Source organism: Leucoraja erinacea, chromosome 27 (assembly GCF_028641065.1).
Source record: "Leucoraja erinacea ecotype New England chromosome 27, Leri_hhj_1, whole genome shotgun sequence".
NCBI classification, from domain to species: domain Eukaryota; kingdom Metazoa; phylum Chordata; class Chondrichthyes; order Rajiformes; family Rajidae; genus Leucoraja; species Leucoraja erinaceus.
The window spans coordinates 6825272-7062651 of NC_073403.1; the positions used below are offsets into that span (position 1 = coordinate 6825272).

The 237380-nt window shown below is 44.0% G+C and overlaps 4 protein-coding genes across 10 annotated transcripts; 3 read left to right on the forward strand and 1 right to left on the reverse strand.

Moving 5' to 3' along the window:
• Positions 1-80878: 80878 nt before the first annotated feature.
• Positions 80879-94619, forward strand: LOC129710164 (transcription factor Sp6-like). Its single transcript, XM_055656939.1, has 2 exons — positions 80879-81205; positions 91834-94619. Exon 2 carries the CDS (start codon positions 91868-91870, stop codon positions 93005-93007), a length of 1140 nt encoding a protein of 379 aa, XP_055512914.1. The 5' UTR covers positions 80879-81205; positions 91834-91867; the 3' UTR covers positions 93008-94619.
• Positions 94620-108298: 13679 nt separating this feature from the next.
• scrn2 (secernin 2) lies at positions 108299-130175 on the forward strand. Of its 5 annotated transcripts, none has more exons than XM_055656944.1 (9): positions 108299-108401; positions 110720-110930; positions 115836-116017; positions 120435-120634; positions 123370-123585; positions 124465-124630; positions 126229-126409; positions 128000-128205; positions 128340-130175. In XM_055656944.1, the coding sequence occupies exons 2-8, from the start codon at positions 110757-110759 to the stop codon at positions 128156-128158; spliced, it is 1278 nt and encodes a 425-aa protein (XP_055512919.1). In that variant the 5' UTR covers positions 108299-108401; positions 110720-110756; the 3' UTR covers positions 128159-128205; positions 128340-130175. The 5 variants fall into 5 exon arrangements, with proteins under 5 accessions (XP_055512919.1, XP_055512915.1, XP_055512920.1 ...); XM_055656940.1 differs by having other exon boundaries at positions 128000-128201; XM_055656941.1 differs by lacking the exon at positions 108299-108401 and adding an exon at positions 108818-108962 and having other exon boundaries at positions 128000-128201.
• A 1825-nt stretch (positions 130176-132000) lies between these two features.
• On the forward strand, positions 132001-160332 carry LOC129710166 (leucine-rich repeat-containing protein 46-like). The gene is made up of 8 exons (XM_055656946.1): positions 132001-132180; positions 140580-140679; positions 142506-142614; positions 144202-144248; positions 144779-144888; positions 149459-149528; positions 151892-152103; positions 158477-160332. Exons 1-8 carry the CDS (start codon positions 132081-132083, stop codon positions 158704-158706), a joined length of 978 nt encoding a protein of 325 aa, XP_055512921.1. The 5' UTR covers positions 132001-132080; the 3' UTR covers positions 158707-160332.
• Positions 160333-178277: 17945 nt separating this feature from the next.
• On the reverse strand, positions 178278-232798 carry wipf2b (WAS/WASL interacting protein family, member 2b). Of its 3 annotated transcripts, none has more exons than XM_055656948.1 (8): positions 232681-232798; positions 198307-198439; positions 196724-196856; positions 196299-196457; positions 193142-193798; positions 183560-183769; positions 181430-181531; positions 178278-180478 (listed from the first exon to the last, which is right to left on the reverse strand). In XM_055656948.1, the coding sequence occupies exons 2-8, from the start codon at positions 198370-198372 to the stop codon at positions 180438-180440; spliced, it is 1368 nt and encodes a 455-aa protein (XP_055512923.1). In that variant the 5' UTR covers positions 198373-198439; positions 232681-232798; the 3' UTR covers positions 178278-180437. The 3 variants fall into 3 exon arrangements, with proteins under 3 accessions (XP_055512923.1, XP_055512924.1, XP_055512922.1); XM_055656949.1 differs by lacking the exon at positions 232681-232798 and adding an exon at positions 223187-223467 and having other exon boundaries at positions 181445-181531; XM_055656947.1 differs by lacking the exon at positions 232681-232798 and adding an exon at positions 223187-223466.
• Between the last annotated feature and the right edge of the window lie 4582 nt (positions 232799-237380).

Genomic DNA, 237380 nt, shown 5'->3' on the forward strand with positions numbered 1-237380 from the left:
TTCCTTTATGAAGGAGATGAGGAGGAATTTCTTTAGTTAGAGGGTGGTGAATCTGTGGAATTTATTGCCACAGACGGAGGTGGAGGCCAAGTCAATTGATATTTTTAAGGAAGAGATAGATAGAAACATAGAAAATAGAAAATAGGTGCAGGAGGAGGCCATTCGGCCCTTCGGGTCAGCACCGCTATTCATTGTGATCAAGGCTGATTGTCCCCAATCAATAACCCGTGCCTGCCTTCTCTCCATATCCCTTGATCCCACTAGCCCCTAGAGCTCTATCTAACTCTCTCTTAAACCCATCCAGTGATTTGGCCTCCACTGCCCTCTGTGGTAGGGAATTCCACAAATTCACAACTCTCTGGATGAAAACGTTTCTTTCTCACCTCAGTCTTAAATGGTCTCCACTTTATTCTAAGACTGTGGCCCCTGGTTCTGGAGATAGATTCTTGATTAGTACCAGGTGTCAGGGGGTTATGGGGAGCAGACAGGAGAATGGGATTAGGAGGGAGAGATAGATCAGCCATGAATGAATGGCGGAGTAGACTTGATGGGCCGAATGGCCTAATTCTACTGCTATCACTTATTACCTTAAGACCTTACATACGATACGATACGAAACGATACAATACGATACGATAGAACTTTATTTATCCCAGGAGAGAAATCGTTTATTCCAGGAAGGGATATGTACATTTATACTGCCTTTGAAAACCATTCTCCAGCTAGCAAATGATTCTTGTTTTCAACGAATTAGCTGAAGTGATGCGTGCTGATATCTTTCATGAATCCCGATCACCTGTCATCATCATCTTTCCCAGGCTGTCTGCCAGTGTGAGACTTGTAGGAATTCCTGGCGTTTTCCGTCATCCAAATAGCTGGCAGCATTTTGCCTTCGTATATAAATGTAGTCTACTGTTTCAAAACACTTTGTTAACACGTCCCGGCCTGCCATTGCTATTAGCGCAACTTGCCGTGTAATAGTACTTGTTGGAATCAATTGCACCACTTTGTTTTGTTTATATTAGAGACACAACCTGGGCCACCGGGTCCATGCCTACAATTTGATACCCCGTTCTCACTAGGTCACAGTTATCCCAATTTACTCATTCACTCCCTACGCACCAGGTGTGGGAAGGAACTGCAGATGTTGGTGTAAACCAAAGTTAACCCAAAATTCTGGAGGTAACGCAGCGGGACAGGCAGCATCACTGGAAAAAATGGATGGGCGATGTTTCGGGTCGAGTCCCTTCTTCAGGCGCTTGGTTTAAGCCAAAGATGCTGGATTAACTCAGAGGGTGAGGCAGCATCTCTGGAGAGAAGGAATAGGCGATGTTTCGGGCTGAGACCCTTGTTCAGACTATTCCTTCTCTCTAGAGATGCTGTCTGACCTGCTGAGTTATTCCAGCATTTTCTGTCCTTACACACTAGGGACAATTTACAGGGAGGCCACTTGACCTACAAGCCTGCACATCGTTGTGATAGATATAGATATAGATAGATATGCCATTTATTGTCACTATACATGTACAGTGAAACTGAAAGCTGCTCGTACTCAGTGCATACATACAATTTAGCACAAAAAACAAGAAACAGAAAAAACAAAAAACAGAACGGAGATGGGGGGGGGGGAATAGGTGCACAAATTCTGCGGCGCTACATACATATATACATATATACAGATGGAAGTCCGTGTTGGGCGGTGTAGTCAGTGCATGTGTGAATTTGAATTTATAGTAGTTATAATTCTCGGAAAGCAACTATTCCTGAGTCTGTTTGTCCTGGATTTCATGCACCTATAGCGCCTTCCAGAGGGCAGCAGGTCGAACAGTCCAAACGCAGGATGGGAGCTGTCTTTGATGATCTTCTTTGCCCCGCTAAGGCAGCGGGAGGTGTATATGTCCATCAGGGAGGGGAGAGGGCAGCCAATGATCCTCTGCGCTGTCCTGGTTACCCTCTGAAGCCTCTCCCTGTCTGCCACGGTGCAGCTGCCATACCATGCTGTAATGCAGTATGTCAGCAGGCTCTCGATGGACGAGCGGCAGAAGGTCAGCAGCAGGTTAGAGTCCAGGTTGTGCTTCCTGAGGACCCTCAGGAAGTGCAGCCGCTGCTGAGCCTTCTTGATGACCGCTGTCGTGTTGTCCGCATGCAGGAGGAAAGTGGAGCACCCAGAGGAATCTCAAGCGGGTCGCAGGGGGAACGTGCAAACTCCACACAGGAGGTCGTCACGGTCTCTGACAAGTTTTTCGGGCTTTTGCAGGGACTCAGTCCCCTCTCACAGGTTTGTTGTTGTCCAGTTGGCATGTGAACCTTGAGTCACCAAACATCAACTCCAAGACAATGTGTCCTCATTAAATTAACAGTGAGGTGCAGTCCTCCCAGTTCCTGATAATAATATATTCAGGCGACGCTCAACATTCCACGCCTTTATTCAAAAAAATGTAATAAAATGAAGTTATATATCCCAATCACTAATGTGTGTCCCTCACTCTGGAAACATAGCTTCACATGGACAACACAAGTATGTTCCTTTTACCTTTGTTGCCTAATTATACTTTCTGATTATTTAACATAAACTATGTGAACTGTGATTAAAATAACCCAATGAGGAATTTCATATTCAAGTCCCCTGAAACAGCCAGAGTTATCTGTATATTGACAGTAATATCATTTTCAGATTGAACTGGTTCCCCAACACCCTTGGTTCCGCCTGGAGCCTTCCTGGATCATCAGAGGTCGTGATAATTAAATAACAATACCTCCCCTGGCCTGCAGATACTGTAAATCTCGACCTGCTAATATTTTAGGCAATGTTAAGTTAAGTCAAGTCACTTTTATTTATATAGCACATTTAAAAAACAACTCTCGCCGGCCAAAGTGCTTTTCATTGGTGGAGCAATGAGTTGTGTATAAGCTGCGTCTTTGCTAAACGTGCGTTCATGATGAATTTAACACAACCCTTTTTCATTGCTTTATAAAATGCTGATTTATTCATTGTTATTATTCTTTTTTTTAATTTAAAGAAGGATACAGTGTGGAAACAGGCCCTCCAGCTCACCGAGTCCACACTGACCAGCGATCCCCGCACATTAACATAATCCTACACACACTGAGGACAAATTACAATGATGCCAAACCAGTTAACCTATAAACGTAGGTGGCCTACAAACCTGTACGTTTTTGGAGTGTGGGAGGAAACCGGAGATCTCGGTGAAAACCCACGCAGTCACGAGGAGAACGTGCAAACTCCGTACAGACAGCATCCGTAGTTAGGATCCAAGCCGGGTCTCCGGCGTTGCAAGCGCTGTAAGGCAGCAACTCTACCGCTGCGCCACCGTACCGCCCAATCTTCTGGAATCTTCTTCTTCTTCTTCTTCTTGCGTATGGCGTGCACAGCCTAAAGTTGTAGGGCAACTTGTTCCATTTGATCTTACCTGATTGTGCACGCCGGGTTGATTGCATTCGTTGAAACAGGGCGGACCACGCGAAGGTTGCAATCTCCCCCCCCCTCACCTGGAATCTAGGGTCATTGATCTGAATCATTAACTTTGCTTTGCAGTCTGCAAGGGCAGCGGGGTGGAGCAGCGACAGAGATGCTGCCGTACCACACCAGAGACCCGGGCTCGATGCTGTCCTCGTGTGCTGTCTGTGCGGAGGTTGCATCTTCACCCTGTGACCGCGTGGGTTTTCCGCGCAATACTCCAAACGCGGCTGACCAAAATTCCTATAAAGCTGCATCATGAATCCCTGACTTTTATACTCAATGTCCTGACCTATGGAAGCAAGCAAACCATATGCCTTCAATATCACTTTAGCCACTTAGATTATGCACCATGTATGCATCTCAGAGAAAAACAAGAAGCTTTGGAGTGCATTATGGTTAGAACTCTGGTTCGGGGAGAGGACTTAAGAGAAAAGGCCACAGCAATTCATAATTTTCTATGTCAAGAAGTTGATTGCTGAATAGAATATGAGGTGACAGTCAAAACTAATAGAAATGGCAAAGTCAAAATACCATAAATAATTCAGCAGAACTTGTGGTGAGTAGGGGTCTTGAATAAAACACAACATGCTGGAGTAACTCAGCAGGTCAAGCAGCAACACAGGGACAAGGATATCTATCGGTTTGTGAAGTGATTTCAATGGCCAAAAGTATGAATGATTAGAAGATAGACAGAAAACGCTGGATTAACTCAGTGGGACAGGCAGCATCTCTGGAGAGAAGGAATGGGTGAAGTTTCGGATCGAGACCCTTCTTCAGACTGACGTCAGGGGAGAGGGAAATACATAGATAAGGAAGTGTAAGGTGTGAAAACAATGCAAAGGGAATGGGGATCAAGGAATATGTGGAATAGATTAGCTGGGAGAAGGTAACAACAAAGCAAACTGGGATAAAATATCCTCGGAGACTGACAGACTGGTCGGAGAACTGGGAAGAACTTGATTAGGATCGCACCAGGCAAGAGATACAGAAGTTTGAAAACGCACACTCTAGATTCAGGTACTGTTTCTTCCCAGCTGTTATTAGGCAACAGAATTGTTCTTTCACCAGTTAAAGAACGGCCCTGACCTCTTTTAACAAACAGATTACTGGCCTGTTTCCATTATTATCGTTACTTTTTTTGCATTCTTTCATTCATTGTTCTTTATCTCTTCATCATCGTCTATATCTCTCGTTTCCCTTTTCCCCTACCAGTTTGTAGCAGGGTCTCGACCCGAAACGTCACCCATTCCTTCTCTCCAGAGATGCTGCCTGTCCTGCTGAGTTACGCCAGCTTTTTGTGTCTATTTCCCGTTTACCTCATTGGAGACCTTCGAATCGGACTTTGTGGACCTTATCTTGCAATGTTATTTCCCTTTATCCCGTATCTGTACACTGTGGATGGCTTGATTGTAATCGTGTACAGTCTGTTCACTGACTGGATAGCAAGAGCCTTTCACTTTACACATGACAATACTAAACAAAACTGAACTTAATCGATAAGAAGATGTATGTGTTTTTACAGTTCACATTTCTGACACACAGTATGTTTAGGATTTCTATTTGGTCTAAGAGGCATTTTTGAGGTTTGCATTTCTGGAGAGTGTACATATATATTATACAGGAACTCAGAAAAAAAACATTTTCTTGGAAGGATGCGATTTTAATTTTGTACTAATGGGATAGTTTAAGGCTGGTTGGAGGGCTCCACAGTTACACTGGCTAGACTTCAGTAGGTAAAGGAACAATTAAAAGATCGGCGTTTGCAGAGTGAAATATGAGGGGTGTCGGCTTCATAACATCTCCACAGTTGAAAAGGAATGAAGCCGATCATTATACGTCGCAGACGGAGCTCCATGGAGGTAACGAAGACAGCATTCTGTCTTGGGAAGAAAACATTGTGTTTAAAGTGAAATTATGTGGTGGAGCCAGGGCAGCGTATTTTGCAGTTTGCACTCATTTTCCGAGCCAAGTATCATTACTTGGTTCCGCACGGCGCCAGATTATCAGAGGTCCTGGGTCTTCCATCGAAATCATCAGGAATTTCCAATGTCACCGTCCAACAGTTGGGTCCAGCACTGACCGCGGACCAGGCTAATGATCACCAGGTCCGTGCCTCCATAGGCATGCACAAGGATACACAAGGGATTCTCTGCCTCAGAGGGCGGTGGAGACAGAGAAGGTTCCCCAGACTGATTCCTGGGATGGCAGGACCTTTCATATGAAGAAAGACTGGATAGACTCGGCTTGTACTCACTAGAATTTAGAAGATTGAAGGGGGATCTTATAGAAACTTACAAAATTCTTAAGGGGTTGGACAGGCTAGATGCAGGAAGATTGTTCCCGATGTTGGGGAAGTCCAGAACAAGGGGTCACAGTTTAAGGATAAGGGGGAAGTATTTTAGGACCGTGATGAGAAAAAAAAAATTCACACAGAGAGTGGTGAATCTGTGGAATTCTCTGCCACAGAAAGTAGTTGAGGCCAGTTCATTGGCTATATTTAAGAGGGAGTTAGATGTGGCCCTTGTGACTAAAGGGATCAGGGAGTATGAAGAGAAGGCAGGTACAGGATACTGTACCTGATCAGCCATGATCATATTGAATGGCAGTGCAGGCTCGAAGGGCCGAATGGCCTACTCCTGCAGCTATTTTCTATGTTTCTATGTTTCTATGTTTTCTGGACGCTTTCAAGATAGTGCTAGATAGGGCTCTTAAAAATAGAGGAGTCAGGGGATATGGGGAGAAGGCAGGAACGGGGTATTGATTGTAGATGATCAGCCATGGTCACATTGAATGGCGGTGCTGGCTCGTAGGGCCGAATGGCCTACTCCTGCACTTATTGAATTTGTGTGTTTCTTTCATAATATCATAAGAAATTTGAGTAGAATTAGGCCATTCGGCCCATCACGTCTACTCCGCCATCCTCTCCACGCCCACTCTATCCGGGCCTCTCACTATTCGGTAAGTTTCAATGAGTTTGCCCCTCATCCCTTCTAAACTCCAGCGAGCACAGGCCCAGTGTCAGTCATTTCTTAATTCCAATTGCAGAAACTGGCTTTTAATTCCATAATTAAAAATAAAATTAGTCAATTGAATTAAAAATTCACCAGCTTTCACTGCACGATTCAAACTCATGCTGCTGTATCAAAGATCCAACTTCCACGTTACACGTTTAATATGATGATCTTGGACAGCATGGGCAAGTTGGGCCAAAGGGCCTGTTTCCACTTTCCATGATTCAATGACTCTATGTTCTAGTTAATTTGAAGACAATTTGAGAACCAAATCCGGCAACCTTCACATTCCACCACCAATCTCCACCCTACCTACCCCTATGGTCTTTTCACAGAGCTCAGCATAGTATATACTTTATCTGAGGGAAAACAAACCCTCTGTTAACGTTTGTGTTCAAGAAGGAACTGCAGATGCTGGAAGATCGAAGGTACACAAAAATGCTGGAGAAACTCAGCGGGTGCAGCAGCATCTATGGAGCGAAGGAAATAGGTGACGTTTCGGCCCGAAACGTCACCTATTTCCTTCGCTCCATAGATGCTGCTGCACCCGCTGAGTTTCTCCAGCATTTTTGTGTACCTCTGTTAACGTTGTTGGACTGCTCTTCAGTTGGTTGGAGAATTCTTGTGCCTTGAGGAGTTAAGCCATCGAACAATAAGAGAACACAGTTAACACAAGGACAATGCTGGCGTAACTCAGCGGGACAGGCAGCATCCCTGGATGGAAGGAATGGGTGATGTTTCGGGTCGAGACCCTTCTTCAGGCTGAGAGTCAGGGGAGAGGGAAAACCAGCATGAAACCAGCATCTGCAGTTCCTTCCTGCTCAAGGATACACAAGGTACTGCAGATGCTGGAATCTTCACCAAAGCACAAAGTGGAGGGTGCATACTGACGAGGGGGGTTTGACCGGCAGTTGGGTGAAGAGACAGTGATAACGGAGAGAAGAGGAATGAAATGAAAAGCTGGAGGGAGGGATATGGGCGGAAATAGGAAGGGAGGTGGGAGCGGATAATGGGGAAATATGTGGCTCAGAGATGGGAGAGGAGTGGACGGAAGGGGAAGGGAGCAGGGTGGTTGGGGTGGGTGGGAGATGTTGCGTGCACTAGGGTGGGGTAGAGGGGGCACTGGGAAGAGAAGGGGAGGGGTGGGTTCGTTTAATTTGGTTTGGAGATACAGCGCGGAAACAGGCCGGGTCCGCACCGACCAGCGATCCCTGCACAATAACACCATCCTACACACACTGGGGACAATTTACACATACACCAAGACAATTAACCCACAAACCTGCATGCCTTTGGCGTTTGGGAGGAAACCGAAGATCTCGGTGAAAACCCACATGGTCACCCGTACAGACAGCACCCGTAGTCGGGATCGAACCCGGGTCTCTGCACCCTTGACAACATGTTTCCTAAAACTTGGTGCCCAAAACTGAACATAATAAGCTGTGGCCTCACCAACATCTTACACAACTTGCAACATGAACTGACAATTTCTATACTCAACACTCTGAACGATGAAGGCCAATGTGCCGAAAGTCTTTTTGACCACATTATCTGCTTGGGACGCCACTTTCAAGGAACTATGTACCTGCACTCTTAGATCCTCAGCTCTACAACACTATCCAGAACCCTACCATTCACTGTATAGGTCCTCATAAGGTCATAGGGTCATAAATGACATTTCGTTGTCTAATGCATTTCGTTGTCTCTGTACTGTACACTGACAATGACAATTAAAATTGAATCTGAATCTGAAATGATAGGAGTAGAATTAGGCCATTCTGCCCATCAGGTTTACTTCACCATTCAATCATGGCTGATCTATCTCTCCTTCCGAACCCTATTCTCCTGCCTTTCACCCCATAACCACTGACACCCGTACTAATCAAAAATCTATCTGTCTCTGCCTCAGACATATCTACTGATGACATGTCCTGCCCATGTTAGACCTCCCAAAGTTCATTGTGCCTCCTTCGTTGCCTTGTTGTGGTGCTGACCGATCTCCAAACCGAGCCTCTTGGCAGTCACCCTGTGCGAAGAAGTGCCAATCCAGGAAGAATGGTTACCGCTTGAGCCGCAGAACAGCGGCCAATGTGATCTCACCAGTCTCCTCTGCTCCATGACGGAGTCTGCTATATCGGTGTGGCACACCAAGGAACGATTCAGCTAAAACATGACCGAACTCAAGCGGCAGACAGCCCTGGGAATGAAACACCTCTTTTTTTCACTTGAGATTCAAGTACATCAATTATTGGACCACCCGCGCTCTCAGTCTTTGTGTGTCTTCAGAACTGAATACAGGGCAGGTCTGTTCAATCGTTACATGTTCAGCTTGGCTGAAGTGTAATTACTTCAATTCATTAGTAAGCTTTTACAGATGTTAATGAGATGATACAGGGAGCTGTGATTTTTCCAAACCAGCCCAGGTCTATGAAGATAAATCCCAATGTCTGTAAATTCTTCTTTAACCCATCCTCAAATCATAAGCTAATTATACACATTAAAAATTGTTATGCATATTTTGGAATTATACTTTCATGCTCAAAAATGATGTGTAATTCCACCTTTCGAGACGGACTGAGATAATGTTTCCCAGTCTGGCCAGGGCCTTAGCAACTGATGCACCAGAGAGACAGGTTTAGGTCCGCATGGCTGGCTGCTAGTGTCCAAGGTCACTAGGTCATAAAGACTAGGAGAAGGATCAGGCCATTCGGCCCAACATGTCTACTCTGCCTTTCAATCGTGGCTGATCTATCTCTCCCATTCACCTGCCTTCTCCCCATAACCTCTGACACCCGTACTGATCAAGAATCCTGCAGTAATCCTGCACTAATCAAAGGTCAAAGAGAGGAAATGATCAGAAGCTTGGTCAACGGAAGAAATTACCAAGAAGATCTTTGTTTTTAAAATGGGGAGTCTATGCTTCATAGAAACATAGAAACATAGAAAATAGGTGCAAGAGTAGGCCATTCGGCCCTTCGAGCCTGCACCGCCATTCGATATGATCATGGCTGATCATCCAACTCAGTATCCCATCCCTGCCTTCTCTCCATCCCCCCTCATCCCTTTAGCCACAAGGGCCACATCTAACTCCCTCTTAAATATAGCCAATGAACTGGCCTCAACTACCTTCTGTGGCAGAGAATTCCACAGATTCACCACTTCACATGCTTTATTATATTTTTTTAAAATGCAGCACAGTGGTTCAGCGATAGAGTTGCTGCCTTACTGCACCAGAGAACCCGGTTCGATCCTGACTATGGGTGCAGTCTGTACAGTGTTTGTATGTGTAGGAAGGAACTGCAGACACTGGTTTACACCTAAAGGGCCTGTCCCACTGTATGAGGTAATTCAAGAGTTCTCCCGAGTTTTCCCCTGATTCGAACTCTGAGAATGTCCGTAGTGGGTCCATAGGAGTTCGTGGATGTCTCGTAGCGGCTCGAATGAGTAACGGTAGGTACTCGGGAAATCCGGTAAACTCGTGACGATTTTTCAACACTGTGAAAAATGTCCAGGAGTGAAAAAATACTCGTGATGAAAGAAATTGTTACTTTTTACTCGTACGAGCCGCTACGAGACATCCACAAACTCCTACGGACCCGCTACGGGCATTCTCCAAGTTCGAATCAGGGGAAAACTCGGGAGAACTCGTGAATTACCTCGTACAGTGGGACAGGCCCTTAAGGTAGACACAAAATGCTGGAGTAACTCAGCGGGACATGCAGCATCTCTGGTGATAAAGAATGGGTGACATTTCGGGTCGAGAGCCTTCTTCAGATTGAGAGTCAGGGGAGAGGGAGATATGGAAGTGTGTGAGATGTGGAAGTGTGAAAAGGAGAGATCAAAGGGGATGGTGATCAAGACAAATGTAGAATGGAGTTAGCTGAGGGGAAGATGACAACCAGGCATACAATCGGTAATATCTAATCAAGAAAATTAGTCAGAGACCTAGGAAACCGTGTTTTCTCGGGTTGCTCCAGTTTCCCCATACACTCCAAAAACAGGTTTGCTTTGGTAAAAATTGTAAATTGTCCCTAGTGTGTGGGGGTGATTGCTGGTTGGCATGGACACAGTGGGCCGATGGAGAAATGGATCAAGCATGAACTCAAAGAGATTACTTCAGGCTTTAGTTTCTATTTTTCGCTCTCAGGTGAGAGTAAAAAATTCAAGGTGCTATTTCATAGGCTGTTAAGGAACAAATATTGGGTGGAATATGATGGGCCATGTTAATTTCCAAATTGCCAGCAATAAACACACCAATCTAATCAATGTCTCGCTAGTCCCCTCTAGGAGCTTGCCATATAACCATATAACAATTACAGCACGGAAACAGGCCATCTCGGCCCTACAAGTCCGTGCCGAACAAAAAAACTTGCCCCCTTAGTCCCACCTGCCTGCACTCATACCATAACCCTCCATTCCCTTCTCATCCATATGCCTATCCAATTTATTTTTAAATGATACCAATGAACCTGCCTCCACCACTTCCACTGGAAGCTCATTCCACACCGCTACCACTCTCTGAGTAAAGAAGTCCCCCCTCATATTACCCCTAAACTTCTGTCCCTTAATTCTGAAGTCATGTCCTCTTGTTTGAATCTTCCCTATTCTACTATACTAAGTGGCTGCAGTATTTTCTGAATTGTATTAGTGACTGCACGTCAATGAGTTAATTAACTCTGAAGGCTTTTGGAACATGTTGCAGTAATATCAAATACCTCAACGTTCTTCTGTATCTACAATAAGCATCATTGCCAAATCCCTCTGGTAGGCGGCACGGTGGTGCAGCGGTAGAGCTGCTGCATCACAGCGCCAGAGACCAGGGTACGATCCTGACAACGCAGTGCTGTCTGTGCGGAGTTTGCACGTTCTCCCTGTAACCACTCGGGTTTTCTCCGGGTGCTCCGGTTTGCTCCCAAGGTCCAAAGACGTGCAGGTTTGCAGCCTAAGTAACTGCTGTAAATTGCCCACACTGTGCAGGATGTGAAAGTGGTATAACATGGAACCAGAGTATAGGGTGATCTTTGGTCGGTGAGGACTCGGTGGGCCGAAGGGCCTGTTTCCATCACCATATCTCTAAATTAAACCCTCCAGGTAGCAGATGTGGTTCATCTGTGCCAACCAACATTTGGCAAGAAAGAGGAATATGTCAGATATTGTCGTTTCTTCTTCTTGCGTATGGCACGCACAGCCTAAAGTTGTAGGGCAACTTGTTCTATTTGATCTTATTCACACGCCGGGTTAATTGCATTCATCGAAACAGGGCGGACCACGTGACGGTTGCAATCTTCCACCCCAAATTTTGGGCTGAATACTTTCAGCAGAAAAGGTGAAAGCAGGCGAAATGTGTAGGAAGAAACTGCAGATGCTGGTTTAAATCGAAGGTAGATACAAAATGCTGGAGTAACTCAGCTGGACAGGCAGCGTCTCTGGAGAGAAGGAATGGGTGGGACGTTCCAGGTCGAGACCCTTCTTCAGTCTGAACTCGATCCCGAAATGTCACCCATTCCTTCTCTCCAGAGATGCTGCCTGTCCCGCTGAGTTACTCCAGCATTTTGTATCTACCTTCAAGGTGAAAGCAGAGGCAGCTTCACCAAAGCAAATGGAATTTGGAACCCTGACAGATTTTGGATTAAGTGCTCAGGAAATATCAACACGGATTTCTAAGTATGTAACTATCAATCTGGCAAGAAGTGTATTCTGCACCTTGAGAATATTAAGCACCCCCAGGGGAAAACACCCTTCATAATGTTTGATACTATTTGGTAACTATGGTGAAGTTTCCCCTCCCTTGCCCAGGGGAACTGAAGGCCATTGTATCTTTTAAATACTTTTCAAAAGTTGTTGTGCAAAGTGTAAATATTCACATCAGCGGCAGTTCAAGTCAAAGATTAGTTTGAGATGTGAAAGTGGTTGAGATATATCCTGAGATTTTTTTTAAATCTCAGGATATTTTCAGTGTTTCTGATTTGCATAGTTCTAGGGCGGCATGGTGGCGCAGCGGTAGAGTTGCTGCCTCACAGCGCCAGGGACCCAGGTTCGATCCTGACTGCGGGTGCTGTCTGTATGGAGTTTGCACGTTTTGCCCAGGTGCTCCGGTTTTCTCCCACATTCCAAGGACCCTACATGTTAAATGGCTTCTGTAAATTGTCCCCAGTGTGTAGGATAGAACTAGCGTATGGGTGATCGCTGGACCAGACCACTAGATATAGGAAAACAAAATTGGGATTAGTATAGGATTAGTGCAAATGACGGCTTCGAGACTCAATGAGTAGAAGAACCTGTATCCATGCTGAGAGTAATTCATTGACTCATTGTTGATTCCATTTCACACTTAACCCAGGCTAAGTGTATGACATTAAATCTGAAGGCAAGCTTTCATTGAAGATGAAGGGAGTCGACTACCAGCAGTATTACATAGAAACATAGCAAATAGGTGCAGGAGTAGGCTATTCGGCCCTTCGAGTCAGCACCACCATTCAATATGATCATGGCTGATCATCGAAAATCAGTACCCTGTTCCTGTTTTCTCCCCATATCCCTTAATTCCGTTAGCCCTAAGAGCTAAATCTGACTCTCACTTGAATACATCCAGTGAGTTGCCCTACACTGCCTTCTGAGGCAGAGAATTCCACAAATTCACAACTGTCTGGGTGAAAAAGTTTTTCCTCATCTCAGTCCAAAATGGCCTACCACTTATTCTTAAACTGTGACCCCTGGTTCTGGACTCCCCCAACACCGGGAATATTTTTCCTGCATCTACCCCGTCCAATCCCTTAAGAATCTTATACGTTTCTGTAAGATATCCTCTCATCCTTCTAATTTCCAGTGAATACAAGCCCAGTCGACCCATTCTTTCATCAGATGTCAACCCCACCATCCCGGGAATTAACCTGGTGAACCTACGCTGCATGCCCTCAATAGCAAGAATGTCCTTCCTCAAATTAGGAGACCAAAACTGCACAGAATACTCCAGGTGCGTTCTCACCGGGTCACTGTATAACTGCAAATTTGTATCAGCAACTGGAACTGGACTCTTGCCGAAACGTGACCTTTTCATTGCACGTTATGTTGGAGCTCGGTGCCGTTACCCTGTCATTGTTGGTTGCAATCGCGTTATCTGTTCGTGAGCTGAACATTTTTAGAAACTTGACCTTAATTGCGCAATTGAAATTATTTCAAGCACTCATGTGAGTGATTGTTACAAATGTGAAGACAAATGTGATACACGTGCTGAGACCTGCACCTGTCTTACCTGCTGTGATTTCTGCTCATTTCGTTTCCACCTCAATGTTTTAGTTTTAGTTTTAGAGGAACAACGTGGAAACAGGCCCTCTGACTTTGATTAGTACAGGTGTCAGAGGTTATGGGGCGAAGGCAGGAGAATTGGGGTTAGGAGGGAGAGATAGATCAGCCACGATTGAAAGGCAGAGTAGACGATGGGCCGAATGGCCTAATTCTATTCCTATTCCTTACGACCTTATGACCCACCGAGTCTGCGCCAACCAGCAATCGCCCCATACTCTAGCACCACCCAATGCACTATGGACAAGTTACAGAAGCCAATTAACCTACAAACCTGCACGTCTTTGGAGTGTGGGAGGAAACCGGAGCATCCGGCGAAAACCCACATGTTCACGGGGAGAGTGTCCAAACACCGTGCAGACAGCTCCCATGGTCAGGATCGAACCTGGGTCTTTGGCGCTGTGAGGCAGCGACCCTCCCTCTGCGCATGAGAGAGTGGCTGAATTGAAGTGCAACATGTTTTATTTTACTTTAATGGCGCCAAAGTGTGGCGACTCGTGCATGTGTGAGCTATGTAATAAGGATTTCACGGTGCAGTGCACAAAGTGACAATAAAGAACAATTGAACCATTTTAGAAACGTAGAAAATAGGTGCAGGAGTAGGCTATTCGGCCCTTTGAGTCAAGTCAAGTCAAGTCAAGTCAAGTTTATTTGTCACATACACATACGAGATGTGCAGTGAAATGAAAGTGGCAATGCTCGCGGAACAACAAAACAACCAGACAAATTATAAACACAATCATAACACACATATTATTTTACGTAATAGTGATGCAATGTGATCATGGCCAATCATCCAAAATCAGGACCCTGTCCCTGCTTTTATCCCTTGATTCCATTAGCCCTAAGAGCTAAATCTAACTCTCCCTTGAAAACATCCAGTGAATTGGCCTCCACTGCCTTCTGTGGCAGAGAATTCAACAATTCTCTGGGTGAAAAAAAAATTTCCGCATCCAGTCTTAAACGGCCTACCTCTTATTCTTAAACTGCGACCCCCTGGTTCTGGACTCCCCAACATTGGGAAGATTTTTCCTGCATCCAACCTGTCCAATCCCTTAAGAATTTTATATGTTTCTACAAGAAGATTCAAGATTCAAGAGAGTTTATTGTCATGTGTCCCTGATAGGACAATGAAATTCTTGCTTCAGCACAACAGAACATAGTAGACATTGACTACAAAACAGATCAGTGTGTCCATCTACCGTTATATAAATGCCACAAATGGCTATTCCATCTCTACATGATGTCAGAATTGCTGTCATCAGCTGGTAATGGGATTGGTGATATTATTGGATTCAAATTTGACTCGCAGATGGAAGGAATGTCTAAGTAAATCCAAACGACGGATGCAGTTGCCAACAACATCATCGTTGCTAGGCAACTCCTTACCTGGGGGGGACCTGATTAATCATCACTCCTCCAGTCGCTGTTCTAACGCAATGACCTTTACACATGTAGCTCAAGTTAAAGCTCAAACTTGTCCTGCTGGTGACATTAGTCACGTGGGTCATTTACATTTGGGTAGGGCTCCCAGACCAGGGAGAAGCCAGTGTCATTCCTTGATCAATAATGGGTCAAGACCTCAGCAGTGCAGGCAGCAATGTTGTCAAGCTGGAAAAAGATTTGCAAGGATGTTGCCAGGACTCGTTGGGCCTGAGCTACAGGGAGAAGTTTCAGTAGGCCAGGACTTTACTCCTTGGAGCTCAGGAGGCTGAGGGCAGAACGTATAGGGGTGTTTAAGATCATGAGAGGAATAGAAAGGGTAAATGCATGTAGTCTTTTATTGAAGAGTCGGGGAATCAAGAACCAGAGGACATAGGTTTAAGGTGAGAAGGAGAAAGATTTAATAGGAATCTGCAGAGCATCTTTTTTACACCATGGAATGAGCTGCCAGAGGAGGTCTGAAGAAGGGTTTCGGCCCGAAACGTTGCCTATTTCCTTCGCTCCATAGATGCTGCTGCACCCGCTGAGTTTCTCCAGCTTTTCTGTGTAACCTGCCAGAGGAGGTAGTTGAGGCAAGTACAATGTTGAAAAGAACATTTGACAGGTACATGGATAGGAGGTTTAGATGGATATGGTTCAAACACAGGCAGGTGGGACTAGCGTAGATGGGGCATTTTGGTCGCCATGGGCAAGTTGGGCCTGTTTCCACAATGTATAACTTGGTGACTCCTTAACAGTACCTGTGGAGAGAGAAGCAAAGATGTTGCCTGTCCCGCTGAGTTACTCCAGCATTTTGTGCCTATCTTCGGTGTTAACCAGCATCTGCAGTTCCTTCCTAGGCATGTTACAGACTGCAAAGAATGGAGATGCGTGAAGAGAAAGATGAGAATGCCTGTGATACCTTTGTCATCTTTACTGTTAGAAATCATCCTGCACTCACTTTCACCTCATCCACACTGCCCTACCTCCGCCTCGGTGGAGTGGTTATAGATTAAAGATAATAAAATATATTTTACGCACAGTACAATTCTTTGTTTTACATACAATAATAATCACGCTCTCAGTAACATCTATGGCACATAAACTCATAAAAATACAAATGATACATAAATTATGCATTACATTGCTAAAAGATAGATGGCTGTGCAATGAAACAAGAGATCCATGCTGGAGTAACTCAGCAAGAATGTTCCCGGCCCGAAACGCCACCCATTCCTTCTCTCCCGAGGTGCTGCCTGTCACGTTGAGTCACTCCAGCATTTTGTGTCTATCCTCCTGTGTAAACCGGCATCTGCTGTTCCTTCCTACATGCTGTGTTGGTTCCACCACATGGTGGAGCCTATCCTGAATGGAATGTCACACAGGCCATGGAAAGGACATTCAGGGAAACACAAGGCATGCCTGGCTTTGCTGCAGCAGCAGGCGTGCAACAGGTCAACCCACCCTCCCCAATCACCTCTCCCGTGGAAACCAATGGGTAGGAGCATTGCCGACGCGCCTGTGCGAAGCCGTAGGGTGTTGCGTGTAAAGCTCGCACACATCGAAACCCACTCAGGGTGCAGCGCCAAACCACAGGGCCCTCCAGCAAACAGCTGGAACATACTGTAGTCAATGGATTTGTCACCTACTGCTGGAGCCAAATAATTGCTTCATTTTTTTTGTGTGCTACTGAGTCTATTGCCTCAGGGAAATAATTTGCAGGAATACGGGGCTGTAGCCAGCAGCTTCATCTGTTAATCACAACCATCATCTCTCAGAACCACTTTGACTCCAATAGACAAAATCTAAACAAAATACACATAGACTTTTTGTTTCAGTTTGAAAATGTGCCCTGTTATTTCAATAGCAGCATTATTTCAAATGTGCCCTTTATTTCAATAGCACCAGGAATCCCTTGCGATATGCAGATAGATAGATCTCTCCATTGGATCATTCCACACTAGACTCGTGGACTCCAGAGTGGGTTCACTATGTGTTGTGTCGTAAACATTTTAAAATAGCCCTTTATATTTGGGATTTTGGTGGAACAAAAAAGCCATGAAATAGGAAATAATATGCTGGAAATTCTTATCTGGGAAGGTAGCGTCTGAGGAGAAAGTATTTAGAGAACATAGTGATAATGGCTTGTTTCTAAGCTTTCCCCCAGTCTAGTTTCAGTAAAAACACTGAATCACCCACTTGAAACAACTAAATTTTATTTTAACAAAAGCGCGTCACAGTTCAACTAATGTACCTATCCCACCGCGGGTTTGATCCTCGTGTCTGCCTGTTGAAGCCCTCCGGGCCTCGCTCAGGCAGAGACACTCCAGAAGGTCACGCAGTCCAAAGCGCTCTCCCAGAAGATCGATGCTGTGCCTCGTGATCTCGGATTTTTATATGTCCTGGGACCTCGTGGGACCGAACCACAAGGGGGTGGTCTCTCAATAACCCAATTACATATATCGATTTACCCCACACATAACATTGTCATTACAGAACAAATGACAGATGATGAGGATATTTATAGGCAAGGACGCATGCCGTATGTACAGGCGAATATTCTCTTGCGTAAATTTGGTGCGTGTGCAGATGTGGTGAAGATGTCGCTATTTAGAGCATACTGCACACCACTCCACACTGCGCACCTGTGGTCGAACTATCGACAGACAAGTTTGCAGAGACTAAAGGTGGCATATAACGATGCCATGAGAACACTTCTAAGGAAACCTAGATGGTGTAGTGCCAGTAATATGTTTGATGGCTGCAGGAGTCAGTACTTTAGAAGCTATCCTAAGAAATCACATGTATAAATTCATTTGCAGAATAAATTACTCTAAAAATGTAATTATTGTGGCCTTGTCAAACATAAGGTTTAGCGCTACACGCTACGAATCCCAGTTGTGGAGACACTGGTATTGTTGTCTCGTAGGACATTGATCATTCTTTTAATCTGGATTTTTAACTCATGTATTGAGGTTTTTTTTAATATAATTTATGATGCTTTTATAAGTGATATACTAAGATTTTATATGCACTTTATGATATATTTTTTAATATGCAATGCATTTTGTTTTTAATGTAATTTTGCCCCGTGTCTGGACCTCGAGTCCGTAATAAGGTTTATTATTATTATTATTATTATTATTATTATTATTATTATTATTATTATTATTATTATTATTATTATTATTATTATTATTATTATAACAGGCATTCCCCTAACCCAATGATACAACAGTTCATACATTGTATAAAAAAGAAAGCTCTCAAAGGAAGCAACCAAGATCAAACATTGACACATGTGCCCTGGGATTCAAACAATTTCTCCAAGGCTCAGCAGTTCGACCAATCGTCAATTAACAGGATGACCATCTTGTAACATTATTTATACTATTTACAATGCTTTTGCAGCGATCCAATGGAAATGATCCATTTAAGAGTTAGTTTGCAAAACCACTATACATGTTATCAATTTAAGAGAAACAAGGAGAACACCTGGACCCTTTACCATCCTGCATATCAGTCTGAGCCTGGACTGACTGGCGCCAATCAAAGTCTGTAAAGTTCAGCTGACAAGGGTTAAGCAATTCTGACAAGTGCAGGGATCCTCCATTTTATGGTGTCTTTAATTTAGCCAATATTAACAATAGGATATAGAACAGTGCAGCACAGGAACTGGCACGTTGGCGCATGAAGTCCGCGCCGAACATGAGGTCAAGTTTGGACTTTAGACTTCACTTTATTTTACTGATACAGCGCGGACCCCTTCGTCCTACTGAGTCTGCGCTGACCTATACACTAACACTATCCTACACTTAGGCACAATTTTTTCTATTTACAGAAACCAATTAACCTACGAACCTGCCAGTCTTTGGAGTGTGGGAGGAAAATCACGCAGTCACAGGGAGAACGTACAAACTCCGTGCAGATGGCACCCACAGTCTGGATCGAACCTGGGTCTCTGGTGCTGTATAGGGCCTGTCCCACTGCGGCGACCTAATCTGCGAGTTCAGAAGAGTTTACCCTCGACTCATACTCGCAGCTTGGTCGACATGAGGTCCTAGGAGGTCTTTCTAACTCTCCTTCATGCTCGAGGGTAGTCCCCCCGCACTCGAGGCCTCAGCTAGGTCACGGCGTATTTTTCAACATGCTGAAAAATGCCCGCGAGTAAAAAAAGGTTGCCATGGAAAAAAATCGATATTTTTTTACTTGTAGGTTTAGTTGAGGTAGGACGTAATGCTATCATAGGTAATCAAAGGCAATCAAAGGTAATCAAAGGTAGTCGAAGGTAAAGCTCGTTGAGAAAAAAAACGTAAGTAAACTGACCGGTAGTATTAAATGCCCGCTAAACTTTATTAAAAGTTGTCTGGCTTTTTAAAAGTGTCTCCACTCCTTCTCCCCCCTGCTCCCCCCTTCTCCCCCCCCTTCTCCCCCTTCTCCCCCCCCTGCTCCCCCCTGCTCCCCCCGTCTCCCCCCTTCTCCCCCACTTCTCTTCTCCCCCCTTCTCCCCCCTGCTCCCCCTTCCCCCCACTTCTCCCCACTTCTCTCCCTTTCTCTCCTCACCTTTTCTCCCCTTGTCTCCCCTTCTCTCCCCCCCCCCCCCCACCCCCCCCCCCCCCCCCCCCCCCTCTCTCCGCGCTCTCTAAAGACCTACCGTAACTGTGCCAGCCATCTTTTACCTTCCTGTTCATCGCGGGTGTGAATTTCAGACAGCGCTCCCCCACTTTCCCTGGCCCCCGACGTGCGTGCAGACGGTCGATCCGGCTCGTGGTTTCATCGCTGACAGTCGATCCAGCTCGAGGTTTTTCAGGCGAGTGCCCTCGAGCTTCAAGGTGGAAGACAGTCGCTGAAAGGTCGCGTTAGTGGGACAGGCCCTTAAGGCAGCAACTCTACCGCTGCGCCACTGTGCTGCTCCACTGTGCCACTGTTAATCCATTGCCTGCATGTGATCCATATCCCTCCATTCCTTGCATATCCATGTTCCTTTCCAAAAACTCTTAGACACCACTATTGTATCTGCCTCCACCACACCCCTGGCACCACACTCCAGGCACCCTCTCTATTTAAAAACTTGCTCAATGGTTCAACGGTCCTTTATTGTCACATGTACCTGGGTAACAGTGACATTCCTTTTTGGTATAAATTTCAGTAAAAGTCTGACTGAACATAGACACAATCATACTTAAGAACGAGTGTCGGAACAGTACAATAGATGCAGTACTTCCTCATTGGTGACCCTTGGACTATCTTTGATCGGACTTTACTGGCTTTACCTTGCACTAAAGGTTATTCCATTATCATGTTTCTACACACTGTAAATGGCTCGATTGTAATCATATATTGTCTTTCCGCTGACTGGTTAGCACGCAACAAAAGCTTTTCACGGTACCTCGGTACACGTGACAATAAACTAACTAACAGTAGAGTTTACAACTATCCTTGCCCTTGCCACTCATGTGGCCCTTTGTGGTGATATCCCTTCACTTATTTGAGGGGCGTCTTCATGTTAACCATGCTGTGTGTGCGTTTAGAATCATGATTGTGGAGTAATGTAACAGCCACGGCTGCATGGTGGCCCTTCTTCAGACTGACGTTTTGGGTTGAGACCTTTCTTCAGACCAGAAACGTCCCCCATTCCTTCTCTCCAGAGATGCTGCCTGTCCCGCTGAGTTACTCCAGCATTTTGTGCCTATCTTCAGTTTCAACCAGCATCTGCAGTTCCTTCCTACACATGGATTAAGTCAGACTTTTATCCTCCCAAATGGTCAAATCTTACTATTGGTACAAGTTGAGACCATTGATGTTTCTAAAATTATAATCAAAACTCTGAAGGCTGTGTATTTCTCATAGAATAATAAAAACGTATCTCATTTACACCTTTCAGACTAGACAGAGAATCTGACATAATACCACATCCCAGACATTTTTGGCACCAAATCAGAGCACATTGGAAAATAACTGGAAGAGTTGTACTCCTCCACCCTCTCTGGAAGCCCAAATGTTCTTCCAATATAAATCTTGAAACTCAAAAATACTGCAGATACTTGCTATTTTTGTCTGTATCAGAACAAACCTGTTCTGTTCTAAGTCGTCTATCTATAATGTTGTCCATGTTTTGTTTCTCCACTTGAGGTCCATTCAGGCTGAGTTAGTTGGGCTTTTGGTTGCCGGGGAAGTGAATCGCGGCCAACAATTAGTTGAGCCGTCACCTTGTTGAAGATGGAGGTGTTTAGTTTTGTGTGTTGTCACGTGTGCCGAGGTACATTCACATTTCTTTTTGAGAGAGTTTTGAGGGTAGAGCCCGGCAAGTCTACGGATACATCGACCTGCTTTGGCGCATATATTACCATCTTCTAACGGCGCCTTCTGACTCGTTTGACTGGAGAACTGTTCAATAATATCCCGGCACGGTTTCGCAGCTGTAGAGATGCTGCCTTACAGCACCAGAGACCCGGGTCACCGGTTCGATCCTGATCACGGGGGTTGGTACGTTCTGCCCGTGACCTGCATGGGTTTTCTCCGAGATCTTCGCTTTCCTCCCACACTCCAAAAACGCACAGGTTTGTAGGTTAATTGGCCTGGTATAAATGTTTTTAAAAAAATGTCCCTAGTGTTAATGTGCGGGGACTCAGTGGGCTGAAGGTCCTGTTTCCGAGCTGTATCTCTAAACTAAATTCAACATAGAAACATTGAAAATAGGTGCAGGAGTAGGCCATTTGTGCCTTCGAGCTAGCACCGCCATTCAATATGATCATGGCTGATCATCTAAAATCAGTACATCGTTCCTGCTTTCTCCCCATATCCCTTGATTCCGTTAGTCCTAAGAGTTAAATCTAACTCTCTCTCGAAAACATCCAGTGAATTGGCCTCCACTGCCTTCTGTGGCAGAGAATTCCACAGATTTGCAACTCTCTGTGTGAAAACGTTTTTCCTCATCTCAGTCCTAAATGGCCTACCCCTTATTCTTAAACTGTGACCCCTGGTTCTGGACTCCCCCAACATCGGAAACATTTTTCCTGCCACTGAACTAAACTAAACTTAACTAAGCTAAACTAAACTAAACTAAACTAAACTAAACTAAACTAAACTAAACTAAACTAAACTAAACTAAACATGTTTATCACAAATGATCCATTTATCCCACCCATTCTTTTCCCCACCTTCACTGCGTTAAAACTGACATTTTCTCTCTATTTCCCGATTCTGATGAAAAGTGTTAAACCCAAAAAATGAACTTTGCTTCTCTTTTCACAGATGTTACCTGACCTTCTGAATGCTCCAGCGTTTTTTCTTTTGAAGGAATATTTCTCACAGTTCCCTTTTAATTCCATGATGTCTCGGCCCCTTTGTGACCTCTGCATTAAAATAAAGAAGCTAGGTTATTTTCCGAGTTGTTGACGTGATGTATGATTTGATTAAACAACTGATGCCTTTTACCCTGTTACATACTCATCGTTTCCAGACTGTGAACAGAGGACCTTGTCACAGACTTCTTCTCTCACCCTAAGGGGAAGGTTTGTGTGAAGATTATCTTAATCCCAAGTATAACCAACAAAACTTCAGAATATTATCCAAAGCCACAATCCCACATTCAGTCCTGGCCTGTTGCCTCCACAGATGGTACAACTCATTCCCCAACAGAGCAGGCTTTGTGTTCTTTAGTTTTGACTAGAGATACAGCACGGAAACAGTCCCTTCAGCCCACCGGGTCCGTGCTGTGGACCACTGTCTAACTTGAAAGTACAGCATGCTGTGTACCCAAGGTGGGCTCCTGCACATCGGCGGGACCAAACGTAGACTCGGGGACCATCGACTTGCGTTTGGTCCACCAAGCCCTACTGGATCTTCCGCATGCAAACCATTTTTACTCCCCTTCCCATTCCCTTAATGACCTCCACCATTGCCACTGTGAGGCCACACGCAAATCGGAGGAACAGCACCTGATATTCTGCTAGGGAAGCGTACAACCCAGCGGTATGAACAATGAATGCTCTAATTTTAAGTGACCTCGACTTACACTCCCTACCCCTCCTCCCTCCCCTCTTGCCCCCTTCCCCCACCCTAGTTGTTTTACCAGTTACACAGTTCTCCACATTGTTTCCCTCTTGAGATCACAGCTCATCTCGCCAACATTGGGCCCACCAGGCAACTTCCTGCCTGAGATCATTTGTGGCTGGCCCTGAATGGTCCTGGAATATTCTCGCTTCCAGTTCTTCAGCCCCATCTCCCACCCCCTTACTTTCAGTCAGAAGACCCGAAACATCACCCATCCTTTCTCGCCAGAGGTGATGCCCGACCCGCTGAGTTACTCCAGCACTTTGTGTAAACCTTGTCTGAGCCCTGTTCACTCCCATGGTTTAGCACAATCCCAAAACACTTTGGAAGGGAAGCGTGGGAGTTCACCCCAATGTCCGATCTAACTTTAAACCGACACTAACGAGAAATAGATGAGTCAATATCACCATATTCGATATGGGAATTGTTTTGTTGATATTTCTTCATTACAACACTGTCTCCACTTCATTGACTGTAACGTGCATTAAGGCTCCATCCCGTTAAGCCACAATGAGAATGCTAGACTTTCTTTAGTGAGAGTTGTGTTCAGATCCAAAGATAGACACAAAATGCTGGAGTAACCCAGCGGGACAGTCTGAGAGAAGGAATGGGTTACGTTTCAGATGTTTCTGAAGAATCGGTCTTGACCCGAAACGTCACCCATTCCCTCTCTCCAGAGACGCTGCCTTGTCGTTGAGTTACTCCAGCATTTTGTGTCTTTCTTCGGTTTAAACCAGCATCTGCAGTTCCTTCCGACACACGTGTTCAGATCCAGATGGAAGCTCCCTGCTACCAAGTGCAGTCACATTTCTAAGCATTTGAAAGGACTTTTAAATGCTTCTTTCAGAACCTGGCTCCAATTTCACTGCAAAAATTATCACAGACATACTTGTGTTGTCAGTAGACAGAGCAAGCAGAGAGGAATTCTAACCCCATGGAATCGAAAATTATGGAGGGCTGAGTTAGACAGTAATCTTTTGAACACAACTGAAAAGAATATCTGAAGTGGGAAGAGAGCAACATAAAGGCTTGCTAACAACACAAGGGGGATCAAAAGAGTCTTATTAAATTAAGTACTAACCAATCTGAGACCAGATGAATCCTCTTAAGTAATAAACGATGTACATTTACTATAGTGTAATGAAGTGTGGAATACTAACTGCATCGTACATTTCTCTCATTATCTTTCATGAATGAAGTTTGCAAAATGAAACAAAATCTGATCAAACCAGTTGAACTCTCCCTAATGCAGGCGTGTGCTATGAAAAGCCTCGAAATATGAAATATATAAAAGGCACCTGGGCCAGGTGGGTCCCACCCTAAATCTTCAAAGGAAAGATGGAGGAAATAGCTAGGAATCTTGTTACGATTTTGTTAAAGATTGCCATAAACACAAGAGGTAACAACAGCCAGCAGGTTGAAGGTATTGATATAAGTTTGATTTGAGTTAGATTTAGCTCTTAGGGCTGACGGAATCAAGGGGTACGGGGAAACAGCAGGAACGGGGTACTGATTCTGGATGATCATCCATGATCATATTGAATGGCGGTGCTAGCTCGAAGGGCCGAATGGCCTACTATGTTTCAATGCTAGTTTAGATTACAGATGCAGTGCGGAAACAGGCCGTTCGGCCCACCGAGCCTACACCGACCAGCGTTCTCTTCCCCTCCACCACAATCAGTCTGAGGAAGGGTCCCGACCTGAAACGTCACCTATCCATGTCCTCCATAGATGCTGCCCGACCCGGTGGGTTACTGCAGCACTTTGCGCTCTTTTGCTTATTAAGTATCTACCACTGCCACCTCTAACAAGGAGAATGAAGGATAGGACAGATAGTGTGTGGTCGCAAGATGAAACGTCTGAGACTGAGGAAGGTCAGTAGTCAGTGGCTCCTCTGTAGAGGCTGGCTACCACAGAGGAGACTCTCAGGCCCCAGCTGTGTGTGATGTGGTTTGGGTGGGTGTGCTTTCTGATGAAGTGCTGCACTTGAGCTTGGCTGAGCTGTGTGTGGTAGTTTGGTGCCTTCTTCAGGGTCAGGCTGCTGTGTTTAGTGCTAGCACATGTGCCCCCCCCTGCTCCAGATCAATGGCCATCTGCGGGCCTCACAGCAACTCCTTTTAAAAAAAAAATGCTTTCCAGCAAATGCCCTAAGATATTGGGCACCACAGTGGGGGCAGCGGTAGACTTGCGGCCTCACCGCGCCAGAGACCCGGGCTCGATTCTGACTACGGGTGCTGTCTGTATGGAGTTTGCACGTTCTCCCCGTGACCCTGTGGGTTTTCTCCGGGCGCTCCGGATGTCCTGTCACATTCCAAATATGTGCAGGTTAATTGGTCTCTGTAAATTGTCCCTAGTGGGTAGGATAAAACTAGGTTGCTATGGGTGATGACTGGTCGGCGTGGACTCGGTGAGCTGAAGGGCTTGTGTACCATGCTGTATCTCTAAACAAACTAAATTGCCATTGGTTTATTATCATCATGAGTAGCCAGGATATAGTGAAAAACCTAGATAAATCATACTATGGTGTACCAAATCACACCATTCAATCCTACCAAACCTGGCTGAGCATAACAGGTAGATTGGAAGATCCAGGTTGCCTGAAGGAGACAGTGGGAGGCCCTGCAGGAACCCAGATCTCACCAGGATCGCGAACTGCTCAAGTAGACCAATCGCGTTGGCGGACCGGACTTTGTGCTTCAAAAATGGCGCCAAAATATGGCAGCGCCCACATGTGTAAATATGCAACGAGAATCTCCCGTGCAGTCGCACACGTGACCTGACCAGTGGGACCCCTGCAGGAGCCCAGCTCACCAGGATCGCGAACTGCTCAAGTAGAACAAGCGCGTGGGCGGGCCGGACTTTGGACTTCGTAAGTGGCGCCAAAATATGGCAGCGCCCACATGTGTAAATATGCAACGAGAATCTCCCCGTGCAGTCGCACACGTGACTAATAAAGCACCATTGAATCATTGGGTTGATGCGACTTAAATTGGGCAGAGGTCAATAACTCCACAGATCACCCGACCCACCCGTCAACCACCCGCCTCCATCCCCTATTCCTCCCCCCCCCCCCCCCCCCCCTCTGTCTACCTTTGCCCGTCATAGAAACATAGAAACATTGAAACATAGAAAATAGGTGCAGGAGTAGGCCATTCGGCCCTTCGAGCCTGCACCACCATTCAATATGATCATGGCTGATCATCCAACTCAGTATCCTGTACCTGCCTTCTCTCCATACCCACTGATCCCTTTAGCCACAAGGGCCACGTCCAACTCCCTCTTAAATATAGCCAATGATCTGGCCTCAACTACCTCGTAACTCGTCTCTCCTAGACACAAAATGCTGGAGTAACTCATGGCCCATTCCTTCGCTCCAGAAATGCTGCCTCACCCGCTGAGTTACTCCAGCATTTTGTGTTTACCTTCGATTTACATCTGCGGTTCTTTCTTGTACCTCCTCAGTCCGGCAATCTTCTACTGGTCCATGTCTGATTCCACCTCCTCTCCTCCGCTCACACTGGCTAGCCACCATCTCCACTCTCACTGTTTAACCCATAGAGGCCAGAGTCGGTGAGACAAGGTAGTGAGTACTGGAAAACATTGATCCCACGAAATTAATGCCAAGAGCAGGTAGAATCTAGATTTAGACATTGTTGGGTTTCGGAAGAGGGTAGAATTAGGCAATATGAGTTTGGCAATATGAACTATGAACAGGAGTTTGGGGGGAACCGTGAATGGTGGGCAGGCCTTCAAAGAAGATGTATTCACCGGCTGGAAGCTGGTGGCTTGACCTCCAGTGCTTTAGGCAAAGATGTGAGGAGTTCTCAGAGAGAGAGCTGGGGAACAGCAACTGGAGGGCGGTTCTTTGAAACATCCTTGTCAACAGGTTTAATCTTTTACTGCAGGATCTGGGCGTTGCTGGCATTTGTTGCCCATCCCTTATTGCCCCAGTTGCAGCGATGATGTACCGCCTCTGCTGTAGTCCTTCGAGTGAAGGTACTCTCATCATGCTGTGGGCTAGGGAGTTCCAGAATTTCGGATTCAGATTAATGACAGCATTAGGGTTGGGCTTCCGTGAATGGGGAACTGCAAGTTCAAAAGGAGCGAAGTTGCGATGAGTGAGTTCGGGAGAGAAATTGAGGTCAAGGTCACCGTGATCGGTAGGGCCCTGGGGAGCGTTGAGGGAGTACGTATATATTTTCCTGGCAGTGGCATCACCGGTCGGTAAGGTGGTGAAGAAGGTATTTCGCCCATTGGCCCCATCAGTCTGAAGAAGAGGCTCGACCCGAAACGTCACCCATTCCTTCTCTCCAGAGGTGCTGCCTGTCCCGCTGAGTTACTCCAGCATTTTGTGTCTACCAAGTCATGTCAAGTGTCGAGCCTGAAGACTGCAACAATCAGGTTCAGGAATAGCTACTTCCCCACAGCCATCTGGCTCGGACAAAACTCTGATTATTAATAACCCATTATCTGTTATTTGCACTTTATAAGTTTATTTATTCATGTGTGTGTATATATTTATATTATGGTATATGGACACACTGATCTGTTTTGTAGTAAATGCCTACTATGTTCTGTGTGCTGAAGCAAAGCAAGAATTTCATTGTCCTATCAGGGACACATGACAATAAACTCACTTGACTTGACTTGACTTGAGATAGGGAAGACTAGGACTTTATTCCTTGGAGCAGGAATAAAGGTTCCAAGGACTGAACTGTCCCTGATGTGTCGGATAGTGATAGTGTGCGGGGATCGCTGGTTGGTGTGGACTGAAGGACCTGTTTCCGCGATGTATCCGCTATGTATCTCTAAACTAAACAAAACTAAAGTTACAGATAAAAAGTCTAAAGTCCGCTATGAGGTAGATTGGAAGATCAGGCCTTTAGAAGGATTGTTCGGTAGGTAACTTGATAACTAGAAGGGAAGAAGTTATTCTTGAATCTGGAGGTACTGGGATCCGGGATCGCCAGAGTCGGAGCTACAGCCAGCGCGGCCTGAGGACTTTGGGAGCCGCAGTCTCCGAGGAGGAAGCGGCCGCTCCAGACATTCCAAGCCGCTGAGGAGTGTTCACCCGACGCCGGAGTTCCATCTTCCCGGCAAGAGGTCCTATAACATCGGGCCGCCGTTGTGGCGACTGGCTGCAGAGGCCTCAAATAGGCAACGACCTCGGGTGGACTAGGAGGAGGAGGAGGAGGAGGAGGACGGGACTCTTTGCTGCCTTCCCTCACCGTGGAAAGTGTTGACTCTCAGATCAGATAAGATTCAGATCCAACTTTAATTGTCATTGTCAGTGTACAGTACAGAGACAACGATTCTGCTATTGGGGGGACGTTCATGTTGAATCCTACAGTGTATTGTGTCTTTTTTTCTTCTTTTTTATTTTATATAGATGTATGGTCATATAATTTTTTTCTCTGTAAAGCACTTTGGCTTCAACGTGATTTGATTTAAAAGCGCTATATAAATACAAATTACTTACTTACTTACTTACTTACATGCTGTGTAGCTTTTGTATCGTCTCCCCATCAGGAGCAGAGGGAAGAGAGAATGACCAGAATGTAAATAATCAAATGGTCCTTGATTATGTTGGCTGCTTTGCCTAGGCTGTGTTCAATGTAGATGGAGTCAGTGGAGGGGAGGCTAGTATGTGATGAACTGGACTGTGTTATGATACGATACGACACAATACGATACGATAGAACTTTATTCATCCCAGGAGGGAATTTGATCTGCCGACAGTCATAAAATACAACAAGATACATGAAACATGGAATGAAAGTCTTCTTCTTGCGTTTGAGTTAGCAGACGTCTGCATCAGGATGATGCCAGCCGGTTCGACATCCGCAGGGTGCCCGCCCTAAAAAGGGCGCATGCTCCGGGTTGGCGCCAAGCTGCGAGGCTACTGCCGTCTCTGTCCATTGTTGTTTGCCCGTGTGAGGTCAGTTGACAGGGCTCACCACGGGGAGGTCGACAACATGAGCCCCAAAATTAAATTTACAAGCGGAAAGTCCAGGATTGGGGATGTGCAAAGATTGGGGAGGGGGGGGAGGGGGGGGAGGCGTGTCAGTCTACCCCACGACAGAAGGGGGAGGGGTTGTACAGTTTGATAGCCACAGGGAAGAAGGATCTCCTGTGGCGTTCTGTCCTGCATCTTGGTGGAGCCAGTCTGTTGCTGAAGGTGCTCCTCAGGTTGACCAGTGTGTCATGGAGGGGGTGAGCTGTATTCTACATCTACAACTCTCTGACATTTCTTGTGGTCTTGGTTCTTTCTTGTTTGTTTCTAAACCAAGGTGTGATGCAGTGTATGTGATAGAATCTTTCCATGGTGCATGTATAGAAGTTGGTAAGAGCTGTTAGAGACAAGCTGAAATTCCTTTGTTCTCTGAGGACATAGAGGCATCTGTGTGCATCTTTGGACCATAGCCTCACTGTTTAGTTCAGTTTAGTTTATTATTGTCACATGTACAGTGAAAATCGTTTGTTGCATAATACCCAGTCAGGGAAAAGACTAGATGATTACAATCAAGCTGTCCACAGTGTACACATGCAGGATAAGGGAACAACGTTTACTGCAAGGTAAAGTCCAGCAAAGTCCGGTTAAAGATAGTCCGAGTCTCCAATGAGATAGGTGGGAAGTCACGCCTGCTCTCTCTAGTAGGTGACGGGATGGTTCAGTTGCCTGAAAACAGCTGGGAAGAAACTGTCCCTGAATCTGGAGGTGTGCGTTTGCCTGATGAAAGAGGGGAGAAGAGGGAGTGACCAGGGTGAGACTGAGTTCAAGTTCAAGTGAAATCAAGTGAGTTTATTGACATGTGTCCCTGAGAGGACAATGAAATTCTTGCTTTGCTTCAGCACAACAGAACATAGTTGGCATTGACTACAAAACAGATCAATGTGTCTGTATACCGTAATATAAATATAAATATAAATATATACACACTGGTCCTTGATTATGCTGGTGGCCTTGCCGGGGATGGAGTCAATCAAGGTTGGTTTGCTTGATGGTGTGGGTTACGTCCACACCTCTCTGCAATTTCTTGCGATCTTGGATAGGAGCCGTTCCCAAACCATGCGGTGATGCATCCTGATAAAATGCTTTCTACGGCACATCTGTAGAAATTGGTGAGAGTAGTTGGGGATATACCAGACTTCCTAAGCCATCGGTAACTAGAGGCATTGGTGTACTTGCTTGGCTATTGCTTTGGGATGTCTGGTCCAGGAGAAATTGTTGGTGGGATTTACACCTGGGACATTAAAGCTTTCGAGCGTTTCATTCGGAGATATGGTGTTGAAGGCAGAACCATATTCAATTAACGGTTGTCTGAAGTAGATATTCCCCAGGTATTTCAGATCATGTGGAAGCCCACAGCAGCATCTATGGAGTGAAGGAATAGGTGACGTTTCGGGTCGAGACCCTTCTTCAGTCTGAACGTCATCTATTCCTTCGCTCCATAGATGCTGCCTCACCCGCTGAGTTTCCCCAGCATTTTTGTCTACCTTCGATTTTTCCAACATCTGCAGTTCTTTCTTGAATACTTTGTTATTCTAGTTCAGTTTGCCTTAAAATGTTATGATTTTTAATTCTCCCACTTTTTGAACGTGAAAATCATACCAAGTGGTTTCCAGACTCGGGAGAGTTTGACAATTCCTACACTAATGAATGCAAGTCTGCTGCAACTCTCAGCTGTTTTGAATCTAGACTGAAGACTTTTCTGTTTGCCATTGCCTTTCAGTAAACAATACAATGTATTAATTACCTACATTGCACTGTAACTTCAATTCCTGGTTTTATTCTATTTTAAATATTTTATTTGATTGCATTTAATTTTGTAATTATTTTATCTGAATAATCTAATAATCGTTTTACATCTAAATGTCATTTCATATGTGTTTCTTTCCAATGCTTATAATGTTTTATGTAAAGCACTTTGAATGACATGGTTGTTGAAAGGCGCTATACAAATAAACTTGCCTTGCCTTGTAAGCCCATTAGTTCATTTGGAAAAGTCCTCAAAAGATCCTTAACTTTTTAAAAGGGTTCCAAGGAGGCCATTGTTAAATGGGTGAGATATTGAAACCCACACAGACATGCCAAAATCGAGGTTACTTTTGAAGGGTCAATTTTGACAGAATCTCTTATTAATTTATTCCACCCACGTATTGGACAAACTGCCAAATAAACGTTCCCGCTAAATCTCTTTCTCTGCGTTTGTCTTGATCGTTTTCTTTCTCTCCTCTCCCTCTCTCTACACACCTCAGTTAAGATCACCCCTTGTCCTCCTGCTCTCCAAGGAATAAAGTTCTAGCCTGCTCAATCTCTCCCGATAGCTCAGGCCCTCAAATTCTGTGAACAGGCTAGATGCAGGAAGATTGTTCCCGATGTTGGGGAAGTCCAGAACAAGGGGTCACAGTTTAAGGATAAGGGGGAAGCCTTTTAGGACCGAGATGAGAAAATCATTTTTCACACAAAGAGTCAAGTCAAGTCAAGTCAAGTTTATTTGTCACATACACATACGAGATGTGCAGTGAAATGAAAGTGGCAAAGAGTGGTGAATCTGTGGAATTCTCTGCCACAGAAGGTAGTTGAGGCCACAGTTCATTGGCCATATTTAAGAGGGAGTTAGATGTGGCCCTTGTGGCTAAAGGGATCAGGGGGTATGGAGAGAAGGCAGGTATGGGATATTGATTTTGATGATCAGCCACGATCATATTGAATGGTGGTGCAGGCTCGAAGGGCCGAATGGCCTACTCCTGCACCTATCTTCTATGTCTATGTTTCTAACATCCTCGTAAATCATTTCCGCCCTCTTTCCAGCTTTAACAACAGGCTTCCTATGGAGGGTGACCAAAACCGCACACAATACTTCAAAATAATCTTCCAGTCCAAGTCGAGGAACCATGTGGAGTGCGTGCTTTCCCTTACACCAATTAGTAGCTACAGGAAGTGTGTTATAGCAGAACAGGGCCTACTGGTTTTACCTGTCCTCCTGTAACATGCAATCTTACGCTGCTCTGCTCCTTATTGTCTTATGCTGCATTGGTCTAATCCATTACATTGTACGACATAGACTTACACCATGGAAACAGGCTACTGAATCCAAGCCATTATTTATGTCCCACACAAATCTCCTCTCACCCTTGTTCATCGAACCTCATCAAAATTTCCTTCGTTCCATTTCTTCTGCACATTTGAACTGAAACTGAACTTAGAAGCTCTTTCGCAATCTCAAAGAACCCAATCAGGTCACAAGTTAGTGTTACTTCTCTGGAGAAGAAAAGAGCCTCCAGCTGTTCAATATTGTTTTGATAAGTGTAACGTCTTAATTCTGTGATGACTATTAACTTGTTTATTGGACTTCCTCTGCACTTCCATCTCCCTTCCCGTGATTGTGCAAGGTGAACCTGTTCAAGAAAGAATTCTGGTAAATTAGTGCAAATGATTCAATGGCCCAGTTGCTAAGTGCACTTTGTAGTGGCAGCTTTATAAAGATTACTGGCAGAAGTCCCATTCTGAGCAAGGTTCACAAAATGGTACCACAAATTAAAACAGAAACAAAACACAAAGTGCTGGAGTAACTCAGCAGGTCAGATCAACAAGAGGAGTTCAGTATAAGAGCAAAGAGGTCCTTCTGCAGTTGTATAGGGCCCTAGTGAGACCACACCTGGAGTATTGTGTGCAGTGTTGGTCTCCAAATTTGAGGAAGGACATTTTTGCTATTGAGGAAGTGCAGCGTAAGTTACAAACATAGAAACATAGAAACATAGAAATTAGGTGCAGGAGTAGGCCATTCGGCCCTTCGAGCCTGCACCACCATTCAATATGATCATGGCTGATCATCCAACTCAGTATCCCGTACCTGCCTTCTCTCCATACCCTCTGATCCCCTTAGACACATGGGCCACATCTAACTCCCTCTTAAATATAGCCAATGAACTGGCCTCGACTACCCTCTGTGGCAGAGAGTTCCAGAGATTCACCACTCTCTGTGTGAAAAAAGTTCTTGTCATCTCGGTTTTAAAGTTCATGAGGTTAATTCCCGGGATGGCGGGACTGTCATATGTTGATAGAATGGAGCCTCTGGGCTTGTATACTCAGGAATTTAGAAGGATGAGAGGGTATCTTATTGAAACATATAAGATTATTAAGGGTTTGAACACACTAGAGGCAGGAAATGTGTTCCCGATGTTGGGGAGCCCAGAACCAGGGGACACAGTTTAAGAATAAGGGGTAAGCCATTTAGGACGGAGTTAAGGAAAAACTTTTTGACCCAGAGACTTGTGACCTGTAGAGTTCTCTACCTCAGAAGGCAGTGGAGGCCAATTCTCTGGAGGCTTTCAAGAGAGAGTTAGTTAAAGATCACTTAAAGATAGAGGAGTGACGGGATATGAGGAGAAGACGGGAATGGGGTACTGATTGTGGATGATCACAGTGAATGGCGGTGCTGGCTCGAAAAGTCGAATGGCCTACTCCTGCACCTATTGTCTATTGTCAGGCAGCATCTGAATAAATAGGCAAGGTTTCAGATTGGAACAGACCTGAACAAGGGTTTTTGCTTGAGATTCTGGCATCTGCAGTTCCTTGTGTCTCCAAATAAGAACCGAGAATGTGGGCAACACTCAGCGCTTTTGATGAAGGACCTCGGGATCTGAAAACCCATAGTGTTGCTGCTGTTTCACACCACCATAGACTCAGGTGCTGTGTGTGTGTTGCGTTTGCACTTTCTCCCTGTGACCGCGTGGGTTTCCTCCAGGTGCTCCAGTCTTCTCCCACATCACAAAGATGTGCGGGTTTGCAGGTTAAGTGGCCTCTGTAAAAATAAAATCGCCCCAACATGTAGGGAATGGATGAGAACATGGGGTAACATAGAACTCGTTTGAAGAGGCCGGCACGGTGGCGCTGCGGTAGAGTTGCTGCCTCACAGCGCCAGAGACCCGGGTTCGATCCTGACTACGGGTGCTGTTGTCTGTATGGAATTTGTACATTCTCCTCTTGACTGCGTGGGTTTTCTCCGGGTGATCCGGTTTCCTCCCTAACTCCAAAGAGGTTGATAGATTACCTTCTATCGCTTTACCTCCCCCCTCGACTCCATTCAAGGACCCAAGCAATCGTTCCACCTGCACCTCCTCCGACCTCATCTTTGCATCTGCTGCCCTAGATGCCAGCTGATCTACATCGGTCGTTTCGCCGAACACCTCCGCTCGGTCCGCATTAACCAACCTGATCTCCCGGTGGCTCAGCACGTCAACTCCCCCTCCCACTCCGTATCCGACCTCTCTGTCCTGGGCCTCCTCCACGGCCAGAGTGAGCAACACCGGAAATTGGAGGAACAGCACCTCATACCTCAAGCACCTTGGGGAGTCTGCATCCTGGTGGCATGACAATTGAATTCTCACTATTCTGTTAGCCCTTGCTATCTCCTCCCCTTCTTACCTCTCCCTCAGCCCACGGGCTCCTCCTCCTCCTTTTTCTTTTCTTCTCCACGCCTCCCCCCACCCCCCCATCAGTCTGAAGAAGGGTTTCGACCCAAAACGTTGCCTATTTCCTTCACTGCATAGATGCTGCTGCACCCGCTGAGTTTCTCCAGCATTTTTGTGTACGTCAGGTTGATAGATTAAATGGCTTTGGTAAAGACTGTAAACTGTCCCTAGTGTGTAGGATGGTGTTAGTGTATGGGGATCGCTGGTCGGCATGGGGACGCAGTGGGCTGTATCTCTGAACTAAACAAAACTAAACTAAACTAAATTAAACTAAACTAAACTAATCTAAACTAAAGTACCATTTTGTGTTTATCTACAGGTGATTGATGGTCAATGTGGACCAGATGGGCCAGAAGACCTATTTCTGTGCTATATTTCAAAATCAAACTAAACTTATTTTCCTTTTTCCTATTGTCTCTGTTTCTCTTTCCACAAGTGCTGCCTGATCTGTGGCCTGTTTCAAGTATTTTCTGTGTGTATTTTGAACTTCCAGCTTCTGCTGTGATTTTTCAGACCAGATCAATTTGCCCTCGCCATTATTTATTACCTGTCAATAATTTATTTTGTTGCCAAAAATAAACCTTATTCAGAATAAAATGTAGATACAAAACAAGAACAGTGTAAAATCTCTGCCGACATTCTCAATGTCTATGCATTCATTAAGCATAATCAAGGACGAGTCGCATCCCGGCCACTCCCTCTTCTCCCCTCTCCCATCGGGCAAAAAGGTATAGAAGTGTGAAAACGCACACCTCCAGATTCAGGGGCAGTTTCCTCCCAGCTGTTCAAGAAGGAACTGCAGATGCTGGAAGATCGAAGGTACGCAAAAATGCTGGAGAAACTCAGCGGGTGCAGCAGCATCGATGGAGTGAAGGAAATAGGTGACGATTCGGGCCGAAACCCTTCTTCAGACTGATGAGACTCCCAGCTGTTATCAGGCAACTGAACCATCTTACCACAACTAGAGAGCAGTTCTGAACTACCATCTACTTCATTGGAGACTCTCGGACTATCTTTGATCGGACTTTATTGGCTTTATCTTTTCCCTTTATCACGTATCTGTACACTGTGAATGGCACAATTGTATCATGTAGTGTCTTTCCGCTGACTGGTTAGCACGCAGCAAAAGCTTTTTGCTGTACCTCGGTACACATGACAATACACTAAAACAGTATCTTTACCCTTGCCACTCATGTGGCCCTTTGTGGTGATATCCCTTTGCTTGTTTGAGGGGTGTCTTCACCGGACTCTGTTAACCGTGCTAACATGTGCGTTTAGAATGATGACTGTGGAGTAATGTAACAGCTACGGCGGCATGGTGGCGCAGAGGTAGAGTTGCTGCCTTACAGCGTCAGTGACCCGGGTTCGATCCCGACTACGGGTGCTGTCTGTACGGAGTTTGTACGTTCTCCCCGTGACCGCGTACGTTTTCTCCGCGTGCTCCAGTGTCCTCCCACACTCCGGAGACACACATGTTTGTAGGTTAATTGGCTTTGGTAAAATTGTCAATTGTCCCTAGTGTGGGGTGATCACTGGTTGGCGCGGACTCGGTGGGCAAAGGGCCTGTTTCCGCGCTGTATCTCTAAACTCTTATCTCTAAGAGAGGTGAATGAATCTAGTGAGAGGAGGCGGAGATGGGAAGGGGTGGCGTTAGGAGAACGATAGCGATCTTAATAGTGTGAGGGTCCATGGTGGTTCTGGCATGGACAAGAATGGAAGCAGGTTGATGGTTAATCTTAAAGCTGCACTTAGATGACCAAAACAGGTGCAAACAGTAGTTTAGTGCCTTCAGATGTCTCTTTACGACCAACAATTTCTGAAGTATAGTCAGTGACAATGTAAAGAAAGAATATGCTCACAGCAAGCTCTGAAACGCCAATGATTCTGTTTCCCCTTTGAACATTGTTTGCCTCATTAGCGATTGTTATCTATTTATTTACATCGAGGGTACATCACAGGACAGACCAATCAGAATTGGCCTTTTCTGTTGCTTTTGCTTGGACTTTTAATCCTGTATCAATTCCTCTAATGCTACACTCACAGGTACGGCTGTAGTTGTCCTTGTCTAATGCTACAGCTTTTGCTACAGTCTGAAAAAGGGTCTCGACCTGGAACGTCACCTCTTCCTTTTCTCCAGAGATGCTATCTGACCCGCTGAGTTACCCCAGCATTTTGTGTCTATCTACAAGTATTTCTCTCTACTCTTCTCCCATTTCTGATTTTCATTTCATTCTCCTTAAAGTCCCCATTGCTATTTCCTTTCGTAACAGTAAACTGTTCCACCGACTAATTTTCAGAGCTAAATCAGTTTCTCTTGAAAACATTTTTTTGAATGCTTTTATTCCCCTGACTCTCAGTCCGAAGAAGTGTCTCGACCTGAAAGGTCACCTGTTCCTCGTCTCCAGAGACGCTGCATCCATTGAGTTACGCCAGCATTTTCTGTCTATCTTCGGTTTAAACCAGCATCTGCAGTTCCTTGCTGCTCCGGCACTCTGGAACACCCTGCCGTTGCACATCAGACAGGCCCCCTCACTGTCCATCTTCAAATCCAGTGTTAAAACACATTTGTACTCCCTGGCTTTTGACCATGCCTGAGGCTTTGCTTCTGTTTGTGGTGTTTTTGATGTTTCTTATGTCTTTTCCTACTATTTCTTTTGATTGTTATTTTTGGTGTGTATTAACTTTTTTGTCAATGATTAGTGATGTACAGCACTTTGTTGCAGCTATGTTTGTTTTTAAAGTGCTCTATATATAAAATTATTATTATTATTATTATTATTATTATTATTATTATTATTATTATTATTATTATTATTATTGAATCCTCTTTTGTATTTTTTGATGACTAATGGAATTTCTCACCCTATGTTTCAGGATTAAAGTAGGCATGCAGGTGCAGCAGGCAGTGAAGAAGGCAAATGGTATGTTAGCATTCGTAGCAAAAGGATTTGAGTATAGGAGCAGGGAGGTTCTACTGCAGTTGTACAGGGTCTTGGTGAGACCACACTTGGAGTATTGCGTACTGTTTTGGTCTCCTAATCTGAGGAAAGACATTCTTGCCATAGAGGGAGTACAGAGAAGGTTCACCAGACTGATTCCTGGGATGTCAGGACTTTCATATGAAGAAAGACTGGATAGACTCGGTTTGTACTCGCTAGAATTTAGAAGATTGAGGGGGGGATCTTATAGAAACGTACAAAATTCTTAAGGGGTTGGACAGGCTAGATGCAGGAAGATTGTTCCCGATGTTGGGAAAGTCCAGAACAAGGGGTCACAGTTTAAGGATAAGGGGTAAATCTTTTAGGACCGAGATGAGGAAAACATTTTTCATACAGAGAGTGGTGAATCTCTGGAATTCTCTCCCGCAGAAGGTAGTTGAGGCCACAGTTCATTGACTATATTTAAGAGGGAGTTAGATGTGGCCCTTGTGGCTAAAGGGATCAGGAGGTATGGAGAGAAGGCAGGTACAGGATAATGAGTTGGATGATCAGCCATGATCATATTGAATGGCGGTGCAGGCTCGAAGGGCCGAATGGCCTACACCTGCACCTATTTTCTATGTTTCTATGATATTTTTGTCTCCCACCCTCTCCTCCACCTGTTTAACATGACTCAAGTCATGGGAGTGCTTGGGAGAAAGAGGTTTGTAGCAAAGGTAAAATGGTGTAAGTTGCTAAGTCTCTTAAAGGTTAGCCTGCCATAAGTTCAAAGAAAAAACATGTTAGGTGGAGAGAATTTTAAAGGGTAGATGTAAGATCATATATTCAGAACTATAATTTATTTTGATTCATATTTCTGTCACTACCTTAATTAACCAGCCCCAGTAAACAAGAACATTTGGCTTGCAAGGTAGAAATGGGAGACATCCCGCAGCCTTTAATCTTGTGGGGGATTATTTTAACAACTCTGCCTGCCCTAGGTCATGTTCTTAAGGCATTGTTTCACTGCCAGACGTTTAAAGAGCAAAGCTGATTCAGCTCTTAGTTTGTGTAGGAAGGAACTGCAGGTGCTGGTTTAAACCGAAGATGCTGGAGTAACTCAGCGGGACAAGCAGCATCTCTGGGGAGAAGGAATGGGCGACGATTAGGGTCGAGACCCTTCATCAGACCCGCTGAAGCCACAAAATGCTGGAGTAACTCAGCGGGACAAGCAGCATCTCTGGAGGGAAGGAATGGGTGACGTTTTAAATCAAGACCATTCTTCAGACCCGCTGAGTTACTCCAGTATTTTGTGTCTATCTTCAGCTCCTAGTGTTCTCCACAACTTTCTGAAGGAGCTGACTTGGTCTACACAGGTGCCAACCCCCCTCTAGCATCTTATCCTGGGTGCCCATTCATCACTCATGTGCCTGGCGATTGAGTCATTGAGACCAGAGAGGCAATGCAATCAGTAGAAGCTGCAGATGCTGGTTAATACATGAAAGGACACAAAGTGCCGCAGTAACTCAGCAGGTCAGGCAGCATCTCTGGAGGGCATGGAGAGGTGACCTTTTGGGGAAAGACCCTTCTTCAGATTTAGTTTCGGTCTTAGAGCTACAGCATGGAAACGGGCCACTCGGCCCACCGAGTCCGTGCCGACCATCGATCTCTCCTACACTAGTTCTATCCTACACACTAGGGCCAACTTACAGAAGCAATTAACCTATAAACCTGCATGTGCTTGGAATGTGGGAGGAAACCGGTGCACCCGGAGAAAACCCACATGGTCACAGGGAAAACACACAAACTCCACACAGCCAGCACCCGTAGTCAGGATCGAACCCGGGTCTATGGTGCTGTGAGACAGCACCTCTACCACTGCGCCATCATGCCACCCCGTAGATGGATAGACAGGGAACTGCAGAGGCTGGTTTACAGAATCAGATGCAAAGTGGGTCAGGTAGCAGCTCTGGAGAAAAAGGTGGATTGGGGACGTTTCGAGTCAGGACCCTTCTTCACACTGTTGTAGGAGGGGATAGAGAGATGGAGGAGGGACAAAGTCTGTGGAATGACAGGTGAGGGGGGTGGGGGGGGGGGGGGGGGGGGGGGTGATTCACAGAAGGTTGGACAAAGGCCAGAGGTGAAAGAGCAAAGGGCCGTGTGATAAGAAACAAGGAGAGGAGAGGCATGAAATGTGAAGCCAGAGGAAAGGATATGGGTGGATGAGGAGAGGAGGAGGAAGGGGGGCAGGATTGTGAGAGAAATGGGTGCTCATCCAAGTGTGGTACATGGAAGAGAGGGGAGAAACGGGGGGAAGGGGAGATTGTTTTCAATCATTTCAATCCATTTCTTTCTCATTCAGCATCACACACAGGCAAGCACACACACACACACACACACACACACACACACACACACACACACACACATACACACACACACACACACACACTCACATGCACGCACACACACACACACACACACGCTCGCATGCTCGCAAGTACACACACACACACACACACATGCACGCACACACACACAGGCAAGTACACACACACACACACACACACACATGCGCACCCCCCACACATACACACACGCATGCACACACACACGCACACACACAGACACGCATGCACACACACGCGCAAGCACACACACGCAAGCACACATATGCACACGCACACACCCATGCACACATATGCACACAAGCACACACACAGTGCTGTCTGTACGGAGTTTGTACGTTCTCCATGTGACTGCGTGGGTTTTCTCCGGGTGCTCCGGTTTCCTCCCACATTCTAAAGAACTTCAGGTTTGTCAGCTAATTGGCTTCGATAAAAATTGTAAATCGATCCTAGTATGTAGGATAGTGCTGGTTTTACGGGGCAATCGCTGGTTGATGCAGACTCGGTGGGCTGAAGGGCCTGTTTCCACGTTGCATCTCTAAAGTAAAGACACAAACACACACACACACACAATCACATCACATCACATCACAGTGGCGCATCCAGTAGTCCTGAATCCTGACCTCCGGTGCTGTCAGTGTGGAGTCTGCACGACCTCCCCTGTCACCGCATGAGTTCCCTACAGGAGCTCCAGCTACCTCCCACATCCCAAAGACGTTTGGATTGAGAGATGAGTTGGCCGATGTAAACTGCCTCCAGTGTTTCGATGAATGAACGTGGGGAGGAGTTGTCGGAAATGTGGGAAGGTGACAAGGCCAAACTTGTGCAGGAGTGGAATTGCTCAGTGAAGTGTTTCCTGTGCGAAAATAAGGGACTAAGATGATTATTAGAAAAAGAATCACTGGCTTATTTTCCCCCCTTGCTTTGGAAAATATCAACATGTATGTGTTTTTATACATTCACCATGTCCCAGAACACTCTTTAGTCAATGGGTTCCTTTTCATGTGCAGTGATAGTTACAGTGTGGGAAACACTGCAGCGAATTCAGTGAAAAAGCTGATGGGATGGTTCAGAGGCATTGCTGGTGGAGCTGCTGCTGCCTCACAGCGCCAGAGACCCGGTTTTGATCATGACGTCAGATACTGTCTGTGTGAAGGGAGACAAAAGTGCTGGAGAAAACTCAGCGGGTGCAGCAGCATCTATGGAGCGAAGGAAATAGGCAACGTTTCGGGACAAGATACAAGATACATTTAATTGTCATTTGGACCCCTTGAGGTCCAAACGAAATGCCGTTTCTGCAGCCATACATTACAAACACATAGACCCAAGACACAACATAATTTACATAAACATCCATCACATCGCTGTGATGGAAGGCCAAATAAACTTATCTCTCCACTGCACTCCCCCCCCCCCCCCATGTCAGAGTCAAAGTCAAAGCCCCCGGCTGGCGATGGCGATTGTCCCGCGGCCATTTAAGCCACGCCGGGTGGTGCGAGGTCGCACACCGGGTCTTGGTGTTAGAGCCCCCGGCGTGCGCTCGCAGAGTCCCGCGGCCATTCCAAGCCGCGCGGGGCGGTGATGTAGGCCCCACTCCAGGAGCTCTTCAACCCCGCAACTCGGGCGGGGGAAGTCGAAAACCCGGAAGGAAATAGGCAACGTTTCGGGACGAAACCCCGAAACCCTTCCGGGTTTCGTCCCGAAACGTTGCCTATTTCCTTCGCTCCATAGGTGCTGCTGCACCCGCTGAGTTTCTCCAGCACTTTTTGTCTACGTTCGATTTTCCAGGATCTGCAGTTCCTTCTTAAACATACTGTCTGTGTGAAGAGTGTACGTTCTCCCAGTGACCTTGGGGGTCATAGGTTCATTAGTTATAGGAGTCGAGTTAGGCCATTCGGCCCATCAAGTCTACTCCGTCATTCAATCGTGGGTAATCTATCTGTCCCTCTCCATCCCATTCTCCTGCCCCTTCTCCCCACAACCCCTGACACCCGTACGAATCAAGAATTTGTCAACCTCCACCATCAAAATATCCATTGACTTGGAGTCCACAGCCATCTATCTGTTGCAATGAATCCCACAGATTCACCACCCTCTGACTAAAGAAATTCCTCCTCATCTCCATTCTAAAGATACCTCCCTATAAGTTACCTATGACCAGAAACTGGGTCATCCAGTTTCCTCCCACATCCAAAAGATGTGACAATAGACAATAGACAATAGGTGCAGGAGTGGAGGCCATTCAGCCCTTCGAGCCAGCACCGCCATTCAATGTGATCATGGGTGATCATCCACAATCAGTAACCCGTTCCTGCCTTCTCCCCATATCCCCTGACTCCGCTATCTTTAAGAGCCCTATCTAGCTCCCTCTTGAAAGTATCCAGAGAACCTGCCTCCACCGCCCGCTGAGGCAGAGAATTCCACAGACTCACCACTCTCTGTGTGAAAAAGTGTTTCCTCGTCTCCGTTCTAAATGGCTTAACCCTTATTCTTAAATTGTGGCCCCTGGTTCTGGACTCCCCCAACATCGGGAACATGTTTCCTGCCTCTAGCGTGCCCAAACCTTCAATAATCTTATATGTTTCAATAAAATCCCTCTCATCCTTCTAAACTCCAGAGTGTACAAGCCCAGCCGCTCCATTCTCTCAGCACATGACAGTCCCGCCGTCCCGGGAATTAACCTTGTGAGCCTACGCTGCACTCCCTCGATAGCAAGAATGTTGATTTGTAAGTTTATTGGCCTCTGTAAATTTCCTCTCGTCTGCAGGGAGTGGATGTGAAAGTGGGATAAAATAGAGCTAGTGCGTTCTATGTTATCCCACGTTGGTCAGCGTTGTCTCGCTTGGCCCCAGGGTGTGTTTCATAATGTATCTCTAAACTAAACTAATTTATGCACAGCCAGCACCCACAGCAGTTCTATGAAAATGTGTCTAGGAAGGAACTGCAGATGCGGGTTTACACCGAAGATAGACACAAAATGCTGGTGTAACTCAGCGGGACTGGCAGCATCTCTGGAGAGGAATGGGTGACGTTTCGGATCGAGACCCTTCTTCAGACCCTTTCCTTCTCTCCAGAGATGCATCCTGTCCCGCTGAGTTACTCCAGCATTTTGTGTCTATCTTCTACGTAAATGTTGGTTGGGAATGATAGATATTGGGCTGGGAGATGAGGCATAACTCCTTTGCTCCTCTGTAGAATCATGCTATTGCAATCAGCCACTGAGTCAGGAGGAGGAACCTTTACAATTGACTTTATGTCCTTGTCTGTAGCCAGCTCTAAACACAGGGTCCAACTTCTAACGAAGGCAAGAAAAAGCAAAACAGGTCGGTGTAAAAACTCAAAGGAAATGTCCTGTTTTTACTAAATGAGAGGGGACGAAGGCAGCTAAGGCTATAATTAAAGCAATGTATAATCCTGATATTGTCACGCCCATTGTCTTGTAAAACAGGCTTGAAATGCTTTGCTGGTCAGTAATAATACAGCGTTGATTGTCTATAATGTTCTAGCCTGCAACTTCCTTTTGATCTTTTGCACGTGTTTGGGCAATGCAAACAAGACCTGACGAGCTTACAGGAATGTTTTGGCGTGGCTCCAGGTGGGTAGAGGAGGACGGTTGGTACGCCCACCATCTGGGCTCGTCCAAGATCCAAGGTCAAGTGGCAAGGTTTCAGAATGAAAAGAATCCAAACTCCAGCCTTCCACTCTAAAAGGGGTTAGCAGACACTAGGAGACTGGATGGGTCACACTTCTCCTAAGTAGCAACCCACTGCTGGCTTGACCCTAAACTAGCTGGCATATTCAACTAGACATTCATATTCTTTCTGTGTTGGAAGGAACTGCAGATGCTGGTTTAAACCGATGATAGACACAAAAAGCTGGAGTAACTCAGCGGGACAGGCAGCATCTATGGAGAGAAGGAATGGGTGATGTTTCGGGTCGAGACCCTTCTTCAGACTAGTCGGGGTAAGGCCACGAGACATAAAGACGTCGATGTTGAGAGATAAAGAACAATGAATGAAGGATATGCAATAAAGTCACGATGATAAAGGAAACAGGCCATTGTTAGCTGTTTAAAGGTACACACAATTGCTGGAGAAATTCAGCGGGTGCAGCAGCATCTATGGAGCGAAGAAAATAGGCGACGTTTCGGGCCGAAACCCTTCTTCAGACTTTTGTTGGGTGAAAATGGGAAGCTAGTGAGGGAGGGATGGAGAGGGAATGTCGGGGCTGGTTTATACAAATGATCGACACAAGATACCGGAGTAACTCAGCAGGTCAGGCAGCTTCTCTGAATAAAATGGACTGGTGTCATTTTGGGTAGGGGAGCCTTCTTCATTCTCCAGAGATGCTGCTGGACCCGTTGAGTTATTCCGCCACTTTGTATCTTTTTTTTGTAATCCGGTTCCTTGGTTCTACAATCAAGTCAAACACAGATACAATAGGTAGAACAAAGGGGAAGATACAGAGTGCGGAATAGAGTTCTGGACTGAAGATGGGACCCTCCCGACCCAAAACGTCGCCTCTGCATTTTCTCCAGAGATGCTGCCTGACCCGCTGAGTTACCTTTCCCCAGGCTCCATCACAAATGTACCTTGTGCCTTCTCAAGCTGTGTCACCAGGGGAGGTGAGGGTGGGGTTACCTACAAGCCCCGGTGGCCAAGTATTAAACTAGATGCTTCCCGGCATTCTGAGATAAGGGACTAGATATTTGTCAATGGTTATTGCCACTAAATGAGTCAATTACTTCACCAACCCGACATTCTGTTCCTTTAAAAAGCTCGAGAAATGACAGCTTTAATTATCTGTGAACAATGCTTTATCTTTTATGGCTTATTCTGTTCTGTCTTTTGCTCTCTCTCTCTTTCTCTCTCCCTATTTCACCCTCTTTCTCTCTTTCTCTCCCCTCTCTTTCTCCCCCTTATCTCTCCCTCTCTTTTGCTCACACACTCTCTCTGTGTCTCTGTCTCTCTCTGTCTCTCTCGCTCTCCTCCTTTCTCCATTTGGTTGCCTGTACACCCACAAATACACACACACACACACACACACACAGAAAGAGAGAAGCAAAGAGAGATAAATAAAGAGAGAGACAAGTGAGAGAGAGGGGGAGAGAGAGGAGGAGGGAGGGAGAGAGAGACAGAGAGAGACAGAGAGACAGAGAGAGTGTAGGAGAAATGGAGAGGGAACATGCGGTGTTCACGGGGACTTTGGAGGTATTCCGTGGGCGCTGGTCACCGCGTGGGATTGAGAGTATTGTGAATAATGATTGTAATGTTGTACTATAATGACACTTGATATAATGTAAGTTCGGTTTGTGTATGACTTGATCTGTTGTATTATTTGATGTGTTGAATAAAGTCTTGGGAAAAAAAAAAAGTGTAGGAGAAAAAGAGAGGGAGAGATAAGGGGGAGAAAGAGAGGGGGAGAGAGAGGGAAAGAGGGTGAAATAGGGAGAGAGAAAGAGCAAAAGACAGAACAGAATAAGCCATAAAAGATAAAGCAACGTTCACAGATAATTAAAGCTGTCATTTCTCGAGCTTTTTAAAGGAACAGAATGTCGGGCTGGTGAACTAATCGACTCATTTAGTGGCAATAACCATTGACAAATATCCAGTCCCTTATCTCAGAATGCCAGGAAGCATCTAGTTTAATACCTGGTGGGCAACCCCACCCTCACCTCCCCTGGTGACACAGCTTGAGAAGGCACAAGGCACATTTGTGATGGAGCCTGGGAAGAGTTCAGCTTGATCTTCCCACAGGCACTTACAACAGAAACAAGCAGGTGAGCAATCTGGGAGAGAATCTGCAGGCGATTCTCCTCCCGTACCTGGGGCACTGGTGTCAAGGATTGTAGAGGGGGGGTATCAAGCCAGATCACGTACAGTGATTAGTCGTCAGAAGTAATTTATTGGCTGGGAGGAACTCAAGGATATTGTGAAGGCATGAAGGATACAATAGGAATCCTCCTTCTTTGTTTGGGGAAAACCCCTGGTCATTAGTCCCTGGGTAGGGATCAGAAATTCTGGCTCCCATAACCTACCCATTCCTGAGATCAGCAGACAAGAATCTTTACACTGTAGCTGTGATGTGTAAACGTTTTTATAGCGAAGATAGACACAAAATGACTCAGTGGATGAGGCGGAATTTCTGGAGAAAAGGAATAGGTGATGTTTCGGGCTGGGACACTTAACTAAGCCTTTCCCAATCTCTATACATGGTGGTCTCAACAGCAAATGTATGTAAAAATAGAATTAGAATAACAACAATCTTTGTTCACTGAAGCCGCCTCGGAAGGTAATGAGAACACCGGGACTGATTCTACAGGAAATTCTTATCATCAAAGCTCTTAATTTAGGATAATGTCATCAGCTGTAAGAAGCTTGAATCCCGATTTGGATTTGGATTTACACGGATTTACAAGTACAAAGCGTTTTCCCCTTTGTGAAAGCTGCAAAGGGTGTTTAATCCTTTTACCATGCATTCTTCAGCAGTTTCGCATAATTTGTACTAATTTGGTGAAAATCATTTGCAGCTTTCTAGAAAATCTGGGTGTCAGCTACCGAGGTACTGAACAATGAGGTTAGAAAGGTCCCAGTGATCGATGGCGAGCATGAACTTGATGGGCTGAAGGGCCTGTTTCCACGCTGTATCAATCTTTCAACCAATCAATCAATCAATCAATCAATCAATCAATGCCTCTAAGATAATCACACACTTATTAATTTCCTGTATTACTGATTATTGTACGATCTGTAGATATGTCAGTGTTATAGAAACATAGAAACATAGAAAATAGGTGCAGGAGTAGGCCATTCGGCCCTTCGAGCCTGCACCGCCATTCAATATGATCATGGCTGATCATCCAACTCAGTATCCTGTTCCTGCCTTCTCTCCATACCCCCTGATACCTTTAGCCACAAGGGCCACATCTAACTCCCTCTTAAATATAGCCAATGAACTGGCCTCAACTACCTTCTGTGGTAGAGAATTCCACAGATTCACCACTCTGTGTGTGAAAAATGTTTTTCTCATCTCGGTCCTAAAAGATTTCCCCCTAATCCTTAAACTGTGACCCCTTGTTCTGGACTTCCCCAACATCGGGAACAATCTTCCTGCATCTAGCCTGTCCAACCCCTTAAGAATTTTGTAAGTTTCTATAAGATTCCCCCTCAATCTTCTAAATTCTAGCGAGTACAAGCCGAGTCTATCCAGTCTTTCTTCATATGAAAGTCCTGACATCCCAGGAATCAGTCTGATGAACCTTCTCTGTACTCCCTTTATGGCAAGAATGCCCTTCCTCCGAGTATTCCTCATATTGGGATCATTGAGACTGCAAAGTTGCCGTAAGGATGAATTTCATTATTCCGTTTCTGGAAAGGGTGCAGAGAATATTTACGAGGATGTTGCCAGGACTCAAGGGCCTGGGCTATAGGGAGAGGTTGAGTAGGCTAGGACTCTATTCGGAGCACAGAAGGATGAGGAATGATCTTACAGGGGTGTACAAAATCATGAGAGGAATAGATTGGGTATACGAGGGAGTAGAGGTAGACCAGCGGAGAGAGAGCATTTAGAGAGTCTCTTGCCCAGAGCAGGGGAATTGAGAACCAGAGGACATAGGTGTAAGATGAGAGGTGATAGATTTACTAGGAACCTGAGTGGTGTTTTTTTTTTTGTGCATCATGTTTTTTGCATAATGGGTGTATGGAACGAGCTGCTGGAGGAGGTAATTGAGGCAGGCAATGACGATTAAGAAACAATTAGACAGGTATGTGGGTAGGATAGGTTTAGAGGGATATGGGCCAAACGCAGGCAGGTGGGACTAGCGTAGATGGGACATGTTGGCCGGTGTGGGCAAGTTTGGCCATTGGGCCTGTTTCCGTGCAGTAAGGTTCTATGACTACTGCTGGTATGCATGACAATTAAACACTCTTGCTTCATGAGGCAAAGTGGAGTGAGCAAAGTGGGATGAAATATGTTATCTTATGGCTCTGCTTTTGTACTCCTTGTTTATAGAGTCACGGAGCCATACAGCATGGAAACAGACCCTTTGGCCCAACATGCCCCCACGACCAACATGTCCCATCTACGTTAGTCCCACCTGCCTGGGTTTGGCCCGTACCCCTCTAAACCCTTCCTTTCCGTGTCCCTGTCCAATGCTTTTTTTTATGAAGACCAGAATCTTATTTCCTTTACTAACTTACATCATAGTGTTGGTGACTGATATTCAGTTGAGGGAGAGAGGTACCAGCAAGTTTGTTCACAGCCACAGAACTACATTCCCAGCGGGAGTTAGTAGCCCTCAGGCTCCACAGGAAGCAGACTAAGCAGAGAGAGAGAGCGAGAGAGAGAGAGAGAGAGAGAGAGAGGGGGGGAAAAGAAATCTGAATATAAATTTTGTTTCATCCACATTGACTTTTTAAGTTTTGCACCCTTTCAGGATCACAAACATTCTTTCGTTAGATCTGAAATGGGGTCAGAGGAGACAGAGGAAGCCCCTGATCCTGTAAAACACGCAGCAAGTGAAGTCTGTGTCGACATCCAAGGATGGGAAGGTGCAACACTCACCACAACAAAAGCTTTGTGGCTCCACAGCAAAAATCAAAGATGACTGGGCAAGTGCGAAGAATACTTCAGGGATTTTTTATCATGCTTTCAAATTTCCATTAGCTGATTCATAACTAATTTCAGTTATGAGGATAGTAATTTAGCTCTCTACACAACACTAACCTCAACTGTGAACTGCTGGAAGAAGGGTTTCGGCCCAAAACGTTGCCTATTTCCTTCGCTCCATAGATGCTGCCGCACCTGCTGAGTTTCTCCAGCATTTTTGTCTGCCTGTGCACTGTGTATTGTCTTTGGTTGCACTAAAGACTGGGCTGTTTTTGCACAAATATTGGGGTTATTCATTTATTGAATTTAAAAAAAATATATATATATTATAAGTTTAGTTTAGTTTAGATTTGTTTTGTTTAGTTTAGTTTAGAGATACAGTGCGGAAACAGGCCCTTCAGCCCACCGAGCCCGCACCGACCAGCGATCCCCTCACACTAATACTATCCCACACACACCAGGGACAATTTAATAATTTAACCGAAACTAATTAACCTTCAAAACCTGTGTGGCTTTGGAATGTGGGAGGAGACCTGAGAAAACCCACGCAGGTCACAGGCGGAACGGCAAACTCAATATAGTTAGCACCCGTAGTCAGGATCAAACCCAGGTCTCTGGTGCTGTAAGGTGGAAACTCAACTGTTGCACCATCCTAATTATCTACGTATATTGTGTTTGCAGGCCTGTTATGCAAGTAAGAATGTAATTGTTCCATTACAGTTACGTATGACAACTAAATGTTAATGACTCTTGATCAACACATTGGAACTTGACATAAAGTTAGAGTCTTACAGCATGATACAGGATCTTCAGCCCAACCTGCCCAGGCCGATCTTCATACCCCGTCTACAACAGACCGATCTGCCTGTGTTTGGCCGATATCCCTCTAAACCAGTGATTCCCAGCCTGGGGCCATTTGGGGCCATGGTAAATTTCAGGGGGGCCTCAGAAAAAATTGGGGATATAGGGGGCCACTAGGTTCAATGAAAGGAGCCACTTTTTTTTCCATGGGGGGGCCACAGAAAAATTAAAGAGCCCAAGGGGGTCTTTTAGGACCGAGATGAGAAAATCATTTTTTACACAGAGAGTGGTGAATCTGTGGAATTCTCTGCCACAGGAGGTAGTTGAGGCCACAGTTCATTGACTATATTTAAGAGGGAGTTAGATGTGGCCCTTGTGTCTAAAGGGTTCAGGGGGTATGGAGAGAGGGCAGGTACAGGATACTGAGTTGGATGATCAGCCATAATCATATTCAATGGCGGTGCAGGCTCGAAGGGCCGAATGGCCTCTACTCCTGCACCTGTCTATGTTTCTATGAACTAAAAAAGGTTGGGCACCACTGCTCTAAACTATCCTATCCATGCACCTGTCCAAATGTTTTTTAAATGTTACGATAGTACCTGGCACACACTACAGTGCCTCCTCCGACAGCTTGTTCCATTCACACACCACCCTTTGTGTAAAAAGGTTGCTCCTCAGGGCAACTATTAAATATTTCCCCCCTCACTTTAAACCTATTCCCTCTGGTTCTCGATTCCCCTACCCTGGGTAAAAGGCTCTGTGCATCTACCCTAACTATTCCCCACATGATCTTAATACGGAAACTCTCCAGTAGTGGGTTAGCAAATTTTGTTCTCACACTGTCGGGATTACAAGTGTGAGGTCAGTTGACTATGTGGGGGTAGCACAGTGGCACAGCGGTAGAGTTCCTGACTACGGATGCATACGGAGCATGTACATTCTCCTTGTGACCGCATGGGTTTTCTCCGGGTGCTCCGGTTTCCTCCCACACTCCAAAGACTTACAGGTTTGTGGGTTTAAATGGCTTCGGTAAAAAATTGTAAATTGTCCCTAGTGAAAGTGTACGGGATCGCTGGTCATGTGGACTCGGTGGGCCAAAACGCCTGTTCCCACCTGTATATCTAAATTAAACTAAATTATCTGGACTCATTTCCTGCGACTGGGAGCTTCAAAGACTTCATTCAATGGGACGTGTAAGTAAAACGGGAACCTTTTGTGTTATGTAAATGCAGATTATTTCTGCATCCCTTCCAAGGTGACCCTATCATTCTTCCCATCTACTCCAAGGATACTCAGGTAATGTCTGCAGCCTGAGGCAGGGAGCATTGGCAGTCCATATAACCATGGAGAACAATGTGGAGTCTGTAGAAGGGTCTCGACCCGAAACGTCACCCATTCCTTCTCTCCAGAGATGCTGCCTGTCCCGCTGAGTTACTCCAGCTTTTTGTGTCTGTCTTCGGTTTAAACCAGCGTCTGAAGTTCCTTCCTGCACAATGTTCACTCACAGCTATTTCCTGGATGACTAACTGGGTAACAATAATGGAATGAGCGAGCATTGTTTATGTCCTTTCTCCAACCCAGGAATCAACGTCAAACATTTCCTAATCTCTGGGGCTTGGCTACACCCCCTTATTTCGCAATATCTCGAGTATATATACTGCCTTTAGTGTAGGAACATTTTCTATGCAGGAGGTTTACCAAATAACATTTGACACAGTCCTCAAAGAGTCTGAAAAAGGTTCTTTCCCGAAACGTCATCCATTGCTTCTCTCCAGAGATGTTGCCTGTTCCACTGAGTTACTCCAGCTTTTGGGTCTAACCTAGGATTAAACCAGCATCTGCAGTTCCTTCTTACACACTTCCTCACAGAGAGACGCTCTTAAGAACGTCTTAAAGGAGGGAGTAGAGGTAGACCAGCGGAGAGAGAGCATTTATAGAGAGGGTTTCCAACACTTAGGACCATGCATCAGGGGTGGAGTAGAAAGAATTGGTGTTGAGCAAGAGGATAAAACGTGTGTGTGTGTGTGTGTGTGTTGGAGGTGGCTTTAGAGATGAATAAGTCAAGACCTAGAAGGAATTTGAGAACAAGGATGAGAATTTTAAAATGGAAACATTGTGTTAGGTATCAGACTGAAGAAATATCCCACCCCAAAAGTTTATCTGACTGTTTCCCTCCATGGATGCTGCCTGACACAATGACTTCCTCAAACAGGTTGTGTTTTATTCAATGTTTAGAGGGATGTTGGTCAAATGTAGGCAAATGGGACTAGTGAGATGGGCATCTTGATTGGCATGGATGAGTTGGGCCAACGGATCTGTTCCGTGCAGTATGACTTTGATTCTAAATGGATTCAATATTAAAGTGATTGAAGGTAATCCTGAAAGACATTGTTTCTTCTACATTTCAGTTCTTGACCTTGGGAAAGAATACATTATTAAAGTTAACAAAACCGCTCATCTTTAAACGTGACTTGTGATGGTGTGAGCTCGTGTGCTTCAGACAATGTGCAGAAATTTGTATTTGCTTAGTTTCGTCCGATCAGCAGAGAAGGTTATTGGCTGCAACCTTCCCTCCATTGATGAACTGTACACTGCAAGGGCCAGGAAGCGAGCGGGCAAGATCATCTCTGACCCCTCTCACCCCTGGCCACAAACTCTTTGAATCACTTCCCTCTGGAAGGCGACTCCGGACTGTCAAAGCTGCCACAGCCAGACATAAAAACAGTTTTTATCCACGAGTAGTTGCTCTACTCAACAGCCAAAAATCTGTAGCCTCCCTTTGATCTGGTATTTTGTTGGTTCACATGCTTGATCAATGATGTTTTATCATTAATGTTTTATTATTATTAATGTTTAATGTTCTCTGAGTCATTCGTAACTGTCACTGTATGTCATGTTGTTACTTGTGGGCGGAGCACCAAGGCAAATTCCTTGTATGTGAATACATGGCCAATAAACTTACTTACTTACTTACTTTATTGTTTATTGTCACGTGTGTCGAGGTACAGTGAAAAGCTTTTGTTGCTTGCTAACCAGTCAGCGGAAAAACAACACATGATTACAATCGATCCATCCACAGTATACAGATACACGATACAAGGAATAACGTTTAGTGCAAGATAAAGTCCAGTAAAGTCCAATCAAAGATAGTCCGAGGGTCACCATCGAGGTAGATAGTAGCTCAGGACTGCTCTCTAGTTGTTGGTGGGATGATTCACTTGCCTGATAATTGATCATTGGCATTTGTTGGGGATTAAAATATTGGCCCTCCTCTGTTTTCCTGAATTTACTTTCTCCTGATTTTGTCCCTAAAACCTCTGTTTTATGAAATGGTTTAAGGAGATTATGGATAGAAAAATGTTTACAGAGACATGACCAAACGCAGGCAGGTGGGATTAGAATAGGTGCGGCATGGTCGGCATGGGCAAGTTGGGCCAAAGGGGATATTTCCGAGATGTATGACAAATGTATCAACTTTTCAATAGGTACTGTTACTGGAAAATATATCGCCCTCTCAATGAATAAAAACAAATGAGTTATTCTTTTGCTGAAATTACAGAAGGAAGCTATCATTGCAGTCTTCAGGGAGGAAGCGGCCGCTTCAGTCCTGGCTGCTGAAGAATGTTCACCCGACGCCGATGATCCAGCTTCGCGGCAGAGGGCCTGAGAACATCGAGTTGGCTGAGGAGGCCAAATATAGACCCCGACCTCGGGTGGACTATGAGGGGGAGAACTGGATATTTTTAGTGCCTATAGTGTACTGTTCTGTGTCTTTTTTTCTTTTTTCTCATTTTTGTTTTGTTATTGTCCTTAGAAAAAAACTCAAAGCGTTCAAATTTAGTCTTTCTATATAAAGATCCTCCAAATTTAGTCTTTATATTCAAATTGTATATTCAATTTACATGTATTATTAAATGTACATTCAATTTGTTTTTGAAAGTTACTATGATATCTGCATCCACTCAGGTATTGCTTCCCAGATCGGAATGGCTCATAGTGTATTAAAAAATCTCATCTCCTCTCTGGTTCAGGATAATCTTCTTCCCAGCTGCTATCAGGCAACTAAACCATCCTACCACAACTAGTGAGCAGTCCTGAACTACTGTCTACCTCATTGGAGACCCTCGGACTATCTTTGATCGGACTTTAATGGCTTTATCTTGTACTAAACGTTATTTCCATTATCATGTATCTGTACACTGTGGACGGCTCGTTTGTAATCATGTGTTGTCTTTCCGCTGACTTGGTTAGCACGCAACACAAGCTTGGTACGTGACAATAAACTAAACTCATACTCAAAATGGGTTGTCATGGTAAAAGCCAATCATTCGAAAATAGATACTAAAAATACTTACACGACTTGCGATGTTTTCTTAAAAAAGAGTTGACATAATGTTTTCTAAAAGAAAGTTGACATGATTTTCCGTGGAGCGCGAATATTTTTGTAAGTGGTTGGGCGTGGCTGTGTAACAGTGTTCAAAAGTAAGGAGCGGCTTTGATAATTGCGAAAGCCAGCTTGAGAGTGCAGCTTTGCAAGAGAAAAAAAAGAAGGAATTCTGTCTCTTGTAAAATACATGCGAACCCGCCCATAAACAACTGAAGATACAGCAAAGGCTGGCGTCGAACAGGCGAGTCTGGAGACAGTAATGACTGTGCACTTGAACAGCAAACCCCAGCGCCATGAATCAAAAGAGGCAAGGTAAAGGTTTATGAGGAAGTGGCTCCGCTGCTGCAGGTGTTTCTTCCATATCAAAGGTAGACCAACAGGAAACTCCAGGTCTCCAGATAAAAGCTTTCAGCTCGTTAGAATCAATCTAAACCTGGGTGCCTAAACCACAAGATTCTGTCTGTACCAGCTGGGATCACATCGCATATCCTCCAACAAGCCAAATGTAAAAAAAACGTTTCCTGGGAGCTTTGTCTCAGTAATATCGCCCCCTTAAAATGCGAGTTACAACACGACGTAAATATGGTGCAGAGGATTTCATACTGATGTTCGGCTGTTTATCAAATTGGACACAAAGTGCTGGAGTAACTCAGCAGGTCAGGCAGCATCCTTGAAGAACATGGATAGGTGACGTTTCGGGTCGGGATTTGTAAATGATGAAGCAAATTATTTGCTTCAGTATTAGTTCAAATTAAATGTATTTATGTTATCACGCAAAGGGTGGTAGGTGTATGGAACGAGCTGCCGGAGGGGGTAGTTGAGGCAGGTACTATCGCGACGTTTAGGAAACATTTGGACAGGTACATGGATAGGACATGTTTGGAGGGATATGGGCCAAACGCAGGCAGGTGGGACTAGTGTAGATGGGACATGTTGGACGTTGGGCCAAAGGGCCTGTTTCCATGCTGTAAGACTCTATGACTATGACTAGTTATAAAAACTGAAATTAGTTATATTCTATGCAGCGTTTACTGCTCTTACTACAAAATATTTCCTGCATCTGACATTTTTTGATATTCACAAACACATTTAGTAGTTAAGTAGTATTTTAAACCTTTTTCATCAAACATTAATATATTGTAGGTACACAAAAAAGCTGGAGAAACTCAGCGGGTGCAGCAGCATCTATGGAGCGAAGGAAAAAGGCAACGTTTCGGGCCGAAACCCTTCTTCAGACTAAATATATTGTAACATTACAAGCTATTTGACTATATTTTATGCTGGATCAGGAGCCCTTTTCATTCTCTTTTCTATGTGTAGAAAAAACATTAAACTTTAAACTATGTCATAAGCACTTTTATACATTATTTCTTCATTGAATATCAATTATTTTAAACAAGAAGAGGAATCCACCTGATAAACGTACGATTATGATAACATGGTATTGGCTCTAAAATAATTTATTTTCTTCTTACATGGAGTCAAAGCATCATGTAGTCATACAGTCATATAGTTGGCGGCGCGACTCACCCGTTGCAGCGGCCCCTACAGCCTGTCTGTCTTTTTTTTATTTTTTGTCTAGTTAAATGTAGTGTTTGGTGTTTTTTAATAGTGTTTTTAAATGTGTAAATGTGGGGGGCGGGGGGGAGGGGGAAACTGTTTAAAATCTCTTCCCTGTCCGGGAGACCCGACCTTTTCCCTGTCGGGTCTCCGTTGTCGTTGGGGCCTAGCACCGTGGAGCAGCCTCCCGCCTGAACGACCCGGGGGCTCCAGTCCCGGAGACTGCGGAGCTGCGGATCTGCGGACTCACCATCGTGGGGCTGGCTGGCCTCGGAGCGTGGGGAGCGGCGGTGACTCGCTGCTGCGACTCGACTCCTGGGGCTCGGAGGCTCCAGCAACGCAGCCGCAGGTCCGGTGGACTGGGACATCGGGAGCTCGCGGGTCTGGGAGGAGAGAGAGAGACCGCTTCCCGGAGCTCCCGCAACGCGACTTCTCCAGCCGGTGTCACGGGGTTGGAACAACCCGGACCGGGACAGTATATCACCCGGCACGGCTTCATGGCCGTGGGACTCACCATCGCCCGTGGGGGCTCCAACCTTGGACTTCAGACCGGGAGCGGGGCCGTAAATCGCCCCGCGCGGCCTAAAATGGCCGTGGGACTTATCATCACCTACCTGGGGCTTGGACATCAGGAGAGACACGGAGAACAGGGGAGAGAAAAGACTTGCCTTCCATCACAGTGGCTTCACTGTGATGGATGTTTGTGTGAATTTAATTATGTGTATGTCTGTAAGACAGTGTCTTTGTTTGTATGGCTGTGGAAACAACATTTCGTTTGAGTCTCACTGGGGCTCAAATGATAATAAATTTGTATTGTATTGTATTGTATTGAACAGGCCCTTCGGCCCAACTTGCCCACACCGCCCAACATGTCCCATCTACACTGGTCCCACCTTCCCTTGTTTGGCCCATATCCCTCCAAACCGGTCCTAATAAGTATTTAATGGCTGGTAGAATAGTGACAACTATCTTATATATTAAAATTTAATATCAAATCTCAAATCATCAATTTTATCAAACCTACATCACTACAGGTATCTTAAACTGTGGTAATATATTAACACATTAAAATGAAAAACATTACATGTTTATGTGTCATAGAACACTAAAATATAATTTTATGACGATTATTCTTTAGAACAGTATTGCCCAAGAACAGGGCCTTCAGCTTTCGGCTTGGCTTCAAACTGTTTGGTAGAATTCGCAAGTAAATTTGGTGATATTACTTGACAGGATCGCGACATGAACGCTTCTACCTTGGCCACTAGTGATGAACGCCACCTCCTCTACGGACGTGTACCCCCGGCCCAACGGCTGAAGTCCAGGAGAAGCTTTCTCAGCCATGTCCAGCCCCTAATAGCATCACGGGAAGAAACCAAACTCCAACTATGGACAAAAAGGCTTGAGGACGACCCCCCTCCTACTGACATGGGTATCCCTCCTTCTAAAGCCCTCCCTCTGGGCTCAGAAGCACCATGGGTCCAGTGGAAGACGCTCAACCGCCTGAGAACAGGAACAGGGCGATCAAAAGCTGCCATGGCCAGATGGGGCTATGAAACTGGCCAAACCACCTGTGAATGTGGAGAAGAGGACCATACAATGCAGCACTGCCTTGTCTGCCCTCTACTACCCAACCAGTGCAGCCCAAAGGATCTTGCAGTGTTCAATAAAAACGCAAGGGACTGTGTAAAGGAATGGTAAACTGCCATATAACCAACCAGCTTCAAAGACACGAAAAGAAGAAGGCCCTTCAGCCCATAATGTCTGTGCCGAACATGATGCCAAGCCAACCCTTATTTGCACGCACATAATCCATATTCCTTCATTTCCTGCATATCCATGTGCCTATCAATCTGTCGCCTCCACCATCTCTGACAGCATGTTGCAGGCATTGTCTAATAAGCTGACCCCATCTCCTTTATACTTTGCCCCTCTTACCTTAAAGTTATTCTGGGGTTGTATGAGCTGGGCAGTCAATGAGATGAGGCAGGGGGCGGTTCAAGGAATGTGGATTTTGTCACGCCAAGTGATTGAGAAAGAAATGATTGCATTACGGAAGGGTAATTTGATGAGCAATAGGCCAACGGGAAGTGTAGGTGTTCGTGAGAGAAAGATCATGGGAATTGGGTTATGTGTAGGAAGGAACCGCAGATGCAGGTTAATGGACCATTACTGGTTGCTTGGCCATCGGTGTTGGCTCGGATTTGTTCAGTACTATCTTATACCTCTAGTTCCCCTCTCCCCAGACTCAGTCTGAAGCAGGGTCTCGACCCGAAACATCACCCATCCTTCTTCTCCAAACATAGAAATATAGAAAATAGGTGCAGGAGTTGGCCATTCGGCCCTTCGAGCCTGCACCGCCATTCAATATGATCATGGCTGACCATCTAACTCAGTATCCTGTACCTGCCTTCTCACCATACCCCCTGATACCTTTAGCCACAAGGGCCACATCTAACTCCCTCTTAAATATAGCCAATGAACTGGCCTCAACTACCGTCTGTGGCAGAGAATTCCAGAGATTCACCACTCTCCGTGTGAAAAATGATTTTCTCATCTCGGTCCTAAAAGATTTCCCCCTTATCCTTAAACTGTGACCCTTTGTTCTAGACTTCCCCAACATCGGGAACAATCTTCCTGTATTTAGCCTGTCCAACCCCTTAAGAATTTTGTACGTTTCTATAAGATCCCCCCTCAATCTTCTAAATTCTAGCGAGTACAAGCTGAGTCTATCCAGTCTTTCTTCATATGAAAGTCCTGACATCCCAGGAATCAGTCTGGTGAACCTTCCCTGCACTCCCTCTATGGCAAGAAAGATGCTGCCTGACCTGCTGAGTTACTCCAACACTATGTGTCTATCGTGGGAGTTGCTTTACTTGAGGACTGCTCCCTCAAAGATCAGGCACCAACAGATCAGGTACGAATGATCTCTTTGTACACCAGAGTTTTGCTAACTAACTGAACAGCCTAAAACCAGGTTTCTTTGCCAATAAGACTCTGTCGGACCACATTGCCTTCAGACAATCGACATTCACGAGGGGACTGTGGGAAATGGGGACCGCTATGTATACTTCTGGAGCCATCCCACCGCATTGGCAAACATCAAAGATGAAATTCACCACCACCTTAAATACACCAACAGAGTCTTTGAGAAAAGATGATGAACCCATCTGGGTACCAAACCTATAGTGTAGCACTCTACTATATGAGTCATAGGTTTATAACTTCATAAGTGATAGGAGCAGAATTAGGCCATTTGGCCCATTATGCTATCTCTCCCTCCTAACCCCATTCTCCTGCCTACTCCCTAGAGCCCCTGACGCCCGCGCTAATCAAGAATCTACCTATCTCTGCCGTAAAGATATTCTGAGACTTGGACTACCTGCAGCAGACAACTCTACAAAATCCTTGAAATTCAATAGAATGACATGTAAACCAGCGTCAGCGTCAACTCCCAGGCCTAGATACACTCCAGGACCCTAGATTAAGGTCCTAGATACACTTTGTAGACTTTGTTGGGCAGGCGACATCGCTTGCAAGTCAACACTCGACTCCACAAACAGATGCTCTGTACTGAGTTCAGACAAACAACGAGATTCCCAGACTAACAGTGTCAAATAGAATGCTCCCAAAGCTTCCTTTGACATATACTGAGCAACATCCCCACTGATTATTGGGACTCACTGGCCCACTACCTTCCCAAGTGGAGAATGGAGCATTCGAAATGCTATTGAACACCTTGAGTGCCTTCATTGGGAGATGTAGTCTTACAGAGGTGGCAGAGACAGAACATCCCCCTCACTAACTAAACGCCACACAGGCCCTATCCTCCATCATCCGTCCCATCAGTGGCAGAAGCTGCCATTCTAGCATTGTCTCATCAGCCACCACAAGACCCACAATTTAGGGTGGCACGGTGGCGCAGCGGTAGAGTTGCTGCCTTATAACGCCAGAGACCCGGGTTCGTCCCTGACTACGGGTGCTGCCTGTACGGAGTTTGTGCGTTCTCCCCGTGACCTGCATGGGTTTTTTTTCCAATATCTTCGGTTTCCTCCCTCACTCCAAAGACGTATAAATTAGTAGGTTAATTGGCTTGGTATAAATGTAAATCATCCATAGTGTGTGTGTAGGATAGTATTAGTATGCGGGGATCGCTGGTCGGCGTGGACTTGACAGTCCGAAGGGCTTGTTTCCGCACTGTATCTCTAAACTAAACTAAGTATAGAGAAGGTCTGTCATAACAGCTGATAACCGTCACAGATACTTATCAACAGGTATTTTATGAATGATCTCAAAACTGGTATGGGCTGTACTATTTTTGACATTGCTGCAACAACAGTGACTGAAGAGAGAAATATTGATTCAGTTTTTGGACTTGTGCCAACAGGATCATGATCCAGTACTAACGTGTTGCATACTACAAAGATTCCAACCAAAGTTTCAGATGGTTCAATAAATAAACGTATCTTAGGGAGTGAGGCAGACTGCAGATATCAGAAAACCTCCAGGTTACTCGCTGAACTATTGATTAGAGTATGAAGCTCAATAATTCAGTTTAGACGATAATTCAGTCTGAAGAAGGCTCTCGACCCGAAGCGCCACCCATTCCTTCTCTCCAGAGATGCTGCCTGTCCTGCTGAGTTACTCCAGCATTTTGTGTCTAATTCAGTTTAGTATCTGTGGACCAGGAGAGGAACGTTCGACGTTCTCGAGTACCAGCCCAGTGTCACCTTCCACTGTATACTTTGGAATCACTCAGATCTTGAGTAGATTCTGGAGTCTCTATTTAATGGTTTCCACTTCTTCAATGTAGAATAATTCTGATAAGGGGAAAAAAAAACAATTGAGCTCCCACAGAAGGAATGTTGAAATAAATCATCCCTTCTCCCACTTTGACTATATGATTTGTTACAATAAATATACTCACATCTTGTGTTTTCTGTAACAAACCAGCGCAGATTAGGTACATGGAAGTTGGGTGGTAACTAGTTGGTACATGGGGAGGGGGAGGTAGATGGAGATGTTCAGAGGACTTACACTTGTGAATGAAATATTAGTGGGCAGAATGATCTACATGTGTCAATGGGTTAAGGGGAGAAGACAGGAGAATGGGGTTGAAAGCAAAAGATAGATCAGCCATGATTTAATGGTGGAGTAATCCCAATGGGCTGAATGGCCTAATTCTGCTCCTATCACTTTTGAACATGAATGATCTACATCAGAGCAATTCGAAGCTATTCTATTTTGATAATTGAGACTTTGAGAATGATTAGTGTGTAGGAAGAAACTGCAGATGTTGGTTTACAATGAAGACGGATACAAAAAGCTGGAGTACCTCAGCGGGTCAGGCAGCACCTCTGGAGAAAAGGAATAGGTGATGATTCGGGTCGAGAACCTACTCCAGACTGGGAGTCAGGGGAGAGGGAGTCTAGACACTGAATGAAAGGTATGCAAAAGGACAAATCAAAGCCAGCAACCATGATCAAGGAAAGGTGGAGCCCACAATGGTCCATTGTTGGCTGTGGAGAAGGTGATACAAACAGTGGAACTAAGCAGGGCGACAGTGAAACTAGTGCGATGACAAGCGCAGTGGGGTTGGGACGGAGAGAGAGGGGATGTAAGGGTTACTTGAACATGGAGAAACCAATATTTATACCGCTGTGTTGCAAGCTTCCCAAGCCCCGTTTATTAATTCTAATTGCACTATACTGCACCATCATTCAATGGCTGAGTCAGCCTTTGTCAGGGTACCTTTGCTGGGGAATTGCTTATTCATGAGAAGTGGAGTGTTTAAACTATTTGCAACTCCAATAATTAATTATTCCAATATTGGGAGTAACAGGCTATTTTAGAAGTATTTGCCTTCAGATGGTTTTTAAGTAAAGGTTATTTTTAACTGGTGCTGGCGGCAAAACTAGGTTGGACACACAAATTATCAGTGGGGATCTGAATCGTATCGGAATGTGAAAGGATGGAGAGGGGAATTTTTTTAACACTAGGAAAAAGCAGTCCTTGAGATTCTATCTGAATTAAACGAGTGGCCTGAGTTATTGTACACCTGAAGTAGAATCATTTGAACTGGTCACGGAGTTTTTTTAGTGGAACCAGGCCCACTGAGTCCGCGCCGACCAGCGATCCCCGCACATTAACACCATCCACCACAACAGTAGGGACAATTTACGATTCATCAGACAGACGAAGGGCATCGACCCGAAACATCAACTTTTCCTTTTCTCCAGAGATGCTGCCTGACCTGCTGAGTTACTCCAGCATTTTTGTGTCTATCTTCCCTCTGCACCTTTCCTCTCCGTGTGCCTGTCCAAGTGTATTTTGAATGTTGTTGTACCTCCCTCAACGACCTCCTCTGGCAGCCCTTTCCATACACCCACCTCCCTCAGAGTCTTCTTCTTCTTATCGAGTCCACACACAAGATTAGATGTTGTTCAGCCGGAGCAGAACGCACGTCTCGGCATCTGCATACAATGTTGTCTGTCTTGTCGCTTCTTGTGCGTGGTGGTGGAAACAGGGCCGCCACGTGAACGCTCTTTCAATAGACAATAGACAATAGGTGCAGGAGTAGGCCATTCGGCCCTTCGAGCCAGCACCACCATTCAATGTGATCATGGCTGATCATCCCCAATCAGTACCCCATTCCTGCCTTCTCCCCATATCCCCTGACTCCGCTAACTTTAAGAGCCCAATCTAGCTCTCTCTTGAAAGTATCCAGAGAACCTGCCTCCACCGCCCTCTGACTTGCCTTGACGCCACCCTCAGTGAAACATACGTTTGTCTTGGAATTGTTTAATACATGTTCAATGAGACCGACCTACTTTACCGAAATGTTTAGAAACTTGTAGTCTATTCCACTCAATTTCCCTCCCACTCTAATAAACCTCTGCTCCACCAGCTCCAAAGGGAATAAATTCAGGAGAAAACTTTACAAGGGACTCCACAGGTGTGGTCTTACCAAGCCCTATATAATTACAACAACTTCCATGCTCTTGTTCTCCAATCCTCTTGAAATAAAGGCAAACATACCATTTTCTCTCTTAATTGCTCCGTGTAACTGCACTCTACCCTTCCACGACTTGTGTACACGAACTCCTAAATCCCTTTCATGCCAATATTTGCCTATTAATTTGCGAGACTGTTTACTGACATCCATTAGACGTGCGGATGTCTAAAACAAAAATGTCAAAAACATTTTTGTGTCGAAAAACGTCTAAGGCAAAAAAAAAAAAATCAAACTCTCCCAATAACTTTTTCAATCATTACCAGCTTTACATGTAATCTTTACATTCAAGGCAAAATGATTCAGATATCTGTATTGACAAGAGAATAATTTGTGGGACTCCACTTTTTAAATCCCTCGTCTGAAATGATCCATTAATGACTACTTATGTTTAAGCCATCTTCCCATTCAAGCTGCTCCATTCTCTTTGATACCATTAGCTTTAATTATCCCGCTGAGTTCCAGGTGAGTCACATAAGCTCGTGATGGATAACCAAAAAAAATCCTATGACACTATGTGAATGAAGGACGTAGGAATTCTCCCCCAGTATCCTGCGCTATATTTATCTATAATCAAAACATTGACACATTGCAATCCATCCCGAATTGGTGACGTTACATTTTAGCAGCTGCACATTATTTTCAGGGACATCAATGGAAAACGAATTTCAGAGGCAGGATATGAAGTACTTCCACTATTACACAGCACTTCCAGGGATGAATTTCAAGACAAATTATTTAATTGGATCATTTATTTTACAGAGCTGCTTCTGCGAACCATCTATATGCAAACTGCATTTCCTAAGTTACTGTAACAATTTCCGCTCCAGATTTATTTAACTGCTTGAAGTTAGATGCCCAGCTGCGTGACAGATTTAAACTTGTGTCTTAGATAGACAGAAAAATCTGGAGTAACTCAGTGGGACGGGCAGCTTCTCTGTAGAGAAAGAATGGGTGAATAAGGGTCTCGGCCCGAAACGTCACCCATTCCTTCTCTCCAGAGATGCTGCCTGTCCCGCTGAGTTAATCCAGCTTTTGGTGTCTATCCAAGGTTTAAACCAGCATCTGCAGGTTTCCTTCTTACACACTAAAACCCCTGTCCCACGGTACGAGTTCATTCTAAGAGTTCTCCCGAGTTTGCCCTGATTCGAACTTGGAGATTTACGGTAATGGCCACTCGTCGGTACTCGGGGCTCTCGTGGACATTTTTCATCATGTTGAAAAATCTTCACGAGTCTTCCCATGCTTACCTGCCGTTGGTGAGTCTTCCCGAGTACCTGCCGTTAGCGCTAAGAGACATCCCCGAGCTCCGACGTACCCGCTACGTTTATTCTCCATGCATAACACGAGTTTGATTTTTTTTTAAACTCGGGAGAGCTCTTGGAATGAACTCGTACCATGGGATAGGGCTTTCAATTTGTGTCTGCCAGATTAATTCAATGATACTTCATCGTCACATGTACCTAGGTACAATGAAATGGTTTGTTTTTCGTACAACCTGGTGAATTAGTGTAGCAGACCTCGCCGAGGCAGTACACAAATGTCGCTACGTTTTGCTGCTGACAAAGTTGTAAAGGTTCACCACCGCACGTGTTAACAGACCCCCCCGCACTGAGTCCCCCATCATTCTAGGTACCCTAGAATAAACCAGGCCTCTAGATACTGATCCAGTAACAACCACCAACCTGCCAGCAATATAATGAAAAGGAACTGCAGATGCTGGTTTAGAAACATAGAAACATAGAAAATAGGTGCAGGAGGAGGCCATTCGGCCCTTCGAGCCAGCACCGCTATTCATTGTGATCATGGCCGATTGTCCCCAATCAATAACCCTTGCCTGTAGAAACATAGAAAGTAACTCAGCTCAGCCGGACCTCTGCAGCACCTCTGAAGAAAATGGATAGGTGACGTTTGTGTTGGGACCCTTCTTCAGACTAAACTACCAGACGCTGTTCTGAGGGCGGTGGTTATTCAATGCCTGCTCTGATGAGGGGTTATCATGGAAACATTAATATTGTTTCCTTCTCCGCAGATGCTGCCTGACCTACTGAACATTCCGTCATTTTCAGTTTTTATTTCACACAGGTCCAACATCTGCGGGGTTTTGAGAAGTAAAATATCTTTTGTTTTTCTAAAAACTAGATGATAAAATCTCATCAGCTGCCTCACAAAATGTGTCTACTAAGAGATGGAGAAATCATGAAGAAATTGTGCTTTAACTCAGTAAAATAAAGCATGAATTGTCTCAATTTCTTGCCATAAATATCTCCCACTAAGCAGGAATAGATTGTAATCACCAGACACGTCCTTAAAAAGTAGTTTGCATCTAAATGCAGCATGATTTCCTCAAAGAACATGCCAATTTCACCTTATTGCTGGTTGCAGGCAATTTTGGCCAATAAAACTATGTCTCACTCAACAGCCACAGTCAAATGGTCAGATTTCATGCTGACATGTCCACGCACATCAATACTTCTTTAAAAGTAAAATCCTGCTTGCTTATAGCAATTTTCATGATCTTCCAAAGAAATTCTTTTTTAAACTTAGCTCAGTTTAACTTAGTTTAGTTTAGTTTAGTTTAGTTCTGAGATACAGCTCAGAAACAAGCCCATTTTCCCACTGAATCCGCTACACTAACACTATCCTACACACACTTGGGACAATTTACATTTATGCCAAGCCAATTCGCTTATACACCTCTACATCTTTGGAGTGTGGCAGGAAACCAGAGAACCCAGAGAAAACCCACGCAGGTCACGGGGAGAGCATACAAACTTCATACAGACAGCACCTGTGGTCGGGATCGAACCGGGGGTCTCTGGCGCTGTAAGGCAGCAACTCTACTGCTGACCCACCTTCTTCAGTTACCGTTATGCTACAGGAAATATTGCAGTCAGTCTTGTACACCCAGTTCCTATTTGCCCATAATGATCAATTTTCCGTTTCAGCTGAGTTAGTGGAGGCAAGAACATTGGTTGGAAGCTCTCCTTTTCTGTAAATAACACTGTGTTTTCTTTCAGACACTAGTGAGAAAGTAGGGAAGGACATAGTTAAACATCTCATTCAAAAGACAAGACTCCTGGTAATCAAGACTCAAAAGGAGTGGCTCAGTGACACAGTTGGTAGAGCTGGCGCCTCACGTTGCCAGAGACCTGGGTTTGATCCAGACCTCCTGGGCCCATTGCTGTTTGTCATCTATATCAATGGTTTCGATGAGAACGTACAAGGCATGATTAGCAACTTTGCAGATGACGCTAAAACGGTTGATATTGCAGATATTGAAGGTGGTTGTCAAAGATTACAGCATCCTTTGTTGGAATTTGCTTCCATTCTAAGGCAAGAAGAAGTGTCTCGATCCGAAATGTCACCCGTCATTTTTCTCCAGAGATGCTGCTTGACCCGCTGAGTTACTCCAGCACTTTGTGGCATTCACAACTTGCCATATTCTGCACTTACATCTGAGTGACACCATTCTTGATTGAGATGGAACATCCATTCCCTAGATCGACAGAAAATGCTGGAGTAGCTCAGCAGCACAGGCAGCATCTCTGGAGAGAAGCAATGGATGCCATTTCGGGTTGAGATCCATTCCCTACCCCATTTCACTGTTCCATCTCGGGCCCTATAACAATAAGACTCTCTTGAGACGCTCATAACTTGACCACACACAAATAAACAAACGATTTAGCACCCTGACATGCTCTACCATTCACTCGTTCTGAGGTGAGGGCTTGGCTTGGTCAATGCATGAAGAGGTTTGTCAGTACCTTCTGAGCCACCTTCTTAAGAGTAGTTACCATTATGCTATTGGAGATGTTGCAGTCAGTCACGTACACTCAGTTACTATTTGCCCATCATGATCAAGTATCAGTTTTAGCTGAGTTAGTCAAGGCAAGAATGTTGGTTGCTGTCTTCCCTTGTTTTAAAAAATAAAAATGCATTCTCTTTCAGACACATGTGAGGCATGTCCACAGGTTAACGTCTCATTCAAAAGACAAGACTCCTGATAAACAAGACTCAAATGGAGTGGCTCAGTGACACAGCTGGTAGAGCTGATGCCTCACGTTGCCAGTGACCCGGGTTCAAGAGTAGCAGAGACAAGATGTGTGCATTACAACCAGTGCAGTAGGAGCTGCAGATGCTGGGTTAAACCAAAGGTGGACACAAAATGCTGGAGTAACTCAGCAGGACAGCAGACAGCATCTGTGGGGAGAAGGAATGGGTGACGTTTCGGGTCGAGACTCTGTGCCGTTAGCTGCCAGCACTCAGGGTAATTCGGAGGTAAGCTGAATGGACGATGCCTCTGCAATTTTCCCTGGAAGAGCAAATTGGGGATTGTTACAAATTCCAGAGTTACAGAAATGGAAACATCGTCTGTTCAATGGCTAGAAACATTGAGCTGCAGATGTTGGTTTACAAAAGGAGACTCAATGTGCTGGAGTAAGCCAGTGGGTCAGGCAGCATCCCTTGAGAACAAGGATCCCTGAAACATCACCTCTCCATGTTCTCCAGAGATGCTGCCTGACCTGCCAAGTTACTCCAGCACTCTGTGCCTTTTTCCTGTTCAATGGGATTCTGCGGGTCAGGCAGCATCCCTGGAGGACATGGACCGGTGACGTTTCAGGGATCCATGTACTTTAGAGACGCTGCCTGATCTGATGAGTTACTCCAGCATGCTGTGTCTTTTCTTGTTCAGTGGGATTCGGTGGCAACAGAAAAATGCACTCTTCCCATTAAGTTTTCTGATTGCCTGTTATTTCCTGACCTGTAATCGACACAAACTGAAACACGCAGGTTCCTGCCCCTCCATCCCACTCCTTCTCCAAGATGCTATTGAAGAGCCTGCACAAGTTTTCTGCATTCCAGCACCTCACCTCTGCTCACCTTCCTCCACATCCCAGCACATAAATCTTACTCATATGTCGGAGGACATTAAAGAGAAGTTGTTTCTGTAATTACAGCCCCGTACATCAGAAAGAAAAATGCGGGGAACTAGGAATCGCGGGGCCATGATCAACATCAGTGTGTGAAGAGATATATGTTGGTTCAGGAACTGAGGGGTTATGATCATCTGACATGTTTTGGGGACACAGATTTGGGGGTGAAAGGGGAAAGATTTAATGGGAACCTGAGATGCAACTTTTTCATACACAGAGAGGGTGGTGGGTGTATGGAGCGAGCTGCCAGAGGAGGTAGTTGAGGCAAGTACTATCACAACATTTAAAAGACATTTGGACAGGCACGTGGATAAGAAAGGTTTAGGATATGGCCCAAATGCAGGCAGGTGGGACTGTTGTTGATGGGGCATCTTGGTCAAGCATGGACAAGTTGGGCCGAAGGACCTGTTTCCATGTTGTATGATTCTATGAGTCTATGAAATGCCTTCATTGTTGTAAAACCTCGAGAAAAATGTATTTTAAATCTTGATTTTATTAAAAAAGTAGAGGGGTAGACAGTCAAAACCTTTTTCCAGGGTGTAAATGTAAACGGCTAGAGAGTGTAGATTTAAACGGTGCAATGTTCGAAGGAAATGTGTGGGGGTATTTTGTTTTACCCAGTGAGTGGTGGGGGCCTGGATAATGACGTCAGGGATGGTGGTGTAGACAGGTCATTAGGTCATAAGGTCAAAAGGAATAGGAGTAGAATTAGGCCATTCAGCCCCTCCGGAATCCAATCATGGCTGATCTATCCCACCCTCCCTCCTAACCCCATTCTCCTGCCTTCCTCCCCATAACCTCTAACACCTTTATCAATCAAGAATCTATTTACCTCTGCCTTAAACATATCCACTGACGGCGTCCATAGCCGTCCGTGGCAAAAAATTCCACCTACGATAGTGGCTTTTAAAAGGCTTTTAGATGGGTACGTGGATATGGAGAGATATGGAAGCAGAGATTAGTTTAGCTTGGCACCTTGTTCGGCATGCCCTTTATGGGCCAAAGTGACGTACTGTTTTACATTGTACGTTCTATGTAATAGGCACCTATCTGCAAAATGTAACCTTGAGCAAACCAAGTTAATACATCTCATAATGATACATATCATACATAATGAATATCAATGTGTTAGTGTGTCTACACATTAGTATGTGCACAAATATGTATGATATGAACATCAATATGCATCATTAGATGTGTCTGCGATTGTGTTATGTACGAAAATATGTGTTTGATTTTATGTATTAATGTCTATTGTGGTTAATTATCTAATCGATGGTTAATTCTTCACACTCATACAAACAAAGTCAGCCTTAATATTATTCAATATTAATATTTGATTTTAATATCTTCAAATGTTAACCGCAGTATATATTAGTTATAGCCCATGAGATCACTTGCGATCCCATTCCAATTCATTGGGTCTATGTGCAAGGCATTTCAAATTAATTAATAGATGTCCAAGCCAAAAAAGCACTTATTTCATAACTGCTGACTAAATACAATAAAGTTATATTCATAGGATCTGTGCTTTGATCTGGGTAAGTAGTTAATTTAGAAGCATTTTACGACTTTAGCGTTATTCTGATATAGCAGCATAATTCACAATAATTCTGACATACCGTGATATTCATTAGTGAAAACTGCACGTTTGAAGTGTATATAATTATTGATTCTGTGTTGGGATGGGAGTGTTGGCAAAAGTCATCCATAATTGATAACTAAGTGAAGGACCTTTCTCCTAAACTGCTGACAAAGCTTTCTATAAAACTCAATGTGCTGAACTTGCTCAGAGAGCAGCTCAGTCAACATTAATGTTGCATAGGTACACAAAAAAGCTGGAAAAAGCTTTTTGTTGTTTATGATGGTGTTTACAGAGAACTATGTTGTGTTGCTGCAGGTAAGAATATCATTCTTCCATTTCGGGACATATGACAATAAAACACTTGAATTTGACTCACTGTTTTACCCAGCAACAACTGACTCTATTAACTGACACTAATTCCTGCATTTATATTTTAATTTAAGACATTGATTCCAGATAATATTGTTCCCTTCTCCAAAACAACCTCAACAAAGAGTTATGAGCTAAAAGTAATAATCTATTTTTAGAACAGAATTCAATACTAAACTCCTCAGAGTCTGGGAGATGATCAAGAATATATAAGGGAGATATCCAAAACCAATCTTGTTCATTCTTGTACAGAGAATGTAAACTGTGATAATCACTTCACTTTATTGTTCCTTAAACTAAACTAAACTGAAGTAGCTATGAGCTGACCTCTCATCAATGACAGGATGGTAAATGTCAATGTATGGGGTGGCACGGTGGTAGGGCTGCTGCCTTACAGTGTTCAATCTGAACTACAGGTGCTGTCTGTATGGAGTTTGTACGTTCTCCCCGTGACAGCGTGGGTTTTCTCCAGGTGCTCCGGTTTCCTACCACACTCCAAAGACGCACAGGTTTGCAGGTTAATTGGCTTCTGTAAATGTGTGTGTGTGTGTTTATGTGTTTCTGTGTGTGTGTGTGTGTGTGTGTGTGTGTGTGTGTGTGTTTCTGTGTGTGTGTGTGTTCTGTGTGTGTCTGTGTGTGTGTGGATCTGTGTGTGTGTGTGTGTGTGTGTATGTGGGCGCGTGTGTGTTTGTGTGTGTGTGTGTGTGTGTGTGTTTCTGTGTGTATAGAACATTATAGTGCAAAGACAAAAACAATGCTCCAAGTCTATGTAGTTCGGTGCTTATTTGGAGGTCGTGCTGTTTAATAACCTGATGGCTGTATGGAAGAAACTTTTCTTGAATCTGGACCTTACAGTTTTCAGTACCTTCTTCCCGGTTGCAGGAGTGAGATGAGAGTGTGGCCAGGATGGTGTGGGTCTCTGATGATGCTGGCTGCCTTTTTGAGCCAGCGACTAATCCAACTATTAATCACGGATAGTAACGAACATGAAGGGTTAGTTAATATTATGTACGGATATGGATCATTGATGCCAATGGCTGATCATCCGCTGGTCAACATTGGGAATTCGGGAAGAGATTGTGAATTGAGTGTGGAAGCTTCGCCTCTTTATACGCAACAGCTGCTCGGCCTGTTTGACGAACAGATGGGGCCGCGGACCGCAAGACTCGGGCAGCATTGTGAACGCGAAACCTCAAACGAAGCTGAACCACTCCGCTAGCTACCCAAACAGCGCGTCGCGTATAACATACCTCACAGTGTGTGTAAGATGGAACTGCAGGTGCTGGTTTAAACCGAAGATAGACACAACAAGCTGGAGTAACTCAGCAGGACAGGCAGCATCTCTGGAGAGAAGGAATGGGTGACGTTTCGGGTTGAGACCCTTCGTCAGTCTGAAGAAAGGTCACCTGTTCCTTCTCGCCAGAGATGCTGCCTGTCCCGCCGAGTTGCTCCAGCTTTTTGTCTCTATCTACATATAAGAACCTGGTCAGTCGTTTCATGATTTTACTTTGAAGGTCCAAATGTCTGCGTCTATCTCGCGTCCCCGCTCGTCCCCCCTCCCCTCTCGTTCACACACACTCACATGTCCTGCTTCCAGCTGGGTCTGTGAATTTGAACTTGGCTACCCGGTGCGAACCAAACGTAGAGACACGTCTCTAAGAGTCGGGTGAGGTGAGTGCAGAATTTTCGAAAGAAAACGGTCTGAAGAAGGTTCTTGCGATTGAGGGAGTGCAGCGTAGGTTTACAAGGTTAATTCCTGGGATGACGGGACTGTCATATGCTGAGAGAATGGATCAGCTGGGCTTGTACACTCTGGAGTTTAGAAGGATGAGAGGAGATCACATTGAAACGTATAAGATTGTTAAGGGTTTGGACACACGAGAGGCAGGAAACATGTTCCCGATGTTGGGGGGGGGGGGGGGGGGGGGGGGGGGGGGTCCAGAACCAGGGGCCACAGTTTAAGAATAAGGGGTAAGCCATTTAGAATGGAGACGAGGAAACACATTTTCTCATAGAGAGTGGTGAGTCTGTGGAATTCTCTGCCTCAGAGGGCGGTGGAGGCAGGTTCTCTGGATGCTTTCAAGAGAGAGCTAGATAGGGCTCTTAAAAAATAGCGGAGTCAGGGGATATGGGGAGAAGGCAGGAACGGGGTACTGATTGGGGATGATCAGCCATGATCACATTAAATGGCGGTACTGGCTCGAAGGGCCAAATGGCCTACTCCTGCACCTATTGTCTATTGTCCTCTGTTTGGCAAAGGAATTAGTTTAGTTTAAGTAGGAACTGCAGATGCTGGAAAATCGAAGGTAGACAAAAGGGCCGAATGGCCTACTCATGCACCTATTGTCTGTTGTCTATTGTCCCGATCCGAATCGCCACCCCATTATTTTTCTCCAGAGATGCTGCCTGACCCGCTGAGTTGCTCCAGCACTTTGTGGCTGTCTTTCCTATATTTACTCAAACCAGCCCAGCGAACACCCACCCGGGAAGGTAAAGATATTTCGAATTCCCTTGTAAGTATCTCCCTAGCAAGAAAGTGGAAATGTTCACAAGATCACACCAGTGATGTTTAGCGCGGATTTAAACCAAATTGGCGCGATACAAGCAGGAACAAAAGGCATAAAGTGCTGTCGGGCAGCATATCTGTAAGACATGGCTAGGTCAGGGACCCCTCTTCGGCAGCGAATGGATGAGACGTTTTGTTTCAGCGAAATCTTCGCAAGTTAATCGCTCCGATGTTTTGCTTGTACACGCTTTGGCGTCCTTGTTCAGTATTCGGAACTAAACGAAGGGTTGTTTAAAGGGTCGTTCACTATATTCGGTGCTCTCGATGTGGCCTCCTTAACATCGGCGAGACCGAGCGTAGACTAAATGTGGAGGAAGGAACCGCAGATGCTGGTTTACGCGGTGCCGAAGATAGTGACAAAATGCTGGAGTAACTGAGCGGGACTCAGTCCTGAGAAAACACATTCTTGCCATAGAGGGAGTACAGAGAAGGTTCACCAGACTGATTCCTGGAATGTCAGGACTTTCATATGAAGATAGACTCGGCTTGTACTCGCTAGAATTTAAAAGATTGAGGGGGGATCTTATAGAAACTTACAAAATTCTTAAGGGGTTGGACAGGCTAGATGCAGGAAGATTGTTCCCGATGTTGGGAAGTCCAAAACAAGAGGTCACAGTTTAAGGATAAGGGGGAAATCTTTTAGGACCGAGATGAGAAAAACATTTTTCACACAGAGAGTGGTGAATCTCTGGAACTCTGCCACAGAAGGTAGTTCATTGGCTATATTTACGAGGGAGTTCGATGTGGCCCTTGTGGCTAAAGGGATCAGGGGGTATGGAGAGAAGGCAGGTACAGGATACTGAGTTGGATGATCAGCCATGATCATATTCAATGGCGGTGCAGGCTCGAAGGGCCGAATGGCCTACTCCTGCACCTAATTTCTATGTTTCTATGTTTCTATGGGACAGGCAGCGTCTATGGAGAGAAGGGATCTGAAGATAGGTCTCGACCCGAAACATCACCCAACCAGACATGCTGCCTGTCCCGTTGAGTTACTCCAGCATGTTGTGTCTATCCAAGCATAGGCGGCTGTTCCCATCACAGACGGTACACAAAAATGCTGGAGAAACTCAGCGGGTGAGGCAGCATCTATGGAGCGAAGGAAATAGGCAACATTTCGGGACGAACCCTTTCTTCAGACCCTTCACAGATGCGGCCTGACCCGCAGAGTTCCTCCAGCACGTTGTGTTTTGCTCAAGGTTACAGCATCTGCAGTTCCTTCTGCCTCTATTGTTTAAAGGGAGTCGGGGTTTATGGGTGAGCGGTGCAAATGTCCTATTGAAGACTCCATGTTGCCACTGTTCAACCCGACATTCATCGCTTTCTGGACCAACATTGGCATTATTTGGCAAGGCATTCAATGCGATCCCGTTTCATTTCTAGTGAGTCGAAAAGATTTAATGCCTTTAATGTATTCGTACAATTCCCATTTTTATTTTAAATCCCCCCCAATCTTAGATTTGCAAACTCCTGGTCATCTACTGATCAACTTTGCGTCAATCGGGTTTGACCTGGTCTTTTAATGTTGCATTTAATTTAATTTAAATCCATGTCCGAGTGTACACAATAATGAGAAGAACAGGAAGGTACACAAAAAAAGTTGGAGAAACTCAGCGGGTGCAGCAGCATCTATGGAGCGAAGGAAATAGGCAACGTTTCGTCCCGAAACGTTGCCTATTTCCTTCGCTCCATAGATGCTGCTGCATCCGCTGATGCTGCTGCATCCGCTGAGTTTCTCCAGCACTTTTGTCTACCTTCAAGAGAGTTTTCTTGTCTTGTGTCCCAGATAGGACAATGACAATCTACTGAGTTACTCCAGCACCTGTGTCTATTTCCAGCACACACCGTCATCTACAGTTCCTCTCTACACATCCCGCCTGGAATTTCTGTTTCAGAAGGGGTAAATGGCCACCTTATAACCGAGTGAATTCGTTACAAAAATACCTGCCAATAATTAGGCGATGATAAATGCATAACTTCAGCACCATTCCACCGTCTTGTAGTTTTCGTGACTTTCTTGTTACCATGTGTATTGTTTACTCTATATTCTCTGTGAGAACAGGGTATTTCGTTGCGCCCCTGATGCAAATGACAATAAACTAATCTGAATCTGAACTATCTAAGAATCCAAGGGCAATTTACAGCGACCGATTGACCCAGCAGCCGGGATGTGGGAGGAAGTTGGGGCACCCGGAAGAAACCCACGCGGTCACAGGGAGAACGCGCTAACTCCACACAGACAGTACCCGAGGTCGGGATCTGCGAGGCAGAAGATCCGCCAGCTGTGCCAAGGTGCCGTCTATAGTTTTTTTTTTTATCCTTCTGAGGACTGTCTCAACTACAACTGCATGTAGTGAGTCCGGGACCCCCACCGCCGCTTCGGTGTTTAACTTCAAGGCACGGGAGAGTTGCTGCCTTCCAGCGCCAGAGACCCGGGTTCGATCCTGACCACGGGTGCTTTCTGTTACGGAGTTTGTACCTTCTCCCCGTAACCGCGTAGGTTTTCTCCGGGAGCACGGGTTTCCTCCCAAATTCCAAAGACTTACAGGTTTGTCGGCTAGTTGGCTTTGGTAAAATTGAAAATTGTCCCTAGTGTGCGTTGGGATGGTGCTCGTGTGGGGGGATGATCGGCGCGGACTCGGATATTCAATGGCGGGCCGAGGCTCTAAACTGGCCGACATGTCCTAAACAGCCAGGGCTCCTTCAATGGTCCTGGTAAATTTCTTTGTTTCTATGTTTTCTATGGTTTGGGACAGGCAGCGTCTATGGAGAGAAGGGATCACTGAAGATCAGGTCTCGACCCGAAACATCACCCAACCTCTGACATGCTGCCTGTCCCGTTGAGTAACTCCAAGGGCTGTTGTGTCTAACTCCAAGCATAGGCCTCTGTAATTTGGGATCAGATGTTTCACAAAAAATCTCGCCTCAGCGGGTGAGGCAGCTTTTATGGAGCGAAGGAAATAGGCAACATTATTTACACGAACCCTTTCTTCAGTACCCTTCACATATGCGGCCTGTTCCTGCAGTAGAATTCCATTATTCACGTGGAACTGTGTTTTCATCTCAAGGTTACAGCATCTGCAGTTCCTTCTGCCTCTATTGTTTACAGGGAGTCGGGGTTTTGGGTGAGCGGTGCAAATGTCCTATTGAAGACTCCATGTTGCCACTGTTCAACCCGACATTCATCGCTTTCTGGACCAACATTGGCATTATTTGGCAAGGCATTCAATGCGATCCCGTTTCATTTCTAGTGAGTCGAAAAGATTTAATGCCTTTAATGTATTCGTACAATTCCCATTTTTCTTTTAATTCCCCCCCAATCTTAGATTTGCAAACTCCTGGTCATCTACTGATCAACTTTGCGTCAATCGGGTTTGACCTGGTCTTTTAATGTTGCATTTAATTTAAATCCATGTCCGAGTGTACACAATAATGAGACGAATAGGAAGGTACACAAAAAAAGTTGGAGAAACTCAGCGGGTGCAGCAGCATCTATGGAGCGAAGGAAATAGGCAACGTTTCGTCCCGAAACGTTGCCTATTTCCTTCGCTCCATAGATGCTGCTGCATCCGCTGAGTTTCTCCAGCACTTTTGTCTACCTTCAAGAGAGTTTTCTTGTCTTGTGTCCCAGATAGGACAATGACAATCTACTGAGTTACTCCAGCACCCGTGTCTATTTCCAGCACACACCAGCATCTACAGTTCCTCTCTACACATTCCGCGTAGAATTTCTGTTTCAGAAGGGGGAAATGCCCACCTTATAACCGAGTGAATTCGTTACAAAAATACCTGCCAATAATTAGGCGATGATAAATGCATAACTTCAGCACCATTCCACTGTCTTGTAGTTTTCGTGACTTTCTTGTTACCATGTGTACTGTTTACTCTATATTCTCTGTGAGAACAGGGTATTTCGTTGCGCCCCTGATGCAAATGACAATAAACTAATCTGAATCTGAACTATCTAAGAATCCAAGGGCAATTTACAGCGACCGATTGACCCAGCAGCCGGGATGTGGGAGGAAGTTGGGGCACCCGGAAGAAACCCACGCGGTCACAGGGAGAACGCGCTAACTCCACACAGACAGTACCCGAGGTCGGGATCTGCGAGGCAGAAGATCCCGCTAGCTGTGCCAAGGTGCCGTCTATAGTTTTTTTTAATCCTTCTGAGGACTGTCTCAACTACAACTGCATGTAGTGAGTCCGGCACCCCCACCGCCCCTTCGGTGTTTAACTTCAAGGCACGGGAGAGTTGCTGCCTTCCAGCGCCAGAGACCCGGGTTCGATCCTGACCACGGGTGCTTTCTGTTACGGAGTTTGTACCTTCTCCCCGTAACCGCGTAGGTTTTCTCCGGGAGCACGGGTTTCCTCCCAAATTCCAAAGACTTACAGGTTTGTCGGCTAGTTGGCTTTGGTAAAATTGAAAATTGTCCCTAGTGTGCGTTGGGATGGTGCTCGTGTGGGGGGTGATCGCTGCTCGGCGCGGACTCGGTGGGCCGAGGGCTTGTTTCTGTGCCGTGTCTCTAAACAAAAAAAACAAAACATGTTTTTCTTTAAACAGCCAGGGAGCTCTTCAATGGTCCTGGTAAATCATTAGGCATCACTCAATATCAACAAAAATGGACCGGTTTGTAGGCTAATTGGCCTCTGTAAACTGTCCCTAGTGTGTGTTGGATAGAACGTGTTGATTGTTGGTCGGCGTGGTCTCGATGGGCCGAAGGGCCTGTTTCTGCGTAGTAACTCTAAACTAAACTATGAAGTACTAAGGCTTAACTCCTCGGGTAATTTGGGATCAGATGTTTCCCAGTGTCTCGCCTCCCCTTGCCCTTGCTTTTGTTTTCTCTGCAAATTTGTCTCACATTATTTACACACAGAGCACTTGTGTACCGTGTTTACATATTCTGTTGTTCTGCTGCAAGTAAGAATTGCATTATTCTATCTGGAACTCATCTCCCGGGTGCTAAACACTTTAATTCTCCTTCCCATTCCCACACTGAGTTTTTTTCTTTCCAAGGTCTCTTCCATTGTCAGAGTGAGGCTAAACACAAATTTGACAAACAGCATCTCATATTTCGTTTTGGGATATGCAAGTGGTTTCTCTCACTTCAAGTAACCCCGATATTCACTCTCTCTCTACCCCCCCCCCCCCCCCCCCCCCCCCCCCCAAACCATTGTATTCGTACAATCCCCTTTTTCTTTTAATTCCCCCCAATCTTAGATTTGCAAACTCCTGGTCATCTACTGATCAACTTTGCATCAATCGGTTTGACCTGGTCTTTTAATGTTGCATTTAATTTAAACCCATGCCCGAGTGTACACAATAATGAGACGAATAGGAAGGTACACAAAAAAAGTTGGAGAAACTCAGCGGGTGCAGCAGCATCTATGGAGCGAAGGAAATAGGCACCAGCTTCTCGTTTTCACCCAACAAACAGCTAACAATGAATGACCTGTTTCCTTCATCATCGTTACTTTTTTTGCATATCTTTCATTTAACAATCACAGCACGGAAACAGGCCAACTCGGCCCTACAAGTCCGTGCCGAAATTTACTGTTCTTTATCTCTCTACGCCATCGTCTATATCTCTCATTTCCCTTTTCCCTAACTAGTCTAAAGAAGGGTCTCGACCCGAAACTTCACCCATTCCTTCTCTCCACAGATGCTACCTGTCCCGCTGAGTTACTCCAGCTTTTCGTGTCTATCTTCGGTTTAAATCAGCAGCTGCAGTCCTTTCCTACACTCTTAAGTCTTGTGGATTGTGTGCTATGTTTACATATGCTGTGCGCTGCTTGCAAGTAAGAATTTCATTATTCTATCTGGGACATACGGCAATCACTCTTTAACTCTTGACATTAGAATCCATCCTGTCGTACATATGTATTTAACAATATTACATTATACACTGTTATACAATATTACACACTGGGGCCGTGGACATCACTTTATTGCAGTGGAATGAGAAGCAAAAAGCAGCCATTTAATTGTGTGTGATGAATGGCGCCCAGGGACCTCAGTTCACCGTTGACCGCGAACCCATTATTCCTTTGGCGCGATTTGGCAATTTCAAAGGCGGCAAGAGCCAACACGCCGGGTGGAGGATTATCGGGTCAATTCCAGTTCACACCCGCTGCGCTCTGTAGAAACCCACAAGCCACTTCGATGCCGAGGGCTTACATGTATGTTCACCTAGAATCCTTGTGCATCTCAGATGGCAATCTCTGCTGCACGATATTTCAATGTTATACAGTGGGATTTTACGAATTAAAAAATATATAGAATATCCCCTATTCTAAAGACAGGCACAAAAAGCTGGAGTAACTCAGCGGGACAGGCAGCATCCCTGGAGAGGAGGAATGGGTGATGTTTTGGGTCCAGGCCCTTCAAATGTTATTCTGCACGGTTCAACGTATTTTAAGCGTCGATAAAAATCTTACATTCGGCGTGAGGCCATTGATTGATTTATCTTCCATCCACCCCCCCCCCAAAAAAAAGCTAAGGAAGTCACGATTGTGGCTTGAATATCTGCCCCAATATTCGCTGGCAGTATCCCGCTGGGACCCGGGCAATGGTGTGTCTTCGTCTCATCTACAATGTGTAAGCAGAAACTGGTAAGCAGATGCTGGTTTAAACCGAAGATAGCCACAAAAAGCTGGAGTAACTCAGCGGGACAGGCAGCATCTCTGGAGAGAAGGAGCGGGTGACGTAGCGGGTGGAGACCCTTTATCCACGACGTGTTGGGGACGGGCTCGGAATTAGCAGCGTCCCCAGTCCGCTCGCACTCAAAGTCTGGGCTCAAATTTCACGAATCCTTGCTCTGGTTTAGTGGAGCGTGTGGAAAATATTCAATGCAGACAACAGATCACCGTACCGAGAGGCGAGGGCACGCTTTTTTGTTTTGTGTGTCTCCCACATTAGGTGCCAGGTTGGCTTCTTTAAAGTGACTGCTGTTAAGAGTAGCATCTGTCGACGCTGTGCGGGGAAGAAATCTAAGCACAATCCTCAGATCCGTTAGCAGTGTATACGGTTATTGGAGATGCAGTGTACAGTTACAGAGTCACACAGCACGGAGGACGGACACAAAATGCTGGAGTAACTCAGCGGGACAGGCAGCATCTCTGGAGAGAAGGAATGGGTGGCGTTTCGGGTCGAGACCCTCCTTCAGACTCTGTCCCGCTGAGTTACTCCGGCATTTTTGTGTCTATCTTCGGTGTGACCAGCGTCTGCAGTTCCTTCCCACACATATTCGCCCATGCTGATCAAACCGCCCCTTCAAAGCTAATCCCATTCCCCTCTAAACCTTTCCTATCCATATTCCGACTCGAAACGTCACCTACCCGTGTTCTCCACAGATGCTGCCTGACCTGCCGAGTTAATCCAGCACTTGGTGTCTTTTTTAAAAATGGTGTTATTCTCTCAAATATCTAAGCTGGCACCTCATTCCATACACCCACCATCCTCGGTGTGGGAAAAATATCTGGGTTGGTTTAGTTCAGTTTGGTTTGGTTTGGTATAGTTCAGTTTCGTTTAGTTTAGTATATCGCGCGTCCCAACCAGTCAGCAGAAAGACAATACATGATCATCTCTCCCCCCGCATCTTAATCCTCCAGTGGCCTGTGCATAGAACATACGGTATATTGGAGACACAAGCGGCTGTGGAGACTGGAACCTTGAGCGAAAAGCAAACTGCTGGAGAAACTCATCGGGACAGGCAGCATCTGTGGGAGGGGAATAGACGGAGACGTTCGGGTCGCGACGCTTCCACAAACGGAGCCTTCTTCTGACTAAACTGTATTCAGATTTTTTTAAGTACACAAAACAGAAATTCTTCATATTTCGCATTGTCTGCACATTCAGTATTGGCTTGGTAGTGTTCGCAACTTGTATTTAAAGAAAACATCCTTGCCACCTCGGGTGACATCTATCCCCTTGTTTGAGGGGACCCCCACTGGACTTAGACCCTCGGTAGCCAGCAAATGCTGCCTGACTTGCTCTGTTTGCCCAGCAGAACCAGAGAACTACAGATGCGGGTTTATACCAAAGATAGACACAAATTGCTGGAGTAACTCAGCGGGTCAGGCAAGGTCCGAGGAAGGGTCCCAACGCGATGTGTCACCCATCCCTTATCTCCAGAGATGCTGCCTGACCCGTTCATTCCACACACCCATCACCCTAGAAGGATGAGAGGGATCCTCATTGAAACATATAAGATTGTTAAGGGCTTGGGCACACTAGAGGCAGGAAACATGTTCCCGATGTTGGGGAGTCCAGAACCCAGGGGCCACAGTTTAAGAATAAGGAGTAAGCCATTTAGAACGGAGACGATGAAACACTTTTTCTCGCAGAGAGTTGTGCCTCAGAGGGCGGTGGAGGCGGGTTCTCTGCATGCTTTCAAGAGAGAGCTAGATAGGGTTCTTAAAAATAGCGGAGTCAGGGGATATGGGGAGAAGGCAGGAACGGTGTACTGATTGGGGATGATCAGCCATGATCACATTAAATGGCGGTGCTGTCTCGAAGGGCCAAATGGCCTACCCTTGCACCTATTGTCTATTGTCTATTGTCCTCTGTGTGGAAAAGGGATTAGTTTAGTTTAAGAAGGAACTGCAGATGCTGGAAAATTGAAGGTAGACAAAAGTGCTGGAGAAACTCAGCGGGTGCACCCGCTGAATTTCTCCAGCGCTTTTGTCTACCTTTAGTTTGGTTTACTTTACTCCAGCACTTGGTGTCTATCTAACTGTGTATTCCCCCAGTACTTGTGTGTTTTGCTCCGACTTCCAGCAGCGTCTTGTATCTGTATTCATTGTGCCCTGTAATGTGGGGAGTGGCCGTCTTTCGCAGTAGTTCTGTTCTATTATGGATATTATAATGAGCATGTGAGTACGTGTCCACCCCCCGCTGTCAGTTAGATAATTTGTTTTGCTGCTGGGTTTTTTTTTTCTCCGAGGGTGCACTTTAGCGTCGAGTCATTGGCTGGGAGGGGCCAGTAGCGTACTACCCAGAGTAAAAAAGAGAAACTCGGCAAAGGCCGGGGAGAAAGGTGTTGGGTGCAGTCCGTAACTGCGTGCGTTCCCAGGTTCCCCGAGTCCACGGTTTGGTTGCCCCGCTGCCTCTCACTCTCTCACTGTGCGTTCACCAGCCGCCAAGGAAAGTACGACTAGCGGACTTCTCTAAAAAAGCGCCGTCTCTTCAGGAGAAGAAGCTTGTCTCCCGTTGCCAGCACTCCGCGGGTTTGTTGTGCACCTTCAGCCGTCTCTGTGCCCTCACCGAGAGAGGGAGATCCAATCTTCACTTCGCCGGCGACACAGCAGGTAAGGTGCCCGCTTTGCCCTGGCGGTTCCCGGCCGGGACTGACACCTCGGTCCCGCGGGGGGAGAGCGGACTGAATCCCGCGCCCTGGGCTTGCATTCATTAGTGTAGGAATTGTCAAACTCTCCCGAGTCTGGAAACCATTTGGTATAATTTCCACATTTAAAAAAAGTGGGAGAATTAAAAAAATCATAACTTTTTTAAGACAAACTGAACTCGAATAACAAAGTATTCAAGAAAGAACTGCAGATGCTGGAAAATCAAAAGTGCTGGAGAAACTCAGCGGGTGAGGCAGCATCTGTGGAGCGAAGGAAATAGGAGACGTTTCGGGCCGAAACCCTTCCTTGAAACCTTGCCGTCGGCTAGCCCATCTCTCAGGAGTGCTCCTGAGTCAGGGCGGTGGATCCGGGAGGAGGTGGGTTGTAGAGAGAAAATCCTTAGCCGTCGCTACAGTCAACGCCCTCGCATTTGCCTTGCTGTAGCGCCGCAATTAGTGCAATGATAGACACAAACAGCTGGAGTAACTCAGCGGGATAGGCAGCATCTCTGGAGCGGAATGGGTGACGTTTCGGGTCGAGGCCCTTCTTCAGGCTGAAATTAAAGCAATGATCCTGGGTGGCGTCTCCCTCATCTCTCGGGGATAGGATTTGACTCACAATTATTTGAACGAAAGCTTTGGATTTCTGTAGATAAGACACAAAAAGCTGGAGTAACTCGCCAGCATCTGCGGTTCACACAGAGAGTTGTGGAATTCACTGCCTCAGAAAGCAGTGGAGGCCAATTCCCTGGATGCTTTCAAGAGAGAGTTAGATAGAGCTCTTAAAGATAGTGGAGTCAGGGGATATGGGGAGAAGGCAGGAACGGGGTACTGATTGGGAATGATCAGCCATGATCGCATTGAATGGCGGTGCTGGCTCGAAGGGCCGAATGGCCTACTCCTGCGCCTATTGTCTATTGTTCTTTCCCACACACTTCACATTTCTGTAGTTATGTTTCATTGTCTCGGGGCAACCCAAGTCTGAAGAAGGGTCTCGACCCGAAACGCCACCCATTCCTTCTCTCCAGAGATGCTGCCTGTCCCGCTGAATTACTCCAACATTGTGTGAGTGTCATTCTTCAGGGTTTCGAAAGTCTAGTTGAAGAGTCAAGAGTATTTGTTGTCATTTGCACCGACACCTCATATTTCGGATGGGCAGCTCGCATCCAGCGGGGTGAATATGATTTCTCTAATTTCAAGTAACCCTTGCTTTCCCTCTCTCTCCGCCTCTCCCCCACCCTAGTTCTCCGGAAACTGTCCTCCTGATTTAATATAGCTGATTGTATGAAGATAGACAGCAAAAATAAAAAGCTAGAGTCACTCAGCGGGACATGCAGCATATCTGGAGAGAAGGAATGGGTGACGTTGCGGGCCGAGACCGTTCTTCAGACTCGAGTATGCCACGTTGCCACCTTTCCCCTCAGCTAAACCGAAGATAGACGCAGAAAGCTGGAGTAACTCAGCGGGCCGGGCAGTATATCATCTACCATTCTCCGTTTCCTTGATCAACTTTGATCTTTGTTTTCACGCCTTACCCATCCATATCTCTATGTCTCCCTCTCCCCTTACTCAGTCCGAAGGGTCGAGACCCGAAACGTTCCTTCTCTCCAGAAATGCTGCCTGTTCCGCTGAGTGGCTCCAGCATTTTGTGTCTATCTACAGAGCAATGAAATTCTTATGTGTAAAATGAGGGATTGCAGATGCTGGTTTACACACAAAATCCTGGAGTGACTTAGCGGGTCAGGCAGTATTTAATTCGCAAGAATACAATTCTTACTTGCAGAAGCATCACAGGCCTGTAACAGAATCCACATAGATAATATATAATAAACAAATAATCACTAAATAAATAACCCCGATACTACTGCAAAATAAAGCACGAAGTCCTTTACGCAACCAATGTCCGTAGACACACAAAAATGCTGGAGAAACTCAGCGGGTGCAGCAGCATCTATGGAGCGAAGGAAATAGGCAACGTTTCGTCCCGAAACGTTGCCTATTTCCTTCGCTCTATAGATGCTGCTGTACCCGCTGAGTTTCTCCAGCATTTTTGTGTACCTTCGATTTTCCAGCATCTGCAGTTCCTTCTTAAACACAATGTCCGTAGACGTTCATTGTTGAGGCTAGTGCTGTTCATAAGTGATAGGAGCAGAATTAAGCCACTTGGGCTCATCAAGTCTACTCCGCCATTCAATCATGGCTGATCTATCTTTCCCCCTCAACCCCGTTATCTTTCCTCCTCAACCACATTCTCCTGCCTTCTCCCCATAACCCCTGACACCCGCACTAATCAAGAATCTATCAATCTGCGCCTTAAAATATACCCAATAACTTGGCCTCTGTTACAATGTGTCGTGTGCAAGAACCTTGTGGCTGTTGAGAAGAAGTTATTATTGAACCTGATGGTCACTGTTTTCAGGCTCCTATGGAATGAGAGCGTAGCCAGGGGGGGGGGGGGGGGGGGGGGGGGGGGGGGGGGGGGGGGGGGGGGAATGGGACTTTGGTGATGGCCGTTGCTGTCTGTGGCTGTTGTAACGTTATCACCATGGAACCTAAACCACAGGAGCTGCAGATGCTGGACTCTTCCGTAGAGCACAAAGTACTACAGTAACTCGGCGGGGCAAACATGATGCTTGGGGTTGGGGCCCTTCTTCAGACCCCTTCCACTTCCAGTCTGAAGAAATGTCCCGACCTGAAACATCACCTCTCCACGATTTCCAGAGATGCTGCCTGTGCCGCTGAGTTACTCCAGCACTTTGTGTTCCAAACCCAAAACGAATTGGTCAGCAGTTCGACTGAGACAATGAATGTTAACGGTCCGTCTCAGACGTTGGCTGACCTGTGATTTGAACTTTAGGAGACTTAGTAAGATCTTACAGTTCGTTGTGCGGCTCAGGACTAATTCGGGTTTAATATGTCGCTCCTAAAACCGCGCCTGTGTGCGCCACTCCGTCAGCCCCTTTGAAGATAGACACAAAAAGCTGTAGTAACACAGCGGGACTGGCAGCATCTCTGGAGAGAAGGAATGGGTGACGTTTTGGGTCGAGGTCCTTCTTCAGACTGAGAGTCAGAGGAGGGGGAGTCTAGAGATATGGAAGTGTAAGGTGTAGGAACTGCAGATGCTGGTTTACACCGAAGATAGACACAAAATGTTGGAGTCTACATGGATCGGACAGTACGTGGATAGGGCAGTTTTGGAAGGATGTGGACCAAACGCAGGTGGGACTAGTGTAGATGGGACACGTTGGCCGAAGTGTCTGTGTCCACGCTGCACTATCAGTCTAGGACTCCATAACTCAGGTCAGTTTGGGGGCAGTTCCCCCCGCCACGGGTACCTTGTAATCCCGTGCTACCTGCTCCATGGTCGGATAGTCGGCGACTAAACCGTCTCCCCCACCCGGTTCGCTAGGTGAGGAGGGGGCTGTGGACCCCCAGCAGGACCAAAAACAAGACCTGTCAAAGTGCGGATGAGTCTCTAGAGAGCCAACGGCCATCCACACTTCAGCAGAAGTTGCGATCACTGTCGTACATAGGAATGAAGAAAAACATGAAATATAATTCTTATCTCTCCTTGCTTCTCAAAAGAGAAGTTGTCAGTAGTAGACTATAGGAATGGTTGACGTTTCGGGTCGACACCTTTTGTGTCTATCACCGGTGTAAACCAGCATCTGCAGTTCCTTCCTGCACACACCTTGTTCTGCTGCCGGCGGGCGTTTGACATGTGGATCTTATCTGGCAATTCACGAATCATAACTATTTTTATTGTGCTTGAGGAAAACCTGCATCGCAAGATTTTCAAAATATTTGCCTTAGCTAAATTGAACTCATGCAAAAACGAGGTCGGGTCGTTCTAGAGTGTATCTTATGAAAGAATTGCGATTTCTAGACAGGGGGTGACTTTAACGTGAATAAATGTCCGCATTCAAGTTACCGTAGAAGAATAATCGGGTTTCTATACGGCTGTGGGACACCCACGATCCTGAAACAAGATGAACAGGAAATAACGATTAGGCAATGGTTAACTTGAAATGTAAGTTGCCAACACTCGGCGCTCTGAGCTGCAGGAGAGGTCGGACAGGCTGGGGTTTTGTTCCACAAGTGGCTGAGGGGTGACCTTCTAGAGGCACGTACAATTTTGAGGGGAATGGATAGGATGATTCCCATAGAGTCTCTTTCCCCCAGGGTAGGGGGAATCAAGAACGAGAGGGCTTAGGTTTAGAGTCTGATGAAGGCTCCAGAACCGAACGTCACCTCTCCCCTTTCTCCAGAGATGCTGCCGGACCCGCTGAGCCGCTCCAATAGTTTGTGCCTCTCTTTGGCAAAGGTTGAAGGCGAGAGGGTGAAGATTTAATAAGGACCTGAGCTCCAACTTTTTCATGGAAAATGTGTTGGAACGAGCTGCCAGACGGGGTAGTTGAAGCGGGTATTGTGGCAACATTTGAAAGGCAAGTATGTGTGATAGACAGGAAAGGTTTAAAAGGATTTGGCCCAAACGCGGGCAAACGGGACAAGGTACCTTGCTCAGTGTGGACGAGTTGGGCCGAAATGTCTGTTTCTCTGCTGTATCACCATGACTCTACATGGACGTAAAATCACACACACACACACACACACACACACACACGCACGCACGCACACACACACACACACCACACACACACACACACACACACACACACACACACACACACACACACACACACACACACACACACACACACACACACACACACACACACACACACACATATATATATATAGTACCAGCCACGGCGTATGAAGAGGGGTCTCGACACGAAACGTCACCATTCCTTCTCTCCAGAGATGCTGCCTGTCCCGCTGAGTTACTCCAGCCTTTTGTGTGTATCTGCAGGAATATCATCCTCGTGTTTCTTTGGTAATATACAGGATTAAAGAAAAATAAATAAATTGGAGCTGGCCCTCAATGTGATTACAGAGTAAATGTACCGGGGAAGATTTTTGAAATAAACATTATTGTTGAGTTATAAACAGTCTCTCCTGGTTGGTAGAAACAAGAATGCTGTTTCCGTCTCCGTGGCGTCCCAACCCCAAGCCTGCAGATGCTGGTTTCCAAACAAAAGGACACAAAGTGCTGGAGTAACTTAGCGGCCTATCAACAACCCACCTGTACTCGCTAGTAAATACTCAGCGGATCAGGCAGCATCTCCGGAGAAAAGGAATAGGTGACATTTCGGCTAGAGACCCTTCTACTACTCGCTTTGTGTTCACCTATTATCCATCACGTTTTATCCTGCCCCTTCTCTCCACCCCCTCCCCTTACCATCTGTCTGAAGAAGAAGCCCCCACCCGAAACGTCGCCCGTCCATGTTGCCTGGCCCGCGGAGTTACTCCAGCACTTTGTGTCTTTTCTTCCGTGGTAGTTTGTGTTCGGTGGTGTCCTTATCTCGTGAAATCTGGTTTAAAAAAAAAATGAATTGTGTACATCCGGTAGAGTGATCCCAATTGAAATCTTCGATATTGGGACCCAAAAAAAAATTAGAAATTAAATTCCATGAGTTTTGGAAGAAACTCTGGAGTCGTTGTTGCCCTTCGCAGCGAAGACCCACATTGGTTCCCAAGTGGTGATACAAATGGGGTAAATGTATGTGGCCATAAATTAAAATCTAGGCTCAGACACAATGTCTGGCGTTTTAGCGTTGTGACTATATTTTATTTTTCTTGAGACAATCAATAAATCAATCGTCTCACTTATCCTTGGAAATGTGCGCCTGTTGACCATGGAATTTGGACACTAGTGAAGCGGCGCATTATGCCCCCTGTCCCGCTTTGGAAACCTGAACGGAAACCTCTGGAGACTTTGCGCCCCATCCAAGGTTTCCGTGCGGTTCCCGGAGGTTTTTGTCAGCCTCCCTACCTGCTTCCACTACCTGCAACCTCCGAGAACCACCTGCAACCTCCGGGAACTGCACGGAAACCTTGGGCATAAGGAATATGGCATTTCATTAAATATTAATGTCACTTTTCCCTGTAACCTAATATTTCAATATTTCAGTATTTAGTTTATTTCTAGCGTATTTATCAAAAATAAAACGAATGCAAATGTTTATAGGGACACAAGGAACTGCGGATGCTTGTTTACAAAGTAAAAGGCAAAGTGCTGGAGTAACGCTGCGGCACTGTAAATAGATATCGTTTAAATTAGGCTCTTGGGAGGGAAGAATGCATACAAACATCCTGGATATAAATCTCGTCCTTGAAGATTGTGACGGGCGATAAGTCAATGGTGGCACAGCGGTAGAGTTGCTGCCTCACTGCGCCAGAAACCCGCGTTTACTACTACGGGTGCTGTCTGCACGGAGTTTGCACGTTCTCCCTTTGACCGCGTGGGTTTTCTCCGAGATCTTTAGTCTCATCCGACACGCCAAAGACGTATAAGTTTGTAGGTTAATTGGCTTGGTATAGAAATGTAGGTTGTCCCTAGTGTGTGTAGTATGGTGTTAATGTGCGGGGATCGCTGGTCGGCGCGGACTCGGTGGGCCGAAGGGTCTGTTACCGCTCTGTATCTCTAAATTAGACAAGATACGAAAGTTAATTTTACAGTTAAGCCAGCATCTTCAGTTCCTTTCTACACAAACAGCGCTCGCTTTTGTTTTAATCAGGTCCGTGTCTATAACATTAGTGTTTAAGAAAGAACCGCAGATGCTGGTAAAATCGAAGATTGAAAATAGGTGCAGGAGTAGGCCATTCGGTCCTTCGAGCCTGCACCGCCATTCAATATGATCATGGCTGATCATCCAACTCAGTATCCTGTACCTGCCTTCTCTCCATACCCCCGGATCCCTTTAGCCACAAGGGCCACATCTAACTCCCTCTTAAATATAGCCAATGAACTGTGGCCTCAACTACTTTATGTGGCAGAGAATTCCAGAGATTCACCACTCTCTGTAAAACGCTGGAGTAACTCGGCGGGTGGGGCAGCATCTATGGAGAGAAGGAATTGGCGACGTTTCGGGTCGAGACCCTTCTTCAGACTATGTCTATAACATAATCATAATGTCTATAACATGAATACTGGTCCCGTGGACATACGGTGTCAATGAGTTTAGTTATATCATCATTATATCTATATATGATGACGGCTAATTTCCGGGTAAACCACGTTGACTCCAGATTTTGCGCCAGAAATACGCAGCCAGGATGATGAAAGGATCCACTCGCCTGTAACCTGGCTACTTGTTCAAACGCTCTGAGCTGCAGGAAAGATACGTGTGTGTTCTTCCTGCCTTTGTGTTTAGCTCCACTGAGTTCTGGAGAAGGCTCCAGACATGGAACCTCGCATGCCCTAGATGCTGCCTGATCCGCCGAGATCCGTCCCGCCAGCAGTTTGTGTTTCATTTTTATTTTTGTTAGTCTCTCTCTTTCTCTCCCCCTTTGACTCGTGTGCAGTTGATACTGACTTGGGGCGCGCAAATATCTGGGATAACCCGTCTAAATTGTCAGGGGTCACGGAAAACATGCCCTCACACAACAATTCTCCGCAGATGTTACCCACTCACCATCGCACCATGTAACTTACAGGTTAATTACAATAAACCTCCCAACCCGCAGGCGTTAGCAATGTGAGTGGTGACCGGAGCACCCGGAGGAAACCCCGCACGGAAAACGTGCAAACTCCACGCAGACAGCACCCGAGGTTAGGATCGAACCCGGGTCTCTGCTGCTAGACGGGCAACAGGTCGACTCTCAAAGCCATGGGCCGCCCACGGACTCCCCCCATTCCTCCTCCTTCATTTCACGAGTAAGGCTGTCGTGGGGCTTTGGGGAGAAGGCAGGATAATGGGGTTGGGAGGGAAAGATAGATCAGCCACGATTGAATGGTGGAGTAGACTTGGCCTAATTCTGCTCCTATCGCTTATGGGTTTATGAAGGATTAATGGGAGCTCCGTGTACAAACTTTTCCCGGATCTAAGCAAGACTCCAAGTACTCCAAGCGGGTCTGGCAGCATCTCTGGGGAACATGGATAGGTGTTTTTTTCGGGACGGGACCCTTCTTCAGACGCATCTTATTCGGGTCTTATTTAGAGAATAGCTTAAACGAACTCAGAATGGAAGCAAGAAGCATAGAGTAACCCAGCGGGACAGGCAGCATCTTTGTAGAGAAGGAATTGGTGACGTTTCGGGTCGAGACCCTTCTTCAGACGGGTCAAAGTGCTGGGGGAACTCAGCGGGACTGGCGGGAGGGAATGGAAAGGCGAAGTTTAGGATAGGGACCGCTGAAGACCGCTGAACAGTTCATCCTGGAGAATGGACCTCTCCCCAAACCTCCCCAGACTTTTAGTTTACTTTAGATACAGCGTGGAAACAGGCCCTTCGGCCCACAGAATTTACGCCGACCCCGATCACCAGACTAGGGACATTCACAATTTACAAGTCAATTAACCTACAAAACTCGACATCATTTGGAGTGTGGGAGGAAACCGGAGCATCAGTGGCAAGTGACGTTTTAGTTTTCATTTAGTTTTTAATGATTTACAATGAAGTCCAGATTTAGAGAAATAGTGAGGTACAGTTTGGAAACAGGCCCTTCAGCCCAACTTACCCACACCGACCAACTTGTCCCATCTACACTAGTCTCACGTGCCTGTATTTTTGCCTAAACCTGTCCTAGCCATGTACCTATCTAAACGTTTCACAAACATCGCGATAGTCCCTGCTTCAGCTACCTCCTCCGGCAGCTCGTTCCATACACCCACAACCCTTTGTGTGAAAATGTTACCCATCAGGTTCCTATTAAACCTTTCTTCTCCCCCCCCCCCCCCCCCCCCCCCCCCCCCCCACACACACACACTTTAACCTATGTCCTCTGGTTCTGAAGTCCCCTACTCTGGGCAAGAGACTCTGTGGGTTTATCCAATCCATTCCTCTACCTGATCTATTCCTCTCATAATGTTGTACACCACTATAAGATCACCCCTCGTCCTCCTGCGCTCCAAGGAATAGAGTCCCATCCTGCTTAATTTCTCTGTAAACATAGAAAATAAGTGCAGGAGTAGGCCATTCGGCCCTTCGAGCCTGCACCCTTTGAAGTTTGAGGATTAATTTCCTTTTACTAATCCCGATTTAATACAACCCCTGCATGCATTGGTGAGATACCTGAGGTTTCTTCAAGTTCCGTATTGGATGGGCTGGACCAGGTAGACATTGACACCTGATCATACACTGTTCATCCACCTGAGCCAATCATCCAAATGTTCAGACTGATGACCCAGGGCCACAAGTCAAATGCCAACCGGGCAACTGGAACCAAATTGACAATAAAATACAAGCACCAACTACAGTGACCATGAAATCCCACAATGTCAAATATTCTTCTTTAGTTTGAGTTTAAAATCACAACACGGAACCAAGCCCTTCCACTCCAACCAGCGATGCCCGCACACTGACATTATCCCACACACACGAGGGACAATTTACAATTTTTTACCAAGCCAATTAGCCTACAAACCTGCACGACTTTTGAGTATCTGGGGGAATAGAGACCCAGCCTGCTTAATCTCTCTATAGCTCAGGCCCTCGAGTCTTGGCAACATCCATCTCCAAGATCTTCGGTTTCCTCCCACACTCCAAAGACAGGTTTGCAGGTTAATTAGCTTGCGTTTTTGGTATACTTGGTATACGTGTAAATAGCCCTTAGTCTGTGTAGGACAGTGTTAATGTGCAGCGACCGCTGGTCGGTGTGGACTCGGTGGGCCGAAGGGCCTGTTTCCACGATGTATCTCCAAACTAAACTGAACTAAACAGTCTGAAATAGGGTGCACAAAAAAGCTGGAGAAACTCAGCGGGTGCAGCAGCATCTATGGAGCGAAGGAAACAGGCAACGTTGCGTATTTCCTTTGCTCCATGCAGAGAGTTGAACAATCTCCACTATAGGAAATAGGTAACGTTTCGGGCCGAAACCCGGAAGGGTTTCGGCCCGAAACGTTGCCTATTTCCTTCGCTCCATAGATGCTGCTGCACCCGCTGAGTTTCTCCAGCTTTTTTGTGTAACCTTCGATTCTCCAGCATCTGCAGTTCCCTCTTAAACAATAGTCTGAAATGGGGTATCGACCCGAAACGTCACCTATTCCTTTTCTCCGGAAATGCTGCCTGCCCCACTGAGTGGGTGCAGCTTTTTTGTGTTGTATCTTCGGTCCTATCCACTGCACCCCCCCCCCCCCCCCCCCACCCCCCCCCCCCCCCCCCCCCCCCCCCCCCCCCCCCCCCCCCCCCCCCCACCCCCCCGCTGAGTCCCCGCGTTATGCTGACTCAGGCGGCTGAAGTGCCAGTATCTGTACTGTGTGATTCTGTGACTCCACAACTCTGTACGTTTAACACGGCAGCTTCATCCACACTGCTGTATTGTACGCCGTTGATCTTGTAGATGGCATGCAGCAGCAAGGAGTTGTGAAAGAAGCACATTCTTCCCTTGACAAGTCTACAATTTCATTGATTAACTGGTGTGCCATTATAGACTTGACAGAGGTAACAACAAGCCCGGCTTGTTTTCGGCCGCGCTGGCTCATAAAGAGTTGTCCTTTGAACCTGCTAACACATTTCCTCTCTTTTTTGTAGTCGGCATCGACTCCGTGGGGAGGTGATCTCGGCAATGCAAACTGCCACATGGAGTAGCATCGGGGAGCAACCAGCCTCGCCTCTGTCCTCCGGCTACAACTCCTGGAAGACGGCCACCCTTCCCAAGAACTTGGGTTTAGCCACGTCCGGTAGCAGTGCCTTCAGCCCTTCCAACACAGCTCCCAACTTTGCCTTCAATAACAAGTATGCCTTGCTCAATGGCCCGAGTTTGAAGGGACAAGACTGCGGCCAGTTCAAGCCCAACCTCCAGTCCACGGTCGAGTATTTTTCCAACCCCTTGCACCCGCGAGTCGACATGGCTCACTATCACGACTCCTGGTTTAGACCTTCCCACCAAGGCGGTCCTGCCGAGGACGGGGGTCTCTCGACCACCTGGTGGGACCTGCACGCCGGGTCGAGCTGGATGGACCTGCAGAACACGACGGCCAGCCTCCAGAACTCTACCCACCCAGCTGGACTTCAGCCAACTCTGGGCAACTACGGGTCTGAGAACCAACTATGCGGGCCACCCACTCACCTGTTGCAGTTCAACCAAGTCATGGCCAACCAAGAGGGATATAAGCAGTCCGAGCCGGTCCAGGATGCCCTAGTCTTGAATCAGACGCTGGATGGAGCCTCCAGACCCAAGACGGCCAGAAGATCATTGTCTCGAAGCTCGGGACAGGGGAACTGCCGTTGCCCCAATTGCATGGAGTCCGAGAGACTGGGGACATCAGTGGAAGGCGGCAACAAGAAGAAGACCCTTCACAACTGCCACATCCCGGGCTGCGGGAAGGCGTACGTCAAGACATCCCACCTCAAGGCCCACCTCAGGTGGCACAGCGGAGACCGGCCCTTCGTCTGCAACTGGCTGTTCTGCGGCAAGCGCTTCACCCGCTCCGACGAGCTCCAGCGCCACCTCCAGACCCACACGGGCTCCAAGCGCTTCCTCTGCCCCGTCTGCAACCGGGTCTTCATGAGGACCGACCACCTCACCAAGCACATGAAGACCCACGGAGAAGCCAGCCAGGTGGCCGCTAAAGAGGCGGCCCGGGACGGCAGCAAGTGTGTCCCCCTGCCTGGACAACCCCAGTCACCAGACGGCATGCTGAGAGACCGTGAGGGCAAGGGCGTCAGCGACGGCCTCCCAGATGCCGACATGCAGCAGAATTGAGACTTTGCAAGTGTGCGCTCATTGTAAAGTTAACATGTTAGTGTATGAAATAGTTGCACTTGCTAAACGCTGTATATTGTTGTATAGGCTCTGAAGGAAAGTCAACATTCCCCACCAAAAAAAAAGGTTACACTTTTTGTTAGTTTAGTTTCGTTTCAGAGATACAGCGCGGAAACAGGCCCTTCGGCCCACCGAGTCCGCGCCGACCAGTGATCCCTGTATACTAGCACTATCCTACACACACACTAGGGACGATTTACTTCGCCAACGTTTTTTTCATTACTAAAAGGGCATTAGAAAGGTGATGAAAATCTATTAAAATTTATTTACAAAACTGAGAAACATGTTAGAGCTACAGCGTGGAGGGAGGTCAGCCAGTCCACTGTTCCTCTTCCATCTGGCTGGTCCTTTCCACCCTTCACTCTCCTTGAAGCTCCGCGGTTTTTCCCAGTTTAGTTTGGGTTTGAGTCTAGTTTATTAACACGTGTACCGAGGTACAGTGAACAGCCAGTGATGCTGCCTATCCTGTTGATTTACTCCAGCATTTTGTGTCCATCTTTGATCTATACCAAAGTCTGCAGTTCCTTCCTGCTCATATTCCCATTCCCATTTGGGAAACATTCTCTTCTGCCCCTTCCTTCCCTATGGCTTTTTCAAATTACCTTTAGTGTAATGCCGAGACCTAGACACAATATTCTAGTTGCGATATCAATATTTTATTAGGACACATCACGCCTGCTTGTCACTGTAAAGTATTTTGCATGATATTTTAAAACTATTTATCCAACCTATACATGTACCACCGGTTCCCTCTGATCCCGTACTCCAATACTATGCATTCACATAGTCATACAGCACTCATCAAGGAGATGAGGAGGAATTTCTGTTGTCGGAGGGTGTTGAATCTGTGGAATTCATTGCCACCGACCAAGTCAATGGATATTTTTAAGGTGGAGATGAGCAGATGCTTGATTAGTACGGGTGTCAGGGGTAATGGGGAGAAGGCAGGAGAATGGGATAGAGAGGGAAAGATAGATACGCCATGATTGAATGGCAGAGTAGACTTGATGGGCCGATTGGCCTAATTCTGCACATGGAACTTATGAAGCACAGACGTCCCATTTAATATTATCTTCCCTCTTCCCAACAAGATGTGATACCACGTTATTTATCAGGTAACTTACATTGACCATGCATCTGCTGACTCTGCCAACCAGCCAATATTCTCTAGAAGTCTGCAACTGTCCCGGCATTTCATCATACTTCAAACTTTGGTGTCATCTCCAAATCTGGAATTGTTTTAATCCAAAATACCCAAGTCTAAACCATGAAGAGAAAATCAGTGGCTCCTGCACCAGTCCCTGTGGAACCGGACTGCACTCCGCACCCTGACAAAAACAATCATCCACCACTCCCAAAATGCTGGAGTAACTGGAGTCAGGCAGTATCTCAGGAGAAAAGGAATAGGGGACATTTCGGGTTGAGACCCTTCTTCAAGCTGAGAATCAGGGGAGAGGAAAACTGGAGGTAAGAAAAGGCTTACCTTGTGCTCCCAATGGACAGACTCAAGGTTCTCAATAGCATCCTGAATGATTCTTCCCTACTTGGAGGGAATGTTAGAGGGAATGTTGCATTTCTTCAAGATGACTTTGAGCACATCCTTGAATCATTTCCTATATCCATCTGGCAATCATAGACTCCATCAATTGAATATATATATTGACATACAATGTATATAGTGTCCCATTGATGCCTGTCTCAGTTTTAAGTACATTCCAATATTCTCCTAAGGGTTGCCCACAACGACCAACATGTCCCATCTGCACTAGTCCCACTTGCATGCATTTGGCCCATATCCTTCTAAACCTGTCCTATCCATGTACCTTTTTATTCTTTGGTGTCCATCTTCCATGTTTCAAATGTTGACATCGCTGTCATCGTCCGTCCTGAAAAGGACGCAAGCTTCCGGCGACAATCAGTGGGAGCCATCACTTGTTGCAATAGATGATGGTGGTAGCAGAATTAGCTCAGGATACTTCCAATTTCCAGCCCCGCCACGTGGACACTTCTGCTATGGGGCCTCCATGTACCTGGCTAGATGTTTCTTAAACATTGCAACCTGCCTCAGCTACCTCATCTGGCAGCTCGTTCCATACACCCACCACCCTTTGCGTGGAAAAGTTACCCCACAGATTCTTATTAACTCTTTCCCCCATCCTCTGGTTCTCGATTCCCCTACTTTGGACAAGAGACTGTGCATCTACCCAATCTATTCCTGTTATGTTATATATTTTCATCTATTCTCATTGATAATCTATAAGGACCAACTAACTCCTGCTCTCATTCACTTCATGACTGCTTTAACTTGATGACTGCCTATTAATCATACACAATTACCCTTTCCTCTCAAATCTCTAAAAAAAAAATCATACCTTAAATAATATACAGTATTAATTCTCCTTCTATCCTCCTGAGAAAATCATTTTAGTAACTGAATGTTCTCCTCATAATTCCTAAACTTTGGATCCGTCTGAAAAGTCGAGTCTCTGAATATATTTAATGACCTGTGTTGGGCAAAGAGCGCGCTAAAGACATTTTCCTTCATGCAACAAGTTCCCCCTTGATACTCTTAGAGTCATAGTCATAGAATGATACAGTGTGGAAACAGCCCCTTTGGCCCAACTTGTCCACACCGGCCAGTATGTCCCAGTTACACTTGTCCCACCCGCCAGCATTTGGTCCATATCCCTCCAAACATGTCCGATCCAAGTACCTGATTAACTGCTTCTTAAATGTTTGGATAGTCCCTGGCTCAACTGCCTGCTCTGAAGAAGGGTCTCGACCCGAAATGTCACCCATTCCTTCTCTCCAGAGATGCTGCCTGACCAGCTGGGTTACTCCAGCATTTGTGTCTACACAAAAATGCTGGAAAAACTCAGCGGGTGCAGCAGCATCTATGGAGCGAAGGAAATAGGCAACGTTTCGGGCCGAAACCCTTCTTCAGACTGAAGTCTATGTCCTCTTGACAGCTTGTTCCATTCACCCACCACCCTTTGTGTGAAAATGTTTACCCCTCAGATTCCTGTTCAACCTTTTCCCCTTCACCTTAGAGGTCCTCTGGTCCTCGATTCGCCTAATCTGGGCAAGAGACTCTTGTTTTCTCCCAAACCTCAACGTACCAGTTTGATCAAAGATGCCCTCACTTTGTACAGGTCAATGATCACGCTTGATCATGCCACAAGATTTATTTACAAAAGTAGACTGACTTCCACAGGACAACAGTGTCCCTGAGACCAAACTGTACGAGGGATTTGGAACTGCTGCAATGAAGGGCTTGTACATGAGCTGCAGCGTGCCTCATTGACCAAGAAAACACATAGTTCACAGAAATGGCTACAAACCGTTGCATACTTGCTGCAGGCTCAACTTTGTAAATTAACAAATGTACAGTTCTTAGTTTTACTACATTTTAATATGTTTCACGCTTCTAAAAAGCGGTGCACCATGAACGGCGATTCAAGATGCTTTGTTCAGTTCAGGTGCTATGAAAGTGCAAATATTTTCGATCAAACTGCTCTAGTCCTCATTAGGGACTTTCCGCGGCTCATCATTCGAACAAATATTAGCATCATAACCACTACAATGTTCAGAAAGATTTTTGCCCTGAAGGTTTTTGTTTGCCCTGAAGTTGCAAGTAGGTTGATCAAACATCCCGAATATTTCCAAAGGGGAATTTTTCGCACTGTTGAGTTTTTTTTTTTGTTGGACTTATGAAAGAAAACTGATTCACTTCTCATTATCCAGGCACTGTCTGGTTGGCAACAAGTAAAATACTAGTAACTTTAGTTGTAACATAGTGCGCCTATAATCACCTAGTGTGCAAGCTGCAATAATTACCACAGTAGTCCCAATAGATTCCTTATAGCCAGTATTGTGTGTACAGTGTGACAATCCTTTGTCAAGGCATTAAGAAGTGCCTTTCGACACGCCACAGGGTGACGTGTCAGAGACTCAGGGTGACTTTAAGGACAAGGTCACCATCCCACTCATTAGACAAACATTTTATTTGTTGTGAGAATAACCTATTCCTCCTTGTAGATCGTGGTTATGAGTAGTTTTGTCAGGTTAATTTTTATCAACTATATTCTTACATGCATTTTCAGATGTTGTCTACCGTGTATTCTGTGGACATTAATGTGACTTTAATACATAGGAACAAAATGACAAAACATGCCCTCCAGAAAATGTGAACTGGTGCACCTAGTGTTTGACTGATCAATAATAAATAATAATCAATATCCATTCCGTGATATTGGACTGCTGGGGTAGACACTGAAATATTTAATAGAAGATATATTTACATGAAAAAATAATGGATATTTGTCTTGTTAATGTAAATGCTTAGGATAAAACACTTGTTTTTGCCATTTCCTGGATTCCTTCACATTAGAGAGATACATTGCTAGGGATGTTGCCAGTTGTAAGGTAAAATGGGGATACACTGACGAAGGGTCTGAAGAAGGGTCTCGACCTGAAACCTCACCCATTCCTTCTCTCCAGAGATGATGCCTGTCCCGCTGAGTTACTCCAGCACTTTGATGTTGTTGTATCGGCAAATATATATTCCTAAACGGTCATCATAGGAGAAAAATGCGAGTCATTACACCCCTCAATAGCCATGGTACAAATAGTCATCTCACACACAGCTTTAGAGAGCTGGCCACTTAAACATCCTTTTGTTAATGATGGTGTCCTTGTTTTCCTTGCTCCAGCAACCCAAACTTAAATCTTAGCCTCTTTAGTGTTATCCAGAGTCCGAAAGATCCAGCCTCTCGGTATTCTCCCATCTTCTGCAGTTACAATCACAATACAATCAGTTTTAAGTGCAAGTGAAATGAATTTGCCAGCAGTGGTACAATGAAAAAGAACACACTAAAAATTGAACACAAACATCCACCACAGCATTTATCACTGTGGTGGAAGGCACAAAATTCGGCCAGTCCTCCTCCATTTTTCCCCTGTGGTCGGGACCTCGACCGACCTCAGTTCTTCATCATTTAAAAAAAAATCTGCCAATAGTCATAAAAAACACAAAATACATGAAACATGAAATGAAAGTGAGGAGTAATACACAACTAGGCCATTCAGCCCATCCGGCTGAAGATATGCTTCATACGAACCCTCACTCCATCCCTAACAATGTCGGTGGAACCCACTCTTCCTCTATCCTGCATCTGGGTCCGTTCAATAACTGGTTGATTAGTGCAATATCAGGTTACTTGGCCCTCTCAAACTGAACCAAGTTGCTGGTTATAATTACCAATACCAACATTTGTGAAATGTGTAATAATGGGATGGAACAAAGCAGAAGTCATGGGAGGAGCTCGTTACAACTAATTAGAAATAAACGCCATGTTTTGCAATAAATTTACAATGTTACATCATGAGTTCAATCCTGAAAGGGCTTCTTTGTAAAGAGTGTGATAAACTAGAATTCTGATCTGCAGTTCAAATATTGAAACATTTGTTAAATAAAATTTTCCTTTCCACTTTTAGATATGTCTTTACAGAATCTGGTGGGCAGAAATTCAACTTGGAATCTGACATAATATAGATGGTAGATGGGCACAAAAAGCTGGAGTAACTCAGCATCTCTGGAGAGAAGGAATGGGTGATGTTTCGGGTCGAGGCCTCCCAGAAACGTCACCCATTCCTTCTCTCCAGAGATGCTGCAGGTCCCGCTGAGTTACTCCAGCTTTTCGTGTCTGTCTTCGGATTAAACCAGCATCTGCAGTTCCTTCCTACACATAATATAGATGGCAATGGTATCAGCCTTTCTTGATACTTCAGCAATGGAATCAACTGCAGTGGAACTAAAGGGGACACAAGGGACTGCAGATGCTAGAATCTTGAGCAAAACACAAAGTGCTGGAGGGACTCAATGGTTTAGGCAGCATCGATTGCGGGAAGGGCCAGGCATTGTTCCATCTGAAGAGGATTGCTGACCCGAAAACGTCACCTGTCCATTCCCTTCCACAGGTGCTGCCTGACGCGCTGTGTTTCTCCAGCCCTTGGTGTTTTGCAATGGGGCTAAAAACTGGGAACTGCATACAATTCCACCCATACCCAAGACACGTTTCTGCTCTCCAGGAGATTATGCTGTGAAATACAGACACAATAGGAAATTATTGCTGTGTCTTTTATTTAATTAACATTGTCTCCAGTGTTGATATAAAAAAGAAATAAAAATTTGTTTTCAAATGTTTCATCTTTGTCTGGTGTGATTTCTCAAGAGTACGGGGTTTACAGTATTGCGTTCAATTCGTCGATGATGAAGCAGAAGCAGACATGAAGCAAAGGAACGTATTTATCAATCAACGTCAGAATTCCTACGTCTTTTTGCATGTTGCTCAAGTTCATCAAATCACCCCAGAATGAATTCACGAAGGATCTCACCGCTGGTTCTAAGTCATGTTTACATTGACAAGGAAGATGGACACAAAATGCTGGAGTAACTCAGCGGGGCAGGCAGCATCTCTGGATAAAAGGAATGGATGACTTTTCGGGCCGAGGCCCTTTTTCAGACTAGGTATCGACCCGAAACATCGCAGATTTCCTTCTAACCAGAGATGCTGCCTGACCCGCTGAATTACTCCAGCATTTTGTATCGACCTTCAGTGTAAACCAGCATCTGCAGTTCCTTCCTGCACATTACAATGACAAGGAACAGGTCTGTGCCTGGCCAGAAATGTTGCAACACAAAATAACACACCAAAGAAACATTGAAACATAGACAATAGGTGCCGGAGTAGGCCATTCGGCCCTTCGAGTCAGCACCGCCATTCAATATGATCATGGCTGGTCATCCAAAATCAGTGCCCCGTTCCTGCTTTCTCCCCATATCCCTTGATTCCTTAGCCCTAAGAGCTATATCTAACTCAACCCTTGAATACATCCAGTGAATTGGCCTCCACTGCCTTCTGTGGCAGCGAATCCCTCAGATTCACAAATCTCTGGGTGAATTTTTTTTTCCTCATCTCAGTCCTAAACGGCCTACATCATATTCTTAAACTGTGACCCCTGGTTCTGGATTCCCCCAACATGGGGAACATTATTCCTGCATCTTGCCTTAAGCATTTTATATATTTCTATAAGATCCCCTCCAATCCTTCTAAATTCCAGTGAATGTAAGCCCAGTCGACCCATTCTTGCATCGTATGTGATCATATGTTAGAGAAACCTCGTTCACTAAGCCTCCAAACTGGAAGGACTTAAACACAGTTGGGCGTGGCAATGGGGTGGGGCAAAATGATACCTGATCTGGAGGTGTTTTTAAATTGAATGACAGGAATGTTCACTGCCTGGCAGGAACATCGATAGACCGAACTCTGGAGGTTTAGCAGAACTACCCTCTCATTATAATAGTGCGGCTGTAACATTCGTGGAGACAAAGGTCTCCAAGTAAATTATAATTTGCAGGCAGTCTCTTAGCAACATTTCTAAACAGTGAGGCACTGCAACAAAAGGGCTGCTGTTTGTATAAGGATGGTCCTTCTTTCCTGTATTGGGTTGAATGGTTCCGTGCATTATTGGCAATAAACATGACAATATTTCACTCCTTTGCCCCCAATTTTGAGAGAGGGTTTAATCTAATGGGTCGGATCATGTTGCCGACTAATCACTGCTGTATGCAGACCATAGTCACCCTTGTTTCTGCACCTTCGAAGTTAGAACAAAGAGTAATACCATAGAAACATGGTCCCTTCAGCCGAAGATAGACACGAAATGCTGGAGCAACTCAGTGGGTCAGGTAGTTTCTCTGGAGAAAAGGAATAGGTGATGTTTCGGGTCGAAGCCATTCTTCAGCCCACAGTGTCTGTGCCGAACATGATGTCAAGTTAAAGTCATGGACGTGATCCACATCGCTTCATTCCCTGCAAATCCATGTGCCAATAACTACTTGTGTAAGAAGGAACTGCAGATGCTGGTTGATACTGAAGATGCTGAAGTAACTGAGTGGGTCAGGCAGCATCTCTGGAGAGAAGGAATGGGTGACGTTTCGGGTCGACAGCTACAAACTTTGTCTTTGGAAAGTGGGAGGAAACCAGAGCACGTGGAGAGAACCCATGCAGTCACGATGGCTTCGGGTCAAGATCCTTCATCAGACTGGGAGTCAGGGAGTGGGAAACTAGAGGTATGGGAAGGCACAGAAAGCAGAGCCTGCATAGAAACATAGAAACATAGAAAATAGGTGCAGTAGTAGAGGCCATTCGGCCCTTCGAGCCTGCACCGCCATTCAATATGATCATGGCTGATCATCCAACTCAGTATCCTGTACCTGCCTTTTCTCCATACCCCCTGATCCCTTTAGCCACAAGGGCCACATCTAACTCCCCCTTAAATATAGCCAATGAACTGTGGCCTCAACTACATTCTGTGGCAGAGAGTTCCAGAGATATAATTCAGACAGACTCTGACGAAGGGTCTCATCCGGAAACGTCACCCATTCCTTCTCTCCAGGGATGCTGCCTGTCCCGCTGAGATACTCCAGCTTTTTGTGTCTATCTTAGGTTTAAACCAGCATCTGCAGTTCCTTCCTATAAATACTGCATTATTATTTGCCATGATTATACTTGCTACAGTTTAATTCTGTATTTTTAATCATCATTCAGTAGATATCTAAAAGCCGCTGTGGTATGTATCTCCAAAAGCACCCTCCCTGGCAGCGCGTTCCAAGCACCCACCACACACTGTGTGGACCACATCGCACTTGCGCCTCGCATCTCCTTTCAACTTTGCCCCTCTCACCTCAATTAAACAAACATTACAATGCAGAAGTCGGCCAAACACTGGCCAAGTCAATAAAGCACAGACAGCTACATTCTTGAATAGTACATGCATCAAGGGTTATGGGGAGAAGACAGGAGAATGGGGTTAGGAGGGAGAGACAGATTAGCCATGATTGAATGGCAGAGTAGACTTGATGGGCCGAATGGACTAATTCTGCTCCTATCGCTTATGACTGAATGACCTTATGACACTGGATCAACCTTCTGTTCAACTGTTGGATTCAGCAACTGGTCCAGATGGAACCTCTATACATTGAGCTGGGGGCTTAAAACATTTAACTTGTTGTAATGTATAGCACAGCGCATTCATTTGAATAAACTAAAAGGTTCTTTCATTATTTTACTTAATCTTAATTTTTATTGACATATTTTAATTGTTTTAATTCATCTTAATCACTCAATTATCGAAATCTTTTCCCACAGTTCCTCGGAAGGCCTTTGATAAAAATGCGTTAGCGTGCGATCCAGTCACATCCTACCATACACAAATACAATAAGCCGTGCACGTACAGCAGGTAGTTCAAAGAGAGAAATAACCAGAGAGCTGAATATAGTGTTACAGCTACAGAGAAAATGCAGATTAAAAAGGGCCACAACAAAGTGAATCGGGAAACGCGTTCAATAGTTTGTTAACAGTGGAGGTGAAGCTGTTTCTGCTTTCAAGCTGTTGGCATCTTCTGCCTGACGGGGAGAGGGAAGAGAGAATGACCAGGGTGTGAATACTCCTTGATTGTGTTGGCTGCTTTCCTGAGGCATTGTGAAGTGGAGATGGTTGGCGAGGGGTGGTTGGAGGGGGAGAGGTGGAGGGTGGCGGTGCAGGCTCGAAGGGCCGAATGGCCTACTCCTGCACCTAATTTCTATGTTTCTATGCTAGGTGATGGACCAGGCTGGACTAGGCTACATCCACAACTGATGGACTAGGCTGCGTCCACAACGTTCTGCAATTTCTTGCGGTTTTGGGTGAAGTCGTCGCAAAACCAAGTCGTGTAGGACGCTTTCTACAGTGTAGGTGTTGCAAATGGTGAAACTCATTGGAGACTTGTCGGATTTCCGAATGAAAGCACAACCAATGCTCTGGTGCCCTTCAGCGACCTTGCTCCAAATGGTCTTTGTCACCATCCTCACTGAAGCAGATGGAGTTAGAGGAGATTAGTTGAACTTGGCATCATGTTTGCCATGGATTTTGTGGGTAAAAAAGGGACTCTTCCAGTGCTGTACTGCCCTATGTTCAATGTTCAAGATTCAAGATTCAAGTGAGTTTATTGTCATGTGTCCCTGATAGGATAATGAAATTCTTGCTTTGCTTCAGCACAACAGAACATAGTAGGCATTGACTACAAAACAGATCAGTGTGTCCATATTCCATTATATAAATATATACACACTTGAATAAATAAACTGATATGTTCTGTGTTTTATGTGGGCACCCAGGCCCAAATGTCTCAATGTAAAATTCTTGCCTCCGTGTCCAAATCCAGCCAGGCTCTTCTGACCTCTCACGTCTGACACCGACTCCAGCTCAACAGGGTTGGTGAACGCTCCAACCCTCTAAATCATCACAACATATCTTTTCCTGAACCATCAGCTGCCTATGACGTATGACATAAGATGTTGGATTCTCTACCAATCCTCATGACGGCACGGTGGCGCAGCGGTAGAGTTCCTACTTTACAGCACCAGAGACCCGTGTTCGATCTTGACCACGGGATGCTCTCTGTACGGAGTTTACACATTCTTCCCCGTGAGCGTGTGGGTTTCCTCCAGGGGGTTCTGGTTTCCTCCCACATTCCAAAGATGTGGGGGTTTGTGTGTAAATTGGCTTCTGTAAATTTGTCCCAGGGTGTAGGATAGAACTAGTCCCCCAGTGTAGAACTAGATTGTTGGTCAGCGCGGATTCGGTGAGCCGAAGTGCCTGTTTCCACACGGTATCTCTAAACGGAACTATCCAACTCAATGGGCCGAAGGGTCTGTTTGCACGTTGTATCTCTAAACTAAACTAAACTAAACTCTCCACCAGTTTAAGAAGGAACTGCAGATGCTGGAAAACTGAAGGAACACAAAATTGCTGGAGAAAATCAGCGGGTGCAGCAGCATCTATGGAGCGAAGGAGATAGGCAACGTTTCGGGCTGAAACCCTTCTTCAGGATCGAACACGGGTCTCTGGTGCTGTAAAGTAGGAATTCTACCGCTGCGCCACCATTCTAGTTCATTGGCTATATTTAAGAGGGAGTTAGATGTGGCCCTTGTGGCTAAAGGGAGAGAAGGCAGGTACAGGATACTGAGTTGGATGATCGGCCATGATCATATGGAATAGCGGTGCAGGCTCGAAGGGCCGAATGGCCTACTCCTGCACCTAATTTCTATGTTTCTATGAGGATCGGTAGAGAGTCCCAGATCTTAGGTCTGAAGAAGGGTTTCGGCCCAAAACGTTCTCCTTCACTCCATAGATGCTGCTGCACCCGCTGAGTTTCTCCAGTATTTTGTGTACCTTAAACTCTCCACCTCTTGGTTGTTTGATTATCTACTCTTATGAGACCTCCTTTGCCATAATGTCAATTTTCAATGGATTATGGCTCGGTGAAGCAAGTTGCAAATGTGTTACTAATATAAAGGAGCAACATTCATCTCGAACTTCATATCCTTGTTGATCAAGAGAAGCCATTATTAACATAAACCATCTCACCATGTACCTCCCTTTCAAGAACATGGGGCTTCCCAACCACCAACCCACCACTCCCGGAACATATCATTACGTTTACAGATAGTTCAGACGAATAAAGAATCCCATTTGGTTTTGCTTATGGACAGTAGCAGAAAGCAATGAATGCCTTCTGTATCATATCAATTTCGGAGAGTTAAATATAGAAGTATGGAGAGTTAAACATGGGCGGAAAGGCTATAATTTACTTGGTGGCAACACAAACCGCCATAGCAGTTTTTAAGCAATTTATGAATATTGCCTCAACCAAAGGGATTAAATTACAGCCTTCCACTGTCTACCATCTGTGTTTTCTTAAAAACAAGATACACAGCACCCTCAGTATGAAGGGAAGGATGCTAATCATTCCTATAGAAGCGCTGCCGCCAGTAAATCTGTCTTACTAATCTCTTCCTGTGTTTGTCTGTGCATTGGTGGTATTGCATCCAGCCAGCGAGGCACCAAGGGCTGGAATGTGTCCCTTGCACCCAACATATACTCCACCCTTCAAACCCCCCCATCCAGAAACAACCCCAAAGGGACAGGCAGCATATGTGGAAAGAATGGAAAGTTGGCATTTCAGGTCAGATCCAAAAAAGGAAGAAAGGTCTGGAAAAGTCCACAGTCTCCAATCTGAAGAAAGGTCCCTATCCAAAACGTATGGAGTTATAGAAACATGCACCACAGGAATAGGCCCTTCAGCCCATAACTCCATGTTGAACATCAAATGCTTATCTACACCCAACCCCACTCATAACAAACTGCAAGGTCACCCATCCCTTTTCCCCAGAGATGTTACAAGACTCGGTGAGTTACTCCAGCACTTTTTGTCTATCTCCAGTATAAACTAGCATCTGCAGTTCCTTCCTACACAGGGTTCCGGTACACTTCCCTGCAATACATCACTGTCATAAGGTTTCCCACCACAAAGTCAATCCTTGACCATCGTCCTCCACCCTGTCATCTTGGATCCAATTTGCTCATTTGCCGTGGATCCCTTGGATTCTGACCTATTGGTCCCATCACCCATTTGAGAGATTGTCAAAGGCCCGACTGAAACTCGTGAAGACAACATAAATGCGGCATGGTGGCGCAGCAGTAGAGTTGCTGCCTTTGCAGCGCCAGAGGCCCGGGTTCGATCCTGACTATGGGTGCTGTCTGTACGGAGTTTGTACGTTCTCTGCGTGACCTGCGTGGGGTTTGCCCAAGATCTTTGGTTTCCTCCCACACTCCAAAGATGTACATGTTTGTAAGCTAATTGGCTTGGTATAAATGTAAAAGCAAAATTGTCCCTAGTGTAGGATTGTTGGTCGGTGGGCCGAAGGGCCTGTTTTCATGCTGTATCTCTAAACTAAATTAAACATTAACTGCGCTACCCCCACTAACACACTAAGCTACCTATTTGAACAATGCAATTATACTAGTAAAGCAGTAGCAGAGCTGTGCTGACTAATCCTGGCCCTCAGTATTTTTCCCAATAATTTCCTTCCCACTGATGTCAGACTCAACAGTCTGTAATTATCGGGCTTATCCCTGTTGGCCTTCTTGAATAAAGATATCACATTTGCTGTGTCTCATTCATTAGCAAGAGAAGAAATGAACGTTTTGGTTACAATCCCTACAATCTCCTCTCTTGCCTCTCCCATAGCAGCCTGAGATATATCTAATCAGACCCAGGGCATTTATCTAACTCTAAGCCTGCCAAAACATTAGGACCATACGATATAGGAGCAGAATTAGGCCATTTGGCCCATCAAGTCTTCTCTGCCATTCTGTCACGGCTGATCTATTTTTCCCTCTCAACCCCATTGTCCTACCTCCCCATATCTACTGCATCCGTGGTTCAAGATGTGGACTCTTATACATCGGCGAGTTGTTACTTTCTCCAGCTAACAATGATCTGTTCGACATTTCCCTTGATCTCCATTCCCTTTGCCCTGTTTTCACACCTTACACTTCCTTATCTGATATTCCTGACATCAGTCTGAAGAAGGGTCTCAACCCGAAACGTCACCCATTCCTTCTCTCCAGAGATGCTGCCTGTCCCGCTGTGTCACTCCAGCATTTTGTGTCTATCTTCGGTTTAAACTAGCATCTGCAGTTCCTTGCTACACACTCCTCCCATACCCTTTGATGCCCTAACCAACCAAGAAGAATCCAAAACCTTTATTTTCAATGTTGTTTTGCTGTAAATTTCTTCCCGAATACTTCCTCATTGATTTGCCTTTCCTGTTTTATTCTCCATGCAACAATGTTGTTCTGTGGGCGCTCAGTTACAATTTCACCTGACAGCCAATAAATTAAATTCTGTATTTAGAAACTTGCTTCCCCTTTTTAATGCAACGACCAAAAGTAAATCTCAGAGAAACAGCCCCCCCTAATGGGTGAAAACATAACTGCATGACTGAAAATTCTGGACCTTCCAAACTATCTTTAATGGCTTTGACCAATGAGTTGACCTGATCTATACTTGGCCTCCTGCAGTTACCAACCCTCGATGTCTAGACTCGGAGTCTCCAGGAATTGTCGACAAAAATACAGGGAACTTGGAGAAAATTCAATAGAACATAAAACAAAATTCATTGATTGGAACAAAGCACAGTACAGTAAAGGCACAGGCCCTTCAGCCCACAATGTCTGTACTGAATATGATATCAAGATGGAGTAAACTCCTTTGCTAGCACGTGATCCATATTCCTCCATTACTTGCATATCAATGTGCCATAACTATTTGGGGTCTAAATAAGGATCAGGACCCAAAAAGTTACCCGTCCATTTTCTCCAGAGCTGCTTCCTGACCCAATGAGTTACTCCAGTATTGTGCGTCTATCTTTGGTATAAACCAACATCTGAAATTCTTTTGTATCACATTATGCCGTAACTACATGTCATGTTTATATTTGCTATAATTTAATGTGTTTTCTAAGCATTATTCAGGCCAACTAGTGTGGCAACTCTTGTCAACACTAAGGTGCTGTGGATTTAGAAACATAGAAAATAGGCCCATCGAGCCTGTCATCCAAAATCAGTGCCCAGTTCCTGCTTGCTCGCCATATCCCTTGATTCCATTAACCCTAGGAGCTGTATCTAACTCTCTCTTGAAAACATCCAGTGAATTGGCCTCCACCGACTTCTGTGGCAGAAAATTCCACAGATCACAATTCTCTGGGTGAAAAGGTTTTTTCTCATCTCAGTCCTAAACAGGCTACCCCTTATTCTTACACTGTGATATCTGATGGTATTGTGATTCTCATTAAGCTGAATAAGGTCATAAGTGATAGGAGCAGAATTAGGCCATTCGGCCCATCGTCTACTCTGCCACTGCCATTCAATCATAGCTGATCTATCTTTTTCTCCTAACCCCATTCACCTGCCTTCTCCCCATTACCCCATGATCACATTGAATGGCGGTGCTGGCTCGAAGGGCCGAATGGCCTCCTCCTACACCTATTGTCTATTGACACCGGTACTAATCAATGTACGAATCTTGAACGGGTTGATATCTACGACAGATTCTCAGATAGAGTTGATCTCATGTTCCTGTCATCTGGTGCAGCTAATATACTGGAGATAGACACGAAATGCTGGAGTAACTCAGCGGGACAGGCGGCATCTCTGGAGAGAAAGAATGGGTGATGTTTCGGGTCGAGACCCTTCTTCAGACTGAGCAGGCAGAGTAAACCAGTGAGTGGGTAATTGCTAAATAAAGAGGGTATGATTTCCGAAACCACTTGTCTGGGCCCGAAAGGGTTAACTTTACTTCCACAGACACTGTCAGCTGACCGAGGGAGCGAGAGAGTGAAATGCACTAATCGGAGCGCAGTGGTGTTGGGACTATCTAAGCGAGGTAAGGAAATAATTTGGGTTAACGGCGGAATATCACCCTCAGCCTTCCACCACTAGCTGCTGGGGAAATATAATTAGACAGTGTCCCAGTAACTCGAAGTAACAGAGGCGTGTTGCGCGGCTATTGCAAGGTGTGTGGGGTTTGCAAGGCCGGGCTGGTTCTTAACATTTTATTGCCGCGCTCTCTTGTGCGTTTTATTGCAAAATGTGGTTCTACTGGTGTTAATTGCAATCTTGCAACTCCCTCGATGGAAGTATTTGGGTTGAAGGTTACGAGCTGATTGTCGTGGACTGGGGTGAAACTGCAAACAGCTGGAAACTGACACCGGTATGTTACTGTAGCCATTGAGCATTGATACATTGAGGATTGATACAGTCACACTTCCGGCCGTGGTTTGTACACAGACCCTGTTCTCTGCCAACCTTGACAATCTCCTTCCCTCTTCCCTGGATCCGGTTCCACTCAGGAAATTTGAGGTGTAAATCAGGATGCCCCTCCCAGTGTAACGGGGAGAATACTGCGCCGTGGGAGGTGCTGCTTCAAGGCTGTACGTTGAACGAGGTAGCTCTCAGGAACTCTCCCAAGCCTCTATTGTAACGAGATCAGGGGAGTTCTTTACTGTTTTCAAACGACTATTTATACCTCATCGTATTTCATCCGGTTGTTGATTCATGTTCCTGCGTCTGAGGCTGTTGCTGTGGGCTGTTTGATGATTGTATTTCCTACAACAGCGACAAAAAAAATGGCACTTAATTGGTTTTAAACCCCCGAGGTTCAATAAAGTACAACAATAACGCAATCTTATTAATTCCGTTTCACACTGTGTTTCTTGGGTGGGGCCTGTCAGTTTCCCGGGGCTTATCTGATTGTAGGGGCGCCGTTTACTGTTGTAAATTGTTAAATGTGCTTTTTATTTTTTTTCAAGTTTTCAAACGTTGTATGGCGACATGGCGTGTGATGCAATGATGTCATTGCTTTTGCCTGGGCAATGTTGTCTCATCAAGCTGCCAGAAAGACACATTTTCCTTAATTGAATCTTAAAAGGTTAGCGTCAGCAAGGTTTGTAACTGTGGGAGGTATCTCACCACTCCTTGTAGTCTGAAGAATGGTCTCGGCCCGAAACGTCACCCATTCCTTCCATCCAGAGATGAGGCCTAACCCGCTGAGTTACTCCAGCATTTTGTCTATCTTCGGTTTAAACCAGCATCTGCAGTTCCTTCCTACAATTTGTCACGTGGACAGGATTGCTTTTTCCTGACAACTGGCTAAGGGCAGTTGGTAGAGTTTTTGCCACACAGTGCTAGAGACCCGGGCTAAATTCCAGCCTTGGGGTTCGATGTTGACCTTGGTTGCTGCCATTGTGGAGTTGGCATGTTCTCCTTGTGACCAGCATGGGTGTCCTCTGGCTTTCTCCCACATCGCAAAGGTATGTAGGTCAATTGGCTTCTGTAAATTGCCCCCAGTGTGAGGGGAGCAGATGTGTGAGTGAAATAACATAGAATTAGTGTGAACGGGTGATCGATGGCTAGCATAGACTCGGTGGGCCGAAGTGCCTGTTTCCATGCTGTATCTTAGGATCAATCAACTGGGCACTCGGTTGATTATAACTACCTTGGGGAAACGGCCCACGTGATAAGTAAGGACATTTTGAAGTAATTTTATTGATGCTGTGGCACCTCAGCCTCTTAGGAGAGGAAACCCATTCATTCCAGAGTAATTTTTCAAACGTATTTCAAACAATATTTTAATGTAGATGACATAGTAAAATTTCACAAAGTCGAACTTGAGTTGAAGTTGGCATTGGTGGGTCACCTTGAGACACTCTATACGTTCTAGGAGCAGAATTGGACCATTTGGCCCCATCAAGTTTACTCCACCATTCAATTGTGGCTGATTTATCTTTCCCTCTCAACCCCATTCTCCTGCCTTCTTCCTATAACCCCTGACTCCCTTACTAATCAGTCATTCGCAATCCTATGGGAGTGCTAGCCAAGAATCTCTCGAATCTCTTCACCTTAAAAATATCAATTGACATGACGTCCACTGCTGTCTGTTGTCACTTCATTGTTGAGGAGGATCCAGAGTTATAAACCAGGGGCAATAAAGGCCTAATGACTAGCTTGGAGGAGGGAGCAAGAGACTGGACATTGCACAAGGCTAACGGAATCAAGGGATATGGGGGGGAAAAGCAGGAACGGGGTACTGATTTTGGATGATCAGCCATGATCATATTGAATAGTGTTGCTGTCTCGAAGGGCCTACTCCTGCACCTATTTTCTATGTTTCTAAATCCTTGTGTTTCAATCCTATGCTTGTAGGTAATACAGACCTTGGGGTGACGTCCTTCTTCACAGAATGGAGGCCGCCACTGGCAATGTCCCCTCTTCCTGTGACTGCTTCGTTGCACTCCCACCGGCCACCGAAGGGAAAGAAGTGATTTTTGGGAAAAACTCGGACAGACCACGGGAGGAAGTCCAGGAAGTGGTCTACTTTCCTGCAGCTGAACATGCAAAGGACTCCAAGGTAGAGGTAAGAGACTGGACATTGCACTTGATTAGCTACATCAGCTACATCTGGCCAACATCAGATTAGCTACTTCCAGGTATCGAGAGCCAAGAGTGTGTAAGAAGGAACTGCAGATGCTGGTTGAAACAAAAAGCTGGAGTAACTCAGCAGGACTGAGCATCTCTGGAGCGAAGGAATGGGTAGCATTCTGTGTCTATCTTTGATTTAAACCAGCATCTGCAGTTCTTTCCTACACATTTTGACTCCGGTATTGTGGTTCTGGCAACATTTAGCCTTGTTACTGATCTCCCTGCCATACTCTGACTCATCTTTACCTGTTATCCCTTCAACAATGGAGATATTGTGCACAAGCTTAAAGCTTGGAGCTCTACAGCAGTGGGTATATAGAGAGAGTAGAGCAGGGGAGTGAGCATGCCACAGTAAAGTATATAAAGACTCTGGCAATCTTATTGATTCTAAACAAAAATAAATGATGGTTGCAGTCAGCAGGTAGATGCATTAGCATGTTGTAGTTTGCACCATGCATTTCTTCTTCCCTTGTGGGCTTTTAGATGGGCACATGGACATGCAGGGGATGGAGGCATGTGGATCATGTGGGGTGGAGGTTTTAATAGGAACCTGAGGGGCAATTTATTTTCACACAAAATGTGGGGGTGTATGAAACAAGTTGCCAGAGGGGGCAGATGAGGCAAGGACTCTCACAACATTTAAGAGTTTTGGACAGGTTCATGGCTAGGGCAGGTTTAGAAGGATATGGGCCAAACACAGGCTGGTGGGACTAGTGTAGATGGGGCAAGTTGGGCTGAAGGGCATGTTTCCACACTGTATGACCAATAACTCTGAAACCAAAGAATGGCCGTTTGTTTCAAACTCATGATTGAACTGCAGAAGCAGAGGTAGGTTAATGTTTCAGTAAGCATAATAGTGATGTAAGTGCAGTAGAAATACATGTATCCCTCTGTCACTCAGTAATGTATCCTGTATCGCAAATATTTCTGCTTGATCTTGAGTTGCCTGCTGACCAACAATCTATTGATATCGGCCTTGCTGATACTCGAGATAGATTTGAAGTGTCACAAAGACTTGTGACTTTTTTTTAGAGATACAGGCTCTTTGCCCTGCCGTTTCCTCGCCGATCAGTGATCCCCACAAACTAACACAATCCTACAAACACTAGGGATAATTTACTGTGTTTAAGAAGGAACTGCAGATGCTGGAGAATCGAAGGTACACAAAAAAGCTGGAGAAACTCAGCGGGTGCAGCAGCATCTATGGAGCGAAGGAAATAGGCAACGTTTCGGGCCGAAACCCTTCTTCAGACTATTTTACCCAGCCAATTTTACCCAACCTACAAACCTGCACATCTTTGAAGTGTGGGAGGAAACCGGAGCACTCAGAGAAAACTCACGGGGAGAGCGTACAAGCCCGGTACAGATAGCACCCATAGTCAGGATTCTCTTGGTAAAGGTAGCAACTCTACCACTGTGCCACCATGCCGCCCTTCTGTGCGAAAGAATATCTCTTCAGAAATAGCTAGTCCTTTATCCCAAGAGTATCCTACTTCTAGACTCGCCAGCCAGAGAAAGAGGCAGCTTGGGAATATTCTCTGCCAATCCTGGCAGAATCTTCTTGATAACATTCAAGCAGCAAGTCTTTCCACAGACATGCAAACGCCATTATACTTGGCAGTAGGACAGTCGGAACCATAAATGTTATCCACAGTCTGCAAATTGGGAATTAACTAGTTTTTGCTCTTGAAATCTGGAATATGGTCTCAAGGTTTGGAAGAGCTTTGAGGGAAAGTATGCGAGAGTTGGGCAAGAGTATGAATTGGTTGTGTGTGTGTGTGTGGTTTGACAGGGCCACATGAAATATATTATAAATAACTTTAGGAGAAGTGCATTTTTGGAACAAGGCAGCGTTTGAATGGAAACAAATAGGGGCAAGAGGTTTGAGTCTAATGGCTTTTCAAGTAGCTTTCATAAAGTTGGCTGCAATTTCTATCTATTTATTTATTTATTTTTTTATCATCTAATATCCAGATGTAGTTAATCTTTTTAGTTTGGAGGTCAGGCATGGAAACGGGCCCTTTGGCCCAGCAACTCCAGGCTGGCCACTGATCAACCGTTTTACACTTGTTCTGTGGACGGCATCGTCGGGAGCTCGCAGGTCACAGGTTGGTGCCTGTTTTCCGGAGCTCCCGCGGCAACAGCTGCATCCGCTGGACTGGAGGGCGGCAGCTTCGACCACCCCGGGCCGCGGAGCTTGAACCGGCCCGTTCGCGGAGCTCGGATGAGCCGTGGGACTGACTACCATCGCCCGGTGGGGTAACAAGATATCGCCTCAGCGCAGAGGGAGAATAAGGAGGGAAGAGACGGTAGCTTTAAGACTTTTGCCTCCATCACAGTGAGGGGGTGCCTGGTGAAATCACTGCGGTGGATGTTAATTTGTGTTTATTGTGTGTTTTGTTGTTTATTATTATATGTATGGCTGCAGGCAACGACATTTCGTTCAGACCAAAAGGTCTGAATGACAAATAAAGGATCTAATCTAATCTATGTTAGCCCACTTTTGCCCCCACTCTCTAAACTAGGGGCAATTTGCAGATCCCATGTCTATGGGATATGGGGGGGGGGGTAAGACTGGAGTACCGAGAGGAAACCCACTCGGTCACGGAGAGAACGTGCAAACCCCACACAGACAGTACCCAAGATCCAGATCAAACCTGGGTCTCTGGCGCTTTGAGGCAGCAACTATACCAGCTGTGCCACTGTGACGCCCTATCTCTCCTCACCTCCTCTGAACAACAGCCTTGCAGATCAATGAGAGTCGATGTGATATGCGTTACCCCATTAATATTTCATGTTTATTTTAGAATATTTCTTCCTGTTAGATTAATGGAGATGGATCCATTAAAGTACCACTTAAAATAAAATGGAGCAATTTACAGTAATCTCATTAAACAATAATGTGCTGTCACTGTTAGTATTTTCAAGTTCTGATGTATATTAATGACTCAATAGAGATCTTAAGTTCAAAACTTTCTTTGTACCACTTTCATTTCCTGTACATCTTATTTTTTGGCAATAGTTCACTTATGCTATTGCTGGTTAAGAATGCTTTTATAGTTTGTTCTGTGGCACTAATGCGGCTTTTCATCCTGCTATATGAAAGAATACACGTACCAGTTTTCAGTACTCTTAATTAGTGCCTTTTAATATCATAGATCGTTGCATTTTAAAAATTAATAGCACTTGAAAAATGTCCAATTTCAGACATTTTCAACATCAAGGGCAGGTAGTCTTGCTTTGAGGTGAATTACAGTCATAGAGTGATACAGGATGGAAACGGGCCCTTTGGCCTAACTTGCCCACACAACATGTCCCACCTGCCCTCATTTGACCCATATCCCTCCAAACCTGTCCGATCCATGTACCTGTTTCTTAAACATTGGGATAGTCCCAGCCTCATCCACATCCTCTGGCAGCTCGTTTCATATCCCCACCACCCTTTGTGTGGAGAAAGTCACCCCTCAGATTCCTATTGAATCTTTCCCCTTCACCTTAAACCCATGTCCTCTGGTCCTCGATTCACCCACTCTGGGCAAGAGACTCTGTTGAGGTGCAAGTAGAATTTCAATTCCGGCACAGATTTGGGTTTCTCCTAATTCAGGGGCAGTCTCTTCCCAAGTGTAATCAGACATCCGAACCATCCTATCACCAACTAGAGAGTGGTCCTGTCCACTCATCTACCTCATTGGAGACCCTTGGATTATCTTCAATTGGACTTTTCTGGACTTTATATTGCACTAAATGTTATTCCCTTCATCCTGTATCTGTGGACTGCTTGATTGTAATCATATAACCATATAACAATTACAGCATGGAAACGGGCCATCTCGGCCCTTCAAGTCCGTGCCGAACCCTTATTCTCCCCTAGTCCCATTTACCTGCACTCAGACCATAACCCTCCATTCCTTTCCCGTCCATATACCTATCCAATTTAATTTTAAATGATAAAATCCAACCTGCCTCCACCACTTCCACTGGAAGCTCATTCCACACAGCTACCATTCTCTGAGTAAAGAAGTTCCCCCTCGTGTTACCCCTAAACTTCTGTCCCTTCATTCTCAAGTCATGTCCTCTTGTTTGAATCTTCCCTACTCTCAATGGGAAAAGCTTATCCACGTCAACTCTGTATATCTCTCTCATCATTTTAAAGACCTCTACCAAGTCCCCCCTTAACCTTCTGCGCTCCAAAGAATAAAGACCGTTATTATGTATAGTCTTTCTACTGACCAGATAGCACGCAATAATAAAGCCTTTTCACTGTACCTCTAATTTTATGGCCCATGGCACTAATTATTTCACTGATTATTTTTTAACATTGCCACAAACTTTGCTGTTAAATACCTTCATTGGAAATAACATGTATCTATCATGGACCAATGTGGTCACTAAAATGGCAGAGGCTGGAATCTTGAATAAAAGAGTATTTGACACAATCTAAAGAAAGGTCTCAATCTGAAAGGTAACCTATCCATTTTGGTCAGTAGATTACCTTGTTGCAATCCATGTGTTGTATTTGAAGATGGACACAAAGCTGGAGTAACTCAGCGGGACAGGCAGCATCTCAGAAGAGAAGGAATGGATACTGTTTTGGGTCGAGACCAGGCCAGTCTGAAGCAGAGTCTCGACCCGAAACATCACCCATTCCTTCCCTCCAGAGATGCTGCCTGTCCCGCTGAGTTACTCCAGCTTTTTGTGTCTATCTTCGGTTTAAACCAGCATCTGCAGTTCCTTCCGACACATGCGTTGTATTTCTTCACTTGCATGCCCACTGTGCAAAAGGCAAAGAATGGTCCATGCTTGCTTCAGCGTTATGTTCCCTTGTTATTTTATTGAACAGTGCACGTACATTGAAATCGATCAGGTGGAGAAGACGCACGCAGTGATTCTCAGCCGCCCAGCCTGGCTATGGGGAGCAGAGATGGGCGCCAACAAGCATGGCGTCTGTATAGGCAATGAGGCCGTGTGGACCATAGAACCTCTAGAAGAGAAGGAAGCACTGCTTGGAATGGACCTTGTCAGGTAAAGGCTCCTGTTCTAGTTTGTATTGCATGGTATGAAGTCCCTTGCATTTAAATATTGAATTACAATACGATTCAATTTATCTGGTAAGCAAATAATTTTATTTGTAATTTTTACTCTTTTCACAACCTGGGCCAGCATTAATTTGCCCTTTAGACGCACTCATCAGCTTCTGCCTTCAACCTTCCTCATGCGCAAAGGGAGTTTGAGGATTTGGACAGGGTGATACATTTCAAGTTAGGATGGTGGGCAACTATAAAGGGAACTTGAGAGTGATTAGTTTATTTTAGAGATACATTTACCTGACCAGGTCCATCTGATTCCATGGCGACCAACTATCACCGACATCAGTTCTATCCTGCACACTAGGGACAATTTGCAGAAGCTACAAGCCTGTTAGAAAAAAACTGCAGATTCTGGTTTAAACCAAAGATAGACACGAAATGCTGGATTAATTCAGCGGGACTGGCAGCATCTCTGGACAGAAGGAATGGGTGACTTTCGGATCCTGAATGTCTTTGGAAAGTGGGAGGAAACCAGAGCACGTGGAGAGAACCCATGCAGTCACAACGGCCTGTTGTCAGGGCAGTGTTGCAGGGTCGGCCTGGCTAAACGTAGCCATAGCAACCTCGTGGTCCAGCAGAGCCCCAGGCTGTTGCAGGGCCTCCATCTTTGTAATGTGCCTGTGGTTATATATGGCCACAATGGAATGTGGAGAGAAAGTTATGTTTTGGGAAGAACATTAGCAAGCCAACTGATTTGAGTTCAATGTTTCTTGGCCATGAATGAGCATTTTAATTGTATTTAATTTCACAGCTCATCATAATGGTATATGAACTCGTTGTTAGACTTCTAATCCACCAATACCTAAATATCAGCCAATGTAAAACTACCCTTCCTGTTACTTGTCTGTAAATAAATTGAAGTTGGTTAACACCTGTGTTTAAAAATAAATGAAAGAACATGCTTCAAGCTTGTGAAAAAATCTAATTTGAACCAAGTCTTTATAAGAACTTGTTAAAAAGCATTTACTTGCCAACAATAAAAGCTTTTACAAGTTGTTATAAAGACTTAAGATAGACACAAAAAAGCTGGAATAACTCAGTGGATCAGACAGCATCTTTGGAGAAAAGCAATAGTTGTCGTTTCAGGTTGAGATATTTCTCGAAGTTTGGATGAGGGTCTTGACCCGAAACGTCACCGATTCCTTTTCTCCAGAGATGCTGTCTGACCTGCTGAGTTACTCCAGCCTTTTGTGTCTGGCAGCATTGCCAGTTCCTTCCTACACATTCTGTCTTCTGAAGACTTGTTCAGAACTGAAAATGTGCACCTACAGGTGGAACCAAGGAACTGCAGGCAAGACCCGAAAAGCAAAGATCTTGGAGCAGAGCAAGATAGGCCACTCCTACGAAATACAATGGGCTGACGTGTAGTACGCTACGGAGGGGATCCTGGGCATTTTCCCCGCCCATTTTAGTAACCGGAGCCTACCCGACCCGACTCGCAGTGTAATCAATGTTGCAGGGCAACAGTTTGTGTGTGTGTGTGATATAGGGTTAGATTCATAATTCTGTCAGTTCATACTTCTTGTCAAGAATAAAATTTGACTCTGGTAATTGTATTTTTTAATGTTTTTTAAATCATTTCTTTTTAAATGGCTCACAAGCAGTGTTTGAGTTGATTTTGTAGTAACCAGAACCTACCCGACCCGACTCGCAGGGTAATTGACATTGCGGGGGAAGTTTTTGTGCGTGATATAGGGTTAGATTCATAATTCTGTTAGTTCATAATTCTGTTAATTCTTGTTAAAGAATAAAATGTTTATAAACACACATGCATGAATGTGATATAGATGTATATAATCATATAACACACACAATTATATTTATTCTGATCCAACGATGAACTTTATTTCAGACTAGACAAGGAACATTGAATAAGAAACATTGTAAACCTCCCCACAACTTCACACACACTAGGCCTTATCCCACCCCTCTACTCTCCCCTATGCCCCGCACTCCCCGCTGCCCCGGGCCCCGCACTCCCTCTCCCCGGGCCCCACACTCCCTCTCCCCAGGCCCCGCACCCCCGCTCCCCGCACTCCCGCTCCCTGCACTCCCCCTCCCCCGGGCCCCACACTCCGTCTCCCGCTGCAGAAACAAAGATCCGATCTTTGGCCGGAAGCAAGATGGCGGAACAAGATGGCGGGGGCTGGTTGCTAAAATGGGTCCTATAATTACCCATGAATCTGCCCATGAGCGTACTACACGTTTGCGTGAGAGTAACCCATCTTGCTCTGCTCTAAGATCTTTGCCGAAAAGTACTTATCCATAGGTACACAAAAATGCTGGAGAAACTCAGCGGGTGCAGCAGCATCTATGGAGCGAAGGAAAATGGGCAACGTTTCGAGCCGAAACCCTTCTTCAGACACATGAAGAAGGGTTTCTGCTCGAAACGTTGCCTATTTCCTTCGCTCCATAGATGCTGCTGCACCCCCTGAGTTTCTCCAGCATTTTTGTGTACCTTCGATTTTCCAGCATCTGCAGTTCCTTCTACTTATCCATGTTCTCCAGACATACTGTCTGACCTGTTGAGTTACGCCAGCACTTTGTGTCCTTTAGTGCTCCTTGCATGATCAGTGCTAGACAAATCTTGGTTGAAATCAGTGTTCGGAGTGGCGGCGCGGCTCTGGCTGCAGCGGCTTACCGGCGGTCCCGTTGTCTTTGTGTTTTTTATGTTGTTTATTTTGTTTGGTTAGTCTAGTTTTTTGGTTTTAGCTTGTGTTTTTTGGGGGGGGGGGGGGGGTTGAAACGGGGTTTGCAGTCTCTCCCTGCGGGGGAATACGACCTTTTTGTCGTATTCCCCTTCTCTGCCTCCGTCTGCGCTGAGGCCTAATGGAGCTGACGACCTCGAGGCTCCGGAGGCAGAGCCCGCCAGGACTCGCCCTGAGCTCGCTCCCGTGAGGGTGGTCCGGCTAAGGGCTGGAAGAGGCTGGGACGCTCCCGTGAGGGCGGCCAGCCCGAGGGTGGAACGAGGCTCCCGTCGGAGCGGCCGAGCTCGGGAAGGTGCGGCGCTGGCAGCCCGAGGGAGGTTCGGCGCCCAAGTCGGGGCGGCCTGGTCCGGGGGGAGAAGTGACGCCCAAGTCGGGGCGGCCCGGTCCGGGGGGAGAAGTGACGCCCAAGTCGGGGCGGCCCGGTCCGGGGGGAGGTTCGGCGCCCAAGTCGAGGCGGCCCAGCCCGAGGCTGAAGACGGCACAATACTCACGTGAGGGTGGCTGGGACGGTGTTCTGGCGGCGGTGGCCTGAGTCCGGGTTTCAGCCGCGGGCCAGCAGCTGTTTCTGCAGGACTGGTGGGCAGCAGCTTCAACCACCCCGGGCCGCGGTGTTGAGCCGCGGGACTGTTCTTAACATCGCCCGGGGCGGGCGGGGGGGGGGGGGGGGGGGGGCATCACCCCAGCGCAGAGGGAGAAGAGGAGGGAAGAGACTGCGACCTAAGACTTTTGCCTCCATCACAGTGAGGAGATGCTGGGTGGACTCACTGTGGTGGATGTTAATGTGTGTTTATTGTTGTTTTATTGTATTGTATTATATGTTGACTGCTGCAATTTCGTTCAGATTTCTGAATGGTAATAAAAGGCTATCTATCTATCTATCAGTAACATTATGTGGAGCACAATGCATTGATGTTTATCTGGGACTTTATAAAGAGTATGACATATAGAATTCTCCCCAAAGCAACCATTTTGATGGTCCGAAGCGCCTGTTTCCGTGCAGTATCTCTGAACATAACAGGGTGGTGCAGCGGTAGATTTGCTGACCTACAGCGTCGGAGACCATGGTTCGATCCTGACTGGATTATATCTGTACGGAGTTTGTACATTCTCCCTGTGACCTGCGTGGGTTTTCTCCAGAAACTCTGCGTTCCTCCCACTCTTCAAAGACGTACAAGTTTGTAGGCTAATTTACTTTGGTTAAATTGTCCTTAGTGTGTGTAAAAAATGAAATGAAATGATTCAATTTATTGTCATTGTCAGTGTACAGTACAGAGACAACGAAATGCATTTTTAGCATTCCCTTGAAAGGGAGACACAGGGCGTCGCGGTGTGCCCGCGCCTGCCGCCGTAATTACATTCCATTACAGGCAAAGGTGGGTGAAGTGTCTTGCCCAAGGACACAACGACAGTATGCACTCCAAGCGGGATTTGAACCGGCTACCTTCCGGTTGCCAGCCGAACTCTTAGCCCATTGTGCTATCTGTCGCCTGGGATAGTGATAGTGATCGCTGGTCGGCGTGGATTTGGTGGGCTGAAGGGCCTGTTTCTGTGCTGTATCGCTAAGCTAAATTAATTTCCTTTTGTAAATGGTATAGATTGTATCCTGTGTCTCTCTTGACTTCTTATTCCTCATTCTTCTACTAGGCTTGGGCTGGAGAGAGGTTCCACTGCCAAGCAAGCACTGGACGTCATTACTTCCCTGGTGGAGCTCCATGGCCAGGGAGGGAACTGCAAGGAGTCCCAGGAAGCATTCAGCTACTACAATACGTTTCTAATCGTGGACCGAGGGGAGGCCTGGGTGCTGGAGACGTCTGGGAGATACTGGGCCGCTCAGCAAATTACAGGTTAATTATTCATAGTCATGGAGTGATACAGTATGGAAACGGGCCCTTCAGCCCAACAAGCCCACACCAGCCAACATGTCCCAGCTACACTAGTCCCACCTGCCTGCATTTGGTCCATATCCTTCCAAACCTGTACTATCCATGTGGTGCCTTTAAGAAGGAAGTTTAAAATCAATTTAATAAATCCACAGGTTCATAGTCATTCGGTTAATAAATCGGGCCATTTGGCCCAACAAGGCCGCATCAACCATCCACGTGCACCAATCCTACTAATTCTGTGTTACTTAGAAACAAATTCTCGAGCGTGTTCACCTAAGCCTCTATCGGGTTTAGAAATGTCTTGAAATTGCTTCTTGCTGGGGTTACTTGAAGTTGCAATCTGACGGAACGGATTGTTTCTGTGTGTGAAGGCAATGTGGTAAAATTCGTCCCACATTGTTAAAACGTCATGTTACGTAGTTGGGTTTACAAAATCAAGATGCTGGTGTCTTGGTGTAACCTGTTTAAAGTGTAGTTATTGAACACTACTGGGGCAGTTTCTTCCCAGCAGTTATCAGGCAACTGAACCATCCTATCCCAAACTAGAGAGTGGTCCTAGCCTACCCTCTACCTCATTGAAGACCTTCATACTATCTTTAATCGGCCTTTACTGGACTTTATCTTGCACTAAACGTTATTCCCTTTATCCTATATCTGTGGACGGCATTATTGTAATCATACCTAGTCTTTTTTGCTGACTGGATAGCACACAATAAAAGCTTTTCATTGTACTTTGGTACATGTGACAATAATAACCTGTTCATCATGTAGCTAATGGATTTTCTGAGATTTTCTGATATTGGCTCTTCCTCTGAGGTTTCCAATTTTATAACTGTGATCCTGCAGTATTTCACCAGGAACATCATTCGTCTCTTAATGTGTAAGAAAGAACTGCTGATCCTGGTTTAAATCTTTTAATTAATATTTGTGCACCATTCACAACTTGCAATATTGGGAAGCGATGATGAGTACAGGCAAATGCTCATCCAAATTCTGTTCTTTATTTTCCATCCACTGGAATCTTAAAAATGCATAATGGCTGCAGGAAGATTGAGTTCCAATTTGAAACAAAACCAACACGCACTCCTAAGTGCATTATGTGCCCTACTTTGTACCTTTAGTTTCGAGACCCAGCATGGAAATGGGCCCTTCGACCCACCAAGTCCATGCCAACCATTGATCACCCATTCACACTAGTTCTATGTTATTCCACTTTCTCATCTCTTCTCAACACACTTGGAGCAATTTACACAGGCCAATTAAGATACAAACCCACACATCTTTGGGATGTGGGAGGAAATTGGAGCACCCGTAAGAAATCCACATGGTCACAGGGAGATCATGCAAACTCCACGCAGACAGCACCCGCAGAAAAGCTACATGGTGACAGGGAGAACGTGCAAACTCCACATAGACAGCACCCGATGTCAATATCCAACCACACCCGATCTTTATTGAATTATTTGATCTTGCCCTGAGGTACAGTAGACTTGGTGTTAACATGCATTGATGTAGAGGAGGAATGCTCAACCCACATGTATTGATTAGGTAGGCATCCATGTGTTCATGAGCAAGTAATTTAGCATATGACTAAAGCCAAAATTATGCCTGTTAATTAAACAGAAAATGCAGAAATTCTTGCCAGGTCAGGCTGCCTCTGTGGAAAGTGAAACACTTGACATTTCAGATGGACATTTCACTCCTTTTCCACAGATGCTGCCTGACTTGCTGAGTGTTCCCTGCATTTTCTGTTTTTATTTTGGTTTTCCAGCTTCGGCATTGTTGCCTTATATTAAATGACATGCTCTCTGAAACTGCTGAGGGATTAGCTGTTTGAACTAGGCGTGACTGATGAGGCAATTAAGCCATGATTGATTTATTGTCCTCCTTGGGCTACGCGATCTCCCTCGCGCTCAGGCTGCCTTGGACAACGCAATTTCCTGGTATCTAAACATGTTAACTTCCCTTCCCATTCCCATTCCCATATTGCCCTTTCTGTCCTGGGGCCTCCTCCATAGTTAAAGTGAGGCCACACGCTAATTGGAGGAATAGTAACTTGTATTTTGTTTGGGTGGCTTGCAACCCAGCAGTGTGCATAGTATCCTAGTATCCCTTCAATGTTATCACCTCTTCCCCAGCCAACAATGGGCCATTATAGGCTCCATCCTTCCTTGCCCATAAGTTGGCAGCCTTGCTTTGTTCGGGCCTTTTCTTACCTCCAATCACCCTCTCTCCACAACCCCCCTCCGCATTAATTCTGAAGAAGGATGCAGACCTGAAACGTCACCCATCCTTTTTCTCTAGCTATGCTGCCTGACCCGTTGAATGACTCCAGCACTTTGCGTCTATCTTCAGTATTACATCCTGCGCATTCTCCCAAGAGTGTCTTCCTCGGAAATGAGGAGGCCTTTAGTTCTTTAGTCGGAGTGTGGTGAATCTGTGGAATTCATTGCCACAGAAGGCTGTGGAGGCCCAGCCGGTGGATACTTTAGTATGGGTGTCGGGGGGGGGGGGGGGGGGGGGGGGGTTATGGGGAGAAGGCAGGAGAATGGGGGCTAGGAGGGAGAGATAGATCAGCCATGATTGAATGGTGGAGTAGACTTGATGGGCCGAAAGGCCTAATTCTGCTCCTGTCACTTATGAGGAGAGCGAGTACCCAGTGCCTTTTATGCTCCTGTGCTCTTTATACTCTACAGAAGGTGCCAAAAATATCTCCAATCAGCTGACCATCACCACGGAAATCAACGCGGAGCATCCCGACCTTCGGAATTATGCCCAGGGTCAGGGATGGTGGGACGGCGAGAGGGAGTTCAACTTCTCCCAGGTTTTCTCTCTGGCCAACCCGCCAGCGAGGATGGAGGCGGCAAAGGCTCGTTACTCTGGAGGCTGCGAGCTGCTTCACAAGCAAGAAGGTGAATAAGGCCCAAGCGCCCAAAAGGTAGCTAGCTCACTATTGCATGTGGGAGTCTTCAGGAATGTGAGGTAAAGCTCAATTTACGCTGGTTGAATGCAGACGTATTTATTTGGTCTCCCAATCTTTGCGCACACCGAACGGCGTGGTTGGTAAAGTTGGGAGGTGAAGAACTCCGAGAGTCTCTGCGAGCATTGTGCAGCTAGGACACAGGGCAGAGATGGTAGAGGGTATGGTATCAATGACGCGACCTAATACAGCCATAGAGTCAAACAGCGTGGGAACACACAGCCGAATTCAGAGGCATTTCTGGTCGTGGTCATTGAAATAGTATTCTAGATTCCGTGCTTCTGGATATTCATTCAAGAGAAACATGCGGCGTGAAGCTGGAGGCCATGTAGTCATAGGGATACAGCGTGGAAACGGGCCCTTTGGCCCAACTTGCCCACACCGACCAACATGCCCCATCTACACGAGTCCCACCTGCCTGTGTTTGGCCTGTATCCCTGTAAACCGGCCCTATCCATGTGCCTGTCCAAATGTTTCTTGAACGTTGCGATACTACCTGCCTCAACTACCTCCTCCGGCAGCTAGTTCCATACACCCACCACCCTCTGTGTGGGAAAAGTTACCCCTTGGATTCCTATTAAATCTTTCCCCCCCCTCACCTTAAACCTATGTCCTCTGGATTTTGATTCCCCTACTCTGGACCCGAGATTCTGTGCATCTACCGATCTATTCCTCTGATGATTATGTACACAAGTCTATCAACGGGTCACTCCTATCAATAAGTGTGCGTTAAAAAAATGATGCAATGAAAATGTGATTTGCTGCGTGTCTACGTGAGACTAAAGGCGATTTGTGTTTTGGGTCACTGTAGGTAGCATTAATGCAGAGACTATCATGGACATCCTACGCAATAAGGAGACTGGGATCTGCATGGACTCTGGAGCATTCTGTACCACGGGCAGCATGGTGTCCATCCTGCCCCAAGACGATGACTTGCCTTGCGTGCATTTCTTTACAGCAACCCCTGACCCATCAAGGTCAGTAGGCCAGTGTTGGTGAACGCACTCTGCAACAGGTTTTCTTTACTTGTGCATATAGTATGTTTTTATGTGTAGGAAGTAACTGCAGATGCTGGTTTATAACAGAAGATGGACACAAAATGCTGGATAACTTAGCAGGTCAGGCAGCATCCCTGGGGGGAGGGGGAGGGGGGGGGGAAGGAATAGGTGACGTTTTGGGTTGGAACCGTTCTTCGGACTCGTATTCTTCAGTGGCCTTGTATAGTGAGCGGCGCAGCTGATAAAGTTGCTGCCTCTCAGCGCCAGAGACCCGGGTTCGATTCTGACTCTGGTGCCGTCCATGTGCAGTTTTCGCATCTCGCTGTGACCGCGTGGATTTCCTCCGGGTGCTCCTGTCGCCTCATCCCACATCCCAAAGACGTGCGGGTTGGTACGTTGATTGCCCTCTAAATTGTCCCGAATGTCTATGGAGTGAATGAGGAAGTGGGATGACATAGATTGATTTGACTGGGTGATCAATGGTCAGTGTGGGCGATGTGGCCTATTCCCATGTGTATCTTTTAATCAATCAACTTTGGCTGTGCAAAAATTAGCACCAGTGCATTAAAGTGTAGCCTCGAAGGATCCAGGCATCTGACAGATATCTTACTTTTTACTACAGCAAGGGTTTCCAACCTGGGATAAGTTTTGCCTACTCATGGGGTCAATTTGTTGATTCTGAATTTGTACATAATATTTTTTCTCATTGACTGACTGTGTTTGGTTCTGGTATACCGGTATCTGTTCATCATTAGTTGTCCATAAATAAGTGAAATAACATTGTTATGTGCTATAAATGTTGCCTGGGGTAAACGGGACAAAAAAGGTTGGGAGCCCCTGGACCAGAGGTTAGACCTCGAGCATCTTTGCTTGAAAGTGAAAATGGATCAAAAATGAGTAAAAGCTAAGTGGGCGGAAATGTAGCACTGATCTCATTTAGTGGGTTGCATAATGGATTAATAATGTCTGAACTGACCTGATTATCTTGAAAGATTATGCTGAAGAGGCACAAAGTTTAAAAAAAAAAAAAAAAAAAAAAAAAAAAAAAAAAAAGTTTTGCGTACCGTTGTTCTTGTATATGAGGGAGTGGGAGCACAGGGAAGATGTTATGCTTATTTAGTACTATCATCAGTGATCTTGCTCTTTCCCCTTTGCATTGTGTCGTTTTATATATAAGAGACTCTCCCTTGATTAAGCCACCAGCATAATCAAGGATGAATCACACCCCCAGTCACTCCCTCTTCTCCCCTCTCCCCTCTCCCATCAGGCAAGAGGTACAGAAGTGCAAAAACATGAAAATATCTCCAGATTCAGGGACAGTTTTCAGGCAACTGAACCAACTAGAGAGCGGTCCTGACCTCCCATTTAACTAATTGGAGATCCTCGGACTATCTTTCATTGGACTTTTCATCTTGCACTAAACGTTATTCCCTTTATCTTGTATCTGTACACTGTGGACGGCTTGATTGTAATCATGTATAGTCTCTGCACTGACTGGATAGCATGCAATGAAAGTTTTTCACTGTACTTTGGTACACGTGTCAATGAACTAAACTAAATAAACTTTTTCTGACTAGATCCGTCTTCAAGCCCTTTATCTTCATTGATGATGTGACACCCGTTCCTATGGTGATTTCTCCGTATTATGGGGATGAGGATCCTGTCCGGAAGCATCCTCGGTTCCAGAGCAGTCGGGATCGTCGGCATGAGTTGTACAAGGCACATCAGCATGCCAAAGCCACCATGGAGAGTGGGCAGGTACCGTTGCTTCTAATTCAATGATACTTTATTGTCTCGTGTACCTCGGTAGAATGGAATGCTTTGTTTTGCATCCAACATGCCGAAGATAGACACAAAACGCTGGAGTAACTCAGCGGGTCAGACAGCATCCCTGGAGAAAAGGAATGGGTGATGGTTATGAATAGTCAAGATGTCAAGTCTTCAGGTCGGGGTCAGTTTGGGGGGAGATCCCACACCCCGCCACGGGTACCATGTGATCCCGTGCTACCTGATCCACGGTCGGATAGTCGGCGACTAAACTGTCTCCCCCCACCTGGTTTGCCAGGTGAGGAGGGGGCTGTGGCACTGTGCCAAATCTTAAATTCATTAAGATGTTACAAAGTGTTATTCATTATAACCATATAACAATTACAGCACGGAAACGGGCCATCTCGGCCTTTCTAGTCCATGCCGAACACTTATTCTCCCCTAGTCCCATCTACCTGCACTCAGACCATAACCCTCCATTCCTATCCTGTCCATATACCTATCCAATTTGTTTTTAAATGATAAAATCGAACATGCCTCTACCACTTCCACTGGAAGCTCATTTCACACAGCTACCACTCTCTGAGTAAAGAACTCCCCCCTCATGTTACCCCTAAACTTCTGCCCCTTCATTCTCAAATCATGTCCTCTTGTTTGAATCTTCCCTACTCTCAATTTAAGATGTTTCAATGTTTTTGGAAAATAGAAACATAGAAATTAGGTGCAGGAGTAGGCCATTCGGCCCTTCGAGCCTGCACCGCCATTCAATATGATCATGGCTGATCATCCAACTCAGTATCCCGTACCTGCCTTTTCTCCATACCCCCTGATCCCCTTAGCCACAAGGGCCACATCTAACTCCCTCTTAAATATAGCCAATTAACTGGCCTCAACCACCCTCTGTGGCAGAGAGTTCCAGAGATTCACCACTCCGTGTGTGAAAAAAGTTCTTCTCATCTCGGTTTTAAAGGATTTCCCCCTTATCCTTAAGCTGTGACCCCTTGTCCTGGACTTCCCTAACATCAGGAACAATCTTCCTGCATCTAGCCTGTCCAACCCCTTAAGAATTTTGTAAGTTTCTATAAGATCCCCTCTCAATCTCCTAAATTCTAGAGAGTATAAACAAAGTCTATCCAGTCTTTCATAAGACAGTCCTGACATCCCAGGAATCAGTCTGGTGAACCTTCTCTGCACTCCCTCTATGGCAATAATGTCCTCCCTTAATTTTCAAGGGAGCATTGGAACTGTGAGATTCATGGTAGCACGAGTCTGATGTTGAACCATCAGGAAAACTATTCTGCACTCCCGTAATTTTCTAATTTCACGACTTGTTGTATCTGCGTACAGCCTGGTTGTACTTGTGTAGAGTACGATGTGATTCTAATTGGATAATAATTCACGAACAAATGCTTTTCACTGTACCTCTGTTCACGAGGCAATAAACCAAACCAAAGAAACCCTGTGGTGTAGAGTTGGATGGAGAGCGAGGGAGCACTGTAGTAAGAAGATTGCAGAGCCATTCATTTGACTCTGCTGGCTAATGCTGTTATAACATTATAATGCTGGCTTCTTCCCTTTCAGGAGCAGGGTGAGAAGTTACACCAGACTATGCAGAGCCTTGAGAGGCAGGGCCTGCAAGCTATCAAGAGCATGTTGACCAGTGGAGGGTCCTTTGACCCAGAAGAGATGGCAGATTTGTTCTTCGACTGTGTTGACACGGAGATCAAGTTTTATAAATAGACCACCCCCCTCCCTTCTGAGGTGTCACTTCGCAACTCCTACCGTAGGTACTTTTATACTCTTGGTTTCAATCTTAAAATCTATCTCTTGCTCAGAGTCAGCACTGGGACTATCACTCAGCGATTGGAAAACCTCTTCTGTTTGCCCCTCATAATGTTTTTTTTCTAATATTGATTTTCAGATATTGATAACTGCCAGACTGATGACCTGCAGAAGCAAAGGGAATGGGTGCCTTCCTTGGAGCCATTAGTGTCTGTAGATCACGCGCGCGCGCGCACACACACACACACACACACACACACACACACACACACACACACACACACACACACACACACACAGTCACATGCCCAATGAATTCACTGTTGTATTGATTGTTATCTGAGCCAATATTGCCATTTGCTGCTGCTATTCTTAAGAGATTGCCTGTGAGCCGACTGGTGGCCAACCTGTCTGAAGTATTCAACGGTGAGCTAACTTATGTAGCGTTGATTTAATTTCTCCTACCCCTTCAGTTTTACCTGTTTCAATGTCCTTCTGATGCCCCATTACTGGGAATGATTCGACATACAGTTAAATGATAAAATTATGTAGCATTTACTTTATTTCCAGTTTAAAGGGACCTTGTATCATGGAGAAAATCATGTACATTTTCAGAATTAATTAAAAGGAAAGCATAATCTACTAAATTGCTGCATAATCCTGTTTATTTTAAAAATATATATTTACTGGCGTCTCTCTGTCTGTGGTCTGAGGGATGAAATTTCTAGTACATTTATATTTTACCTTGTAATTAAAGACCGCCACCAAGAAGAAAAAAAAACATTTCCATGACTTCAGAGATGCATTTGTAGCTAGAGTTTGGTGAGAAACACCAGGTAGTTTGAACCGAGTCTGTCCGAGTGGGCAGTGATGGGTGGTGGGGACGCTTGGAGATTTTTGGGGAGAGTTTTCCCCACTGCAGAGGCAGGAGAAAATGATTTGCCAATCATTCCCAAGTTTTGTCCCATCGCTACTTCCCATCATGATGACATAGTGTTGACATTGGAGGTTTTGGAGCATCCAGGGTGGCACGGAGGAGCTGCTGCCTCACAGCGCCAGAGACCCAGGTTTGATCCTGATCTCCAGTGCTGTCATTGTGGAATTTGTACCTTCTCCCAGTGGCTGCATGGGTTTTATCCGGGTGCTGTAGTTTCCACATTCCAAAGACAAGCGGATTTATAGGTAGACCAAAATGCTTGATTAACTCAGCGGGACAGGCAGCATCTCTGGGGAGAAGGAATGGGCGACGTTTCGGGTCGAGACCCTCTTCAGACCCCTCTCCGGTGGGTTTATAGGTTAATTGGCTTCGGTAAATTGTCCCTCATATGTAGGACATAGAACTGGTGAACAGGTGATCGATGGTCAGCGTGGACTCAGTGGGCCGAAGGGCCTGTTTCCATGCTGGATCATTAAACCAAACTGATTATCTTGATGCTTGAAAGTTTATCATATCAACACAGAATATTAAATTTATTGATCCTCAAATTGAAAACTGTGATGCAGAAACAATACTTGAAATGATTTTCATGGAATTTTAGTTTGTTGTGCTCTTTAAAATGAAATGATGTTGTATTTTCTTGCTTCCACCCTTCATTACACTTTCTCATCCAATCTGGTTTTATACGTCCAATGTATGAGCAACCCATATGAAGAATATAATTTCATCTTTCCTCATGAATGTATCAACTTTCATCTGCTATCTGAGCTTTTTAGCGCAGTGGGTTTATACTGGACTGATATGGTTTGAATTGCAAGTTAATACACAGACTAACGGGTAGCAAATCTCCAAATGTCTGCTTCAAACTAATGTTTGAGCCAATGATTTCAAGGGATAGCAGTATGGACCAGATGTGGGTACATGTTCAGTTTAGGTACATGTTCAGGTTATTCTGTAGTCTTCAATATTGTGAGCAATTCTGGTGAATACATTTCCATTTATGCCTTTCTGAATGTGAAATAAAGAAATGTGTGATCTAATACTCTGCCAAGTTGGTGAATTTGTGGTGTGCACTTTTGTAGATTAGGGAATTGAGTTAAAATGTGTTCAGAGATCAGCAGTAGAGCAAGGCGATTCGGCTGTCGGCTGTATTATTTATGGTAGATAATTAATAAAGTATATGAATGATTCTTGGTAGAATATCAGTGTGTTCATAAAATATACCTTGCTTTTTTTTATTTTTAAAAGTGCTACATTACTTCCTACCTCGAAAATGAGACGGTGACCCTGCTACTGAACATAGCATTGTGGACTAAAACTGATCCACACACAACATTCATCTATTCCAAATGGTACCTAGTGCCATAGATTCACCCCACTACAGAGGAGAAACATGTTAAAATTGCATTGGATTAATTTGTTATTGTTTTATCTATGAATCCCCAATCCGGTCTCTATCCTGTATGGTAAAGGTTTCTGTGCCATTGGAAATCTTAAAGGACAGCTATTGGGTTGTGCCTCAGTCTTCTCTGACAGAAAGTGTTCCTACCCAATTCTATTTGCTATAAACCTATCAGTTTTATTGCTCTTGATCAGGGGCGGCATGGTGGCGCAGTGGTAGAATTACTGCTTCACAATGCTAGAGACCCGGGTTCAATCTTGACTACGGTTGCTGTCTGTCTGGAGTTTGTACGTTCTCCCCGTGACCTCGTGGGGTTTTTCTGGGTGCTCTGGTTTCTTCCCATAAAGACGAACAGGTTTGTAGGTTCATTGGCTTCAGTAAAATTATAAATTTTACGGTAGGAGAGTGTTAGTGGGTGGGGATTGCTGGTCGGCACAGACTCGGTGGGCTGACAGGCCTGTTTCTGCACTGTATCTCTGAAGCTTGAAGTCCAAAGCTGATGAAGTAGTTTGTGCCAATGAAGTCTTGCAAAGTGAAAATTGCAGGAAGGACTATGGGGACTTGGGACTTGATAAATGAATTTCAAGGTGTCAGAAATGTAGCAGCTTAAATAAAGAGTAATATCTACAATGGAAGCCCATGGCAGAAACGTCAGTATGGAAATGGGAGGGTGGAGTTAAAGTGTTTAGCAACTGGGAAACCAGGTAGGTTTAGGCGGACTGAGCGTAGGTTTTCAGCAGAATGATCGCTGAGCCTGCGATTGGCCACCTTCAGTCTGAAGAAGCGTTTCGACCTGAAACGTCACCCATTCCTTCTCTCCAGAGATGCTGCCTGTCCCGCTGAGTTACTCCAACAATTTATGTCTATCTCGCATATATAGGAGTCACAGAACTAGGGGTCACAGTCCAGAACTAGGGGTCACAATTTAAGGATAAAGGGGAAGACTTTTAGGACCGAGATGAGAAAATCATTTTTTACACAGAGAGTGGTGAATCTGTGGAATTCTCTGCCACAGAAGGTAGTTGAGGCCACACAGTTCATTGGCTATATTTAAGAGGGAGTTAGATGTGGCCCTTGTGGCTAAAGGGATCAGGGGGTATGGAGAGAAGGCAGGTACGGGATACTGAGTTGGGTGATCAGCCATGATCATATTGAATGGCGGTGCAGGCTCGAAGGGCTGAATGGCCTCTACTCCTGCACCTATTTTCTATGAGTCCACACCTGGAACAGCGGAGACAGTAGATGAGGTTGGAGGAGGTGCAAGTGAGCAGCTGCCTCTCCTGGAAAGAATGTTGGGGTTTCTGAGTCTATTTTGTGTCTATCTTTGGTGGCAACCAGCATCTACAGTTCCTTGCTGGTGAAAGAGGTCCATCAGCTGAGTGCATTGGGTTTGGGGGCGATGGTCCTCCCGGCCGCTAGGGGGCGGTGGATGCCGGAGTGTACGAGGTGGGGCTGCTCTTGGACATGCTGGGAACTCGTTGGCGGCAGTAGGGCGGTTGCCGGGGCAACGGGACGCGGAGTGGGCGGACAGCGGCCTGGAGATGGCGCGGAGCGGCCCGGGGTCGGCGGGGAAAAATCCCCCGGAGAGCGGCCTGGAGCCGGCGGACAGCGGCCCGCAGCAGGAGCGCGACCTTCGGCGGGGTAGGTAGAGGCCTGGAGGTGGGGGCGGTGGATCCGCCGCCTGGAGAGAGGGCCGCACCACGGCCGGTTGATCGCTGCTCCCCCCCCCACCCCCCGCAGCTCATCAGTACAGTAGGCAATAAACTCGGGTCAAGGGGGTCATAGAACCCGATAAAAGGGTCATAGGCCCGGGTCAGGGGGTCATAGGCCCGGGTCAAGGGATCATAGACTAGGGTCAAAGGATCATAGGCCCGGGTCAGGGGTCATAGGCCCAGGTCAAGGGGTCATAGACTAGGGTCAAGGGGGGAATAGACCCGGGCCAGGGGTCATACACCCGGGTCAGGGGGTCATAGGCCCGGGTCAGAGGGGTCATACACCCGGGTCAAGGGGTCATAGACCCGGGTCAAGGGGTCATAGACCCGGGTCAGGCGGTCAAGGGGTCATAGACTAGGGTCAAGGGGGGCATAGACCCGGGTCAAGCGGTCACAGACACAGGACAGGGTGTCAGACTCCAGTCGAGGGGGATGGATAGACCCGGGTCAGGGGGTCATAGGCTCAGGTCAGGGGGTCATAGAAGCAGGTCAGGGGGTCATAGAAGCAGGTCAGGGGGTCATAGACCCGGGTCAGGGGGGTCATAGACGTAGGTCAGGAGGTCATAGACGCGGGTATGGGAGCAATAGACCCCTGGTCTATAGAGCCAAGCCAGGGGACAGTAGACCGGGGTCAGGGTCCTATAGACATGGCCAGTGTGTAGCCGAGTCTGGGCCCTCCACTCTGGGAGTCAGGAAGGTGAGTAGGTTTCTGGCTGGAGCCAGGGCCAGGGGCTCCTGGACCTTTCTGTTTCCTTGACAAACTGACACACACACAAACACACCTCATGGCTCTCATTTTTTACTCCCTTTAGTTTAAACGCTCTGGTTTCAATGAAATAAAATTGTGATTCTACTTTGTAACAAGTGACAAAGAGAAACAAATGTCTGGTGGGGCACTTATTAGGAGTAACATCCAATCGTCTGGATAATCTGCCCGACGTCGTCATCAAAGTCCAGAAAGGGTTGGATTATTAGAGTTTTTGTGTAAATAACTTGAATGAAGACATTCATGGTATGGTTGCCAAATAGGCTGATGATATAAACTAAAGAGGGAGATTCATGTCATTGGAGCTGAATTAGGCCATTTGGTCCATCGAATGTACTCTGCCATTCAATCTTGGTTGATCCATCTTTCCCTCTCAACCCCATTCTCCTGCCTTCTCCCCATAACTTTTGACACCCTTACTAATCAAGAAACTATCAATCTCCACTTTAAAATACCCACTGACTTGGCCTCCAGCTGTTTGTGGCGACAAATTTCATAGATTCACCACCCACTGGCCAAAGGAATTCCTCCTCATCTAATAACAATATAACCATATAACAATTTACAGCACGGAAACAGGCCATCTCGACCCTTCTAGTCCGTGCCGAACACGTATTCTCCCCAAGTCCCATATACCTGCGCTCAGACCATAACCCTCCATTCCTTTCCCGTCCATATAACTATCCAATTTATTTTTAAATGATAAAAACGAACCTGCCTCCACCACCTTCACTGGAAGTTCATTCCACACAGCCACCACTCTCTGAGTAAAGAAATTCCCCCTCATGTTACCCCTAAACTTCTGTCGCTTAATTCTCAAGTCATGTCCCCTTGTTTGAATCTTCCCTACTCTCAGTGGGAAAAGCTTATCCACGTCAACTCTGTCTGTCCCTCTCATCATTTTAAAGACCTCCATCAAGTCCCCCCTTAACCTTCTGCGCTCCAAAGAATAAAGCCCTAACATGTTCAACCATTCTCTGTAACTTAGTTGCTGAAACCCAGGCAACATTCCTCCTCCGAATATGGAGGAGGAGCCATCTTGGGGAACGGCTGCTAACCAGCAGCCGTCCGTTTAATTCACTTTTTTTTGCAGTTTTTTAGTGAGTCCTGTGCCTTGTTTGTGGGAGAGATAGACTTTTTAATGTGGGGGGAAGGGGGTAACATTATTTCTAGGTCCCTACCTGGTCGGTGAGGCAGCTTTTTCTCCGGGCTGCCCCGTCGACCCGTCCTCGTGGCCTACCAGCGGGCTTGGAGCGCCGTTTCCTGGCGGGGACCGCCCAGCACCTCGGCTTCGGTGGCGGCACAGCGCTGGAGCGCTATCGTGGAGCGGAGCGGGCGATGCCTTGCCTGGGTCGCCGCGCTGAATCGACGCGCTGGAGCTCCGGTGAGCTGTGACCGCCGAGATCAACACCTCCGGGCTTCGGATCTGCGGAGCGGAGCGGGCGGCGCCGACTTTAACATCGGGAGCCTGGGAGCTCCAAACCGGCGCGGTCTTGTCGGTTTCGGAAGCCGCGGTCCCCAGTTAGGAAGCGGCCGTTCCAGGTGGCCCAGCCGCTGAAAGGACTCTCCCGACACCGGGGCAACAGCACCCGGCCAGAACAGCCAGGAACATCGGGCCTCCATAGAGGCAATAGCGGAGGCCTCAATAGGCCTGACTTTGGGAGAACTGGGGATGGGGACTGGACATTGTGCCTTCCCCCACACTGGTAACCAATGTGGGGGGATGATTTTTTTTGTGTAATGTGAATATGTTAGTTTGTGTCCAAGATGGCTGTCGGAAGGGAGAGTGGACGCTGGTGCGGTTTAGCTGCCGCTGCTCTCTCTTCACATTCTGTCTTTAATTTGTGTATTGGTGATGTCCTTATTATTTATTTTACTCCGACTATATGTTTTTTCTCTCTTGTTAATTTCTGTAAGGTGTCCTTGAGACTTTGAAAGGCGCCCGCAAATAAAATTTATTATTATTATTATTATTCTAGTAAATCTCCTCTGTACTCTCTCTATTTTGTTGAAATCCTTCATATAATTAGGCGACCAAAATTGTACACCATACTCCAGAATTGGCCTCACCAATGCCTTGTACAATTTTAACATTACATCCCAACTTCTATACTCAATGCTCTGATTTATTAAGGCCAGCACACCAAAAACTTTCTTTTCCACCCTATGTACATGAGATTCCACTTTCAGGGAACTGTGCACAGTTATTCCCAGATCCCTCTGTTCACCTGCATTCTTCAATTCCCTACCATTTACCATGTACGTCCTATTTTGATTTGTCCTGCCAAGATGTAGCACCTCACACTTATCAGCATTAAACTACATCTGCCATCTTTCAGCCCACTCTTCCAACTGGCATAAATCTCTCTGTAGACTTTGAAAATCTACTTAATTATCCACAACCCCACCTATCTTAGTATCATCTGCATGCTTACTAATCCAATTTACCACACCATCATCCAAATCATTGATGTACATGACAAACAACAGTGGACCCAACACAGATCCCTGTGGTACCCCACTAGTCACTGGCCTCCAACCTGACAAACAACCATCCACCATTACTCTCTGGCATCACCCATTCAGCCACTGTTGAATCCATCTTGCTACTCCACCCAACCATTGAACCTTCTTAACCAACCTTCCGTGAGGAACCTTGTCAAAGGCCTTACTGAAGTCCATATATACAACATCCACTGCTTTACCCTCATAAATTTCCCGAGTAACCTCTTCAAAAAATTCAAGAAGATTAGTCAAACATGATCTTCCAGGCACAAATCCATGTTGACTGTTCCTAAACAGACCCTGTTTATCTAGATGCTTATATATATTATCTCTAAGTATCCTTTCCATTAATTTGCCCACCACTGACGTCAAACTAACAGGTCTATAATTGCTAGGTTTACTCTTAGACCCCTTTTTTAAACAATGGAACAACATGCGCAGTACGCCAATCCTCCGGTACTATTCCCGTTTCTAATGACATTTGAAATATTTCTGTCATAGCCCCTGCTATTTCTACACTAACTTCCCTCAATGTCCTAGGGAATATCCTGTCTGGACCTGGAGACTTATCCACTTTTATATTTCTCAAAAGTGTCAGTACTTCCTCTTCTTTGAATCTCATAGTTTCCATAGCTACTCTACTTGTTCCCCTTACCTCACATAATTCAATATCCTTCTCCTTGGTGAATACCGAAGAAAAGAAATTGTTCAATATCTCCCCCATCTCTTTTGGCTCTGCAGATAGCTGTCCACTCTGACTCTCTAATGGACCAATTGTATCCCTCGTTATCCTTTTGCTATTAAAATAGCTGTGGAAACCCTTTGGATTTACTTTCACCTTACAACCTCATATCTTCTTTTAGCTTTTCTAATTTCTTTCTTAAGATTCTTTTTACATTCTTTATACTCCTCAAGCACCTCAAAGTTAGCCTTTCTCCAATCAAAAATCTCAACCCTAGGTCCAGTTCTGACCCTCTCCATAATTATATTGAAACTAATGGTATTATGATCACTGGTCCCGAACTGTTCCCCAACGCATACCTTTGCCACCTGACCCGTCTCATTTCCTAACAGGAGGTCCAGCACCGCCCCTTCTCTAGTAGGTACTTCTATGTATTGCTGCAAAAAACTATCCTGCACACATTTTACAAACTCCAACCCATCCAGCCCATTTACAGAATGTGTTTCCCAGTCTATGTGTGGAAAATTGAAATCTCCCACAATCACTACCTTGTGCTTACTACTAATATCTGCAATCTCCTTACATATGCTCTTCCAATTCTCGCTCCCCATTTGGCGGTCTATAATACACCCCTATAAGTGTTGCTACCCCTTTCCCATTTCTCAGTTCCACCCAAATAGCCTGCCTAGACGAGCCCTCTAATCTATCCTGCCAAAGCACTGCTGTAATATCTTCCCTGATAAGCAATGCAACACCTCCACCTCTTGCCCCTCCAATTCTATCACACCTGAAGCAACGAAATCCTGGAATATTTAGTTTCCAATCACAGCCCTCCTGCAACCATGTTTCACTGATCGCCATAACATCATACTTCCAGGTGTCAATCCAGGCTCTAAGTTCATCCACCTTTCTTACAATGCTCCTAGCATTAAAATATACACATTTAAGAAACCCACCCTCTCTTATTCTCTGTTTATTGTCTTTTTCTTCTCTCTCCCCTACATTTTGGGTCAGAGTGCTACCATTCTCTGCCTCCTGCCTCACACACGGACTGCTAGCTTTCCCAATTTGAGTCCCTCCCCCCAACCATACTAGTTTAAAGTCTCCCCAGTAGCCTTTGCAAATCTCCCCGCCAGGATATTGGTCCCCCTCGAGTTCAAGTGCAACCCATCCTTTCTGTACAGGTCGCACCTTCCCCAAAAGAGGTCCCAATGATCCAGAAACTTGAATCCATACCCACTGCACCAGTCCCTCATCCACTCATTTAACCTCCACCTCGCTCCATTCCTACTCTCACTGTCGCGTGGCACAGGCAGTAATCCTGAGATTGTTACCTTTGCAGTCCTTCTCCTTAACTCTCTACCTAACTCCCTAAATTCTTCTTTCAGGACCTCTTCTCTTTTTGTACCCATGTCGTTGGTACCTATATGTACCACAACCTCAGGCTCCTCTCCCTCCCATTTCAGGATTTCTTGGACATTTTCAGACACATCCCTGATCTACTTTCTAAAGGTATGTCCTTTTATTCTGAGGCTGTGCTCTCTGGTCCTAGACTCTCCCAGTTGTGGAAACATCCTCTCCACATTCACTCTATCCAGGTCTTTCACTATTTGGTAAGTTTTAATGAGATCTCCCTTCATCCTTCTAAACTCCAGCGAGTACAGACCCAGAGCCATCAAATGCTCAGCATGCAGGAAACATAAGGAGGCCACAGAGGGGAAAACGTGGGTTGAGTGTTTTTGACAAACATCGTGCAAATGGACTATAATCCAAAAATATGATATTGCTCATTTTTGGAAGACGTTATTTAAAAGGTTTGCCATAGAAATGCTGAGCAATTACAGAGCCCTGTTATGGAGGGATCAGCATACCTGGGGGCATGCTTTACAATCAGCTATTATGGAGATAGAGCAAATAATTAAGAAAGCTGACAGTAGAAACAAGGAACTGCAGACGCTGGTTTACACAAGAGGGCACAAAGTCCTGGAGTAACTCAACCGGTCAGGCAGCATCTCTGGAAAACACGGATAGACTTGGTGTAAAGAAGGGTCCTGACTCAAAACGTCACCTATCCATGTTCTCCTCGTGTTTTATTGTTTATTGCTGGGTACTTTAAATAGGGGACTCGTGCCTCAGTTATAAAGGACACTAGTGAGATTTTATCTGGAAAACTGTGTACATATAATATTTGAGTCATTGCTTAAAGACAGATAGAAATACATTGAAAGCTGTTCAAAGCAGGCTTAGTCGACTAATACTTGAAAATTAGAGCTTAAAAGAGTGAGAAAGAACTTAACTTTAGATTCTGATCAGTTTGGAATCTATGAATTTGAAGAGGATTTCTCCTTGTATGAGAATCCAGAGCTAGTGATTGCCTTTTAAAAAAGTTGTTGCTCATTTAAGACAGATAAGATGATTCTCATCTGTCTTAAAAGACAGATTTCTCTCTAGGGGTCATGAGTTTTTGGAACTCTCTTCCTCAGATATATATTTAATGTGTAGGAAGGAACTGTAGATGCTGGTTTAAACTGAACATAGACACAAATTGCTGGAGTAACTCAGTGGGATAGGCAGCATATCTGGCGAGAAGGAATGGGTGACATTTCGGGTTGAGACCCTTCTTCAGACAGACTGAGTCTGAAAATTGATATTTTAAGGAAGGGTCTCGACCAGAAACATCACCCATTCCTTCTGTCCAGAGATGCTGCTGGTCCCGCTGATTTACTCCAGCATTTGTGTCTATCTTCGGATGTACATTTAAACCAGAGACAGGCAAGCAAGAGGGCTGAATAATTTGCAGGGAGATTGGAAAATGTGAGGTTTGTCAACAATGAAAAGTCAAATATAATATAATTAAACGGAGGTACAGGCTTGAGCGGCCCAGTGGTCCTAATGCATGTGCTCATGTACAAACTTAGAACTTGAATATACAATGGAGTACTTCCAGATTAAAATAGGCCACCACATTTCTTATAATACATTTTTAAATGCAGTTCTTAAGTGAATCTTTGGCTGTAAAGTGCTTTTGGGTATTTAGACAGAAAGAGGTCCAAGGAGGGCCGCTCATATGAAATATTAACACTGTCTCAGTATAAATGCATTAAAGGCCTGGGCAGACTTCTGCTTCTGACTGTCTTTGGTGGTTCTACATGAATAATAGGCGTGGTGGAGGTAAAGCAAGGACGGGTCAAGCTGGCAAATGATTTACCAGCTGAGGTTGCCACATCAAGAATGGTTATTTGGATAATGTTGAATGGCAGCAGAATGGAATCTTACCCCTTTGTCACCTAGAAACCACAGAGAGTTGAGAGAGGATAACTGGAGGAACAAAAATAATAACATAAAGATGAAATATGTACTGAATATAAATTATAAGCCTATCAAATATATTCAATGTAACAGAGTTTGAATTTGGAGTAAAATTGTGGGTGTCTTTTCACTAAAGGTTGATATGCCAGTTTTAACTGAAAAACCTGTTAGGAATGATTTTCTGAATCTCTATTTTTAGTTTTGTTTTGTTTTAAAGATACAGCGTGGAAACAGACCCTTCGCCCCACCGAGTCCGCGCCGACCAGCGATCCCCGTACACTAACACTATCCTACACACTGGGGACAATTTACAATTTTTACCAAACCAATTAACCTACAAACCTGCATGTCTTTGGAGTGTGGGAGGAAACCGGAACACCCGGACAAAACCAATCCACAGACAGTCAGGATCGAACCCAGGTCTCTGGTGCTGTAAGGCAGCAACTCTACCGTTGCGCCACCGTGCCTTCTTGCTTTGTGTCAGCTGGAAGACACTTCTGGTTAGTTTTCCCCACTGAGCTGTGAAGCGGAGAGGTGGACAGAAACAATTTGTCTGGACACTTCCTGAATTGTACATCTTTATTCCACAACTGAAAGAGAAATGTTTCAGTTCTATTCAAAACTTGCCATTCTTTATGTAGAAACAAGGAATTGTAGAAACTGGTTTACAAAAAAAAAGACATCAAGTGCTGGAGTAATTTAGCAGGACAGGCAGCGTCCCTGGAATACATGGAAAGGCGATATTTCAGGTCAGGACCCTTCTTCAGACATTCGTTTTTTGGGATGCTGCCTGACCTACTAAGTTACTTCAGCACTTGATGTCGTTTTCATTGCCACAGACAGCTGTGGAGGCCAAGTCATTGGGTATTTTTAAGGCGCAGATTGACAGATTTTTGATTAGTATGGGTATCAGGGGTTATGGGGAGAAGGCAGGAGAATGGGGTGGAAAGGGAAAGACAGATCAGCCATGATTGAATGGTGGAGTAGACTTGATGCTCCGAATGACCTAATCCTGCTCCTATAAATTAGGAACATAATAACTAGGATGTGTTCATGTTGATTTCAGAACACGCGCCTGAATCAACGAAGATGGTAGGGATTTCCACGTCGCTGATTGCTGAGAGAAATTTACTTCTGTGTGCCGGGGAATACAAACTGGAAGATATGTGAGTAGCAGTTCTACAGTAGGAACTGAGAATAAACAGAGCTGTGACTTTAGCGCTGAATGGTGATGATAATGATCCTTCTACGATAGTTGCCTTGCAAACTTAAAAGTCCAATGCATTACTGAGGGAGTGTTCTTCGAAGGAGAAGTCTTGGGGATGAGACATCAAACAGGAACTTTGTCTGACCTCAGTCAAAGGTGGATGTAGAACACCTCATGTCAGTACTTACATTTCTCATCCCCATTCCAGTCAATATTTATCCCATAGCTAATGTGAATCAAATAAAAAATCCTGGTAATTGTCTCAATAGACAATAGGCGCAGGAGTAGGCCATTCGGCCCTTCGAGCCAGCACCGCCATTCAAAGTGATCATGGTCTCGTCTATGTGGGTCTCTTTCTATTCACAGATGCATCCAGTAACATTGTGGCAAAATACTGAAGTAATAATCTGGATAACAGTGTTAATGATTAAAGAGAAAGAACTTTAATTCCCACGAAAATAGTCGTGGAGTTAAAATTCAAATAAATTAATAATAATTCTGGAACGAACCTGATATAAGGATTAAAATCACTAAGAAGCTGTGCATGTTGTTAAAATCTATCTGGTCACAATCTGTATTTATTTAAATAAATTTGCCATCCTTCCCTGGTCTGACATCTCTATGTCACCATACCTGTTAGTGTCCTTGCCTTAATTGCGCACGTCACTGGCCTAGCCCGTCAGTCGGTCTACGCCCAAATTCGTATGGGAAATAAATACTTACCAGTGATGTATATGAGCCATGAAACAACAGGCCCTACATTGCAACAATCACTACGTCACAAAAGTTCTTCACTTTGTTCTCAAGTGTTTAGGTATTTCTGAGATTGAGGGAGGTTTTTTTTCTAAATTCACCGGTGATACACCATGGAACAGGCCATTCGGCCCACCGGGTCCACACTGACCATTGATCACCTGTTCACACTAGTTCTATGTTATTCCACTTTCTTATCCACTCCCTACGTGTGTAAGGGCAATTTTACACAGACCTACAAACCCACACATCTTTGGGATTCTCTGACAATTTGAAGACAAACCACATACATTTATATAAAAATTATTTCAGAAAAGTATTATTGTTATTTTGAAATGAAATCTATGCAGGATCAGATTACAGAAATTACTACTAAATGAGGTTAGAAATACTTCACAGAATTTTGTTATAACAATGTTTTAATTTCCTATTATAGATTGTATTTTGCATTAATATAAATTGATATAGGACTTATTTTACCCATATTAACGAGCGATGTTTTTAAATTTACAGAATACTGATTTACCTTCCATTCAATGTGTTTGCAGCATCAAGATTATCATCAGTCTAGCAACCCCCCACTTCCAGTTACTTCTCCCTTAGATTTGCTTCTTTCAATTTGAAAATACCTGTACTTCAATTTGGATTGTTAATATGAATGTAAAGACTCCATCTGGTGGCTATTCTTATTAGTGACCTAATTTCTAACTACAGGTACTGTGACAAATAAATCTGTCCCTAGGTATACAAAGTAATACTCAGATTTTTCTTCATTGACCTAAATGAAGAGAAGAAGGGTCTCGACCCACAACATCACCCATTCCTTCTCTCCAGAGATGCTGCCTGACCCACTGAGTTACTCCAGCATTTTGTGTCTATCTTCGGTTTAAACCGGCATCTGCAGTTCCTTCCTACACTTTATAAATTTCCAGCCTGAGGAAGGGTCACGACCCGAAACATCACCTATCCATTTTCTCCAGAGATGCTGTCTGTTGTTTGAAGTTAAACTAAAAGTCCCCATTTTCCATCCAGAAAAGAAGCTCTGACAAACCTGATGACTGTTCGGTTGGACCGTGAGAATATCAACGTCCTTGGAAATTTTGAGCACTTGGAAAATACCAGCAGTCTTTACCTCCAACAGGTAATTCCTTCCCCGCTGGTGGTTTCACTGAGTTGATTGGTTTAGACGGCCAGGTGTCTTTTGAGGTGGCTCTTTGGGTAAAGCATCGACTGGAAAATTAAACCTTACAGATTATAAATCTCCAATCTGAAGAAGGGTCCTGACCTGAAATGTCACCTGTCCATTTTTCTCCAGAGATGCTGCCTGACCCCACTGAGTTACTCAAGATTCAAGAGAGTGTATTGTCATGTGTCCCAGATAAGACAATGAAATTCTTGCTTTGCTTCAGCACATTAGAATATAGTAGGCATGACTACAGAACAGATCCATATACCATTATATAAATACATACACACATGAATAAATAAACAGATAAAGTGCAAATAAACAGATAATGGGCTATTAATGCTCAGAGTTTTGTTTGGGTTGAGTTTAATAGCCTGATGGCTGTGGGGAAGCAGCTATTCCTGAACCTGGACGTTGCAGTCTTCAGGCTCCTGTACCTTCTACCTGAAGGTAGCGTGGAGATGAGTGAGTGGCCAGATTAGATTAGATTAGATTAGATTAGATTAGATTCATTTATTGTCATTCAGACCTTTCGGTCTGAACGAAATTTTGTTTCCCTGCAGTCATACATATAATTTAAAAAATGACAAAAACACACAATCAACACAAATTTAACATCCACCACAGTGAGTTCACCAAACACCTCCTCACTGTGGTGGAAGGCAAAATCTTAAAGTCTCTGTCTCTTCCCTCTTTGTTCTCCCTCTGCGCCGAGGCGACGGCTCAAACTCTGCGGGTGGTCGCTGCCTCCGCCACAGCTCCAGGACCGAGTCGGGTCTCCGCCGCTGCTGCCGCTGCTACAGCTCCGATGCCGCCAGCTCCGCCATTAGGCCTCGGCGCAGACGGAGACGGGGATGGGGAATACGACCGAAGAAAAAGTCGCATCCCCCAGGATGGTGTGGGTCCTTGGTGATACTCCAGCTTTTTGTGTCTGTCTTTGTAACTGTCCACATTTGTTTGCGGATTGTGTAGTGTTGGTTGGTTTCAACCAGAGAAGTAGCAGTGGTGGGATGGTGAGCTAGTAATGTTGAATAAGCAAACTGATGTATGGTGATGCAGTCAATTATGCAGGGGGTATGAAATGGGACAAATAGTGCAGGAATCAGAATGAAATCCAGGCTTATATTTGCTGAAGATGTGACACACTTTATCTGTCATCTATATGTCTTTATTAATTAACAAAGCAAATAGAAATGTGGAAACTTTTATGACAAACGTTTATTGAATTTCAAAAATGTACTACATTCATTTGTTTAAGTGTTAATATTTATGAGCTAAAAGTCCTCATTTCCTCACAATCCAATCAAATTTACTTCAGATTCCAGCTATGTAAATTGAAATGCTGAAAATATATAATGGGCCAGCTTTAATCTGAAGCTTTAAACAGGTTATGTTTTATCTGTAACTCCTCATGTGAATAAGATTGTAGACAGTTTGACTGGCAGTACCAGACATCATTCCACCTTGAAACAGGTGAGCCTTTAACTGGAATTTTATATCAGTTATTCAGTCACTCTTTCCGTTTTTTCTATTCTACTGCAGAATCAAATTACGAAGATAGAACATTTAGAATCACTTCAAAATTTAAGGTAAGTGACTTTAATGTGATAGTAAGATTCATTGTTTATGGGTTTTGTCACCAGTGACATACTTGTTCTGAGTCACTCACTCACTCACTCACTCACTCACTCACTCACTCACTCACTCACTCACTCACTCACTCACTCACTCACTCACTGCGCAGATGCTTCAAGCTGTTTCACTCCTTCTCATTGGCACCACTCACCATTGATCCTCCTTGAACTTGGATTGTCTTTACTAACTGAGGAAGTCACCAATCATTCAGTGCAAAGATTAATGTTTGTTCTGCATGGAGTCATTACTGATGGGGGAGGGTGATTTAGCTCTTTGAGTCTACAATCACCAGTTTTAAGGGCCATTGCTCATTCTTTATAATTGCCCAGTGTAGCGATGCCTACTGGTTCAGGGTGAAGGTTCTTGCACTGTGCAGTGCTATTAATATCTAGTTCAAAAGCTCTATTGAGAGGGAGTCCATAAAAAATGCATTGGGATCTGACAGGAAGAGAGAAGTATTAAGCAATTTAACTTGGCTTTACAGATTTTTGACCCTGGCTGGCAACAGAATCCAGAAGGTGGAAAATCTTAAATGCTTACAGAAATTGGGATTCTTAGACCTCTCAAATAATCAGATTGAACAAGTGGATCCAGGTTAGTTTGCTTTAGTCATGATTTCACAGCTTAAAGTAGATATTTCTCGTAATTGCTTGCTCCACTTGGTCTGTCATTTCATTTCTAGAAGCTATTTGGATCCACATCAAGTCAATGGAAGCAAAGTGTTCCCTCATTAATGTCTATGGTGATGAATACAATTGGTTACAGTAATTGCTAGTCATGGATAGAATTAAACATGAAATTGCCATGATTCAGTGCAGATTATTATCCCAGCGTCTGGCTCATTCAAAAGGAATCTGTCAATTATGCTGTTTCATGTTTTGAGCATTGAGGCAGCAAATCTTCGGCGAATGATAGAGAGTTTTCATCAACCTGTAACCAACTGGCTTGGGAGGAGTTAATATTTCCTTCGCTCTATAGATGCTGCCTCACCCGCTGAGTTTCTCTGGCATTTTTGTCTACCTGCTGAAAGTATAAAGTATTTTGTCCACCAGTACGCAAAGAAAAAGCAATCAAAAATAAATGTTAGAGAGAAATAAAATACTTTTGTTCTCCCAGAAGATATGTCAAGTCAATTGTAGGATTTTCATAAAACTGCCAAAACAGAAAATTTTGAATTTAACATAGAAACATTGAAAAATAGGTGGAGGAGTAGGCCATTCGGCCCTTCGAGCAAACGCTACCATTCAATATGATCATTGCTGATAATCTAAAATTAGTACCTGTACCCTCTTCCTGCTTTTTTTCCCCAAATCCCTTGATTCATTTAGCCCTAAGAGCTAAATCTAATTCTCTCTTGAAAACTTTATGGTACCTGAATTATTTGAATGCTAATCAATCGTAAATGTCCTTTCAAAGTTAAGATTTTACATATAAAGCTTGGGTAAAAATCCCTGGCATTAATACATTACTGCTTATTTGCCTTTCCCAGGCAAGAATTAGTTACCAAAGGAATGCCACAGTTAAAGGGCCATAAATAGTAATTAAAATGATTAAAGAAGATGTGAAAAAAGCAAACATGAGATCTGATATATATTTATTCATTTGTATTATAATGTTGAATTGCTATGAAACTGCCTATCACGCCCCAAGGACCTATTGGCATGTTTTCAAACGAACGTAAACAGTGCAGTATTCTGTAATAGCATTGTGATTACGATATTGAAGATAGACACAAAAAGCTGGAGTAACTCAGTGGGACAGGCAGCATCTCTGGAGAGAAGGAATGGGTGACTTTCGGATCGAGATCCTTCTCGGCAGGGGATCTATATAATGCTCTGGCGGTATTTAATTCCTAGTGCTGGAATAAGTACAAGTGTAGAATTAAGAATTTAAAATCACTAATAGTGACAGAACATCACTGGTCTATTGTAAAAATATATTTGCTTCACCAATTACCTGAATGGACGAAACTCAACAGTTCTGGCTTGGGTTGACCGGAACATGTTCCTGCTCTAGTCTAAAATGCTTGGGCTTTCACTGCCATTCAGTTCAAGGGCAGTTAGAGTTTACCAGCATTGCCCAAATCACACAATAGAGTATAAAATAGTCCTGTGATCCAGCTAGAGGTTTTAGTTTGGTGTTGTCTTTTGTCACATGTACTGAGGTACAGTGAAAAGCTTTTTTGTTGCATGCTATCCAGCCAGCGAAAAGACTATACATTATTACAATCAAGCATGTCCACAGTGTCTAGTTACAGGATAACAGGAATAACGTTGATTGCAAGATAAAGTCCAGTAAAGTCTGATTAAAGATAGTCCAGAGGTCTCCAATGAGGTAGATGGTAGATTAGGACTGCTCTCAATAGGATAAATGTAACTGATAACGCTCATTCTGCAACCCAGACAATTTTAGAAAGTTTATCTTGGCATTCTGTTGGTTCAAATGATTTCAGGGTTTTCGTTAATCTCTACATCTTTGTCGATCCAGCACAGTGGCCAATATTTTATGGAGAACATCCTTTAATTGGCCTTGAATTTATCTTTTAGTGTTTGAATGTGTGCCCCCGAACTATGAGCTGCTAACTTAGTGTAACTTATATCATCATTTAAAAATATGTCTTTCATATTATGCGCCTCTCTCATGCAAGAATAAATGTAAACTTCTGGTGCCAAACAGTTGTCAAGGTCGATTTGCATCAGGTTACTGAAAGGAGAATGCAAATTTTTCTTTACGTAAGCTACATCTTTTTCGAAGCACAGTGGCCAATATTTTAGAGAGGATATATGAGCTTTAATGGCCTTGAATTTATCTTTTAGTGTTTGAATGTGTGCCCCCGAACTGTGAGCTGCTAACTTAGTGTAACTTATATCATCATTTAAAAATATGTCTTTCATATTATGCGCCTCTCTCATGCAAGAATAAATGTAAACTTCTGGTGCCAAACAGTTGTCAAGGTCGATTTGCATCAGGTTACTGAAAGGAGAATGCAAATTTCCTCTAAGCTTCATGTTTTGGAAGCCTCTAAATTATGTACAGAGAGGATATACGAGCTCAAAAGATGTGTTCTTAGTGCAGCATTTACATCTTTCATATCCAAAGTGAATAGATTAATAATCATAGAATGATAAAGTACCAAACAAGGCAATTTTGTTCTTTACACACATGCCAACTCTTTGAAAGAGCTATCCACTTAATGTTTGAACATTATATTGACTTTTTTTTAATTCCGTTTTTGGTATCCAAGCATTGCAGCCAAGGCTAGAATTGATTGTTCTTTCCCTCAATGCCCTTGAGAAGACTGTATTGAGCTGCTATCCAGAGCCACGTGAGTGCATCTCAAAAGCTACGTGGGAGATAGTTCAAGGGAGTGCAGGAAGGAACTGCAGATGCTGGTTTCAACCGAAGATAAACAAATATAAGCTGGAGTAACTTAGTGGGTCAGACGGCATTTCTGGAGAAAAGGAATAGGTCTCGTTTCGGGTGGAGACCCTTCTTCAGACTTGACCGAAATGTCACCTATTCCTTTTTTTACAGAGCTGCTGCCTGACCCGCTTAATTTTACTCCAATTTTTTGTGTCTATATTAAATAGTTTAAGGATTTGGGCCCAGCTGCAATGAAGGAATTGTAGTATTTTCCAAGCATGGATGGTAAATAAACTGGAGGGCAACATGCAGCTGGTGATGTTTCCATGTACATAAAGCTCTTGGTTTCCGTGATGCATTTCACGTGGTGGGAAGATGCTGGTGGCCAGGGAGGCTAACTGCAGTGCTAGTGGTGCAGGAAACAACTGATGAGTTTCCAATCATTCAGGCTATTTTGTGCTTCATTCATCATCTTTGAAAACATTAGCGACGCAGTGGTGCCGGTTTCCAACGGGAATGGTGACGGACGCACCGCACATCTCTGTCCTCCAGTTCTTGCGGACTTCCGCCACTGGAAGTATAGGATTTTGGTGTGTGTGTGGTTTATCATTGTTCCTTGCAATGCTATGTACGACGGCGATCGCAACGTCTACTGAAGTGTGGATGGCTGTTGGCTCGCTAAAAGATAATTCACCCATTGACAGGTCTTGTTTTTGGTCCTGCTGGGTGTCCACAGCCCCCTCCTCACCTGGCAAACCAGGTGGGGGAGACGGTTTAGTCGCCGACTATCTGACCATGGAGCAGGTAGCACAGGATTACATGGTACCCGTGGCGGGGGGAACTGCCCCTGCCCTGACCTATTTTGTGCTGAGTGTGAATATTGTTGGACGCACTCACTAACTTTCGTCATGTTGAATCATTCTCACAACGAACTATCAATGTACACCCCCACCCCCAAATTATGGCATCCCTCAGGAACCTGGCTGGTTTCATTTTCAAAGCTCGCAATCTCTCATTCACCACATTTGTCGAAGGTTTATTCCCAGAGCTAATGAATCTCAGTAAACCAACTCTTTCCTATGGACCATGTATTCACTTCATCCGAGTTGTACCATCTTTATACTGTGCAAAAAAAACCTCAGTTCAAACTAATTATCTAATCTCAATATCATTCTGAAAAGCTTTTAAAAAATTGCTCACTTCATTAGCCAAGTATATAATGACATTGTAATTATCTAGTGACAGTCAATGCAGCAAAATTAAGAAATGATGACTTTAGCATTTCCAATGGATGGGTTGAGAAAAGTATGTGACCATGAATCAGGCCTGGGAGATGGGAAGTGATTGGGGAGAATAGGGTGAATTATGTACATTGTTATCTGCAGTAAATGTTCGGACAAAGCTTCCAAACCCCTAATTATTGACGTGTAAGAAAGAACTGCAGATGCTGGATAAAATCAAAGGTAGACACAAAATGCTGGAGTAACACAGCGGGTGAGGCAGCATCTATGGAGAGAAGGAATGGGTGACGTTTCGGGTCGAGACCCGCTGAGTTACACCAGCATTTTGTGTCTACCCTAATTATTATTATTTTTTTTAATATTTTTATTAGAAGTAATGTACAATAATATAAGATGAATAACATATTACATTTTGTGTACAACTTCTTATTTTAAATTTAATAGTAAAGAAAAAGAGTAAGAAAAGTCAGAAATAGAGAGAAAGAGAGTATTATATAAAGTAGTGATATTGTTAGTATGTCTACCCTAATTATTGAGTTTTATTTTGTCTTTACACCAAGGTGAATTTCCAGAGAGCCTTATAATTCTGAATATGTCGGGCAATGGATGTACAAAACAGGACGAGTACAGGTGAGCGTTCTGGTGCATTGTCGCAAGAGCTTGCGTGCCCAGACTTTGAGGGGGGGCATCAAGGGATATGAAACAGTGAATAGTTGATGTCTACCCTGAAGGGAAAGAAGATGGAGGTTGCAAGATGATTGCATAGCTTGTTGACTCTGTCTGAATTAGAAGGGGCGTTTTTAATTGTTTTAATAGCTTGTCAGCATTACTGATGATTTATTGCCTACCCCACCCGCCCTGGCGTTGGTGGGTGATACATCAGCTCATGTCATAGAGAGATATTCAACAGGAACAGATCCTATGGACCTTCACATTTGTGCCAACATCAGCCACCCATTTGCACTCCTTCTTTCATGTGGCGTGCACAACCTAAAGTTGTTGGACAACTTGTTCTATTTGATCTTCCGTTTGTTCACGTCGAGTTGATTACATTAGTCGAAACAGGGCGGACCACGTGAAGGTTGCAATCTTCCACCCCACCCATTTGCACTAATCCTACATTAATCCCATAAAAAAAAAAAAAATAAAATCCTTACAATTTCTACAATACCCCTTCCCCTCCAACATTCTACCGCTCCCCTACTCATCAGTACTATTTATCAATTGGGATGTAGGGACAAACCCAGGCTGTGGTGAACGTGCAAACTCCACACAGACAGCACGTGATTGAAACTAGTTCTGTGGTGCTGTGAGGCAGTGGCTCTACTAGCTGCGCCACCTACTTGCACTGCTGCGAATCGCTCAGAGAGTGGTGGGCGTATGGGATGAGCTTCCATGGGGAGGTAGTTGAGGTAGGTTATATAAAACATTAAAAAAAGATACATGGGCAGATACATAGATATGAAAGGTTGGAGGGTTATGGACCGAAAGCTGGAAAATGTGACTAGTTTAGATGGAGAATCTTGGTCGGCATGGATGTATCGGGCAAAAGTATATGTTTCCCGGCTGCATGGCTCTATGACCTTAAGTCACAGCAAATAACCTCAGTGATTAGGTTTAGATGGGACGTAACTCAAGCAACAAAGGCTATAAATGTTTAAGGCATTGGATAGGATGCCTGTGGAGGGGGTTGCTTCATCCTGAATGGTGTTGAGCTTCTTCAATGTTTGTGGAGCTATTCATCTGGGCAATTAGTTTAGTTTAGATTTTAGATACAGCGCGGAAACAGGCCCTTCAGCCCACCGAGTCCACGCCAGCCAACGTTCATCCACAAACTAGGGACAATGTACAATTTTACCAAGTCAATGAACATACAAACCAGTACATCTTTGGAGTGCGGGAGGAAACCGGAGCTCCTGGGGAAAACCTACGCATGTCACGGGGAGAACGTACAAACTCCATACAGACAGCATCCGTAGTTGGGATCGAACCTAGATCTCTGGCACTGTAAGGCAGCATCTCTACCTCTGTGCCACTGGAAGGTATTCTATGCCATATATCTTTAAGATGGTAAAAAGGAATCAGGAGGTGAACCACTGGATACCCAGCATGTGGTAACCCTGGTACTTATATGGCTGGTTTCTTTAAATTTGTGGTCAATAATGACTCCTGAGATATTGATGATGGGGATTTGGTGATAGTCATGTCATTGCATGTTTAGAGGGCGTGGTTAAACTCTCCTGTGTTCGAAATGGTCACAGCCTGGTATCCGCGTGGCATAAATGTGACCTGCTACATACCCAGCCAAACCCAGCCATGCCTGAATGTTTTCCAGGTCTTACTACAGCCTGGATTGCTTCAGACTTGTCACAAAGAGTTTCATTTTAACAACACTCATGTGGCAGAGCACCCTTCCCAATTTCCCACAGATTTAGAAACATAGAAATTAGGTGCAGGAGTAGGCCATTCGGCCCTTCGAGCCTGCACCGCCATTCAATATGATCATGGCTGATCATCCAACTCAGTATCGCGTACCTGCCTTCTCTCCATACCCCCTGATCCCCTTAGCCACAAGGGCCACATCTAACTCCCTCTTAAATATAGCAAATGAACTGGCCTCAACTACCCTCTGTGGCAGAGAATTCCAGAGATTCACCACTCTCTGTGTGAAAAAAGTTCTTCTCATCTCGGTTTTAAAGGATTTCCCCTTTATCCTTAAGCTGTGACCCCTTGTCCTGGACTTCCCTAACATCGGGAACATCTTCCTGCATCTAGCCTGTCCAACCCCTTAAGATTTCCAAACAAAAAATCTGTCCCTGTTTGAAATGAGCAATCAATACAACGATCTTGTCACGTTCCTACCCCCACCTACCCCCCTGTGTGATAGAGGAACTGTTGGTGTACATGCTCCATCCACAATGTCAGATGACATTTCCCATTGTTGATGGGGGCTGATGATCGAGCCTTCATCAATGATTGCCCATATTTTACAGGGAGCAGATGATACAAACTCTCCCTGCCCTGCAGCAACTCGATGGCGTCTTTGTCCAAAGAAGGAAAGATCCAAACGAAGCTGATGAAGGTGGAGACAATCAGGATTCTGAGGGTTCCGAAAATGAGGAGGATTCCGATGAACTGCACGACTCTGAGTCTGAAAAGATGCATCCACCACCTGACATCTCCTATTCATCAGGAAAAGTTAAAGGTATACACTGTTTACAGCTTAGTTCATGGGTTGCCCTGTGATTCATTCCAACATATAAAGCATTCCCAGTGTCGTGTACAAAGGATATTCTAACAGGTTGTTCGGCACAAATATTGTGGGCCATGAGGCCCGTTCCTGTGTTTAGAGATACAGCGCGGAAACAGGCCCTTTGGCCCATCAAGTCTGCACCAACCAGTGATCACTCCATACACTAACAGACACACACACACACACACACACTTTTACCGAAGCCAATTAGACTTCAAACCTGTGCGTCTTTGGAATGTGGGAGGGGGCTGGAGCACCCAGAGAAAACCCACGAGGGTCACGGAAGAATGTACAAACTCCGTACCGACAGCACCCTTAGTCAGGATTGAACCCAGGACTCTGGCGATATAGGGCACCATCGTACTGTACTGTTCGACAAAATGTTGGTCAAAAATTACAGGGGTAATCTCTTAATTGTGCTGAAAAGAATTGCTTTCCTGTCTCCTCAATCAGAACCACCTCGATTTCTCAATTCACCTGTTGTTGAAAGGCCCTGAAAATAGAACGGCTTAATAAGCTGAAGATAAATTTGCCAGTACTTTGGTGGGATACAAACTGGTGTCTTCAGATTGTAGGTCCAAGACTTTGGATTGCTAGTTGAGTACCATAACCTGTGGTGCTATGAAATTATTTTTTTTATTATATTAACTAGTTTATTTGCAAAGACAATTTTTTAACACCGAGTCTCTTGTGCAGGAAATTATCTAACATGGATCCCAAATGGGCATGTGTGATGTGCTCCTCATTCACAATAAAGACTCATGTCACAGATGGTCATGGAATAATATGTTCCTGGCACCATCCACAAGTGATAACTTATCAACTACCTGTATAAAGAAGGAAAATCTTTGAAGCTCACTGTCCTGCATAATATCTTTGAAAACAGGAATATTCAAACCTTTAAGAGCCAGCAGTTCCCATCGTTAAGGGAAACCAAGTGGTTATGAAAATACCTAGCAGACAAAAAATGCTGTAGAAACTCAGCGGGTGAGGCAGCATCTATGACTTCTCCATAGATGCTGCCTCACCCGCTGAGTTTCTCCAGTATTTTTTGTCTACTTTCGATTTTTCCAACATCTGCAGACTGCAGTTCCTTCTTAAACATGAAAATACCGAGGTTTACTTTTCTAAAAATCTTTCAACATATCTTTCTAATCTACAGTGGTTGATCTATTTATACACTTATCACTAACACGTATAGAAATCATTCTGTGTTATTACAGCTAGAGAAACTCTATTCAATCAACCAAATCACAACAGACGGCCTCCGATATGAGTTGCAAATAATTGTACAACATTCATCGTAATGAATTTCTTCGAGAGGTTGGTTGCAGGCCGAGTCAGCTGTGTTTCGGAAGTGGCCCGGATCCACTTCAATTTGGCAATCCCCACATCTGGACAACAGCGGGTGCTGTCTCGCTGGCTCACCACTGTGCTCTGGACCATCTGGAAAGCAGATGTCGGGCTGCTGTTCAGTGACTACAGCCTGGCGTCTAACAGAGATGGCCCCTCCAAGCGCATCACCAAGCTCCCAGATCTGGGCCTCAGTCAGTGCCGATTGGTAACAACATCTCCTCTCCATTGACCATCAACACATCAAGGCTAGATGTAGAAACCAGGAACTGCAGCTGCTGGTTTACTAAAAAAAGACACATAGTGCTGGAGTAACTCATCGGGTCAAGCAACATCCCTGGATAACATGGATAGGTGACGTTTCGGGTCAGGACGCTTCTTCAGTCTGAAGATGTATTACAACCCGAAACGTCGACTATCCATGTTCTCCAAGGATGTTGCTTGACCCAAAGAGTTACTCCAGCACTTTGTGTCTTTTTTTACATCTCAGGGCTGCATGCTTAGCCCCCTGCTTTAATCTCTTCACAACCATGAATGTGCGGCTAAGCATAGCTCCAATGCTATCTATGAATTTGCTGATGGCAGCACTGATTGTTGACTTCGGAAAGGGTGGAAGACCACACACCAGTCTTTATTGGTGGGTCTATGGTGGAGAGAGTTAGCAGCTTCCAATTGCTGCGTGCTAACATCTCCGATGCTTCCAGAGCCTCTACTTTTTTACAAGTTTAAAGAGATTTAATATATCTCTGAAAACTGTTACAAACTTTTGCACATGTATTGTAGAAAGTATCCTGAATGGTTGCATCATGGCCCGGTACAGCAATTCACCAATGCACAGAAAAGCAAGAGGCTGCAGAGAGCGATGGACTCAGCCCTGTGCATCGTAGGCACAGGCCTCCCTGCGATCGAAAGCATCTACTTGTGGCGCTATGTCAAGAAGGCAGCATCAATCATAAAGAATCCCCACCATGTCCTCTATCTCGCTGCTGCCATCAGGCAAGAGGTACAGAGGCCTGGAGTCCAACACCAACAGGTTCAGATATAAATAGTATCAGGTATAAATGTAAATTGACCCTAGTGTGTGTATAGTAGTGTTAATATATGGGGATCGCTGATCGTTGTGGACTCAGTGGGCCGACGGGCCTGTTTCCACGCAGTATCTCTACTCTAAACTAAACTAAACTAAACCTGCAGATACAGGAACAGCTACTTCCCCACAACTTCATCAGGTCTTGAACCAACCGACATACTGTAACCCTAAGGTACACAAAATTGCTGGAGAAACTCAATAGGCCTATTTTCTTCGCTCCATAGATGCTGCTGCACCCGCTGAGTTTCTCCAGCAATTTTGTGTACCTTCGATCTTCCAGCATCTGCAGTTCCTTCTTGAACAATACTGTAACCCTAAATACCCTGCTTTGATAATGTAACACCACAACCCATCTCTCGCACTATGATGGACTTTTTTTCCCCCAATTATGTTTTTCCGTTAATGTCTTGTTTTTGTTTGCATGTTGTTTCTTTCAGAATTTTAAGTAAGATTTATGTTTAATTTATTTTCTGTGCGTTTGAGTCTTCACTCAAACAAATGACAATAAAGGGTTTCAGCCCGAAACGTCGTCTATTTCCTTCACTCCATAGATGCTGCTGCACCCGCTGAGTTTCTCCAGCATTTTTGTATACCGACAATAAACTTAAACTTGGTACATTTCATAACCTGGATATTTGACATTCGCCGCATGTTATTGTCTATTTGACTCAGTACTGAGAGTGGTATCTAAATAGATTTGCTATTCATTTTGCTAATATCATTAAAATCCAAATCTGGTCCAATAAATAGATTTAATAAATTGGGACATTTATTATTACCTATTGTGATTCCATCTGTGAACATGACTAACGATACAGGCAGGGACATTTTATATTATTATTTGGTCTTTATTAATAGAATGACATTGATTTATTTGAGAATTAAATATCTTACTTATTTTTAAGTTATTGGGTTAATTCTCCCCGTAATTTTGGATGTATTTTGGGTTAGGTTAGTCTTTATCTTCATTTCTAATCTATCTTTATTTTCTCTCAACTTCTAGACTAGCATTCACTGCAATCTGCCACCAGGTGGCACCTGAAGCCATCAGGTACCACTCCACTTTCAATCTTTTCCTTTCCCCGCTGGAAGATACCAGCATTTCAACTTTGGGCTTTTCCACTCCAGCTTGAAAGCCAAGCAGGGAGCAGCTTTCATAGCTTTATAGTTCCTGAGCACATTAAAACACAATGAAACTTGCCGATTTGTAGCTCCTACCTATAAACTTCCACAACTGACAATCTGAAGTAGTTATTCTCATCCCATAATGTCGAAACAAGGAAATGCAGATGCTAGTTTACAAAACAAAGCCACAAATTTGCTGGAGTAACTCAGCGGGTTAGGCAGCATCTCTGGAGAACATGAACAGGTGATGTTTAGGGTCAGGACCCTCCACAGACTCAGTCCCTGGAGAACAGGAACATTTCAGGTCAGGACCTTTCCTCAGACTGTCAATGGAAGGGTCCTGACTTGAAACGTCACCTATCCATGTTCTTCAAGAATGTTTCCTGACCTGCTCCATCACTCCAGCACTTTGTGTCTTTTTTATCCTGACCCAAAATGTCATCTGTCCATTCCCTTCACAGATGCTGCCTTACACACTGAGTTCCTCCAGCGCTTTGTGTTGTGCTTTTAATCTCTACAGCTTTGTTTTCCCTACCCAACATTTCGTCTCTGGTTTAATGGAGCCATTTCAGAATGTCAAGACGCTCCTTCCTCCTCTGTTTGTTTTACCTTGTACTAATCATGAAACAAAAAAATAAGCATCACCCCATTACTCTTCCTCTGCTTGTCCCCTCCATCTCATTGTCCTCTGCTTGGCTGCATCCAATTACTAAGATTGAAAATGCAGCACTGCAAGGAATGAAATGCACATAACCACATTACCTTACGCAGAGTAGCAGAAAGAATGCTGCAGCCCACTTCATCACCAGGCACTCAAATGCAACTTGAATATTTATTGAACACATTTACTTGATTAAAAAATATGGAAAAAAGTTTGTTGAAGTGATGTTTTCCATTTAAATCTGAGACTGACTGTCATGTTTATGTATCACTTCCCTGGCAGAAAATATAACTCGGATAAACTCACATCGAGTTTAATGGAGCTGTTTTCATTAATATATTAAGCAGCGATATAACCAACATGTTTAATTTAGCCTGAAAGAGCTCGCTTCCAGTGGATTGGCCAGATGTACCAAGAATTTGGGGATTGAAAGAAGGAGAAAGGTTTTTGAAGAGAGGATTGAATTACTGATTGAACCAGAGATTATTTTAAGAATAGGTTTAGATGATTGAGACAAAGGGTAATAACGGGATTAAAGGAATTGAGCAGGTGCACAGATTTAGAATTAATACCGACATGAGGAATAAATTCTAAAAACCAACAAGCAGGGCAAACCAGACTTCTGAATAATGTTAATATCATTTAATGTAATGGGGAGTCACTAATGCCCATACCAGCTCACTAATGTAATCTGCGAGAAAGCAGCAAGTGACATGATTAAATATGCAGTGACTGAGGCCTTCGATGAGACTACAAATAGGAAGAGGCGTATCGCCCTGGCAAGTCGGAAATGTAAGCTGATTCTGTAAGAAATGCCCAGATTTTTGCCATCACATGGCTTTTACGGTGAGTATTTCCGTCATTGAGCCAAAAATACCTCGTGCTGCAGCCTGGTATCTTTAGAGCATTGCGGGATGTTAGAAGATACGGCAGATGCTGAAATCTGATGTTAAAAAAATAAGAAGCGGTAGAAATGCCCTGCAGGCCAGGCAGGTTCTGTAAGAGGGAAAGAGTGGATGGCACGGTGGTGCAGCAATAGAGATGCTGCCTTACAGTGCTTTCAGTGCCAGAGACGCGGTTTGATCCCGACTACGAGTGCTGTCTGTGTGGAGTTTGTACGTTCCCCCCAGTGACCTGCGAGGGTATTCGCCGAGATCTTCGTTTCCTCCCACACTCCAAAGACATACAGGATTGTAGGTTCATTAGCTTGGTATGAATGTAAATAGCCCCCAGTGTGTGTAGGATAGTGTTAATATGTGGGGATCGCTGGTCGGTGCGGACTCGGCGGGCTGAAGAAGAGCATGTCTTCACGCTGTATCTCTAAACTCAAAGAGTGAGGGTTTAGAAAAGTCAGTGCCTGGTGGGAGCAGAAACTCGCAACATATTTAGCGATAGAGTTGCAGCCTTGCAGCACCAGAGACCCGTGTTCGATCCTGACTAAGGGCGCAGTCCACCTGCACGATGTTTGCACGTTATCCCCGTGACGGCGTGGGTTTTTCCAGGTGCTCATGCTTCTTCCCACACTCCGATGGTGTACAGGTTTGTAGGTTAATTGGCCTCTGTAAATTGTAAATTGTCCCTAGTGTGTGCAGGGGGTGATCGCTGGGATCCTAGTGTGTAGGATAGTGCTAGTGCACAGGGTGGTCGCTGGATGGCGCAGACACAGTGGGCCAAAGGACATACTTAAATGCATGTGTAACTGGTCTGTAAAAGACATGAACAGCTCCTGTGCCATAACTACTTATGTGCTTGAATGAGCGTAGCTTTCTTTGGCTGTGTTCTTACTTTAAAAATAACTCGAAATGTTCCCAAGCTTTTTAGTGCTTAAAATAGTGTTGTGTTCTTTGTCTGGTATATCAATTATTTTAAACGAAGTGGCTACTAAGATTGTTAGTCAATAAGTATAACAAAGTTTAGGCAGAAGAAGGTTCTCGAACCCGAAACGTCGCCCATTCCTTCTCTTCAGGAATGCTGCCTGTCCTGCTGACTTACTCCAGTTTATTTGTGCCTGGGTATCTTCGGTTTAACCCAGCACCTGCAGTTCCTTCCTACACATTTAGGCAATATTTACTGTGTTTGTGCTTTTGGGTTTGCAGAATTCTTCGCCGAGCTTCACAAAACAATGGTCCGTCGGTCTCAAGAGCGGAGGAAGGAAGTCGAAAAAAACCACGAGACGAGGCTGAATGAAATGCATGAGATCCGTAACCAGTTGGCACGGATGCGATGCGAACTGATAGGAGCGAACGAGATGTCTAGTTATCCAAAGAGCGAACCAAATTGTGTGCGAAAAGGGGAAGGTGAACAAAATGAAGAAGATCAGGCTTAGGCTGAAATCTTGGCTTGAGAATCCACGGCTGCTGTTGTCACATATATAACTGGGAAACTAGTTCAATCAGTTTTAACTACTTCAGTTGGAAGAATTAATTTTTATCCGGTTCATACTTATCAGAAAAGAATTCTGATCATTTTCAAAAGACCAGTGAAGAATTGGGGCAGAGCAATTTTGTCATTGAAGGGGTCGGAAATTTATTTGAATCAAATTAAAATTGAAAGAAACCTCTTCCCTTAATCCCCACCTTTTCTTTGCCTCGCTAGATAAATCTTCTGGCCTGTGTGTACATAAGCCCATGTTCTTTCTGTAGAGGGAGTGAAGGATTTACAGTGCTCAGTTGTTCAAGCTGTAAATACTCTGGATGGTTCTCTATTGAGCCGTATAATTCAGGTTGATCTCAGCTTCATCTCGGAGAGATTCAATAACTTGAGGCTCGGATGAGATGTGTATTCGGTGAATGGAATGAAATATTTTATTGTCATAGGTGACTAGGCACAGTGAGATTCTTTCCTTGCATACTTGTCAAAACCCCTCAAGTTAAAACTCTGCTAGTATTAGCATTGCATAAACTGTCATGCTCCTCATAACCTCGTTCCATTTTCATCTGTCTCAAGCAATATCACTTTTCTTTTCTCCATAATGTTTATTTAACCTCTTTAAATATCTCAGCTGCCCATCCACGTATTTTTGTCTTTTTCCAATTTGTCAAACTAAGGAGAAAACTTGATGAATTTGACGTCTACCAAGTGGACATCTCCTCCAAGCCTCAATAGTTAGCGGGCCTCTCAGACATCAACCCTAGGTCTGTTCCGGGAGCCCATCGCCATATTTTTCCTTTATCCAATTTGTCAAAGTAAGGAATAAAGCTGATGAGTTTTGACATCCATCAAGTAGACATCTCCTCCGAGCCTCAATGGTTATTGAATCTCTGAGATGAAGGATAGAGCAACCTGATTTATATGACTCATTAGAAAACCATTCAGAGTATTAACACCTTGAATTTACACCTCCATATCTCAAGAGTTTATTGAATCTATCAACATGCTGCGCCCTTTATTTTTTTTAAAGTTATATCTTAAATCAACTGTATGTGTAAATCTGTTACTGATTCCATCCAAATAGTTGCCATGCTTTACCATAGTTTCTTGTTGGTTGTTTTTCTATCTCTGGACATTGTGGAAAAAAAGACTACAATTTTTGGCCCTCCCCAACTCTATTTGAGGAACAATTCTCTCAAAACTGCACTCCTTCTACAATATTTACAGTGGCACTTTATGTGTCACCTGTACCGAGGTACAGTGGAATTCATTTTTGTAAACGGTTCAGTACAAGTATCACTGTACATAAGCATTTAGATACGTCTTAGATAAGCATCTCAGATACAGTACAAGTGTACAGCAGTAGTACACTGAAGAGCCTGTCCCACAAGCATGCGACCGCATGCGGCAAGCGCGAGCTAACGTGGTCGCTTGTGCCGTACAGCCTCGCGGGGTCGGTCCCACTTCGATCGCCGGAGCCGTATGCAGAGCTGGTCCCGAAATTGCGCGGGGCTCCGAAAAACTGACTGTCCAAAAATTCCGCGTGGCAACGGCCTGCCGGCTCGCGGCCGCAGTGAGGCCATACGCACTGCCTCGACGCCGTACGCACCGTCTTGTCGGCGTACGTCACGTGTGAACTTCCCGCGAACTTCGCTCGAACTTCACGTCAACTCGTACGGGATCACTCGACCTCCCGCGGCCCCCGCTTCCAGTTTGGTCACGCTCGCCGCATGCAGTCACATGCTCGTGGGACAGGCCCTTTAGACAGTATACAGGGTCGCCAGCTTTAGTAAAAAAGAGCGATAATGAGTCATATAATTTTAAATCAGTATATGCGTGACTTGTAGGAAACTGAGATGGCATTGTTCATGTGTCAAGTGCCATTGTACATTTAGCTAGTAGATCTCAGAGTTTAGGGAGGTGATGCCGCAGTAGGCAAGGAGAGCAAATACTGTGGATAGTCCTCACTGCAGACACTATGCACTGACGGATAGGAAGTTGCTGAGATATTTAAGCAGAAGATAACCAAACTTGAGTTGGATGAAACAAAATACGAGAAAGCTGATGAGGAGCATGAATATACAATACAATACAATTTTATTTGTCACTTGATGAGGTTCAAATCAAATGTTGTTTCTGCTGTCATACACACAATAAAAAGACCTAAGACACAATACAATTTTTACACAGACATCCATCACAGCGCATCTCCTCGCTGTGATGGAAGGCAAAGACTTATCCCTCCCCTGCACTTCCCATTCCCCTCCCGATGTCAGAGTCAAAGCCCCCGGCGGGCGATGGTAATTGTCCCGCGGCCATTAACGCCGCGCCGGGTGATGCAAGGCCGCGCTCTGGGTCTTGTTGTTGGAGCCCCCGACGTGCGCTAGCAAAGTCCCGCAGCCATTCCAAGCCGCGCGGGGCGGTGATGTAAGGCCCCGCTCCAGGTACTCTTCGACCCCGCAACTCGGGCGGGAGAAGTCGCCGTTGCGGAAGCCCCGAAAAGCGGTCTCCCAGCAGGGGCCCGCCGGCTCCCGGTATTACTGTCCACCAGACCTGCGGTAAGCCTCCGAATCCCCGGGGTCGGGTCGCAGCAGCGCGCCACCACTGCTCCTCCCGCTCTGAACTCGGCCAGCTCCATGATGGTGAGTAGGTCCGCAGCTCCGCGACTGGAGCCCCAGGTTGTTCCTGCTGGAGGCCGCACCACGTTGCAGCCCCAATGACAACAGAGGCCCGACAAGGAAAAGGTCGGGTTCTCCGTGCAGGGGAAAGATTTTAAAAGGGCAACGGAGATGTTCTATCTTGGGTGGTGTTGATCTATCTAGGTCTTGTTGGAACTCCAAACAACCAGGCATCAGGGAATATTTCATCACAATTCTGTCTTGTGATTTGTGGACAGTGGGAAGGCTTGGGTTTGCCAGGCAGTGGGACAACTCTCCAGTGGATATCCAGCTCCTGACCCGTGGTTGTGGTGGTGATGGTGTTTATGTGGCTGGCGCACGTGAGATACTGGTCGATGGTAGCCGCCAGGATGTTAACAGTGGACGATTATAGAGATAGTAGTACTACTGAATATCAAAGAATATCAAACATCGGGAGCCTGGGATCTCTTGCCGAGATCGCCAGTGGTGGAGCTCCATCCAGCGCGGCCTGTCAGCTTCGGAAGCCGTGGTCTCCGGTAAGGAAGCAGCCGTTCCAGGTTTCCCGTGCCGCTGCGAGGATTCTCCCGACGCTGGAGCACCATCATCCGGCAAGAACGGCCTGGAACATCAGGCCTCTGTAAAGGCGACTGCAGAGGCCTCAATAGGCCCGACTATGGGTGGGGATGGGGATGGGGATGGGGACTGGACTTTGTGCCTTCCCTCATAATGGGAACCATTGTGGGGGGATTTTTTAATATATAAATGTCTTTATTATTGTTATGTTGTATTCTTTTTAATGTGCTGCAATGGCAATCCGCATTTCACTCCACCCATTGGTGTATGTGACTAATAAAGAACCTTTGAACCTTTGCTGGTTAGTTTCTTTCATCCTGTAGGCAGTCATATTTGAAGTATGAATGTCACTTGTCAATTATCCATGGATCATTTCACAGGCCTTACTGATGACCCACTTGGTCAACTTCTGCCTCAATATCAAAGGTACCCATTCTCACCTCAGCTCTGCAATTTAACTCATCTTATCTACGATGTATCTAAGTGCTTATGTACAGTGAAACGTACTGAACTGTGTACAAAAATATATGTCACTGGACCTCGGTACATGCGACAAATAAAGTGCCATAGTAAGTATACCCTAGTTCAATCCATCTATGAGATCGTACTAAGAGATTTGGAGTCAAATTGGGCTTTGGCAAGCAATTTATTATGTGCATGTGCAGATCCGTAGCATTGACATTGACATCTGATGATTTCGAGTGATGGGAAAGGAGGTAGCTGGATTATATATACCCTGTTTATTGTGAAGAGGATTTATGGGGGGCACTTTCTATGATGTCAGATAGATGCCAATGCTGTCACTCACTGCAATTATTAGAAAGCAAGATGACTGAAATGTTTCATTTTGACTCCAAAATATGCTTACATTAACTTTCCTTCAAGGTATGAGTTAAACAGCCTCAAATTTATATCTGTGCACTTTGGGCCATTGGTACAGTCGTACACTTTTTGAAGCAGCTACTGCTTTTGGGACAACCTGCCTATTCAATCAAGGCAGACAGAGGAGGTCAACTTCGGCTGTAGTCGTCATTATGTGGAACGTACATATGCATTTCAGCAGAGATTGCTGCAGTGCTTTCAAGAATACTGGCTGTGCTTGGTTTTTTCCACTTCCTGTGCCAGAGATGTGGAATGAGAGCTTTGTTACATCAGCTGCATCTCCCAGCTCATCCAGGGTCAGGTCTGGAATCTTGCTGGCCTGCTTAAGTCATTAGCAAACACCGGAATGACAATCTACTAAAAAAATACTTTGGAACATATTTTACTGCGAAAAAGAAACTGCCTTCAGACATTCCATTTTTACAAAAGCCATTTCCACTTTCCACAATCCATAATCTAATGTAATCCTGTCACCAATTTTGTTGACGGTGATATTGATTTGCTCCTGTCCTATCCCATTTTCAAACTTCTCCGGGGTTTCAACAACTAAGTTACAGAGATAGGTTGAATAAGTTAGGTCTTTATTCTCTGGAGCGCAGAAGGTTAAGGGGGGACCTGATAGAGGTCTTTAAAATGATGAGAGGGATAGACAGAGTTGATGTGGACAAGCTTTTCCCTTTGAGAATAGGGAAGATTCAAACAAGAGGACATGACTTCAGAATTAAGGGACAGAAGTTTAGGGGTAATATGAGGGGGAACTTCTTTACGCAGAGAGTGGTGGCGGTGTGGAATGAGCTCCCAGTGGAAGTGGTGGAGGCAGGTTCATTGGTATCATTTAAAAATAAATTGGATAGGCATATGGATGAGAAGGGAATGGAGGGTTATGGTACGAGTGCAGGCAGGTGGGACTAAGGGGAAAAAAATTTGTTCGGCATGGACTTGTAGGGCCGAGATGGCCTGTTTCCGTGCTGTAATTGTTATATGGTTATATGGTTATATGGTTATATGGTTCTCAAGTCCTTGCTCATCTTTCTGTGCCACGATTCTGCTTAGATCCTCACCGTCCAGTTCTCAGCCCCATATTTTTTAGTTTAGTTTAGTTTAACAGTGCGGAAACAGGCCCTTCGGCCCACCGAGTCCGCACCGACCAGCAAACCCCGCACATTAACACAATCCAACACACATTGGGGACAATTTACACATACACCAAGCCAATTAACCCAACGTCTTTGGAGTGTGGGAGGAAACCCAAGATCTCGGAGAAAACCCACGCGGTCATGGGGAGAACGTGCAAACTCCATACAGATAGCACCCTGTAGTCGGGATCGAACCCGGGTCAAGCGCTGTAGGGCAGCAACTCTACCGGTGTACCACCTCTTAAGAAGGTTGAACTTCATTAACCACAGTGGGGATATGAGTGTCCTGATAGTAACACACAAATGCAGTTGGGATTTCACTGCTGCCTTGTTGAAGTGGTCAGGTTTTTTTTTTTCAAATTGAAGTCCAGGGTGTCTTCTCGTATGAATATATAATCCTCCATGACAGAGCAGTGGTTTTAGCTATTACAGGATATGGAGTTAAGGACAGGAAACTTACACTGAGGTAAGAGATCAGATGTCATCATAATGAATGAAGTCGGTACTGGGAGATGAGCAGCCTACTAAAGCCCTCTGACAGCCACACGAGATATTTAAGCAATGAATCGCAGAATCGCACAACACAGGAATTGGCCATTTTGGCCCAAATTGTCCATGCCCTCTGTGACTCCTGTCCACGCAAATCACGTTTGACTGTACCATGCAGGTATCCTGACTGGCATGAAGATTTTGTGCAAACCCTGCACACCGATGTGGGTAGCTGTGGCTAAATGGAGAGTTCATGAGCAGGTTAATGAGCAAGGGGAGTCATCCCATTATCCTGACAATAAATTGCCAGCAGAAATGGAGACACAGATGCTGGAATATTGAGTGAAACACAAAGTGCTGGAGGAACTCAGCAGGCCAGGCAGCATCGGTGGAGGGAATAGATAGGCAACATTGACCTGAAATGTTAACTCCTTCTCTTTCTATGGATGCTGCCCGACCTGCTGAATGGATCCAGCACTTCCTCGTTTTATTTCATATTGTCAGCATTTGTAGTTTTAAATAAATGTTCACCTTACAATATTGTTGTAGTTGCATCTCTATACAGGCAGTGAGTGTGGATTGCCATGATTGTGTTTTTATTCTGGTGTTTACAGTGATTTGGCAGCATTAATAAAAACCCTCATAAATGCAATGTCCAAAATCCAGAATAAACGGGCTCTCTATTACACATTTGTACTCCAGAAATATTTGACTGCATTCTCCTGAATGTCAGATCGCACATTGCTGACAATAGCAATATGTTTGTTATGTCGAAAATGCTTGTCGAGCACTCCGCTAATGTGCTCAGGGAGATCGCTCACACATTTTCTCATAATCCAGCAGTTGTCCTTCAAGGTCAAGGAATGCACTTCGAACATTATGCACATGCTTTCTGACTGCTGTAGATTCATTAAATTCAGCACCAATTTGCAGGCATTTTTGTGCCTCATTGCTTTCATCACTGATATGCGGCAGTGGTCTGATCAAAATGGAATAGAGGTAGTCCATAATAAATCTGAATTCTAATTCGGTCTGCGTTCCCCACTACACTAATTGCCACAGCTCTCCAAAGTTCAATTGCAAGTGCTAAAAGAACGGGGGAGGGAAAACGACACAAAGTGCTGGAGTAATTCAGTGGGTCAGGCAGTTGTTTTTTTTTAAATTTAGAGATACAGCACGGAAAGAGGCCCTTCGGCCCACCGAGTCCGCACCGACCAGCGATCCCCCCCCCCCCCCCCCACACTTTGGAGCATGGGATGAAACTGAAGATCTCGAAGAAAACCCACACAAGTCACGGGGAGAACGTGCAAACTCCGTATGGATAGCACCTGGAGTCAGGATCGAACCCGGGTCTCTGGCGCTGTAAGGCAGCAACTCTACTGCCAAGCCACCGTGCGGCCCCTTGAAGACTTTTAAATGCTGCTTGACCTGCTGAGTTACTCCAGCACTTGGTGTCTCTCTATATAAACCAACATCTGCGGTTCCTTGCACCTGGTAAAAGAGTGGAACTTGTGCAATCCTCTCTTGCGTCATCAACGTACAGGATTTCATTGGTGTTGCTTCATTGCAGCAAGATTGCCCTGAACATTGCAGGTGGACACAAAATGCTGGTGTAACTCAGCGGGACAGGCAGCATCTCTGAAGGAAAGGAATAGGTGATGTTTAGGGTCGAGACCCTTCCTCACCACCAGGCCCTCGCTCTGACTGTCCCGCAGCTCCGGGCCTTAAGCTGGCCTTTGCCCTGAACATTATTGAGTAAATAATGAGTTACAGCAGTTTTATTTCCTGACATCCCATTTGCAGTATTTCACAAAACGTGTGTAGAAAGGCCCTGGACTGAACGCAGCAAATATTAAAGCATGTTTCCGCAAGCTCGGTATTATTGATAACCTGACTCTTATTGGTATTGAACAGTACAGGTATTGTACAACCCAGCCCATGTAACATGTGGCAGATATACAGTCAATGCACTCATTTCTAGCATAACAGCATTTTGACCGCAAACTGCCAACAAACTTCCACAGCCAACAATGGACCATTGTGGGCTCCACCTTTCTTCAGTCATCAGTACCGGCTCTGATTTGTTCAGAACCTCTTCATATCTCTAGTTTCCCTCTCCCATGATTCTCAGTCTGAAGAAGGGTCACGACCCGAAACGTCACCTACTTCTTTTCTCCAGAGATGCTGCCCGACCCGCTGAGTTGCTCCAGCACTTTGTGTCTGCCTATTTATGCTTGCATGCCTTTGAAGAGGTTCCCATTGGCCTGCAAAACTGAACTTTCCATCTAAAAGCCACTCTTGAGATATTTAAACAATGAATCAGAAACACACAGCTCAGAAAAGTGCCCTTTTGCTCCACCTACTCCATGCCCTCTGATATCTGACTACGCAAATCACATTTGCTTACATTATGGGTTGGTCTGAAGATTTTGTTTAAACTTATACCAATGTGGATAAACATGACTAAATGGAGAGTTCATAGCCAGGTTAAAAAGTGATTTTTATTTTTCAAGGAGTAATGTTTCCACATTAAATATTCTAATAATTTGTGACAAAATGGATCAAGTTGTGCTAATATCCCAAGAACATTGAGAGCCGAACACAACTACAGTCCATTAGTTAATTTCAAATATCCAATGCAATGAAGATGCAGTTGTATAAGACGTTGGTGAGGCCGCATTTAGACTATTGTGTTCAGTTCTGGGCACCATCTTACAGGATAGATGTAGTCAAGCTGGAAAGGATACAGTGGAAATTTACGAGGATGATGCCAAGACTAGAGGGTCTGAGCTATAGGGAGAAGTTGAGTAGGAGGTTGGGACTCTATTCCTTGGAGCGCAGGAGGATGAGGGGTGATCTTATAGAAGTGTATGAGAGGAATAGATCGGGTAGATGCAGATTCTCTTGCCTAGAGTCGGTGAATCAAGGACCAGAGGACATAGATTTAAGGTGAAGTGGCAGATTTAATCAGAATCTGAGGAGTAACTTTTTCACACAAAGGGTGGTGGGTGTATGGAACAAGCTGCCAGAGGAGGTAGTTGATGCATGGACTAGCCGAACATTTAAGAAACAGTTAGACAGGTACATGGACAGGACAGGACAGGTTTGGAGGGATATGGACCAAACGCGGGCAGGTGGGACTAGTGTAGATGAGACATGTTGGCCTGTTTGGGCCGAAGGGCCTGTTTCCACACTGTATCACTCTATGACTATGATCTCTCTTTTTGTTCAAACTTCGCAGAATGTGCAGTGGTCTGTCGTCTCTTAACCACTGTGACATTTGACAAGCACTTTTAAGATAATTTCCAGGTAATTATATACTGATCTCAGGCTCACATAGGTACCTACCAGATAACCTAATGTCACAGAAAAATAACAATAAAGAGGGTTGCCATTAATGGAGCAACACTACCAAGTTACAGTAATACTTATCCTTGGTATGTTCAATTTTGAGTTCTCATGAACTTGGTGCCCTATAAAGATTGTATATGAAAAACCCTATTTGGGCCTATTTTAATAAACCCTCCACCATCACATTATAAAAGTCCTCGTCTTTGAAAGTACGTATTCCTGGCATCATTCTTAACAAAAGGTTGTTTATATCAGGTCCTTGGCTCAACCATAACAAGATCTTTCATAGTTACCTTTTCTGACTTGTATCCATTTCATTTGGCGATCCCCCAGCTAAAAAATATTGCAATGCTTAAGATCGATGATTGTGTCAAATTTTAAATCTCAACTCTTATTCCAATAATCTTTGTATTGAAATAGCTCAACACACTAAAGAGAATGTCGAGACAGCAGATCCTTGGGTAGAATGCAACATTACATGTTCACAATGTAAAATAGAGTGCACCTTTAAGCACTGGTATATTTCTGTATCTTTGCTGGTTATTCTTCAGCTGGAAGAACGGTGGAGTAATCTCTTCACTACATCCATCATTTTATTTCAAAAGCAATTCAAGTGTTCGACAGAGTTGTGTCCAATTCCAGTCCTAAACCTCCCCCTCAAATGTTTATTATGCTGCATTATTGTCAGCGTCTCCTGTGGATTCCTCCCCACTGCTTCAACATTCGCAGTCATTCTTTCTGTACAAGTGTAGAAAACCCTATTGCTGTCACTGAACATGTTTCGACGCCCCTTTACCAAATTAGAGAATATGTTTAAGAAGGAACTGCAGATGCTGGAAAATCGAAGGTTCACAAAAATGCTGGAGAAACTCAGTGGGTGCAGCAGCATCTATGGAGCGAAGGAGATGGGCAACGTTTCGGGCCGAAACACTTTTCAGTCTCTCCAGTCTGAAGAAGGGTTTCGTCCCGAAACGTTGCCTATCTCCTTCGCTCCATAGATGCTGCTGCACCCGCCAAGTTTCTCCAGCATTTTTGTGTACCCCAAATTAGAGAATGTACTGCTCAACTTTTGCAGCCTCTAGAGATTAATGCAAAAGCCAAAACAACTTTCTCTTCTCACTGGAAAGTTCTCTTTTCCATTACCTCGTCGTTGAGTTTGTGAGTAATGTCAGTTATACAGCATGAAAATAAGCCCATTGACCCAACTTGCCCACGGCAACCAACAAGCCCCATCTACATAGTCCCACCTGCCTGCATTTGGTCCATATCCCTCCAAACATCTATCCTATCCATATACCTGTCTAAATGTTTTTAAATTTTGCGATAGTACCTGGTCCAACACCTCCTCCAGCAGCTCTTTCCATACACCTACCACCCTTTGTGTAAAAACATTACAGTTCAGGTTCTTATTAAATCTTTGTCCCCTCACCTTAAACCCATGTCCTCTAGTTCTCTATTTCCCTACTCTGGTTAAACGACTCTGTGCATTCACCCCATCTATTCCAATAGTGATATGGAATATCTTCAGTAAGGTCCAAGTAGGAAACAGTGTAGGCACCTGTCACTACAGAACAAGGTTTAGGGAGCCACTCCAAGGAAAACTGCAGATTCTGGGGGTATACTGAAATCAAAATGAAAAATGCTGGAAATACTCAGAGGGGAGGCTGCATCCGTGGAGAGAGAAAATGATTTAATGTTTTAGGTCATTAAGCTTCTATTGGAACTAAGAGAAGCTAGAAATTAAACATATTTATCTTGCACAGATGAAGGATAGAGCAAAGAAAGGGACTGACTTTGATAGAGTGATGACCAAACAGAGGTGTCGGCTTAAAATGTAAGAGTCTCAGCTGACGGAGTACTGAAGGCTTGTTAATCACAGCTGATCCTTCTGAAGTAGACGCCAGTTGAAGATGAATGAAGACAGAAAGAGAAAGAAGAAGTGCGACACCAAATATTTAGTTATGAGACGTCTGAAATAAAAGTGATTGCCGTAAATACCCAACAGCTTAAGCAGCGTCATGGAGGGAGAAAATCTGATACAAATTGGAAAGATTGGTCATCTGAAAGATTGTTTCACGAATACCAGAAGGTACAGCCTTTTATCTTGTCTCATTATCCAGGGATTCAAGCTCGCCTTTCAAGTGAAGGAACAGTCCACTTGCATCGCTCTCAATTTACCACACGCCGTCCGATGCTCAAAGTGCAGCCTTCTCTACATTAGACGGCAGTTTTGCACAACTCATCCATTCAGCCCACAAGGATGACCATTACTCTCTCGCTGCCTGTTCCTACTCTGAGCCTGTTGGCACTGATAACTTACACTGTCCCAACAAAGTCCAGCGAGTATAGAAGTTGGGAGGTCATGTTGGAGTTGTACAAGACGTCGGTGAGGCCGCATTTAGAGTATTGTGTTCAGTTCTGGGCACCCTGTTACAGGAAAGATGGCGTCAAGCTGGAAAGGGTACAGAGAAGATTTACGAGGATGTTGCCAGGACTCAAAGATCTGAGCTATAGGGAGAGAGGCTGGGACTCTATTCCTTGGAGCACAGGAGGATGAGGGGTGATCTTATAGAGGTGTATAAAATCATGAGAGAAATAGATCGGGTAGACGCACAGGGTCTCTTGCCCAGAGTAGGTGAATGGAGAACCAGAGGACATAGGTTTAAGATGAAGGAGGAAAGATTTAATAGGAATCTGAGGGGTAACATCTTCACACAAAGGATGGTGGGTGTATGGAACGAGCTGCCAGAGGAGGTAGTTGAGGCTGGGACTATTACAGTGTTTAAGAAACAATTAGAAGGCACTGTGCACATGGCTGACAGACAACAGTCGCTTGTCTTTTTCTATATTCTTTTCACTTTTAATTTCAATTTCAAGTTTTTGTGTACCTTGTTGTGAGTTGTGATTGTTGGCAGACCAATTTCCCTCTGGGGATGAATAAAGTTTTATAGTATTGTATAGTATCGTTATAGAGGTTTAGAGGGATATGCGCCAAACGCAGTCTAGTGGAGGTGGCGTAGATGGGACATGTTGGTTGGTGTGGGCAAGTTGGGCCGAAGGGCCTGTTTCCACACTGTATCACTCTGAGCTTAACAGCTAGGCATGGTATCTTCAGGCTTGGTGGGCATTGTGTTGCCTCAGGAGTCAATCTTAAAATTCAATACTTTCAAATACTCCAAATTTGTGTCAGAACTGGCCAATTCTTACAATCTGTGTTGTTAATTCAGTTTAACCTACTGTCTCTGCAGATGTTGTGTGATCTGTAGATAGATCAGCCATGATTGCATTTATAGTAACTATAGTCGTTTGTGTTTCTTTCTCTCTCGCTCTCTCCCTCTTGCCCATTCATCCCTTCAACTCTTATTCCTACTGCATTTAATACATCTTCACCATGCTGGTATCACCAACTTTTGTTCTAAATCGTTTAGTTCAATCTCATTTTTTGGCCTCACAGCATCAGTGACCCAGATTCGATCCTGACTACGGGTGCTGTCTGTACAGAGTTTGTACATTCTCCCTGTGACAGTCTGGATTCTCCGGTTTCCTCCCACAGTCAATAGACAATAGGTGCAGGAGTAGGCCATTCGGCCCTTCGAGCCAGCACCACCACCATTCAATGTGATCATGGCTGATCATCCACAGTCCAAAGACGGACCAGCTTGTTGGTTAATCGGCTTTGGTAATATTGTAAATTGTCCCTAATATGTGTGTAGGATAGTGCAAGCGTGGGGGATTGCTGGTCGGCCCAGTTTCCACGCTGCATATCTAAAACTAAAATTAATCTTGTTGCTCTTTGCCCAGCTGCTGCCTGACCTACTGACTATGTTGTGCATTTTTCTGTTTTTATTTAAGCAGATTTCACGCTGCTCAAAGTTAGGACTCAATTTCACCTCAGCTTCACAAACAAACTGTAGACTGGTGTTGGTGAACTGTGCCACCATTATACACTTCATTCGGACTGTCAAGTTTATAGCCAAGGTCCTCATCGCTGCTTTGCATTATCTCCTTAAAATCTTTATCTGCGAGTTGTAAATAGAGCTGCTTTGTGTGTTCCGCATTCTTTACATAGCATGGGGCCAGATAATAAATCTCACTAATTTCATTTCCTGCTCTTTGGTCCCAGAAGCCTGTGATTGGGGCAGAGTACCAAGTACCTTAGCTGGCATTCTGTTCATTTTATTATAAGCTGCAAGTGGCAGTTTCATGCTAGTTAGAATCTCAATTCCTCTGACTTTGCATACAAAAGGGGGTATTGATGAAGTAATTAAATATTGCTTATACTCCCAACTTAATGCTGTAATGATAGGTGGAAAAATCTTCATTTCTTTACACTATGCTGAAATTTTAAAATGATCTATCTCAACTTGCTTGAGGAAGGCATTTTTAGCTGACTGATGGACTTTATTCAAGTGATAAGAGCAGAATTAGGCCATTCAGCCCACCAAGTCTAGTCTGCCATCCAATCGCGGCTGATCTATCTCTCCCTCCTAACCCCATTCTCCTGCCTTCGCCTCATGACCCCTGACACCCGTACTGATCAAGAATCTATCTATCTCCGCCTTAATAATATCTATTGACTTGGCCTCCACAGCCTTCTGTGGCAAAGAAGGCAGGTGAATGGGGTTAGGAAGGAGAGATAGATCAGACACGATGGGCTGAATAGCCTAATTCTGCTATCACTTATGACCTGATCACTTACTATCTCACATTTGTGCACACGGGCACCAGGCTATTTTGCAAATTTTGATTCGTCATTTTCACACCTTACACTTCCATATCTCTAGACTCCCTCTCCCCGGTCTCTCAGTCTGAAGAAGGGTCTCGACCCAAAACGTCGCCCATTCCTTCTCTCCAGAGATGCTGCCTGTCCCCGCTGAGTTACTCCAACATTTTGCGTCTATCTTCGGTGTAAACCAGCATCTGCAGTTCCTTCCTGCACTTTAAACCTCTCGAGTCAGATGTTGTAGCAGAATTTGAGAACAATGAATGGATTGCTTAGTGGGATCTCATGGCTGAACAGAGTCGTAAATACACTAACAATTCTAACATTTCTTAGTCTTTGTACTCTCAACACTTCAACTGATATTTATCTTCAAACGTAATAGCAATTTGGTTTGTAGGAACAATTTGTTTCAATAATTGCAATTTACAGCTTTAATATTTCAAATCTGACAACTCTGAAAATATTTAAGTCAGTTCTGTGTGATCAAATAATTTAATGCTTTTGGCACTGTATTATGACCAGTTATTTCACTGGTACAAAATGTACTTGTTTACAGTTTAATTATCGTCTTGAGGTGTCAAGCTTTTTAATAGGCATATTTTTTTTTAATTTTTTTTTTAAGAGTTTATGGTTTGGAGATAGTGCCGAAACAGGCCCTTCGGCGACCAACAATCCCTGCACATTAACATTATCCCACACACACTAGGGATAATTTACATGTATACTGAAGCCAATTAACCTACAAACCTGTACGTCTTTGGAGTGTGGGAAGAAACTGAAGATCTCGGAGAAAACCCACGCTGGACACGGGGAGAACGTACAAATTCCATACAGACAGTGCCCGTAGTCGGGATCGAACCTGGGTCCCTGGCACTGTGAGCAGCAACTCTACTGCTGCACCACCATGCAGCCCATTGTAATTTATATTTACTCTTGTCATTTATATTTATATTTTTATATTTACTCTTCGGACTAAGAGTCAGGGCAGAGGGTAACGAGAGATGGAGTAGGTACATGGAACAAATGAAAGATATGCAAGAAGCAATGATTATCTAGGAGGGATGGAGCCCACAATGGTCCATTGTTGGCTGTGGGGAAGGTGATAATGCCAGATACAGCAAAACTTAGCAAGACGACAGTGGAACTAGTCCGACGACTAGGATGGGGCGGGGGAAGGATGGAGGGGGATGGGATGCAAGGATTACTTGAATTAAAATAAATCAATATTCATACCACTGGGTTGTAAGCTGTCCAAATGAACTACGAGGTTCTGTGGGAATGATTTTGAGGACGAGCTCTGTCATTCTACCAAGCAAGGCAAGTCGAAGGTCAAGTGTGGCTGCTGAAGTATGAATACAATTCTTTTTGGCAGAGTCTTATACAGGGAGTTGTGGATCACATAACACCAGTCGAGCAGAGTTCTGTCATTCTGTCCCAAAGCACTTCTCCCAAGCGTCAGTCGAAAGACACATATAGATAGTTGCAGAAGTCTGAATAAGACATTATTAGCAAGTTACATAACACTCTCACAACGCTCCAAAGCATACTGTGGTCAGCAAAATAGTTCTGAAGCCCCTATTGTAAGGTTGGAAGTAGGAAACATGATTACCTGCATTTCAGCATCCAACATGGACAGTGTTTTCTATATGTATTATTATATTATAATTAATTAATTATTAATTAATTAATTAATTGATTTTTAAATATGGTACAAGTGTTGGGGAAAGGGGGTGAGATTGAATAAGTTATTCTTCTTCTCACTCCTTTTCGAGCTTGTACAGACACAGAAAAGTTGGACATTGGAAATTTGCTTTTTGTTCTTTTCATTGCTTGTAATATCCAATTGTTTGATAATTTCGATTTTGTTACTATTAATGTCTTTACTTGTTCGGAATAAATAAATAAAATAAATAAATAAAATAAATATGTCAGGGGGAAAACAATGAAGATTCTGACAACCCTCGGTTTTATTTTCTCCCCCCCCCATTACCTTGAACTTTTTTTCTGCCCCATTACAGCTGTTTGTCCAGAGAAAGAAAACTCCTTTGAATTATTGACAGTGAACATAAATGTATTGCTTTGTGTGGCTTTCTCTTCAGTTGCAAAATGATAGTTTGGTGCATCAATGACATTTTTAAAGAATAATAATTTCCAAACAAATTTTTTGAACAAATTGCTGTGAGTAATAGGACATGTAATCATTTATTCTCAACTCAAGTGTAACACATTTATAATTTGATAGCTATTAGTGAAACTTCCCTTATCCATGCCGCCAATCTAACGTGCTATATCATCGATAATGTTACTTCACACACTAAAGAGCACTCCAAAATAATGATGCAGGAGAGGTATCCGTGATTAATGGTTCTGAACCAGCAACCACAGATTTAAGCCCATCTCAAATTGTTAATTGAATTCAATAAATCTGGCAACATGTTAACTGTCACTGGAAAATAGTTAACACTAAAACTGCCAGACGCCAGGGGCGGCACGGTGGCGCAGCAGTAGAGCTATTGTGTTTAACAGCGCCAGAGACCTGGGTTCAATCCTGCTTGTTTGTATGGAGCGTTCTCCCCGTGACCTGCGTGGGGTTTCTCCGAGATCTTCGGTTTGCTCCCACACTCCAAAGACGTACAGGGGTTTAGGTTAATTGGCTTGGTATAAATGTAAAATTGCCCCTAGTGTGTGTAGGGTAGTGTTAATGTACAAGGATTGCTGGTTGGCACAGAATCTCGATGGGCCAAAGGGCCCGTTTCTGTGCTGTATCTCTAAACTAAACTAAATTCCAAAAAATTACAATCCGTCTACTAACGTTCTCAAGGGAACTGCCATCTCTTACCCTGAATTCCACCAATGGCCCCAATGGACTGTTATTCATTAATTAGTGCCACTTTCCAAAAATATATATTTTTAAACATCTACCCACCCAACCAACAAACACAGACATCAATATGTTTCTTGACTGGATTTTGAATCTTAAGTTCCAAATTCAAATGCCTCTGTAAATGGTGCCATTTATACTGGGTTTCTCAATCGCAGTCCGGTACAGTTTGGAAACAGTCCCTTCGGCACACAGGTTCCACGCCAAACTTTGGCACTTTCACATCCACTTCACACGAGGAAATTTAAAGAGGCCAATTAATCTACAAACTCAAAGAAACTGGATGAAGCCCACACAGTCACAGGGAGAAGGTAGAAACTCCACACAGATAGCACCCAAGGTCAGGATTCAACTTGGGTCTCTAGCTCAGTCTAAGGTACCCGTAAAATTGTAAAGCTCTTCATTTTCATTATCCATTCAATCGCAAACATTATTCCATTTTATATAAAGTGGCTCGTGTTACTTGTAAATTCAATTAATAGAAAAATCAAAGGCTAATAATTGATTTATTGATTGCAATGTGATTTATAACTGTTTATTATTTGAACGCTGTTTGTATGTACAGACAATTTAATCAAACAACTTCAATTTGACTGTATCACCTCTTATTTTGGGTGAATATTTAATTAGTCTTTGCACTCTTGAAATTGCAATTAATTATTTTGAAAGTGTGCTGAGTAATTTTGATGTTTCCTTTAAACCCTATTCAAAATATTACGTTTTTTTAAATTAAGACTGAGTAGACAAGTCAACTGCTCAGCTGTTGCCGTGGAAACAGCTCAAATTATCTAAGTGATGTGTCATTGTGTAACATTATCGTCTTTTACCAAAGCACAAGATTTTCATTTTGGAAACCATGAATACAAATAGATGGAGATTGGGGTCATCTCAAAATGCACTAATCAGTCACTCTGCAGCATCGAATAGCAAAATCTAGTCTATTAGACGAAGTCGGAACAGACCATATATTTTGACATCCTCCAAGCAGGCACGAGAAGCAGAGATCCAGTTTACTTCCACCTACTTCACAGAAAAAATACCTCACAACACTGTCAAAAGAAAACACGTTTTTATTTTATTTTAATTGAAGTATGGTAAGACACTTCAGAGGCTAGACCTTTCATGTGCACAGCTTGAGTAGTCTGATTTGGCAAGAACGTTAGTGTGAAAGTTAAAAGATTCTGTCTTTTATCTGCCACCTTATGTTTTTGGTGAATGGTGTGGCTGCTGATTCAACGGTGATTAATCCTGTTAATTCTACGTGTACAAAAATAAGCGAGAGTGACACGCTCATTTTGAGCGTTGTAAAGAAAATGATCCAATTCAGAAAAGCAAAGTGGGTCGAGAATAAATCACTCTGCAACACTCAGATAAGAAAATTAAAGTGATTATTTTTATTTCAATTTTCTTAATAATTAACAGAGAACCAAGTCCAGCTGGCCTGCATGATACAGCAATACACAAGGGAATCCAATGCTCTAGTTATTGCAATCTTCATATTTCGAGTCCATTTTTTTTTGCTTCTATCCCACAAAAGAGGCTGCTTGCTGTACCATTTGAAGAATTGTGATTACAAACTTTTGTTTCCATAATCAATAAATTGCATAGCAGGGGAACTACAGCACACCCCAGACCCATAGTTAGAGACTACCTCAATACCCTGCACAGATTAACCATAGGAGTGGGACCGGCAATCTATTACGTTACCACAAAACGAAACAAATCAAGACAATAAATTAATCCAGCTAAACAGAATTTTAATAATAATGAGGTTAATTTTGTTTAAAAAAAAATTAGACTGCAGAGTACCTACCATGTCTGACGGAAAAGCTACTGGAGTTAAGAAACCCACCATAGGCGGCATCAGATTACACATACATGATAATATTCACAGGACTCAAAACAGGCAACATTCATGAAATGGAAAGTCTTCCTGTCCTTTTATTTTGTGTGCGCACATGCACCCATGTAAAAGAGCAAAACTAAGCAACACAGAATGCCAGCGCATTCTGTAAGGCACAATGTTCATGGCAACTGCAAAGTGAGCAAAAGGAATAAAAAACCCACAAAAGTCATAAAAATACTGGACCTGTACTGGACTGGCATATTACATACACCACACACTAATGAAACTGCTGCTATGCTCACCAACAATGAAGCTGGCATATTATGTACAGGGTACTGGCATGGCATTACATGTACCGACATGGTCATCAGTGTACATTCACATACCAGTGCCAATATTGCACGTTTCAAACCGGTCTTACAAATCCCAGGTGCCAGTCGGGTAGCCTTGTACCAGGGACCACTGACAAAACTGCTGTGATAACCCGTGATACTTGCCACAAAACAAAGTCATTTTTAAAACCTACCAAAACCTGCTCATTGCTCGTTTGTCAATCTGTCAACTACTGCACAATACACTCACTTATCTTCTCCCTTCACCGTTGTGCGCTAGGCGTTTAAGAATACGGATAGCAGATTTTTTTACACAAGAAACAAGCAACATTACCAGTGTTGGGCCAGACTGTTCTGTGGAATGGTCACTAGAGTTAATATTTTATATGATTACTATACAAAAACATGGTCATTTTTACTTTAACTACACTTTTGAAATTGCAGCCAAAAGCAAATGCTAACACATTGTGTCCATTGATACCAAGACAGAAACGGCATGGAGGATCAGATTAAATTGCATGCATTTGTACAGTACACAAAATCATCCTGCAGTTATGCTTACGTTGTAGGATAAGCACGAGTATATTTGAGTACATCAACTGTATGAACCAGCGAGTCAAAATCCTACAAACCATCCCATGCACAATGAAACATTATTTAGTGCATTATTTACACACACACACACACACACACATTTATTTTCATATTACCTGCCAATGATACCTCACAATTGTGAATTTGAAAAGGTATCATATGTAGGAATGAGAATACCTGGTTCATCTAAGCAGATGCTTTGAATCCACACACAGTCCAAACAGATAATTGACGTCACTAAAACTGCACAGCAGAGGGAGTCACTGGTTCCGTGTTCTACGTTTCTTTAAAATGGCAGCCAAATTATTGTTTTATTGCACATTCATACAGTATTTCTGCACACACATCAGAATAATGTTGAAATACATTGCTTGGGGTTTTTTTTATTCAAGAGAAAGATCTTGAAATCACTGTCATATACAGCGACAATTATGAAAATAGGTGTTTCCACATTCATCAAATGAACCTGGCATTGCAGATTCTTTTTATTTTTTTAAAGTAGGCGCATTCAAATTTTTCTATGAATTTTGTGATACAAGTTGCTATTAGGTTGTGCCAATTAACAATTTCAAAAACAATGTAAGGCAACGCACGATTTCAAATTTAACAAAATATCGTTCATAATATTAAAAATGTCCAGGAATATTTGTATGTTTTTTATTTTAGTTGGAGGTGGGCGTGCATGTCAGTGTTGCTACGGTAAATGATGAACCAGGCACCATTTGTAAATCAAGCACAAAACTAAACATTTCAGCATAGAATTATTACAGCAATCTTGTCAGTGTTCTGCCAAGTTCAGTCAGGCAAGTGGGAATATAATATACCAAATCAACATTCGCCGGCTCAAAAAAGATTAAAATATTTAAAATTAAAATAAATCAACATGTGATCAATTGATTAAGTGGTAGAGCTTCATATATTCTATCCCTCCTTTATATATGCTATAATCTTGAAAGAAAACGAAATTTAGATTGTTCCATATATCGCTCAATACCTCTTGACGCTTTTACCTTTAAATTCAAATGCCACTTCCATGTAACGCAGAGAGAGAGAGAGAGAGAGAGAGAGAGAGACAGAGAGAGAGAGAGAGAGAGAGAGAGAGAGGGGGGCGGGTGGCGGTGGTCGCAGTGGCAGGACTGGAAGAGGGAATGTTTATGGTGGAAATAATTGTTCCTATCATTGGTGATTTAGACTCGCTGGCACTGTAGCACTAGGAATGAAGGCCATGGAGAGAACAGTGTACAGAGTTCCCAGGAACAGCATGAAAGAGCCACATTACAAATACATAAAACAACCCACCAAATTCAAAGTGCTTTGGCCAGAAGTTACAAGTTTTAAAAACAAAAAATGCGCAGTGCATTTCACAGTGCTTATACCGAGCACACAACCAGGAGCATGACCCGGGCACACATCGGCACGTTCCATGCCCAGTATATGGCTGGGTAACGACTCACTCGGGCAACACCCTACAACATGAGCACTGCTGCTCCCCACTAAAGATGGTGGATAGATTACCCAACCAAAACAAGCCAGTCAGTTATCTGAGAAATAGTGTTTTCCATCAACCCCATCGTGTCCAATGCACAGCATTTTGTACAACTTACAAGGAAAGAATTATAAACAATGATTACTATGGCTCCTGTATGTGAAGCGTAAATACATAATAATAAATCTGGTACCAACGGCATGACATAGTGTATAAGGCAAGGACCAGCTAGATATTAAAGTAAAAATTCAAAAAAACGTGCGGGAATTTTAGTCATAACCAACTGGTCAATATTTACCCAAGTGTTCCATGATTCTACCACTCTACCAGAAGTCCAAGGATATAATTATACTTCTGTTAAAGATTCAGTTTAACCTCGAAGACCAAAAACAATTTATTCCACGTGTTTCAATTTGATTTGTAGTGTAACCCGGACGAGTCATTCTTGGATCGCTGGTAGTTGTAAACATCTAGTAACCCATCAACTTAAAAAATAATCATCTCATTCCAGTCAACTTTCCATTAGCTCAGCCCGACTGCAAGGAGAACTGCTGGAGCTGAAAGATGTGAAGGTCAAGGATGAACCTCGGAAATCTCGGATTAGAAATGCATGCTCTAAGCAGATCTGGAGGTTTTGCCTCAATGTAGTGAAGTGGAGAAGGATCTTGAGCTGTACACCAGGGAGAGAAAGGAAGCTAAAGCAACAGTCTTCCAACAGGGACCGCAGGAAATTCCCAAACCCACACAGTGACAGATCACCTTGCAACAGGCGGCAGAGGTGGTGCCCCTCGTACAACTGTAAGAAAAGGAAACAAAAAAAAAAAAAATTGTCGGTAAATTTTATAAACAACCATTAAAGAAAATTTCAAACCACAAAAGGTTGGTTAGCTATAAAGTTTTGTTGAAGCTTGTCCATAAGATGCATAATTTACTGTTCCTCCTCCTGATGGTAGCGACATAGATGATGGAGGCAGCCACCCTCTGGGTCTTATGCGCGAGCTAAAAATAGCATCTGCACTCCCATTCTCTTCAATTTCTAATAAATATGAAGGGTGCACTTTATTATAGCACTTCACAATTTAAGCTCTCAAAAAATACCATCAATTGCCACAGAGAAATAAACACGGATCAGTAAGCAGGCTTCAACCATATATCCGATTAACCACACATTATCAATGATTTGGCTCCGTTACAGCAACCAATCAACTACTAACTTCACAAGATGCAAGCGAAACAAAGCTTGATAAATACAAGAGGCAAGGGAAGAGAGTTTACCAATGGTGTTGAATAAAATGCATATAGAGGAGACTGGTGTAGAGGAGAAACACCATTATCCATTTGAACCAAGTTCACTGCAGCCTCAAAGTAATTTTATGAAATCCAAAATGTCCTGCTCTATACATTGTAAGGACATTTCTAGTTTTGGCACCTACAATTTTTGAGGAAAAATAGAAAAAGATGAAGTCCATTAATAGAATGTGTGGTAGCGGTCCCAAGTTCCTCGACTCATTAAACCCATTCATCGTATCACAGTCCTTGCTTTTTGTTCTAATTCTGACAATGATTGATCTGATACATTAACAGTTTCTCTCAACAGATGTTGTCTGACAGTTAATAATTTTGTGTTCTATTTCAGATTTCCATTCAATGGGTGTCTGTCAAATGATTGATCTGAGGGGGTGTTTATAGTACTGATTTAAAATGCAGATCCCTGCATATCAATGGAACACAAACTGGAACAACTAACCTCTGTTCATCTTACTTGGGTATGTTTTTTGGAAATGCCGGTACTCCTCCGGTGCAGGAAAGTCTTCAATCGGATGAAAGCAGTATTTTGATTCAAAGTCATCTAAAGAGACATTAAAAAAAAAAAAATTAATCCACAATCTACGGAATCGAGAAGCAGAGTTTAGGTGTTAAGGTGGGGGGGGGGGGGGGGGGGGGGGGGGGGGGGGGGTGGGGGGGGGGTGGGGGGGGGGGGGGGGGGGGGGGGGAAGATTTAATAGGAATTTGGGGGATAATCTTTTCCCCACAAAGGGTGATAGGTTTATGGCACGCGCTGTCAGAGGGGGCAGTTGGGGCCTGTACTATCACAGCATTTAAGAAACATTTAGACAGGTACATGGAAAGGACTGGTTTAGAGGGATATGGGCTAAACACAGGCAGCTGGCACTGGTATAGATGGGACGTACTGGTCAGTATGGGCATGTTGGGCCAAAATGCCTGCTTCCACATTTTATGACTGACTCCATCCGAGTTGCCTTGACCTGAATTGACATGTTTCCTTCCCATCGATGTTGCTCAACCTGCTGAGGACTTCAAGCATTTCCATTTTTAGTTGGTTATTAGTAGCTGGAGTCAATTAAGATTACCCTGTTGAAAAGTCAGGGAACTGAACATTAATCAGTGACACTAACATATCAGCTCTAATCTGATGAATCTCAAGGCGTTGCCTAGTAAAAATTAGAGAGAGGTGGGGGGAAATAGGAGGGGGGGGGGGGGGGGAGGGGGGGAGGGGGGAGAAGGGGAGAAGGGGAGTGAAGCAACCAGTTACCATTCACTGGTTAACCACATATCTAGAGCACTATCACTTAGGTGACTTGTCCAATCATTGCCGGCACTCAAACAACTGTGATGCAGTGAAAGAACAAGGTAAATAAAATATTTCCTGTGATAAAACTTTGTGAAAGGTCACACATGATTCCTATGAACCAGAAACTAACTCTCTTCCTATCGTTCCTCACAGTAGCTGCCTGAACTGTCTCAGCATTTTCAGATTTTTATGTCAGATTTCCAGTTTCTGGTGGATGTGTTTGTTAGCTTTTCAACTGGAAAAAAATCATTCTAATTCAAGTTCACTGGAATGCACAGCAGAACTGGGCCAATTGAGAACTTTGTAAGTGTCTGTTTAATAATAGACATCATTTTTGCCCAGAGAGTGAACACATTTGTACCAGCTGTGAGCCAGGGCAAGGCAGATAAATAAACAAAAACAAATGACCTTGAAGACATTAATAGGCCTTAAAACCAATGCTGTGTGTGGAACAGCACCTGGTATATTGCTGGCCCACGGATAACAGAAACTCCTGAGCTACATTACATGAGCCCAGCAGGTGAGGACAAGAATGGGGTTGCAGGGAGGCAGGAAACCAGCTCAAGCTCCCTGTCCTGGTTATTAATCCTATGGCAGTAAGAAAGTGTGCAGGTCAATATTAGACGAGGGGAAGATCTGAGTGAGTATCTATCACACCAGACCATCTGCATGAAATTCACTATTTGGGATTATCCAAGGTGTTATTAATTGCAGGGTCCTGTGGAGCTACGTCCCAGGAATGGGATAGTGAAGGAGATTTTTTTTTTTAAAGCAAACTCACGCTTTACTTCTGAAAGGGCAGCACTGGCTTTAACATGGTGTCTGACATGTAAAAGAATGCCAAATATTTCTCCTTATACGATCAGTCCTACCAATTGTATCATTGCAAATGGCATTCTTCTTAATACAAGATATGTCCTGTGTACATTTACTGATCAAGGAAGTGGCATTACATTACCAGGAATTGTTGTCTCAAAAACATTTCAAGACATTGTCATAAATAAATGAAAGGTTTGCCCTGTGCCAATTTTCACATTTCAGATGGGAACTGAAAATATAAACAAGTGGGAGAAAGCGTTTAATAATTTGGAGAAGGGGAGGAAAATGATAGGAAGGAAAAACAGGAGGTTAAAACAGGAGAGTGAAACAAATAGTGAAGCAGTCGACAGCTTTGATGGGGGAAATGCAGTGAGAAACTGGGAGCGGCTGCCTGGTTGGAAAGGATTGCAATCATCTGTAATTCCATTCCTTTGTAACCCCTGGATTGAATTCTTAGTCCGTTACCTAGGAATGATTTGGAAGATGATCCAACAGGGTCCCGGTGGTGTCCATTTCTCAAAGGTGGTGGTGGAGGAGGAGGTGCAGGGGTCCTCATTGGAGGTGGCGGAGGCTTGCCTCGATGTGAAGGGTCTGACGCGGGTGCCCTATATGGCGGCAGCGGGGGAGCGGCGTCGCGGCCTCCATTCCGCATTGCAGGCGGAGGTGGTGGCGGAGCTGTAGAACAGAGTCAAATGTTTGAGCAGTTTTGTCAAGTGCCAGATAAGGAAACATATTTATGATTAAATTCAAACAGCTTGGCAACTATATAAAAAACAAAGGAAAAGTGAGAAAGAGTTAAGTGTGTAGGAAGGAACTGCAAATGCTGGTTTAACCAAAGATATACACAAACTGCTGGAGTAACTCAGCAGGACAGGCAGCATCACTGGAGAGAAGGAATGGGTGATGTTTCGGGTCGAGACTCTTCTTCAGTCTGAAAAACGGTCTCGACTGAAAACAGCACTCATTCCTTCTCTCCAGTGATGCACTGTCCTGTCCCACTGAGTTACTCCAGCATTTTGTGCCTCTCTTCTGAGAAATTAACTGCTTAAATTGTTGGTGGTCACTGTAGACAAAAACAAGAGAAAGATTAAAATTAAAACTTGGCCAGATGCATCAAAATGCTCTTTTAAAATTTATGCAAGTAAAATGCTGTTCCATTTGTGCTTCCCTTTTATCTAAAACAACCTGTAATCAATATTTGTAAACAAAAAAGGGAGGGGGGGGGGATTGATCAATAAACTGAAGTCGCTCATTATACAAGCCATCCAAGTTTGTTCTAGTAAAACCCCCTTTTCACGGTGCGACTTGACGCAAGAGGTAACCAGAGTTTGACATCGTGGGAACCTCGTGCGGTAACAATACGGCATTCGTGGACCACCGTGGCGCTAACGGCATGTAATCGTGTACCTTGGGTACTCGGGAGAAAATTCAAACATGTTTGAATTTGTCCAAGAGTGTCTTGTGCACTTGTGGTTAAGCATTGCAACATTTTATGAACGAAGTGTCCCGTGCGATATCGGTAGTAACTCTTGCGGTCACCGTGGGAACTCCTGCCAACGGTGAACCCGGAAGTTGGATAGAGTGAATCCAGCCAGTTTGCTATTTACATACAAATCTAATAAAACTAGCTAAGCATTTCATTAATGTCAGTGTGTCTCTTTTTGTCTGAAAGATGGGGGTGTCTTCATTTACTGGCGGTGGGTGTCTGTCACTTGTGTGTGCGTCTCTCTCTCTCTCTCCCTCCCTCTCACACAGGCGTGAATGGATGAACTCCGCGGGCCAGACAGCATTTACGGAGAGAGAGGGAGGGAGAGAGAGAGAGAGAGAGAGAGAGCGAGGCAGTCCTGGTCAGGCGTTTGAAGATAGACACCAGCTGCTTGGAGCAACTCAGCGGGACAGGCAGCATCTCTGGAGAGAAGGAACGTAAATGCTGCATGGCCCGCGGAGTTCCTCCATTCATGCCTGTGTGAGAGTGAGGGAGGGAGAGTGTGAAGAAGGCTCTCGACCCGAAACGCCACCCGTTCCTTCTCTCCAGAGATGCTGCCTGTCCCGCTGAGTTGCTCCAAGCCTCTCCCCCCCCCCCCCCCCCCCCCCCCTCACCCCAACTCCCACCCACACACGCGAATGCTGGAGAAACTCAGCGGGGCAGCAGCATCTATGGAACGAAGGAAATAGACAAACGTTCCGCTGAGTTTCTCCAGCATTCGCGTGTGTGGGTGGGAGTTGGGGTGAGGGGGGGGGGGGGGGGACTCGCATACACTGAGAGACATAAGGCAGCCTGAGAATGGGTCGCTGTTCATTTCTCTCCGTAGATGCTGCCTGTCCCGCGGAGTTCATCCATTCATGCCTGTGTGAGAGAGAGAGAGGTAGAGAGAGAGAGAGAGAGAGAGAGAGAGAGAGAGAGAGGGGGAGAGAGAGAGAGAGGCAGTCCCGGAGAGAGAGAGAGAGACCCCAGTTGCTTGGAGCAACTCAGCGGGACAGGCAGCATCTCTGGAGAGAAGGAACGTAAATGCTGCCTGGCCCGCGGAGTTCCTCCATTCATGCCTGTGTGAGAGAGAGGGAGGGGAGAGAGAGAGAGAGAGAGAGAGAGGCAGTCCTGGTCAGTCCTTTGAAGATAGACACCAGTTGCTTGGAGCAACTCAGCGGGACAGGCAGCATCTCTGGAGAGAAGGAACGGGTGGCGTTTCGGGCTGAAAGTTTCTTCAGACTGAAAGTTTCACCTCTCAGTAGATCATAAAATAACACAATAATCACGGTCAATGTGAGACACAGTCTTTATTCATATTTGACAAAATAAAAAGACGACTTCTTGCACATATTGAGAGAAGGTGCATCACACCAAACAACATTTGTCTAAAAAAACAGATTATTCTTCAGCTCATTAAAGAGCTCGGGTGAAAAAAACGAATAGAGTGTGTGACAACAAAGTAACATCATTTGTGCCACGTGATTAACTACACTACAGTCCACGATGTTCATTCGGGAAAGATCGGGAGACGGACAAGTCACTCGCACAAATGACAGAATTGCCGAGTACCGTGGGAACTCTTTACTCTACCCCCGTTATATCGTGTGATATCGTGCTAGACCACGACCACTCCACTCTGGCTACATCTTGCGTCAAGTCGCCCCGTGTAAACTAAGTGTGTCTATTTTTGGATTTGAGCTGAGAGATCGACCGGCCTGCCTTGGATCGTTGGGTCGCGGGGGAGAGAGATCCGCTTATCTTTATAAGATGTCTTGTGTCCCCCAAGTCCATTCTCCTCATATCATCTGAAGATCATTGTCCTGCATAATACAGGATGAATAGTTTGAGATGGACTTGCTTTCTGAACAGCGTGCATAAAGCTTCTGATCAACTGCTTTTTCTCTGCAGTACTTTGGGGAAAAAAGCTTCCAGGAAGGTCACCTGCAAAGATATGATGAAGAATGCGTGATGTTTAATTATCAAAAAGAGGCAACTTTGGTTGGATAGTTATAATTTCTCATTGAAACTCCACAACAATGATGTACTTGGATTAGGTTGCCTTGCAGTTGGGATGTTATTCTATGCTAAATCCAATGCTGACCACTGAAGGCTCTCTATGTCCAAAACATAAGATTAAAAAACATGAAATACAGAAACCTTGTAAAGGAAAAGAAAAACTTGTATTTCTGTTGCAACTTGGATGCCCATTTCTATGCATCACAAAGTTCTTTACAGCTAGACAGTTATTTATAAAGTGCTGTAATGTAGGAGATCCCAGTTAATTCGAGCACTTCAAGTTCCCGTACACCATAGTGTCCGGATATTTGCTTTCAGTGATGTGGACTGAAAAAAAAACATTGGCCAGGGCAGCCGGGAGATCTGTCCTGCTTTTCTTTGGGTCTTTGAAATCCACACCACAGAGGGGATAATGCCTCAGGCTCGTATTGGAAAAATGGCATCTCTCTCAAAACTGCACCATCTCCACGTGGCACCAGAATGTCAGTCAAATGTTTAGGTCAAGAGCAGCTGTACAAAAATTGCGACTGATGTCTGTAAATTGTTGCAATAAACTCTTGCAACAATCTAGTTACTGCAGAGTATAAATTGCAGATAAAATGGTGTCACATATATACAATTTACTCAAATATGATTTAAAAAATGCTTGAAAGTCTATAGTTAACCAGCCCTTGAACCTTTAGCCCACAAGGCATGAAGACAACAATGAAACAGCAGTCCTATTTGAGAATTGCTGAGATCTATTCACTTTGCTTGCAAGCCATAATGTCCTCCCATTTTCCCTCCTCCCAACACTTGTGATGTGCAGAGTCGGACAAATGGCACAAACTGTAAAGTTCCAGTCCCTTCTTGAACATTGAAATAGAAATTTAGAAAGGGGGCGCCCACTTCTGATAATCATCCAGGTTGTCCGCCAGAATAAATGTTAAGTGAAAATAGGATCCGTTCCGAGGTCTCCCCACAAATACGGAATGCTATTGGAGATCCACTACATTTCTGTGGGAATTTATACACACATTGCAATTAAACTACAATCAATAAACATTATCTTAACTGTAATTTTAATCCAGGACCAGAATATGAAAGTAAAAAGTCTCTAGAAATTACAGAAAAATGTTCTGACAAAACTGAATTGTATCTGGGATGGAGATGGGGAGAGCAGTTTTCACATTGTGTGTGGGACATGATATTTTATTAAAGCTAGAATGAGATTTGTCCTAAAAATCGGAATTACTTGGCATCAGAAGACACTTTCCAACTGATAGGGATGTTTTACAAAAACTGCAAATAAAAGCAGGATAATTGCAGCATCAATTGGGAGATTCAAATTGGTTTTACTTAGATAAGAGCTCAAAGCTTGTTAAGCCACAGAAACAAAGTTGCACTTGTTCACTCTGTTGTCTGCGTTATTTACAGACTTTGTAGATTCTCTGAGACTCGTGATGCAAATCTTTAACCTTCAATATGTCAGACGAACAACATCGAAAGCAATCCCATTCTAAGCACATTGTAGATTAAGGTTTTCAATTTTGCTTTTCAATAAATTAGATTGACGATGGTTTTCCATTCTTTAAAATCTTTTGTGTCAAAGATGCACTTTCCTTGTTTTAAACCATTCATTTGAGATCAGGGCCTTAAGGGCCTGTCCCTGCCGGCGTCATATTAGGGTGGTCAAAAGATTTTGAACATTTCAAAATCCAGTGACAACAAAAAAAGAAATAAAAAAGCACCGCTCGTCAATACGTCATCACGACGCGAATTTATCGGTGACCTGATACGTCAGTCAATGATGCCAGCAGCCGCCGAAAAATATAGCCAAGTGGGACAGGCCCATGACTTGCCAGCCCAGAGGATAGACAAAGAATGCTGGAGTAACTCAGCGGGCATATACAGGTGCACAACCTTTTATCCGGAGTTCCAGAAACCGAAAAGCTCCGAAAACCGGCCATTTTTTCCAGATGTCGTCTGCGCACCAAAGCTCGCGTTTGGCGCCAAACCCGACCCAAAACGACCCACGGTCAACCCAGGTCTGTACCACTGTAGCGGCTGCCTCCTCCCTGGAGACCGGGAGACGCTTAAACATCTGTAAATCATTGCTTAAATGTTAGTCAGTTAGTTTGGAGGGCTTTTATGTGAAGGGGGTTGAAGGGGTAAACTTTAATTCTTAGTCCCCTACCTGGTCGGAGAGGCGGGGAGCGGTCAATGCCTTACCGGGTCGCCGTGCAGTAAGCTCCGCAGCGCTGTGGCCGGTGGGGCAACGGGCGGCGCCGGTTGTAGCTCCGACCCCGGCAACTCTATCCCTGGCTGCGAGGCGCTCCACTTCCAGCGCGGCCCGCGGCCGGACGCCCCAGCTCCGCGAATGTCGGGAGTCGGCGGCGTCGCAGCGCTGGGTGCGGTCACTGCCTACTGCTGGGTCGCCGTGCGGCAAGCTCCGGAGCGCTGTGGCCGCCGCATCCAATATTCGCGGAGCGTCGCTGGATTTGGAGCCGCGCAGCCAGGGGTAGAGTTGCCGGGGTCGGAGCTCCAACCGGCGATATTCGCGGCCGGTGGTGCCCCCAGCTCCGCGGCTCCAAATCCAGCGACGCTCCGCGAATGTTGGAAGAAGTCGGCAACAGCGCTCCGGAGCTTGCCGCACGGCGACCCGGTAAGGCATTGCCCGCTCCCCGCTGGTATCCCAACGCTGCGACGTCCGGCCGCGGGCCGCGCTGGATTTGGAGCGCCTCGCAGTCAGGGGTAGAGTTGCCGGGGTCGGAGCTACAACCGGCGCCGCCCGCGGCCGGACGGAGCCCCCAGCTCCGCGAGGTTGGGAGTCGCCGACCAGGTAGGTAGGGGACTAAGAATTAAAGTTTCCCCCTTCACCCCTACACCACCACCACCACATAAAATCCCTCCAAACTAACTGACTAACATTTATGCAATGATTCTCCCGGTCTCCGGGGAGGAGGCAGCTGCTCCAGACTTTTCAAGCCGCCCGCGCTACCTACCTAATCTACGCTAAAAATCTTCAATTCTGAAATCCGAAAATGTCCGAAATCCGACAAGTGTCTGGTCCCAAGGCTTTCGGATAAAAGGTTGTGCACCTGTATTGCCCATCCAGAGGGGTTTGCTGGATCACCAAAGGGCATCCAATGATGAGATGGGTCTGGAGTCACTTGTAGGCCGGATGATGTTTTTCTCCCACAAATTTGAGGTTATTAATGTATATAAATTCCACAACTGCCATGGTTGGATTGGAAGTTGGGTATCTGGATTATTAGTCCACTCCTCTGGATTAGTTTAGAGATACACCACAGAAACAAGCCCTTCGGCCCACCGAGTCTGCACCGGCCAGCGATCCATGCACATTAACACTCCACTAAACACACTGGGACAATTTTACATTTACACCAAGCCAATTAACCTACAAACATGTACGTCTTTGGAGTGTGGGAGGAAATCGGAGATCTGGGAGAAAACCCAGGCAGGTCATGGGGAGAACACACAAACTCCGTACAGACTGCACCTGTAGTCAAGATCGAACCCGGGTATCTGGCACGGTAAGGCAGCAACTCTACTGCTGTGCCACCGTGCTAAACCAATAATTACTAAAGCAATAATTTAACTAGCATGCATCTCCAAGCCACTTTCATATCACAAACATCCCAAGTCACTCAAATTTAAATTTAAGAGACAAGTGACAGAAATGATATTCTTAATTTGAAAGCTGCTTCACAATTTCAAAACCGGTAATCTAATTTTTGAAACATGATATTTTATCAAAACTTGCTTAATAATTGGAGCATCTTTACATCTTTGTTCTGCTGAAAGAAAATAGGGAGAACAAGCAGCCTACTCCATACATGTTGGTTGCTTTTGTGAAGATCACAGGCTTTGGGGGAAAAAAATCCACACAATTTTCTGCAGAAAATATGTACTTCATTTTAGTCATGATTGGCCCAGCTTTAATTACATTTAAATACATTTCCCGGCTGGAGGGAAAAGGTTGCTTTATATTTACATGCTTGCATCTATCCCATTAGCATTTTATGCAACCAATCCGCATTTTAACTCAAGATTTTTGAGAATGAAGTTAACCATCTCATCTATGCAGTACCTGTTTCCTTGCTAAATAATTCCTGCACTATCAGGTTCATGTTAACAGGTTGGTGCTAGATGCAAACTGTAACCTTAATTCTGAATGTGGTGAATCATGAAATAATATGAGAAACGCGTCACAGAACCTATCAAGTGAACGTTGTTCCTGATCAGCACATTAATTCACCAACTCAAAGGCTTCTCTCACTTGCTCTCCATTCACCATTAGCACACTTCATTGTCACTAATAACCTACTTAAAGCATTTAGACTCAATATTACTTGAAGTTTATTGTCTTTGGGTGAAGAACATTTCCCTAGCTTTCCCATAACTTTTAAATCTTAATTTTCTTGTTATAATCTATGTAACTAAGGGAAACAATCTTGCAATTCACCCTCATGAAAATCTATCCAGCCTTCCATGAACCATCACATCTCTAATGAAAAAAATAAACCTCGTTAATTTTCACATCTTTCTTTACGTGTAACTGCACTTACCTGATGAATGCATACTCTATAGTTTCTTAAAGAGACATGCATATATAATGTTAAAATGTGTTTATATATCTATAATACATAATACATATTACACACACACACACACATTTATATATATATATACTTACATTATATATATTTATACTTTTATATATACATTATATATCATACACATGTGTGTGCATATATATATATATATAAATATAAATATAATATAAATATATGTGGATATATTTATGTATTTGTATGCATATGCATGCATGTGTGTATATGAACATACATACATATACACAAATAAAAGATGTGAAGTTCCTTACTCTTGCAGGGTAACCCAAAAAATGTGCAGGAAAATTGCTGTTCTATTCTTGGACAAATGCCAAAGCGGATTAGAAGGTTCCACACAAACAACCATCAGGAGCTACAATCTGATGCTCAGCAAGGCAGCATGTTTCAGCTCTAAGAATAAACTACTTCTCAGTTGTGATTGGCAATTTTTTTCTCTACTGCCCCAGGCATTAACTGTGACTTAATATCTGCTTCACCATTCAACAAGTTAATTGCTGATTTGATAATATCCTCAACTCTACATTCCTGCCCAATGGGCTTTCAGTCCCTCACCTGGGATCTTGCTTATGTAGAATCTACCCACCATTGCCTTAATGCTACTTACAACCCCTCAGTAAATGAAGTCTACAAATGCATACTGCAAGAGCAAGATAACATTCAGATAGGGACTGATAAGTGGCAAGCAGCTCTCATGCTATAAATGCGCCAGGTGATGACCTTGCTCATCTAGAATTTAGACACAAAATGCTGGAGTAACTCAGCGGGATAGGCAGCATCGCTGGAGAGAAGGAATAGGTGACGTTTTGGGTCAATACCTATCTTCAAGACCGAAGGACCCTTTTTCGACCCGAAACGTCACCCATTCCTATCCAGAGATGTTGCCTGTCCTGCTGTTACTCCAGCATTTTTGTGCCTATCTTTGGTGTAAAGCAGCATCTGCAGCTCTTTCCAACACCTCTAGAAGTTACTTGCCTCTGCCATAAAAATATTCAAAAAATCTTCAAAGAGCAACTAAACGCCCATTCTTGACATGATCATAATGTCATCCACCTTCAAAATCTTGGGGATTAACATAATTAACATAAAAATATTATGGCCATCAACCATGGAGACTGGTGTCCTGCAGTGAATGACAACTCCTGACACCTCAGAGCCTTTCAGAAATGTACACGGCACAAACCAGAAACCGTGGAAAATTACACTTGCCTGAATGAGTGCAGATTCAACAACTCTTGAGCAGCATGACACCATCTTGGATAATGCTGCCCACTTGGTGCGCCATCCACAAATCTAAACATTCAACCCTGCCACCATCGGCACTTTTCAAACCCTCAACCTCTACCACCATGAGAACAGGATTGCCTGAAGATTACCCTTTTAGTCTTAAGTGAACCCAATAAAGAAATATTTCACCGTTCCTTCATCATCGGTGGTTGTAAATGTGGAACAACATTGTTGGTGTACCTTCCCCAGAAGGACTAGAGTAGATCAAGGTAGCAGTTCACTATCACCTTTAGATGTAGGATGGAAATAATTGTTATCTTTTCAGCAATGTCTAGCTCTTCAACTATGGGTAAGTAATAACGTTATCTCTCAATTCAAGTCATTCACAGGCTGGTAATGACTAACTACAAATCAAAAAGCTTACTTACATGAAGAGCTGGTAGAGAAAGATAAAATATTCCAATCTGGATCAATACTACTCATGACCACACACATGAATACATTTTTTTTTTAAACAGACAAATCAATCAGCATCAAAACCAATTTGAATTCTCCACTCTTTAAGTAATAACCGTTTTAAAAATAAACCAATTATCAATGGACCCTTTTACTTTCAAAACAACAATTTTATAAATCAATAAAATGTGTTTCAATCTGAAGTTTAATTATTTGATCTATGTTACGCATACACGAGGTTCTTACCTGCTCCTCGGTTTGGCGGATCCCTGGCAGGTGGTGGTGGTCGGTTCTGGGAGGGTGAAGGAGATGGAGGGGGAGGAGCAGCTCCCCGCATTGGTCCTGCTGACTTCCGCGATAATGAATTGTGTCTCTGCGGCAATTCTGGGGCGGCCTCGCTCCCAGGTGTAGAAGGGCCATTATGCACATGGGGAGGTTGCCTGTAAGGTGGAGGAGGGGGTGGCAAAGGTTGGCTCTGAACACTGCTGAGCCGGGGATTAATTGGTGACGGAGGAGGCTTGACAGGAGGTGGGGCAGGAGGTCCATCTCGAGTGCCAAGCGCCTTTTGTCCTGGTGTAGGAGGCAAAGGCTTTTCCCTGTTGTATGGTCCACTGGAATGAGTTCGGCTGCTGTGCACAGGCGGCGGAGGCGGATTCGTACGTCTTCCGATTGGAGGAGGAGGTGGCGGGGCTGATGCGCTGTGCCTCACACCTCCGACACTACTGGGGCGGGATGAGCTGGAAAGATCTGGTAATGAAGGCCGGTGAACTCTTGGCAGCGCCGGTGGAGAGGTCTTGGTTTGTGAATCAGTTTCATCACTGTAGCGGTTGCTGCTCAGAGGAGGTCGAGGTGCAGCTGATCTTGAGCCAGGTGGATTTAGTGCAGTTTTACCAGATGAGGAATCTGAAAACAGGAGATAAATAATTCAATTGTAAAGTACAGACTGCTCAGATCCCAAACTGCTACTTGTTGACTCCTTATTGAAAGTGCATGCACTTGAGCTCAACTGCAGACAGAAATGGCCTGTGACACACATGTGATCCAAAAACCTATTAACAGTCACTGGCAAGCTTCATTGGGTCAAATAAAAAAGGCCCATGCATTTCTGAACATGGTGTTGATTGGCTATGATGTACTATGAAGTGCAATCACTGCTGTAAAGTAAAACAAAATGCTGCACTAGTGTGCACTACAAAAGGTCATATATAACCAATGTGATCACCTGTTTTCATAATAATGCCTGAGAAATATACATTAGTTGCACATGATAAAATACTGTACATGAAACAATATCATGGTCAACTCTTCCCTATTTCAAAATGATACCCAGGTATCTTTCATGTCTATCGGACTGGCCCAATGGGGCCTCAATTAAGAGACAGCAGCTCTATCAACACAGTTTTTCCAAGGTAGTGGACCAGTAAGTGATCCTTAAATTTCTGGTGTTGGATTTGCATTTCAAAATTAATGCCTCAGTGAAAAAGCTATTGCATTTAATGCAAAAGGTTTTACATCTACCATATTACAAAATGATTTTGCGTCAACATTTCATGCCCCCACCACATTTATATAGGAAACAATACAAAATATAAAACAGAGGAAAAATAAAAGCAGTTCAATTGAAATAATGCCTTCCGCTGCATTTATTTTAAATGTGTTGATAATTTTCTTTGCAAGTACTTCATTTGCGTCATCATGCAGCTGACCTATACCCTGCGCATGTTGGAATTATCAGAAAATCTGGAATCATGTCAGTTGCTAGAGTGCACAATCCCAGCCAATAATCAGAAAAGTAATTAACTCGTTGAACAGGGCCAATGAAAGCTCTATTGCTTCATTAACTGGTAGCTAAATCTCCCACCTACACTGGACCCTGGTGATGTCGTTAACAGCATCACCGTGGGCACTGTAATGTAAGGTGATAATGAAACGGAATGAGAACTGTTAAACATCTTTAATATTATAGCACACTGCGAAAAATCTTACTGAATGTGCAAAGCTCATTAAAGATCTGATTAGCTAAAAAGAAAAATCCCTAAATATCCTCAGCCACTTGAGAAGCGATTTAAATCCAACTGATCAAGCCTAAAAAGATCATAGAAAACTTAGTACACAAGTAAATCAATACCTATGCAGAGACTCAATAATCTCAAGGATGAAATTTGTGAATGCTGTTCCCTCTTCAAAGATACTACTTTATGTGCAGAAGAATTTCCAACATTTTCATTTATTTCAGCTATTCATTACTTGTAACATTTTGTAGTAATTGCACCAGATTATCTGTAAAATGGGGCATGTCCCAAACAAGTAATACCCAAATTGGTCTTCCCAAATTAAGGGGTTCCTTTCCAATATATAACTAGAGAGGGAAAAAAAAGCTAATTCTACAATCCAAAAGCATATTAAAACCTTTGGCAATTATATCTAAAATTAAATAAATATGATAAATATTGGACGATAAGTATTGCCACTGGGGTTCCGCTGGCTCACGTCACCAGAGATCTAGTTCCTAACCTTGTGTTATGTGGCATTTGCACTTTCTCTGTGTGATTGTGTTTCCTTACAAATCACAAAGGTGTGCAGGTTGGTAGATTAATTTGTCACTGTAAATTGGCTCAAGTATAGGTGTCGTGGAATTTTGAGGAGTTAGAGAATGAGGGAGAATAACAAAGGAATGAAGAATTAATGTAAAACAGGTAGTTGATGGTCAGTGCTGTCAATGGTCTGAACGGCCTGTTTCTGTGGTATTTCTTTCCATGACCCTGTTACCAATGCACTAGGCAAAAGTCAACAAGAGGTTCTTACTTAAATAGTGTCATTCACACAAAGGGTGGTGGGTTTATGGAACAAGCTGCCAGAGGAGGTAGTTGGGGCAGGGGCTATCCCAACATTTAAGAAAGATTAAGACAGGTACATGGATAGGACAGGTTTGGAGGGAAATGGATCAAACGCAGGCAGGTGGGACTAGTGTAGCTGGGACATGTTGGCCTGCGTGGGCAAGTTGGGCCAAAAGGGCTGTATCCACACTGTATCATACTATGACACTATGGCATTTTAAAATCCACTCAAAAGGGAAGAGGGGATATTTATAAACATCTTCAACAGCGTTACAATCCTTCAATAATGAGGACGCTATAAACAGGTGGTCTGTGACTTAATCCCAGCATTTATATTTATTGTTCACGTCTGTTCCGCGTGACGTCAGTAAGCAGCAGAATGTTGTTGTTTTCTAATTCCCCTGTTGTTAGAGATCAAGAAACATTGTCCTAAAATAATAATTCTGTTTGTGCACAGGTAAAACATAACCTACTTAGTAGCTCCAGTATGATGACCATCGATTACCTATGGGATATTAGCATCCACACACAAGTGTAACTAACACCCAACTGAAAACAAAAAGTACCTGAATTGTCTCTGTGCCCCACTGGGCGAAGTTTAGGGACTCCACCTTGAAACAAACCACCCAAAGGAACTGGCCCGCCAGATGCAGATCCTGAACTTCCTCCACCGCCTCCACCTCCTCCTCCTCCTCCGCCTCCGCCTCCGCCTCCTCCCTTAACAGCTCCAGAAAAGAAAAATACTATTAAGTAAACAGAATAAAAATTCACCCTTCCCCTGTGACAAGTAGTGAAAACCAACAATTAAATCAATTTAAAATCTTAACCAACACACTTTGTCATTTTATGCTAAATATACTACCACATAGCAGGTCTTACATTTGAAAATACAATTAGCTGCATTGAAAGAGTTCTCACTGCATAGAGCAACAAGTTCACAAACTTAACAAAATTCCCTGTAACATCACAGCTATTCACATTTGCTACTTACTTTCAAGAATTGGGGCACTTCTGTCATTTACATTGGCCACTTTTCGGAGTCTGGCTCCCTTTGTGATATCAGATAAGAGTGCCCCTCGATTGCGGTGTTCTTCACGGCTCAATTTTGTTGCAACTGTATTTGCCTGTTTAAAAATATTGAAAGTATTATATTTTGTTGCTTTACTCTCCATAGAAAGTTTCAATTGATTACATTTATAAAAAAGTTCCAATAAATTATTTTGTAATTCTTTACTTAAACTGGCCTATTCTGTCACATTACATTTTATTTCCCTGCAAATAATCCAGATAGCATCTGAAACTCCAAAGTCTCCTTAACTCATTTTTTCCTTTAACTAATGTGAATTGCAAATATAACTTGTTGCCATTCTGATAAAGTTGCTGCCTTGCCTCAGTACCAGTGATCCAGGTTTTCTACCACATCACAAAGATGCGCAGATGCAAAGATGACCTCCGTAAATTGCCCCTGGTGTGCAAGGAATGTAGAAGAAACTGGGATAACATAGAACTTGTTTAAATTGGTAATTGATGGCCGACATAGAATCAGTGGGCCAAAGGGCCTGTTTCCATGCTGTATTTCTAAACACCAAACTAAATAGACATTTTTGAAACTCCTGCTAGAAAAAATAACTATAATGCAAGTCTGAAGCACTTAAGCCTAAAAACTCGTTTCACCTACCGACAAATTGTCTTCATTATGAGATCATATAACATAAGGTTTCTTAGGAACTTGGCTACCACATTACTGCAAAATGACCTGCAGTGGTCCCCAATTCAATTTACAATATTAAAACACCCATTATAGCAAAGCTACTTGCAAATACACTTTGGAACAAAAGTGTGTGCGTGTGTCTGTGTGTCCATATACATTAATCAACCCAGAAAAGTCTGCAAAAAGTTACAATCTAATATTAATAAATGTGCAGAATAAGTCAAAAAATTGGTCAATTGGTACAATTAGAGTTGCATATTATTTGGAAAACAACAATATAATGGAAGAGAAAAAATTCAGATAACAAATTCCAAATTTGCTTAAAGCAGAATAAAGCCAATGGAAGCCAAGCAATTTTGCGTGAATATATAATTCTTATAAAAATAAAATGCTTGTAGAGTACATAAATAGCATTTTAGTTATACTAATACGTTTTGAATCTTAATTGTATACAATTATTGCTCCTGTACCATGAAAATGAAATAGCTGTTCTGGAGTGGATGCAGAAATAATTAACAAAGCCGGTAGTAGAAATATTGGTATACCCACGAGACATAGAATCCTTGCTTTCTTTGCTCAAGTTCATGAAAGGCTTAAAATGGGTATGGGAGAGGGGTGGAATTCAATTTATGAGACTTTTATTTCTCTGCCTGTGGTGATGAACAAAACTGAATACTAACTATCATCAATTTATGACAGCCACCTAGCAATAGTAAAACTGAAGCTTATCTTGGTAATGAGATAGAAGGCTCAAATAAGGGGTAAACATTGATACAGTGGGCTGAATGGCACCTCTCTTTGCTCACATTATTCAACAACACAGATGATCCACTGAACTGTCACCGATAATGGCATTTCCTTACCTGATTAAACGCTGGGGGTGGAGGAGGTGCAGCAGGTGGGGGTGGGGGTGGCGGAGGTATTGGCATATTTTCCCACTGCCTGGTGGTTCAATCTCTGCTGTATTTCACACAATGTTCTTGGTCATTCATAAACCTGAAAAAAAGATTCAAACATTTAGAACAAATTATTTTTAAACAAGCTTTTAAAATTATTTTCAAACTATGATGTAATATGAGAATTATTTGTTTATCTTCTCAAATTTCTACATCTTCCCCAGGAAACATAAGCATGTGTTATTCATAGCCATTCTACCAAGGCAGTGAGCATCAGGAAAAGGTTCAGCTCTTGGGAAGTAAATGGCAATGTCATTGTATCCTCACCCAAACAATCATAAACTCCAATTTCTAGTATGGTCACAGCTAGAAATCAGGGATCAGTTCAGGCTTTGAAGACCAATTGAACACAGAAAAACACTTTCCATTTTAATCCTAATTTCTATCTCTTGGTCTGTAGCTTTGCAATTCAAGTACCTTTTAAACATTTGTCAGGGGATTGGGTTTGTTGGATGAAATGTTCATTAATGAGAAAAGTTCCTACATTAAAGGAGCTGGGTGTACCACATAACTCAGTTTGGCAATATTAAAAACATTTATTCAGAAAAGGATGAAGCCTGATCTATGTGGTAAAAGATCCTATTAATACAGAGATAAAACATTTCAAAAGAAGTAGTGCTAGATGTGTACGGGTTATATTCCTACATAAGAAATATTCCATCATGGATAACTGCAATCACATTACATTACATATATTTCCAAAGTTCTTAATTAGACCATTTGACCCATCAAGTCTGTTCCACCATTCAATCATGAATGACCTATCTTTCCCATTCTCCTGCCTACCCCTGTAACAAATGACACCCTTACTAATTAAGAACCAAACAATATCCACTTAAAAAATACCCAAAGACTTGGCCTCTGCAGCCGCCTGTAGCAAATAATTCCATGGATTCACCACCTTCTGGTTAAAGAAATTCCTCCTCAGCTCCTTTCTAAAGGCATGTCTTTTCATCCCGTGACTTTGCCCTCTCGTCCTAGACTCTCTCACAAGTGGAAACATCATCTCCAATCCACTACCTAGACCTTTCATTATTTGGTAAGTTTCAATGAGATTCTCCCCCTTATCCTTCTAAACACCAATGAGTACAGGCCCAGAGCTGTCAAACACTCTTCCTCTCAACTTCAATCCAACCATGCCAACTATAATTTACCATGGTTAAAAAAGTTGGATGCATTGGATCAATATGATTATCCCCACTTCCTAATTTGTTAAGCCTAATCTTTCTGTAATTCAAACTAGTATTTTGATCAGTTGTGCTTGTAACAGCACACAAAAGAAATGCAGATAAACTGACATAAGGTTTCAATTTCCATTTTGTTTTCCATACATTTTTCAATCTTCACACAAGAGCAGATGCATCAACGCCACAAAGAGTTCCCAACATTAATTACAGAACCAAATACATTTATACATTGCCTAACCCTGGTTTACAAATAATTTAGTTTACCAAATAGCAATGACCTTGAATTAGCCAAACAGTGGGATGTACGTTTTCAGCTATAATTATGAACCAGCATTTATTTGGAAAGAATGTTTCATACTATCCTCAAAGTTGTTCACATGCTAGGAATTACTTCTCAATGTACCTCCTCTAACGTCCAAAGAGAAATAACAAACCTTAATGCCACTGACTAAATGAGAGAAGGTTGGCCAGAATACCGTGTAAAATGGTGTCATGAAACATTTATATTCAAAAGGCAGCCTCTGCAACAACTTGCCACTAATAGTACCACAATGAGCTCTTTAAAATAAGACACGAGGATCTTACCAAGTCATAGCTCTGAAAGTCCAATCTTAGTTTGGATCAATGTCTCTAAAGCAAAATTTACTGCTCAGATTAAATTTTCAGTGTTGCAGTCTTTCTAGATGCTTGGAAAACTAGAATTTATAAAAAAACTATACCAATGTCCTCATGCAGAGGCATTTTAATCCTTTGAAGTCTAATCTGTGGAAAGATGACCGACAGAAAATGCTGACCAGTGGTCGATTACTTCTTGCAGAAGCATATCTGTCATTCAGATTAAATTTCAAATGGGTTGTAAATATCTCGATACATGCTTTTAAGGCTGTTCATTCAGAGCCAGAAGACATTTTAATTTCACAGGGGACTTATCATGATATGAACTACATTTTAGGTTACTACCCTGTGTTTGTGAGATTGGTTTCCTTATGTCTGAATTTAACCTGATTCATGGATCAACAAAACTGAATTCAATAAAAGCATTGTGATATTTTAAACTTTGTTTCAGTGACAAACTGATTTTCAACCAATCATTGCATTAAAAATCACATCCCCAACAGCATAATATTTTTCTAGAAATCTGTAGTTTTGTGAGGCACAGAGGCACTGCTGCTGTTTCACAGCGCTATAGTCCCATCCCGACCTTGGCTGCTGTCCGCATGGAATTTGCACGTTCTCCCTGTGGTTTTCTCTGGGTGTTCTGGTTTCCTCCCACATCTCAAAGACATGCGGCTTTGTAGGTTAATTGGCCTCTTCAAATTACCCCTGGTATATAGGGTGTGGATATGAAAGTAGGATAACAGAACTAGTGTGAATGGGTGATCAATGGTTGGCTCATAATCTTACTGCATCAGAGGCAAAAGAGATAGCATTGAGCCAAGGCAAACAAATTGATTTATATTTCTTGGTCTTGATCGGGAAATGACTGTTCCAAAACAAAAATCTGCAATGATACCAATGACTTTAATGGTTATATTTCTCAAATAATTACCCAATTATAAATCAATTCCAAGACATTGTTGTTGAATCATTGCATAATAATATTGTATCATTAAACTGGATTTGAACTATCCAGAAAACTGAATCTGTTTTCTGCCTTTTACCCTATGCCAATCAAATCCTTGAGATTTCATGTGATCTATCTCATTGCACATTGTGAGTTTGACACAGCCACCGAATGGAATTAGTATTTTTTTTGGCAACACTGACCTCACCCACTGTTCTTTTGCCAGTATGAAATATCCATAAATTCATCATCTTCATGGATATTTATGCAGAAGGAATTTAGAGAGAAACTGTCATGGAGTGGTCCTTTCTTTAGTTGTCTGGAATTTGGCCAGCCTGTCGGCAAATGTTGTTTCAAAGCAATTACAAGCTTAAATAAAAACAACGTCAAGATCAGTGATGAAACTAGTGACCCATTTCTGATGTCAGGGCATGTTTTAGACACCAGCAAAAACAATTTATTTTCTACACTGGTATCGTTTTTACAGCCACAAATAGCAGCTACAAATGGTCTTACCAAGTTTTCCAAATGTTTTAACCACACAGGTTAATAAGCGGCTTTGAAACAAACAAAAAAAAATCAAAGTAAAACTTCACATTACAGAAGGAATAATATTTTTTTTTTTTTACATACCGTCTTGACATCTGTAAATTTTAAAGTGTATTTATAGTAAGCTGTTTTATGACTTCTACATTATAACACTAATTTGCTTCACCTACAATAAGACTTTACATCAGCTTTTATGCCAGTACAAATGACACAACAATGAATGATCATTCCGCCCCAAGCACCAAAGCTTTCTCTTTCCATCCTCAGCATACCATATCCCAGCAAGATCCAACTCATTAGGAAAATAGAGCAGTAATTCCAACACAGTCTTCAATTCTTTAAAATCTGTACTGGATATAACTATCATTCCTGCTGTTATTCAGATTAACATCATGTAACTTGATGCATCTCATGATTTGAACCATGTCTTAATACTAGTCTTTCTGGTTTAACAAGTCTATAGGTGAGTAATAAGAAATATTCATTTTTGTTTCCCTTGCAGAAGCATTAATTCTTAATACCCTGTTTGTATTACTACCTGGTCCGTGGATATTACAATTAAGATGTGATAGAGAGATTGAAGCAGCTACTTAAAACATTTAACTTTCTTATTCTGGTTTTAGAATGCAGACATTTTAAAGTTGAACTTTTATTTTTAAATGGTTTGCATTCAAAAACGTGATAATTTAACCTGAGAAGCAAGTATTATGGTCTTTGCATTTGTTGCTAAATGTCAAATGTTTATTTATTTAGTGGCAGTAAATTCCATTTATTCAACAGCAGTAAATTCCTTTAAACTGGCCAAATGACAGCCGACCAATTTGAGAAATTATAGTAGTCAGTAATATTTAATCATTTGTGTACTTGTCCAACTAAAATGTCGTACTAGCAACATAAACAGAATGGTTGAGAGGGATATGGGTCAACCACGGGCAATTGGAACCAGCGTAGATAGGCATCTTGGTCAGCATGGACAATTCGGGCTCAAGGGCCTGTTTCTATGCTGTATGATCTGACTTTATAAGCAAAGGAAATGAAAAACAAAATAACATGCAGCCTTAACCCACTGCTCAAATAAAGGTAATTGTCAAATACATATTTGCGGGGGGGGGGGGGGGGGGGGGGGGGGGGGGGGATGAGAAATTCACTAGATTTTGTGGATTCTTTATTTCATGATAAAATACTCTTCTAACTAACTCTGTGGCAGTGTCATACAAAATAATTATACTAACACTACCAACCTATTCCCCGATGCAAACTTTCCCTGGGTGTCGTACACTGGATTAAGCAACACATTCAATCCACACAACCACAACTTCAAATTATAGAAATAAATATAGCATCAAATTACAATATCAATATGTCAACATCCATTACCTTTATTGTGCAATTGGAAAATAATAACCTGCTTAAATAAAAGGAAAATCGATTTTTAGGCCATTCTCAATTACATAATGCAGGACCTTGACATACACCTTATTGCAGTGGCATAGTAACAAGGAATAAAGGAAAGACTGGGAAGACATGAAAAGTAGGCACAACTAATATTAATGACAAAATAAACAACGCAAAATATCACCATCCACAAGCCTCAAAAGGTCTCCCCACTGGCACATTGTATTCAGTGTCCACCATAGAAGTAATGTCTCCCTAAAATGCATGCCACCCAATCTGCCCATAAATCACCATTCCTTCATCTTGGCTAGGTTAGAATACCATCCGACAATGTTCTGAGAATGACTTCACGTGAATTACACTATCACTCAAGTGCAACAAAGAACAGGACATAAACGGAACATGTCACCATTAACCAGACAGAATTCTTTTTTAATCTATTAATTAAACTGTATCATTTGTAAGGAAAAGTGCTACAATTGCCACAAAATATCTCCTAACTGGATATAACACAGATCTAACACCAAAGATCTAACACCAAAAGACTCCAATCGAATATTGAAAGTGACAGATGTAACATTCAAAGGCTGATCTCATCCCAACTGCACTTAAACACCTCCGTTAATTTCATTTACCACTTGCAAAATTACTTCAGAGATTAAAATTAACAATCTAAATAAAATCTGGAAGTTTCCTGAAACATAAGCAAATCTGACATGTGAGGTTGTAAGATGTCAACGGCCAGTTCTTTGAGATTGGGCCAAATCAAATCTGTCCAGCTCTTCGAATTACAATCGATTGTTCCCAGTCCTACATTTGCCTCGACAACATGCAGAAGGTTTGCTATCTTGCAGTTCTTCACAACCCAACAATGGCACACTCAGGACTGCAACAGGACTTCAGGCTGTGCTGCAAGGAGAAACTGCCCTCAACATATATGTGGCAGCCACCAAATCTTGGAACAGTCATGCTAAATATAAAAGGAGCAATTGATTTCAATGGTTTAAATGATTTAGACACTTAAAATCAATTTAATGTGACGTAAAAAGAAAAAAAAACATTACAATTACTAAAGCATAAATTATATTTGAAAAATTACAGAATAATTTAAGTTATTCTTGCCTCTTATTGTTCTGCACGACCATCTACATTATTTAAAAAAAGGTTCTGGATAAGATCCAACTTGGTGTAAGATCCCAGAGGATGTTTACCAACAAGCTGCATGTACTTGCTTCCAAATTCAATAATTGATTGCCAACAATACCAGTAGTTACCAGGTTCAGCCAACAATCCAACTAGCTGGGTTGCTACAATTTTTCAGACATTCACGTTAGGCAAAAAAATCAGGATTCCTAGTCCTGTTCCAAATCAGCAATTTCCCATATTTGTTTACATGCTGTTCCATAATCCTTCCTGGAGTCCTTGGAACCAATCCCAATGTCCATATTTCCTCCTTTATTAACATCTGCAGTGCTGTGGTACCTACTCACATTCCTCCCCCAAAAAGAGTTTTCTGTCCAAAGTATTCTCATGTCAATGCTGTTCCACATTTTCTTTTTTCTCGTCAAGTAGCTTCTACCATAATGAGGGTTGAGATCTTTGGTTCCGAAAGAATGTTGTTGCCTACATGGTATACCACTCTTAAGACCGTGCAAATTCTATCTATGTAGATTTCAGGACATTAAGTGAGATTGAAGGAGCTACCTGTTAAAACAATGAATTTAAAAGACTCCAATCGAAGTATTGAAAGTGACATGGATTGCATACAAGCGACAGGGTTGTAGGTGGGGGTGTAGTGTACGTACATGTGGTCTAGACAGCTTTTAGCACCTGCTGCCTCTTGTATCCATGCAATTTCTCTTTAAAATATTTTTCTCTTCAAAATATTTTTCACTGTAAAATATTTTAAAATAAATAGTTCTCTTAACAAAGTATTCTTCTGCACGATAGCTTCATTTTCTATGCAAGTTTCCTTGCAGAATTTCAATTGTGCTGAACAGCTCTTTTCCACAAGTTAAATCTTGTTGGTAACCGGCATCACACATTCTGAGCCTAGGTTGATTAGAGTATACGCCTTTCTTTTCCTCTCACTCCCACCTCCCCACCCAATCTATCAAATTAAAAATGCTATTGCTCATCTGTCACATAGTTGTGGAATGCTCCTCGGTTTGGCACTTTCACAACATATTGTTCCCTGGGGTATGTTTCAAACTCAGCTAGGCTGGAACTTACCAACATCAGGTTTATTACAAAAGAGTACAATTTTAACTCTCAAACCATACATCTTAAAAGGCGCAACAGAGAAAGAGTAGGGGATAAAATTAGTAATTTGTACATTTGTGGCTAGGATATTAAAGAGGGATTTGCTAAACTCAAAAATGTGTCTGATGCTGGACTTGGAATGCAGAAATCCTCAATGGAGTTTGTCTGCATGTGAGCTAGTTTGCAGACAGCACAGGAAATAGCTGAAATAAATGACAGTCCTGAGTGTATCCGCTCAGGGCCAGGGCATTTCTCTTCTTTAGGCCATTCTTTCGCCTTATGAATAGCCGTTAAGTATGCATGCCCATTACAATCACGTCCACTTCTATTCCGACTACATGATATGCGAGCCGACAACATATTAGAAATGTTTCCACATTACCAGCAACTCTTACAAATCAAAGTAAGCAAGTTTGATTGTGCCTTTGTCAGCAAATCACATTTTTGCGAGTCTAATCCAGTGCTTAAACTATTTCAGTGTCATTCATCCCTTGAGTCTTTATCACAAAATTTAATTCACCCTCTACTACATTTTCTTATGTTTTTCTTACGTCTTATTCTCCCTTGTGTATAATTTTATATATAATATATTTTCTCACATGAGCAAATCACATAAATGAACTAATTTCTTAAGAGTTGATTTTATTCAACTTTAGGGACATCCTAAAAATATGTAAAGAATACTAGGAGGGAAAAAAAGTTTAATTACCACTGGAGTTGTAAAATCATTCTATTAGAATGATTAAAAAAAACATTCCAATGTCTAAGCCCCATCCTACCCTTTTGGGATTTGATTACTGCAGTTTTTTTCTTGGAAAACTAGCTCAAAAAACCATGGAGTATGAGATTTAATATATTAGTATCCACCTAATATAACTTTCTTTAAGTCTCCCCGAAGAAAGCTCACAATAGTCAAAGTTCAACAATTGCCTACGGCAATGCTCCAGTGTTGCCATTTATTAATTTATGATCCCACTAGCTCGTCTGGTCTTCCCTAAAAGGTTATATTACAGTAAATTTGGGAAATATCATGCTACTTTGAAATTAGAAAACCATAGGTAGAGAGAAAAAACATATCAAATTTCCAGCTCTACTGCCATTAAAACCAATAAGAGCATACTAACCCCTTAAATGGCAATGCCTTTTTTAAGTATAGAAAAACAAAATTTAAATATCTGAATAAATTAAGTAATTCACCCTTCATTCACCCCAAAATAATTTCATTCGCCCTTGGGTGAACCATTCACCAGTTTAAGAAGCACTGGTCTAATCGAAAACTGATAAATGATTAATTTTCCACGATATATCCCTGGTTCTTACAAAATCAATTAATGCAATGGTGCCATTATGTCTTGAAGACACTGGCCATGTTAAATTCCTTACCTCTGTTTGGGCACACCTTATTTGTTGCACAAAATGCACAACAGAATCTCCAAAACAATAACTTGAAACAAATTTGGACAATCACCTACCTTGGAATGGGATTCTTAAAGGAGTAACCATGCTAAATGCACAAACTGAAAAGAAAGATGTGATAAGCGGTTCTGACTGAAAAAAGCCACTACTGCAGTCTCTTGAGAAATGTGCTGGCATATTATCTTCAATTCTGCCTAAATTTACTGAAAAGGAATTCTGCTCTGCTTTTTCTTTCAATGCCCTCCAGAACCGTTAGTTCAGCAAGAATGATTCCCATATATTGCTTGGGATGGATCACTTTTGCTATGAGGAGACTGGACAGGCTAGGTGTATTTTCCCTGTAGCAGAGGTTAAGAGGGAACGTGGTGGAGGTATGTAAAATTATGAGTGGTAAAGATAGGTTGGCCTGCAAGAAACCTTTTCCCCATAGAGGTAGATACAATTAGAGGACATAGGGTTATGATGCCAGATATTTTTAAACTATTACCTTTTTTAAGTCTCATCCAGCTCCACAATACTCCAAGATACCAGTGCTCCTTCACCTCTAGCATTGTAAGCAGCTCTTACTTTTAATCACTCCACCTGTGGCAATCGTACACTCTGATGCCTCTCAATTTTCATATTAATCACTTGCAAATGTGCAATAATATATACACCAATAGGTCAGTGATCGACACAAAACACTTCTCAACAACTGAAATCAAGAAAGTAGTGTAAGTGGGAATTCACTGCAAAGGAAGAATCATGAAGAGGGGTCTCAACCCAAAATGTCACCCATTCCTTCTCTCCAGGGATGCTGCCTGTCCCACTGTTACTCTAGCATTTTGTGTCCATTTTCGATTTAAACCAGCAGCAGATTTAAAAAAAAAAAAAAATTACACAAGATCAATTTCAAACTTTGAATTTGTGATTAAATTTTTGACAAGGTAGCTGGGGAAGCAGGAATAGTTAGCTACAGTGCAGCCATTATGCCATCGAATAGCAGAACAGACCTAAAGGTGCTACCTTCCTCCCACCCTGCTTCCTGTAAGAACTCCATCCCCTACCCCCAATTCCTCCGTCTTCACCGCATCTGCACCCAGGATGAGGCATTCCACACCAGGGCATCGGAGATGTCTTCATTCTTCAGGGAACGGGGGTTCCCCTCTTCTACTAAAGATGAGGCTCTCTCCAGGGTCTCTGCTATACTCCATAACTCTGCTCTAACTCCCCATCCTCCGACTCGTAACAAGGGCCGAGTCCCCCTTGTCCTCACCCTGCACACTACCAGCCGTCACATACAACAAACAATCCTCCAACATTTTTGCCACCTCCAACGGGATCCCAGCACTGGCCACATCTTCCCATCTCTTCCCCCGTCTGCTTTCCGCAGAGGCTGCTCCCTCCGTAAGTCCCTGGTCAATTCGTCCCTTCCCACCCAAACCACCCCTTCTCCTGGCACTTTCCCTTGCAACTGCAGGAAATGCTGCACTTGTCTCTTTACCTCCCCCCTTGACTCCATTCAAGGTCCCAAACGGTCTTTCCAGGTGCGGCAGAGGTTCACCTGCACCTCCTCCAACCTCATCTATTGCATCTGCTGCTCTAGGTGTCAGCTGCTCTACATCGGTGAGACCAAGCATAGGCTTGACGATTGCTTCGCCCAACACCTCCGCTAGGTTCGCAATAACCAACCTGATCTGCCGGTGGCTCAGTACTTCAACTCCCCCTCCCATTCAGAATCCAACCTTTCTGTCCTGGGCCTCCTCCGTGGCCAGAGTGAGGCCCACCGTACATTGGAGGAGCAGCACCTCATATTTCGCTTGGGCAGTTTATATCCCAGCAGTATGAGCGTTGACTTCTCTAATTTCAGGTAGTCCCTGCTTTCTCCTCCTCAGCTCTCCCTCAGCCCATTGTCTCCGCCTCTTCCTTTCTTCTTCCCGCTCCCCCAACCCTCACATCAGTCTGAAGAAGCCTCTTGATCCGAAACATTGCCTATTTCCTTCGCTCCATAGATGCTGCCTCACCCGCTGAGTTTCTCCAGCATTTTTGTCTACCTTCGATTTTCCAGCATCTGCAGTTCTTTCTTAAACATAAAAATGTGCTATATGGTAATAAATCATATTGTATTGTTGTATAGTATAGGTTTATTCCTGTTCATTGTATTGTATTGGTTTATTCCTGTTCCTATTTTCCCCAATACCAATTCAATTCAGTTTTATTTGTCATATGTAGGTTAACACAGGGTCAACGGTACAATGAAATGTGTTTGACAAGACAGCACCTCAGCAATAATATAACAAGGATAAAATAAGATAAGAATGACATTGGTAACGTAAAAAAGACAATAATAAAATAATCAACATATACGATGTGAAATGTGTTTCTGAGTTCAGAAGCCTGATGGCCTGATGTTAAAAACTGTTCTTGTCTGGTGGTACATGCACCAATCTTGGGTGGCTCAATATTACATATTGGTTGGTAATAATCATGTGAAATACCCACAGACACAATACTCCATTTTTACATTTTTTTTAGTACATTAGAGATAGCATATTTCAGTTAGCTATCAACTGATGAATGACATTTACCCGGAGCTTATTCAGCTCATATCATAAAAACAAGACCAGCCATGGTTCCACGTCTGACCACTTACCTGTTTGAACATTCTGGTATGAATCCCAGGTAATAAAATAAATCTACACCTGACTAGAATTTCTTAACCCCCATGGCAAATTAGTAATACTCACTGTCGAGGCTCACACAAAGTACCATTAAATCTTCACAACAGCACTAGATGAGTGATAGAGGTGAATAAAAAGGCCAGGATTAAAATTAAGATTGTTTAAAAATCACTGTTGAAATTCCTTTGAATGTGAATAGGTACAGTAGAATGGCCAATAATAAGGACAAAGACTATTTATCCTATTTCCTTAATATCGAAAAACAGACCCACCATTCACATAACGGATCAAGTAGATCACAGTTTTGGTGCTAGAATCCATGTCAAGCTTAAACAATGCAACACTGTTACAATACAGAATAATATTCTGAAATTATGTCAGTAGAGGCACCCCTACAATTCCCGGGGGTTACATTCCTACGAAAATCCATATGGTGATTTTCCACGACATTAATGCAATGTGATCTGCGCATGCACCAAGAATTGAGTTGAAAAAACATTGTCACTTTCTTATTTTTCCTCCCACACAAATTCTGTGAGTGCAGATTTTATTTTGTATCTCCAGTTTTTGTTATAGATTTATGAATTCTGAAAAGTGGGTTTCTATTACCCAAACGGCCATAGCGTGGGGGTTGCCTACATCTAATCTAAATCTCCAAAGGCATCCACAATGCACAATAAATTGAGTTCTTACGTGATGATTTCTCTTCGCTGTTAAAATTCTTTACAAATTCTGAGTACATTTCAGCGGTAGTGACAAATCATTGTCATATTTAAGAGGAATTCATCTGCACTTCCATTAAATCCCAACTGTTGGAAAAAATTATGTAATAACCTAGGTCATCTCCAGCTGTGACCCATGGGTAGTCTGACACCTTGACTGTGAGTTTTGATGTGTCCCACAGCTTTATTTCAATCTAAATGTCACAAGAGGTTTGTTCATCGCCCTAATGAAGCAATCAAACTACAAATGCCAGCTATTTTTCCTTTGGCTGATGGCAGATGTAAAACAGCAGAGTACATAATTTCTCCCCCTCACACAGACCCACATATAGGAATAGGAATACTTGATTGTCACATGTGACTAGGCACAGGGAGATTACAAGGCACAGTACGATTACATAAACTACAAGAAATGACTGCCTTGCTCCACAAATATTTAAAAATCAGACTGAGAAAGTGAAGCAGCAGATGCTACAATCTGCCACAAAAAAACGGGACACAAAAACTGTGGGTGAAGCAGCAACTGTCGAGGCAAAAAGATCCAAATGAATGTTTGGGTCAGAATCATGTATGAGGACAGAGAGGGCACAGGAAAGATAGCCATTGTGTAGCAGTGCAAGGTGGGGAGTGATATAGAGGCTGGTGGGTGATAAATTACAGTTAACATTCCAGCTCAACCACCCTTCATCAGAACAGAAAATTCTTCTGGTGAAGGTTCTTTAACCTGAAACACTGAAGACCTTTCATGAGAAAAATCATCCAGTTCTTTTATACGGTCTTGGACCTGAAGCACTAACTCTTTACCTTTGCACAGTAGCTGCCAAACCAGCTGAGTATTTTCAAAACATTTCTGTTCTTTAATTTCAAAATGTTTAGCGTTTTCATTTTTTTTTTAAATGGCATGTATGTTACATGTCACTTTTCAGTCTGCAAATGGGACTGAACACTATACAATCATTTAAAAAAATATATATTTTTATTAGATCATACACAGTAGTATAAACCAAGAATAATATAATACATTTCATGTACAAACTTCTTGTTTTTAAATTTAATAATAAAAAAGTAGAAGCAAGAAAGAGAGAGAAAAAGAAAGTTAGGTAAGGTGGTGAAAGTGATAGTTTGTGAAAAAGTACAAGAGAGGAAAAAAAAGGGGGAAAATTAAAAAAATTAAAATACAATAAAAGGGATATACCTGCTTCGTATCTTTACGCACCCCTCATCCAATTCTGAAACAGTTACTTTCCAAGGTTATGTTGCACCATATGCTTGTAATAAATCGATAAAGGGAGACCAAATCTTTAAGAAATGGTCTGATTTGCCTGCTAGGACAAATCTCATATCTTCTAGGTGCATCATAAGCAAACATATAGGGCGCCACCTTAAATGCCAACAATAATATCCTGGAACTGAGATAATTTGCCTAATGATATGCATGTGGCTAGGCCTAAATGCCAATGATTTCATTCAAATAGCAATAAACAACAAACCATCACACTACCATGAAGTATGCAGTACATATCTGAATAACAAAACTAAGTTTACACAGATGTCAGTTTATGTGACCACTAAGTTTTGCAAATAGCATCCCAAAGCAGCTTAACGGTTAAGAAGTATAATTTGTAGAAGGTAACCATGGAGAACCTCAATTTGTCAAAAATGGAATGTTAACGTGGATTTTATGTTGATCATCCCTCAGCTACTACATAAAATGTGTATATTGTACCTACTTCCTGTGGCACACCTATAACTAGCCAATTTACTAGGGGCCAGGGAATTAAATCTGGGATTTCCTGTAAGGCATAGTTAGTACTCTGGGCAGTGCACTTAATTATTAAATCAATGTGCATGCTTTACTATTGTATATTGCAGATATATAAAGACATTTAAGGAAGTATTCAGAATTCCTATTTGGCATTTCTCGAGCTGTTTCTGACACACACAAACCAAAATGAAACGATACAGGTTTTCTTGCTCGATTGCTCAACGGGTGTATTACATGGTCAAAAAGTCATACAGACTCATGATACATAATTCTAAATTCAAATGAATTTGGCAATTGATTGAAAAAGAAAGCAAAAATGTATTTTACCAACAGAGAAATTATAATAATGTTCTTTTTTCGTATTCTTGAATCCAAGTTATCAACTTAATTTCCATTGCACCCGTGTTTAGGTAGGTGATGTTCTCCACCTCAATCAATTTCTCAACTGTCTTCCATCTAAGTCCCAAATTTCCTATTCATTTTCTGCGGCCCTTCATTTGTATTCATGAAAGCATGAAAATGATGCTGCAAATGCCCATCTTACTGCTATTCTAAGATAGAATTGGCTTACATCCAAAGCACATAGTCAATCCACAACTCAAACATCTCCTGGTAATGTGCTCATATCTTCTTGGCTGCACTGTACAAGAAGGTTTGATTGTTCTTGGCAAAATGATATGGAAAGTCTCTCCGGAGTCAACTGTGTGAATTGGAGATCATTTGGGCAAGTCACACTCCATTATTCGCCAGCATTCTGCACCATAAATAAATATTGTAAGTCTACAGCTTTGAAAAAATTCAGGTTTGGTATTTCGGCTTTGTATTTCAGCGTTATATTTTGATAGCTTCCTGTGTATATTTAACTCCTGTATTTGTTAATTCTATATTAGAAGATGACGTTGTTCCATCATCCTGACAGCAGTGTTGCCCAAGGTTGTAATGTTTTCCTCTATCCATAAGGTGCAACACCCACACTTCACTCCTACTGAGTCCCCACCCCCTACCTCCACTGTTTCCATCAGCCCACTGTCCCTCCCTTATTTTTTTTCCCACTCTTCCTTTCTTATCAGATTACATAAATCTGGAGGCCTTTGTCTCCACATTTTTTGTCGCTTTCCCCACCCTTCCCTCAACGTGACAGCCTCTGTCAATCATCTACATTTCACCTGGATTTACCAATTGTTTGCTGGCTCTTGCCCACTCCCCTTCACCTCTTTATACTGGCCATTTCCCCCTTACTCTTTCAGACAAGACGAAGAGTCTCAAGCTGAAATGTTGATTGTTCACTTCTCTCCGCAGATGTTGCCTGGGTTGTTGAGTTCATCCAACAGTTTGTTTTATGTTCCAAATTCCAGCAACTGTAGACTCGTGTCTCCAGTGCTTCAGGGATCACATTTGATCCTGACCTTGAGTGCTACAAGTGGAGTTTACATGTTAACCCTGTGACTATATTGGATTCTTTCCACATCCCAAAGATAAGGTGGTAAGTCCATTGTTGGCAACTAGCAATAAAGTTGATAACCACACATGAGAAAGAACAAGTTACAGGTCTACAGGCAAATAAGAGCAGATATGGGACTAATGGACCCTTTGGCTGCCTCCTACATAGTAAGCAAGCAAGAAATATTAAAGTCATGATACGAGCTGTGATTAGCTGATGATTTTATAGAATCTTTTTCTTGTTAAGCCGTGTTAGGATCTGATAGAAGAGGGAGGTGAATGAAAAATCGATGTCTTCAAGCAATGTGAATGGTGTCCATCTGATTTCTCTTGACAAGGTTCCCATTGAACACTGCATTACCCAATGAAACAGAACTCATTGTAACACTGCAGGTAAAATTAGCACAGAAGCTTTACTCAAATATACATCTAGATGACTGCCAACAGAAAGTACATGATACCTTTAAAGTACATCCAACAAGAACTGGCATCTTGTGAAGGAAAATAACTTGGTAAAATGCTACTACATCCTTATCCAAGGAACATATTTCAATAAATACTTGTGAAACAGACAGGATATTAAGTTCAAGGCTGTTGTTTATCAATATATCAACTCTTCTATATTACTACTTTGAAATAACTCAAGAATGTATGTGTTAGGGCACCCGTGAAGTCGGATGACGAATGAATGACTACTTCCATTACAGAAAATGTGAAAGGAAGATAAACCATCCCCATATGACGTATAAGACTGGGGCCAAATATGCACATCTGTAAGAAATGTAATACATTTACTGAACTTGCATCCTATTATGATTTCCAAAACCCATATCAGGAACATACCCAGTAAATTGTTAATGTATGTTTCGTTCAGATGATTTGTACTTTAAAAGCAGAAACTGCTCATAAAAACCGAGGTAGATATAAAAATAAATAATGGGGCAGCATTACAGTTTAATGGAGCAGAGTGGCTTACTGGATACATGTACAAAGTGTTGTATTTGAAACATTGACTAATGGTTGAAGCTTTATTTCTACACGGTCCTGTTTCTAATCAATGCTGGTGTTATCATTGACCTTGGTATCATTCAGTCAGCAGTGTTTTGTTTCTGAACCAATATATCAATAAATTAAAGGAAAGAGAAAATCAATGTGTAGTTTAAAGAATTTAAATACTGTGTATGATGTTAAACTCGCAAATTAAGACGGTGAAAGCTACATTCAATGACTCGGAGATCCAAAATATGAAAGTTGATCCACGAACGTTTAGGAACAAGCTTCATATTAAGATTATATATCAGAGGATATCATTCTATATTCCTGCAATCTCTATAGTTTGTAAAATTGTTAACTCATGCTTGCATTGTAAAAACAGAGCATGAAAATTAGTTTCAGTTTTAGTTTATTTTTCATGTGTACCAAGGTACAGTGAAAAGCTTTTATTGCTTGCTAACCAGTCAGTGAAAAGACAATACATGATTAAATCATACCTCATTGTCTCTTAAGAACAGACTGTCAGTTTCACCTGCAAGTCGCTATTGAAATAGATAAGTAATCACTTCTATTGACACCTGTGCAATGATACTCTATTAATCAATGTAACATACAGCCTTTAGGATAATTAACTTGCAGCATCAAAAAAACAATGCCATGAAAAGATCACAGGAAAAACATCTCTAGGACCCTTCTCCATTGACACTATTTTCAAGCGATTTTCCATAATATCTTAGAATGCGCCTATCACATTGTAGAAGCATCTATCAATTCCTTACACTAGTGACAATGAATCTATACTATTTCAAACAAATGCAAATCTGATTTGACACGAGTATTTTATTAGCAAATCTCTGAGAATTATTAATAATACAATAACGTACAAGCAAAAAAAAATAGCAGACAGTGGGCTGATAATTGCCATTCTGCATCTATATCCAATGAGAAATTTCAAAATTCTAACTTTTAGTCACACAAAGTGAAACTGCAAATATCCTGAAATGTAACATATTGTCTAACCAGTTTACAAATAAACATTATCAAACTCTGGTAAACTAAAAATTACTACAATATTAAAAAAACTATATTTTATTCCAACTGATATTTCTCATAGTATTATTTTTTAATTCATTCCCAAAGATGCAAGAACAATCTTTAAAACCATGTTAAGATACCCACACATACAAATGTAGGTAATGTGTGTTGCCAATTTATTTGACAGAAGAGGTATCACAATCCAGAATAAGCTTCCTTTAGTCAAAATGATTGGACGTTTATTTCCGCCGGTGCAAGAGTTACAGGACTCGATGAAGCCATCGGCAAGGACCTTATTGTTGATGCTGACTCTTCCCAAGATGGAAAAGTTACCATCGTACAGTAATTCTACCAGGGAACCTTCCAGTTTCTTTGGCTTAACAAATCATCAATTAACCTATCGAACAGATGTAGAAGCATTTTTTAGTTAGCCTGACCAACAAAGAAAAGCAATTTAAAACTGAGCCCAGGCTGCCTGGACAGTTTGGTCCACAAAATATTTTTATCACGTGTCTCGAAAAGAAAAAGTAGCAAACGAATGTCATGGACATGCATGGATCCAGTGATTAATTGCTTTTATTAGTGGAGCTAACAGAAAAGTAACTGCATTAAAAAGTGTTAAATGAGGATCCATCTGTGTGGTTTCACGCGTGGTGCTACTGAAACAATCATCAAGTTATGCACCCAAACCATAAGAATTTGTATTTGGTTTGTGTACATCCTCCACAGATTATACGTAGTCCTTGGTTCAAGCATGAAAGCAGTGGCCAGTGTAAATATTTTAACAGATGCTAGGTTTTTTTTTAAACATGGGGTGAAAAAACATGGGAGCAAACAAAATAATAAAAATCCATATTATCCATGGCTAACTTTGAAACATGAGGAATTGGCTTCTCACTGCCCCAGATTTAGAAAGGGTACAAACCAAGGAAATGTATTGACCCATTATATTTCAACATTTGAATGGCATGGGGTGTGAATCTAATGAGAATTGCCAATTTTCTATGGGCAAACTTGCACACTGATCAACAGTGGTTTATTCATCTACAGGTGCCATTATAGTCATGTTCGATCCCCACACATGGTGTATAATCAGGAAAACTCTGGACCGTGAACAGGTGAAATCTGTAAAACATCATCTCTCCCAATCTAGTTTTACACCAAAACCTTGCCTTCCATTGAAGTTCCTTCCCAAAAGTGACCAGAAGTTCAACCTGAGAATTGATTCATTTCTATTTTATACAATAGTTGAAAACATTTTGCAGCTACTTCCCCAAGACAGCTCAGGGTACATATGACATATTTATTTGCACTGGGATTCAATATATTTAAATAAAAAGTACTGGTAACTTATATTACCTGCAATCATGTTGCATTCAATTAAGTTACCTGAAGTTCTTGAGTAGCAATGGCCTTACTATTAAAATACTCTATGTCCAATAACTAATTATGTTCAATGCAATCAAAGCCTGAAGTGGAGTGGTCAGGCTAGATCTACATGGTTAATTAATGATTGCCAGGTTAAAGCTGAGTATTCCAGCTATGGTGATTGTTTGTTAAGCAAGTTAAATCCATGTTATCCAGCTAGGCATCCCCAAATGCACACATACTCAATCTAATGCCCTGTGATAACTGTCCAATTCAACGTAACTAAACTTTCACTGAGAAATGGACTTTCATGGTAATACAAGGATAACAGCATTATCCACAACTTTCTTCGACAGAACTTCGTAATCTGGACTCATTTCCTCATTTTCACAAGAGCAGTAATTGCTACAATATGCACAAACACTCCAGGATTTAAAGCTCCATAACCTTAGTTGGGATACAAAATTGTCACTTTCTAAAGCAAAACCTCCAAGTACAATTATACAAGTTCAGCATGACAAAACAAAGAGAGACTTTACTAAATGTTCCATTTTTGAAACTTTTTTCAAAAAAATCATATAATTGAGAAATAAAAATGAAAAAGAAATAGAATGTTTCACCATCTGTCACTTGCTAGAAAATATAGTGAATTAATGCAGACCAACCACCTCCAGATGCAATTCCTAGCCTGAAGAAGGGTCTCGGCCCAAAACATCACTCATTCCTTCTCTTCAGAGATGCTGTCCTGTCCCACTGAGTTACTCATGCATTTTGTGTCTATCTTCAGTGTAAAGCTGCACCTGCAGTTCTTTCCCACATATATTGAATCGAATTGAATTGAATCCTTTATTTGTCATTCAGACAAAGTTTCCGTCGTTTCTTTTTATATAGCCATTGTTATCAGCTCAAATTCCCAGTCTTTAATTATAAAGTGATGGAATGGTGCTGCAAACTCACTGCAGAAGACTACCACAACAGAGTGAATCAACAGTGCATTAAAATTATTCTATCCAACAGAATGTAAACACTGGACTGAATCAATCATTGACAGGGCAGGGCCTCAGAGGGATATTATGCAATTTCCCTGTCCTTTGCTCTCCCACTCCTGCATGCAATGCGACATGTGATATCACGTTCGATTCTTTCTGCTTCAAAAATCCTAGAGATTATTTATTTGCCTTCAGTTCTCAATCATTATTTCACATGGTTCCTCTGATTCGGTCATAATTTACTGCTCTCCTACTTCTGGTCATGTTAATTCTCTCCCCCCATCTCCTGAAAACTCTAATTCATTTCCCACAGATGCCATTTGTCCTCTTGGTGCTTCACTTTAGTGGCTATATTTCATGTGGGAGTCAAGACATTAAAATTCCCCACACAGAGCACTTAAGTGATATCAGGGGTAGGAACTCTGGTTAAATTTTCTGTTGCGAGCCTGAGTGCAATATTCTTATTGGCTTCTCAAAACAAGTGTGTTTTAATCACAGACTAACAATCAAAACTGTTTTCTTAGTCTGTGTTTCACTGTATCTCACTCAAGTAATTGGAAAAATCAAGCATCTGTTCTTTGCTCTGTGATCCAGCTTCAAAGGAGCGGTGGCAGAAAGGAAAAACTGAAGCCGAGTGCAAGGACCACAATCAGTTACCTTTGTCAGGTCTTTTGAAAGCCAAGTTTAATGCAAGAAAATGGATTAAACTGTTGATGAGTTTTGTGTGCATGCAAGTCGAGACAAACTGAACAGGGAAGGAACTGCAGATGCTGGTTTAAACCGAAGATAGATACAAAAAGCTGGAGTAACTCAGCGGGACAGGCAGCATCTCTCGAGAAAAGGAATGGGTGACTTTTCGGGTCAAGACCCTTCTTCAAACTGGATAAGGATAAGGGAAACGAGAGATATAGACGATGATGTGGAGAGATAAAGAACAATGAATGAAAGATATGCAAAAAATTAATGATGATAAAGAAAGGTGAAAAATGAGAAGCTAGTGCGACTTGGGGGAGAGAGGGGGAGGAGGGGGAGGGGGGGGGGGGGGGGGAGGAGAGGGAATGCTAGCCATGAAGTTAGGGAAATCAATATTCATGCCACTGGGTTGTAAACTGCCCAAGTGAAATATGAGATGTTGTTCCTCCAATCTGCATTTAGCCTCACTCTGACAATGGAGGACCTAGGACAGAAAGGTCTGTGTGAGAATGGGAAGGAGAATTAAAGTATTTAGCAACCGGGAGATCAGGTAGGTTCAGGTAAATTGTGTGAAGGTATTTAGCGAAACGATTGCCTGGTCTACGCTTGGTCTTGCTGATGTACGAGTCCACATCTTGAACAATGGATACAGTAGATGAGGTTCGAGGAAGTGCAAGTGAACCTCTGTCCAGGGACCCCAACAGTCCTTTCCGGTTAGGTAGAATCGAGGGAGGAGGTATAGGGACAGGTGTTGCATCGTCAGCAGTCGCTAGGGAAGGTACCTGAGATGGGGGTGGTTTGGGCGGGAAGGGATGATTTAACCAGGGAGTCGCGGAGGAAACGGTCTTTGCGGAAGGCGGAAAGGGGTGGAGATGGGAAGATGTGACTAGTGCTGGTGTTCCGTTGAAGGTGGTGAAAATTGACGATTGTGTATTGATTGCAATGGCTGATGGGGTGGAAGGTAAGGACTAGAGGGACACTGTCTCTGTTGCAACTAGGGGGAGGGGGGAACAAAAGCGGAGCCGCAGGGTACCGAGGAGACATGAGCGAGGGCCTCATCTATGATGGGAGAGGGAAACCCCCGTTCCCAAAAGAATGAGGACATATCGGATGTCCTGGTATGGAACACCTCATCTTCGGCGCAGATGTGGCATAAACAGAGGAATTGGGAGTAGGGGGACAGAGTCTTTGCAGGAAGCTGGGAGGAAAGAAGTGTAGTCGAGACAGTTGTGGGAGTCAGTGGGTTTGTAATAGACATTAGTTGATAGTCTATTTCCTGTGATGGAGACTGAGATCAAGAAAGGGGAGGGAGTTGTCGGAGATGGTCCAAGTAAATTTGAGTTCAGGATGGAAATTGAAAAGGGGGGCAGGTCTTCCCATCACACACAAGACAGATGTCCAAAATATTTGAGATGCAAGAGTGACTCTGGGGAAATGACATAACTGACATGACCAGACCTCCGGCCTGACATAACAACTTACATTGAAAACTGGTTTTGAGAAATATCCAAGATCCAGTGGGCACAAGACAATGGCAAGCAGATGCTCTTGAAGATCAACATCTCTAATTAGTGAAGAATGTGGAAAGAATTATGAGAACAATGAGCTCACATTGATGGTGACCTTAGTTCTGATATTGATTGACTGCCTGTAAATGCTCAAATCTGCACTTTGCTGTTTACTAATTATTTCTAATCTCTATCCATCTGTGAGCAAGAGCTGGAGGCACGGCCCCGAACAAGATTTCTTTTGGACCAAAAATGATAATGTTTGATGTAAGGTTGAAAATTAGTCAATTCTCACCGACAGACACTAATCAAACACCTGAGCCAAGCTGTTCTGCAGTACTCTAAAAAGGCAAGTAATGGAATTGGGGGGGGGGGGGGGGGAAGCTGCAAACACAAATGGAGAATCCACTCTTTCATCTCCAGATAAACTTGCAACTTAATGCTCTCCCAGGTTTGATTGTTCCACTGACTAAGCGAAAGTAGACTGTAGTACCAAGTTGCAGTCTAAATTAATTAAAACTATCACTGCACTTTCCTGGGGTCAGCACTAAGATGATTCCAGTCTACAGCAGAACTCTCTGGTTTGAGTAGGTCCAATGTGCCCCAATTGGCAGAGAATCTGTACTCCTTGGTTGTCAAATAGAAACCCTACCTGGATATCTTTTTTTAGTTTGAGTTTATCCTCCTAATATTCCTTGGGGCGGGCCAGTTTATTTTCACATTCAATCAATATTTCAAACAAATTTCAAGTGTTTGCTTTGCCTTATTACTGTAAAGCAAATCCCTCTTGCTTCTAGTTATTAATTCAAGACCATAAGCAATTAAAACTTGCTCTCAGGGTATATGTAATTACTGTAATATATTGCAATCTATTAACCAATTGGTCACCTAGATTGCTAAATTGAGAATTGTGCCTTACACCCCAGACTGAAGTTTTCAATTTTATTTTCCCCAAAGGGATAACTGATTTAATCACTGTATTGTGTAATTCCAAAAATACATTAGATTTTGTTTGCAAATGTTTCACACAAAACAAAAGAATATGTAACACAGGTCTTTCCCCTAACTTAGCAGACATTTTTACAAGCAATTTTTCCAGCATTGCATAAGATTTCTTCCATCAATTCAAGGTAAAGACATCTCCATTATTTCTTTTTATTTTAATGAAACCCTCAGTTTTAAACTACATCTGACTGACTTGCCTAGTTTTTCCAGGATGCTGATATTTCATATTTTCAGCACTGCAGTTCTTTTGATTTTCATATCAATTAATTAACATCTTAATCAAAATTATGATTAGAATCTTTCAAGTCAGTATCGGTATTTTTTAAATATTTAAAACAAAATGTAGAGGAAAGCAAGTCTCTGTTCACGCTCAAAACTCCACAAAAAGTATCACAAAAGTTTTGTACAGTTTATGAGTATCATTCAGATTTCAGAGACGTCTAGACCATCAATGACAAAGCACAACTTTAGAATGACATAATTAACGAACATCGAGTATTGTCAAAGCCAAAATGTTATTATTAAGCATTTAAAAAATGTTTTTTTTCTTTTAAAATAAAATGCAGTTCCAGCCTCTAACACCTCCTCCCACCTCCCCAACAATGTCAACATCTTCTATCAAATTCCAATCAGGCAAATATAAACAACATCTCAAACCAATTACAAACAAGAAAGTACGCCATTCCAAATAAAGGCATTCAGTGGCTGTTTGAGATTTTAGATTATGCACTTCTTCATCCTCATCCTTTCATCCTAGATTGCCTTTAAAAAAACATCAAACTAAAAACTGCAAAGATCAGATATTTAAAAATGGACAGGATGTTTAGGAAGGAACTGCAGCCACTGGTTTACATGGAAGATATAAGACACAAAATGCTGGAGTAACTCAGCACAGCAAGCAGCATCCAAGAAAATGATAAAAAAATGGGCAATTCTTCCTCCTTGCCAGCAACTGAATGGGGAATTGACTGCAGGTTTAATCACATAGGTTGTCTATAGATAATCTTCCACCTCTCTCATTAGTTCCGGGTCCATCCCTGACCTGTGTCAAAAGGCCTGACTGCCCTGCTTGGAGCTGGGTCCCGTCAGGTGCCGAGCATCACCTCTGCTTGTTTAATCCATCTGGAATCCAGGAGGATTTGCTCTCTGTGTTCCCCACCCCGGAGGACTGTCAGTACTTGGGTTAGTCACAGTCCCCTGGTCTTTGTGAAGGAAGGAAATGCAGGTGCTGGTTTATACCAAAGATAGATACAAAATGTTGGAGTAACTCAGAGACCCCTACAGTCCTTTCCTGATCTACCAGTTGCCAAATATTTTAATTCCCCTTCAGGTTCCCACACTGACCTTTCTGTCCTGGGCCTCCTCCACTGTCAGAGTGAGGCCAAACGCAAATTGGAGGAACAGCATCACATATTTCGCTTGGGCAGCTTACACCCAGCAGTATGAATATTTATTTCTCTAACTTCAGGAAACCGTGGCATCTCTCCCTCCTCCTTCTCCGTCCCTCGCTCCTACTCCCAATCCCCCTTTCCTCCCTACTCTTCCCCTCCATTCTGCCCTTCCCTATCCTCCTTTCCACCTCCCTCCTTTCCTCCTCTCCCTCCTCCCTTCCTCCTCTCCACCTTCCTTCCTCCTCTCCACCTTCCTTCCTCCTCTCCACCTTCCTTCCTCCTCTCCACCTCCTCTCCTCCTCTCCACCTCCCTTCCTCCTCCTCCCACCTCCTCTCCCTCCTCTCTTCCTCCTCCTCCACCTCCTCTCCTTCCTCCTCTCCCCCTCCCTCCACCTCCCTCCTCCACCTCCTCCTCCTCCTCTCCACCTCCTCTCCACCTCCCTTCCTCCTCTCCACCTCCCTCCTCCTCTCCACCTCCCTTCCTCCTCCCTTCCTCCTCTCTCCACCTCCCTTCCTCCTCTCCACCTCCCCTCCTCCTCCTCTCCACCTCCCTTCCTCCTCCACCTCCTCCTCCTCCCTCCTCCTCTCCACCTCCCTTCCACCTCCCTTCCTCCTATCCACCTCCCTTCCACCTCCCTTCCTCCTCTCCACCTCCCTTCCTCCTCTCCACCCTCCTTCCTCCTCTCTTCCTCCTCTCCACCTTCCTCCTCCTCCCTCCTCCCCTCCTCCCCCTCCCACATCTTCTCTCCCCCTCCTCTTCTCTCCCCCACCTCATTCTCTCCCCTTCCCCCCCCCCTCCCTTCTCCCCCTGGGCCGAGGCCCAGCCTCAGGCTGCGGCTCCTTACCTTGCTGCCCCGGTCACATACTCCAGCCCCAGGGAGGTAGGGGGGACGGGGACGGGGCCGGGAGGTGGGGGTTCGATACCGCGGCCCCCGGACCCACCAGTAGCTTCCTCGCCCGCCTTCCCTCTAACTCCTCGATCCCAGCCGCCGCTTCTCCTTCTCCTCCTCCGAGGCCGCTTCCAACTTTTTCCTCATCCAACAACCCGGAAATTATATTTTCCCTCTCACTCTCCCTCACACACGCTCAAAGCCGCCGACAAAATGGCGGCGGCGGCTGCGCGCTCCCACGGCCCGCGCTCGTGCACGGCGGTTGGTGAGGAGAGGGGGGGACGGGACGTGCAGCAAACACCGCTCGACACCGCACCCCAGTGGCCGGAGGAATGCGCTGCCGCTCCGCCTCAGCAGCAACATAGAAACACAGACACTAGGTTCAGGAGTAGGCCATTCGGCCCTTCGAGCCAGCAATACAATACAATACAATACCATTTATTTGTCATTTGAACCTCACATGAGGTTCAAACGAAATTTGGTTTCTGCAGTCATACAAGTAAAGAACCAAGACACACACCAACACAATTTACACAAACATCTTGTCTCTCCCCTGCTCTCCATTCTTCTCCCGATGTCAAAGCCTCCAGCGGGCACTAGCAAGTCCGCGGCCATTTAAAGCCGCGCCGGGCGATGCAAGGCCCTGCTCTGGGTCTTGATGTTGGAGCCCCCGGCGGGCGCTAGCAGTTCGCGGCCACTTAAAGCCACGCCGGGCGATGTAAGGCCCCGCTCCAGCACCGCCATTCAATATAATCATGACTGATCATCAAAAATCAGTGTGTACGCAAAAGTGCTGGAGTAACTCAGCAGGTGTGGCAGCATCTATGGAGCAAAGGAAATAGGCAACGTTTTGGGCCAAAACCCTTCTTCTGAAGAACCACAGCAACCAAAGACTACAGGTGGGTGAAACGAGGAACTGCAGATGCTGGTTTACTAAGGAAAGACATTCTTAAAGATAGCGGAGTACTGATTGGGGATGATCAGCTATGATCACATTGAATGGCGGTGCCGGCTCGAATGGTCCACTCCTGCACTATTGTCTATTGACACAAGATGCTGGGGTAACTCAGCGGGTCAGGCAACATCTCTGGGGTAAAGGAATAGGTGCCATTTCTGGTCGAGACCCTTCCTCAGGCTCAGGGGAGAGAGAGGGTCAGGGGAGAGAGAAACTCGAGGTATGAATCGGTACAAAGAGCAAATGAATGAATATTCAGTATAATCAAGGACCAGTCTCCCCCAGTCACTCCCTCTTCTCCGTTTTCCCATCAGACAAGAGGTACAGATGTTTGAAAACACATACATCCAGTTTCTTCTTCCCAGCTGTTATCAACAACTGAACCATCTCATCACCTGGAGTGCAGTCCTGAACTCCCATCTGCCCTTAATGGAGACCTAATATTCTTAATCAGACTCTATTGGAATTCCATGTTATATCTTGCAACTAAAGGCGACATGGAAACAAGGAACTGCAGATGCTGGTTTACAAGATAGATTCAAAATGCTGGAGTAACTCAGCGGGTCATGCAGCACCTTTGGAGAAAAAGAATAGGTGACTTTTCGGGTTGAAAACCTTCTGTGGACCTGTCTGAAGAAGGGACTAGACCTGAAACATTACCTATGCCTTTTCTCCAGAGATGCTGCCTGACCAGTTGAGTTACTCCAGTACTTTGTGTCTATCTTCGATATGTGCTGAATGCAGGCAGGTGGGACTAGTTCAGGTAGGCACTTTGATCAGCAGGGACAAATTCACCTGTTTGCGTGCAAAATGCCTTTGTTGCAATTTTCGTGGTGTTGCAGCTAGTTTCATTGAAGGGTGGAGATAGTCGTTGTGCAGGTTTCTGATGCCTCAGGGACCAAGAGAAAAGAATGCAAGCACATGGGTATGTTGTTAGCGATCCTGAGGAGGAGGAACGTAGAATCAGGAATACGAATCCCACCTCAAACGCCCGTTCCTCTTCTACCATGATCGCTGCTGTTGCCTTGCTTCACGCACTCCTCACATTCTTCCTGCAGACCAAGATGCCAATTAATAAGCACGCCCGCCTCCCCTTCTCCTTGCTTGTATACAGTATCCAATAAAGTTGAACAGCACAGTGCAACATGAGATAAGAGTAGAAACAAAGAACCGCAGATGCTGGCTTTACACCAAAGGGGCGACAGGGTGGTGCAGTGGAACAGTTGCTGCCTTACAGTGCTTGCAGCGCTGGAGACCCGGGTTCGATCCTGACTACAGATGCAGTCTGTACAGAGTTTGTACTGTCTCCCCGTGACCGAGTGGGTTTTCTCCGAGATCTTTGGTTTCCTCCCACACTCCAAAGACATGCAGGTTTGTGGGTTAATTGGTTTGGTATACATGTAAATTATCCCTCGTGAAGGATAGTGTTAATGTGTGGCTTTCACTCGGCGGGCCGAAGGGCCTGTTTCCATGATGTATCTCGAAACTAAACTACAACTAAACAAAGTGGATCTATCAATGCAAAGTGGGTCTATCAACGGGTCAGGCAGCATCGTTGGAGGAAAAGGATAGGTGATGGCACCCATCCTTTTCCTCCAGAGATGCTGCCTGACCCGCTGAGTTACTCCAGCACGTAATGTCTACCTATGACATACAGTAGCATTGTTGATTTACTAACATATGATTGAGGGTGCCAGGTATACAAAAGGAACAGGTAACACTAATGAGTGAAAATCAAAAAAATAAATCTAATCCTGAAACAGAGAATGGTAAAATGCTCAAATCATGCTCAGTCTGAAGAAGGGTCTCGACCCGAAACGTCACCTATTCCTTCGTTCCATAGATGCTGCCTCACCCGCTGAGTTCCTCCAGCATTTTTATCTACCTATGGTAAAATGCTCAGTGGGATGAGAAATAGAGTTCATCTTTCAGGTCAGAAGTGGAAACAAAAGAAGCTTACAACATTGCAGGGAGGAGACAGAGATGTATTTGATAGGGTAAAACTAAGGTGACCATGGGAATAAGCTGTAAACAACATTAGCTGCCCATCGAGCAAATGGGAGCAGTTGTGTTAGAGAATAAGAATATAGACTTAAGAACCGAGACAAAATAAAAGCGGAAGTTGCGAATGCAGTTCAGGAGGACAAGTGGTGGCACGGTGTTGCAGCAGTAGAGTTTCTCCCTTACAGCACCGGAGACCCGGGTCAGATCCTGACCACGGGTGCTGCCTGCACAGAATTTGTACGTTCACCCTGTGGGTTTTCTCCGGGTTTCTCCAACACTCCAAAGATGTACAGGCTTGTAGGTTAATTGGCTTTGGTAAAATTGAAAATTGTCTCTAGTATGTAGGATAGTGTTAGTGTACACGGTGGTCGCTAGTCGGTGCGGACTTGGTTGGCTGAAGGGCCTATTTACATGCTTTATCTTTGAAGTCTAAAGTAAAGTCTAAAGACAAGACCAGCAGGTCAGCCTGGGAGTGTCTTCTACTCTTGGAGTGAATTAAAGAAAAAAAAAGAAGCTGCACTAAAGAGCCTGTCTCACGGGCATGTGACTCCATTCGGCAAGCGCAACCTAACGTGGTCGCTTGAGCCATACAGCCTCGCGAGGCCGGTCCTACTTCGATCGCCGGAGCCGTATGGAGTTGTGCGGAGCTGGTCCCGACATCTCCGGGCTCCGAAAAACTGACCATGTTCAAAAATTCCGCGTGGCAACGGCCTGCCGGCCCGCAGCCACATTGAGGTCGTATGCACCGCCTCGACGGGTATACGCAGCGTCTCGACGGGTATACGCAGTGTCTCGACGCCGGACGCAGCATCTTGACGCCATACGTCACGCGCGAACTTCCCGCGGACTTCGCTCGAACTTCACGTCACTCACTCACCTCCGCGCAGCCCCCGCTTCCGGTTTGGTCGCGCTTGCCGCATGCAGGTCGCATGCTCGTGGGACAGGCCCTTAAGTTAATAATGTAAGGTAGACAAAAATGCTGGAGAAACTCAGCGGTTGAAGCAGCATCTATGGAGATAAGGAATAGGCGACGTTTCGGGTCGAGACCTTTCTTCAGACTGGTTCTTCGGATAGAGGAGAGGAACTTCTTCAAAGTAGACATACGTGGAGGAGATTTCGCAGTGGAGTAGACTTTGAAGAACTTTGAAGAAGTTCTCCACTCTCCGAACAAGCTAATAATGTAAATGTTTGGTCAGGTACCTGACCAGAAATCAAGCTATCTGAAATGGTAGAAGTTAATGTAGAAACAAGGAAAAACAGGTGCTGGCTTACCAAGGAAAGATACAAAATGCTGGAGTAACCCAGTAGGTCAAGCAGCATCCCTGGAGAACATGGATAGGTGACATTTCAGATTGGGACAACTTCTCCAGTCCGAAGAAGGGTGCCGACCTGAAAGGTCACCTATTCATGTTTTCCAGGGATGTTGCCTGACCCTCTGAGTTAGTCCAGCATTTTGTGTCTTTCGTTGTAGAATTCAATATTGAGTCCAGAAGGCTGCAATGTGCCCAGGTGGTACTGTTCTTCAAGCTGGCATGGGGTGTTACTGTGACTGCACCACAGGCCAAAAACTGATAGGTTAGAATGAGAATAGAATGAGGAATTAGATGGACTGTGATCCCAGCAAAAACGTGAGTCAAAAGTCATAGGCATAATTGTCATATGCACCAAAAATGGTACAATGACATTCTTACTTGCAGCAGCATAACAGGTCTGTACACGCAGTACTCACAGATAACTTGGTCAAAAAAAAAAAAATTATAAATAAAATAAACAATATTAGTGCAAAACAAAAGCCATGTTGTCCCTAGTGCAACCAAGACAGTTCATAGTTCATAGTTCATAGTTTAGTTGGTGTTTGCCGTGTTCAAGAGCCTGATAGTTGTTGGGATGAACCTGGATGTAGTTTTCAGACTCCTATTTTTTGTTCTTGATGGCAGGAGTGAAATGAGAGAGTGGCCAGGGTGATGTGGGTCCTTGATGGAGCTAGCTGGAATTTTGAGGCAGTGCCTCCTGTAGATCACTTTGTAATCTCCTTCATTCCTGAGCATTCGGGTTGCCGAACCAGGCGTGGTACAACCAGTCAATAAGGGTTTCGGCCCGAAACGTTGCCTATTTCCTTCGCTCCATAGATGCTGCTGCACCCGCTGAGTTTCTCCAGCTTTTTTGTGTACCTGCTCTCTATCATACATCTATATTAAAACGGTGTTACATAATACTACTGCAACCCGAGAGCAGTCCTGAACTACTATCTACCTCATCAGGGACCCTCGGGACTATCTTTGATCGGATTTACTGGCCTTAACATGTACTTATTCCCTTATCATGTACAGTACACTATGAATGGCTCGATTGTAATCGTGTCTTTCCACTGGCTGGTTAGCACGCAACAAAAGCTTTTCGCTCTATCTCGGTACACGTGACAATAAACTAAACTGAAATGACCAGAACAACACTTTGGGTTAAGACCCCATTCTCCCCACCATGATGGCTGTCTAATTTCAAATCAAATGTGGGATGAAATGTCCAAGAAACGTTGTAGACAATAGTGTAACAGTGAATGATGGCGGTAAACCCGAAATGAAAGGAACATAAAAAAATGTTGAAAATTCGTGGCAGACCCATTAATGTCAAATAGAAAATAGGCAGATTAACGATTTGGAAAGAGACCTTTTGTTAAAATGGTTGGTGGCAGGAGATAAGCGGAGGATTGATAGCCAAATGACACGCAGTCTTTGTATTCATTTGGGGAAAATGACAGGATTCAATCACCTGTTTTCCAGACACAATACACAGCCAACTATCAACATTCAAGAGCGTTTTATTGTCCTATGTACACCGCCATTGGAACAATTATATTCTCACTTGCTGCAGCTTACCAGGCCCATTAACACAATGACGCAAATAAACACACAATAATCTATAATACAGTAAATTGATAATCAGTAACATTTCGTAACCAGACCCACAGGAGTTGCTTATTAGACAGACACAAAAGGCTGGAGTAACTCAGCGGGTCAGGCAGCATCTCTGCCTGACAACGAAATGCATTTCGTTGTCTCTGTATAGGTGACATCTTAGGTCGAGACCCTACTTCAGACCCTACTTCAGACCATATTAGAGTTGATCTTTCTAAAGAGTTTCAGCTCATTTGAAGGAAACAAATTTCCTGCATTTACAGGTGATAATTTAGTAGCATATATAAATATTTCTCGGATGAACAAAATGTATTTTTTAAATTTAGAACCTTACCCTTTCGGAATTCACTGAGTAATCTTTAATGAGCGTCATTTAATTTCTGCCAGCACGAAGAATTGAACATAATTATGGACACTCATGATGTGTTTTGAATAGATCTGCTCACCTCGGGGCCAGTTCTTGTGCGAGGTTATTCAATTGATGCTGACAAGCTATTCAACCTTGAGCATCACATCTGGACTGACACTGCTCTAGAAACGCAGGCATCCAACTCTCACACACACATTCACATCGAAGCTACTCTGATAGCTGTTCATAAACTCATGTGATAGCAGCAGAATTAGGCCATTTGGCCCATCAAGTCTACTCCGCCATTTAATTAATCTTGGCTGTTCTATCTTTCCCTCTCAACCCCATTCTCCTGCCTTCTCCCCATAACCTCTGACACTTGTACTAATCAAGAATCTCCCTATCTCTGCCTTAACAATATCCACTGACTTGGCCTCCACAGCCTTCTGTAGCAATGAATTCCACAGATTCGCCACCCTCTGACCAAAGAAATTCCTCCTCATCTCCTTCCTAAAGGAACGTCCTTTCATTCTGAGGGCATGACCTCTGGTCCTAGATTCTCCCACTAGTGGAAACATCCTCTCCACATCCACACTATCTATGTAGGAAGGAACTGCAGATGCTGGTTTAAACCAAAAATAGACACAAAATGCTGGAGTAACTCAGTGGGTGAGGCAGCACCTCTGGAGAGAAGGAATGGGTGACGCTTCGGGACGAGACCCTTCTTCATGTGAATGGGTGACGTTTCGGCTCAAGTCCCTTCTTCAGACTCAGTACGGGTGTCACTGGTTATGGGATAAAGGCAGGAGAATGGGGTTGAGAGGGAAAGATAGACCAGCCAAGGTTAACTGGCGGAATAGGCTCGATGGGCCGAATGGCCTAATACTGCTCCTAGTATTTATGCTCATGAGCAATGCATGGAAAATGAGCTTCATAGTAGTAACATCTGCAAAATTTGATAGAATCTTTGTATTAATTTAAGAAATGAATTGCACTGATCATTAAATTAAAAACATCCGTTAATCTATTTTAATCTAATTAACAGTTTCTGTTTTTCTAATTTTACCACGTACCCATCAGAACGTGGATTCCCCTGGGTCAGTGTACACAGCTGTGAGAGCTAATGTGTTAACATCTCTCTCTAATCTGAGTTTGCCACTTATCAGAAAGTGCAATGTATTGATCTAAGGCAGTGTCCCAGAACCCAGAATTTACAATGAAATAATTTGCATTTATACAAATGTGTTGTGATCTCTCAGAAAAACATCCCCAAATTATTTTGCCTGTTTGCTCAATGCAGCAAACAGCCTACATACGGAAGGACCCTTTATGTAGCAATCAACATTTATATCTGATTTTGATGATGACTAAGAGAGGAATGTTATGTGCCGATCTCCTCGCACCAGTGTGAATGGTGCCATAAAATCCTTAATATCCCTCTTTGCAGGTTTAATATCTCACTCAAGGAATATGAGTTTAGAATAAACTATTGCTCACCTGATGTATTATATCATTTAATTTGCATTTTATTGTTAGATTCTGTTTGCTGAAACTCTTTAAAGCATCTCAGGACAAATTACATTAAAGTTACTCCGTCAATACAGGTTGATAGAATCATATAGTCATGCAGCAAGGAAACAGGCCCCTCGGCCCAACTCATCCATGCTGGCCTTGATATACTATCTAAGTGAGTCCCAATTACCAATTCAGTAGGTCAGGCAGCATCTCTAGAGAAAAGGAATAGGTGACATTTCGTGTCGGGGCCCTTCTTAAGACTGAAGATGGGTCCCGATTCGACATGTCATCTATCAATTTTTTCCAGAGATGCTGCCAGCTGCCAGATACTGAGTTACTCCAGCACTTTGTGACTATCTGTGGATTAAACCAACATTTGCAGTTCCTTTTTATTACGTTATTCCATTTACCAACATTTGGCCCATATCCCTTGAAACCATTCCCATCCATGCCTTGTACATGTTGTTATTGTACCTGCCTCAACTACTTCCTCTGGCAGCTTGTTCCATATACTCACCACCCTCTCTGTGAAAATGTTGTTCCTTGGGTTCCTCTTAAATCTTCCAACCCCCCCCCCCCCCCACCCTCACCTCATCTTAAACCTATCTCTGTTAGTTCTTGGTTCCCCAACCTTGGAATAAAGACTGTGCATTCATCCTATCTATTCCCCCCGTGCTTTTATACACATCTGTGACGATGCCCCTCAGCCTCCTGTGCTCCAAGAAGTAAAGTCCGAGCCTGCCCATCCTCTCACTGCAGTGGGCATCTTATTTGTTGATCTTATTTATTACAAGCAAACTGGAGAAGCTTCTCAACCCAAAACATCACCCATTCCTTCTCTCCAGAGATGCTGCCTGTCCCGCTGAGTCACTCCAGCATTTTGTGTCTATCTTCAGTGTAAACCAGCATCTGCGGTTCCTTCCCACACAAACAGCCACAACCCAAGACTTGAACCTCAGTTATTGTCCAAATGAGAATTGCAGGGAGTCTACATCACACATTCCATATCAGAAATATTGGATTGCTCACTGCCTAATTGCCCTGTATCTAGTTTATAAATAATGCCTTACGCCAAACCATATCATCGAGTTTGTGGCCGGATATTGTGATTGTGACCTCTCGTCTCACACTTGTGTACATTGTTTATCCGAACCTCCAAACCATAATTCCATCAGTCGCCCATTCCAGTCTGAGGATTTGTTTAAGAAGGAGCTGCAGATGCTGAAAAATCGAAGGTAAACAAAAGTGCTGGAGAAACTCAGCGGGTGAGGCAGCATCTATGGAGCGAAGGAAATAGGCAACGTTTCGGGCCAAAACCCTTCTTCAGACAGAAGAAGGGTTTCGGCCCGAAACTTTGCCTATTTCCTTCGCTCCATAGATGCTGCCTCACCCGCTGAGTTTCTCCAGCACTTTTGTTTACCAGTCTGAGGATTTACAGTAAGTATCCATAGTTGGGGCCATCAAATCCCAATTCGTTGCCTCCTCCGGACTTACGCTCCAAATCACAACTCGTTAGGATTGAAACCTAGTATTGCCTCTTCAATCTCCACTCACTTTGTACAATCTGCACAACACTGAAAATCTAAGCTTGGTGCATTTGACCCAAAATCTTTATCTCACTCAACTCTGATTTCAATCAAGGTAGAGACTTTAGAGACTAGAGAGCAAGGCAAGAGACTTGGGTTATGGATATCTAATTAGGATTTCTTACCTGTTTGAATCCTTCTATAGCAACAGCTTGTTAAAACCCAAGCTCTCTTGTTCAATCCCCTCTCCTATTTGTTTTCCAGTCCTCCTCGTTATTGTCAGACATCGGCAGTGATCCAGGGTCTGCCAGCTGAAGGAATGGTAACCTGCTGACTGTTACATAATGATGGAGGAGAGAAAAAAACACATCTCGCTTGGTCACGATTCACAGCAAAACCATGAACAATTCTTTCAGAAATAGCAATGTAGGAAATCATCCTGCAAGGTGATATAATCAGCCTCTGCTGCAGGTTTTTGTTATATAAATGTGAGTCTTAAATCATCTTTCTGTGAAGAATATTATTTCCTGAATATTACAGATTCAAAGCAGGTTTATTAAAGTTTTATTTTATTAAATAAAAAGTTTCTTCATAGTTTTTTTTATGATTGGTTTACTGTTTTTAACATTGTGTTTTTTACCTGATTTTAACTATTTATTCTGTTCCATCAGGGACTGGATTGTTTTTTTTAGTGTTATTATGTGAGAAGTGTTTTAAATTTCATGTGCGAGGCTCCGCTATTCACTGGGAAACGTCTTTTCATTTTGCACTGTACTTGTTGCTTGCAAGATGACAATAAAGGTTGATTGATTGGATTGATTGATTGATTGAGTCTCACAAGGCCATGTGAGCGGCACGGTGGCGCAGCGGTAGAGTTGCTGCCTTACAGTGCCAGAGACCCGGGTACGATCCCGACTACGGGTGCTGTCTGTACGGAGTATGTACGTTCACCCCGTGACCTGCGTGGGTTTTCTCCAAGATCTTTGGTTCCCCCCACACTCCAAAGACATACAGGTTTGTAAGTTAATTGGCTTTGGTAAAATTGTAAATTGTCCCTAGTGTGTAGGATAGTGTTAGTGTACGGGGATCGCAGGTCGGCATGGACTTGGTGGGCTGAAGGGCCTGTTTCCGCGCTGTATACCTAAGCTAAAACAGACGGTAGTTTGAAGCATACCCTGTTGCTTTTCCTAAAATAAAAGGACGCATTGGTTGATTTCTAGAGTTACACAAAAAAGCTGGAGAAACTCAGCGGGTGCAGCAGCATCTATGGAGCGAAGGAAATAGGCAACGTTTCGGGCCGAAACCCTTCTTCAGACAGGTTGATTTCTAGAGTTGTGGGTTTTGTGGGACTGTACCAGCCTTTGTGGTTCCATTCTAGTTTCAGAATGTTTGCAGTTCCCTGCACCTGAAGGCTTGCTTGATTCTTTTCCACTGGTTGCATCTCATGGTTCAATGGTTCGATTGTGCTTTGATTTTAGTTTAGTTTAGTTTAGAGATACAGCATGGAAACAGACCCTTTGGCCCACCGAGTCCGCATACGACCAGCGATCCCCACACACTAACACTATCCTACACACACTAGGGACAATTTACAATTATACCAAGCCAGATGGCCTACAAACATGGGGATATGGGGAGAAGGCAGGAACGGGGCACTGATTGGGGATGATCAGCCATGATCACATTGAATGGCGGTGCTGGCTCGAAGGGCCAAATGGCCTACAATCTGTGGAGTGTGGGAGGAAACTGGACCACCCGGAGAAATCCCACGCAGGTCACAGAGCGAACGTACAAACTCCGTAAAGACAGCACCCGTAGTCAGGATTGAACCATGTATGCAGCAACTCTACCGCTGCGCCACCATGCCTCACATTATTGCCACATGTGCGAAGTGCAAATGCTTTTAATTGTCCTATACACTGAGTAATGAAATTCCTACTTATAGCAGCCTAACAGCCCCATAAACACAATACACATAGATAATATATAATAAATTCATTACATTAATAAACCCAAGACGTGTACAGAAAAGAGCCCAAAGTCCTTAGTTCAACCCAAGAAGTCCATTGTTCATAGGTGAGGTTAGTGTTGTCTAGTGTTCAAGAGCAGATACACGGAATTGTAGATGCTGGTTTACAAAAAGATACAAAGTGCTGGAGTAACTCAGTGTTTCAGACAGCATCGCTTGAGTACATGGATAGGTGACATTACAGGTCGGGACCCTTCTTCAGACTGATTGTAGTAAGGGGCAGATAGCTGGAAGAGAGGAGAGGCAGGACAAAACGTGCGGGGTGATGGGCGGATACAGGTGAGGGACGTTTGTGATGGGCAGATGTCGGACAAAGGCCCAGAGGTGAAAAGACACTGATAGAAGAGGCACTGTATGAATTGTGAAGCCAGATAAAGGGACATAGGCGGAAGCAGAGGGGAGAAATGGAGTGTGGGAGTCCAGGTGCTGCACAGCTGAGAGAGGGAGAAGGCAAAAAAAAGTAAGAAAAAAAAGGCCTGTCACGAGCCTGATAGTTGTTGGGTAGAAGCTATTCTTGAACTGGTGGTCTCTGTTTTCAGACTCGTGAGATTTCTGCTTGATGGCAGGAGTGAAATAATATTGAGGGTGGTATGGGCCTCTGATGCTGGCTGCCTTTTTGAGGTAGCACCTCCTGTCGTTCCCTTTGATGGTGGGGAGGTCAGTAGCCATGATATTCCGGGTAGTGTCTACCACTCTCAGTAATAGACTATAGACAATAGGTGCAGGAGTAGGCCATTCGGCCCTTCGAGCCAGCACCGCCATTCAATGTGATCATGGCTGATCATCCCGAATCAGTGCCCCGTACCTGCCCTCTCCCCTGACTCCCCTATTTCTAAGAGCCCTATCTAGCTCTCCTTGAATTCTGGACGTTCAAGTGGACAAACCAGTCCATGCTACAACTGGTCAATATGCTCCCCACTGTACACCTATAGAAGTCCAAGAGGGTATTTGTTGACATATCGAATCATGTCGAACGAGGTAAATGGCTAAATATAAGCAATAAGAGTGAAGTCAAATTGTTGGGGGTAGCTTGAGCATTTAGCTAGGAGCATTTTGCTGTTTGAGCATTTGTCTAGGATTAAAATAAAAAACCCATCCCTCCTTAGCAGGCCAGAATGGGAATATTGCTGAGGTAAATAAAATGCCAGGGGGGCTACTTGCAGTAAATCCTCGATATTGCATTAATATAATAGATGGCAGAGCCATAAATGTCAAACAACGAACTGTAAATTAAAACCAGATATTGAAAGGAATTCCTTAATCCTTCTTGAACATAACACATATTTGGTATCATCAAAAGTGAGTGGTTTTGCAGATAGTGAAGATGGTTGTGAAAGGTTGCAGCAGGATCTGGATCGATTGGCCAGGTGGGCTGAGGAAAGGTTGATGGAATTTAATACGGAGAAGTGCGAGGTGTTGAATTTTGCAACGTCTAACAAGGGCAGGACATACACAGTGAATGGTAGGCCTCTGGGGAGTGTTGTAGAGCACAGGGATCTAGGAGCACAGGTGCATGGTTCCTTGAAGGTTGAGTCACAGGTAGATAAGGTGGTCAAAAAGGCCTTTAGCACATTGGCCTTCTTCAGTCAGAGTATTAAGTATAGAAGTTGGGAGGTCATGTTGCAGTTGTATAAGATGTTGGTGAGTCTGCATTTAGAATATTGTGTTCAGGTCTGGGCACCATGTTATAGGAAAGATATTGTCAAGCTTGAAAGGGTTAGGAAAGGATTTATGAGGATGTTGCCAGGACTAGAGGGTAGGAGTTATAGGGAGAGGTTGAGTAGGCTGGGTCTCTATTCCTTGGAGCGCAGGAGGATGAGAGGTGATCTTATAGGGGTGTACAAAATCATGAGTGGAATAGATCGGGTAGATGCACAGAGTCTCTTGCCCAGAGTAGGGGAATCGAGGACCAGGGGACATAGGTTCAAGGTGAAGGGGAAAAGATTTAATAGCAATCTGAGGGTTAACTTTTTCACACAAAGGGTGGTGGTTGAATGGAACAAGCTGCCAGAGGAGGTAGTTGAGGCTGGGACTATCCCATCATTTAAGAAACAGCTAGACAGGTACATGGATAGGACAGGTTTGGAGGGATATGGACCAAGCGCAGGCAGGTGGGACTAGTGTAGCTGGGACATTGTTGGCTGGTGTGGGCAAGTTGGGCCTGTTTCCACACTGTATGACTCTATCCACCAAAATGAGTAAGAAAAGGTGGAGAATTTGAAAGCATTTAATTCTAATTGGATATTATGCTGAGAAACTACTAGAGGGATGTAGGTTTTGATGTGGTGAATAATTTCATATTCACTTAAGTATTTTCACTGAGTGGTTATTAATCCCCTTTGATCGGTTATTTTTCTGTTGAGTTCCTTTGTTTCTTATGCTATGCACCTTATTTAGTCAAATCGCTGGGTGCAGAACTTGCTTGACTGCCTTGAGACGAAGGGAACTGTGTAGATGACTCTCACATTCTCTCTCTTTCCTTCCCTGTAGTGATAACGCTTGGTTTCTGGGTGGATGCTTACCCACAATAGCATGGCTGAAATTAGTCGCTGAAAGTACATGGTGAACTACAAGTCCAGTTAAAAAAGAAAGTACAAAGTAAATGGGAATTAATCAGGGGAAGATTGTACTATTTGATCTTACATGGGATCAATGATACAATTAATCTCGATATGGTTAAGAGCAGTTAGTCTTGTTTCACCACACAACCACTTCCGCACTGTTATCAGGCTTCTGCACTGTCCTTCCATAAGCTAGGGTACTGTCCCATTCACTTCTACTCCAATGTGGACACTGGTCTTTGTTTCTGGAACTGGTGCGCTACAATGCTGAGAACCATATTCTGTACTTGTAACC

Coding starts and splice junctions, on each gene's coding strand:
- wipf2b (XM_055656948.1), bottom strand. CDS start 198,372: ATGCCAATACCTCCGCCACCCCCACCCCCACCTGCTGCACCTCCTCCA. Junction 193,799..196,298: donor GGGGCACAGAGACAATTCAG/GTACTTTTTGTT, acceptor TCCTGTTTTCAG/ATTCCTCATCTGGTAAAACT. Junction 180,479..181,429: donor CCCAAGTAAGATGAACAGAG/GTTAGTTGTTCC, acceptor CTTTTCTTACAG/TTGTACGAGGGGCACCACCT.
- LOC129710164 (XM_055656939.1), top strand. CDS start 91,868: ATGCAAACTGCCACATGGAGTAGCATCGGGGAGCAACCAGCCTCGCCT.
- scrn2 (XM_055656944.1), top strand. CDS start 110,757: ATGGAGGCCGCCACTGGCAATGTCCCCTCTTCCTGTGACTGCTTCGTT. Junction 110,931..115,835: donor CAAAGGACTCCAAGGTAGAG/GTAAGAGACTGG, acceptor TTTATTGAACAG/TGCACGTACATTGAAATCGA. Junction 123,586..124,464: donor GCTGCTTCACAAGCAAGAAG/GTGAATAAGGCC, acceptor GGGTCACTGTAG/GTAGCATTAATGCAGAGACT.
- LOC129710166 (XM_055656946.1), top strand. CDS start 132,081: ATGGCGCGGAGCGGCCCGGGGTCGGCGGGGAAAAATCCCCCGGAGAGC. Junction 142,615..144,201: donor GCAGTCTTTACCTCCAACAG/GTAATTCCTTCC, acceptor ATTCTACTGCAG/AATCAAATTACGAAGATAGA. Junction 149,529..151,891: donor ACAAAACAGGACGAGTACAG/GTGAGCGTTCTG, acceptor CATATTTTACAG/GGAGCAGATGATACAAACTC.